The sequence below is a fragment of the Haematobia irritans genome, chromosome 3 (genome assembly GCF_050003625.1).
Source record: "Haematobia irritans isolate KBUSLIRL chromosome 3, ASM5000362v1, whole genome shotgun sequence".
In the NCBI taxonomy this organism is placed as follows: Eukaryota; Metazoa; Arthropoda; class Insecta; order Diptera; family Muscidae; genus Haematobia; species Haematobia irritans.
Window position 1 is genome coordinate 31533801 of NC_134399.1, and position 288358 is coordinate 31822158.

General features: G+C 34.1%; 1 protein-coding gene, 1 non-coding gene and 2 pseudogenes across 2 annotated transcripts; 3 read left to right on the forward strand and 1 right to left on the reverse strand.

Annotated features, from left to right (window-relative positions):
- Window positions 1–6697: 6697 nt before the first annotated feature.
- Window positions 6698–7967, forward strand: LOC142229464 (retinol dehydrogenase 13 pseudogene; annotated as a pseudogene).
- A 29765-nt stretch (window positions 7968–37732) lies between these two features.
- Window positions 37733–39001, forward strand: LOC142229059 (retinol dehydrogenase 13 pseudogene; annotated as a pseudogene).
- Window positions 39002–92021: 53020 nt separating this feature from the next.
- LOC142230826 (uncharacterized) lies at window positions 92022–234913 on the reverse strand. Its single transcript, XM_075301450.1, has 4 exons — window positions 232998–234913; window positions 96734–97826; window positions 92143–92235; window positions 92022–92069 (listed from the first exon to the last, which is right to left on the reverse strand). Exons 2-4 carry the CDS (start codon window positions 97694–97696, stop codon window positions 92022–92024), a joined length of 1104 nt encoding a protein of 367 aa, XP_075157565.1. The 5' UTR covers window positions 97697–97826; window positions 232998–234913.
- Window positions 234914–270335: 35422 nt separating this feature from the next.
- On the forward strand, window positions 270336–270476 carry LOC142232452 (U4 spliceosomal RNA). Its single transcript, XR_012721134.1, has one exon. It is a non-coding gene; the product is annotated as a U4 spliceosomal RNA (small nuclear RNA).
- Window positions 270477–288358: the final 17882 nt, after the last annotated feature.

The window sequence follows — 288358 nt, forward strand, 5'->3', positions numbered from 1 at the left end:
TTTCCATAGAAAATTTTGCCAACATTTTGTTTCTATCGAAAATTTTGCCAACATTTTATTTCTATAGAAAATTTTGACGAAATCTTATTTCTATAGAAAATTTTGCCGAAATCTTATTTCTGTAGAAAATTTTGACAACATTTGATTTCATTCGTTTTGTTTTGTTATAGTTGGTTTATTCTTCAATCATTATTGCTGTTTTTGATTTCAGCTTAAAACCATGCGTTGACTAACCTACAGGTGTAGCTTAACCAACAGAGGAAAAGAATGTTGGATGGACGCACGTTTCGAAATTACCACATTCGTCATCAGCATCCTCATGAATGGTTTTAAGCTGAAATCAAAAACAACAATAAATTTTATTTCTATAGAAAATTTTGCCAAAATCCATAGAAAATACAATGCAACAAAAAGAATAAAGGGTGATACGGTCAAAATTTGGTCAAGCGAAAACGCGTGTAAATCGGTGAAATCGTTTATTTAAAAAATCAAATTAAATTTCTTTTTCAAGCTCAATTAGTATAAAATTCAAGAAAAATATTCAGTTAGGCTTTCGCTTTTCCAAATCCGAATTGCCGGGCCTCACGCTTGACACCTGCCATCAGATTTTGTACAGCCACCTTCTTCGCCGCAGAAAGCCAGTTTGCCTTGAACTGCTGCTCGTCCTTAGCAGTTTTTTTGGTCTTCTTTAGGTTCCGCTTGACAATAGTCCAGTATTTCTCAATTGGGCGGAGCTCTGGCGTGTTGGGAGGGTTCTTGTCCTTGGGAACCACCTGCACGTTGTTGGCGGCATACCACTCCATGGCCTTTTTACCGTAATGGCAAGATGCCAAATCCGGCCAAAACAGTACGGGACAACCGTGTTTCTTCAGGAAAGGCAGCAGACGTTTATTCAAACACTCTTTCACGTAAATTTCTTGATTGACAGTCCTGGAAGCTATGAAAATGCTGCTTTTCAAGCCACAGGTACAGATGGCTTGCCAAACCATATATTTCTTTGCGAACTTTGACAGTTTTATGTGCTTGAAAATATCTGCTACCTTTCCCCTTCCTTTTGCCGTATAAAACTCTTGTTCCGGAAGCTGCTTGTAGTCGGCTTTGACGTAGGTTTCGTCGTCCATTACCACGTAGTCAAACTTCGTCAGCATCGTCGTGTACAGCCTCCGGGATCGCGCTTTGGCCGTCGTATTTTGTTTATCATCGCGATTTGGAGTCACTACCTTCTTGTAAGTCGATAGTCCGGCTCGTTTTTTGGCTCGATGCACGATTGTAGACGATACACCCAGCTTATTTGCGGCATCTCGGAGAGAGAGGTTAGGGTTTCGCTTGAAACTACCGGCAACTCTCTTTGCCGTCTCAGCGGCTTCCGGTTTTCGATTTCCCCCCGATCCAGGCTGTCGACAAACGTTCCCCAAACACTTTAATTACATTTGTAACGGTTGATTTGGCAACTTTTAGCGATTTTGCCAGCTTTGCGTGCGAGTAGCTCGGATTTTCGCGATGCGCGAGCAAAATTTTGATACGCTGCTCTTCTTGCTTGCTGCTCTTTTTGTCAAAATTTTATTTCTATAGAAAATAAATAAATATAGAAAATTTTTCCAAAATTGTATTTTTACAAAAAATTTGCCAAAATTTTATTTCTATATAAAATTTTATTTCTGTATAACATTTTCCCAAAAATTTTATTTCTATAGAAAATGTTGCCGAAATATTATTTCCATAGAAAATTTTGCCAACATTTTATTTCTATCGAAAATTTTGCCAAAACTTTATTTCTATAGAACATTTTGTAAAATCTTATTTCTATAGAAAATTTTATTCTATGCAAAATTTTGTAAAAATTTTATTTTTATAAAATTCTGTCAAAATTTTATTTCTACAGAAAATTTTGTCAAAATTTTATTTCTATAGAAAATTTTGCCAAAATTGTATTTCTATAGAAATATTTGCCAAAATTTTATTTCTATAGAAAATAAATAAATAAATGGAAAATTATATCAAAATTGTATTTCTAAAGAAATTTTTGTCAGAATTTTACTTCTATATTTGTCAAAATTTTATTTTTATAGAAAATTTTGTCACAATTTTATTTCTATAGAAAATTTTATAAATATTGTATTTCTATAGAAAATAAATAAATATAGAAAATTTTTCCAAAATTGTATTTCTATAAAAAATTTGCCAAAATTTTATTACTATATAAAATTTTGTCAAAATTTTATTTCTGTAGAACATTTTCCCAAATAAATTATTTCTATAGAAAATGTTGCCGAAATCTTATTTCCATAGAAAATTTTGCCAACATTTTGTTTCTATCGAAAATTTTGCCAACATTTTATTTCTATAGAAAATTTTGACGAAATCTTATTTCTATAGAAAATTTTGCCGAAATCTTATTTCTGTAGAAAATTTTGACAACATTTGATTTCATTCGTTTTGTTTTGTTATAGTTGGTTTATTCTTCAATCATTATTGCTGTTTTTGATTTCAGCTTAAAACCATGCGTTGACTAACCTACAGGTGTAGCTTAACCAACAGAGGAAAAGAATGTTGGATGGACGCACGTTTCGAAATTACCACATTCGTCATCAGCATCCTCATGAATGGTTTTAAGCTGAAATCAAAAACAACAATAAATTTTATTTCTATAGAAAATTTTGCCAAAATCCATAGAAAATACAATGCAACAAAAAGAATAAAGGGTGATACGGTCAAAATTTGGTCAAGCGAAAACGCGTGTAAATCGGTGAAATCGTTTATTTAAAAAATCAAATTAAATTTCTTTTTCAAGCTCAATTAGTATAAAATTCAAGAAAAATATTCAGTTAGGCTTTCGCTTTTCCAAATCCGAATTGCCGGGCCTCACGCTTGACACCTGCCATCAGATTTTGTACAGCCACCTTCTTCGCCGCAGAAAGCCAGTTTGCCTTGAACTGCTGCTCGTCCTTAGCAGTTTTTTTGGTCTTCTTTAGGTTCCGCTTGACAATAGTCCAGTATTTCTCAATTGGGCGGAGCTCTGGCGTGTTGGGAGGGTTCTTGTCCTTGGGAACCACCTGCACGTTGTTGGCGGCATACCACTCCATGGCCTTTTTACCGTAATGGCAAGATGCCAAATCCGGCCAAAACAGTACGGGACAACCGTGTTTCTTCAGGAAAGGCAGCAGACGTTTATTCAAACACTCTTTCACGTAAATTTCTTGATTGACAGTCCTGGAAGCTATGAAAATGCTGCTTTTCAAGCCACAGGTACAGATGGCTTGCCAAACCATATATTTCTTTGCGAACTTTGACAGTTTTATGTGCTTGAAAATATCTGCTACCTTTCCCCTTCCTTTTGCCGTATAAAACTCTTGTTCCGGAAGCTGCTTGTAGTCGGCTTTGACGTAGGTTTCGTCGTCCATTACCACGTAGTCAAACTTCGTCAGCATCGTCGTGTACAGCCTCCGGGATCGCGCTTTGGCCGTCGTATTTTGTTTATCATCGCGATTTGGAGTCACTACCTTCTTGTAAGTCGATAGTCCGGCTCGTTTTTTGGCTCGATGCACGATTGTAGACGATACACCCAGCTTATTTGCGGCATCTCGGAGAGAGAGGTTAGGGTTTCGCTTGAAACTACCGGCAACTCTCTTTGCCGTCTCAGCGGCTTCCGGTTTTCGATTTCCCCCCGATCCAGGCTGTCGACAAACGTTCCCCAAACACTTTAATTACATTTGTAACGGTTGATTTGGCAACTTTTAGCGATTTTGCCAGCTTTGCGTGCGAGTAGCTCGGATTTTCGCGATGCGCGAGCAAAATTTTGATACGCTGCTCTTCTTGCTTGGACGGCATTTTGACAACTGAAGAGTGAATTCCAAAATCAAAATAGGAGCAACATTCTACACATTCACCTTAAAAATGAGGGGCGTTTTTAAATGCAAAATTGAAAGAAATACGTCAAGTTTATATTGACCAAATTTTGACCGTATCACCCTTTACCTTGGGAACAAATTATTCCAGTTATCAATATTTAATACATATATTTAGTTTGCTTGGTTGTAATATGTTATTTTATTACAAATAAATAAATATGTAAGACTTTCAAGTTATTACATTGCATCAATTTGCTTTATTATACCCTCCATCATAGGATGGGGGTATATTAACTTTGTCATTCCGTTTGTAACACATCGAAATATTGCTCTAAGACCCCATAAAGTATATATATTCTGGGTCGTGGTGAAATTCTGAGTCGATCTAAGCATGTCCGTCCGTCCGTCTGTTGAAATCACGCTAACTTCCGAACGAAACAAGCTATCGACTTGAAACTTGGCACAAGTAGTTGTTATCGATGTAGGTCAGATGGTATTGCAAATGGGCCATATCGGTCCACTTTTACGTATAGCCCCCATATAAAGGGACCCTCAGATTTGGCTTGTGGAGCCTCTAACAGAAGCATATTTAATCCGATCCGGCTGAAATTTGGTATATGGTGTTGGTATATGGTCTCTAACAACCATGCAGAAATTGGTCCACATCGGTCCATAATTATATATAGCCCCCATATAAACCGATCCCCAGATTTGGCTTGCGGAGCCTAAAAGAGAAGCAAATTTCATCCAATCCGGTTGTAATTTGGAAAATGGTGTTAGTATATGATCTTTAACAATCGTGGCAGAATTGGTCCATATCGGTCCATAATTATATATAGCCCCCATATAAAACGTTCTCCAGATTTGACCTCCGGAGCCTCTTGGAGGAGCAAAATTCATCCGATCCGGTTCAAATTAGGAACGTGGTGTTAGTATATGGTCGCTAACAACCATACCAAAATTGGTCCAATCACACAAAAATTGGTCCATATCGGTTCATAATCATGGTTGCCACTAGAGCCAAAAATAATCTACCAAGATTTTATTTCTAAAGGGTGATTCTTTTGAGGTTAGGATTTTCATGCATTAGTATTTGACAGATCACGTGGGATTTCAGACATGGTGTCAAAGAGAAAGATGCTCAGTATGCTTTGACATTTCATCATGAATAGACTTACTAACGAGCCACAACGTCGAATTTTCAGTGAATGGGCCCTAGAAAAGTTGGCAGAAAATCCGCTTTTTTATCGACAAATTTTGTTCAGCGATGAGGCTCATTTCTGGTTGAATGGCTACGTAAATAAGCAAAATTGCCGCATTTGGAGTGAAGAGCAACCAGAAGCCGTTCAAGAACTGCCCATGCATCCCGAAAAATGCACTGTTTGGTGTGGTTTGTACGCTGGTGGAATCATTGGACCGTATTTTTTCAAAGATGCTGTTGGACGCAACGTTACGGTGAATGGCGATCGCTATCGTTCGATGCTAACAAACTTTTTGTTGCCAAAAATGGAAGAACTGAACTTGGTTGACATGTGGTTTCAACAAGATGGCGCTACATGCCACACAGCTCGCGATTCTATGGCCATTTTGAGGGAAAACTTCGGAGAACAATTCATCTCAAGAAATGGACCGGTAAGTTGGCCACCAAGATCATGCGATTTGACGCCTTTAGACTATTTTTTGTGGGGCTACGTCAAGTCTAAAGTCTACAGAAATAAGCCAGCAACTATTCCAGCTTTGGAAGACAACATTTCCGAAGAAATTCGGGCTATTCCGGCCGAAATGCTCGAAAAAGTTGCACAAAATTTGACTTTCCGAATGGACCACCTAAGACGCAGCCGCGGTCAACATTTAAATGAAATTATCTTCAAAAAGTAAATGTCATGGACCAATCTAACGTTTCAAATAAAGAACCGATGAGATTTTGCAAATTTTATGCGTTTTTTTTAAAAAAAAAGTTATCAAGCTCTTAACAAATCACCCTTTATAAAAAATTTTGTCAAAAGTTTATTTCTATAGAAAATTTTGTTAAAATTTTATTTCTATAGAAATTTTTGTCAAATTTTTCTTTCTATAGAAAATTTTGTCAAAATTTTTATTTCTATAGAAAATTTTGTGAAAATTTTATTTCTATAGAAAATTTTGTTAAAATTTTATTTCTGTAGAAAATTTTGTCAAAATTTTATGTCTACTTTGTTAAACTGAATTATATACGTATTGGATCGATCTTTTTTGATTTAATATATACCACGTATGGACTTACATACAATTTAGAAGATGGTGTTAGGAGGTTTTAAGATACCTTGTCATCGGCAAGCGTTACCGCAACTTAAGTAATTCGATTCTGGATGGCAGTGTTTAGAAGAAGTTTCTTCGCAATCCATGATGGAGGGTACATAAGCTTCGGCCTGGCCGAACTTACGGCCGTATATACTTGTTTTAATTTATTGTAATTTTAAAAATTTTTTCATCTTTATTATAATGTTATTTATACCAATTTTCATTTTTACTATAAGTTACTATCATTTTTGCTTTCTTTATTTAATTTATGTAAGATTATAATATTTTACTAAATTTCCTGTACTTTAATCATAAAATCGTGTGGCACAGGTATCCCCTTAGATAAATATATAAATAAATTTATTATATATTGCTATATGCTAAAACTTTCACTATAATATAAAAATTTCTTTACACAGAATATAATTGAGAGTTGGCAACCCTAAATGTGTATTTATATTCTCTCTTTATCTTTATTATGGTCTCTCTCACAAAAGAAAAAACAAAAACTACTCATTCAGTAGCGGCATATCTTAGGCCAGCGTTAATATTAGTCGAATGAATGAAGCAAACCCATCTGTTCAGTATTCATTGAAGATAGCGATTGAAAAAACACGTTGCGATAGTCTAACGAAATGCTCTCCATATGAGCGGGTGAATATAATTAAATAAATAAATAAATAAACAGTAACCAGTTTGAAGATCAACAAAGTGCTTAAGCATCATGAAAGTTGCAGAATTTCTTAATAAAATTCTATGTAGCAAACAAGTGCAAGTGGTTTGCATTGAAGGTGGTCCCATGTTTGAGTTTGCCTTCTGGAGTGTGGCTGCATTTTTAGCAATGTGGTTATTCTATAAGTGGCGTGAGGGGCCCTCATATCAGAAACCTAATCGCATAGATGGCAAAGTAGTCATAGTGACTGGCAGTAATACCGGTATAGGCAAAGAGATTGCCTTGGAAATGGCCAAAAGAGGGGCCAGAGTTTATATGGCCTGCCGTAATTTTGACAAATGTGAAAAAGCCAGACGAGAAATCGTCCAGTTGTCGGGAAACACAAATGTTTTCAATCGGTCCCTCGATCTGGCCTCGCTGCAATCGGTGCGTGAATTTGCTGCCAAATTTAATGAGGATGAAGATCGTTTGGATATTCTGGTAAATAATGCCGGTATAATGGCTACACCACGTAAACTCACAGTCGATGGTTATGAGCAACAGTTTGCAGTGAATCATTTGGGCCATTTCTTACTAACCAATCTTTTGTTGGATAAGCTAAAGGCTGCAGCTCCCAGTCGTATTGTGGTACTCAGTTCGTTGGCTCATATATTTGGTCGCATACAAAAAGACGATATTAACAGCGATAAAAGCTATAATGCTTTTAAAGCCTATGGCCAAAGTAAATTGGCCAATATTCTATTTACCCGAAAATTGGCCAAAATGTTTAAGGAATCTAATGTGCGTGTAGATATTAACTGTTTACATCCTGGTTCCGTACAAAGTGAATTAACTCGCAATAATATTCTCCTGAAAGTGGGTAGTACCTTGACATCAAAAGTTTTATTGCGTTCTACAAAAGCTGGTGCCCAAACTGCTCTATATTTAGCCTTAGATCCAGAATTGGAAGGTGTCTCGGGAGGTTACTATGATCGCATGGCCTTGGTTCCTTTACAGAAAAAGGCTCGTGATGATGAAATGGCCGATTGGCTATGGAAGAAGAGTGAAGAGATGGTATCTCTAAAGAAAGATAATTGACAAATCACAAACCAAAGGAGGAGGTTGGGAAAAGAAAACCAATATTTATGTGTTTTATTGTTGTTAATAAATTATGTTTTATAAAAAAATATTGATTTTTAAATATCAAAAAATAATTAAACATTTTTTCCATACTATAGTCTCAGATAAAACAAAAAAAAAACAAGTATATACGGCCGTAAGTTCGGCCAGGCCGAAGCTTATGTACCCTCCATCATGGATTGCGTAGAAACTTCATCTAAACACTGCCATCCACAATCGTTTACTTAAGTTGCGGTAACGCTTGCCGATGGCAAGGTATCTTAAAACCTCCTAACACCATCTTCTAAATTGTATGTAAGTCCATACGTGGTATATATTAAATAAAAAAAGATCGATCCAATACGTATATAATTCAGTTTGACAAAGTAGACATAAAATTTTAACAAAATTTTCTATAGAAATAAAATTTTCACAAAATGTTCTATAGAAATAAAAATTTTGACAAAATTTTCTATAGAAAGAAGATTTTGACAAAAATTTCTACAGAAATAAAATTTTAACAAAATTTTCTATAGAAATAAAATTTTGACAAAATTTTCAATAGAAATAAAATCTTGGTAGATTATTTTTGGCTCGAGTGGCAACCATGATTATGAACCGAATAAAATTTTAACAAAATTTTCTCTAGAAATAAAATTTTGAAAAAATTTTCTATAGAAATAAAATTTTGACAAAATTTCCTATAGAAATAAAATTTTGACAAAATTTTCTATAGAAATAAAATTTTGGTAGATTATTTTTGGCTCTAGTGGCAACCATGATTATGAACCGATACGGACCAATTTTTGTGTGATTGGACCAATTTTGGTATGGTTTTTAGCGACCATATACTAACACCACGTGCCTAATTTGAACCGGATCGGATGAATTTTGTTCCTCCAAGAGGCTCCGGAGGTCAAATCTGGAGAATGTTTTATATGGGGGCTATATATAATTATGGACCGATATGGATCAATTCTGGCACGGTTGTTAAAGATCATATACTAACACCATGTTGCAAATTACAACCGGATTGGATGAAATTTGCTTCTCTTGGAGACTTCGCAAGCCAAATCTGTGGACCGGTTTATATGGGGGCTATATATAATTATGAACCGATGTGGACCAATGTTTGCATGGTTGTTAGAGACCATATACCAATATCATGTACCAAATTTCAGGCGGATCGGATGAAATTTGCTTCTCTTTGAGGCTTCGCAACCCAAATCTGGGGATCGGTTTATATGGGCGCCATATATAGTTATGGACCGATGTGGACCACTTTTTGCACGGTTGTTAGAGACCATATACCAATACCATGTACCAAATTTCAGCCGGATCGGATGCAATTTGCTCCTCTTTGAGGCTTCGCAAGCCAAATCTGGGGATCGGTTTATATGGGGGCTATATACAATTATGGACCGATGAGAACCAATTTTTGCATGGTTGTTAGAGACCATATACCAACATCATGTAACAAATTTCAGCCGGATCGGATGAAATATGTTTCTCTTAGAGGCTCCACAAGCCAAATCTGGGGATCGGTTTATATGGGGGCTATATATAATTATGGACCGATACGAACCAATTTTTGCATGGTTGTTAGAGACCATATACCAACATCATGTACCAAATTTCAGCCGGATCGGATGAAACTTTCTTCTCTTTGAGGCTCCGCAAGCCAAATCTGGGGATCGGTTTATATGGGGGCTATATACAATTATGGACCGATGTGAACCAATTTTTGCATGGTTGTTAGAGACCATATACCAACACCATGTACCAAATTTCAGCCGGATCGGATGAAATATGCTTCTCTTAGAGGCTCCACAAGCCAAATCTGGGGATCGGTTTATATGGGGGCTATATATAATTATGGACCGATGTGAACCAATTTTTGCATGGTTGTTAGAGACCACATACCAACACCATGTACCAAATTTCAGCCGGATCGGATGAAATATTCTTCTGTTAGCCAAATCTGGGGATCGGTTTATATGGGGGCTATATACAATTATGGACCGATGTGAACCAATTTTTGCATGGTTGTTAGAGACCATATACCAACATCATGTAACAAATTTCAGCCGGATCGGATGAAATATGCTTCTCTTAGAGGCTCCACAAGCCAAATCTGGGGATCGGTTTATATGGGGGCTATATATAATTATGGACCGATACGAACCAATTTTTGCATGGTTGTTAGAGACCATATACCAACGTCATGTACCAAATTTCAGCCGGATCGGATGAAATTTGCTTCTCTTTTAGGCTCCGCAAGCCAAATCTGGGGATCGGTTTATATGGGGGCTATATATAATTATGGACCGATGTGGACCAATTTTTGCATGGTTGTTAGAGACCATATACCAACACCATATACCAAATTTCAGCCGGATCGGATGAAATATTCTTCTGTTAGAGGCTCCACAAGCCAAATCTGAGGGTCCCTTTATATGGGGGCTATACGTAAAAGTGGACCGATATGGCCCATTTTCAATACCATCCGACCTACATCGATAACAACTACTTGTGCCAAGTTTCAAGTCGATAGCTTGTTTCGTTCGGAAGTTAGCGTGATTTCAACAGACGGACGGACGGACGGACGGACGGACGGACGGACGGACGGACGGACGGACGGACGGACGGACGGACATGCTTAGATCGACTCAGAATTTCACCACGACCCAGAATATATATACTTTATGGGGTCTTAGAGCAATATTTCGATGTGTTACAAACGGAATGACAAAGTTAATATACCCCCATCCTATGATGGAGGGTATAAAAAACAATGATGTAGATGAACTTTGTATCGTATACTTCGCAAATGCATTACTACTCGTTTACCATGTGAGTGATTGGGATTGATCAATTATTTCTATGACTAGCATTTCTATGAAATTTATTCTACAAACAAATACTAGTTACATCACAACTAGTATAGACGATCTTGATTGTGGCAGTTAATCTGGAAGCTTTATTAAAAAACAAGTATATACAGCAGTAACCATGAACCAAATATTAGGGTTTCCTTTGAAATTTCAGGAGGGCTTGAGGACTTGAGGACACTTCCCGAAGATAAATTTAAAGATTTTACCTATGAGGACTATATCAGATTCTGGATTTATAAGAATCATTTTTGTTTGAGTTTTAGAGGAATCATTAACATCTCTTGTAAGTGTGCAAGAAAATTATAAAATAACGTCTTGATTTGAAATCTTAAATCTGTAGATTTTCACCCGAGAAGTAAAATCTGAAAATTTTACATTGAGTTTCAAGCAATTTTCATGATCAGTGCGCCTTCTATACCCTCAAAAAGTGAAATCGGTCTATATGGAGGCATTACCAAATGAACCGATAAAAACTTAATCCGATACACTTTTTTGTGAGCCTAAAATACCAGAATATTTACAATTTCAGGCAAATCGGATAAAAACTACGGTTTCTAGAAACCCAAGGAGTTAAATCGGGAGATCGTTCTTATAGGGGCTATACTAAAATATGGACCGATACTCACCGTTTTCGGCACACCTCTTTATGGCCCGAAAATACCTCTAGATTTCCAATTTCAGGCGAATTGGATAAAAACTTCGGATTCTAGAAGCCCAAGAAATAAAATCGGGATATCGGTCTATATGGGGGCTATACCAAAACATGGACCGATAATCACCATTTGTGGCACACCTCTTTATGGTCCTAAAATACCTATAAATTTCCAATTTCAGGCAAATTCTATATAAACTACGGAATCTATAAACCCAAGATGTAAAATCGGGAGATCGGTCTATATGGGGGCTATACCAAAACATGGAACGATACAAATACACACGTATTTGTGGTCCTACAATACCTCTAGATTTCCAATTTCAGGTAAATTGGATAAAAACTGCGGTTTCTATAAGCCCAAAAAGTAATATCGGGAGATCGGTTTATATGGGGGCTATACCAAAATATGTACCGATACTCACAATTTTTGACACACGTATTTGTGGTTTTACAATACCTCTAGATTTCCAATTTCAGGTAAATTGAAGAAAAACTTCCGTTTCTATAAGCCGAAGAAGTAAAATTGGGAGATCGGTCTATATGGGGGCTATACCAAAACATCGACCGATACTCACAATTTTTGGCACACCTCTTTATAGTCCTAAAATACCTCTAGATTTCAAATTTCAGGCAAATTGGATCAAAACTACGATTTCTATAAGCCCAAGACACCAAATTGGGAGGTCGGTTTATATGGGGACTATTTCAAAACCTGGACCGATATAGCCCATCTTCGAACTTGACCTGCCTGCAGACAAAAGACGAGTTTGTGCAAAATTTCAGCACGATAGCTTCATTATTGAATACAGACAGACGGACATCGTTATATCGCCTTAGAATTTCTCCCTGATCAAAAAAAAAAAAAAAAAAAAAAAAATATATATATATATATATATATATATATATATATATATATATATATATATATATATATATATATATATATATATATATATATATATATATATATATATATATATATATATATATATATATATATATATATATATATATATATATATATATATATATATATATATATATATATATATATATATATATATATGTATGCCTTCCGCATATTTTCGGGACATTTTTTTTATATATCGCATATTTTGGGTACATTTCGATGTTTCGGGGACCGTCCCCGATATTTTCTCTTATCTTCCGCATATTTCGGGGACGCCGATATTTCCGGTACATTTTCTAAATTTTTTGTTTTATGCGTTATTGTGAATTCTCCACTTTTCTCAGTCATGCTCTGCTATTTATTTTGGTAAAATTTTGCATCTTGCACTACATTTTTAAAAATTTAAATTCATTATTCTTATGCCAGGGTTGCCATGACCTGTCGTGAAAATTTGTTCTCTTACGCCGTCAACGTTTTAATTTCTGATCGGCTTTGGACTCACGTATGGTATCATACCTATATACCGCATGTTTTTGGGACATTTGTTCATATATCGGATATTTTTGGTACATTTTGATGTTTAGGGATAATAAACATATTATACCTAATATGAACGGTTTTCGTTAACAGTACAGCTAAACTTTAAAAAACGAAATGCTAAAATATTTAAATTTTCAAATTGTTACATAACATTTGCTCTTTAAAATACACCATTTTAACGTATTATGCATGTCTTTTTGTTAAATGTTGTAAAACATGTGCTCGTTTTTCCAAAAAAAAAATTAAAATATGTAAATTTTCATCGATCTAAATTAATGCTTTTATAGCTAATATGCACTTTTTTGTTACATTTTGTAAAAAAATCTGCCATTTTCCAAAAAGGAAAAAATATTTTAATTTTAAACGAACGATATCTCGAAAACTAAGCTTTTTTAACAAAATGGTTACTCAACATTATCATGGGTATCTAATATGTACGTTTTTGTTACATTTTGTGAAAAATGCGGCCATTTTCTAAAAAAAAACCAAAAGCCTATTTCTGATAGCTGAATACTACTCTTCGCTCACATACAAAACTAAAACCAGCTGAATATCTAAGCTCTATCTAAGCGGTAAGTGAGACGAAAATCAATAGGGACGAAACCGTAACGTTACCATTAAAATTGGGGTTCCCTAACTCCATTCGTTCGCATTTAATGAACGGATATGTCAAATCCACTCACTTTCCACAAACTTTTCGTTTTGTGGAAAAACACGTTCATAAATAAGGAAACACTTAACAAATGATAAATTGTATAAAGCTTTTTAGTGCAAATATATGATAAAATTGGTTTAAATCGATATATTTTTCTCAATAGACCGGAAAGGAAATTCTAAAACAAACAAAAAACTAAAAATTGTCAATGATCGATATATCGAAAACTAAGCATTTTTGACAAAATTGTTACTAAATACTTTCTCTTTAAAATACACTTTTTATAACCAGTATCTACTTTTTTGTAACATTTTGTGAAAACCATTTTCTAAAAACAAGCTGAAAATATTTAAACTTTCAATGATCGATATCTCGAAAACTAAGCATTTTCGACAAAATTATTACTTAACATTTTGTCTTTAAAATACACTTTTTATCTCCAATTTGAACTTTTTTGTAACATTTTGTGCAAAATACAGCCATTTTTTAAAAAAGAGCTAAAAATATTTAAATTTTCAATGATCGATATCTCGAAAACTAAGCATTTTTAACAAAATTGTTACTGTTTACAATCAAACTTAAAAAGTGTCACATTTAAATAACTACAAAATTGATAAGTTGGCAGCACTGACACCCACGCGTTGTGTGATGTTATCAGTGATGGGATTTATACAATGTGTGGTACAAACTCAAAGGGTACTTTTATGCATGTACAATCATCACTACTGATTCGATATTTTTATTTTATTGTTGCTACACAGAAATTTGATTTAAAATATACTGCTGCCTTTCTTGCGTTTGACAATATGCAACAGTTTCAAAATTTTTGTAGTGAATAAAGGGCGGACATAACTTTTCTTAAAAAAAGCTAAACATATTTTAAGTTTTTAATTATAGACATCTCGAAAACTAAGCCTTTTTCACAAAATTGTTACTTAACATTTTCTCTTTACAATACACTTTTTTACCCAATATGTGTTATTTTGTTACATTTTGTGACAAATGCAGCCATTTTCAAAAAAAGTGAAAAAAATATTTAAACTTTAAATGATTGATATCTCGAAAACTAAGCATTTTTGACAAAATTGTTACTTAACATTTTCGCTTTAAAATACACCTTTTATACCCAATATGCACATTTTTGCTACATTTTGTGAAAAATCCAGCAATTTTCTAAAAAAACGCTAAAAAATTTAAATTTTCAATGATCGAAATCTCAAAAACAAAGATTTTCTTACAAAATAGTTACTTAACATTTTCTCTTTAAAACGCACTTTTTTACCCAATATGCACGTTTTGTTACATTTTGTGAACAATGTAGTCATTTCCTAAAAAAAAAACTAAAAATATTTAAATTTTCAATGATCGACATCTCGAAAACTGAGCATTTTTGACCAAATGGTTACTTAACATTTTCTCTTTAAAAAACACTTTTTATGTCCAATATGCACTTTTTTGTTACATTTTGTGAAAAATGCAGTCATTGCCTAAAAAAATAAAAAAATTTAAATTTTCAATGATAGATATATCGAAAACTAAGCATTTTTGTCCAAATTGTTACTTAACATTGTTTCTTCAAAATACACTTTTAATGCCCAATATGCACTTTTTTTGTTACATTTTGTGAAAAATGCAGTTATTAACTAAAAAAGCTAAAAATATTTAAATTTTCAATGATCGATATCTCGAAAACTAAGAATTTTTGGCAAAATTGTTACTTAACATTTTCTCTTTAAAATACACTTTTTATGCGTAATATGCACTTTTTTTGTTCCATTTTATGAAAAATGCAGTCATTGTCTAAAAAAGCTAAAAATATTTAAATTTTCAATGATCGATATTTCGAAAACTAAGCATTTTTGACAAAATTTTTACTTAACATTTTCTCTTTAAAATACACTTTTTCCCCAATATTAACTTTTTGGTTACATTCATGTTTACAATAAAACTTAAAAAGTGTTACGTTTGAATAGCGCTCATCTTATGTTTACTGGGAAGCTGACTAGAAATAACTACAAAATTGATAAGCTGGCAGCACTGACACTCACGCGTTGTATGATGTTATCAGTGATGGGATTTATAAAATGTGTGGTACAAACTCAAAGGGTACTTTTATGCGTGTACAATCATCACCACTGATTCGATATTTTTATTTTATTGTTGCTACACAGAAATTTGATACTCTTATTTAAAAAATACTGCTGCTACTGCGTTTGGCAATATGCAACAATTTCACATTCTTTGTAGTGAATTATGGGCAGACAATATTTAAATTTTGAAGGGTTACATTATGAGAAAACTGCAGCAATTTTCAAAAAAAAGTTAAAAATATTTTAACTTTCAATGATCGATATCTCGAAAACTAAGCATGTTTCACAAAATTGTTACTTAACATTTTCTCTTTAAAATACACTTTTTTACCCAATATGAACTTTTTTGTTACATTTTGTGAAAAATGCAGCCACTTTCTGAAAAAAAGCAAAAAATATTTAAACTTTCAATGATCGATATCTCGAAAACTAAGCATGTTTCACAAAATTGCTACTTAAGATTTTCTCTTTAAAATACACTTTTTTACCCAATATGAACCTTTTTGTTACATTTTGTAAAAAATGCAGCCATTTTCTGAAAAAAAAAAAATACAAATATTTAAACTTTCAATAATTGATATCTCGAAAACTCAGCATTTTGTGCCAAAATTGTTATTTAACATTTTCTCTTTAAAATATACGTTTTAACTCAATATGAACTTTTTTGTTACATTTAGGGAAAATGCAGCCATTTTTGAAAAAAGTTTAAAATATTTTAACTTTCAATGATCGATATCTCGAAAACTAAGCATTTTTCACAAAATTGTTACTTAACATTTTCTCTTTAAAATACACTTTTTTACCCAATATGAACTTTTTTGTTACATTTTGTGAAAAATGCAGCAATTTTCAAAAAAAAGTTAAAAATATTTTAATTTTCAATGATCGATATCTCGAAAACTAAGCATGTTTCACAAAATTGTTACTTAACATTTTCTCTTTAAAATACACTTTTTTACACAATATGGACATTTTTGTTACAATTTGAGAAAAATGCAGCCATTTTCGGAAAAAAGTTAAAAATATTTTAACTTTCAATGATCGATATCTCGAAAACTAAGCATTTTTCCCAAAATTGTTACTTAACATTTTCTCTTTAAAATACACTTTTTTACCCACTATGGACTTTTTTTGTTACATTTTGCGAGAAATGCAGCAATTTTCTGAAAAAAAGCAAAAAATATTTAAACTTTCAATGATCGATATCTCGAAAACTAAGAATTTTTCCCAAAATTGTTACTTAACATTTTCTCTTTAAAATACACTTTTAATGCCCAATATGCACTTTTTTTGTTACATTTTGAGAAAAATGCAATCATTGTCTAAAAAAGCTAAAAATATTTAAATTTTCAATGATCGACATCTCGAAAACTGAGCATTTTTGACCAAATGGTTACTTAACATTTTCTCTTTAAAAAACACTTTTTATGTCCAATATGCACTTTTTTGTTACATTTTGTGAAAAATGCAGTCATTGCCTAAAAAAGTAAAAAAATTTTAAATTTTCAATGTTAGATATATCGAAAACTAAGCATTTTTGTCCAAATTGTTACTTAACATTGTTTCTTCCAAATACACTTTTAATGCCCAATATGCACTTTTTTGTTACATTTTGTGAAAAATGCAGTCATTGTCTAAAAAAAGCTAAAAATATTTAAATTTTCAATGATAGATATCTCGAAAACTAAGCATTTTTGACCAAATTGTTCAAAAAATGAAATACACTTTTAATGCCCAATATGCACTTTTTTGTTACATTTTGTGAAAAATGCAGTCATTGTCTAAAAAAAGCTAAAAATATTTAAATTTTCAATGGTCGATATTTCGAAAACTAAGCATTTTTGACAAAATTGTTACTTAACATTTTCTCTTTAAAATACACTTTTTTCCCCAATATTAACTTTTTGGGTACATTCATGTTTACAATCAAACTTAAAAAGTGTTACGTTTGAATAGCGCTCATCTTATGTTTACTGGGAAGCTGACTAGAAATAACTACAAAATTGATAAGCTGGCAGCACTGACACTCACGCGTTGTATGATGTTATCAGTGATGGGATTTATACAATGTGTGGTACAAACTCAGAGGGTACTTTTATCCATGTACAATCATCACCACTGATTCGATATTTTTATTTTATTGTTGCTACACAGAAATTTGATACTCTTTATTTAAAATATACTGCTGCCTTTCTTGCGTTTGACAATATGCAACAATTTCACATTCTTTGTAGTGAATTATGGGCAGACAATATTTAAATTTTGAAGGGTTACATTATGAGAAAACTGCAGCCATTTTCTAAAAAAAGTTAAAAATATTTTAACTTTTAATGATCGATATCTCGAAAACTAAGAATGTTTCACAAAATTGTTAATTAACATTTTCTCTTTAAAATACACTTTTTTACCCAATATGAACTTTTTTGTTACATTTTGTGAAAAATGCAGCCATTTTCTAAAAAAAGAAAATGATATTTAAACTTTCAATGATCGATATCTCGAAAACTAAGAATTTTTCCCAAAATTGTTACTTAACATATTCTCTTTAAAATACACTTTTTATCCTCATTATGCACGTTTTGTTACATTTTGTGAAAAATGCAGTCATTTTCTAAAAAAAAACTAAAAATATTTAAATTTTCAATGATCGATATCTCGAAAACTAAGCATTTTTGACCAAATTATTACTTAACATTTTCTCTTTAAAATACAAGTTTTATGTCCAATATGCACTTGTTTGTTAAATTTTGTGAAAAATGCAACAATTTTCTAAAAAACGCTAAACATATTTTAATTTTTAATGATTGATATCTCGGAAACTAAGCATTTTTGACAAAATTGTTACTAAGCAGTTTCTCTTTAAAATACATTTTTTACTAAATATGCACTTGTTTGTTACATTTTGTGAAAAAAGCAGTCAAAAGTTTTAAACTTTTAATGATTGATATCTCGAAAACTAAGCACTTTTGACAAAATTGTTACTTAACTTTTTCTCTTTAGAATATACTTCTTATGCCCAGTATGCTTTTTTTGTTACAGTTTGTGAAAAATGCAGTCATTTTCTAAAAAAAAGCTAAAAATATTTAAATTTTGAATGATCTATATCTCGAAAACTAAGCATTTTGGACTAAATTGTTACTTAACATTTCCTCTCTAAAATACACTTTTTATCCCCAATATGTATTTTTTGTAACATTTTGTGTAGAATGCAGCCTTTTTTTTTAAAAGCTAATATATTTAAACTTTCAATGATCGCTATCTCGAAAACTAAGAATTTTGAACAACATTTTTACTTAACATTTTCTCTTTACACTTTTTTACCCAATATGAACTTTTTTGTTACATTTTTTAATTCAAAATTTATTTTATAATGAATATATGAATAAGTACTTGAAGATGAGCCGTTTCAAGTTGAATTCATGTTTAGAATTATATTAACAATCAAACTCAAAAATAACTACAGCACTGACACTCACACGTCTTATGATGTTATCAGTGATGGGAATTATCAACTGTGGGGTATAAAAGACAAAGGGTACATTTGTGCGTATACAATCATCACTATGGATTCGACATTTTTTATATTATTGTGATATAAAGAATTTTGATACTCTATATTTAAAAAATGCTGATGCTTTTGTTGCATTTGACAATATGTAAAAGTTTCACCATTTTCATAGTGAATTATGGGCGGACATTATTTAAATTTTGACGGGTTACATTTTGGGAAAAAATGCAGTCATTTTCTACAAATAGTTAAAAATATCTAAATTTTCAATGATCGATATCTCGAAAACTAAGCTTTTTTAATAAAATAGTTACTTAAAATTTTCGCTTTAAAATACACTCTTTATACTCAATATGCACTTGTTTGTTACATTTCGTGAAAAATGCAGCTATTTTCTAAAAAACAGCTAAAAATATTTAAACTTTCAATGATCGATATCTCGAAAACTAAGCTTTTTGACAAAATTGTTACATAACATGTTTTCTTTACAATACACCTTTTATGCCCAATACGCACTTTTTGGTTACATTTTGTGATAAATGGAGACATTTTCTAAAGAAGCTTAAAATATTTAAACTTTCAATGACGTATATCTCGAAAACTAAGCACTTTTGACAAAATTATTACTTAACATTTTCTCTTTAGAATATACTTGTTATGTCCAGTATGCACTTTTTTGTTACATTTTGTGAAAATGCAGCCATTTTCTAAAAAAAAGCTAAAAATATTTAAATTTTCAATGGTCGATAACTCGAAAACTAAGCATTTTTGACAAAATTGTTACTTAACATTTTCTCTTTAAAATACACTTTTTTACCCAATATGCACCTTTTCGTTATATTTTGTGCAAAAAGCAGCCATTTTCTAAAAGACAAGGGTAAAAACTTTTAAACTTTTAATGATTGATATCTCGAAATCTAAGCACTTTTGACAAAATTGTTACATAAATTTTTCTATTTAGAATATCCTTTTTATGCCCAGTATGGCCTTTTTTGTTACATTTTGTGAAAAATGCAGACAGTTTCTAAAAAAGCTAAAAATATCTAAATTTTCAATGATCGATATCTCGAAAACTAAGCATTTTCGACAAAAGTGTTAATTAACATTTTCTCTTTAAAATATACTGTTTTACCCAATATGAACATTTTTATTACATTTTGAGAAAATGCAGTCATTTTCTTAAAAAAAATAAAAATATTTAGACTTTCAATTAGCCATACTTCGAAAACTAAGCATTTTTGACAAAATTGTTACTTAACATTTTCTCTTTAAAGTACACTTTTTATGCCAATTATACACTTTTTTGTTAAATTTTGTGTAAAATGCAGCAATTTTTGAAAAAATCGAAAAATATTTGAACTTTCAATGATGGATATCTCGAAAACTAAGCATTTTTCGTAAAATTGTTACTTAACATTTTCTCTTTAAAATACACTTTTTTCCCCAATATGAACTTTTTGTTACATATTTTAATACAAAATGTATTGTATAATGAATATATGAATAAATACTTGAAGGTGAGCCGTTTCAAGTTGAATTCATGTTTAAAATGATGTTTACAATCAAACTTAAAATTGTTACCTTTGAAAAAAGCTGATCTTGTGTTTACTGGGAAGCTAAGACCTTGGAAGCTAAATAACTACAAAATGGTGAAGTGGCAACAATGACACTCACTCATCGTGTGATGTTATCAGTGATGGGAATTGTAAAATTGTGGTACACAGTTAAAGGGTACTTTTGTGCGTATACATCATCACAACTGATTTGATATTTTTATTTTATTGTTGCTATACAGAATTTTGATACTTTATATTTAAAAAATGCAAAAGTTTCACCATTTTTGTTTACACTTTTTATGCCCCATATGCACTTCGTTATTTCCTTTTGTGAAAAATGCAACTATTCTCTAAAAAGGCTAGAAATATTTAAACTTTCAATAATCTATATCTCAAAAACTACGCTTTTACAATGAAATAGTTACTTAACATTTTCGCTTTAGAATACACTTTTTATGCTCAATATGCACTTTTTTCGTTTTGTGAAAAAATGGATCCATTTTCGAAAAAAGAGCGAAAACTATTTTAACTTTTAATGGTGGATATCTCGAAAACTAACCATTTTTGACAAAATTGTTACATAGCATGTTCTTTCTAAAATACACATTTTATGCTCAATATGCACTTTTTAGTTACTTTTGGTGAAAAATTCAGCCGTTTTGCAAAAAAGGTAAAAATATTTAAATTTTCAATGTACGATATCTCGAAAACTAAGAATTTTTGACAAAATTGTTACTTAATATTTTCTCTTTAGAATATACTTTTTTATCCAATATGAACTTGTTTGTTACATTTTGTTAAATATGGAGCCATTTTCTTAAAACAGGCAACAAATATTTAAATTTTCAATGATCGATATCTCGAAATCTAAGCATTTTTGGCAAAATTGTTACTTAACATTTTCTCTTTAAAATACACATTATATCCCCAATATGCATTTTTTTTACATTTTGTGAAAAATGCAGTCATTTTCTAAAAAAAGCTAAAAATATTAAAATTTTCAATGATCGATATCTCGAAAACTAACCAATTGTGACTAAATTGTTACATAACATTTTCACTTTTTTGTTACATTTTGTGGAAAATGCAGCCATTTTCGAAAAAAAACAGCTACAAATATTTCAACGTTTAATGATGGATATCTAGAAAACTAAACATTTTTGACAAACTTGTTACTTAACATTTTCTTTTTAAAATATACTTGTTATGTCCAATATGCACCTTTTTGTCACATTTTGTGATAAGTGTAACCATTTTCCAAAAAAAAAGATAACATTATTTAAACTTTCAATGATCGATATCTCGAAAACTAAGCATTTTCGACAAAATTGTTACTTAACATTTTCTCTCTAAAATACACTTTGTATGCCTATTATGCACTTTTTTGGTACATTTCATGAAAAATGCAGCCCTTTTCTTGAAAGCTTAAAATATTTAAAATTTCAATGATCGATATCTCGAAAACTAAGCATTTTTGACAAAATTGTTACTTAACATTTTCTCGTCAGAATACACATTTTATACCCAATATGCACTTCTTTTGTTATATTTTGTGAAAAATTCAGCAATTTTCCAAAAAGTGTAAACGATCGATATGTCGAAAACTAAGGCTTTTCGACCAAATTGTCTTAACATTTACTCTTTGAAGTACACTATTTCCAAAATGCGTTTTTTAAAATTTTGTCAACAACGCAGTAATTTTTTCAAAAATGTTTTAATATTTGATTTTCAAGGATCTATAATTTGAAAATGAAAAGCTTTTAACAAAAGATTTTTCTTAACATTTTCTTTTTCAAAAAAAGTTATATGCGTTTTCAATTTGGTTTTTGTGTTGCATATAGGTATGTATTTTTTTTAAGCTTTATTCCACCATGTTCAACATATTTCTTCAAAATTTTGGCAAATTAAAAGTAATTCCCACATAATTTGGAAATGTATTATATGTATTTGAATTTATATTGAAAATGATGTTTACCATCGAACTTAAAAAGAGTTGCATTTGAAAAACGCTCATCCTGTGTTTAAAAGGAAGCTAAGATCAGAAATAGCTGCATAATAAATAGACTCTATATTAAAAAAATTATGATATTTCCCATACTATTTGCGTTTCTTGCGTTTAACAATAAGCAAAAGTTTCACCAGTTTTGTTGTGAATTATGGGCGGATAATATTTAAATTTTAAAATGTAATGTTAGAAGGAGGGTTAAAATTTATTCAAATTTTGGTTGAAAAATATCCACAACAATTTTAATTTTTAATTTGCCTCATATAGAAAATTGCTAGACAAATTATTGAGTAGCGATGCATTTCGATTTGAAGATTACACTTGACGAATTATTGCTAATGTATAGAATTTTACTGTTGAGGGTAATTATGAAGATGTTATTTTTACTCATGTGAAAAATGTTTGAAGAAATGTAGAAGTTAAGCATTTTCCAAACGTTTGTATTTATTGGCATTGTACCAGTAGTCAGAATGCGACGTCGGTATATTTAACGGCGGTAAAAATTGCCCCTAATTATGTGCAAGGTGGCAATCCTTAAACGCTTTATGTGTTGCGCATAGAATGGGGACATGTACTCAAAATATGCGGTATATAGGAGGAAGTCCCGAAAATATGCGGAAAAGAGAAAATCGGTTAAATATCGGGGAAAAATCAACGAAAATTAAAAATTTTGTGTGTAATAAGTGTCAAAAAAAATATTGAACAGAATTAACCGGCAATAATGTCATAATTTTTGTGTCCCCAAAACATGCGTTAGACATACATATATATATATATATATATATATATATATATATATATATATGTATGTCAATCGCATTGTTTGGGGACACAAAAAAGTTTAAACTTTTTTTACATACATAGCTTCGTACCATTCCCCCTACCCTATATATCCCGATTTTTTACCCATATGACCACGTAATACTAAGGTATATCCATTTAACTATATATCGTTTTATTTGGGGTCCGTCATCTACGTACCGTTTACTTCTGGGACATGTCCTCAAACAGAACGGTTTGTATACATAAATTAAAGGTTGCCAGATCTTAACGGAATTTGAACGCGTCGTCCATTCGGCTTTGGCTTCCGTGTGTGTTTTCTTTGTCATAAAAACCAATATTTGGCTGAAATGTGGCAGTGTTCAAACATTTCTAATAACAAATTGTGCACCAACGATACATGAAAATGTGGTTCATTTTTATTTTGTCCATTGGGATATTAACAACGGAAAAAATGTGTCTGACAGATTAAAGTAAAACTTTGAACAGGCAACTTACACAATATAAAGGACATATAATTCAGGACAAATAAAGAAATTTTAATTGAAAAAGCATATATTGCGCCAAAATTTGAACAATCATTAAATAAAATTGTTTTTTCGAAAATACAATAATTTTCCGTCGGCACCATACTTAGTGTGTAAATATAACCATAGCGATAGGCGGTAGGCGAAACATTTTTGCCGCAACGGCAAATACAATAAGCTCGACGGCGAATAATTCCCTTTTTCACGTTTCCTAGCGTTTTTGTTGTCAATACAGCACGCTTTGACAATATTAAACAATGAAGTTGAATAAAAACATACAATGGCTTGTTATTTGTTGAGTTATTTCAAGAAAAAATAATCTACACGTCTCCAGGCAACAGCAATTCCTAGTGGTGAGTTAAAAAATTGATAAGCGATGGCAACACTATACCAGTTTTCGCCAAGGAGTTAGAATAAGTTTTAATTTAGCGACACGCCGCTAGCCGTCACGGTATTCCGTCGCGGATTTTGGGCTTCCCATAAGAAATACACGTAAATAAGTGTTCGCCTACCGCCTACCGCTATGGTTATATTTACACACTTAGGTGGCCAACCCAAACCTAGTACCAAGACTAAAAAAAGAAATAAAACAGTAAAAAGGAATAAGTAATGCTTTATTCCTAAAGATTCGAGTTTTGCCGCTAAAAGCAAAAATAATTCTGTAAAAGCAGAATAACATTAGAAGTTTTTAGCTAATTTTCTTATAGCATGGTGGGGAGTGACCCAAAGTAAGAATTGAAGATGTTTACTTTCATTAAAATAAATTATTAAAGAAAAGTAACCCTGAAAACATTGCTATTTTAGCGCGATAATGCCAACTTAACAATACAATACCACCATTCGTCACCATCTCGTCACCATCCATTAAACCTCTGCGCAAAATAATTAAAAACGAAAATATTCATCAAATTAGCTTAGCTCACGGCTTTTTACTGTTCAGTTTTTGTTTGTTATTCTGGGCACTAAAAAATGTGCACAATTGGTCTTAACTTTTGTAAAAAATAAAGCCACTTTTCGAAACAATGATAAAATATTTGAATTTTCAACGATCGATATCTCGAAAACTAAGCACTTTTTGGCAAAAGTTTTGCTTAATATTTTCTCGTTAGAAAACACCACTTATTCCCAATATGCATTTGTGGTCTTAAATTTGGAAAAATGCAGCCATTTTTCGAAAAAGTGGTCAAATATTTAAATTTTGAATAATCGATATCTCGAAGACTAATCATTTTTAGCAAAATTTTTACTAAATATTTTCTTTTTAAACTACACCATTTATTCCCAATATGCATGTTTAGTCTTAAAATTTGTAAAAAATGCAGCAATTTTCAACAAAATGGTAAAATGTTTGAATTTTCAACGATCGAAATCTCGAAAATTAAGCATTTTGGGCCAACTTTGTACATAACATTTTCACTTTAGAAAACACCATATATACCCAATATGCATGTTCTGACTCAAGTTTTGTAAAAAAAAATGCAGCCATTCTTCGAAAGTGTTAAAATATTTGAATTTTCAACGATCGATATCTCGAAAACTAAGCAGTTTTAGCAAAATTTGTACTTCATATTTTCTGTTTAGAATACACCATTTATTCTTAATATGCATGTTTTATCCTAAATTTTGTAACAAAAGCAACCATTTTTCGAAAAAGTGGTAAAATATTTGAATCTTCAAATTTTCTAAAAAAGTGCAACCATTCTTCGAAAGTGCTAAAATATTTAAATTTTCAGCGATTGATATGTCGAAAACTAAGCATTTTTAACAAAATTTTTACTTAATATTTGCATATTTAGTCTAAAACTTTGTAAAAAAATGCAGCCATTTTTCGAAACAACGGTAAAATATTTAAATTTTCAGCGATCGATATCTCGAAAAGTAAGCATTTTTAGCAAAATTTGTACTTAATATTTTCTCTTTAGAATGCACCAGTTATACCCAATATGCATGTTTTGTCTTAAATTTTGTAAAAAATGCAACTATTTTTCGAAAAAGTGGTAAAATATTTGAATTTTCAACAACCGATATTTCGAAAACTAAGCATTTTTAGCAAAATTTTTACTTAACATTTTCACTTTAAAAAACACCATATATACCCAATATGCATGTTTTGTCTCAAGTTTTGTAAAAAAAATGCAGCCATTCTTCGAAAGTGGTAAAATATTTGAATTTTCAACGATAGATATCTCGAAAACTAAGCATTTTTAGCAATATTTTTACTTAATTTTTTCTCTTTATAATGCACCATATATACCCAATATACATATTTTGTCTCAAGTTTTGTTTCAAGTTTTGAAAAAATGCAGCCATTATTCTTAAGTGCTAAGCTATTTAAATTTTCAACGATCAATATCTCGAAAACTAAGCATTTTTAACAAAATTTTTACTTAATATTTTCTGTTTAGAATGCACCATTTATACCCAATATGCATCTTTTGTCTCAAGTTTTGTAAAAAAGTGCAACCATTCTTCGCAAGTGCTAAAATATTTAAATTTTCAGCGATCGATATCTCGTAAACTAAGCATTTTTAGCAAAATTTTTTCTTAATATTTTCTCTTTATAATGCACCATATATACCCAATATGTATGCTTTGTCTCAAGTTTTGTAACAAAGTGCAAACATTCTTCGAAAGTGCTAAAATATTTGAATTTTCAACGATAGATATCTCGAAAACTAAGCATTTTTAGCAATATTGTTACTTAAATTTTTCTCTTTAGAATGCACCATATATACCCAATATGCATGTTTTGTCTCAAGTTTTGTTTCAAGTTTTGGAAAAAATGCTGCCATTTTTCTTAAGTGTTAAAATATTTAAACTTTCAACGATCGATATCTCGAAAACTAAACATTTTTAGCAAAATGTTTACTTAATATTTTCTCTTTAGAATACACCAGTTATTCCCAATATGAATGTGTCGTCTTAAATTTTGGAAAAAAAGCAACCATTTTTCGAAAAAGTGGTAAAATATGTGAATTTTCAACAATCGATATCTCGAGAATAAAGCACTTTTACCAAAATTTTTACTTAATATTTTCTCTTTAGAATGCACCAGTTATTCCCAATATGCATGTTTGGCTTAAATTTTGTAAAAAATGCAACCATTTTTCGAAAAAGTGGTAAAATATTTGAATTTTCAACAGTCGATATCTCGAGAATCAAGCATTTTTTAGCAAAATTTTTGCTTAATATTTTCTCTTTAGAATGCACCAGTTATACCCAATATGCATGTTTTGTCTCAAATTTTTTAAAAAATGCAAACATTTTTCTAAAAAGTGGTAAAATATTTGCAATTTCAATGACCGATATCTCAAAAACTAAGCATTTTTAGCAAAATTTTTACTTAATATTTTCTCTTTAGAATGCACCATTTATACCTAATATGCATCTTTTGTCTCAAGTTTTGTAAAAAAGTGCAACCATTCTTCGCAAGTGCTAAAATATTTAAATTTTCAGCGATCGATATCTCGTAAAATAAGCATTTTTAGCAAAATTTTTTCTTAATATTTTCTCTTTATAATGCACCATATATACCCAATATGTATGCTTTGTCTCAAGTTTTGTAACAAAGTGCAAACATTCTACGAAAGTGCTAAAATATTTGAATTTTCAACGATAGATATCTCGAAAACTAAGCATTTTTAGCAATATTGTTACTTAATTTTTTCTCTTTAGAATGCACCCGTTATTCCAAATATATATGTTTCTTCTTAAATTCTGTAAAAATGCCACAATTTTTCGAAAAAGCGGTAAAATATTTGAATTTTCAACGATCGATATCTCGAAAACTAAACATTTTTGGCAAAATTTTTACTTAATATTTTCTCTTTAGAATGCACCATATATACCCAATATGCATGTTTTGTCTCAAGTTTTGTTTCAAGTTTTGGAAAAAATGCTGCCATTTTTCTTAAGTGTTAAAATATTTAAACTTTCAACGATCGATATCTCGAAAACTAAACATTTTTAGCAAAATGTTTACTTAATATTTTCTCTTTAGAATACACCAGTTATTCCCAATATGAATGTGTCGTCTTAAATTTTGGAAAAAGTGCAACCATTTTTCGAAAAAGTGGTAAAATATGTGAATTTTCAACAATCGATATCTCGAGAATAAAGCACTTTTACCAAAATTTTTACTTAATATTTTCTCTTTAGAATGCACCAGTTATTCCCAATATGCATGTTTGGCTTACATTTTGTAAAAAATGCAACCATTTTTCGCAGAAGTGGTAAAATATTTGAATTTTCAACAATCGATATCTCGAGAATTAAGCATTTTTAGGAAAATTTTTACTTAATATTATCTCTTAAGAATGCACCACTTATTCCCAATATGCATGTTTCGCCTTAAATTTTGTAAAAAAAAATGCAACAATTTTTCGAAAAAAAAAAAACGGTAAAATAGTTGAATTTTCAACGATCGATATCTCGAAAACTAAACATTTTTGGCAAAATCTTTACTTAGTATTTTCTTTTTAGAATGCACCATTTATACCCAATATGCATGATTTGTCTCAAGTTTTGTAAAAAAGTGCAACCATTCTTCAAAAGTGCTAAAATATTTAAATTTTCAGCGATCGATATCTTGAAAACTAAGCATTTTTAACAACATTTTTACTTAATATTTTCTCGTTAGGATGCACCATATATACTCAATATTCATTTTTTGTCTCAAGTCTTTGAAAAAATGCAGCCATTTTTCTCAAGTGTTAAAATATTTAAATTTTCAACGATTGATATCTCGAAAACTAAGCATTTTTAGAAAAATGTTTACTTAATATTTTCTCTTTAGAATACACCAGTTATTCCCAATATGCATGTGCCGTCTTAAATTTTGGAAAAAATGCAACCATTTTTCGAAAAAGTGGTAAAATATGTGAATTTTCAACAATCGATATCTCGAGAATAAAGCACTTTTACCAAAATTTTTACTGAATATTTTCTCTTTAGAATGCACCAGTTATTCCCAATATGCATGTTTGGCTTAAATTTTATAAAAAATGCAACCATTTTTCGAAAAAGTGGTAAAATATTTGAATTTTCAACAGTCGATATCTCGAGAATTAAGCATTTTTAGCAAAATTTTTGCTTAATATTTTCTCTTTAGAATGCACCAGTTATACCCAATATGCATCTTTTGTCTCAAATTTTTTAAAAAATGCAACCATTTTTCGAAAAAGTGGTAAAATATTTGAATTTTCAACGATCGATATCTCGAAAACTAAGCATTTTTAGCAACATTTTTACTTAATATTTTCTCTTTAGAATGCACCATGTATACCCAATATGCATGTTTTGTCTCAAGTTTTGAAAAAAATGCAACCATTTTTCGAAAAAGCGGTAAAATATTTGAATTTTGAACGATCGATATCTCAAAAACTAAACATTTTTGGTAAAATTTTTACTTAATATTTTCTCTTTAGAATGCACCATATATACCCAATATGTATGCTTTGTCTCAAGTTTTGTAACAAAGTGCAAACATTCTTCGAAAGTGCTAAAATATTTGAATTTTCAACGATAGATATCTCGAAAACTAAGCATTTTTAGCAAAATTTTTACTTAAATTTTTCTCTTTATAATGCACCATATATACCCAATATACATATTTTGTCTCAAGTTTTGTTTCAAGTTTTGAAAAAATGCAGCCATTTTTCGAAAAAGCGGTAAAATATTTAAATTTTCAACGATCAATATCTCGAAAACTGAGCATTTTTTGCAAAATTTTTACTTAATATTTTCTGTTTAGAATGCACCATTTATACCCAATATGCATCTTTAGTCTCCAGTAAAAAAAGTGCAACCATTCTTCGCAAGTGCTAAAATATTTAAAATTTCAGCGATCGATATCTCGAAAACTAAGCATTTTTAGCAAAATTTCTACTTAATATTTTCTATTTAGAATGCACCATATATACCCAGTATGTATGTTTTGTCTCAAGTTTTGTAAAAAATGCAACCATTTTTCGAAAAGGCGGTAAAATAATTGAATTTTCAACGATCGATATCTCAAAAACTAAGCATTTTTAGCAAAATTTTTACTTAATATTATCTCTTTAGAATGCATCAGTTATACCCAATATGCATGTTTTGTCTCAAATTTTTTAAAAAATGCAACCATTTTTCGAAAAAGTGGTGAAATATTTGAATTTTCAACGATCGATATCTTAAAAACTAAGCATTTTTAGCAAAATTTTTACTTAATATTTTCTTTTTAGAATGCACCCGTTATTCCAAATATATATGTTTCTTCTTAAATTCTGTAAAAATGCCACAATTTTTCGAAAAAGCGGTAAAATATTTGAATTTTCAACGATCGATATCTCGAAAACTAAACATTTTTGGCAAAATTTTTACTTAATATTTTCTCTTTAGAATGCACCAGTTATACCCAATATGCACGTTTTGTCTCAATTTTTTTTAAAAGATGCAACCATTTTTCGAAAAAGTGGTAAAATATTTGAATTTTCAACGATCGATACCTCGAAAACTAAGCATTTTTAGCAAAATTTTTACTTAATATTTTCTCTTTAGAATGCACCAGTTATTCCAAGTATGCATGTTTTGTCTTAAATTTTGTAAAAATGCAACCATTTCTCGAGAAAGTGGTAAAATATTTGAATTTTCAACGATCGATATCTCGAAAACTAAGCATTTTTAGCATCATTTTTACTTAATATTTTCTCTTTAGAATGCACCATATATAACCAATATGCATGTTTTGTCCCAAGTTTTGTTTCAAGTTTCGTAAGAGCTAAAATATTTAAATTTTCAACGATCGATATCTCGAAAGCTAAACACTTTTAGCAAAATTTTTATTTAATATTTTCTCTTTAGAATGCACTAGTTATTCCAAGTATGCATGTTTCGTCTTAAATTTTGTAAAAAATGCAACCATTTTTCGAAAAAGTGGAAAAATAGTTGAATTTTCAACGATCGATATCTCGAAAACTAAACATTTTTGGCAAAATTTTTACTTAATATTTTCTCTTTAGAATGCACCAGTTATACCCAATATACATGTTTTGTCTCAAGTTTTATAAAAAGTTCAACCATTCTTCGAAAGTGCTAAAATATTTGAAATTTCAACGATCGATATCTCAAAAACTAAGCCTTTTTGGCAAAATTTTTACTTAATATTTTCTCTTTAGAATGCACCAGTTATACCCAATATGCATGTTTTGTCTCAAATTTTTTAAAAAATGCAACCATTTTTCGAAAAAGTGGTAAATTATTTGAATTTTCAACGATCAATATCTCGAAAACTAAGCATTTTTAGCAAAATTTTTACTTAATATTTTCTCTTTAGAATGTACCATTTATATCCAATATGCATGTTTTGTCTCAAGTTTTGTAAAAAAGTGCAACCATTCTTCGAAAGTGCTAAAATATTTAAATTTTCAGCGATTGTTATCTCGAAAACTAAGCATTTTTAACAAAATTTTTACTTAATATTTTCTCTTTAGAATGCACCAGTTATACCCAATATGCATGTTTCGTCTTAAATTTTGTAAAAAATGCAACCATTTTTCGAAAAAGTGGTAAAATATTTGAATTTTCAACAGTCGATATCTCGAGAATTAAGCATTTTTATCAAAATTTTTGCTTAATATTTTCTCTTTAGAATGCACCAGTTATACCCAATATGCATGTTTTGTCTCAAATTTTTTTAAAAAATCAACCATTTTTCGAAAAAGTGGTAAAATATTTGAAATTTCAACGATCGATATCTCAAAAACTAAGCATTTTTAGCAAAATGTTTACTTAATATTTTCTCTTTAGAATGCACCATATATACTCAATATGCATTTTTTGTCTCAAGTTTTGGAAAAAATGCAACCATTTTTCGAAAAAGTGGTAAAATATTTGAATTTTCAACGATCGATATGTCGAAAACTAAGCATTTTTAGCAAATTTTTTCCTTAAGGCCGGTATGCACCTCTGGCGAAATTTTCGGTAGCAAAAATTTATTTAAGTCTTCAACAAAAAAACAGGGATGTGTACATAAATTTTAAACCAGCTAATCGCTTTTAAAAATTGTGAATATATGTTCCAAATATTCCTCAAATAAATTGTTTATTATTTACAGACCTTTTAAAACTTTTACGCATACAATGATTGTAATAAATTAAATGTTTGCTGCCAAAATATGCTTTTGACAACCCTGTTATTTTCATTAGAGGTGCGTACCAGCTTACGCTACCGAAAATTTCGTTAGCATAAATAGCAATGCATTTCTTATGGGAATGAAATTTTTCGCTAGAGGTGCATACCGACCTTTAATATTTTCCCTTTAGAATGCACCATAAAATTTTGGAAAAAATGCTGCCATTTTTCTTAAGTGCTAAAATATTTAAATTTTCGAAGATCGATATCTCGAAAACTAAGCATTTTTAGCAAAATTTTTACTTAATATTTTCTTTTTAGAATGCACTAGTTATTCCCAATATGCATGTTTCGTTTTAAATTTGAATTTTCAACGATCGATATCTCGAAAACAAAACATTTTGGGCATACTTTTTATTTAACATTTTCTCTTTAGAATACACTTTATATACACGATATGCACGTTGTATCTTAACTTTTATGAAAAATGCATTCATTTTTCGAAAAAAAAGGTAAAATATTTGAATTCTCAACGATCGATATCTCGTAAACTAAGCTTTTTGAACAAAATTTTTATTTAACAATTTCTCTTTAAAATACACCATTTATTCCCAATATGCGTCTTTTGTTTTAAATTTTTTAAAAAATGTGGCCATTTTTCGAAAAATTTCCTTACTTTGGCACGACAAAATGGAGGAAAACAACCCACATCCCGGTCTGGTTATTATTTTCGGCTAATGGGTCCACTAAATCGAATTAATGAATAGATGTTCAAAACCATCCTCGTAGGTTGGGAAATGTCGTCACGTTGGAGTTTTGGAGAGGATAACGACCCAAAACTCACATCATGTGTATAAAAAATTGACCTAAATAAATTAAAAAATAATGACTATTTTTCATGCTGCTGTAGAGTGCATGGAATAATAATATATTACAGGATGCAATTGCACATTTGACTTTGTATCTATTTAGTTTCATAAAATGGTAAATATTAATGAAATTGATTAAATTTTTAGTTTGATATTTTACAAAAACGGAATCTTGTAACACTCCTTTTTTTGTGACATTATATTGCGATGTTTATGGTAGTTTCGATACAGTATAATGTTTTGGTACTGTATAATATGCTGGTACTGTATAATAAACATGTACTGTATAAACAACGGCGTTAGAATTTCAGGAAAAGTGGCAACGCTCGCATGCGGAAAGGATTATTAAAATTGAATTATTGTATTGAATTCAAATGATATTTTGGAAAAGAGTCCATACAACCACAAATACATATCGGAATTGTAAAAGGGTAATAGAATTACAAATTTTTCAAAAATGACCCTGAACTATCACTGTCCCGAAACAATGCGGTGGGTATGTAGATAGTTTGGGGACTGTCCCTGAACAATGCAAATGTCCCCATATGATGCGATACATGAAAAAAATGTCCTCAGACAATGCGATTGATATATATATATATATATATATATATATATATATATATATATATATATATATATATATATATATATATATATATATATATATATATATATATATATATATATATATATATATATATATATATATATATATATATATATATATATATATATATATATATATATATATATATATATATATATATATATATATATATATATATATATATATATATATATATATATATATATATATATATATATATATATATATATATATATATATATATATATACCTTATATAGTCGGAAATCGATATTTCGATGTGTTACAACCGGAATGACAAACTTATGATACCCCCGTCACCTTTCTATGGTGGTGGGTATAAAAATAATTATACTATTTTACTATTACGAATCAAAGGAAAATATACAATGAACAAAAACGCTTTTTATACCCTCCATCATAGGATGGGGGGTATATTAAATTGAAATTCTGAGTCGATCTGAGCATGTCCGTCCGTCTGTTGAAATCACGCTAACTTCCGAACGAAACAAGCTATCGACTTGAAACTAGGCACAAGTAGTTGTTATTAATGTAGTTCGGATGGTATTGAAAATAAGCGTTGCCAGAATTGTTTCACCAAAAACCGCTAGATTTGCTCAAAAAAATAGCTAAAAAAGCTAAAAAATGCTAAAAAATAGCTAGAAAAAAAGCTAAATTGTTTTGTATCAAAAGTCACATTTTTGATTGAAATTTAACAAACTTAAAGGCTTTATTTCACTTACAATGCATATTATTTTCATTTTAATTCCACCTCTGTGAGACTGTAACAATAACTAAGGCATATTAGCTCTGCTTGCGTATTCGATACATTTTGATTACTATCACAAATTTTTTACTGGGAGTCCTTCGTTTGGTGGGAGCTACCTTCCCAACACCTCTATTTTATTTACTTGTTATTTTAAAATATTAAATGATCTAAGCATGCTTTGGATTTGGTAAAAAAATGATTTGTCATTTTTTTAAATAAAATTTTAGTTTGGTTTTGAAATTGTGAAAAATTCGAAATACATTACTTTTATTTAAATTGTAGAAAATACCTATAGTTTACATTTCCCAGTAAAAACATTTTCCTTTTCTTCATGAGCTATCAAAGTGCTTTAAAAACGTGCTAACGCCAACTTAAATTTCCAAATTCAGACTCGACTTCAAGTAGAAATTATTGTATATATACGTTTTTAAAATAAAGTGTTGAAAAACATCTTCTATTTTTGAACGCTATTTTGGTTTGTGGTTAAGATGCAAAAACTCCTCACATTTAAAGACTATTTCATTAATTCTTCCTTCTTTCATGAAAACATATCCATTTTTAAGTTGAATCACTTAATTATAAGGACAAAACGACTTTATCGTCTTTTGGACAAGGAAAACAGTTTATATAAAAGAAATTCACAAATGCTATTATAACCAAAATTCGCGTTCGTATTTTAAGGAGACGACAATATTTTTTCAGTGCACAAAGCTATTCACATCTACTATTTTAATTTAGTAATATCGTAATAACTTTAGAATATTATAATAACATAAAAAGGATAAACGAGTCAAATGATAATATTCCCAATAATGTACTGACAGTTTATCTAACAAATTTGTATGGTAATAGTAGATTTAAAGTTTACGATAACTTTTATGTATGTAATGAAAAAACTTTACAACAAGGTGTATTTCCTACAAAAATGCCCGCATAATGGCTGGACTCATTATTAATGTTTCAACTGAGCTTTGAAATATGTGGAAACCCTTATACTTGCAGCAAGGCTTAGATAAAAACGCCGATTTATCCATATTTCAATAGAAACATGTCGAAAATAAAAAAGCCAAAAATAGCTAAAAGGGTCATGAAAAAAGCCAGAAAAAAAGCTAAAAGCTAAATGCATATTTTTCCCGCTAAACGTCTTCAAAAAAAGCCAAATCTAGCGGGAAAAAAGCTAAATTGGCAACGCTGCTCCGGAGGTCAAATCTGGGAATCGGTATATATGGGGGCTATATATAATTATGGACCGATATGGCCCAATTTTCGCACGGTTGTTATAGACCATATACTAACACCACATACCAAATTTCAACCGGATCGGATGAATTTTGCTCCTCTGCAAGCCAAATCTGGGGGTCGGTTTATACACTCAAAAAAAAAGTGAACTCTCTATTTCACTAAAGCCATATTAACTTTATATTAGTTCATAGAATCATTATGTTTGGAAAAAGTTTATTTTAGTCAAATAATTTTTTGCGTATGTTAGTTAAATGAACTAAAAAACGGGAAAAAGTTATACACAAATAAAGCATAAAGATTTCCTAATTTCGTATTTCTTACAAAATAGTTCATTATTTCTTTAAATTTGTAAATTTTACCAAAAATGTGTCCATCGTGAACTTCGTATGTCACTAAAGACATTCTTGCAATTTTGAACTCCAAGATTTCTCTTAAAACTACAAAATTTTCTTTAACTACTGAAAAAATTTAGTTATGTCTAATAAATTTTCTTGAATTTGTCGAAAAATATTTACTTATTTTTGCCATATCGGAGTGATGCCAGCGCTTGTAATACCGTTTAGTTAAAATTTTCTAAAAAAGTTCCAAATTTTCTAAAATTAATCGAAAGTTATCTTTCCTGGTGGGTTCACTGTTTTTTCAGTGTATGGGGGTCCGATATGGCCCATTTGCAATACCATCCCACCTACATCAATAACAACAACGTATGCCAAGTTTCAAGTCGATAGCTTGTTTCGTTCGTAAGTTAGCGTGATTTCAATAGACGGACGGACGGGCATACTGAGATCGACTCAGAGTTTCACCACGACCCAGAATATATATACTTTATGGGGTCTTAGAGCAATATTTTGATGTGTTTGCCAAGTTTCAAGCCGATAGTGCCATACGAAGTTGACGATGGACGCACTTGTGGTAAAATTTACACATATTAAGAAATTCAGAATATTCGGGATATCTGCGTCACTGTATGTATAGGCATTGCTATCATTACTTTGGTAAGGTACGAGTGATGTTGAAGGGAAGTTACTTCCACCACTTAACCTTAATAACTTATATGTGGAGAATTCCCATTTGATTGTGGTCACTACCGAGTTAAGAATGCAAGTTTGACGGGACGATGAATCACACGAAGCTTGATGAGTAGTAAAGCAAGTGGCACCGACCGCAATCGAACTTCCGGTATCAGAACCGGATTCATCTTAATGCGAATGCGTTCGAATTCCGACTGTGCATAACGTGAATCGAAACCACCACTCCCCACCAATCCCCACCACCTCCTCCCATCCCCTCTTCCTCCCTAGGCTATACTAGCACCCATGTAACTCGGTTCGTCCACTTACGCAGTTCGGATGCTTACGTGGTTCGTTCGCTTAAGCGATTTATTCGCATCACTCACGTGCAAGTATAGCCGAACCCTCTCCTTACCCAATTCTTTTTATAGAAACCGAACCGTCACGACATTATCGCATCCCCGGTTCACGTGCACCGGCTGGACCGACACCATCGCCATCCCCGTTTCACGAGCACAAGTCGGCCCGACACCATCGCTACCCCCGTACACGAACACAGTAAGTCCGACATCATCAGCATCGCATCATTTCATCATCGTAACCAGTTAGCATCGCAACACCACTGTCGAGCCCAGCACCGGTCTAGACTCAATGCTAGATCGCTTCCTAAAAAATGTCTTTACTTTAACGAGTTAAAGTGATTTTTAAAGTGATGAAAATGAATACTTGCTCTCTCATCTTTTTCCAAAAATATCTCCCACTGTGAGCTAGTACGCAATTTAATTCTACCAAACAATGGAGTAAAGTCATGACTATGATGAAATGAGATTTTCCAAAAACAACATCAGCGAAATGATCCAAACATAGTGAAGTGCACACATGGAACTCCTCAACGGAGTTCATTCACCAGTTACTAGCAATAGTAGTCAGTCAGCTAGCTAGTATACTTCTATGGTATGGTCTGCTATGGTGGCTTCAACTTGTTTTTCATGAGAGGACTGGCCGGTTGAGTAGTTACCATTAGCAGCAGCAGCAGCAGCAAACATCCATTGCTACATATGCTGATTGTTATAGCCCGCAACATCAGCATAAGCAGCACAAGTGATCGACGTTCAGTTGCAATCAAGCATCCAGTGTGATCTAAAGTTTGTTTAGTATTGAGTAAGAATTGTGTGCGAAGATCCAAGAGAGATTTTAAAATTTGCACCAAAAAAAAAATAAGGAAATTATAGAGAAAAAACAGAAATTGGAATTTTTCATAATTATGGGAGTTGCTGAGATTCTGGATCAAACCATTTACGATTATGTGACCCATGCAAGTTCGGCATCTGTTTTGCTTGCCATTTTATTAGGATTTGCCATAATTTTCATCTTGGCCCTTTTCTATCTGTGGAAATGGAAAGAAGGTCCCAGGTATCTGAAAGGTAATCGTATTGATGACAAAGTGGTAATTGTTACTGGTTGCAATACGGGCATTGGTAAAGAAACTGCCTTGGAAATGGCCAAGCGAGGAGCCCGCGTATACATGGCTTGTCGAGATTTCAAAAAATGTGAAGAAGCCCGTCTCGACATTATGTATCTCTCGGGTAATCAGAATGTCTTTAATCGATCGTTGGATCTAAGTTCTTTGAAATCGGTAAGAGAATTTGCCCGAAAATTCCTCGAGGAAGAACAACGCCTTGATATACTCATCAATAATGCCGGCATTATGGCAACACCATACAAACTCACCGAGGATGGTTATGAACAACAATTTGCTGTCAATCATTTAGGACATTTCCTATTGACCAACCTATTGCTGGATCGTTTAAAGGCCTCTGCGCCCAGTCGTATTGTGGTGGTCTCTTCGTGGATGTATGCCATAGGAAATATCCAAAAGGAGGATTTGAATAGTGAGAAGAATTATAATGATTTCAAGGCTTACTCGCAAAGTAAATTGGCCAATGTTTTATTTACTCATAAATTGGCTAAACTATTGGAGAATACTGGGGTCACCGTGAATTGCCTACATCCTGGCTCAGTACAAACCGAATTATTTCGTAATAACAAATTTCTGGATTTCTTTAGTAATTTGGGAAAGCTGTGCTTGCGATCTCCTAAAGGTGGTGCCCAGACATCAATATTTTTAGCTTTGGATCCTGAATTGAAAGATACAACTGGTGGCTATTATGATCGTATGTCTTTGAAGACAGTAGTGGCCAAGGCCAAAGATGATGAATTGGCCGATTGGTTATGGCAACAAAGTGTAAAAATGGTGCATCTTGAGACTGCAAAGTGAACTTTTTATATATTTTAATTAGAATATTTATTTAAAAAAATACATAAAAAACCATAAAAAATATATAAATAAAAACTATCCTTAATAACCACCATCGATGATATATTATTTTTTTTGAAATAAAATATTTGAACAACTGGGGTTTCAGGAGAGGATGTCAAAGCACCAACTGACACCAAAAGCGCTTAATGAGTATACGACTCCAGAGGTTGTGGTTTTTGTGGACTGTATGTGGATATTGGGTATGCAGAGAAGACAGAATCCCAAAAACTTCACAGAAGGTTCAATGGATGAAGTTGCTAGGCGAGATAATATTGTTATTTGGGTTGGGAATGGTTCCTCGAGCAATATGGGAAATCATAACCCAATCCAAAATAATTCAAGAGAGAGAAATGAGACGAAACACAAGTGGGTTAAATTTGAGTTAAGCCTTTATTCGAGGATGATCTTACCAAGTAATTCTATTCGTGGCTGCGGGAAAATAAAAAGTGATTTATTGAATGTTTCATACCAGCCAGGAAACCTTTCGATTTTCTATTTAACTAATTTTTAGAACTAGTTGAAATTATCTTTTGACATTTATCGATATTACTATCTTTAGTGCAAATCGAATAGTCTCATACATTTCAAGTGATTCTTAAACCATAATTTTTTTTCGTTACAATGCAATTCAATTCAAATTTCAAAATTCAGAATGATTTACTTTACTATTAAATTCAAATTCAATTAAGTTATAGTTAAATTAAGTCTAAACAGTCTTGTTTAGACATGGCGCCGGACTTAAGAATGATCAGTTTGGTTTGTGGCACAAAGAACTGAAGCTAATGAGCGAATTGCGTCTGATAAAAGATACTGATTGATAGATGGTTGAGGGACAGAGTTTGTATTAGATTGTGGAGCTTTTTTGTTGAATTTCCGTTGATTTGAACCCGTCTTTACATTAGTTTGTTGCGTCCGTTTTTTGTGTTGTGCTAGAGGCGTATGAGAATTTGGTGGCTGTTGACGGTTGCCAGAAGCATAAACCATGTACTCATTCGGATGTAACATGGTATGGTGGTAATTACGGCATTTACGACATTTATTTTTTGAGTGGCATTTGGCAACTGTGTGACTCTTCGCTAAACAATTTACGCAATATTTAAGTTGGCGCACTGTTCGGCATCTGTCTATTGGCTTCATCCTCAAAAATTTTGGACAGGTTCGTATACTGTGAAACCGCTTACACAACATGCAGCGATATATCTCTGGATTGCGTGATTCGTTGGAGTTAGCTGATCTGTAAGGATAAAAAGTAAAGTGCGGTTAAATGGAAAATAACTCTCCAATTTGTTGGAGATTTTGAATTAATGTTAATTTGATTCGGCTACGTTTAAGTACGGTAGTAAGCATAACTTGACAACTGGCCGTTTTATGAGACCCATAGCAGTACGCACTTGAACAACACGAGTTTTTCCATCTAAACCGGGTTGAGTCTCTTCGATTCGACCAAGCCGCCATTCACTAGGCGGTAGCAGTTCGTCAATCACTACTACTAAATCACCCTTCTTTATATTACATTGTGGCGCTTTCCACTTGTAACGTTTTTGAAGCGACTTCAAATAGTCCTCTTTCCAACGAATGGCGAACTGATGGTGAATGGCCTTCAATTTTGTCCAACGATTTATTAACGAAAGGTTCGGAGATAGCGGTTCAGGTAAGGCTACCATCGGTGATCCTTTAAGGAAGTGGCCAGGTGTTAACGCACTTATATCCGTTGGGTCTTCCGAAAGAGCTGATATGGGACGGGAGTTGAGAACGCCCTCTATACGGGCTAACAATGTGGCAAGTTGTTCAAACGTAAACCTATGTGTGCCTGCTAATCGTTTAAAATGGTGTTTAAAACTTTTAACAGCTGCTTCCCACAACCCTCCCATATGAGGAGCATGAGGTGGGATGAAGCTCCATTCGAGGCCATGGGACAAATATTTATTCGAAATATCAGATGATGAGCTTTTTATGAATTGGGAAAATTCTCTTAGCAACACTCTACTGGCTCCTACAAAGTTTCGTTCTGCTCTAGGATTTGAAGAGGAAGCTACCCTCGATATGTCCAATAAACGAGACCTAGAAGCATAGTATGCCTCAGAACATACTGTAAAATTAACGCGAGCTTTCTCTCTCACTTCTTTGGTTATGGCTGAATCGGAGGATAACATTAGAGACTCGTAGGAAGAATTGAAACTTGTCCATCGAACTTCCAAATCCTCCATTTTAGCCTGCACCAACGATTCGGTTTGTTGAACCAAATCCACATTCTCGACATAACTACAGAGCATAAGTAAATGATCATAATCAAAATAAAACTTGCGTTCGGTTATAGCCATAACCCTTTCTTCGCCCTTTTGGGCCGTATCATCCAAAGAATCGTTCGACATTTCCCTCAAATAGAACTAAAAATATGCAATTTATTGCAATATACAGTAGATTCAGAAATATCTGTACAATATATGGTATTTAAACCAGATTTCGTTTTAGCGGTCAGTTTTACGGGTGACTGACAAACCTTTCAAAGTAAATATGTGTATGGCGAATATAAGGAAATATACAATAACACAAGACTATATATATTAATGTATCAATAATTCCCAAAATTTGAAAACTGATGTAAATACAAAAAGTAAAAAATTAGCATAAATCGCTCAAAATATAATAGATCTTGAGTGACTAAAATCAACTGAAATAAAGTATGTTCGTGAAATAGTTATGGGAATTGAATATTGAAGTGAGCCAAAACGTAAACAAAATAACCAAAGAAATTTGTTTTTAATTTAATTTCGTAAATTTCAGTTCAACGGATGGAGGAATTCTAATTAATTCTTATGCACACTTTTGCATATAAATAAATCGTTTTGAACAAAAGCAATAATTAATTAAGCACTTAATTAATGGATAATTAAATATGTTTCAATGCGGCATATCAATCAACAGTATTTTTCTGTTTTCTTAACCCCTGTTGAATTTCTAAGATTTTCTAACATACAATTCGCACAATAAATTATGAATACGAAAACATAAGTTTACTCATGAAACCAACAATTCACGTGTGGTGTAAAACTTTTTAGTTTTCTCGAAATTAGCACTTTTTATAATCGGAAATTGGCAACTCCAGCAAATTTCTCCTGTAAAATACGATCCACAAAGACAATGAGAGCGAGATATATGTGGAACTCAATTATTATTATTCGTTGTGTGAGCAAAACATATATGTGTGCGTAACAAATAAAAAAAAAAAATCTGTCACAAATTCGTGTGTGTATATATTTAATATAATATAATTTTTCTATTTATCATTAATTTTTGTTTTGCTACTATATTTTTGAATGTTGGAATATGTATATACTTTAATGGAATTTCCCTTCAATTATAAACCATTTCTCTTTGCGTTTGAATTTTGTAATTCACATTAAATAGGAAAGTAAAATAAATAAAACAAGTATATACGGCCGTAAGTTCGGCCAGGCCGAAGCTTATGTACCCTCCATCATGGATTGCGTAGAAACTTCATCTAAACACTGCCATCCACAATCGTTTACTTAAGTTGCGGTAACGCTTGCCGATGGCAAGGTATCTTAAAACCTCCTAACACCATCTTCTAAATTGTATGTAAGTCCATACGTGGTATATATTAAATAAAAAAAGATCGATCCAATACGTATATAATTCAGTTTGACAAAGTAGACATAAAATTTTAACAAAATTTTCTATAGAAATAAAATTTTCACAAAATGTTCTATAGAAATAAAAATTTTGACAAAATTTTCTATAGAAAGAAGATTTTGACAAAAATTTCTACAGAAATAAAATTTTAACAAAATTTTCTATAGAAATAAAATTTTGACAAAATTTTCAATAGAAATAAAATCTTGGTAGATTATTTTTGGCTCGAGTGGCAACCATGATTATGAACCGAATAAAATTTTAACAAAATTTTCTCTAGAAATAAAATTTTGAAAAAATTTTCTATAGAAATAAAATTTTGACAAAATTTCCTATAGAAATAAAATTTTGACAAAATTTTCTATAGAAATAAAATTTTGGTAGATTATTTTTGGCTCTAGTGGCAACCATGATTATGAACCGATACGGACCAATTTTTGTGTGATTGGACCAATTTTGGTATGGTTTTTAGCGACCATATACTAACACCACGTGCCTAATTTGAACCGGATCGGATGAATTTTGTTCCTCCAAGAGGCTCCGGAGGTCAAATCTGGAGAATGTTTTATATGGGGGCTATATATAATTATGGACCGATATGGATCAATTCTGGCACGGTTGTTAAAGATCATATACTAACACCATGTTGCAAATTACAACCGGATTGGATGAAATTTGCTTCTCTTGGAGACTTCGCAAGCCAAATCTGTGGACCGGTTTATATGGGGGCTATATATAATTATGAACCGATGTGGACCAATGTTTGCATGGTTGTTAGAGACCATATACCAATATCATGTACCAAATTTCAGGCGGATCGGATGAAATTTGCTTCTCTTTGAGGCTTCGCAACCCAAATCTGGGGATCGGTTTATATGGGCGCCATATATAGTTATGGACCGATGTGGACCACTTTTTGCACGGTTGTTAGAGACCATATACCAATACCATGTACCAAATTTCAGCCGGATCGGATGCAATTTGCTCCTCTTTGAGGCTTCGCAAGCCAAATCTGGGGATCGGTTTATATGGGGGCTATATACAATTATGGACCGATGAGAACCAATTTTTGCATGGTTGTTAGAGACCATATACCAACATCATGTAACAAATTTCAGCCGGATCGGATGAAATATGTTTCTCTTAGAGGCTCCACAAGCCAAATCTGGGGATCGGTTTATATGGGGGCTATATATAATTATGGACCGATACGAACCAATTTTTGCATGGTTGTTAGAGACCATATACCAACATCATGTACCAAATTTCAGCCGGATCGGATGAAACTTTCTTCTCTTTGAGGCTCCGCAAGCCAAATCTGGGGATCGGTTTATATGGGGGCTATATACAATTATGGACCGATGTGAACCAATTTTTGCATGGTTGTTAGAGACCATATACCAACACCATGTACCAAATTTCAGCCGGATCGGATGAAATATGCTTCTCTTAGAGGCTCCACAAGCCAAATCTGGGGATCGGTTTATATGGGGGCTATATATAATTATGGACCGATGTGAACCAATTTTTGCATGGTTGTTAGAGACCACATACCAACACCATGTACCAAATTTCAGCCGGATCGGATGAAATATTCTTCTGTTAGCCAAATCTGGGGATCGGTTTATATGGGGGCTATATACAATTATGGACCGATGTGAACCAATTTTTGCATGGTTGTTAGAGACCATATACCAACATCATGTAACAAATTTCAGCCGGATCGGATGAAATATGCTTCTCTTAGAGGCTCCACAAGCCAAATCTGGGGATCGGTTTATATGGGGGCTATATATAATTATGGACCGATACGAACCAATTTTTGCATGGTTGTTAGAGACCATATACCAACGTCATGTACCAAATTTCAGCCGGATCGGATGAAATTTGCTTCTCTTTTAGGCTCCGCAAGCCAAATCTGGGGATCGGTTTATATGGGGGCTATATATAATTATGGACCGATGTGGACCAATTTTTGCATGGTTGTTAGAGACCATATACCAACACCATATACCAAATTTCAGCCGGATCGGATGAAATATTCTTCTGTTAGAGGCTCCACAAGCCAAATCTGAGGGTCCCTTTATATGGGGGCTATACGTAAAAGTGGACCGATATGGCCCATTTTCAATACCATCCGACCTACATCGATAACAACTACTTGTGCCAAGTTTCAAGTCGATAGCTTGTTTCGTTCGGAAGTTAGCGTGATTTCAACAGACGGACGGACGGACGGACGGACGGACGGACGGACGGACGGACGGACGGACGGACGGACGGACATGCTTAGATCGACTCAGAATTTCACCACGACCCAGAATATATATACTTTATGGGGTCTTAGAGCAATATTTCGATGTGTTACAAACGGAATGACAAAGTTAATATACCCCCATCCTATGATGGAGGGTATAAAAATTAAAAGGTAATTACCTTGAGCTTGAAAAAGTTGCGGTTGCGAAATTTGTTGTTGAAAATAATTTCAATTCGTTTAGATATCCATATGAATTTCTGCAGAGCAAATATATTCCTATGCTCTCATTTTATTAATCTGGTTCATTCCCATCACTTCAAACAAGAAAATATATTTTGGAATGTCTCATATATGAGTTTTGCACATACAATCTGTATTTTGTATAGTAGTTTTTCTCACTGTGGATTCAGGATGCCGATGATCATAAAACTGAATACAACACACTGTGCGAAAAATGTAAAGATTTAATACGAAACAATCGACGAAATTGTATTAAATTTTGTACAAAATTTACGTTTTGGAATGTTGCCTTTTTTACTGCACTTTTTTTTTTCTTTTTTCGCCGAAGAACAACCAATGAACAAAATTATATACGATTAATAAATTTGAGCAAAAGAAAGAAATTAGGAGAAGCGGAGAACACAAATTTCGGAATTGCTCATATATCAAATTGTGGGAAAATTTGCACTTTGGAATTTTGCATATTCCGTCATGTATCTTTTGGAAAATTTGGAATAAAACAAATCTTCTGGAATTTCAAAGTTATGTTAAAGATGAAATGTAGGAATTAAACATGAAGTGCAAGCAAACAAAAAAAAAATTGGCGAATAGGGACGTATGGAAATGAAGAATAAAATATTGAAATGGGTGATAAATGGAACATCTGTCTCTTTGGATAGACACTTTTTCACCTTACACTTTTTCGCACTTCTCCATCTATGCCGTTATTCTATGCGATTTTTTCTTCTCATGAATTTTTAAATAACGGCACATATGCAATTATGCAAATTTAGCATGCTTTCAATTACGTAATATATGCGAATTTATAGCTTTTATAAATCATATAAAAATTATTATTTTCCTTTTATTCCATTTCTTGAAATATTCCACTTTTCACTTTTTTTCTGAATAAAATTGCACCTCTGATATTAAAATTTTAAATAATTTTTACGTTTTTTGAAAAGGAAACTTTGACTTTCAATACGGACGGACATCAATTTTCACGGTTTTCTTAATATTTTCCCACAAGAATTTATGCTGTTTTAATTTCGATTTCTAAGCACTTTTTACTTTCTTATGTTTCATAGAATTACACTTACTCCGCTTTAGCTATTGAGCTTACCGAACCCGACTTGAAACTGTCATGTGATAATTCATTTCAAGTGGCAGTTACCTCATTTCTCTACTTTTCGTGATCTTCTCTGTTGCTGTATTCTCTTCTCCGGCTCGAAGGACCATGAACAACTGGGGTTTCAGGAGAGGATGTCAAAGCACCACCTGACACCAAAAGCGCTTAATGAGTATACGACTCCAGAGGTTGTGGTTTTTGTGGACTGTATGTGGATATTGGGTATGCAGAGAAGACAGAATCCCAAAAACTTCACAGAAGGTTCAATGGATGAAGTTGCTAGGCGAGATAATATTGTTATTTGGGTTGGGAATGGTTCCTCGAGCAATATGGGAAATCATAACCCAATCCAAAATAATTCAAGAGAGAGAAATGAGACGAAACACAAGTGGGTTAAATTTGAGTTAAGCCTTTATTCGAGGATGATCTTACCAAGTAATTCTATTCGTGGCTGCGGGAAAATAAAAAGTGATTTATTGAATGTTTCATACCAGCCAGGAAACCTTTCGATTTTCTATTTAACTAATTTTTAGAACTAGTTGAAATTATCTTTTGACATTTATCGATATTACTATCTTTAGTGCAAATCGAATAGTCTCATACATTTCAAGTGATTCTTAAACCATAATTTTTTTTCGTTACAATGCAATACAATTCAAATTTCAAAATTCAGAATGATTTACTTTACTATTAAATTCAAATTCAATTAAGTTATAGTTAAATTAAGTCTAAACAGTCTTGTTTAGACAATATTAAATGTGAAAAGAATTCAAATTTTGACAAACTTTTATATAGAAATAAAGGTTTGACAAAATTTTCTATAGAAATAAAATTTTTACAAAATTTTCTATAGAAATAAAATTTTGACAAAATTCTCTGTAGAATTAAAATTTTGACAAAGTTTTCTATAAAAATAAAATTTTTAAAAAATTTTCTATAGCAATAAAATTTTGAAAAAATTTTCTATAGAAATAAAATTTTGAAAAAATTTTCTATAGCAATAAAATTTTGAAAAAATTTTCTATAGAAATAAAATTTTGACAAAATTTTCTATAGAATTAAAATTTTGCGAAAATTTTCTGTAAAAATAAAATTTTGCGAAAGTGTTCTATAGAAATAAAATTTTGATAAAATTTTCTATAGAAATAAATTTTTGACAAAATTTTCTAGAAATAAAATATTGAGAAAATGTTTTATACAAATACCTTATTGACAAAATTTTGAAAAAAATTTCTATAGAACTAAAATTTTGACAAAATTTTCTATAGAAATAAAATTTTGACAAAATTTTCTATAGAAATAAAATTTTGACAAAATGTTCTATAGAACTAAAATTTTGACAAAATTTTCTATAGAAATAAAATTTTGACAAATTTTCTATAGAAATAAAATTTTGACAAAATTTTCTATAGAAATAAAATTTTGACAAAATTTTCTATAGAAATAAAATTTTGACAAAACTTTCTATGGAAATAAAATTTTAACAAAATTTTCTATAGAAATAAATTTTTGGTAAAATTTTTATAGAAATAAAATTTTCTCAAAATTTTATTTCTGTAAATAAAAACTATCCTTAATAACCACCATTGATGATATATTAATTTTTTTGGAATAAAATATTAAATGTGAAAAGAATTCAAATTTTTTATAGAAATAAAGTTGTGACAAAATTTTCTATAGAAATAAAATTTTGACAAAATTTTGACAAAGTGTTCTATAGAAATAACATTTTGACAAAATTTTCTATAGAAATAAAATTTTGACAAAATTTTCTATAGAAATAAAATTTTGAGAAAATTTTCTATAGAAATAAAATTTTGAGAAAATTTTCTATAGAAATAAAATTTTGACAAAATTGTGTATAGAAATAAAATTTTGACAAAATGTTCTATAGAAATAAAATTTTGACAAAATGTTCTAAAGAACTAAAATTTTGACAAAATTTTCTATAGAAATAAAATTTTGACAAAATTTTCTATAGCAATAAAATTTTGACAAAATGTTCTATAGAACTAAAATTTTGACAAAATTTTCTATAGAAATAAAATTTTGACAAAATTTTCTATAGAAATAAAATTTTGACAAAATTTTCTAACGAAATAAAATTTTGACAAAATTTTCTATAGAAATAAAATTTTGACAAAATTTTCTATAGAAATAAAATTTTGACAAAATTTTCTATAGAAATAAAATTTTGACAAAATTTTCTATAGAAATACAATTTTGACAAAATTTTCTATAGAAATAAATTTTGACAAAATTTTTATAGAAATAAAATTTTGACAAAGTTTTCAATAGAAATAAAATTTTGAGAAAATTTTCTATAGAAATAACATTTTGACAAAATTTTCTATAGAAATAAAATTTTGACAAAATTTTCTAAAGAAATAAAATTTTGACAAAATTTTCTGTAGAAACAAAATTTTAACACAATTTTCTATAGAAATAAAATTTTGAGAAAATTTTCTATAGAAATTAAATTTTGACAAAATTTTGTAATGAAATAAAATTTTGACAAAATTTTCTATAGAAATAAAATTTTAACAAAATTTTCGATAGAATTAAAATTTTGATAAAATTTTCTATAGAAATAAATTTTTGACAAAATTTTCTAGAAATAAAATATTGAGAAAATGTTTTATACAAATACCTTATTGACAAAATTTTGAAAAAAATTTCTATAGAACTAAAATTTTGACAAAATTTTCTATAGAAATAAAATTTTGACAAAATTTTCTATAGAAATAAAATTTTGACAAAATGTTCTATAAAACTAAAATTTTGACAAAATTTTCTATAGAAATAAAATTTTGACAAATTTTCTATAGAAATAAAATTTTGACAAAATTTTCTATAGAAATAAAATTTTGACAAAATTTTCTATAGAAATAAAATTTTGACAAAACTTTCTATGGAAATAAAATTTTAACAAAATTTTCTATAGAAATAAATTTTTGGTAAAATTTTTATAGAAATAAAATTTTCTCAAAATTTTATTTCTGTAAATAAAAACTATCCTTAATAACCACCATTGATGATATATTAATTTTTTTGGAATAAAATATTAAATGTGAAAAGAATTCAAATTTTATATAGAAATAAAGTTGTGACAAAATTTTCTATAGAAATAAAATTTTGACAAAATTTTGACAAAGTGTTCTATAGAAATAACATTTTGACAAAATTTTCTATAGAAATAAAATTTTGACAAAATTTTCTATAGAAATAAAATTTTGAGAAAATTTTCTATAGAAATAAAATTTTGAGAAAATTTTCTATAGAAATAAAATTTTGACAAAATTGTGTATAGAAATAAAATTTTGACAAAATGTTCTATAGAAATAAAATTTTGACAAAATGTTCTATAGAACTAAAATTTTGACAAAATTTTCTATAGAAATAAAATTTTGACAAAATTTTCTATAGCAATAAAATTTTGACAAAATGTTCTATAGAACTAAAATTTTGACAAAATTTTCTATAGAAATAAAATTTTGACAAAATTTTCTATAGAAATAAAATTTTGACAAAATTTTCTAACGAAATAAAATTTTGACAAAATTTTCTATAGAAATAAAATTTTGACAAAATTTTCTATAGAAATAAAATTTTGACAAAATTTTCTATAGAAATACAATTTTGACAAAATTTTCTATAGAAATAAATTTTGACAAAATTTTTATAGAAATAAAATTTTGACAAAGTTTTCTATAGAAATAAAATGTTGAGAAAATTTTCTATAGAAATAAAATTTTGAGAAAATTTTCTATAGAAATAAAATTTTGACAAAATTGTGTATAGAAATAAAATTTTGACAAAATGTTCTATAGAAATAAAATTTTGACAAAATGTTCTATAGAACTAAAATTTTGACAAAATTTTCTATAGAAATAAAATTTTGACAAAATTTTCTATAGCAATAAAATTTTGACAAAATGTTCTATAGAACTAAAATTTTGACAAAATTTTCTATAGAAATAAAATTTTGACAAAATTTTCTATAGAAATAAAATTTTGACAAAATTTTCTAACGAAATAAAATTTTGACAAAATTTTCTATAGAAATAAAATTTTGACAAAATTTTCTATAGAAATAAAATTTTGACAAAATTTTCTATAGAAATACAATTTTGACAAAATTTTCTATAGAAATAAATTTTGACAAAATTTTTATAGAAATAAAATTTTGACAAAGTTTTCAATAGAAATAAAATTTTGACAAAGTTTTCAATAGAAATAAAATTTTGAGAAAATTTTCTATAGAAATAACATTTTGACAAAATTTTCTATAGAAATAAAATTTTGACAAAATTTTCTAAAGAAATAAAATTTTGACAAAATTTTCTGTAGAAACAAAATTTTAACACAATTTTCTATAGAAATAAAATTTTGAGAAAATTTTCTATAGAAATTAAATTTTGACAAAATTTTGTAATGAAATAAAATTTTGACAAAATTTTCTATAGAAATAAAATTTTAACAAAATTTTCGATAGAATTAAAATTTTGATAAAATTTTCTATAGAAATAAATTTTTGACAAAATTTTCTAGAAATAAAATATTGAGAAAATGTTTTATACAAATACCTTATTGACAAAATTTTGAAAAAAATTTCTATAGAACTAAAATTTTGACAAAATTTTCTATAGAAATAAAATTTTGACAAAATTTTCTATAGAAATAAAATTTTGACAAAATGTTCTATAGAACTAAAATTTTGACAAAATTTTCTATAGAAATAAAATTTTGACAAATTTTCTATAGAAATAAAATTTTGACAAAATTTTCTATAGAAATAAAATTTTGACAAAATTTTCTATAGAAATAAAATTTTGACAAAACTTTCTATGGAAATAAAATTTTAACAAAATTTTCTATAGAAATAAATTTTTGGTAAAATTTTTATAGAAATAAAATTTTCTCAAAATTTTATTTCTGTAAATAAAAACTATCCTTAATAACCACCATTGATGATATATTAATTTTTTTGGAATAAAATATTAAATGTGAAAAGAATTCAAATTTTATATAGAAATAAAGTTGTGACAAAATTTTCTATAGAAATAAAATTTTGACAAAATTTTGACAAAGTGTTCTATAGAAATAACATTTTGACAAAATTTTCTATAGAAATAAAATTTTGACAAAATTTTCTATAGAAATAAAATTTTGAAAAAATTTTCTATAGAAATAAAATTTTGAGAAAATTTTCTATAGAAATAAAATTTTGACAAAATTGTGTATAGAAATAAAATTTTGACAAAATGTTCTATAGAAATAAAATTTTGACAAAATGTTCTATAGAACTAAAATTTTGACAAAATTTTCTATAGAAATAAAATTTTGACAAAATTTTCTATAGCAATAAAATTTTGACAAAATGTTCTATAGAACTAAAATTTTGACAAAATTTTCTATAGAAATAAAATTTTGACAAAATTTTCTATAGAAATAAAATTTTGACAAAATTTTCTAACGAAATAAAATTTTGACAAAATTTTCTATAGAAATAAAATTTTGACAAAATTTTCTATAGAAATAAAATTTTGACAAAATTTTCTATAGAAATACAATTTTGACAAAATTTTCTATAGAAATAAATTTTGACAAAATTTTTATAGAAATAAAATTTTGACAAAGTTTTCTATAGAAATAAAATTTTGAGAAAATTTTCTATAGAAATAACATTTTGACAAAATTTTCTATAGAAATAAAATTTTGACAAAATTTTCTAAAGAAATAAAATTTTGACAAAATTTTCTGTAGAAACAAAATTTTAACACAATTTTCTATAGAAATAAAATTTTAACACAATTTTCTATAGAAATAAAATTTTGACAAAATTTTGTAATGAAATAAAATTTTGACAAAATTTTCTATAGAAATAAAATTTTAACAAAATTTTCGATAGAATTAAAATTTTGATAAAATTTTCTATAGAAATAAATTTTTGACAAAATTTTCTAGAAATAAAATATTGAGAAAATGTTTTATAGTACATTGCAATTCGTTAAATTGGCCCTGTAAAGGCTTTGAATTGCTTAAATAAATGGAAATAAAACAAGTAAGGAAAGTCTAAAGTCGGGCGGGGCCGACTATATTATACCCTGCACCACTGTTTGTGTCTATAGGACTGTAGTATGACCAGAAGGGGAAGAGGTAGCCAAGGGTGAATCTTCTAGAGAACCAAAATGTTACTCTCCAAACAATTTAGTAGCCTCCGCAAGAATTGTACGAATATATGCTCCCAATGAACATATGAAAGTAAAAGGAGTGAGAAAAAACAGTTGATTAGGATTTTTTCGTTAAGGTCGGATTTATTGCTGGTTATCAGGTCTTACCAGTATCAGGTTTTACAAAGAATTGGGCAGATGATCACTTAATTTTAGCGGAAGTTTGAATTCTGATGGGACTTTGGTTGCGGCGAATATTATTTGACATTTTAAATCAAAGTTCGATAATTGAGATATTCTTGGAGATTTTTACAGCGATAATTGGGATTTTGTAAATAGGGTTCTACGTTCATTTTTGACATGAACATTTACCGCCCCCCTTGCAGTATCACTGCAAAAGAGTTAAGTTGCAAAACCCCATCAGAATTCGTTTTCAATTTTAAAATTTCAAATTCAATGCAAAATATGATTAATCGATGAGATAATATATAATTCATGTAATTCATTATATTACTTAATGTTGTAGAATTCAATTTAGTGATAGTTCAAAATTCTAAACTTAACATAAAACGTATATAGATACAGATTAGAGAACGGATGGTTTACTCTGTGAAATATGTCCCAGTTATCTATATGTTAGTGTGAGCTTTAAACGTAGTACGCATATTGGAGTGGTTATATGGAGTAATTGCCGTAAATTATCCATCCAAAGATGGTATTTTGTGCAGTGGGCAATCCAGGACGACTCGAGATACCTTCTTTTATTAATTTAGCATATATATCAATACCCAAAATAATGTCAATAGGTGCTGATTTGAAGAATTCGTTATCAGCCAATAAAATGTTGGAAAACTTACTTCGGATAGATGATGGTAACGATGAACTTGGAATATACATACTAATTCTGTTTTTCAAGCGCAGAGTAGTGTGGATTTTTATATCTGGGTCGTGTGTGGAAACCAATGACGTTGGACAAATTGTTTCACCGTTCAAGGTGAATGTAGTGAGGTGTAATTTGTCGACCATTGACAACGATATGTAGCTGTGCTTGGAACCGGAATCTAAGAGGCAGCGGATATTATTAACTTTACCATCGCGTTCGATTTTCACAACAACTGTTGGGAGAAGTGAAACTGTGTTTTGTCGTAAAATGGAAGACAATGTTGTTGTGGAGGATTTTGTTGACTGCGCTATAGATTTGAATGTATGTGGACTAGGCTTTGGAGTAGGTGATTGGACTCGGCGACTACTTCTTTCAGAATTCGGCAAGCTAGTGGGTTGGGCTCGATGTCTACGTCCAGACGGTTCTTGGAGCCTGCTATGAATGTGGAGCAAACTATGATGTTGTAGGCGACAATAACGACATCCGGTGGTGGTAAAACAGGTGCCCTGGGAATGCGAATGGGCAAGGCAATTGCGGCAATAGCCATACTTCTTCACTAGCTCCTGTCGTCTCATGGAATTCATCCCTAGAAACCGCTTGCATTTACGTAAGGGATGGATATGACGACAAAGTCTACAGGCATATTTGCTTTGGTGTTTATTTTGTTGTGTCTTTGGTGTGTTACGCATGCTGATCTACGAAGGATTAAAATTTATTAAATCTAAATTTAATAAATAAATTAACTTCTGGGATTGTTAGGACGACTTAGGAAAAGGATTCATTTGGAAGGACGACAAGTTTTGTGATCGGCCTAGTTATAGGACCTTTCGCGGTAATGATATCGACAACACGCACTCGATTATCGGCACCTGGATGAACTTTAGAGATTCGTCCCAGACGCCAGCAATTAGGAGGGAGATTTTCTTCCTTCACGACAACTAGGGTTTCTTCTTTCAGATTCTCAGTAGGACTCTTCCATTTGTGGCGCTTGTGTAATTCTTTCAAATATTCATCCTTCCAGCGGATACAGAAATTCTGATGAATAATTTTCAACCGTTGCCACCGATTTACGAGAGATATGGGAGAATCATCTATTTTCGGATCTATTGGGGCCAAGATTGGAGAGCCTATTAGAAAATGTCCTGGAGTTAATGCCGAAATGTCAGATGGCTCTTGAGAGGCCGGGTACAATGGGCGAGAATTTAGACATGCCTCGATCTTTGAAAGTAGGGTTTGGAATTCTTCGAAGGTATGTCTTAAATTACCCACGATCTTGCGGAAGTGCGATTTGAAGCTCTTTACCCCAGCTTCCCAAAGGCCACCCATATGTGGAGCTCCAGGTGGGATAAAGTGCCACGTAATATTTTGATGGCCATAGTTGGATTCAACAGCCTGCTGTGACGTTTGAAGGAATTCTCTGGCTAGTATTTTGGACGCACCAACGAAGTTTGTACCGTTGTCAGAGTGAAGGTGGAGCGGGCAACCTCGTCTTGATACAAATCTACTAAAAGCAGCCAGGAAAGAATTTGTGGAAAGATCTGAGGTAGCCTCAAGATGGATGGCCTTAGTAGCGAAACAAATAAACACGCAAACATATCCTTTGGTAATACGGACACAGCGACCTGTATAGTGCTTCATATCAAACGGACCAGCGAAATCTAGGCCGGTGTGAGTGAAGGGTCTGGACAGTTCCGATCTTTCGGCCGGTAAAGAGGACATAATTTGTCTTTGACACCTACGTTTATAAAGGACACAAATTTTACACTTATTTATCGTTCCTTTGATTAAATTCTTCACTTTTATTATCCAGAATTGAGTGCGAAGCAATCGGAGAACAAGTTGGTTTCCACCGTGAATGGAAATCTCATGTGTGAACTTGACTAGCAATCGAGATAGTTGACAATTATAAGGAAGTATCACAGGATGTTTCTCATTGTATGATAGGGCCGGCGACGAAACAAGCCTACCACAAATTCTCATAGTACCTTCCTCATCAAGGAATGGATTCAGACTTAAGATTGAGCTGGATGTTGCTATGTGTTTTTTCGCAGAAAGGGTCAAGTATTCCTTTGGAAAATACGCTTTTTGTGTCATTATAAAAAGATTCCTTTGAACAATTAATATTTCCGACGATGAAATGCTAATAGACTTTCTAGAAAAGTTGGACCGGTATCTTGGATGCGTATGATGGAAGAACCTATATACGTATGCTATCACCCGAAGAGCTCTAGGAAGGGAGGAAAATCGGTCTAAAATATCATCAAAGTCGCTGTAGTAGGAAAAATTAACTTTAATATTCTTTTTCTCGACTTCAATGAATTCATGTGACGAGTCTTGAAGCCTTGGCCAGGTGAAATCCGGATCAGCAAGCCATGGTGGTCCATGCCACCATAACTGATTCTCCTGAAGATCATTAGGATAGACTCCACGACTAGCCAAGTCCGCTGGATTACATTCTGATCTAACATGGAACCAATTCGACGGATTAACGACCTGAATAATTTTGGAAACTCTGTTTGCAACAAATGTGGACCAGAAGCAAGGAGGCTTGGCTAGCCACGACAGTACAATAGTGGAGTCAGTCCAGCAAAATATCGAGTAATTAGGGATTTTCAGTTGTGGAATTGTACTGTCTATCATCTCTGCCAGTAATGTTGCGCCACAAAGCTCTAACCTTGGGATTGATAGAGTTTTTAGAGGTGCAACTTTAGTCTTGCAGCAAATCAAGTTTACGGATGTGGAAGTTTCTCCCTTTATTCGGACATAAAGGGCTGCTGCATATGCCTTTTCTGAGGCATCACAAAATCCATGAAACTGCACTTCACAACATGGAGTGTAGCCCACCCACCGTGGCACAACTATGGAATTAATGGACGGATATAAAGCCTGAAACTTTAACCAATTGGATAGAGATTGAGAGGAAATCGTTTCATCCCAATTGGTGCCCTCGGCCCAAATAGATTGCATAATCATTTTTGCAATCACAATGGAAGGAGCCAGCCAGCCAGCTGGATCGAAAAGCTTGGCTATTTGCGACAGTACCCTCCTTTTAGTATAAATACTTTCGTCAGAAATAGGAGATACGGAAAAATAAAACGTGTCGGATGACGCATTCCAGCGAACACCTAAAGTTTTAGCGGTACTGCGATCATCAAATTCCAAGAAGTCTTCACATAAAAGATGATCTTTCGGAAGTCCCGAGAGAATCTCTTTGGAGTTTGATGTCCACTTCTTCATGGAAAATCCCGCAGATCCTAGAGCCTCAATAAGTTGGTTTCTGCTCTCAATAGCAGCAGAAATGGTATGGGCACCAGCGAGAGCGTCATCTACATACATTGAATCTCTCAGTATCTCGGATGCCAATGGAAAAACATTCTGGACATCGTCGGCCAACTGGATGATGGTCCGAATTGCCAGATAAGGTGCACAATTAACCCCAAAGGTTACTGTGTCGAGTTCAAAATCTTTTATTGTCCCTTTAGGATCATGGCGGTGGAGAATCCGTTGAAAAGATCTATGCCCAGGATTTACCAATATCTGGCGGTACATCTTTGTTATGTCCCCATTGAAGACATAACGAAAAAACCTCCATTTGAGTATAAGAACAACAAGATCCTTTTGGAGCACTGGACCGGTATATAAAATATCGTTTAAGCTTCTACCGTCCGATGAGGGTGAAGAGGCATTAAATACTACCCTAACCCTTGTCGTAGTGCTTTCAGGTCGCACAACGGCATGGTGGGGTAGATAATAATGGGTTGGATTATCCGAATTCTTTGGAGCTGAAACTTCGGACATATGATTTAATATTTTATATTCCTCTAGGACATTATCGTATTCGGACTTAAATGATGGATCTCGTAGGAGGCGAGTTTCATTTCGGATAAACTGTGCCATTGCACTGTTTCTCGATTGGCCCAGACACATATTCTCCAAAAAATCCTCCCTGAAAGGAAGGTGAACTACATATCGGCCATCTTTGTTTCGAGTAGTTGTAGAAGCGTATAAATTCTCGCAAAATTGGTCTGCAGGAGAAAAAAATGTCTTCTGTGGAAGGTCTTCCACCTCCCAAAAGCGTGAAATTTCTTTATCTAAAGAAATTTCACAATAATAGGATACAACTTTCGGAGAAGAGAAATTGGAATCGGTTGGGACTGGTCCCGTTAGGATCCAGCCGAAAACTGTCTCCTGCGCCAGTAACGATCCGCAGATATGCCTTTCAACACCTGAAAGCATTATGAATGGGAAGAGGTCACCCCCTATTAGGAGGTCAATTTTGGAGCTTTCGTAGAATCGAGGGTCGGCTAAAGGAACTTTTGGGATGTCCGAGAGAAAATCTGGATTAAATGTGGTTGATGGAAGGTTTCCTGACAAGTGTGGGACAACCAAAGCGGACGTGGAAATTTCAAAGTCATCTTGGACTAACGAACATAACGAGAAGCTGCATTCCTTTTGAACCGCAGCTGAAATTGTCTCATTCAGACCAGAAATAGTGGCATTCGTTCGTCGAAAAGGCAATTTGAGACTATTGAACAGTCTCTCAGAAATAAAAGTGCCTTGAGACCCTGAGTCGACCAATGCCCTAGCGATATATTTCAAACCATTATGATGTATTTTCACTAGAGCTGTTCCCAAAAGGACACCATTGGAATGACTGGCGAAACACGTCTGCACGATGCCCCCGCCAGAGTTCGTAGATTGAATATTAGGTAAGTGGGACGGAATAGTATTTGGAGATGACCGACCAACAGAAGTGGAGTCCAGATTTGGCTTGATATTCGTTGGTAATTGCTCCCGATGAAGCAAGGTGTTATGCCGTTTATGACATTGCACGCATGAATATTTACTTGTACAGTTCTTTGAAGAGTGTACTTTGGAGAAGCAGTTGAGGCAAAGGTTTAATTTTTTGACCTCAGCTAACCTTTGATTTATACTCATGCTAAGAAATTTCTGACATTTACGAAGATAGTGTTCCTCATTCGGACATAACCTACACTTGGGAGTTGAAACTTTGTTCTGGAATGTCTTGACATTCCTAGGCGACGGTTTAGAATTTACTTTTCCGCCAGGATTAGATGCGGAGGTACTTGTGTCCTTTTTTCGAATTTCCGACACAGATTCAAGAGTTCTGTGCCGATTTGTAAGGAAGGAATCTAAAGAAGACCACTCAGGAATGACAGCCTTATCTTCCAAGGTATGTTCCCATAGAGTAAGGGTAACATCTGGTAGGCGGGTGGAACAAATGTATATAAATATAGGTCCCCAACTTTCAACGTCAATATCATACAGCTTTAGCATAGATATGCAAGCGTTGATATCTCTTTGCAAGGTCTTCAGAGACGTTGCGGATTCGGTGTGCAGAGGAAGGATGTTGAAAAGTGCCTTTAACTGTGAATTAATAAGGACACGTTTATTTTCGTATCGTAAACAAAGATTTCTCCAAGCCACACTGAAATTCTGATCAGTCAAAGGAAGTTTCCGAACAATCTCGTTGGGCTCACCTTTTGTTCGCTGATTGAGGTGGAATAGTTTTTCAACCTCACTAAGTCTGGGATTGTCGATGCAAACAGCCTTGAACATATCCCGAAATGTGGGCCATGAAGAATAATCGCCGTGGAAAAGTGGAACTTCGCATGGGGGTAGTTTGAAGCCCTGAGATTGGCTAGGAGTATTCGACGGGTGAGTAATGGACATTTTATGGAGTAAAAGACCCAACTTCTCAGTACATCGACAATAAGTGGCAAATACACTTTTAAATTTTGATTTCACCATGTCTATTTCGGAGCCCTCTTGGTCATCCCGCTTTTCACCCCCCTCTTTCTCAGATTCCTCCTCCACTAAGTCCTGCAGACACTGATAATAGGCAGACCTTATATCAGTCCAAATAACTTTGACTTCCTCTTGATAGGTCTCAATGACGTACGAGGATGTCAGAGGGTTCTTTTTGTCACTGAGGCTAGCCTCAAATTCGGCTAACCTATCAGAAAGGCGTATATATCTATCCAGTGACATCGTGTTGACAAGTTCTTTTCCCCAGGTGGTCAAAGAAAACTCAACGTATAATATTCAGATTAGAATTTAATAGGCCAGGGAGTATGGACAAAAAGCGCAAATTTTAAAATATATGCAAAGTCAAAGGATTTATGTAAACCGGCTAACAGTTCAATGGGAAAAAACCAGTTGATTTCAGTTAACAATAAACCCGGATTCAAGCAAACGATAGTGCAATTAAAGAACCAAATGGGATAAAAAACAGCATAACGATAGGATTCAGATACGATGATATTTTGTAAGAAAAAAGGTAATGGAAAAGTAATGAATGCAGAGGAAAAATGTACCAGTTTCGCAAAATAATGTATAGCGTATTCGTAGATAAAATTTCTCAGATCATAAATTCATTTATCGATATAATCGAAATTTGAAAACTTAACAAAAGTACCCACAATAGGCAAGGAATGCCGTTAGTGAACATAAAGTTCTGTTTGTCACTTCAAAATCAAGAAATGGATATTGGTGTTAAAAATAAATCAGCCAATGGTGGTAAATACAAGACGATTTTATTCTTCTTTGTAGTCTATATTTGTAATGTAAATTACAAATAAGTTTCCTTAACGAAAAATCACGCAACTCGATCTACCAGTTGACATAAAATATCAGCCGTATTTCTATCATCGGCAGTATAAGCCAAATGTATCTCAAAAAATTCTCATAACTTTCAATGACGTCACAGAACAGCTGTTCGACTTTGTGTATAGCTCGAGTTCAATGACCCCAGAAGTTTGAGACACAGAAAAGGAAAAATAATAATAATAATAAGAATGGTTATGCATGTATTGGTGTATAGGAATTGATGACAAACTAACAGAAAGAGAGACCTTTGGTACTGCGCAATCACTGTGAGATCAGACGCTAGTGATGATATTCCATATAACTCGGACTTAATTTCAAAATTGGAACGCTAAAACGTACATTGCATACATTCTTGGAATTGCCTCCGGAATGCAGTGAAATTAATAAGATGTAGTAAAATGCTACTTGTGATAGAAATAGTTAGAATCTATAATTTGAATTAGTAGAAAATTTCATATGTAGTACCCATACATGCTAGGTTCAAAGTCTACTAAAAGTAGATTTTATATATATTTTTACATAAGGCAATGACATTCAAATTTTGGGAAAGTGGATTGTTGGAGTATAATGTGAATGAGCTATTACACTATTAGAAAGAATGGTAATCATCCAAATAAATAATAAAAAACATGCGATCAAGCGGAGTTAGAAAGGTACCCCAATGGTACAATTTGGACTTCGACTCCCCTCACTGATTGATTGTTTCAGTCAACCAGCAACAAAAAAACCAAAGAGAGTGTAATTTAAGAGAATGGAGATACTCAAAGGGGAATAATGTGATATGGAAACGAAACTTAAGAGAGATCGACAAACAATATTATGAGGTATGTGTCACAAAACTATGATTAACATAAGGTGGACGTGGAGTATGGGGATATGGCATGTAATTAGTAAAATGAAATGGAAGCTGAGGGGTAATGTGGATTAGGTGGAAGGTAGGTATGGGAAGAATGTAGATATGGATGTATGAATGTAAATTTGTATATATATATATATGTATACTGCTGAAAATTAAAAGAAATCATCCATTAGCTGTAAAATCAAATATCACAGAGCGCAATGTTTGGCATTATTCACATAGGCTACTGTGCATGTAATGTCATGGCATATTGTGGATGGAATCGGGGGCACACTGGAGAGAGGCCTGCCCAACAACATAAACTTGGATTAGCTTGGATTTTTTTTCTCAAACTGGAAATTTTCAGCAATCAGCACCAACTCACCCAGTATTTATATATTTTTGTTTTACTTAATGCCAGATTGACAATAGTGCAATTTTTTAGATTATTTTTTATGTTTTTTTTCTCAAGTTAGGTTTTCCACTTTTTCTTTATTAATTTTCAGCTTCTTATGATGTTTTCGCTGTTCTGCATTCTATTTTTAAAAATATAGCAGAGAAAAAATATTTGGAAATATTTTTTTCGACGATTCTTGGACTTTTTATTAATTTATACCACGTGTTTCCACTTCTTAATTTTTTAATCCGCTATTATGCGCTTTAATATTTTTTTTGTATGCTCACTCTCTAACACTCAAATAACTAATAACCAGAACATAAAAAACAAAGTAACACCAACCTGTCTTCTCCTCGGAATGGTAGACTGGAACTTGTAGAATTGAAACTAATGTTGCTATCTCCTCCAACGTATAGGCTGGTATCAGGTTCGAACAGGACCACTAATGTTTGTGTCTATAGGACTGTAGTATGACCAGAAGGGGAAGAGGTAGCCAAGGGTGAATCTTCTAGAGAACCAAAATGTTACTCTCCAAACAATTTAGTAGCCTCCGCAAGAATTGTACGAATATATGCTCCCAATGAACATATGAAAGTAAAAGGAGTGAGAAAAAACAGTTGATTAGGATTTTTTCGTTAAGGTCGGATTTATTGCTGGTTATCAGGTCTTACCAGTATCAGGTTTTACAAAGAATTGGGCAGATGATCACTTAATTTTAGCGGAAGTTTGAATTCTGATGGGACTTTGGTTGCGGCGAATATTATTTGACATTTTAAATCAAAGTTCGATAATTGAGATATTCTTGGAGATTTTTACAGCGATAATTGGGATTTTGTAAATAGGGTTCTACGTTCATTTTTGACATGAACAACCACTTTGTAGATCTATATTTTCGATACCATATCACATCCGTCAAATGTGTTGGGGGCTATATAAAGGTTTGTCCCAAATACATACATTTAAATATCACTCGATTTGGACAGAATTTGATAGACATCTACAAAATCTATAGACTCAAAATTTAAGATGGCTAATGCACTAGGGTGGAACACAATTTTAGTACAAAAATATGGGAAACATTTAAATCTGAAGCAATTTTAAGGAAACTTCGCAAAAGTTTATTTATGATTTATCGCTCGATATATATGTATTAGAAGTTTAGGAAAATTAGAGTCATTTTTATAACTTTTCGACTAAGCAGTGGCGATTTTACAATGAAAATGTTGGTATTTTGACAATTTTTGTCGAAATCAGAAAAACATATATATGGGAGCTATATCTAAATCTGAACCGATTTCAACCTAATTTGGCACGCATAGCAACAATGATAATTCTACTCCCTGTGCAAAATTTCAACTAAATCGGAGCAAAAAATTGGCCTCTGTGGTCATATGAGTGTAAATCGGGCGATAGCTATATATGGGAGCTATATCTAAATCTGAACCGATTTCCACCAAATTTGACACGCATAGCTATAATGCTAATTCTACTCCCTGTGCAAAATTTCAACTAAATCGGAGCAAAAAATTGGCCTCTGTGGGCAAATGAGTGTAAATCGGGCGAAAGCTATATATGGGAGCTATATCTAAATCTGAACCGATTTGGATGATATTTTGCAAGTTTTTCGAGACTCATAAAATATTCGGATGTACGGAATTTGAGGAAGATCGGTTGATATACACGCCAATTATGACCAGATCGGTGAAAAATATATATGGCAGCTATATCTAAATCTGAACCGATTTTTTCCAAAATCAATAGGGAGCGTCTTTAAGCCGAAACAGGACCCTGTACCAAATTTTAGGACAATCGAACTAAAACTGCGAGCTGTACTTTGCACACAAAAATACATCAACAGACAGACGGACAGACAGACAGACAGACGGACGGACATCGCTAAATCGACTCAGAATTTAATTCTAAGACGATCGGTATACTAAACGATGGGTCTCAGACTTTTCCTTCTTGGCGTTACATACAAATGCACAAACTTATTATACCCTGTACCACAGTAGTGGTGAAGGGTATAAAAATACGTTATTGACAAAATTTTGAAAAAAATTTCTATAGAAAAAAATTTTTGAAAAAATTTTCTATAGAATTAAAAGTTTGACAAAAATTTCTATAGAATTAAAATTTTGAAAACATTTTCTATAGAAATAAAATTTTGACACCCAAAAAATTGTCTCTAATGGGAGAGATCATTATGTGGTTAGTATACAAACATGTTTCATACTACCCACAAACATTTAATTGAAAACTGCAAGATAAGTTTTTATACCCTCAACCATAGGATGAGGGGTATATTAACATTGTCATTCCGTTTGTAACACATCGAAATATTGCTCTAAGACCCCATAAATTATATATTTCCTGGGTCGCGGTTAAATTCTGAGTCGATCTAAGCATGTCCGTCCGTCCGTCCTATCCGGCTGAAATTTGGTACATGGGGTTAGTATAGGGTCTCTAACAACCATGCAAAAATTGGTCCACATCGGTCCATATTTATATATAGCCCCCATATAAACCGTTCCCCCGATTTGGCTTGTGGAGCCTCTAAGAGAAGCAAATTTCATCCGATCCGGCTGAAATTTGGTACATGGTGTTAGTATATGGTCTCTAACAACCATGCAAAAATTGGTTCACATCGGTCCATAATTATATATAGCCCCCATATAAAGCGATCCTCAGATTTGTCCTCCGGAGCTCCTTGGAAGAGTAAAATTGACCCGAACCGGTTGAAATTTGACCTCCGGAGCTCTTGGAGGAGCAAAATTCATCCGATCAGGTTAAAATTTGGTACATTGCGCTAGTATATGGCCGCTAACAATAATGGCAAAATGGGGGCATAGCGGTCTATAGATATATATAGCCGATCCCCAATAATAATCTACCAAAATTTTATTACTATAGAAAATTTTGTCAAAATTTTATTACTATATAAAATTTTACCAAGATTTTATTTCTATAGAAAATTTTGTCAAAATTTTACTTCTGTTTTTTTTTTTTTGGGGATTTCAGCTTAAAACCATGCATTGACTAAACTACAAGTGTAGCTTAACCAACAGAGGAAAAGAATGTTTGTCAAATTTATTTGGGCAAAGCCCTATAGACTGCAAGATGGTTGGATGGACGCATGTTTCGGAATTACCACATTCTTCATCAGCATCCTCTACTTGCAGCAAAACTATCAACCAATTATCAGAATAAATTCAGGCAGTTCACTAAACCCAAAAGTAGACCACACTTAAACCTTCCAAAAAAAGGTTTTACATGATAGCCGGCTTATGCCGAAATAAATTCGTACAAACATATCTCTTTTCCTTTGCCATAAAATAAAATAAAATATGAAATAAAATGTAATAAAATTTTGGGAAAATTTTCTATAGAAATAAATTTTTGATTAAATTTTCTATAGAAATAAAATTTTGAGAACATTTTCTATAGAAATAAATTTTTCACAAAATTTTCTATAGAAATAAATTTTTGATTAAATTTTCTATAGAAATAAAATTTTGAGAACATTTTCTATAGAAATAAAATTTTGAAAACATTTTGGACATTTGAGAACATTTTATACTGGAATAGAATTACGAGAAAATTTTCTATAGAAATAATATTTTGACAACATTTTCTATAGAAATAAAATTTTAACACAATTTTCTATAGAAATACAATTTTGAGAAAATTTTCTACAGAAATAAAATTTTGACAACGTTTTCTATAGAAATGACACTTTGACAACAATTCCTATAGAAATAAGATTTGAAAAAAATTTCTATAGAAATAACATTTAAAAAAAATGTCCACACAAATAAAATGTTGATGAAAATTTCTACAGAAATAAATTTTAGACAAATTTTAAAATTTTAAAATTTTGGCAAAATTTTCTACAAAAATAGAAAAAAATCTATACAACTAAAATATTGCCAAATTTTCTATAGAAATAAAATTTTGAGAAAATTTTCTATAGAAATAATAAATTTAATAAATTTGAAAAAAAAAAAATATCTATAGAAATAAAATTTTGATAAAAATTTCTACAGCCGGCTGAAATTTGGTACATAGTGTTAGTATATGGTTTCTAACAACCATGCAAATATTAGTCCACTTCGGTCCATAATTATATATAGCCCCCATATAAACCGATCCCCCGATTTCGCTTGCGGAGCCTCTAAGAGAAGCAAATTTCATCCGATCCGGCTGAAATTTGGTACATGGTGTTAGTATATGGTCTCTAATGACCACGAAAAAATTGGTCCACATCGGTCTATAATTATATATAGCCCCCATATAAACCGATCCCCCGATTTGTCTTGCGGAGCCTCTAAGAGAAGCAAATTTCATCCGATCCGGCTGAAATTCGGTACATATTGTTAGTATATGGTCTCTACTGACCATGCAAAAATTGGTCCACATCGGTCCATAATTATATATAGCCCCCATACAAACCGATCACCAGATTTGCCCTCCGGAGCCTCTTGGAAGACCAAAATTCATCTGATTCAGTTGAAATTTGGTACGTGGTGTAAGTATATGGTCTCTAACAACCATGCACGAATTGGTCCATATCGGCCCATAATTATATATAGCCCCTATATCAACCGATCCCCAGATTTGACCTCCGGTGCCTTTTGGAGAAGCAAAATTCATCCATTCCGGTTGAAATTTGGTACTTGGTGTTATTATATTGTCCCTAACAACCATGCCAAAATTGGTCCATATCGGTCTATAGTTATATATAGCCGATCCCCAATCACACAAAAATTGGTCCATATCGATTCATAATCATGGTTGCCACTCGAGCCAAAAATAATCTATCAAAATTTTATTTCTATAGAAAATTTTGTCAAAATTTTATTTCTAGAGAAAATTTTGTTAAAATTTTATTCGGTTCATAATAAAATTTTCATCATTGTCAAAATTTTATTTCTATAGAAAATTTTGTCAAAATTTTATTTCTATAGAAAATTTTGTTCAAATTTTATTCGGTTCATAATCATGGTTGCCACTCGAGCCAAAAATAATCTACCAAGATTTTATTTATATAGAAAATTTTGTCAAAAGTTTATTTCTATAGAAAATTTTGTTAAAATGTTATTTCTGTAGAAATTTTTGTCAAAATTTTCTTTCTATAGAAAATTTTGTCAAAATTTTTATTTCTATAGAAAATTTTGTGAAAATTTTATTTCTATAGAAAATTTTGTTAAAATTTTATTTCTGTAGAAAATTTTGTCAAAATTTTATGTCTGCTTTGTCAAACTGAAATATATACTTATTGGATCGATCTTTTTTGATTGAATATATACCACGTATGGACTTACATACAATTTAGAATATGGTGTTAGGAGGTTTTAAGATACCTTGCCATCAGCAAGTGTTACCGCAACTTAAGTAATTCGATTCTGAATGACAGTGTTTAGAAGAAGTTTCTACGCAATCCATGATGGAGGGTACATAAGCTTCGGCCTGGCCGAACTTACGGCCGTATATACTTGTTTAGTTTAATATATATCCCGTATGGACTACCTTGCAATTTAGAAGACGGTGTTAGGAAGTTTTAAGATACATTGCCATCGGTAAGTGTTACCGCAACCCAAGTAATTTAATTGTGGATGACCGTCTTTAGTAGAAGTTTTTACGCAATCCATGGTGGAGGGTACATACGCTTCGGCCTGGCCGAACTTACGGCCGTATATACTTGTTTTCTTTGGGGTTATTTGAAAGAAAAGGTGTACGTCGATAACCCAGCAAAAATTCAAGAGCTAAAGGATGAGATAATTCGGCACATTAACGGCTTCGAACCTCCATTATGCCTCAGCGTCATCGAAAATTTGGACCATCGGATGAATGTGTGCCATCGAGGTCGCGGCGCCCATTTGGCCGATATTTTGCCCCTTTCATAATTGAATAATACCAATATATCATAATAAAATAAAATTACAATAATTTCCTAAATAGTTTGTGTTTTATTCAAAATCAACATTGGCCCTTGAAATTTTAACCACCCTTTATTTTTAAGTGTAGATTGAACAGTCTATTTACGTTTGTCGAATTTGATTCAAATCGGTTCAGACTTATACAAAGCCCTCATTTATATGTTCTTCCGATTTGGGCTAATCTGGCCTGAATACCTACTTACATTTTAGTTATAAAATCGCCACTGCTATGTCGAAAAATTCGGAAAAATTACCCAAATTTTCCTATACCTCTAGCACATATGTATCGACCGATAAATTATAAATTCACTTGTGAGAAATTGCATAAAAATGGTCTTAGATTTAAATATTTCCCATATTTATAATTACCACCCTGTGCTAAAATAGCCGATATAAATTTTAAGTCTAGAGATTTTGTACAAGTGAAGAAAATTTTATCCAAATTTATTCTAATTTAGACTTTCCCTACTTATTTCTCTTTACTTTTATTTTTTACTTTTATTACATTTTTGTGATGCTGTTACGGGCATTACTATTGCCTTATTTTTACAACGAATTCTGGAAATTTCAAAATAAATGTAGCGCCATTTAGTTAAAATTTTTTGGTTAGATAGTTCATTCAAACGCCAAGCATTGCCTACCATATATTGTTCCATAAACTAGAGGTGTGCACGTGACACGAAATTGTCGTGACTCACGAACATTTTCGTGATTCGTGCGTGAGTCGTGAGTCACGCTCATGACAACAGCGTGAGTGTGCGTGAGCGTGATTAACAAACCAAAATGTCGTGCGTGAGCGTGAGTCACGAAAATAATGTCTTCGTGAGTGTGCGTGACTAAAGAATTACACTCACGAAAATATTCCTGCTCTCCAACATAAATATTCAATTACAGTTTTAGCGACACCTGGGATGTTAAGAGTTTAATAACACTCTCGATTTTACTAATGCTCATGTTTTCAGACACTTCGGTAAGGTAAATTAATCATAAAATTATTTGTGAGTCACGATATTTTTCGTGAGTCACGGTATTTTTCGTGAGTCACGACGTTTTCGTGCGTTAGTGTGCGTGAGTACCAATTTTCTTTTCGTGAGTGTACGTGAGCGTGAGTCCTACCAAAAAATATCGTGCGTGAGTGTGCGTGAGTATGATTTTTCAGTCGTGAGTGTGTGTGAGCGTGAGTAAACTATTACTCACGTGCACACCTCTACCATAAACTCAATCTCAATGCAATCATTAAAGATCCATTCACAATAGCATGAAACAACCTCCTGAAAATATGCTTAATTTTTTTTTGTTTTGTTTACTTCTTTGTATAAACTGTTGCTTGATGCTCATTTCATTTCGCTATGTAGTTAACTCAAAACTAGTAGTTTCTTTTGTAATTCTCAACGTGGTATTATTATAATTTTCCTTTTGTATTATTTTTACACAATGCTCGGCATATACTTGAACAACAATAGAAGATTTTTGCGGCAAGTGAAGTGAATGATCCACCTTTTTTTCATATCAGACGTCAGTCAGTCAGTCAAAAGGATTTGAATGTGTATTTCGTATGCCTGCCTAGTTGGTTTTCATCTTATCGTCATGGCTCTTCATTCTTCAGTTTACTTTTGAAATAATGCCCTTAGGTTAATGGTTCAAAATGAATGGAGGCTCAGAAACTATAGATGGTCCTATGAATGGATGAAAACAAATCCATTGTAGTTTTTCAAACAGGCTCTACATAGAATGCTGTTCATTTTGAAGCATAATCCATAAGGGGCTTGTACTGAGTATTATAGAAATGAAATGGCAAAGAAAGAGTTTTGCATATGTTTAAATATTAATTTAAAAAAAAATTAAAGAAACTATTCAAAAATATATTCAAAAAATCCTCGTACTTATAATATTCAGAAAACTAGAAACTTTTACGAAGGACCTGCTGCAGTGAGTGGCGAAGAAGCATAAATCAAGAATATAGGAATTGCATGAGGAGAATAAATCGATATTGAAAAGAGTCTGTTAGTGTAACACAGAAACTTTTCCCACACAGGAAACTGAAGAGTTTCGCGAAAGTCCATCTAGAGTGAGTGGTGAAGATGCAATCTACAGGAATTTAATGAGAAGATTAAATCCATAATGAGAAGAGTCTGGGATTGTAACACAGTAACATTCCTCTCATAGAAAATTGGAGAGATTTGAATGTTTGTTTAGAAAAGTGGAGAGTTTTGTGAAATTATTAATAAACAAATATATACAGCAGTAAGTTCGGCCTGGCCAAATCTTAAATACCCACCACCAGGAATCAAACATAATAACAGGTTGGCTGATAAGTCCCCGGTTTGACACATAGATGGCGTCGCCAGTATTAAATGCATATTATTTTTATATAGTACCAACCTTCAAATGATTCGTGTCAAAATTTGACGTCTGTAAGTCAATTAGTTTGTGAGATAGAGCGTCTTTTGTGAAGCAACTTTTGTTATTGTGAAAAAATTGGAAAAAAAAGGAATTTCGTGTTTTGATAAAATACTGTTTTCTGAAGTGAAAAATACGGTGGAAGCAAAAACTTGGCTTGGTAATGAGTTTCCGGACTCTGCCCTAGGGAAATCAACAATAATTGATTGATATGCAAAATTCAAGCGTGGTGAAATGAGCACGGAAGACGGTGAACGCAGTGGACGATCGAAAGAGGTGGTTTCCGACGAAAACATCAAAAAATCCACAAAATGATTTTGAATGACCGTAAAATGAAGTTGATCGAGATAGCAGAGGCCTTAAAGATATCAAAGGAACGTGTTGGTCATATCATTCATCAATATTTGGATATGCGGAAGCCCTGTGCAAAATGGGTGCCGCGCGAGCTCACATTTGACCAAAAAAAAAACAACAACGTCTTGATGATTCTGAGCGGTGTTTGCAGCTGTTAACTCGTAATACACCCGAGTTTTTCCGTCGATATGTGACAATGGATGAAACATGGCTCCATCACTATACTCCTGAGTCCAATCGCAGGTCGACTGAGTTGACAGCGACCGGTGAACCGTCTCCGAAGCGTGGAAAGACTCAAAAGTCCGCTGGCAAAGTAATGACCTCGGTTTGTTGGGATGTGCATGGAATAATTTTTATCGATTATCTTGAGAAGGGGAAAAACCATCAACAGTGACTATTATATGGCATTATTGGAGCGTTTGAATGTCGAAATCGCGGTAATCGCGGAAATTTGCTTCTCTTTTAGGCTCCGCAAGCCAAATCTGGGGATCGGTTTATATGGGGGCTATATATAATTATTGACCGACGTGTACCAATTTTTGCATGGTTGTTAGAGACCATATACCAATACAATGTACCAAATTTCAGCCGGATCGGATGCAATTTGCTCCTCCTTGAGGCTTCGCAAGCCAAATCTGGATATCGGTTTATATGGGGGCTATATATAATTATGGACCGATGTGGACCAATTTTTGCATGGTTGTTAGAGACCATATGCCAACGCCATATACCAAATTTCAGTCGGATCGGATGAAATATGCTTCTGTTAGAGGCTCCACAAGCCAAATCTGGGGGTCCCTTTATATGGGGGCTATACGTAAAAGTGGACCGATATGGCCCATTTTCAATACCATCCGACCTACATCGATAACAACTACTTGTGCCAAGTTTCAAGTCGATAGCTTGTTTCGTTCGGAAGTTAGCGTGATTTCAACAGATGGACGGACGGACGGACATGCTTAGATCGACTCAGAATTTCACCACGACCCAGAATATATATACTTTATGGGGCCTTAGATCAATATTTCGATGTGTTACAAACAGAATGACAAAGTTAATATACCCCCATCCTATGATGTTGTTCCACCATGACAACGAACCGTGCCACAAGTCATTGAGAACGATGGCAAGAATTCATGAATTGGGCTTCAAATTGCTTCCCCACCCACCGTATTCTCCAGATTTGGCCCCAGCGACTTTTTCTTAATCTCATACCTCAAAAGGATGCTCGCAGGGAAAAAATTTGGCTACAATGAAGAGGTGATCGCCGAAACTGAGGCCTATTTTGAGGCAAAACCGAAGGAGTACTACCAAAATGGTATCAAAAAATTGAAAGGTCGTTATAATCGTTGTATCGCTCTTGAAGGGAACTATGTTGAATAATAAAAACGAATTTTGACAAAAAAATGTGTTTTTCTTTGTTAGACCGGGAACTTATTAGCCAACCTGTTAGTTTACTTTGAAAACTCTTCGTCGTAGCGGGTTACTTGATAATATATAGCATTTTAGGGGGTTTGATGACAAATCTTCTCCCAAGCAAATCAGTTCAACCAGTACGCTTCCCGAAGAAAAAAATTTAAGATTCTGCCTATGAAGACCAGATCAGATTTTGGATTTATGAGAACCAATTTTGTTTGAGTTTTAGAGAAATCATAAACATATCGTGTATATGATGAAATAACGCCTTGATTTGAAATCTTAAATCTGTAGATTTTTTCCTCCATTATTTAAATGAATACGATGAGTAAAATCTGGACATTTTACTTTCAGTTTCAAGCAATTTTCATGATCAGTGCGACTGCTATATCCTGAAAGAAGTGTTTTCTTTTCTGAGGAACGAAATTTTAGACAAGCAAAGATTTTTTTGACACAAATTTTAGAGACTATCGTTAAATGGCTTACCAAAAATTCAGATTAGTTTGCTCTAAACTAAAATACTTTATACGAAAGGGGAATTTCGTTTGTCTAAAATTTCATTCCGGAGAAAAATATTTTTTCTCTTGGTGTACCCTCAAGAAGAGAAATCGATCTATATCGATGCCTTACCAAATGGACCGGTAAAAATAAATACGATACAGATTTTTGAGGGTCTAAAATTCCAGTATATTTAAATTTTTGTGCAAATCGGATAAAAACTATGGTTTGTAGAAGCCCTAGGAGTTAAATCTGGAGATCGTTCAATGAGGAGGCTATACTAAAACATGGGTCGACACACACCATATTCGGCTGACCTATTTGTGGTCAGCCGGATTCCAGAAGTCTTAGAAATAAATTCGGGAGTTAGGTCTATATGGGGTATATACCAAAACAAGGTCCAATACTCACCATCTCTTAATATTCCTCAAATACCTCTAGAATTCCATTTTCAGACGAATTGGGTGAAAACTACGAATCCTAGAAGCCCAAAAAGTAAACTCGGGAGATCAGTCTATATAGGGGTTGTACCAAAACTTGGACCTATACGGATCATTGCCGACACACCTCTTTATGGTCCTAAGATACGTCTATATCTCTAATTTCCAGCAAATTGGATAAAAACTACGGATTCTAGATGCCCAAGAAATACGGGTTCTAGAAGCCCAAGAAGTAAAATCGGGGGATCAGTCTATATAGGTTTTATACCAAAACATGGACCGTTACGGACCATTTTCGATACACCCCTTTATGGTCCTAAGACACGTCTATATTTCTAATTTCCGGAAAATTGGATAAAAACTGCGGATTCTAGAAGCCCAAGAAATAAAGAAACCAAAATATGGACGAATAGGCACCATTTGCGAGACACCTATTTGTGATCTTAAAATACCTCTAGATTTTCAATTTCAAGCAAATCGGCCAGAAAATATAGTCTCTAGACGCCCAAGAAGTAAAATCGAGAGATCGGTCTATATGGGGGTTATACCAAAAATTGGACTGATACAACTCAATATTTGGGGTCCCAAAATACCTCTAGATTTTCAATTTCAGGCAAATCGGGTAATAAATACAGTTTATAGAAGCCCAAGAAGCAAAATCGGGAGATCGGTCTATATGGGAGCTATACCAAACCATGGATAGATATGGACCATTTTCTACACACCTCTTTATGGTCCCAAAATACCTCTAGATTTCCAATTTCAGGCAAATCAAGTAATAAATACACTTTTTAGAAACCCAAGAAGCAAAATCGGGAGATCGGTCTATATGGGGGCTATACCAAACCATGGACCGATATGGACCATTTTCTACACACCTCTTTACGGTCTCGAAATACCTCTAGATTTCAAATTTCAGGCAAATCGGATAGTAAATACAATTTTTAGAAGCCCAAGAAGCAAAATCGGGAGATCGGTCTATATGGGGGCTATACCAAAACATGGACCGATGGGCACCATTTTCGCCGCACCTTTTTATCGTCCTCAAGTACCTCTAGAGTTTTAGTTTCAGACAAATTGGATAAAAACTACGGTTTTTATAAGCCCAAATCGGGAAATCGGTTTATATGGGGACTATATCAAAACTTGGACCGATATAGCCCATCTTCGAACTGGAAACAAAAAACGAATCTGTGCCAAATTTCAGGACGATAGGACTGTCCGAATGTCTGTTGTAATCACGCTGCAGCCTTCAATAATGGCGCTATCGTCTATTTTTAAAATTTTTTCTATTTTTAACATTTTTTTCGTCTATTTTAAATTTTAACAAAATTTTCTATAGAAATAAAAAATTGACAAAATTTTCTATAGAAATAAAAAATTGACAAAATTTTCTAAAGAAATAAAATTTTGATAGATTATTTTTGGCTCGAGTGGCAATAATGATTATGGACCGATTTGGAACAATTTTTGTGTGATTGGCGATGGGCTATATATAACAATGGACTGAATAGTCTAAGTAAGTTTGAATCTTAATCGGGCTGCCACTTTACCATAACCTAACTATAGACCGATATGGACCAATTCAGGCATGGTTGTTAGAGACCATATACTAACACCATGTACCAAATTTCAGCCGGATCGGATGAATTTTGCTCCTCCAAGAGGCTACGGAGGTCAAATCTGGAGAACGGCTAATTTGGGGGGCTATATATAATTATGGACTAATGTGGAACAATTTTTGCTTGGTTGTTAGAGACCATATACCAACACCATGTACCAAATTTCAGCCGGATGGGATGAAATTTTCTTCTCTTTGAGGCTCCGTAAGCCAAATCTGGGGATCGGTTTATATGGGGGCTATATATAATTATGGACCGATGTGGACCAATTTTTGCATGGTTGTTGCAGACCACATAGCAACACCATGCACCAAATTTCAGCCGGATCAGATGAATTTTGCTCCTCCAAGAGGCTCCGGAGGTCAAATCTGGAGAACGGCTTATATGGGGGCTATATATAATTATGGATTGATGTGGACCAATTTTGCGTGGTTATTAGAGACCGTATACCAACACCATGTACCAAATTTCAGCCGGATCGGATGAAATTTGCTTCTCTTTGAGGCTCCGCAAGCCAAATTTGTGGGTCCGTTTATATGGGGGTATACGTAAAAGTGGACCGATACGGCCCATTTGCAATACCATCCGACCTACGTCGTTAACAACTACTTGTGCCAAGTTTCAAGTCGATAGCTTGTTTCGTTCGGAAGTTAGCGTGTTTTCAACAGACGGCCGGACGGACGGACATGCTCAGATCGACTCAGAATTTCACCACGACCCAGAATATATATACTTTATGGGGTGTTAGAGCAATATTTCGATGTGTTATAAACGTAATGACAAAGTTAATATACCCCCATCCTATGGTGGAGGGTATAAAAAGTGACACAACATGGCAAAAAGATGGCAGAAAGATTTAAAAAGAATGGCAGCTAGTGGCACAAAAGTGTCTACGCTTCAAAAAGGTGCCATATATGGGTCGGTTAACGACGTAGCTAAACTAGCCATCAGAGTTGCTTAGCCATATTGAATATAGGTTAACGATTAACCTCCTAATTAAAACCAAGCAGTTTCAAAGAATCTGTAGAAATCTAAATTGCTAGAAATCCAATGAAAGTTTACGGAAATGAAGTCATTTAGACCCATTTACCTTTGGATTTTATCAAAGAACATTTTTTGTCCTTTGTTTTTCCATTTTCTTCCCTTCTTTTTATATTACATTCATTGTCGTTCGTTTGTAATCTGAGGCACTGAGATACTCTTATCACTGAGTGCTCTAGTTAAGGGATAAATTAACATGAAAAAGCTATGCTTTAGTATGATAGATGATTGTTTTTTTGTTCAAGTCTATAGATAAATACCACACGCTCACAAAAAATCGCTTCTGTAACATATTTTGCTTCAAGCATATACATTTTTGGGTATTGCCCAAACATTTATATGTTTGATCTCTTCCAATATATAATATGTTTGAAAGCATATTGGTCTAAACAATATATGTTTGGGTAGTCTAAGTTCCAAACATTTTGTATTTTTGCATCCAAATTCAATAATGTTGTCTTCCAAAAAACAATATGTTATTATGTGACCATATAATATGTTTGGAAGCATTTTGCACCCAAAAATATTATATGCTTAAAAAAAATTCTCCAAAACAATATTGTGCTCAAAATTTTATTTATTTATTTATATATTTACAATCATAATGAATTATGAAAATAAACAGGTAATATAGGTGCTAACAACATAGGTTTTCGACCTGAAAGCTCAAAATTTTGATTCTGCCTGATTTTTTAGTTCTTAGCACCTTTTTCTGTAATACAAACATTGTAGAAGAAATTATTCAATTTTATGATTTTTTTATTTTAATTTTACCTTTTGCCGGACGGTGACTCGAACAGCGGACCACACAGTTTGTAAGGATCAAAGAAGTAGCTGAACAATTGCCCAAGGAAAAATAAAATGTTAATTTTGTAATAACAAGCAACAACCACCAACTTAATTCAATATCGCTCCCTGTTAAATAGCGCTCCAAGCTACTAAACACATATATGTTTATAGGCTATTTCTAAATTAATATATGTTTGCATTCAAGCATATTATATTTACAAACATTTTATGTCCCAAACATAATATGTTCTAACATATTAACATATATGTCCCAAACATGTTATGCTAGTTTATGAACATTATATGCTTGCACTCAAAAATATTGTGTTTAAAAATTTGTGTTCCAAACATATAATGTTTATAGCCAAACATATGAAAAACAGTCTTTTTCAACCGTGCAAGATGAAACGACGTATTACCAAGTCAAGTGGTTTTTATACCCTCCACCATAGGATATTATGGTGGAGGGTATAAAATTAACTTTGTCATTCCGTTTGTAACACATGGAAATATTGCTCTAAGACCCCATAAAGTATATATATTCTGAGTGGTGGTGAAATTCTGAGTCAATCTAAGCATTTCCGTCCGACCGTCCGTCTGTTCAAATCACGCTAACTTCCGAACGAATCAAGCTATCGACTTGAAACTTGGCACAAGTAGTTGTTATTGATGTATGTCGGATGGTATTGCAAATGGGCCATATCGGACCACTTTTACGTATAGCCCCCATATAAACCGACGCTCTGATTTGGCTTCCGGAGCCTCTTGGAGGAGCAAACTTCATCCGATCCGGTTGAAATTTGGGACATGGTGTTAGTATATGGTCTTTAACAACCATGCAAAAATTGGTCCATATCGGTCCGCTTTTACGTATAGCCCCCATATAAACCGACGCTCCGATTTGGCTTCCGGAGCCTCTTGGAGGAGCAAAATTCATCCGATCCGGTTGAAATTTGGGACATGGTGTTAGTATATGGTATCTAACAACCATGCAAGAATTTCTCCACATCGGTCCATAATTATATATAGCCCCCATATAAGCCTCCAAGAGAAGCAAATTTCATCCGATCGTGCTGAAATTTGTTACATGGTGTTAGTACCATGCAAAAATTGGTCCACACCGGTCCACAATTATATATAGCCCTCATATAACCGATCCCACAACCGAAAGAAATTTCATCCGCTCCGACTGAAATTTGGTACATGGTGTAGGTCAGGTTAGGTTAGGTGGCAGCCCGATGTATCAGGCTCACTTAGACTATTCAGTCCATTGTGATACCACATTGGTGAACTTCTCTCTTATCACTGAGTGCTGCCCGATTCCATGTTAAGCTCAATGACAAGGGACCTCCTTTTTATAGCCGAGTCCGAACGGCGTTCCACATTGCAGTGAAACCACTTGGAGAAGCTTTGAAACCCTCAGAAATGTCACCAGCATTGCTGATGTGGGATAATCCACCGCTGCAAAACTTTTTGGTGTTCGGTCGAAGCAGGAATCGAACCCAGGACCTTGTGTATGCAAGGCGGGCATGCTAACCATTGCACCACGGTGGCTCCCAAGTATATGATCTCTAACAACTATGCAAAAATTGGTCCACATGGGTCCATAATTATATAGCCCCCATATAAACCGATCCCCCAATTTGGCCTCCGGAACCTCGTGTATGAGCAAAATTCATCCGATTCAGTTGAAATTTTGTACGTGGTGTTAGTATATTGTTTTTAACAACCATGCAAGAATTGGTCAATATCGGTTCATAATTATATATAGCCCCCATATAAACCGATCCCCAGATTTGGCTTTCAGAGCCTCTAAGAGAAGCAAATTTCATCCGATCCGGTTGAAATTTGGTACATGGTGTACGTTTATGGTCTCGAACAACTATGCAAAAATTGGTCCACATCGGTCCATAATTATATGTAGCCCCCATATAAACCGATCCCCAGATTTGACCTCCGGAGCTCTTGGAGGAGCAAAATTCATCCGATCCGGTTGAAATTTGGTATATTGCGCTAGTATATGGCCGCTAACAACCATGCCAAAATTGGTTCATATCGGTCTATAGTTATATATATCCGATCCCCAAAAATAATCTACCAAAATTTTATTTCTATAGAAAATTTTGTCAAAATATTATTACTATTCAAAATTTTGTCAAGATTTTATTTCTATAGAAAATTTTGCCAAAATTTTATTCTTATAGAAAAATTTTGTCAACATTTTATTTTTATAGAAAATTTTGTCAAGATTTTATTTCTATAGAAAATCTTGTCAAAATTTTATTTCTATAGAAAATCTTGTCAAAGTTTTATTTCTATAGAAATTTTTTTCAAAATTTTATTTCTACAGAAAATTTTGTCAAAATTTTATTTCTACATAAAATTTTGTCCAAATTTTATTTCTATAGACAATTTTGTCAATATTTTATTTCTATAGAAAAATTTGTCAAAATTTTTTTCTTATACAAAATTTTGTCAAAATTTTATTACTATTCAAAATTTTGTCAAAATTTTATTTCTATAGAAAATCTTGTTACTAGTGCAAAAAAATTAGGATAGGTATTCAATAGCACTTTGAGTTGATCAAGTCATATGAACACAGTCGTTGGACAGACCTATGCAAAGTTACGTGCTTTATGGGTTAGGTTAGCTATAGTGGCAGCCCCATGTTTCAGGCTCACTTAGTCTATTCAGTCCATTGTGATCCCACAGTGGTGAACTTCTCTCTTATCACTGAGTGCTGGTGCGGGTTTAATTTTGCGGATCTGAACTCTTCGTAAATTGTGACTCCATGAGCAAAAATAGACTGAACGTGGCATTCAACAGTATAGTTCATTATGTGTATGTGTTAGTATAGTTCGTTATGTGTATGGGTTACGCAGAACCGATCATGTTTCGCATATTTCAGATTCCCTCTAAGGCTTTAGTTTTAACCCTCTCGTGCCCAATATTGCGTATAGGCAACATTGTGCCTTTGTGCTTCTAATTCTCGTTATTTTGATATGTACGGGATGCGTTTTTTTCCAGTATGTAGCTACAAGGTTTGTGCAAGCATAACATACATATATTTTTTGCAATGTAAGCTAGGCACGATTTCATTCAGTAGCCGATCTCGATAGTGTGAACTTTTTAAAATCATTTAGCGAAAAAAGTGTTAAAACACCATTAAAATAATTGTTTTATTGTAAAGCTATGTGCAGAATATAAATAAATAAAGGTAAGAGAGTTATTTAAAAAGAAAACTTCGTGTTTATGGTAGTTTTTTTATAATATTTTTGCAAATGTGATGTTGCCTATCGGCAACATTGGAGATGTGTGGTAATTTCTGAACAAAGCTCCGGAGGTCAAATCTGAGGATTAGTTTATATGGGGGCTATATATAATTATGGACCGATATGGACCAATTTTTGCATGGTTGTTAGAGACCATATACCAACACCATGTACCAAATTTCAGCCAGATCCGATGAAATATGCTTCTCTTAGAGGCTATGCAAGCCAAATCTGGGGATCGGTTTATATGGGTGCTATATATAATTATGGACCGATGTGGACCAATTTTTGCATGGTTGTTAGAGACCATATACTAACACCATATACCAAATTTCAACCGGATTGGATGAAATTTGCTTCTCTAAGAGGCTCTGCAAACCAAATCTGGCGATCGGTTTATATGGGTGCTATATATAATTATGGACCGATGTGGACCAATTTTTGCATGGTTGTTAGAGACCATATAGTAACATCACGTACAAAATTTCAGCTGGATCGAATGAAGTTTGCTTCTCTTTGAGCCAAGCCAAATCTGGGGATCGGTTTATATGGGTGCTATATATAATTATGGACCGATGTGCACCAATTTTTGCATGGTTGTTAGAGACCATATAGTAACATCACGTACAAAATTTCAGCTGGATCGAATGAAGTTTGCTTCTCTTTGAGACTCCGCAAGCCAAATCTGAGGGGTCCGTTCATATGGGGGCTATACGTAAAAGTGAACCGATATGGCCCATTTGCCATATCATCCGACCTACATTAATAAAATTAATTGTGCCAAATTTCAAGTCGATAGCTTGTTTCGTTCGGAAGCTAGCGTGATTTCAACAGACGGACCGACGGACGGACATGCTTAGATCGACTCAGATGGTGGAGGGTATAAAAATAAATATAATTTGGACAGTGATGATTCTGAGTACGGTACAAACTAATGGAATTGAACTAAAACGTAAATAGTGATATACCTGTAGTCAGAATTTCCCTATCATCATTAGACTTCCGCAAAATCTTTTTTGTCGTCTGTCTCATTTGTCTGTTAGAGTTACACTGGTAAGAGTCACAGAAAAGAATAAAATCCATAACTTAGAATACCATCCTAATCCACTTGTTTTCCATTTTTGGGGATTTATTTTCAATCGTTTTTGGAATCAAATCTGCACCGTGGTGCAATGGAGCATGCCCGCCTTGCATACACAAGGTCGTGGGTTCGATTCCTGCTTCGACCAAACACCACAAAGTTTTTCAGCGGTGGATTAACCCACATCAGTAATGCTGGTGACATTTCTGAAGGTTTCAAAGCTTCTCTAAGTGGTTTCAGTGCAATGTGGAACGCCGTTCGGACTCGGCTATAAAAAGGAGGTCCCTTGTCATTGAGCTTAACATGGAATCGGGCAGCACTCAGTGATAAGAGAGAAGTTCACCAATGTGGTATCACAATGGACTGAATAGTCTAAGTGAGCCTGATACATCGGGCTGCCACATAACCTAACCTAACCTGCACTGCTTCCTACGAGGAACCAAATCAATATTCATTGGGAATTATTGACTTGGTGGTTTGCTCACAAGCCGTCCTTCTCCCGCAGATTGGTTGCATCCCATCTTCATTCCCCTCCAACGGATTGCCATCTTCACCACTTAATCAATCTTAATGTACGACTTTACTCTCTACATTGGAGAAGGAACTTGTGAGTCTGTTGGTATGGGAATATCATAATATCCTAATCACAAAGGATTATTCGTCAGATTACGTTCCCCTCTCTCTCTCTCTCTCTCTCTAAGAAAGCCTTTATAATTGCCATTTTTATCATAGCCACAAAAATATTATACCACTATTATAAAATCATAACCTTCTTCTATTGTGAATATATATCCAATCACAATAATTTTTCCTTCGAATGTTTTACCATAATTTTTGTTTTTCTTTAATGCTTCGTAACCGCTTTGATGTGCAAACATGGCACAAACTTTAAAGCTCTCTAGGAAAAGTAATGGAAAATATGCTACTACCCCTCTTAAATGTTTAATAGCGCAAAAATATATATTGCATACTTTACAGGGAATGGCTCACCGGAACATTCCTCAGTTTTTTCGTTTTTTTAGTTTTTTTTTTTTTTGTTTTCGCTCTATTTACTTATTTATGTTTTGTTCACTTTTTTCCGGTAGCATCAACAAAAAATATGGACAAAAAGAACATTTGTTTTCCGGCTAAATGACAATATGAGTGTAAGGGAGTTTTTTGTTAAAATTTTAATTTTATTTTTCCATGATGCTAACAAAAACTTGATGAAGAAGAAATGTTTATGAGGATGAATATTTTTCAGGGGGAAATACTAATAGGTTAGATTAGTTTGGAGAGATGATCCAGTTTTACCTGTCTCATGTCGGCTGACATGTACATAAGCCAGTAATCGAATTGTTGTGCCCTCTAACCTCTTTTTTAGATAGGTACCCTTCTTTTATTCTAGGAAGTCTGTGTCCTTATCTAATTCCCTCATTTGTCACCAGTCTCTGTTTTCAAGCGGGACCAGGTAACGAATCGCCTTTTCACCGATATGGTTTGCTTAGTAAATGTAGGTCAGGTCAGGTCGAAGGTAGTTTTCCAATGTCTCATCATCCTCAAAACACGCCCACATGTACCATGCTCTGCTGTTCATATTCAGCACAGATGTGCTTTTAAATCTGTGAGCGCAGTCATTATTCCCACGACCCTCCAGACCATAGTCCTACTTCCCTTTGTTTAATATGGTTGCATTGGTCCACATCGGTTTATGTGTTTCCCTTGTCCATTCATTCAACTCGGCCGGCATTGCTTCAATCGGCTTCGCGTTCTCTAAGTTCACATTCCTAGGTATCCTAGCTTTTATCGCCAATTCGTTTACCTTACGTTTCCTCTTATTCCGGGACCCATATGATGCAGCCATATTCTGAGTATTCGTTGATCATTCTTTTGCATTATAAAAGGGTTCGTGATGGAACCGCAATGTCTGCCCTCCAGCAATCTCTGAAATTGTTCACGTTTTCCGGTCTACGAAGTTGTTTTGTTTTTATACCCACCACCATATAATGATGACGGGGGTATAATAACTTTGTCATTCCGTTTGTAACATATCGAAATATCGATTTCCGACTTATAAAGTATATACAGTGAAACCTCTAAAACTTGGACACTCTGAAAACCGGACACTTCCCAAATTTGGAAAATTGTATTGGGACGTTTGCTATATTAATACATTAAAATTAACCTCTCATAACTGGACACCTCCCAAATCTGGATAAAATTTAGGTGACCGTAGTTGTCCACCTTTCAGAGGTTTCACTGTATATTCTTGATCAGGGAAAAATTCGACGACGATATAACCATGTCCGTCTGTCTGTTGTAATCACGCTACAGTCCTCAATAATGAAGCAATCGTGCTGAAATTTTGCACAAACTCGCCTTTTGTCTGCAGGTAGGTCAATATCGAAGATGGGCTAATCGGTCCAGGTTTTGATATAGTTCCCATATAAACCGACTTCGCGATTTGGGATATTGGGCTTCTAGAATCCGTAGTTTTTATCCAATTTGCCAGAAATTGGAAATCTAGAGGTATTTTCGGACCATAAAGATGTGTGCCAAAAATGGTGAGTATCGACCGATGTATTGGTATAACCCCCATATAGACCGATCTCCCGATTTGGAATCTTGGGCTTATAGAAACCGTAGTTTTTATCCAATTTGTCTGAAATTGTGAAATCTAGAGGTATTTTCGGACCATAAAGAGGTGTGCCAAAAATGGTGAATATGGACCAATGTTTTGGTATAGTCCCCACATAGACAGATCTCCCGATTTGGGATCTTGGGCTTATAGAAACCGTAGTTATTATCCAATTTGCCAGAAATTGGAAAGTTAGAGGTATTTTCGGACCATAAAGAGGTGTGCCAAAAGTGGTGAGTAGCGGTCCATGTTTTGGTATAGCCCCCATATAGACCGACCTCCCGATTTCACTACTTGGGCTTATAGAAACCGTAGTTTTTATCCAATTTGTCTGAAATTGGAAATCTAGAGGTATTTTCGAACCATACTCGCCAAAAATGGTGAGTATCGACCGATGTTTTGGTATAGCCCCCATAATGATCGACCTCCCGATTTTACTTCTTGGGCTTCTAGAATCCGTAGTTTTTATCCAATTTTCCTGAAATTGGAAATTTGGAGGTATTTTAGGACCATAAAGAGGTGTGCTAAAAATGGTAAGTATCAGTCGATGTTTTGGTATAGCCCCCATAAAGACCGACCTCCCGATTTTACTTCTTGGGCTTATAGAAACCGTAGTTTTTATGCAATTTGCCTGAAATTGGAAATTTGGAGGTATTTTAGGACCATAAAAAGGTGTGCTAAAAATGGAAAGTATCGACCGATGTGTTTGGTATAAAGACCGACCTCCCGATTTTACTTCTTGGGCTTATAGAAACCGTAGTTTTTATCCAATTTGCCTGGAATTGGAAATCTACAAGTATTCTAGGACCATACAGACGCGTGCCACAAATGGTGAGTATCGACCGATGTTTTGGTATAGCCCCCATATAGACCGATTTCCCGATTTGGGATCTTAGTCTTAAAGAACCTGTAGTTTTTATTCAATTTGCCTGAAATTGGAAATTTAGAGGTATTTTAGGACCATAAAGAGGTGTGCCAAAATTGGTGAGTATCGGTCCATGTTTTGGTATAGCCCCCATATTCGGCTTGCGGAGCCTCTAAGATAAGCAAATTTCATTTTGGTACATGGTGTCAGTATATGGTCTCTAATGGCCATGCAAAAAATGGTCCACATCGGTTAATAATTATATATAGCCCCCATATAAACCGATCACAAGATTTGAACTCCGGAGCCTCTTGGAAGACCAAAATTCATCTGATTCAGTTGAAATTTGGTACGTGGTGTTAAAATATGGCCTCAAACACCCATGTAAAAATTGGTCGAAATCGGTCCATAATTATATATAGCCCCCATATAAACCGATCACCATATTTGACCTCCGGTGCCTTTTGGAGAAGCAAAATTTATCCGATCTGATTGAAATTTGGTACGTGATGGTAGTATATGATATTTAACAGCTATGCCAAAAGTGGTTCATATCAGTCCATAATCATATATATCCCCCATATAAACCGATCCCGAGATTTGGTTTTGGAGCCTCTTGGAGGAGCAAATTTCAATCGAGTCAGTTGAAATTTGGTACATTGTGCTAGTATGTGGCCATTAATAACCATGCCTAACTAGATCCATATCGGTATATAGTTATATATAGCACTCAGATAAATCGATCCCCAATTACACAAAAATTGGTCCATATCAAGTTCATAATTTCAATTCTGGCTCTGGCCACGTATGGACTAACTCACAATTTAGAAAATGATGTTAAAAAGTTTTAAGATACCACAACCCAAGTTATTCGATTGTGGATGACAGTCTTCCGTAGAAGTTTCTATGCAATACATGGTGGAAGGTACATAAGATTCGGCGTGGCCGAACTTACGGCCGTATATACTTGTTCCTATTGCCTTTTTGCACGAATACAAAGCTACCGTGGCTTTTCTCGCACTCTCTTCAATGTTAAAGCTTCCTGTCCAAAATAACGCCAAGGTATTTTGCACACTCACCAAAGGGAATTTCAATACCTCCCCAAGAATATGGGCTTAACCGTTTAGTTTTGCGATCTTTTCAGTACATGACTAGTTCTGTCTTTGCAGGATTTACTCCCAGACCATTCTCTTTCGCCTATTTCTCAGTCATCCGGAGGGCTCTTTGTATAGCATTTCTGATTGTGGATGGGCATTTTCCCCTGACTGCTAGAGCCACATGGTCTGCGTATGCCACTACTTTTATCATTTCTTTTTCTAGCGAAACCAGAAGGTTGTTTATAGCAACATTCCAAAGAAGAGGTGATAGAAATACTCCTTGGAGAGTGCCCTTTTCACATAACTTTGTATGTTTGCTTGTCCTAGTGTACTGACATAATACAAGAATCCTTTAAAAAAATATTCTGGCCATGTACTGTTTTTTTAATATTTATAAATATTTTTATGCTTTTTTATTATGAATTCCTTTTATTTACGAATAATGTTCTTTAATTTTTATGTCCGCCCAAAAGTATGCATTTATTTCTTAGGAAATTTTGAAAGATCATCAGGTTTACTTCTCCGAATTTATTAGCAAGGCAAGGGATTTCTACAAAGCGGTACTGCAATACTGCAGCCTCAACGCAACTCATTATTTTTCGTCCATCTGTATACCCAACCCAATAGAATGGGGGAATAAAAAATCTCTCACATCGAAATATCGATTTCTGACCGTATGTCTGTTGTAATCATACTATGGAATGGAATTAACGTTTTAAGGTTTTGCTATTGACTCCATAACACCGATCTCCTGATTTTACTTTTTAGGCTTCTAGACACCTGAATTTTTATACGATTATCCAGAATTTGGGATATATTGGTATTTTAGGTCCACAGAGGCCTGTCTCTTATTTGGTTTATATCGGACAAAGTTAGTAAACCACTCATCCAATGGTGGTGGTTATAAAAACAATATTTAAGTATAAAAACCATTACACCCTTATATACAAAGTCCTGTAGAATGGGCACCATATGCAAAGCCGTGTCACCATTGCATGTAAGTGAATGACACTTGTATGGACATAGAAAGAGAAGAGATTCACAGTAAAATTTACATATGTATGTTGTACCTGTTCATATGATCCCATTTGGTTTGATTTTACTTGACTGCGTTACAGGACTCATAGGCTTTCCATAAATATTCGCCTATTTGTGTCACAATGATATTTCTCGTTTTATTCTCAATATTTTGCCATTGTTGAGGCTGTCTTTCATTTAATGAATGTGCGTGTATGTGTGTGTGTTTTTTCTCCTCTCTTTTATTTCATAGAAAAATACACACATATATTTTTGCATGGATTTCTCCGCTATATCGTAGCATAAAGATTATATGAAAAAAATAATAAAATATACAAATGTATGTTTGCCATGCATCAGATGCATGTAATGTGAAAAGCGATAAATTTATCAGAGGAAATAAAATGAATGGCGAAAAGTGTAGAACTGAAGTTGAGACAGGAAACGGATATAGCAGTGTATGGTATTCACAGTAACATGCAACAGGACAAACGTATACTTATAAGGAGGAAAAGTTTTTAATACATAAAAAGACATTAAATTATTTAAACGCTTTAAGTAATTAAATTCGAGAGGGTTTTCCTTTAGTAAGTGGTACATGGAATTTATTTAAGTTCCCCATAGGTCCAAAATATTTCGCTTAATAGTTGTGATATATTTTATATTTATCATTTAATTTTTATATTTTGTCAAATATGCTTTTATACCCTTCACCATAGGATGGGGGTATATTAACTTCGTCATTCCGTTTGTAACACATCGAAATATTGCTCTAAGACCCCATAAAGTATATATATTCTGGGTCGTGGTGAAATTCTGAGTCGATCTGAGCATGTCCGTCTGTTGAAATCACGCTAACTTCCGAACGAAACAAGCTATCGACTTGAAACTTGGCACAAGTAGTTGTTATTGATGTAGGTCGGATGGTATTGCAAATGGGCCATATCGGTCCACTTTTACGTATAGCCCCAATATAAACGGACCCCCAAATTTGGCTTGCGATTGCTTCAAGAGATGCATATTTCATCCGATCCGGCTGAAATTTGGTATACGGTGTTGGTATATGGTCTCTAACACCCATGCAAAAATTGGTCCACATCGGTCCACAATTATATATAGCCGATCCGGCTGAAATTTGGTACATGATGTTGGTATATGGTCTCTAACAACCATGCAAAAATTGGTCCATATCGGTCCTTAATTATATATAGCCCTCATATAAACCGATCCCCAGATTTGGCTTGTGGAGCCTCTAAGAGAAGCATATTTCATCCGCTCCGGCTGAAATTTGGTACATGGTGTTGGTATATGGTCTCTAACAATCATTCAAAAATTGGTCCACATCGGTCCATAATTATATATAGACCCCATATAAATCGATCTCCAGATTTGGCTTGCGAAGCCTCAAAGAGCAGCAAATTGCATCCGATCCGGCTGAAATTTGGTGCATGGTATTGGTATATGGTCTCTAACAACCGTGCAAAAATTGGTCCACATCGGTCCATAATTATATATAGCGCTCATATAAACCGATCCCCAGATTTGGGTTGCGGAGCCTCAAAGAGAAGCAAATTTCATCCGATCCGCCTGAAATTTGGTACCTGATATTGGTATATGGTCTCTAACAACCATGCAAAAATTGGTCCACATCGGTTCATAATTATATATAGCCCCCATATAAACCGATCCCCAGATTTGGCTTGCGAAATCTCCAAGAGAAGCAAATTTCATCCAATCCGATTGTAATTTGGAACATGGTGTTAGTATATGATCTTTAACAACCGTGGCAGAATTGGTCCAAATCGGTCCATAATTATATATAGCCCCCATATAAAACGTTCTCCAGATTTGACCTCCGGAGCCTCTTGGAAGAGCAAAATTCATCCGATCCGGTCCAAATTAGGAACGTGGTATTAGTATATGGTCGCTAACAACCATACCAAAATTGGTCCAATCACACAAAAATTGGTCCATATCGGTACATAATCATGGTTGTCACTAGAGCCAAAAATAATCTACCAAAATTTTATTTCTATAAAAAATTTTGTCAAAATTTTATTTCTAGAGAAAATTTTGTTAAAATTTTATTCGGTTCATAATAAAATATTCATCATTGTCAAAATTTTATTTCTATAGAAAATTTTTTCAAAATTTTATTTCTAAAGAAGATTTTGTTCAAATTTTATTCGGTTCATAATCATGATTGCCACTCGAGCCAAAAACAATCTACCAAGATTTTATTTCTATAGAAAATTTTGTCAAAAGTTTATTTCTATAGAAAATTTTGTTAAAATTTTATTTCCGTAGAAATTTTTGTCAAAATTTTCTTTCTATAGAAAATTTTTTCACGATTTTTATTACTATAGAAAATTTTGTCAAAATTTTATGTCTACTTTGTCAAACTGAATTATATACGTATTGGATCGATCTTTTTTGATTTAATATATACCACGTATGGACTTACATACAATTTAGAAGATGGTATTAGGAGGTTTTAAGGTACCTTGCCATCGGCAAGCGTTACCGCAACCCAAGTAATTCGATTGTGGATGACAGTGTTTAGAAGAAGTTTCTACGCAATCCATGATGGAGGGTACATAAGCTTCGGCCTGGCCGAACTTATGGCCGTATATACTTGTTTATTTTTATACCCTCCACCATAGGATGGGGGGTATATTAACTTTGTCATTCCGTTTGTAACACATCGAAATATTGATCTAAGGCCCCATAAAGTATATATATTCTGGGTCGTGGTGAAATTCTGAGTCGATCTGAGCATGTCCGTCCGTCCGTCTGTTGTAATCACGCTAACTTCCGAACGAAACAAGCTATCGACTTGAAACTTGGCACAAGTAGTTGTTATCGATGTAGGTCGAACGGTGTTGAAAATGGGCCATATCGGTCCACTTTTACATATAGCCCCCATATAAAGGGACCCCCAGATTTGGCTTGTGGAGCCTCTAACAGAAGCATATTTCATCCGATCCGACTGGAATTTGGTATATTGTGTTGGTATATGGTCTCTAACAACCATTCAAAAATTGGTCCACATCGGTCCATAATTATATATAGCCCCCTATAAACTGATCCCCAGATTTGGCTTGCGGAGCCTAAAAGAGAAGCAAATTTCATCCGATCCGGCTGAAATTTGGTACATGGTGTTGGTATCTGGTCTCTAACAACCATGCAAAAATTGGTCCACATCGGTCCATACTTATATATAGCCCCCATATAAACCGATCCCCAGATTTGACCTCCGGAACCTCTTAGAGGAGCAAAAGTCATCCTATCCGATTGAAATTTGGTACGTGGTGTTAGTATATTGTCTCTAACAATCATGCCAAAATTGGTCCATATCGGTCCATAATTATATATAGCCCCCATATAAACCGATCCCCAGATTTGACCTCCGGAGCCTCTTAGAGGAGCCAAATTCATCCGATCCGGTTGAAATTTGGTACGTGGTGTTAGTATATGGTCTCTAACAACCATTCAAAAATTGGTCCATATCGGTACATAATTATATATAGCCCCCATATAAACCGTTCCCCAGATTTGATCTCCGGACCCTCTTGGAGTAGCAAAACTCATCCGATCCGGTTGAAATTTGCAATGTGGTGTTAGTATAAGGCCGCTAATAACCATGCCAAAATTGGTCCATATCGGTCTATAGTTATATATAGCCGATCCCCAATCACACAAAAATTGGTCCATATCGGTTCATAATCATGGTTGCCACTCGAGCCAAAAATAATCTACAAAAATTTTATTTTTATAGAAAATATTGTCAAAATGTTATTTCTATAGAAAATTTTGTCAAAATTTTATTTCTATAAAAAATTTTGTCAAAATTTTATTTCTATAGACAATTTTGTCAAAAGTTTATTTCTATACAAAATTTTATTTCTATAGAAAATTTTGTTAAAATTTTATTTCTATAGAAATTTTTGTCAAAATTTTATTTCTATAGAAAATTTTGTCAAAATTTTATTTCTATAGAAAGGTTTGTGAAAATTTTATTTCTATAGAAAATTTTGTCAAAATTTTATGTCTATAAAAAATTTTGTCAAACTGAATTACATACACTCAAAAAAAAGTGAACTCTCTATTTCACTAAAGCCAATTTAACTTTATTTTAGTTCATGGAATTATTATGTTTGGAGAAAGTTTCCTTTACTCTAATAATTTTTTGTTCACGTAAGTTAAATTAACTAAAACCGAGGAAAAAAATATACTCAAATGAAGCATAAAGATGCACTAAATTCGTGTCTTCCACAAAATAGTTCAGAATTTCTTTAAATTTGTAAATTTTACCAAAAATGCGTCCATCATGAACTTCGTATGTCACTAAAGACATTCTTGCAATTTTGAACTCCAAGTTTTTCCTTCAAACTACAAAATTTTCTTTAACGAGTGAAAAAGCTTAGTTATGTCTAATAAATTTTCTTGAATTTGTCGAAAAATATTTACTTATTTTTATGACATCGGCGTGATGCCAACGCTTGTAATACTGTTTAGTTAAAAATTTCTAAAAATATTCAAAATTTTCTAAAATTAACCGAAAGTTTTCTTCCTGGTGATTTCACTATTTTTTCAGTGTACGTATTTGATCGATCTTTTTTATTTAATATGTACCACTTAAGGACTTACATGCAGTTTAGAAGACGATGTTAGGAGGTTTTAAGATACCTTGCCATCGGCAAGCGTTACCGCAACACAAGTAATTCGGTTGTGGATGGCAGTGTTTAGAAGCAGTTTCTACGCAATCCATGGTGGAGGGTCGAACTTATGGCCATATATACTTGTTTTTAAGTAATATTTATGTCCGCCTAAAAGTATGCTTTAGTTTCCTAGACAATTGTTAAAGAGTGTTAGGTTTGGTTAGGTTCGTAGCAGCCCGATGTATCAGGATCACTTAGACTATTCAGTCCATTGTGATACCACATTGGTGAACTTCTCTCGAATCACTGAGTGCTACCCGATTCCATGTTAAGCTCAATGACAAGGGACCTCCTTTTTATAGCCGAGTCCGAACGGCGTTCCATATTGCAGTCAAACCGCTTAGAGAAGCTTTGAAACCCTCAGAAATGTCACCAGCATGAGGTGGGATAATCCACCGCTGAAAAACTTTTTGGTGTTCGGTCGAAGCAGGCATCAAACCCACGACCTTGTGTATGCAAGACGGGCATGCTAACCGTTGAACCACGGTGGCGTTAGGGTTTCTTCTTGGAATTTATAATATATCTTTGTAGCCCTTAAGAGGAAAATTTTATATTGATTAGATAATTCAAATAATTCCGATGTGACACTAAATTTCGTATCATTTATTTTGAGCAACTTCGGAGCCCTTTTCTGTAAAGTTTGTGTTTTTTGGGATATTTTCATTTAATTTTATTCCGTCAAAATTAATGCGATTTTGCTTTACAAAAACAGAATATGTACACATATCGTTGCGAAATATTTATGTCCGTCTAAATGTATGCATTTGTTTCATAGGAAAATTTTTAAAGAGTGTCAAGTTTACTTCTCTGGATGTATGATATGCACACTTTGTAGAACTTTAGCGAAAAATTTTACTCTTTTTTTATCCGTGAGTATTTTTGTGACATTAAATTTCGCAATATATTTATATTTAAAAAAATATTCCTGTCTTCTAGTCTAATTTAATATTTATGAATACTTTTCTTTAAGAAATATTTATTTCAACTCAAAAGAATGCTTTTAGAATCAACGAAATGTTTAAAGAGCATCCGATTTACTTCCTATTATTTGTGAAAAATTTTATGATTGTCTGTTAAGGCAGACACTGTACAACTGGGCCTATATCTAGTGCCTTAAAAACTACGGCAATCGTCTGCCACGGCAATATTAATCTTAGACAATTTTATTGGAAAGACCACATCCACAAAAGCAGTGAGAATTACAATAAGATAATAAGTAAAATGTTCTCCATTGCTCTATGTAAAGATACGATTGTGGCACTAAATACTAAACTTTTTACATTTTTGTGCCACCTTTTTGTTTAATTGTGCACATTTTTTGTTATTTCCTCTCTTTAGTAGTTTTGTCAATTTTGTTTCAGAATCCCGTCCGTTGACCAGAAAAATTATTAAGTTTACGTATCCAATTCCCTAGGTGTGATCAAATTTCTATCTCATACAAGATCGCTGTCAAGGGAATATATGTCCAGCCTAAAATTATGCAAATATTTCAGATATAATATTTTTGAAATAAATTCAATTAAACCCTTGATCTTTAAAAGTTAAGAAGGAATTTTTAATTTAATCGATAAAAAATAATCTTTGAATTTAATTTAGACCCAATTAAACACCAAAACTATGAAGATTTGAATATTTTATATAATTCGTAATCTTTAGCCATAAGCCGTCGCCGTCAAAAATGGGCCGGCATCACTCTGATGGTCGAATCTTTAGCAGCTAAGTTTTTAGTTAAACTTTTAGATAGTATAGCAAAGAATCCAAAGGCAATGTATCTGCCTAAGTATCCAACCAATGTGAAATAAATTTCCTATTTTTTATGAAATTTTCCAAAATATTTGTCTGTACTCACCTTTTCTCTCAACATATCACGTATGCGACCAGCTTGGTTTTTCGAACGATGTAATTCCAATTGTAACTCCAAACAACGTTCTTGCCAATTGATCTGGAAGTAAATTCAGAAAAAAAAAAAAATATATAAAAACAAAGTCTAAAGTCGGGCGGGGCTGACTATATTATACCCAGCACCACTTTGTAAATCTACATTTTCGCTATTATCTGAAATCCCTCAAATTTGTTGGGGTTCTGTTCCCATATACAACTATATAAATCTTAACCTATTTGGACAAAATGTTTAAGAAAATCTCTAGACTTCAAATTTAAATCGGCTAATGCCCTGGGGCAGAGCAGAATCTTAGTAAATTATGGAAAAATTGAAATCTGAAGCTAATTTTAGGAACCTTCGCAAAAGTGTATTTATAATTTATTGCTCGATAGATACGTATAAAACATATAGGAAAAGTAATTTTTACAAGTTTTCGACATAGCAGTGGCGATTTTACAAGGCACAAAGAAAGAGTTGCTGATATTTGATTGCTTCATTCTCTGACAGCCACAATCTATTCAGCTTGGTTTAGTTATTCGTATGTTGTTAGATAGAGAAAAAACTATTATACCACATTACCAGCCGGTACCACATTTGCTGCACTCATCCTATCCGAGTATGTGCTAAATTTGAAGACGATTGGACTCAAATTGCCACCTAGACTTTGATGTTCATACCCAGCAAAAACTTGGTAAGCACTAGTGATTCTTTCAGTAATACCGGTAATCAAAAAGTTACTACTTGCAGTATTACCTGGGATTTAAAAATAATAACTTACCTGTGTAGGCAAAAAGTGATTCTTTCTATTAATACCGGTAATCGAAATCATATCTTGAGGTCCGGGTTCGGCTCTACAGTAGGCACCGTTAATAGTAGCGATAAGTAATGCCAAATTACATTTCAGAAAAAATTGCTAATAAAATATACCTTTGTTTTCTAAAGCTGTATAGTACATAATTTATATTACAAAATAACATCATTGAATATATCCATGCCGTGGAGCGTGGTATATGTTAGTGTGTTGGATTACAAAACAACAGGGGTGAGCTGGCACTTTTTGGGTATCTTTATGGTGAAGATATTATTTTTGGAGAGCTGGTATGCATGCGAATAAGTACTTATTTTTCGACTGCTGGTATGCTTGCACGGAAGTACTTTCCTCCAATGTCAGGCCCGTGTAAAAGTATTACTACTGATATATGTACGAGGAAGTTGTTACCAATTTGGCGCAGGCATACTTGTACTCATACCTGGTAATAGGAGTTTTTGCTGGGTAGACAGACGGACTGCCATGGCTAGATCGACTCTGGGGACAGCCCTGATCAATTAAGCAAAAGATACTATGTGTCTGTCTCGTCTCCTTCTGGGTGTTGCAAACATATGCAGTAACTTATAATCATGGTTACCACTCGTACCAAAATTAATCTACCAAAATTTCAAGAAAATTTTACCAAACGTCTATAAAAATTTTTGTCAAAATTGTATCTTTATAAAAAATTTTCTAAAAATTTTATATCTATAGCAAATTTTGTCATAATTTTATTCCTACAGAAAATTTTGTCAAAATTTTATTCCTAAAGAAAATTTTGTCAAAATTTTATTTCTATGGAAAATTTTATTTCTAAAAAAAATTTTGTCAAATTTTATTTCTATGGAAAATTTTGTAAAAAATTTATTTCTACAAAAAATTTTGTCAAAATTTTATTTCTAAAAAAATTTTGTCAAAATTTTATTGCTATAGAAATTTTTTCACAATAGTATTTCTATAGAAAATTATCGCAAAATTGTATTTCTATAGAAAATTTTCTCAAAATTTTATTTCCGTAGAAAATTTTGTCCAAATTTTATTCTATAGACAATTTTGTCATAATTTTATTCCTACAGAAAATTTTATTTCTATGGAAAATTTTGTCAAAATTTTATTTGTATAGAAATTTTTTTCAAATTGTATTTTTTAGAAAATTTTGTCAAAATTTTATTTCCATAAAAAAATTTGTCAAAATGTTATTTCTATAGAAAATTTTGTCAAAAATGTATTTCTATGGAAAATTTTGTTTCTATACAAAATGTTGTCAAAATTTTATTCCTATAGAAAATTTTGTCATCATTTTATTTCTATAGAAAATTTTGTCAAAATTTTATTTCTATAGAAAATTTTGTCATCATTTTATTTCTATAGAAAATTTTGCTAAAATTTTATTTCTATAGGAAGTTTTGTCAAAAGTTTATTCCTACAGAAAATTTTGTCAAAATTTTATTTCTATGGAAAATTTTGTCAAACTTTTATTTATATAGAAAATTTTGTCAAAATTTTATTTCTACAAAAAAATTTGTCAAAATTTTATTTCTACAAAAAATTTGGTCAACATTTTATTTTATTTCTATATTTCTTTAGAAAAATTTTTCAAAATTTTATTTCTACAAAAAATGTTGTCACCATTTTACTTCTACAAAAAAAATTGTCAAATTTTTTTTTTCTACAAAAAATTTAATTTTTATAAAAAATTTTGTCAAAATTTTATTTCGTTTTTTTTTGTTATTGTTGGTTTTGTTCTTTAAGCATTGTTGTTGTTTTTTATTGCAGCTTAAAACCATACATTGACTAAACTACAAGTGTAGCTTAACCAACAGAGGAAAAGAATGTTTGTCAAATTTATTTGGGCAAAGCCCTATAGACTGCAAGATGGTTGGATGGACGCACGTTTCGGAATTACCACATTCCTCATCAGCATCCTCTACTTGCAGCAAAACTATCAACCAATTATCAGAATAAATTCAGGCAGTTTATTACAGTGGCATAGGAAAAGAGATATGTTTGTTTCGAATTTATTTGGGCATAAGCCGGCTATCAATGTAAAACCTTTTTTCGGAGGGTTCAAGTGTGGTTTTTGTTGGGTTTAATGAACTGCTTGAATTTATTCTGATAATTGGTTGATAGTTTTGCTGCAAGTAGAGGATGCTGATGAGGAATGTGGTAATTCCGAAACGTGCGTCCATCCAACCATCTTGCAGTCTATAGGGCTTTGCCCAAATAAATTTGACAAACATTCTTTTCCTCTGTGGGTTAAGCTACACTTGTAGTTTAGTCAATGTATGGTTTTAAGTTGCAATAAAAAACAACAAAAATTTTATTTCTATAGAAAATTTTGTGGAAAGTTTATTTTTATAGAAAATTTTGTCAAAACTTTATTCCTATAAAAATTTTTGTCAAAATTTTATTTCTATAGAAAATTTTGTTAAAATTTTATTTCTATAGAAAATTTTGTTAAAATTTTATTTCTATAGAAAGTTTTTTCAAAATTTTATTTCTGTAGAAAACTTTGTCAGAATTTTATTTCTATGGAAAATTAAGTCAAAAATTTTTTTCATTGAAAATTTGGTTAAAATTTTGTGTCTATAAAAAATTTTGTAAAAATTTTGCTCCATAAAAAAATTTGTCCAAATTTTATTTTTATAGAAAATTTTGTTAAAATTTTCTTTCTATAGAAAGTTTCGTCTAAGGTTTATTTCTATAGAAAATTTTCTCAAAATTGTATTTCTATAGAAAATTTTCTCAAAATTTTATTTCCGTAGAAAATATTGTCAAAATTTTATTCTATAGACAATTTTGTCATAATTTTATTCCTACAGAAAATTTTGTCAAAATTTTATTTTCATGGCAAAATTTGTCAAAATTTTATTTCTATAGAAAATTTTGTCAAAATTTTATTTCTATAGAAAATTTTGCCAAAGTTTATTTCTATGGAAAAATTAGTCAAAATTGTATTTCCATAGAAAAGTTTGTCAACATTTTATTTCTACAGAAAATTTTGTCAAAATTTTATTTTAAGAGGTAATTTGTAAAGTACATCTTAGTTGAGAGAAATATTTTGCAAAATCTATCAAAACATCAAGAATTCTACGAATCTACCAAACATTAAAAATTTATCAGTTTTCGTAGAATTCTACCAACTGTGACAACCGTGCTTATAATGCTCTGTTCCACAGGAATTTGTTAGAAATTTATTTGTATGGAAAATTAAGTCAACAATTTTTTCCATAGAAAATTTTGTCAAAATTTCATGTCTATAAAAATTTTGTCAAAATTTTATTTCTATAGAAAATTTTGCCAAAAATTTATTTCGATGAAAACTTTAGTCAAAATTTTATTTCCATAGAAAATTTGGCGAAAATTTTATTTCCATAGAAAATTTTGTTAAAATTTTATTTCTATAAAAAATTTTGCCAAAAATTTTATTTCTTTAGAAAATTTTGTCAACAATTTATTTCTTTAGAAAATTTTGTCAATTTTTTTTTTCTATAGTAAATTTAGCCAAAATTTTATGTCCATAGAAAATTTTATTTCTATAGAAAATTTTTTCAAAAGTCTTCTTAGTTGAAGAGGAGTATTTTGCAAAATCTATCAAAACATCAAGAATTCTACCAATCTACCAAACAATAAAAAAATCTCCAATTTTGCTAGAATTCTACTAACTGTGGCTACCGTACTTATAATACCCTGTTCCACAGGCTACTCTAATGACTAATCAGATTTTTTGCATTCTATCCCCCCACTTACCTCTGGTACTCCTTGTGAGTAGTTATTAACCTGATGTACATCCAAATATTCTGTTAACGCCGACAAATGAGGCCAAGACGCCTCTGAACCATCCAACGAAGAAGCTGTATTCGCTTGTGACGGATCTTTGGGACTTGAACCACTAGATCCAGATAAATTACCCGTGGGTTTGGCTGGTATGGGCGGTGGTTTTTGTGTCCTTCGTGGCATTAACCTGGGACTATTTGGTGTCGATTGAGCCGCCGCCACCGCCGCATGAGACCTTTGCCCAACAGCCGCTGTTCCACTACCACACTCCATTTGTTGACGACTCATAGGCATATTGCCACTAAATGAGATGGCTCTTTTGGCCAATAAGGGCGAAGAGTTTAGAGAATGTGATGTGGCATATAAGGGGGGTAGAGAATGTTGCTGTTGTTGTGAATGATGCTGATAGTGCTGGTGTTGCATAAAGGGAGACATCAAATGTTGTTGCTGTTGATAGGGTGTTGCATACTGTTGATATTGCTGCTGGAAATAATGACTTTGATTGGCAGCCGAAGGAAAAGTATGCAAATAATTGTGAACAGCTCCTCCACCACTAGTGGCACTACCATCTTGGGGTCTTAGAAAATAGTTGTGAGTTTGGGTTAAGTACTGATAGCTTTGTTGCTGATGAAATTGAGCTTGTTGTGGCCCATGTGGTTGTTGTTGTTGCTGATGATGATGAGAACTACTACTGCTACCGCCACTGCCCACACTGGTAGCCCCCAACGATGCTGGAGTTGCTCTTCCCGAGGTTGAGGGAGAAGGTGAGGAGGAATTTGATCTTTGCCGGGGCAATGAATATTGTTGGTGAAAATGTGATGATTGTTCCTGTTGCGTTTGCTGCTGACGTTGCTGCTGTGATGTACTGGGCTGTTGTAGATTTGTCAATGGATCAAAGATTTGAGATAATCTCCCCGAAGGCACTTCGTCGGACATTTAGGTGGTTTTTTTTGTTTAAAATTCAGCTCAAAGGGTTTCAATTGTAGAAAATATTTTCTCTTTTGTTTTTGTTTTTTTTTTTTAGTTTTTCTTTTTAGCTAAAAATTATTTGCCATTGTAAAGAATTCTGAAAGGAAAGCAAAAAAGAAAAATCTGTTAAAAAGAAATTTATTAACAAGAATGAAATATTTTAATAAAAATAATTATTAACAAATTTATTGGTAAGATAATTTAACTTTATTAGTTAGAATAGATTTTTATAAAAAAAACATATATAAGCATTGACCGATGAAACTGGGGAAAAATGAAATTAAATAAAAAAATTATAAATGAACCCTTAAATGCGCAAGATCACCGATTCCTCCGGAAAAATAATATGCAAAATGGTATAAAAAAACAAGTAAGAAAAGACTAAAGTCGGGCGGGGCCGACTATATTATACCCTGCACCACTTTGTAGATCTAAATTTTCGATACCATATCACATCCGTCAAATGTGTTGGTTCAAATGTAAAGGTTTGTCCCAAATACATACATTTAAATATAACTCGATCTGGACAGAATTTGAGAGACTTCTACAAAATCTATAGACTCAAAATTTAAGTCGGCAAATGCACTAGGGTGGAACGCAATGTTAGTAAAAAAAATATGGGAAACATTTAAATCTGAAGCAATTTTAAGGAAACTTCGCAAAAGTTTATTTATGATTTATCGCTCGATATACATGTATTAGCAGTTTAGGAAAATTAGAGTCATTTTTACAACTTTTCGACTATGCAGTGGCGATTTTACAAGGAAAATGTTGGTATTTTGACCATTTTTGTCGAAATCAGAAAAACATATATATGGGAGCTATATCTAAATCTGAACCGATTTCAACCAAATTTTGCATGTATAGCTACAATGCTAAATCTACTCCCTGTGGAAAATGTCAACCAAATTGGCTTTTAGGATCCTATTAGTCCATATAGGGCGAAAGATATATATGGGAGCTATATCTAAATCTGAACCGATTTCAATCAAATTTTGCACACTTGACAACACGACTAAGTGCTACGTTTGTACAAAATTTCAAGCAAATCGGTATAAAACTCTGGCTGCTGGGTCAATATTAGTGCATATCGGGCGAAAGATATATATGGGAGCTATATCTAAATCTGAACCGATTTCTTCCAAAATCAATAGGGTTCTATTCTGACCCAAATTAGGAACATGTGCCAAATTTGAAGGCGATTAGACTTAAATTGCGACCTAGACTTTGATCACAAAAATGTGTTCACAGACAGACGGACATGGTTATATCGACTCAGGGACCCACCCTGAGCATTATTGCCAAAGACACCATGTGTCTATCTCGTCTCCGTCTGGGTATTACAAACATATGCACTAACTTATAATACCCTGTTCCACAGTGTGGCGCAGGGTATAAATATGCACTAGGAGGGTATCCACGCATGTGCTCTTGGTCTAGCCGGTATGTCTTTCTTCTCGACTAACTCTAGAGCAGCTCCTTCCCAAACTTCACCAATTAGTATCAGATCAGCTTTAAAACATTCTATAGACCTCTGGTCCTCAAATGCGACTAGCTTAAATCGTCCTTGATACCAACAAGCCTCTTGGTGTCGCGGATCTGGGCCGGGAAACTTTTCCAGCACCTGTGAGTAGACGCCAGACAAAGCATTCTCAATTTCCCCCCATTTTTGCTTTGGAACCATAGCGTCCAATGCTCCTTTATTTATGATAGCCATCACAAGGCTATCTTTAGCAACTGAGGCAAACGATCGTTGATCCCTTTTGGAGGATGGCAACTCATCCGGTGATCGTTCCCTTTTTCCAGCCTCAAGAATTCCTTGAGCCCATTTTAAGGAATCGCTTTGTTTAGCCGACAACGTGCTTGGGTCGACTGATCCTAATTTCTTTAGGATAAACAAAGCATTTCTGCGTTCCTTGAATCTCTTTCGTGAAGGATTACCTCTTTTTGATGCCGTTACCTTGGAAAAGGTTCGACTTGTCAAATTGTCGCCACCTGTCGACCGTTCTACAGATCGACTAATTGGGCCTAACTCTTGGTCATTGCCCAAATTTATAACTCCAGTCGATACCCGTCCACTGGGCCCTGAAGTTAGCAACCCAGTGGATGTCTTTGAATTTCTCTGCATGGTGGCCTAATATCCCACCACACTTGAAATTCGTAGTAGGTACTTATTACGATGATTTTATCCGCTATTAAAAAACACGTCCGTTCCGTTCGACGGTTGAATAAATAACAAGTATATACGGCCGTAAGTTCGGCCAGGCCGAAGCTTATTTACCCTCCATCATGGATTGCGTAGAAACTTTTTCTAAACACTGCCATCCACAATCGAATTACTTAAGTTGCGGTAACGCTTGCCGATGGCAAGGTATCTTAAAACCTCCTAACACCATCTTCTAAATTGTATGTAAGTCCATACGTGGTATATATTAAATCAAAAAAGATCGATCCAATACGTATATAATTCAGTTTGACAAAGTAGACATACAATTTTGACAAAACTTTCTACAGAAATAAAATTTTAACAAAATTTTCGATAGAAATAAAATTTTCTTTAGAAATAAAAATTTTGACAAAATTTTCTATAGAAAGAAAATTTTGATAAAAATTTCTACAGAAATAAAATTTTATCAAAATTTTCTATAGAAATAGACTTTTGACAAAATATTCTATAGAAATGAAATCTTGGTAGATTATTTTTGGCTCGAGTGGCAACCATGATTATGAACCGAATAAAATTTGAACAAAATTTTCTATAGAAATAAAATTTTGACAATGATGAAAATTTTATTGTGAACCGAATAAAATTTTAACAAAATTTTCTCTAGAAATAAAATTTTGACAAAATTGTCTATAGAAATAAAATTTTGACAAAATTTTCTATATAAATAAAATTTTGGTAGATTACTTTTGGCTCTAGTGGCAACCATGGTTATGAACCGATATTGACCAATTTTTGAGTGATTGGACCAATTGTTGTATAATTGTTAGCGACCATATACTAACACCACGTTCCTAATTTGAACCGGATCGGATGAATTTTGCTCCTCCAAGAGGCTCCGGAGGTCAAATCTGGAGAACGTTTTATATGGGGGCTATATATAATTATGGACCGATATGGACCAATTCTGGCACGGTTGTTAAAGATCATATACTAACACCATGTTCAAAATTACAACCGGATTGGGTGAAATTTGATTCTCTTGGAGACTTCGCAAGCCAAATCTGGGGATCGGCTTATATGGGGGCTATATATAATTATGAACCGATGTGGACCAATTTTTGCATGGTTATTAGAGACCATATAACAATACCAAGTACCAAATTTCAGCCGGATCGGATGCAATTTGCTTCTCTTTGGGGCTTCGCAAGCCAAATCTGGAGATCGGTTTATATGGGGTCCATATATAATTATGGACCGATGTGGACCAATTTTTGCATGGTTATTAGAGACCATATACCAACACCATGTACCAAATTTCAGCCGGATCGGATGAAATATTGTTCTCTTAGAGGCTCCGCAAGCCAAATCTGGGGATCGGTTTATATGGGGGCTATATATAATTATGGACCGATGTGCACCACTTTTTGCATGATTGTTAGAGACCATCTACCAACACCATGTACCAAATTTCAGCCGGATCGGATGAAATATGCTTCTCTTAGAGGCTCCACAAGCCAAATCTGGGGATCGGTTTATATGGGGGCTATATATAATTATGGACCGATGTGGACCAATTTCTGCACGATTGTTAGAGACCATCTACCAACACCATGTACCAAATTTCAGCCGGATCGGATGAAATATGCTTCTCTTAGAGGCTCCGCAAGCCAAATCTGGGGATCGGTTTATATGGGGGCTATATATAATTATGGACCGATGTGGACCAATTTTTGCATGATTGTTAGAGACCATCTACCAACACCATGTACCAAATTTCAGCCGGATCGGATGACATATGCTTCTCTTAGAGGCTCCACAAGCCAAATCTGGGGATCGGTTTATATGGGGGCTATATATAATTATGGACCGATGTGGACCAATTTTTGCGTGGTTGTTAGAGACCATATACCAACACCATATACCAAATTTCAGCCGGATCGGATGAAATATGCTTCTGTTAGAGGCTCCACAAGCCAAATCTGAGGGTCCCTTTATATGGGGGCTATACGTAAAAGTGGACCGATATGGCCCATTTTCAATACCATCTACCCTACATCGATAACAACTACTTGTGCCAAGTTTCAAGTCGATAGCTTGTTTCGTTCGGAAGTTAGCGTGATTTCAACAGACGGACGGACGGACGGACGGACGGACGGACGGACATGCTTAGATCGACTCAGAATTTCACCACGACCCAGAATATATATACTTTATGGGGTCTTAGAGCAATATTTCGATGTGTTACAAACGGAATGACAAAGTTAATATACCCCCATCCTATGATGGAGGGTATAAAAATGAGTGTAAATCGGGCCAAAGCTATATATGGGAGCTATATCTAAATCTGAACCGATTTGGCTGATATTTTGCAAGTTTTTCGAGACCCATAAAATATTCGGATGTACGGAATTTGAGGAAGATCGGTTGATATACACGCCAATTATGACCAGATCGGTGAAAAATATATATGGCAGCTATATCTATACCGATTTTTTCCAAAATCAATAGGGATCGTCTTTGAGCCGAAACAGGACCCTATACCAAATTTTAGGACAATCGGACTAAAACTGCGAGCTGTACTTTGCACCCAAATTACACCAACAGACAGACAGACGGACATCGCAAAATTGACTAAGAATTTAATTCTAAGCCGAGCGTTATGATGTTATGATATTTTAATTGCAATAAACTTGATTTCATAGAAGTCGGTTAAAATTTTAAGACGTAAGAAGTTTTTTCTCGTTGTGTCTTAAAAGATACAGTGTGCATTTAAGGGTTAACAAAGTAATTCATATATTAGTTACGTAATAATTATTTCAAAATAAATTTAATTAATTCACAAATACTTTGAAGTTTTCTTAGTAATTTAAATAAAATAAAACGTATTTAAACAAATTTCTTTCTAAGCATTTATCCAAGAAACTAGGATTGTGAGATCAATTCCGGATGGAAGAGTATTGAGCCCAGTGTTACCGTTTTAATGACAAATTTGCCACTAAAATCCTAAGCTTTGGCAGTTTTGTGAAACTTTTTTGTTGTACCACTAAATGTCATACATTCGAAAATTTTGGGTTAAATTTTTATTGACGTGTTGTGCCACTGCTTAATTGATTCTTTTGTTGCAATAGTTTTCGTAAATTTGGCTCCGGGATCCTTTAATATTACGGATGTGTTTAGTGCCTCAATATGTGTAGTAAAAACGAGCTAGAAAGTTCAATACCATAATATTGAGCACTTTTTCCTTCTCAAAAACATAATGTATTCAAGGGCACAATTATGACGCCAAAAACTAGGCAAAAAGGTAGTAGATAAAACGGGTTCTTCCGTGAATTCTAAAGATTGATTTTCGATGAAGTAGTGATAAAATGATTGTTGGCTTTGAAAGAAATAAACTTATAAAATTCATTTAATTCATATTTCTTCATAAAGAGTGTGCCAATTTGTTCGTAGATTTTATATCCTCCATCATAGGATGGGGGGTATATTAACTTTTTCATTACGTTTATAACACATCGAAATGTTGCTCTAAGGTCCCAATAAGGATATATATCCTGGGCCGGGGTGAAATTCTGAGTCGATTTAGCGATGTCCGTCCGTCTGTTGAAATCACAATTATTTCCGAAACTTGGCACAAGTATATGTTATTGATGTATGTTGGATTGTATTACAAATGGACCATATCGAACCCCATATAAACCGACCACCAGATTTGACCTCCGTAGCCCCTTGGAGGAGCATATTTCATCCTGTGCGGTTGGTGTTGATATATGGCCTCTAACGCCCACGCAAAAATTGGTCCAAATCGGTCCATAATTACATATAGCCCCCATATAGACCGATCCCCACACCCAGAGAAGGAATATGATCACCTCAAACATGTTTTAAGAGCAAAATGTTATTTTTGGGTCGTGACCATGTAACATGGTTCTCGCAGCCATGTTATTTTATCGGAAATCATATATCTGATTTCGGCAAGCAGGTTATATTTGACGAGAAAATAACATTTTAGTGACAAACATGTTACATGGTCACCATACAAAAATAACATTTTGCTCTTAAAACATGTTTGAGGTGATCATATTCCTTCTCTGCGTGCAGATTTGACCTCTGGAGCCCCTTGGAAAAAGCAAAATTCATCCGATTCGGTTGAAATTTGGTACGTGATGGTAGTATATGATATTTAACAATCATGCCAAAAGTGGTCCATATCAGTCCATAATCATATATAGCCCCCATATAAACCCATCCCCAGGTGTTGCTTGCGGAGCATTTTGGAGGAGCAAATTTCATTCGATTCAGTTGAAATTTTGTATATCATATCGGTCCATAATTATATATATCACCCACATTATCCGATCCCCAGATTTGACCACCGAAGCCTCTTAGAGGAGCAAAATTAACCCGACTCGGTTGAAATTTGGTACATTGTGCTAGTATATGGCCACTAACAACCATGTCAAACATGGTTCACATCGGTCTATAGTTATATATAGTTCCAGACACCATCTACAAACTAACATAACCTAACCTATATATAGTCCCAAGATAAACCGATCCTCAATCACACAAAAATTGGTCCATATCGGTTCATAATTGTTTATAGCCCCCATATAAAGCGACCCCCCATATTTCAATTCTGACTCTCTAATTACCGCGCAAAAGTTCATATCGGTTCGTAATTATTTGTAGACTTCCCTATATATACAGGTCAATAAACGAATTTTATACGTTTTTCATCTGCCTTTTTATACCCACCACCATAGAATGGTGATGGGGGTATAATAAGTAAGTCATTCCGTTTGTAACACATCGAAATATCGATTTCCGACTATAGAAAATACATATTCTTGATTTGGGAGAAATTTTAAGACGATATAACCATGTCTGTTGTAATCACGCTACAGCTTTCAATAGTGGCACTATCCTCCTGTACCGAAAATGCGCCTATCGGTCCACGTTTAGATAAAATTCTATAGATTTTTGATTTCAAATCATCATTTTCTTGCACACTTACATAAGACAATTCCTGTAAACCTCAAACAAAAATGGTTGTTATAAATCCAGAATCTGATCTAGTCTTAATAGGTGGAATCTTCGGAATAGAATCTTGGGAGCCACACGGATGAAAAAGACTGTTTTTCATATGTTTGGCTATAAACATTATATGTTTGGAACACAAATTTTTAAACACAATATTTTTGAGTGCAAGCATATAATGTTCATAAACTAGCATAACATGTTTGGGACATATATGTTAATATGTTAGAACATATTATGTTTGGGACATAAAATGTTTGTAAATATAATATGCTTGGATGCAAACATATATTAATTTAGAAATAGCCTATAAACATATATGTGTTTAGTAGCTTGGAGCGCTATTTAACAGGGAGCGATATTGAATTAAGTTGGTGGTTGTTGCTTGTTATTACAAAATTAACATTTTATTTTTCCTTGGGCAATTGATCAGCTACTTCTTTGATCCTTACAAACTGTGTGGTCCACTGTTCGAATCCCCGTCCGGCAAAAGGTAAAATTAAAATAAAAAAAATCATACAATTGAATAATTTCTTCTACAATGTTTGTATTACAGAAAATGGTGCTAAGAACTAAAAAATCTCGTGGAAGTGAGAAAGATGTGGGGGAATATACAATTGGGCAGAAACAAAATTTTGAGCATTCAGGTCGAAAACCTATGTTGTTAGCACCTATATTACCTGTTTATTTTCATAATTCATTATGATTGTAAATATATAAATAAATAAATAAAATTTTGAGCACAATATTGTTTGGGAGAATTTTTTTTAAGCATATGATATTTTTGGGTGCAAAATGCTTCCAAACATATTATATATTCACATAATAACATATTGTTTTTTGGAAGACAACATTATTGAATTTGGATGCAAAAATACAAAATGTTTGGAACTTAGACTACCCAAACATATATTGTTTAGACCAATATGCTTTCAAACATATTATATATTGGAAGAGATCAAACATATAAATGTTTGGGCAATACCCAAAAATGTATATGCTTGAAGCAAAATATGTTTGGGAGTATATGTTACAGAAGCGATTTTTTGTGAGCGTGCACCGTGGTGCAATGGTTAGCATGCCCGCCTTACATACACAGGGTCGTAGGTTCGAACCGAGTTTCGACCAAACACCAAAAAGTTTTTCAGCGGTGGATTGCTGGTGACATTTCTGAGGGTTTCAAAGCTTCTCTAAGTGGTTTCACTGCAATGTGGAACGCCGTTAGGTCTCGGCTATAACAAGGGGGTCCCTTGTCATTGAGCTTACCATAGAATCGGGCAGCACTCAATGGTATCACAATGGATTGAATATTCTAAGTGAGCCTGATACATCGGGCTGCCACCTAACCTAACCTAGGTAGAATCTTTAAATTTATCTTCGGTACTGAATAGTCTAAGTGAGCCTGAATCAAATCGGGCTGGCACTTTAAATTAACCATTTTTGGGAAGCGTACTGATTGAAACGATCTGCTTAGGAATATATTAAACCCCCTGAAGTTCTATATATTATCAACTCGCTACGACGAAGAGTTTTCAATGGAAACTTTATTATATTTGATTCATGGTGGTGGGTATTTAAAATTCGGCTTACTGCTAAAGGGTGGTTAAAATTTCAAGGGCCGATGTTGATTTTGAATAAAACACAAACTATTTAGGAAATTATTTTATTTTATTATGATATATTGGTATTACTCAATTATGTATGGAACAAAATATCGGCCAAATGGGCTCCGCGATCTCGGTGGCACACCTTCATTCGATGGTCCAAATTTTCGATGACGCTGAGGCATAATGGAGGTTCTATGCCGTTAATGTGCCGAATTATCTCATCCTTTAGCTCTTGAATTATTGCTGGCTTATCGACGTACACCTTTTCTTTCAAATAAATCCAAAGAAAAAAGTCCAACGATGTCAAATCACATGATCTTGGCGGCCAATTGGCATCGCCAATACGTGAGATAACACGGCCATTGAATTTGTTGCGCAAACAAGCCATTGTTTCGTTAGCTGTGTGGCAAGTGGCACCGTCCCGCTGAAACCACATATCGTCCACATCCATATCTTCCAATTCGGGCCATAAAAAGTTCGTTATCATCTCACGATAGCGAACACCATTCACAGTAACTGCTTGACCGGCCTCATTTTAGAAAAAATACGGCCCGATGATGCCGCCAGCCCATAAACCGCACCAAACAGTTACTCTTTGTGGGTGCATTGGTCATTCGACAATCACTCTTGGATTCTCATTCGCCCAAATGCGGCAATTCTGTTTATTGACGAATCCACTGAGGTGAAAATGTGCCTCATCACTGAAGATTATTTTCTTAGAAAATTGATCATCCACTGTTGCCATTTCTTGGAACCATTTAACACATTGTTGGATTGTGTATCTCTCCATGGTTCAAATTGAGTAAGTGTGAAATAGAGAAATGTCAAATAAAATTCGGAAAAAAACTTGGCGTTTAGGTGTGGTTCACATTCAACATCGGCCCTTGCAATTTAACCACCCTTTATATACCCAAAACGAAAGGCTCTATTTCATTGGGCCCAAATTTTGGGGACTTATTTTATTTCAAAATCAAATGTGTATTTCCAACCATTATCAATGAATATTTTGTACGATTTTTGTACTCTATTTCACTGTAAAATAGATCCCTAGTAAAAAATTTAAATACAGTGAAACCTCTGAGGAGTGGATACCTAAGGCCGCCAATATTTTGTCCACATTTGGAAAGTGTTCACTTATGATAGGTTATAGTAAATGTCCCCAGACAACTATCCACTTTTGAGAGGTGTCCGGTTTCCAGAGAGTCCATGTTTTGGAAGATTCACAGATTTGTTGTTTGTTTTTTACCCTTATTTCAATGGGACGTCATTTCGTAAATCTATTGGAATCAATTGTTTCTCCAGTAAAGAAAACTAATGAGGAATGAGCTTAAACAAAAGTCTTCTTCACACTTTCGACCAAAGTTTTATTTTTTCATAACACCATCCATCCATAGCATGTATTTCGTACTCCTACGATTCTTTCTTGTTGTAGTCGATATAATGAAATCTCAGAAAAACCCATTAAATATTTGGCTTATCTCTGTGTGGCTTTTTCCAAATTTCTTTGTTTTATTTTAAATAAATAAATACTGTCATTTAATAGCCATTATCAAGACCATTTCTTTGACCGTTCGTCCCCAAAAGCATACAAACACCCGCCATTATATGCACTTCTTTTGGTTAATTACAACTGCAATTCTGCATAATAATTTGCATATTTACTCCCGATCATTAAGCATTTGCATGTAGCCAATTACCTGGTATGACAATGACATGGCATTCGGTTCGGCCATATATTAAAAATGCAATAATTGCAATTTGGCCAAACTACCTTCTTGTCGTCTTTGCCATCGCCTTTTCCCAATAAATATTATTCTGTGATTTGACATTTCCGCTTGAATAACGTTGTTCCATCGAACCATTCATTTAAGCATTCATGGTAGTGTCTTCCACTTCATTGATGGCCAATGCAATAAATGACTGCAAGTGCAGCACCAGCACCAGCAGCAGCAAACTACCTGAACAAATTTGCAATGGCCCATGGTGGCATGGACTCTTAAGTTCATACCAGCCATACCATATGGACTTCTTAGCTTGACGGGGGCAATGCTATGGGCATATATTATAGCTCCTAGAGGAGAACATATTAATATAGGCGCAAACACACGCAGTCATGTTTGGCAGCGGCCAATGTATGGCCATAAATTTCTACGTAGTAAAGCATAATTTACCCATCGTTGCTGGAGTAATATGTAACCACCGCATGTAGCAAGTAGCATTACTAACTCCATATTGTCCAAGGCTGCATTGCCAAACCGAATGCTTGCCTTACCACCGGAGGAAGTTATATTTTGGAATAAAGAATGACCTCAGGGTTTCCCATATAACATTTATGTGAACATAATTTAATGTCACCAAAGATGGAGTTATGTTTAATAAACTTATGTGTATGGCTTGTAAATTGTGTTAATATGATTGTAATATATTACAAACCGGGAACTTACAATAGACAAAAAATTATAAATCAAAAAGTATTTTTGTTACAGTAACTCATTTAAATGACATTTCCCCTTTTGGTACACCGGAACGTATGATTTATATTAATTATATAATAACTAGAGAAAATCCTTAATATATATAGTATTTTTGGGAGCTATTGAATCAAAATGCAAGCTGAGCTAAGCGTACAGGGTCTACTACAGATAAGGATGGGTAAAGAAAATGAGACAGATTCTCGGTATAGCCAATCACATAATTTACATTTAATTTCATTTATAGCACATCGGAACGTATGACTAATATTAATTTTGTGATAATTAAAGAAAATGTTTAATATCCATTGTGTTTATGGGATCAAATTGTATGTAATATATTACAGACTGAGAATTTACAATAGAAAAAATTAAATCGAAAAGGATTTTTAGTAGAGTAATTCATTTAAAGGAGTTTTTCCCCTTATGTGCTAACTAGAGATTACAAGAGCATACCAGGTCTACTATCACGGTTGCCACTCGGTTCAAAAATATTTTATCAAAATTTGAAAAAAAAAAATACCAAAAATCTACCAAACAAAAAAATGTTAGTTTACAGTTTTTGTTCAACTGTCATTTCTATAAAAAAAAAAATTGGTCAACATTTTAATTTTATCGCAAATATTGTAATAATTTTATTTCTATAGAAAATGTTGTCAAAATTTTATTTCCATAGAAAATTTTGGCAAAATTTTATTTCTACAGAAAATATTGACAAAATTTTAATTCTACAGAAAATTGTGACAAAATTTTATTTCTATAGAAAATTGGATGGATTATGAAAATGAGGCATATAAAAACTTACTATAAAAAACTTTGTAAAAATTTGACTGGTATAGAAAATTTTGTCAACATTTTATTTTTATAGAAAATTTTCTCAAAATTTTATTTCTACATAAAATTTTGTCAACATTTTATTTCTATAGAAAATTTTCTCAAAATTTTATTTCTACAGAAAATTTTGTCAAAATTTTATTTCTATAGAAAATTTTGTCAAAATTTTATTTCTATAGAAAATTTTGTCAAAATTTTATTTCTATAGAAAATTTTGTCAAAATTTTATTTCTATAGAACATTTTGTCAAAATGTTATTTCTATAAAAAATTGTGACAAAATTTTATTCCTATAAAAAATTGCGACAAAATTTTATTTCTATAGCAAATTTTGTCAAAATTTGATTTCTATACAAAATTTTGTCCATATAGACAATATAGAAAATTCACATTTTGTCAAAATGTTGTTTCTGTAGAAAATTTTGTCAAAATGTTATGTTTATAGAAAATTTTGTTAAAATTATGTTTCTATAGAAAATTTTGTCAAAATTTTATTTCTATGGAAAATTTTATCAAAATTTTATTTCCCTGGAAATTTTTGCCAAAATTTTTTCGAAATTTTATTTCTAAAGAAAATTTTTTCGAAATTTTATTTTTATACAAAATTTTGTCAAAATTGTATTACTATAGAAAATTTTGTCAAAGTTGTATTACTATAGAAAATTTTGTCAAAATTTTATTTCTATAGAAAATTTTGCCAAAAATTTATTTCTATAGCAAATTTTGTCAAAAGTTTATTTCTATAGAAAATTTTATTAAAAAATTTTTTGTCAAAAAATGTATGACAAAGTTATATTTTGATAGAAAATTTTGTCAAAAATTTATTCTATAGAAAATTTTGTCCTATGAAACATTGGTAAGAAAGTTTATTTCTATAATTTTTTTAAAATTTAATTTATATAAAAAAAACTGTGACAACATTTTATTTCTATACAAAATTTTATTTCTAAAGAAAATTTGTCCAAATTTTATTACTATAAAAAATTTTGTCAAAATTTTATTACTATAGAAATTTTTGTCAAAATTTTATTATTTTTATCAAAATTATATTTTTATAGAAAATATTGTCAAAATTTTATTTTTTTTGAAAAATTGTCAAAATTTTATTTTTATAGAAAATTTTGTCAAAATTTTACTTTTATTTTTACTTTTTGACAAAATTTCCTTTGGAAAAAAATGACAAAATCCTATGGCAAAGTAAGTTTGACAAAATTTCCTCTGACAAAGGAATTTTGACAAAATTATTTATAGAAATGAAATTTTGAGAAAATTTCCTATGGCAAAGAAATTTTGTGAAAATTTCCCATGGCAAAGAAATTTTGACAAAATTTCCTATGGCTAAGAAATTGTAAAAAAATTTTCTAGGGGAAAGGAAATTTTGACAAAATTTCCTTTGGCAAAGAAATTTTAACAAAATTTCCTAAACAAAGAAATTTTAAAAAATATAATATGGAAACGAAAATTTCGTAGAGAAGTTGTTTAAAAATCTCCTAAAGAAATTAAATTTTCCATAGAAATTAATTTTTTGTCAAAAATGAAACTTTGTTAAACATTTTCTATAGAACTGAATTAAAATTTCGTTAGATATCAATTATTGAGAAAATTTCCTATAGAAATGAAATTGTGACAAACCTCCACATATTTCTCTAGAAAATTACTCAAAATGTAATTTCTTTAAATGATTTCTATTATAGATGATTTTCGATTTCCATATCCCTAAAGCTACTGTGAAACTCTATGGCATGCATTACTTATGTATTACCATTGCAAATATGTGAACATGTACACCAAACTGTGTGTTTAGTGGATACGCAGTTGAGTGGGTATGTGCTAGTGTGTGGGAAAACGTTAAGCAGTATTATCCTCTGTTATATCGACTCAATATTAAACAGCTATCAGTGTTGCGTTGTAGCTCAACTATAACGAGATTGGGGTTGGTGCAGCAGAGTCGAAATTCAAATCTAATTAAAATGCGCGACACATGTGCGCATATTTTACATGAATTTAGTGAAGTTAACAGCATTGCTGCTTTTGTTGTGATAGTAGTTTCAATATTTCATTCATGCTGCTGAATATTTTTCTACATAAAGGGTGATTTGTTAAGAGCTTGATAACTTTTAAAAAAAAAAAAAACGCATAAAATTTGCAAAATCTCATCGGTTCTTTATTTGAAACGTTAGATTGGTCCATGACATTTACTTTTTGAAGATAATTTCATTTAAATGTTGACCGCGGCTGCGTCTTAGGTGGTCCATTCGGAAAGTCCAATTTTGGGCAACTTTTTCGAGCATTTCGGCCGGAATAGCCCGAATTTCTTCGGAAATGTTGTCTTCCAAAGCTGGAATAGTTGCTGGCTTATTTCTGTAGACTTTAGACTTGACGTAGCCCCACAAAAAATAGTCTAAAGGCGTCAAATCGCATGATCTTGGTGGCCAACTTACCGGTCCATTTCTTGAGATGAATTGTTCTCCGAAGTTTTCCCTCAAAATGGCCATAGAATCGCGAGCTGTGTGGCATGTAGCGCCATCTTGTTGAAACCACATGTCAACCAAGTTCAGTTCTTCCATTTTTGGCAACAAAAAGTTTGTTAGCATCGAACGATAGCGATCGCCATTCACCGTAACGTTGCGTCCAACAGCATCTTTGAAAAAATACGGTCCAATGATTCCACCAGCGTACAAACCACACCAAACAGTGCATTTTTCGGGATGCATGGGCAGTTCTTGAACGGCTTCTGGTTGCTCTTCACTCCAAATGCGGCAATTTTGCTTATTTACGTAGCCATTCAACCAGAAATGAGCCTCATCGCTGAACAAAATTTGTCGATAAAAAAGCGGATTTTCTGCCAACTTTTCTAGGGCCCATTCACTGAAAATTCGACGTTGTGGCTCGTTAGTAAGTCTATTCATGATGAAATGTCAAAGCATACTGAGCATCTTTCTCTTTGACACCATGTCTGAAATCCCACGTGATCTGTCAAATACTAATGCATGAAAATCCTAACCTCAAAAGAATCACCCTTTACAAGGGTCATCTTGGCAATAGGATATGCAACAGCCAACAGTTTTTTGCTAGTTTTAATGGAATTAATGGGTTTCTAAGAACCATTTTAAAGATGGTTCTTTTACATTTTGGGATAAGAGAACAAAAACAAATATTATTAATCGAAAACAGCTTTATTGTTTTCAAACTATGTTATTGCTTGAGTCGACTTCGCATTGTCGAGGTGAAGAGTGATCCGTTTGTGGCGCTGGGTTTTTATGATTTCTTGGAAGACAACTGTCAAACACAAACGCTTTAAACGAAAATTGTGTGATTCATCTGCCTCATTTTCATAAACCATCCAATTTTCTATAGAAATAAAATTTTGACAAAATTCGAAAAAATTCTCTTTAACTATAATATTTTGTGACAATTTTCTATAGAAAAACAATTTTGACAACAAGTTCTATAAAAATAAAATTTTGTCACAATTTTCTATAGAAATAAAATTTTGACAAAATTTTCTATAGAAATTAAAATTTTGTCAAACTTACTTTGCCATAGGATTTTATAATTTTTTTTTTTTTTTTTTTTTTTTTGTTGCCAAAGGAAATTTTGTCAAAATTTCATTTCTACTTTCAAACTTTCTTTATCACGGGAAATTATGTCAAAATGTCTTTGACATAGGAAAATTGGAAAGATTTTTTTGTCATAGGAAATTTTGTCAAAATTTCATTTCTATAGGAAATTTAATCAAAATTTCTCTGCCTCAGAAAATTTTTATCAAAATTTTTTTGTCAAAATTTCATTTTTATACGAAATTTTGTGAAAATTCCTTTGCCATGGGAAATTTCGTCAATATTTTTTGCCATAAGAAATTTTGACAAAATTTAATTTCAATAGAAAATTTTGATAGAATTCCTTTACAATAAGAAATTTTGTCAACATTTCTTTGTCATAGGAAGTTTTGTTAAGTTTTAATTTCTATAGAAAATTTTGTCAAACTTTGTAATAGGAAGTTTTGTCCAACTGTCTTTGACATAGAAAAATTTGGCAAGATTTCTTTGTCATTGGAATTTTTTTTTAATTTCTTTGCAAGACGAAATTTTGTCAAAATTTCATTTCTATAGGAAATTTAATCATACTTGCTATGCCACAGGACATTTTTCTCAAAATTTCTTTGCCATAGGCAATTTTTTTAAAATTTCATTTCTTTACAAAATTTTGTCAAAATTTAATTTCTATACGAAATTTTTCTAAATTTCTTTGGTAAAGGAATTTTTTTGTGAAAAATTCTTTGCCATAGGAAATTTTGACAAAATTTCTTTGCCATAGGAAATTTTGTGAAAATGTGTTTGCCTTGGGAAATTTAATCAAAATTTCATTTCTATTGGCAATTTAATCAAAATTTCCTTGCCATAAGAAATTTTATCAAAATTTCTCTGCCATAGAAAATTTAATCAAAATTTCTTTGCCATAGGAAATTTTGTGAAAATTTCTTTTCTATTGGCAATTTAATCAAAATTTCTTTACCATAGGAATATTTTTCTAAATATGTTTACCATAGGAACATTTTTCTATATTTCTTTGCTATAGGAAATTTTATGAAAGTTTCTTTGCCATAGGAAAATTTATCAAAATTTCTTTGCCATAGGAAATTTTGTCAAAACTAATTTGCCATAGGAAATATTGTTAAACTTTTTGTCACCATGGGAAATTTTATTAAAATTTCTTTGCCATAGGTAATTTTTCTCAAAAATTTATTTCTATAAGAAATTTTGTCAAAAATAGAATAGGATGGTCACCCTATTTTATATATACGAGAAAACATAATCAAAAAATGAATATTTCCAAGTGAGGGAAATTTTGTCAAAATTTCATTGCCAAAGGAAATTTTGTCAAAATTTCAGTTCTATGGCAAGAAGTTTTGTCAAAAGTTTTTTGTCGTAGGAAATTTTGTCAAGATTTCTTTACAATAGGAAATTTTGTCAAACTTACTTTGTCATAGGATTTTGCCATTTTTTTTGTCAAAGGAAATTTTGTAAGAATTTCATTTCTATTTTCAAACTTTCTTTATGGCAAGAAATTTTGTCAAAATGTCTTTGACATAGGAAATTTGGAAAGATTTTTTTTGCCATAGGAAATTTTGTCAAAATTTCATTTCTATAGGAAATTTAATCAAAATTTTTCTGTCACAGAAAATTTTCCTCAAATTTTTTTTGACATAAGAAATTTTGTCAAAATTTCATTTTTATACGAAATTTTGTCAAAATTCCTTTGCTATAGGAAATTTTGTCAAGATTTGTCGCCATAAGAAATTTTGACAAAATTTAATTTCAATAGAAAATTTGGATAAAATTCCTCTGCCATAAGAAGTTTTGTCAACATTTCTTTGCCATAGGAAGTTTTGTTAAGTTTTAATTTCTATAGGAAATTTTGTCAAACTTTGTCACAGGAAATTTTGTCCAACTGTCTTTGACATAGAAAATTTGGCAATATTTCTTTGTCATAGAAAATTTTGTTAAAATTTCTTTGCAAGACGAAATTTTGTCAAAATTTCATTTCTATAGGAAACTTAATTAAACTTTCTCTGTCACAGGACATTTTTCTAAAAATTTGTTTGCCATAGGAAATTTTGTTAAAATTTCATTTCTATATAAAATTTTGTCAAAATTTAATTTCTATACGAAATTTTTCTAAATTTCTTTGCTAAAGGAAATTTTGTGAAAATTTCTTTGCCATAGGAAACTTGACAAAATTTCTTTGCCTTGGGAAATTTAATCAAAATTTCATTTCTATTGGAAATTTTATCAAAATTTCTTTGCCATAGGAAATTTTGTAAAAACTTCTTTGCCATAGGAAATTTTATCAACATTTTTCTGCCATATTAAATTGTGTGAAAATTTCATTTCTATTGGCAATTTTGTCAAAATTTCTTTGCCATAGGAAATTTAATCAAAATTTCTTTGCCATAGGAAATTTTGTGAAAATTTCATTTCAATTGACAATTGTGTTAAAATTTCTTTGCCGTAGGAAATTTAATCGAAATTTCTTTGCCATAGGAAATTTTGTAAAAATTTCTTTACCATAAGAACATTTGTCTAAATTTCTTTGCCATAGGAATTTTAATCAAAATTTCTATGGCATAGGAAATTTTGTAAAAATTTCATTTCTATTGGAAATTTTGTCAAAATTTCTTTGCCATAGGAAATTTAATCAAAATTTCTTTGACATAGGAAATTTTGTGAAAATTTCATTTCTATTGACAATTTTGTCAAAATTTCTTTGACGTAGGAAATTTAATCGAAATTTCTTTGCCATAGGAAATTTTGTAAAAATTTCTTTACCATAGAAACATTTTTCTAAATTTCTTTGCCATAGGAAATTTTGTCAAAATTTCTTTGCCATAGGAATTTTAATCAAAATTTCTATGGCATAGGAAATTTTGTTAAAATTTCATTTCTATTGGAAATTTTGTCAAAATTTCTTTGCCATAGGAAATTTAATCAAAATTTCTTTGACATAGGAAATTTTGTGAAAATTTCATTTCTATTGACAATTTTGTCAAAATTTCTTTGACGTAGGAAATTTAATCGAAATTTCTTTGCTATAGGAAATTTTGCAAAAATTTCTTTACCATAGAAACATTTTTCTAAATTTCTCTGCCATAGGAAATTTTGTCAAAATGTCTTTGCCATAGGTAATTTTTCTCAAAATTTTATTTCTATAAGAAATTTTGTCACAAATAGAATAGGATGGTCACCCTATTGTACATATACAAGAAAAAATAATCAAAAAATAACTATTTCCAAGTGAGGGGCGAAACTATTTCAAATAAAAGCTTCATCTTACAAGGTACACTGGTAACACTAAGAGTCTGTGAGAATATTTTTATATGCATGTCTATGTGTCCATAGCGTTGTATGTGTAAATGGAATTTATGTGACATAAATGCGCGCTCACGTACTCCATTAACATACAATTCATAGAAACATGTTTTTTTTTCTTTTAGGGGGGTGTCTCAAAACTCCTCCAACACTTTCTGTCCGTCCAGTAGCCAGTTTTGCTTTGGTCTTTGGGTTCTGTCTGTCTGCCAATATTCCCCTGATTGTCTGGGAGTGTTAGCTAAAGCTCTGCATGATTAACATGATTGTGACCCTTAGCTCTAGGTAACTTTGCAAAATACAACTTTTTCTTGTTTTTATTTCTATACGCTTTATGTGATTTTGTAAAACAATTTGCAATAAAAATTCATTTCATGTTAGTTGTCTAGCAAAATAGTTAATAATTTTATTTAATTTATGTTTAATAAAATTCTTTGGTTTCTTACTTTGAAATATGAGAATTTGTAGGAGTGTCGTATGTTTGTCCCATGAACACAATCGATTCCGAAATACATGATGTCTTACATGTTTCGCAATTGGGTTGTGGTCGGTTGCGCCTGACATCTGTCATTCAAGTTGATTTATTTTTGTGTCCAATGACATTTCAATATTCGTTGGGGGGGGGGGGGGGGCATTATTGTTAATCAAGTCTTTAATTAACAAATAAATGACCAAAATTGGATTGGTTAATGCAATGTTTTTGGTGCCACCAAAAGTGATGGAATTTTTTACTTTATAAGTGCTCAAAAAGGTTTATAGGGAAGCCAGTTCCCCTTGGGTTGGTTTAAGCAGATAATATCTCCTGTACTTGATATTATCCCTTTTCTGAGCGAATAATAGAAGCGAAATCTAGCAAGCCTGCAGAGTAATTAACCAATCCAATTCTATATAAAAGGTGAAGGCGGCATTACTGTTGAGACTTTTTAAAGAGTGGCACAAATCGTGGCACTCACAATAAATGGTGGCATAACCATTTGAAAAAAGTTGCACAAAAATGTCACTCTTTTTCATAAAGAAAAAATACAAAGTGGGAAACCATTTGTTTCCATATAAATTCAAATTATCTCAACAATTCAGACGTATTGTGCCAATAAAGAACTGCCATTCGGATACAAGACTTGTCCTTCTAAACGATATTATATTCCTATTTCTATCAGATCTGATAAACCGAATTCTCTCATAGAGGTAACTTGGTTTTCGTTTGTAAATCAATTTATTTAGAAATACTAACGCCTTGACATTAAGCAGGGTATTAAAACTAAAGCCAAAGCGGGAGTCTCTAACATGCGAAATATGATCGGTCCTTCGTAGCCCATACACATAGCAAACTATACTATTGAATGCCAAATTAAGTCTATTATTGCTCACGGAGTCACAATTTGCAAAGAGTTCAGATCCGTAAATTAAACCCGGTATCAAAAGAATTTTCGCCACGAGAAGTCGAATATTGACTGTTGCGTATGAATGAGAAAAGCACGTAACTTTGCATATGTCTGGCATGCAAAATTTATAAAATCTTTTAAAAGGAATTTATTTTATTGCAAAAGTAATAATTTTAATTTTAAAAGGAATAAAGTGACAAAACTTCATAAAAAAGTGGCACAAATATGTAAAAAAGTGTCACTAAGTGGCTCTACAAAAAGTGGTACAGAGGTATCAACGCTTCTAATATTAAGTAGCAAATTTGCCACTAAAATGGCACAGCGGTAGGGAGTAATTAGGTTTTCCGAGCGAAGACAAATTTATTTGCATAATTTTAGGCGGTGCCATACACGAGTTTGAAAACACTAGGAGTAAACTCGAATATATTATGCCAACGGCCGATTAGGTTAGTTCTCACCAAATTATGCCTCGCATTAGCACTCTTTATTATCATTATCATAGAAAAGTTTGCAATCTCGTTTATTGATCAGGGCGAACTTCTACGGCCTAACAATGTCCATCTGTCTGTCTACTTGATATACTCGTACGTGCTCTATTTGTATTTTATTTCTATAGAAAATTTTGTCAAAATTTTATTTCTATACAAAAATTTATCGAAATTCTATTTCTATAGATAACTTTTTCAAAAATTTAATTCTATAGAAAATTTTGCCAAATTTTATTTCTATAGAATATTTTGTAAAAATTTCATTTCTATAGAATATTTTGTAAAAATTTTATTTCTATAGAAAAATTGTTAGAAATTGTCTTTCTTTAGAAAATTTTGTCAAATTTGTTTTTCTATAGATAATTTTGTCAAAATTTTATTTGTATAGAAAATTTTGTCAAAACTTTATTTCTATAGAAAATGTTATTTCTAAAGGAACTTTTATCAAAATTTTATTTTTATAGAAAATTTTATCAACATTTTATTTCTATTGAAACTTTTATCAACATTTCTGGCCTGTTCCTGTATATCGAACGAAAGGTTTCTTTCGTATTCCAAACGAAAGAAAATTGATTTTTGTTCTTCTATTTCGAAAGGCAAGTCACTTCATATTTTGTTGTCGAGTAATAAACGATCATATACAATAAGTGTCAAGAAAAAAGTAAAAACATTGTTAACATTTGACTGAATTCTCAGGCCAAAAATTTGAAAATACTCATTTTGGATAATCAATGTATTCTCCTACAAACGAAACGAACTTTCAAAAATAGAAAAACCCAAATTCATACGAATTCGAGTGACTGCCTTTCTTTCGAATGAGTTTTTGTTCGATATACAGGAACAGGCCATTCATTTCTATTGAAAATTTTGTCAAAATTTTATAGCTATAGAAAAGTTTGTCAAAATTTTATTTCTATAAAAATTTTCTCAAAATTTTATTTCTATAAAAATTTTCTCAAAATTTTATTGCTATAGAAAATATTCGGAAAATTTTATTTCTCTTAAATATTTTTCAAAATTGTATTTCTTTAGAAAATAAGTCATAATTTTATTTCTATAGAAAGTTTTGTCAAAATTTTATTCACAAAATTTAATTTCTATCGAAAATTTTGTCAAAATTTAATTTCTATCGAAACTTTTATCAAATTTTTATTTCTATAGGAAATTGTGTCAAAATTCTACTTCTTCCAAAGAAAATTTTGTCAAAATTTTATTTCTATAGAAAATTTGTCAAAATTTTATTTCTAAGGAAAATTTTGTCAAAATTTAATTTCTATTGAAACTTTTGTCAACATTTTATTTCTATTGAAAATTTTGTCAAAATTTCATTTCTATCGAAAATTTTGCCAAAATTTTATTTCTATTGAAAATTTTGTCAAAATTTTATTTCTATGGAAACTTTTGTCAAAATTTTATAGCTATAGAAAAGTTTGTCAAAAATTTTATTTCTGTAGAAATGTTCTCAAAATTTTATTGCTATAGAAAATATTCGCAAAATTTTTTTTCTCTTAAATATTTTTTGTCAAAATTTTATTTCTATAGAAAATTTATGACATTTCTATTTCTATAGATAACTTTGTCAAAATTTTATTTCTATAGAATATTTTGTAAAAATTGTATTTCTGTAAAAAATATTTAAAATTGTATTTCTTTAGAAAATTTGTCAAAATTTTATTTCTATAGAAAATATTATCAAAATTTCATTTCTATAGAAAATTTTATTTCTTAGAAAATTTCAACATTTTATTTCTTGGAAAATTTTGTCAAAATTTTATTTCTATAGGAAAATGTGTCAAAATTCTATTTCTATTGAAAATTTTGTCAAAATTTTATAGCTTTAGAAAATTTTGTCAAAATTTTATTTCTATGGAAAATTTTGTCAAGATTTTATTTCTTAGAAAATTGTGTCAAAATTTTATTTCTATGGAAAATTTTGTCAAAATTTTATTTCTATGGAAAATTTTGTCAAAATTTTATTTCTATGGAAAAAATTGTCAAAATTTTATTTCTATAGAAAATTGTGTCAAACCTTTATTTCTATGGAAAATTTTGTTAAAATTTTATTTCTGGAAAATTTTGTCAAAATTTTATTTCTATAGAAAATTTGTCAAAATTTTATTTCTATGGAAAATTTTGTCAAAATTTAATTTCTTTGGAAAATTTTGTCAAAATTTTATTTCTATAGAAAATTTTGTCAAAATTTTATTTCTACAGAAAATTTTGTCAAAATTCTATTTACATAGGAAATTTTGTCAAAATTTTAGTTCTAAAGAAAATCTGACAAAATTTTATTTCTATGGGAAATTTTGTCAAAATTTTATTCTATGGAAAAATTTATCAAATTTTGTTGCTATAGAAATTTTGTCAAAAATTCGACTCAGACAAAAATGGTGCATAGTCAAGCTGTCTTCATGGAAGATTTAGATAGAGTTTGAATAGTGTATGCTGGGCCAATTTTCTTATTATTAGTATTATTATTATTTTTTTAGTGTAGAACCTGAACCCCTATGCATGGATATTCTAGCGATTTCACCAATGTACATCCCAATTAATAAAAAATAGCATTAAAATAAATTCCCCGTTTTCACAATTTCCTCCCACTGTTCCGTATATAGCACTGCAACATTTTTCGGTTTACAAATTGAAAAATGCACAAAGGAAATGAGCAAATATTGAAAAATTAACATTCGTAAAAGCCAACAATGCGCAGGGGCAACAAATGTATGCACATACGACAAATATACGAGAATGTTGATATTTGCAAATGCTACTCGCGGCTTTTATCAAAATCATGGATCACAGCCAGTATGTGAATACATCATACGGGGGGAGAAGTCATAGTACTAGCAGGTATTACAAGGTCCTTGCCAAAGACAAACAATAAGAGGCACCACATATACGACAGGTTATGCTATACTCGTAGAACCCCAACCCATATGCAAATAGAACACATTATAGGTTATTTACATAAATAAAAGGACATACCGTGGTATTGTCCAGAGAGGTATAGGCAATGGACTTTGTCAGAGGAAGGGCTTATAAAAATATAGCCCCTTAATGCAGACCGCTGAAGAAGAGATCTAAGGGCTTGGAAGAGACCAAAGGACATACGTGGTATTGTCTCTTGACGTATTAACTATGGACTCTGTTAGAGGACTTTTTAAGTCGAAGAGCTTATAAAATGTAAGCCCATTTATGTAGTCCATTGAAGAATTGAATTGAATAGGTGTTGGAATCAAGGTTGCCACTCGAGCCAAAAATACTTTAGCAAAATTTGGGGAAAAAAACGAAAGAAACACAAACTACCAAACAAAAATTCATACTTTGGAAAATTTTATGTCTATATAAAATTTTGTCAAAATTTTATTTCTTTAGAAAATTCAGTCAAAGTGTTAAAATTTGTCAACATTTTATTTCTACGAAAAAATTTTTAAAATTTAATTTTTATAGAAAATTTTGACCAAATTTTATTTCTATAAAAATTTTTGACCAAATTTTATTCCCATAGTAACTATTGCCAAAAGTTTATTTCTATTTAAAATTTTTGCAAAATTTTATTTCAATACAAAATGTTTTCAAAATTTTATTTTCACAGAATAGTTTATCGAAATTTTATTTTCATAGAAAATTTTGTTAAAATTTTATTTCTATTAAAAACTATAGAAAATTTTGTCCAAATTTTATTTCTATCAACAATTTTGTAAAAATTTTATGTCTATAGAAAATTTTGTCAATATTTTATGTCTATAGAAAATTTTGTCAAATTTTTTTATACCCTCCACCATAGGATGGGGTATATTAACTTTGTCATTCCGTTTGTAACACATCGAAATATTGCTCTAAGACCCCATAAAGTATATATATTCTGGGTCGTGGTGAAATTCTGAGTCGATCTGAGCATGTCCGTCCGTCCGTCTGTTGAAATCACGCTAACTTCCGAACGAACAAGCTATCGACTTGAAACTTGGCACAAGTAGTTGTTATTAATGTAGGTCGGATGGTGTTGCAAATGGGCCATATCGGTCCACTTTTACGTATAGCCCCCATATAAACGGACCCCCAAATTTGGCTTGCAGACCCTCTAAGAGAAGCAAATTTCATCCGATCCGGCTGAAATTTGGTACGTGGTGTTAGTATATGGTCTCTAACAACCACGCAAAAATTGGTCCATATCGGTCAATAATTACATATAGCCCCCATATAAACCGATCCCCCGATTTGGCTTGCGGAGCCTCTAAGAGAAGCAAATTTCATCCGATCCGGCTGGTCCGTGGTGTTAGTACATTGTTTCTAACAACCATACTAGAATTGGTCCATATCGGTCCATAATTATATATAGCCCCCATATAAATCGATCCCCAGATTTGTTCTCCGGAGCCTCTTGGAGGAGCAAAATTCATCCGATCCGGTTGAAATTTGGAACGTGGTGTTAGAATGTGGTCTTCAACAATCACGCAAGAATTGGTCCATATCGGTCCATAATTATATAAAGCCCCCATATAAACCGTTCCCCAGATTTGATCTCCGGAGCCTCTTAGAGGAGCAAAATTCATCCGATCCGATTGAAATTTGCAACGTGGTGTTAGTATAAGGACGCTAATAACCATGCCAAAATTGGTCCATATCGGTCTATAGTTATACATAGGCGATCCCCAATCCTTATCGGTCCTTATCGGTTCATAATCATGGTTGCCAAAAATAATCTACAAAAATTTTATTTTCACAGAAAACATTGTCAAACTGTTATTTATATAGAAAATTTTGTTAAAATTTTATTTCTATAGAACGTTTTGTCAAAATTTTATTTCTATAGAAAATATTGTCAGAATTTTATTTCTATGGAAAATTTTATCCAATTTTTTTTTTTATTTTGTCAAAATTTTATTTCTATAGAAACTTTAAACTTAATTATATACGTATTTAATCGGCCTTTTTTAGTTTAATATATACCACGTATGGACTATGTGGTATATATTACGGTGTTAGGAAGTTTTAAGATACCTTGCCATCGGCAAGTGTTACTGCAACCCAAGTAATTCGATTGTGGATGACAGTCTTCAGTAGAAGTTTCTACGCAATCCATGGTGTAGGGTACATAAGCTTCGGCTTGGCCGAACTTACGGCCGTATATACTTGTTTTTGTATTAAAACATTTTTAAAAATGTACTCTCTATAGAAAATTTTGTTCAAATTTTACTTCTATAGAAATTTTTAACAAAATTTTATTTCTACAGAACAGTTTGTCGAAATTTTATTTTCATAGAAAATTTTGTAAAAAAATTTTATTTCTATTAAAAAATTTTGTTGAAATTTTATTTCCATAGAAAATTTTGACAAAATTTTATTTCTATCGAAAATTTTGTCAAAATTTTATTTCTATAGAAAATTTTGTCAAAATTTTATTTCTATAGAAAATTTTATCAAAAATGTATTTCTATAGAAAATGTTGTCAACATTTTTTTTCCATAGAAAATTTTTTAAAAATTTTATTTCTATAGAAAATTTTGTCAAAATTTTATTTCTATAGAAAATTTAGTCAACATTTTATTTCTATAGAAAATTTTGTCAAAATGTTATTTCTACAGGATAGTTTGTCGAAATTTTATTTTCTAAGAAAATTTTGTCAAAATTTTATTTCTATTAAAATTTTTTTCCAAATTTAAACTCTATAGAAAATTTTGTATAAATTTTATTTCTATAGAAATTTTTGTCAAAATTTTATTTCCATAGAAAATTTTGTAAAAAATGTATTTCTATAGAAAATTTTGTCAAAATTTTATTTCTATTGAAAATTTTGTCAAAATTTTATTTCTATAGAAAATTTAGTCAACATTTTATTTCTATAGAAAATTTTGTCAAAATTTTATTTCTACAGAATAGTTTGTCGAAATTTTATTTTCTAAGAAAATTTTGTCAAAATTTTATTTCTATTAAAAATTTTTTCCAAATTTAAACTCTATAGAAATTTTTGTCAAAATTTTATTTCTATAGAAAATTTTGTCAAAATTTCTATTAAAATTTTTTTCAAAATGTAATCGCTATAGAAAATTTTGTCCAAATTTTATTTCTATAGAAATTTTTGTCAACATTTTATTTCTATATAAAATGTTGTCAAAATTTTATTTCTGTAGAAAATTTTGTCAAAATTTTATTTCTATAGAAAATGTTGCTGTGCCTCTATTGTAGGGCCAACGATTATTTTCATTATCTCTTGGTAAAGGCCCTAATACCATTACCTCTTCGCATCCCCACTGGAAAACTTTATGTGATATAAACGGAAATGCAATAAGTGTGTCATTTTGGGAAAATCCACATGGTTATCCTCGATGCTTTAATGCAGCTGTGCCAGTCCCAATACCAAGCAATAAAATGCACACACACACACAAAATCCTCTCTCGGTGAGTTACTGATAAAGAGAAATTGTTGCAATATCCATAGAACCTCCCAGTGTCAATGATTGCGACCCCAATCCGCATGACAAAATGCAAATAAATCCTTACAAATGTGCATCATAATACAACAAAATATTATTCATATATCCCCCTGTCGTGCAATTTCCTCTGGCATTTGGATGACAGTAGAAGACTTCAGGATATATGGGGTAGCACACACACATGTGTCCTTTCATTTCAACTCATTGACACAAAATGCAAAAGGATTTAATCGAAGTGCTGGTGTCAGCCAAATACATAGGCTATGGACCAGTTGAAAGAGGGCTTATGTTGGGGATTATAGGAGACAAGGGGAAATGTTAATAAAATGCAGTGTACTCGCCGTACTCATTTAATATGACCCCCCTGGTTGTAAACTCTAGAGAAAGGAGATAATGGTGAATATCATAGCAAGTGAGCAGCATAGCAAGTAGCAGCAATTATAGTAAAATCTCAAAAAGGGATTGAAGTCCTCGAATATATCAAGGCTAAAATATTTTCATATTTTTTCTTTAATCTATGATGTGATCTGGACTAATAGGTGTACCAAATATATTCAAGAATGTACATTTTGTACATGTTCCAAATATTTTATTTTACACTATAATTACTGTTCTTGTTTTATGGGAAAAAATCTTGATATATTGTCCAAGCTGTTTCAGATTTCCACATTCTCATCCGGTTTTTTTGTATCGCTCAAAACTATTTATTCTACATGGGTTAGTGCATGGATTAGGCCAACAGAAGCAGAACATAATGGGTCCGGGGAGGAGATTTTTGAGAAACCATTCATTACTGTTTTATGGTATGGCGGAAAAAATAAAAATGTAGTGTTGTACTAAATTTGTACGAAAAGTATGACTTTTTGTACATGGGTCACTACAGGAGAAATCTCACACAGTGGGACAGACATTTTGAATTTTCTTCGATATATCAAAAGATTAGTTTTTCAAAATTTAATATTTAAAAAAAAAAAATCCATTTTTCTGAATTACTTAAAGTTCTATTTCTAAATAAGTATATATGGCCATTAGCGTAGCTAGACAATTTTCCTAGTGGGGGCTATAGCCCCCTAGCTAAAAATTAATAGACTGAAGTTATAGATTCACTTAACCCTCTAATGCCCAATCCTGCATTTAGGCGGGCTTCGCCTTTAGTAAAAAGGCTTCGAGGAAGCCTTTAGTAAAACACACCTTAAGCCAACAAAAATGGGTAAAATAAAAAGAAAATTTCGTTAAAACTGTTCAAGAGGCTTTGCAGCATATACTGAACTTTACCGTACAAATTTTTCTTGTGTGGGGCATTAGAGGGTTAATATCTTATTTTATAAAAATGAATAAAAAGTCAGACTTCAACACAACTAGACAATTAATTTATAATAAAGTAACTAATAGTTCCATAAATTTTCCCAGCAAAAAAAAAATGGAAGTTGTTCTAAAGACACAACTTTATGGTAAAAGCACTTCCAAAAATGTCCTCATTAAGATGCTAATTGTTTTAGCTATACAGTAAGTTTTTAAATTCAATTTCTACAAATTTTTTTCATATTTTTAATGGGTATTTTTTTAAATACGTTAAAAAGGGTAAAAATTAATAACATTTTGCCGCAAAAAAGCCAAATCTATTCTAGAAATATCGATAATTTTTGGAAATGTTCGAGGTCAAACGATTCTGTGTAAGAATGCATTAAAAAAAATAACAATTTTTTATTTGGAAAAATATCACACAAATTTTTAATTCACATTCAAAACACTGAATTCAGATCACACCCTAAAAAGTGATTCAAATTCAGTGCAACAGCTGTTGAAATGGTGGACATCCGCCCTAGGACAAGCCCATGTTAAATTCATAACTTCTGCGACGATTTTTCACCACTTCCGGATCCAAAAAGAACATTTTCATTACTTTTTTGGTAACGCTTTTTTGCTGGATATATAAAAACAATGGAAAATCGTAAATAGGTTTTCAAATTGTGGGGGGGGCTAAAATTTTTCTGGAGGGGTCTAAGGGGTCTATGTATATGGCCAAAAGTTCTGCCAAACCGAATCTTATGTACCCTTCACCATCGCTTGTGAGACAAAGTTCTCCTAAAGACTGTCATCCACAATCGAATTACTTACATAGGTTGTGATAAAGGTCATTGTCGTCTATATGGAGTCTATGTTCACAGAAAAAATATCAACAAAATATTTCCAATTAATTTAAATTTTAATTGAATTAATTAAAAAAAAATTAATTAAAATTTACTAATGAAACCAATTAATTTTGTAATCGGCTATTTTTTATGCCCAATTAAAATTTTAATTATTTGAAGACATTTCAATTAAAAAACAAGTATATACGGCCGTAAGTTCGGCCAGGCCGAATCTTATGTACCCTCCATCATGGATTGCGTAGGAACTTCTACTAAAGGCTGTCATCCACAATCGAATTACTTGGGTTGCGATAACACTTGCCGATGGCAAGGTATCGTAAAACTTTTTAACACTGTCTTCTAAATTGTAAGTTAGTCCATAAGGGGTATATATTAAACAAAAAAAAAGGCCGATTAAATACGTATATAATTCAGTTTGACAAAATTTTCTATAGAAATAAAATTTTGACAAAATTTTCTATAGAAATAAAATTTTGACAAAATTTTCTATAGAAATAAAAACTTGACAAAATTTTCTATAGAAATAAAATTTTGACAAAATTTTCTATGGAAATAAAATGTTGACAAACATTGCTATAGAAATAAACTTTTTACAAAACATTCTACAGAAATGAAATTTTGACAAAACTTTCTATAGTAATAAAATTTGACAATTTTTACATGGCTGTTAGAAGCCATATACTAACGAAATGTACCAAATTTCAACCGCATCGGATGACTTTTGCTCCTCCAAGAGGCTCGAGAGGTCAAATCTGGGGATCGGTTTATATGGGAGCTATATATAATTATGGACCGATATGGACCAATTTTTGCATGGTTGTTAGAGACCATATACTAACACCACGTACTAAATTTCAATTGGATCGGATGAATTTTGCTCATCCAAGAGGCTCCAGAGTTCAAATCTGGGGATCGGTTTATATAGGAGCTATATATAATTATGGACCGATATGGACCAATTTTTGCATGCTTGTTAGAGACCGTATACTAACATCAGGTACCCAATTTCAAACGGATCGGATGAATTTTGCTCATCCAAGAGGCTCCAGAGTTCAAATCTGGGGATCGGTTTATATAGGAGCTATATATAATTATGGACCGATATGGACCAATTTTTGCATGCTTGTTAGAGACCGTATACTAACATCAGGTACCCAATTTCAAACGGATCGGATGAATTTTGCCCCTCCAAGAGGCTCCGGAGGTCAAATCTGGGGATCGGTTTATATGGGAGCTATATATAATTATGGACCGATATGGACCAGTTTTTGCATGGTTGTTAGAGACCATATACTAACACCACGTACCAAATTTCAATCGGGTAGGATGAAGTTTGCTCCTCCAAGAGGCTCCGGAGATCAAATCTGGGGATCGGTTTATATGGGAGCTATATATATTTATGGACCGATATGGACCAATTTTTGCATGGTTGTTAGAGACCGTATACTAACATCAGGTACCAAATTTCAACCGGATCGGATGAATTTTGCCCCTCCAAGAGGCTCCGGAGGTCAAATCTGGGGATCGGTTTATATGGGGGCTATATATAATTATGGACCGATATGGACCAATTTTTGCATGGTTGTTAGATACCGTATACTTAGACCACGTACCAAATTTCAACCGGATCGCATGAATTTTGTTGCTCCGGAAGGCTCCGCAAGCCAAATTTGGGGAACGGTTTATATGGGGGCTATACGTAAACGTGGGCCGATATGGCCCATTTTCAATACCATCTGACCTACATCAATAACAACTACTTGTGCCAAGTTTCAAGTCGATAGCTAGTTTCGTTCGGAACTTAGCGTGATTTCCACAGACGGACGGACAGCCGGACAGACGGACAGACGGACACACGGACGGACGGACGGACATGCTTAGATCGACTCAGAATTTCACCACGACCCAGAATATATATACTTTATGGGGTCTTAGAGCAATATTTCGATGTGTTACAAACGGAATGACAATTATACCCTCCACCATCCTATGGTGGAGGGTATAATTAATGGGATCAATTAATTTCGTGATTGAATGAGAAAAAAAAATGTTTTGTGTGTTAGATTAAAAGACCGACTAACCAACCAACTAACCCAACAAAGAAAGAGCTGCCAAAAAAGTAGTTTGGACACCCAACTTGTGATCCAGATGTAGTGCAAACTTGGATCATTTCTAATGAATTTTACATGGGCTTGTCACAGGACCGAAGTACTACGTTTTTGGGTCCTTTGCATTGTTTTAGAAGCTGTGCCTTGAATGGAGAAATTTAAAAAAAAAAAAAAAAAAAAAAAACAAGTATATACGGCCGTAAGTTCGGTCAGGCCGAATCTTATGTACCCTCCACCATGGATTGCGTAGAAACTTCTACGAAAGACTGTCATCCACAATCGAATTACTTGGGTTGTGTTATCTTAGAACTTCTTAACACCGTTTCCTAAATTGTGAGTTAGTCCATACGTGGTATATATTAGACAAAAATGTTATGTATAGTTAAGTCTACAAATAATTACGAATCGATATGGACTATTTGCACGGTACGTAGAGAGCCAGAATTGAAATATGGGGGTCGCTTATATGGGTGCTATATACAATTATGAACTTGATATGGACCAATTTTTGTGTGATTGGGATATATATATAACTATAGACCGATATGGACCTAGTTAGGCATGGTTGTTAACGACATTTACTAGCACAATGTACCAAATTTCAACTCACTCGGATGAAATTTGCTCATCCAAGAGGCTCCAAAACCAAATCTAGGGATCGGTTTATATGGGAGCTATATATAATTATGGACCGATAGGAACCATTTCCTGCATGGTTGTTGGAAACCATATATTAACATCACGTAAAAAATTTCAATCGAATTGGAAGAATTTTGCTCTTCCAAGTGGCTTTGGAGGTCAAATCTGGGGATCGGTTTATATGGGGCCTATATATAATTATGGACCGATACCGACCAATTTTTGCATGCGAGTTTGAAACCATATATTAACACCACGTACCAAATTTCAACTGAATGAGATGAATTTTGGTCTTCCAAGAGGCTCCGGAGGTCAAATCTGGTGATCGGTTTATATGGGGACTATATATAATTATGGACCGATGTGGACCAATTTTTGCATGGTTGTTAGAGACCATAAAGGGTGATACGGTCAAAATTTGGTCAATATAAACTTGACGTATTTCTTTCAATTTTGCATTTAAAAAACCTGAACACCCCTCATTTTGAAGGTGTGTGTGTGTAGAATGTTGCTCCTATTTTGAATTTGGAATTCACTCTTCAGTTGTCAAAATGCCGTCCAAGCAAGAAGAGCAGCGTATCAAAATTTTGCTCGCGCATCCCGAAAATCCGAGCTACTCGCACGCAAAGCTGGCAAAATCGCTAAAAGTTGCCAAATCAATCGTTACCAATGTAATTAAAGTGTTTGGGGAACGTTTGTCGACAGCCAGGAAGTCTGGATCGGGGGGAAATCGAAAACCGGAAGCCGCTGAGACGACAAAGAGAGTTGCCGGTAGTTTCAAGCGGAACCCTAACCTCTCTCTCCGAGATGCCGCAAATAAGCTGGGTGTATCGTCTACAACCGTGCATCGAGTCAAAAAACGAGCCGGACTATCGACTTACAAGAAGGTAGTGACTCCAAATCGCGATGATAAACAAAATACGACGGCCAAAGCGCGATCCCGGAGGCTGTACACGACGATGCTGCCGAAGTTTGACTGCGTGGTAATGGACGACGAAACCTACGTCAAAGCCGACTACAAGCAGCTCCCGGGACTGGAGTTTTATACGGCAAAAGGAAGGGGAAAGGTAGCAGATATTTTCAAGCACATAAAACTGTCAAAGTTCGCAAAGAAATATCTGGGTTGGCAAGCCATCTGTACCTGTGGCTTGAAAAGCAGCATTTTCATAGCTTCCGGGACTGTCAACCAAGAAATTTACGTGAAAGAGTGTTTGAATAAACGTCTGCTGCCTTTCCTGAAGAAACACGGTTGTTCCGTACTGTTTTGGCCGGATTTGGCATCTTGCCATTACGGTAAAAAGGCCATGGAGTGGTACGCCGCCAACAACGTGCAGGTGGTTCCCAAGGACAAGAACCCTCCCAGCACGCCAGAGCTCCGCCCAGTTGAGAAATACTGGGCTATTGTCAAGCGGAACCTAAAGAAGACCAAAAAACTGCTAAGAACGAGCAGCAGTTCAAGGCAAACTGGCTTTCTGCGGCGAAGAAGGTGGACAAGGTGGCTGTACAAAATCTGATGGCAGGTGTCAAGCGTGAGGCCCGGCAATTCGGATTTGGAAAAGCGAAAGCCTAACTGAATATTTTTCCTTGAATTTTATACTAATTGAACTTGAAGAAGAAATTTAATTTGATTTTTTAAATAAACGATTTCACCGATTTACACGCGTTTTCCCTTGACCAAATTTTGACCGTATCACCCTTTATACTAAGACCATATACCAAATTTCAGCCGGATCGAATGAAATTTGCTTCTCTTAGAGTCCCCGCAAGCCAAATTTTGGGGTCCGTTTATATGGGGGCTATACGTAAAAGTGGACCGATATGGCCCATTTGCAATACCATCCGACCTACATCAATAACAACTACTTGTGCAAAGTTTCAAGTCGATAGCTTGTTTCGTTCGAAAGTTAGCGTGATTTCAACAGACGGACGGACATGCTCAGATCGACACAGATTTTCACCACGACCCAGAATGTATATACTTTATGGGGTCTTAGACCAATATTTCGATGTGTTACAAACGGAATGACAACGTTAATATACCACACATCCTATGGTGGAGGGTATAATTAATGGGATCAATTCATTTCGTGATTGAATGAGAAAAAATGTTTTGTGTGTTAGATTGAAAGACCGACTAACCAACCAACTAACCGACTAACCCAACAAAGAAAGAGCTGCCTGGGTCGTGGTAAAATTCCGAGTCGATCTAACCACGTCCGTCTGTTACAATCACGCAAACTTCCCAACGAAATAAGCTATCGACTTAAAACTTGCCACAAGTAGTTGTTTTTGATGTAGGTCGGATGGTATTGCAAATGGACCATATCGAATCACTTTTACGTATAGCCCCCAGAGAGAGAAGCAAATTTCATCCGATCCAGTTGAAATTTGGCACGCGATGTTATTATATGGCCTTTAACATTCTTGCAAAAATTGGGCCATATTATGTTGCTTGTGGATCTCCTTGGAGGGGCAAAATTCATCCGATCCGGTTGAATTTTTTTATGATGTGTTAGTAAATGGCCGCTAACAACCATGCAAAAATTGGTCCTTATCGGAACATAATTATATATAGCCCCATATAAACCGATCCCCAAGTTTGACCTCCGGAGCATTTTGAAGGAGCAAAATTCATCTGAGTCGGTTGACATTTGGTACGTGGTGTTAGTATGTTGTCTTTAATAATCATGCAAAAATTGGTCCATATCGGTCCATACTTATATATAGCCCTCATATAAGCTGATCCCCAGATTTGACCTCCGGAACCTTTTAGAGGAGCAAATTTCATCCAATTGCGTTTAAATTTGGTACGTGATGTTGATATATGGCCTCTAACCACCATGCAAAAATTGGTCCATATCGGTTCATAATTAGATATGGCCCCCATATTAACAAACCCCCATATTAACAAAATTATCTCAAAATTTTATTTGTATAGAAAATTTTCTCGCAATTATATTTCTGTAGAAAATGTTCTCAAAATTTTATTTCTTTAGACAATTTTCTCAAAATTTTATTTATATAGAAAATTTTGTCAAAATTTTATTTCTCTAGAAAAGTTTCTCAAAATTTTATTTGTATAGAAAATTTTTTCACAATTTTATGTCTATAGAAAATTTTCTCAAAATTGTGTTTCTTTAGAAAATTCCGTCAAAACTTTTAACTTTTAATTTTATCAAAATTTTAAAATTGGTCCATATCGGTTCATATTTAGATACGGCCCCCATATTAACAAACCCCAGATTTGGCTTGCGAAGCCTCTTAGAGAAGCAAAAAATCATTCGATCCGGGTGAAATTTGGTAAGTATATGGTCTCTAACAACCATACAAAAATTAGTCCATATCGGTCCATAATTATATATAGTCCCAATATACACCGATCCCCAGATTTGACCTTCGGAGCCCCTTGGAGGAACAAAATTCATCCGATTCGGTACATGTGCTAGTAAATGGGCGCTAACAACGATTATGGATGACAGTCTTAAGTAGAAGTTTCTACTCAATCTTTGGTGGAGGGTACATAAAATTCGGTCTGGCCGGACTTACAGCCGTATATACATGTTTTTGTTTTTGGTGATGAGCATACCCTCATTATTTAAAATTCTATAAATTTATATCTGGCTTTCATCCCATCACATTAGTTGTGGTTTTTGATTTGGTCGATATTACTTTGGCCTTCTCCCAAAATGGCTATTTATCGCATAGGTTTCCTACCATTTGTAGTTTTCCATTTCAAATTGTGGCATTGAATGCAGAGATCTGCAGTAATTTGAATTATGTATTTGTCAAAGGCTCTTCAGGTGGTAACCAAGGCCAAAAACGACCAAATGAATCACAGCGAAAACCAAATCACATAGGATCCAGCTTTTCTGCATATAACCACATGGAATTCTCTCAACACCACTTATTCTGTGATATTGCTATGAGCCATGCCAATATACAAAATTACTTCCATATGCTGTCATCGAAGCTGTGGGGATTCATGATGTGTTTGCAACCTTCCTGTTGTGCGACTTATGTCATTTTTTGTTTTTCTATTTTCTGCAGAAGATTTGCATGCACTTAGACTTTTAGCATTTTAGCGTGTTTTAGCAGAATGAATTTCCTGCCACTTTCCCCAAAAACATGGCATTGCTAATTCATCGAAAGCCAATCGAACAGGCCGGGGTTTATGTCACTTTAAGTCAAAACTATTCGCCAATGTTTTAATGCAATGCAATATGCAAAGTGCAAGCGATATGTGACAAGCTCTTAATAGTTACATGTTTTCGTTGAATTTCAAGGACATAGAGTATAAAAGGGCGGTATGAAAATGGGCCCCAGAAAAATTACGCCCAAAACTCAAATTAAAAAGGACCTAAATATTAGGCAATGCTTGATAATAAAATGTAACCACGTTTGCCACGATAGAAAATTTTCTCAAAATTTTATTTCTATAGAAAATTTCGTCAAAATTTTATTTCTATAGAAAATTTTCTCAAAATATTAATTCTTTAGAAAATTTCGTCAAAACTTTATTTCTACAGAATATTTTGTCAAAATGTTTCGTTTCTATAGAAAATTTTCTCAAATTTTTATTTCTATAGAAAATTTTGTTAAAATTTTATCTCTATACAAAATTTTCTCACATTTTTATTTCTATAGAAAATTTTCTTAAAAATTTATTTCTATAGAAAATGTTGTCAAAATTTTATTTCTCTAGAAAATTTTCTCAAAATTTTATTTCTTTAGAAAATTTTCTCAAAAATTTATTTCTATAGAAAATTTTGTCAAAATTTTATTTCTATAGAAAAATATCTCAAATGATATTTCTACAGAAAATTTTTCTAAATTATATTGTAAAGAAAATTTTGTCAATTTTTTTTTTATAGAAAATTTTATTTTATAGAATTTTTGTTCTCAAAATTTTATTTTTATAGAAAATTTTCTCACAATTATATATCTGTAGAAAATTTTTTCAAAATTTTATTTTTTTAGACAATTTTCTCAAAATTTTATTTCTATAGAAAATTTCGACAAAATTTTATTTCTATAGAAAATTTTCTCAAAATATTATTTTTTTAAAAATTTCGTCAATCTTTATGTCTACAGAAAATTTTCTCAAATTTTTTTTGTTTCTATAAAAAATTTTGTCAAAATTTTATTTCTATAGAAAATTTTCTCAAATTTTTATTTCTATAGAAAACATTCCTAAAATTTTATTGCCATAGAAAATTTGGTCAAAATTTTATTTCTATAAAAAGTTTTCTCAAAGTTTTATTTCTTTAGACAATTTTCACAAAATTTTATTTCTTTAAAAAATTTTCTCAAAAATTTATTTCTATAGATAATGTTGTCAAAATTTTATTTCTAACGAAAAATATCTCAAATGATATTTCTATAGAAAATTTTCTCTAAATTTTATTGTATAGAAAATTTTGTCAAAATTTTGTTTTATAGAAAATTTTAGTTTATAGAATTCTTGTTCTCAAAATTTTATTTCCATAGAAAATTTTCTCAAAATTTTATTTCTGTAGAAAATTTTCTCAAAAACTTATTTCTATAGAAAATGTAGTCGGAATTTTATTTCTTTAGAAAAATTTCTTAAAATGATATTTCTATAGAAAATTTTGTCAAAATTTTATTTCTTAGAAAATTTTCTCAAAATTTTTTTGTATAGAAAATTTTGTCAAAATTTTATTTAATAGAAAAATTTTGTCAAAATTTTATTTCTATAGAAAATGTTCTCAAAATTATATTTCTGTAGAAAATGTTCTCAAAATTTTTTTCTTTAGACAATTTTCACAAAATTTTATTTCTATAGAATATATTGTCAAAATTTTATTTCTCTAGAAAATTTTCTCAAAATTTTATTTCTATAGAATTTTTTTTTTCAAAATTTTATTTCTATAGAAAAGTTTGTCAACATTTTTTTTTATAGAAAATTTTGTCAAAATGTTATTTCTATAGAATATTTTTGTAAAATTTTATTGCCATAGATAATTTTGTCAAAATTTTATTTCTATAGAAAGTTTTTTCCAAAATGTATTTCTATTTATTTATATCTATACAAAATTTTCTCAAACTTTTATTTCTATAGAAAATTTACTCAAAAACTTATTTCTATAGAAATTGTTGTCAAAATTTTATTTCTCTAGAAAATTTTCTCAAAATTTTGTTTCTTTAGAAATTTTTCTCAAAAATTTATTTCTATAGAAAATTTTGTCAAAATTTTATTTCTATAGAAAAATATCTCAAATGATATTTCTACAGAAAATTTTCTCAAAATTATATTGTAAAGAAAATTTTGTCAATTTTTTTTTATAGAAAATTTTATTTTATAGAATTTTTGTTCTCAAAATTTTATTTTTATAGAAAATTTTCTCACAATTATATATCTGTAGAAAATTTTTTCAAAATTTTATTTTTTTAGACAATTTTCTCAAAATTTTATTTCTATAGAAAATTTCGACAAAATTTTATTTCTATAGAAAATTTTCTCAAAATATTATTTTTTTAAAAATTTCGTCAATCTTTATGTCTACAGAAAATTTTCTCAAATTTTTTTTGTTTCTATAAAAAATTTTGTCAAAATTTTATTTCTATAGAAAATTTTCTCAAATTTTTATTTCTATAGAAAATATTCCTAAAATTTTATTGCCATAGAAAATTTGGTCAAAATTTTATTTCTATAAAAAGTTTTCTCAAAGTTTTATTTCTTTAGACAATTTTCACAAAATTTTATTTCTTTAAAAAATTTTCTCAAAAATTTATTTCTATAGATAATGTTGTCAAAATTTTATTTCTAACGAAAAATATCTCAAATGATATTTCTATAGAAAATTTTCTCTAAATTTTATTGTATAGAAAATTTTGTCAAAATTTTGTTTTATAGAAAATTTTAGTTTATAGAATTCTTGTTCTCAAAATTTTATTTCCATAGAAAATTTTCTCAAAATTTTATTTCTTTAGAAAATTTTCTCAAAAACTTATTTCTATAGAAAATGTAGTCGGAATTTTATTTCTTTAGAAAAATTTCTTAAAATGATATTTCTATAGAAAATTTTGTCAAAATTTTATTTCTTAGAAAATTTTCTCAAAATTTTTTTGTAAAGAAAATTTTGTCAAAATTTTATTTAATAGAAAAATTTTGTCAAAATTTTATTTCTATAGAAAATGTTCTCAAAATTATATTTCTGTAGAAAATGTTCTCAAAATTTTTTTCTTTAGACAATTTTCACAAAATTTTATTTCTATAGAATATATTGTCAAAATTTTATTTCTCTAGAAAATTTTCTCAAAATTTTATTTCTATAGAATTTTTTTTTTCAAAATTTTATTTCTATAGAAAAGTTTGTCAACATTTTTTTTTATAGAAAATTTTGTCAAAATGTTATTTCTATAGAATATTTTTGTAAAATTTTATTGCCATAGATAATTTTGTCAAAATTTTATTTCTATAGAAAGTTTTTTCAAAAATGTATTTCTATAGAAAATGTTGTCAAAATTTTATTTCTCTAGAAAATTTTTGCAAAATTTTATTTCTATAAAATATTATCTCAAAAATGTTTTTATAGAAAATTTTCTCAAAATTTTATATCTGTTGAAAATTTTCTCACAATTATATTTCTGCAGAAAATTTTCTCAACATTTTATTTCTTTAGACAATTTTCACAAAATTTTATTTCTATAGAAAATTTTGTCAGAAGTTTATTTCTCTAGAAAATTTTCTCAAAATTTTATTTCTATCGAAAATTTTGCAACATTTTATTTTAGAAAATGTTCTCAAAATTTTATTTTTTTAGACAATTTTCTCAAAATTTTATTTCTATAGAAAGTTGTTCTCAACATTTTATTTCTATAGAAAGTTATGCTCAAAATTTTATTTCTATAGAAAATTTTGTCAAAATTTTATTTTATAGAAAAGTTTCTCAAAATTTTATTTCTCTAGAAAATTTTCTCAAAATTTTATTTCTATAAAATATTATCTCAAAATTTTATTTCTATAAAATATTATCTCAAAATTTTATTTCTATAAAATATTATCTCAAAATTTTATTTCTATAAAATATTATCTCAAATTTTTTTTTATAGAAAATTTTCTCACAATTATATTTCTGTAGAAAATTTTCTCAAAATTTTATTTCTGTAGAAAATTTTGTCAAAAGTTTATTTCTCTAGAAAATTTTCTCAAAATTTTATTACTATAGACAATTTTGTCAAAATTTTATTTCTATAGAAAATTTTATTTTATACATTTTGTTTTATAGAAAATTTTGTCAAAATGTTATTTCTATAGAAAATGTTCTCAAAATTTTATTTTTTTAGACAATTTTCTCAAAATTTTATTTTTATAGAAAGTTATTCTCAACATTTTATTTCCATAGAAAGTTATTCTCAAAATTTTATTTCTATAGAAAATTTTATTTCTATGGAAAATTTTGTCAAAATTTTATTTCTATGGAAAATTTTGTCAAAATTTTATTTAGAGAGGATTATATTGCAAAATCTACTAAAACATCAAAAATTCTACCAATCTACCAGGCAGGAAAAAATCAATCATTTTTGGTAGAATTCTACCAACTGTGGCAACCGTGGTCTCAACCCCTGTTGTTAGCCTACTTTAGACTTTGTCCACAGAAGAAAGTCTCAAATTCCACCTCTCATTATATATTTTGAGAATCTCGTCAGCCCAGTTTGGGTTCTGTCCAAATCTTAAACTTTCCAAAATATTGTATTTTTTGGTACTGTAAGCAGCTGCATCTTTGGCCCGAAAGTAATGCCCAAATTCCTTAAGAGAATCATGGCAATCATTTTATCTTAAATTAATCGAAATCTCTGTTTGAAATTTTCAACTTAAAGAACACGATTTATCGAATTTTATTGAAATATTTGCATACTTTCAGGCGCTACATGTACCCAGCAAAAAATACTTCTGCAGTAAGAATTTTGTTGCGAATTTTGGTATACAATAAAGTAGGCAGTGCATAAACACTGTATGAATCGGTGGCAATAACGTAAACGAGTAATCAAACTTGTTTATGATCATTCGTTTACGTTATTGCAACCAATTCATGCAGTATAGATGCATGCAAGGTAGTTCTGTTTTCCTTCATGCCAACAATGGTATACTCAAGATTATATATCACTTCTGAGCAATATTTCTATTACAATGAGCAATTATATCAGCGCTATGTAGAAGCTGCTCTAAATGGGGACATAGACCACAAAAATCAGCGCTGATTCGGTTGTTTTGTAAGCAGTTGGTACTGCCTCCATTTTTGCTCCACATGATATGATAAGGGAAAAATGTTACAATATAAAAATAAAACATTAAAAAGTATAAACGGCCGTAAGTTCGGCCAGGCCGAATCTTATGTACCCTCCACCATGGATTGCGTCAATCGAATTACTTGGGTTGTGGTATCTTAATTCGTTTTCTAAATTGTGTGTTAGTCTATACGTGGTATACATTAGACAAAAAAAGTATGTGTAGGTAAGTCTACAAATAATTACGAATCGATATGGACTTTTGCACGGTACGTAGGGAGCCAGAATTGCAATATGGGGGTCGCTTATATGAGGGCTATATACAATTATTGATATGAACCAATTTTTGCGTGATTGGGGATCGATTAATCTGAGGGCTATATATAACTATAGACCGATATGCACCTAGTTAGGCATGGTTGTTAACGGCCATATACTAGCACAATGTACCAAATTTCAATTAATTCGGATGAAATTTGCTCCTCCAAGAGGCTCCAAAACCAAATCTCGGGATCGGTTTATATGGGGGCTATATATGATTATGGACTGATATGGACCACTTTTGGCATGGTTGTCAAATATCATATACTACCACCACGTACAAAATTTCAACCAGATCGGATGAATTTTGCTTCTCCAAAAGGCACCGGAGGTCAAATCTGGGGATCGGTTTATATGGGTGCTATATATAATTATGGACTGATATGAACCAATTCCTGCATGGTTGTTGGATACCATATACTAACATCACGTACCAAATTTCAACCGAATCGGATGAAGTTTGCTCTTCCAAGGGGCTCCGGAGGTCAAATCTGGGGATCGGTTTATATGGTGGCTATATATAATTACGGACCGATTTCGACCAATTTTTGCATGGGAGTTTGAGGCCATATATTAACACCACGTACCAAATTTCAACTGAATCAGATGAATTTTGGTCTTCCAAGAGGCTCCGGAGGTCAAATCTGGTGATCGGTTTATATGGGGGCTATATATAATTATGGACCGGTGTGGACCAATTTTTGCATGGTTGTTAGAGACAATATACTAACACCATGTACCAAATTTCAGCCGGATCGGATGAAATTTGCTTCTCTTAGTGGCCTCGCAAGCCAAATCGGGTGATCGGTTTATATGGGGGCTATATATAATTATGGACCGATGTGGACCAATTTTTGCATGGTTGTTAGAGACAATATACTAACACCATGTACCAAATTTCAGCCGGATCGGATGAAATTTGCTTCTCTTAGAGGACTCGCAAGCCAAATCGGGGGATCGGTTTATATGGGGGCTATATATAATTATGGACCGATGTGGACCAATTTTTGCATGGTTGTTAGAGACCCTATACTAACACCATGTACCAAATTTCAGCCGGATCGGATGAAATTTGCTTCTCTTAGAGGCCTCGCAAGCCAAATCGGCGGATCGGTTTATATGGGGGCTATATATAATTATGGACCGATGTGGACCAATTTTTGCATGGTTGTTAGAGACCATACACTAACACCATGTACCAAATTTCAGCCGGATCGGATGAAATTTGCTTCTCTTAGAGGCCTCGCAAGCCAAATCGGGGGATCAGTTTATATAGGGGCTATATATAATTATGGAACGATGTGGACCAATTTTTGCATGGTTGTTAGAGACCATATACTAACAACATGTACCAAATTTCAGCCGGATCGGATGAAATTTGCGTTTCTTAGAGGCCTCGCAAGCCAAATTTGGGGGTCCGTTTATATGGGGGCTATACGTAAAAGTGGACCGATATGGCCCATTTGCAATACCATCCAACCTACATCAATAACAACTACTTATGCCAAGTTTCAAGTCGATAGCTTGTTTCGTTCGGAAGTTAGCGTGATTTCAACAGACGGACGGACGGACGGACATGCTCAGATCGACTCAGAATTTCACCACGACCCAGAATATATATACTTTATGGGGTCTTAGAACAATATTTCGATGTGTTACAAACGGAATGACAAAGTTAATATACCCATCCTATGGTGGAGGGTATAAAAAATGCAAAACATGACAAAAAGGTAGCACAACAATGCAAAAAATTAGAAAACTGTGGCATATTTTGTAGTGGCACAAAGTCGAATTGCCCTGACAGAGGCTTAGAAGCCCACTGTCAGGGCAATTATATAGGAATCTAGAATAGTATAGGCCTTACGGAAAAGACCAAAAACTTTGGATCCAAATAAACTTTTTTGTGAGTATATGTATTAAATCCAAATATGTATTTTTAAATTTAAAATGAAAAATCTTTTTTGACTTTAATGTTAATTTCCAAAACTATCAAACAACAACATTACCACTGAAATATATCAAAACCATAATTGTTTATGGTCACCGTATATTTTTTATTCGATAAAATCCAATTTCCAAATACATTATTCCTTAGTATTCATCTCAAGCTGTCGGAAACATGCATCACCTTAGCATTTGCAAAGCAAAAAGTAAAAATATTTTCATAGAAATTCGATACAAATCTTGTAATGGAATCTGTCAAATCCATTTTAGTTGCTATTGAAATTGAAATCGTAAACTAATATCCTCTTTTACTTCGCTGCCTTACATTTCATTTAATTGACTTCAATGGTGACTCTATTGTGCATGGAGGGGGGTTTAGTTTGGTTCCACTTAGATGGCTAAGATGGAATTGAATTTATTTTCATGCGATAGTGGAAACCTGTTGTCGTCTGTAATGTTTTTTTGGTGGTGGCACCATATCTAAAAGCGTCCACAACTACAACTTGTGTACCACTCATTGAGAGTCAAAGCAGCCAAACTGTCTAGAAATTCCCAAGCGAATTAAGTTACCACAAACAGGTGTAATTGTTAGCAATGCTTTAGGAGCAAGTTATATGAATCTATCTATGAAAATTGAGAAAGGCGATCTATGAAAGCAAAAAATAAAGCATATAATAATACCCTACATTTATTCAGCGAAATTTAATTGTATTACATCCGACCTGGTACATAAATGGAAATAAATTACCGGAATTTTTACTTAGTCCTAGTTTGGGTTAGGTATGGAGGCAGCACGCTATCTTAATCTCACTTAGACTATTCACTATATTGTGGTATAAGAGGTGATGAACTTCTATTATGCTAATATAGTTCCAACATTCAAACTTGCAAAAACTTCCTTTCAGCGATCCTTGTTATGAGATTTAATAATGGGAAATAGTCGCTTGAACACAAAAATGGAACCTTACCTTTAAAGAATTCTAAAAACAAACACAAAAAGTTTCATTTGTACCTGACCTCTTCTTCTCTCAAAAAGGCCGCACAAAAAGTGGCTCTTGGTAATAAAGAAAAGCTTTGTATTATTAAATACATCCAGTCGTGATGTACAGTTGCTTTATCTTTTTTCAAGAGAAGGTCAATAAATTAAATAATTAAAATAAAATAAAACCATAATATTTTTATCTAAATTTAATCGACAATCTCTGCTTGAAGGTTACAGTTCAAGCAACCCCATTTACATACTTTAGAAAATGTTGATAGAAATATTTGCATACTTTCAGGCGTTATCTTTACCCACGTGATATGAAAAGCCGTTGCATTATAAAGCTAATGCACAAGTTAACAAAAAGGCGAAACAATGCAAACATTTGAACATCTAGTGAGCATCCTTTTTGATAAAAATCAGATGGTGGTCTACACATTCTATATGTCAGGGAAATCTATTGAGACCAGAATTGGGTTCAACCCAAGAGACCGGTTCTATGATCGAGTTTCGCATTAAAAACCAGTTTATTTTCAAGTTTACTAACAGGTTGGCTGATAAGTCCCCGGTCTAACAAAGAAAAACACATTTTTTTTTTGTCAAAATTCGTTTTTATTATTCAACATATTTCCCTTTAACGATTATAACGACCTTCCAATTTTTTGATACCATTTTGGTAGTACTCCTTCGGTTTTGCCTCAAAATAGGCCTCAGTTTCGGCGATAACCACTTCATTGCAGCCAAATTTTTTCTCTGCGAGCATCTTTTTGAGGTCTGAGAACAAGAAAAATTCGCTGGGGCCAGATCTGGAGAATAGGGTGGGTGGGGAAGCAATTCGAAGCCCAATTCATGAATTTTTACCATCGTTCTCAATGACTGGTGGCACGGTGCGTTGTCTTGGTGGAACAACACTTTTTTCTTCTTCATATGGGGCCGTTTTGTCGCGATTTCGACCTTCAAACGCTCCAATAACGTCATATAATAGTCACTGTTAATGGTTTCTCCCTTCTCAAGATAATCGATAAAAATTATTCCATGCGCATCCCAAAAAACAGAGGTCATTACTTTGCCAGCGGACTTTTGAGTCTTTCCACGCTTCGGAGACGGTTCACCGGTCGCTGTCCACTCAGCCGACTGTCGATTGGACTCAGGAGTGTAGTGATGGAGCCATGTTTCATCCATTGTCACATATCGACGGAACAACTCGGGTGTATTACGAGTTAACAGCTGCAAACACCGCTCAGAATCATCAACACGATGTTGTTTTTGGTATCTTTAAGGCCTCTGCTATCTCGATCAACTTCACTTTAGGGTCATTCAAAATCATTTTGTGGATTTTTTTGATGTTTTCGTCGGTAACCAACTCTTTCGGGCGTCCACTGCGTTCACCGTCCTCCGTGCTCATTTCACCACGCTTGAATTTTGCATACCAATCAATTATTGTTGATTTCCCTGGTGCAGAGTCCGGAAACTTATTATCATGCCAAGTTTTTGCTTCCACCGTATTTTTTCCCTTCAGAAAACAGTATTTTAGCAAAACACGAAATTCCTTTTTTTTCCATTTTTTTCACAATAACAAAAGTTGCTGCACAAAAGACGCTCTATCTCACAAACTAATTGACTTACAGACGTCAAATTTTGAAACGAATCAATTGAAAGTTGGTACTATATACAAATAATATGCATTTAATACTAGCGACGCCATCTATGCGTCAGACCGCGGACTTATCAGCCAACCTGGTCAGTACAGGATCTGCTAGGTAGGCGAATACACACCTCCACCCTCGAAAATTTTCGAAAATTTCCGTCTATTTGTATGCTTTTGTCCGTCCAGTGTACTCATATGGATGTACGCCCGCGTATATAGATAACGTCGGTGGTCAATATAAGGTATACTGGGTGGGCTAATGCACATCTCCAACCCTACAATTCCGTAGGAATTGTTGAGGCCTTCACTGCGCAGCCCATCAGTCCGTTTCTATGTTGTTCTCCGTCCAGTGTACTCATACGGAAGCACAGATGCGTATATAAGTAACATGGGTGTCCAGTATACGATAAATTGGGTGAGAGAATGCATGCATCAACACTTTGACACATACAATTCAATGATTCCCAAGGTATTACAAATCTCTTCATATCTCAGCCTGTCCGTCCGTCCGTCAGATTCTATGTTGTTGTACGTTCAGTGTTCATACGAGTATACGAATGTACGCGTCCGCATATAAGTAACGTTGGTGATCAGTATAGGATATACTGGATGACCGAATGCTCACCTACACTCCTCGACAATGTAAAAATTTATTACTATAGAAAATTTTGTCAATTTTTTTTTTCTAAAAAAAACATTTTGGCAACATTCTATTTCTATAGAAATTTTGTAAAAAATTATTTCTAAAGAAAATTTTGTCAACGTTTTATTTCTAGAGAAAATTTTGTCAAAATTTTATTTCTATAGAAAAATGAAGTACCTTTCATTTGGCCTTTGAGACAAATTAGGGTGAAACTATGGCTTCTGACCGTGGTGCAATGGTTAGCATGCCCGCCTTGCAGGCACAAGGTCGTGGGTTCGATTCCTGCTTCGACCGAACACCAAAAAGTTTTTCAGCGGTGGATTATCCCACCTCAGTAATGTTGGTGACATTTCTGAGGGTTTCAAAGCTTCTCAAAGTGGTTTCACTGCAATGTGGAACGCCGTTCGGACTCGGCTATAAAAAGGAGGTCCCTTGTTATTGAGCCTAACGTGGAATCGGGCAGCACTCAGTGATAAGAGAGAAGTTCACCAATGTGGTATCACAATGGACTGAATAGTCTAAGTGAGCCTGATACATCGGGCTGCCACCTAACCTAACCTAACCATGGCTTCTGAGCCCATTAGAGTAAATATCGGGCGAAAGATATACTCGTATATGGGAGCTGTGGCTAAATCTGAATCGATTTCTGTCAAACTCAGATGGGTTCTATTCTGGTCCCAAATAGATACATGTGCTAAATTTTAAGTTGATTGGACCAAAACTACGCCCTAGACTTTGATTACAAAAATGTGTTCACAGGCAGACGGACATGGCTAGATCGACTCAGGGGCACGGTTGCCACATTTCTACCAAAAAATCTAGATCTTTTTATTGTTTGTAGATTGGTAGAGTTCTTGAAGGTTTGGAAGATTTTGCAAAATATTCCTCTCCAACTAAGAGGTACTTTACATACTTTTATAGAAATAAAATTTTGACAAAATTTTTTTATAGAAGTAAAATTTTGGAAAATTTTTTATAAAAATAAAATTTTGGGAAAATTTTCTATGGAAATAAAATTTGACAAAATTTTCTAAAGAAATAAAATTGTGAAGAAATTTGCTATTGAAATAAAATTTTGACAAAACTCTCTATAGAAATAAAATTGTGGGAAAATTTTGACAAAATTTTCTACAGAAATAAAATTTTGACAAAATTTTCTATAGAAATAAAATTTTGAGAAAATTAATAGAAATAAAATTTTGACAAAATTATCTATAGAATTAAAATTTTAACAAAAATTTCTTACAAATTTTGACAAATTTTATTTTTATAGAAGTAACCATTTGTGAAAATTTTCTATAAAAATAGGATTTTGGGAAAATTTTCTACAGGAACATAATTTTGGCATAATTTTTAATGGAAATAAAATTGTGACAAAATTTTGTATAGAAATAAAATATTGACAAAATTTTCTATGGAAATAATATTTTTACCAAATTTTCTACGAAAATAAAATGTTGACCGAATTTTCCATAGAAATAAAGTTTTGGCAACATTTTCTATAGACATAAAGTTGTAACAAAATTTTCTTTAGAATTAAAATTTGACAAAAGTATCTATAGAAATAAAATTTTGGCATGTTTTTCCATAAAAAACAATTGAGAAAATTTTCTACAGAAATAAAATTTTGGTAAAATTGTCCACAGAAATAAACTTTTGACATAATTTTCTATAAAAATAAAATTTTGACAAAATTTTCTGTACATGAAAACATTTTGACAATTTTTTTTATAAAAATTAAATTATGTATAAATTTTCTATAGAAATAAAATTTTGACATAATTTTCTATAGAAATAAAATTTTGGGAAAATTTTCTATAGAAATAAAATTTTGGCATGATTTTCAAAAAACAAAAAAAAAATAAAATGTTAACAAAATATTCTGTATAAGTAAAAATTTTCCCAAAAGTTTCTATAAAAATAAAATTTTGGGAAAATTTTCTATGACAATAACATTTTGCAAAAATTTCCTATAAAGGGTGATACGGTCAGAATTTGGTCAAGTGAAAACGCGTGTAAATCGGTGAAATAGTTTATTTAAAAAATCAAATTAAATTTCTTTTTCAAGTTCAATTAGTATAAAATTCAGGAAAAATATTCAGTTAGGCTTTCGCTTTTCCAAATCCGAATTGCCGGGTCTCACGCTTGACACCTGCCATCAGATTTTGTACAGTCACCTTGTCCACCTTCTTCGCCGCAGAAAGCCAATTTGCCTTGAACTGATGCTCGTCCTTAGCTGTTTTTTTTAGTCTTCTTTAGGTTCCGCTTGATAATAGCCCAGTATTTCTCAATTGGGCGGAGCTCTGGCGTGTTGGGAGGGTTCTTGTCCTTGGGAACCACCTGCACGTTGTTGGCGGCGTACCACTCCATGGCCTTTTTACCGTAATGGCAAGATGTCAAATCCGGCCAAAACAGTACGGAACAACCGTGTTTCTTCAGGAAAGGCAGCAGACGTTTATTCAAACACTCTTTCACTTAAATTTCTTGGTTGACAGTCCCGGAAGCTATGAAAATGCTGCTTTTCAAGCCACAGGTACAGATGGCTTGCCAAACCAGATATTTCTTTGCGAACTTTGACAGTTTTATGTGCTTGAAAATATTTGCTAGCTTTCCCCTTCCTTTTGCCGTATAAAACTCCTGTCCCGGAAGCTGCTTGTAGTCGGCTTTGACATAGGTTTCGTCGTCCATTACCACGCAGCCAAACTTCGTCAGCATCGTCGTGTACAGCCTCCGGGATCGCGCTTTGGCCGTCGTATTTTGTTTATCACCGCGTTTTGGAGTCACTACCTTCTTGTAAGTCGATAGTGCGGCTCGTTTTTTGGCTCGATGCACGGTTGTAGACGATACACCCAGCTTATTTGCGGCATCTCGGAGAGAGAGGTTAGGGTTTCGCTTGAAACTACCGGCAACTCTCTTTGTCGTGTCAGCGGCTTCCGGTTTTCGATTTCCTCCCGATCCAGACTTCCTGGCTGTCGACAAACGTTCCCCAAACACTTTAATTACATTTCTAAGGGTTGATTTTGCAACTTTTAGCGATTTTGCCAGCTTTCGCGATGCGCGAGCAAAATTTTGATACGCTGCTCTTCTTGCTTGGACGGCATTTTGACAACTGAAGAGTGAATTCCAAAATCAAAATAGGAGCAACATTCTACACACACACCTTCAAAATGAGGGGTGTTCAGGTTTTTTAAATGCAAAATTGAAAGAAATACGTCAAGTTTATATTGACCAAATTTTGAACGTATCATCCTTTAATTTCAATATCCTTAAAAAATTTAATTTCCGTTTTAGATCTATCAAAATCCATTGTGAGGAAGTTCTCCTTATTTGTAGAAGTAGTAATTTTCCTTCGATGGTGCAAGGTAAAATCCGTATAACATTTACAATTCGCCACATTTATAATCCAAGAACTGTTTATACGCTCAAAAAATTGACGCTTATAGGAGAGATCAAAATATAATAAATATAATAAATAAACTTCTAAAATAAAATAAAAAAATATTTCTTTTGAAAAAAAAACAAATTTTCTTCTTCGTACTAACCACAAAACTTTTATTAAAAACTTCAAAATATTTTTTTTAAGTTGGTAGATTTTTGCTGAAATTTTCTTCAAATTTTGGTTGATTATTTTTGGCACGAGTGGCAACCGTGATCAGGGGCCTACCCTAAGTATTATTGCCAAAGACACCATGGGTCTATCTCGTCTCCTTCTGGGTGTTGCAAACATATCCATGAACTTATAATACCCACTTTCGCAGATTGGTTCCGGGTTTAAAAAGCATACTATCCTTAAACCAAATTTTTGATATCCCTGTTTTTTCTCAACTGTGGAAATATATCCAAAATTTAAAATTTCTATAGCAATAGTTTTCCATAACGTCCTTCAACAAGTCCATATGACTCCTCCAACAATAATGCATCAGCTTTTCGTAGCTATTAAACAATAGTTATGTTTTTAATTTTTTATTTTATAGTTTTCATTTTATTATTTTCAATTATCTTTTATAGACCAGTGTTAACACTGGTCTAGCGAGAAAAAAACTTTTGCCTGTAATTTTTTTGCTTTCAGTTAAACATTGATGCAACAATTATTATTGTTAGACATTTATTGTTGCAACAATTCGCGAGCCAAATACAGATCCACAACAACGTTGAAGCAGACGGAGACGAAAAAAACAAAACACATATGAAATTCATTGACCCCATTGTATTTGGCCGGTTGTTAATTTTTATGTGAATTTCAAGTGGAGTATAGATGCCACACAATACCACTGGTCATTGGAGTAGCTTTAGTTTTGTGTCTACTTCATATCAACAAATTTTTATTTTTTTCATTTTTCATGGTATCCTTCGATATGTTCATTAGTTATAGGCTGCTTAACTCAATGTTTAATTTTTTACAAGGCATATGTTTGGGGAATTTGGTTTCGTTGCATTTTTACACTCAACAAGTATTCAGTCTATTAATGTAATATGGTTCTGAAATAACCATGATTGGGATGAGAAAAAAATGTTTTTCAAATATTATAATTATTTAAATTATTATATTATAATTAGTTTAAAATATTTTTTTTTTTTAAATTATTTTAAATTACAATAGTTTAATCTTATTTCATTTGAATTTGTTTTAATTTAAATAAATGAAAGAATGATTGGTATTTAGAATAATATTTTGTTATCGATTACGAGCCAATTTTGAATTTATTTGGATTTTCTGCTTTTTTCTTCTTCTGTCAGATTCTTTTAAAAATAACTTAAAGTAGAAATTGTTCTATATTTTTGTTAAAAAGCCTTAACAATAAAGTGCTGAAAATCATCTTCTATCATCGAACTTTTTTTTTGCTTTGTAGTCGAGATACAAAAAGACAACAAATTTAAAGAAGATTTCATTAATTTTGAAGATTTATTCAGAATTATTAATGCCAAGGTGACCTTAGCCAAACAAAATTTTCTTTCGTATAAAGATACCCATTTTAAAGTTGAATCACTTAATTTAAGGACAAAACGGCTTCATTTATCGACTTTTGAACCAGAAAAAAACCTTTATATTAGAGAAATGCATCTTCTACGCCAAGGAAAATTAGCATTCGTATTTTAAGGACAAAAAATCTTTGGCCTCACGACAATATATTTTCAGTGCAACCTAAAATGGTGATTGGGGTATAATAAGTTTGCTATCGAAATATCGATTTCCGACTATATAAAATATATGGTTACTTTTAGAAAATTTTAACTAAACTGTATTACAAACGCGGATAACAAATAAGTTAGATATAGTTCTTTTTATACATTTCTTAAAGAAAATTTCGAAGTTTGAAGGAAAAAATTGGAGTTCAAAATTGCAATTACTTCTTTAGACCATACAAAGTTCATGACAGGAGCAATAATGATAAAATTTTAATTTTAAATTCATTTATGATTCATTTGCTTACTTTTTTTATACCCTCCACCATAGGATGGGGGTATATTAACTTTGTCATTCCGTTTGTAAAACATCGAAATATTGCTCTAAGACCCCATAAAGTATATATATTCTGGGTCGTGGTGAAATTCTGAGTCAATTTTGCCACGTCCGTCCGTCTGTTGAAATCACGCTAACTTCCGAACGAAACAAACTATCGACTTGAAACTTGGCACAAGTAGTTGTTATTGATGTAGGTCGGAAGGTATTGTAAATGGGCCATATCGGTCCACTTTTACGTATAGCCCCCATATAAACGGACCCCCAAATTTGGCTTGCGAATCCTCTAAGAGAAGCAAATTTCATTTGATCCGGCTGAAATTTGGTACATTGTGTTAGTATATGGTCTCTAACAACAATGTAAAAATTGGTCCATATCGGTCCATAATTATATATAGCCCCCATATAAACCGATCCCCCGATTTGGCTTACGGAGCCTCTAAAAGAAGCAAATTTCATCCGATCCGGCTGAAATTTGGTACATGGTGTTAGTATATGGTCTCTAACAACCATGTAAAAATTGGTTCATATCGGTCCATAATTATATATAGCCCCCATATAAACCGATCACCCGATTTGGCTTGCAGAGCCTCTACGAGAAACAATTTTCATCCGATCCGGCTGAAATTTGGTACATGGTGCTAGTATATGGTCTCTAACAACAATGTAAAAATTGGTCCATATCGGTCCATAATAATATATAGCCCCCATATAAACCGATCCCCCGATTTGGCTTGCGGAGCCTCTAAGAGAAGCAAATTTCATCCGATCCGGCTGAAATTTGGTACATGGTGTTAGTATATGATCTCTAACAACCATGCAAAAATTCGTCCATATCGGCCCATAATTATATATAGCGCCCATATAAATCGATACCCTGATTTGACCTGAGGAATCTCTTGGAAGACCAAAATTTATCTGATTCAGTTGAAATTTGGTACGTGATTTTAATATATGGCCTCAAACACCCGTGCATAAACGGACCCCCAAATTTGGCTCGCGAGGCCTCTAAGAGAAGCAAATTTCATTTGATTCGGCTGAAATTTGGTACATGGTGTTAGTATATGGTCTCTAACAACCATGCAAAAATTGGTCGATATCGGTCTATAATTATATATAGGCCCCATATAAACCGATCCTCAGATTTGACCTCCGGAGCACCTTGGAAGAGCACAATTCATCCCATTCGGTTGAAATTTGGTACGTGATGTTAGTATGGGGTATCCAACAACCATGCAGGAATTGGTTCCTATCAGTCCATAATAATATATAGCTCCCATATAAACCGATCCCCAGATTTGACCTCCGGTGCCTTTTGGAGAAGCAAAATTCATCCGATCTGGTTGAAATTTAGTACGTGGTGGTAGTATATGATATTTAACAACCACGTGAGTTGAAATTTGTGGATGACAGTCTTTCGTAGAAGGTTTTACGCAATCCATGGTGGAGGGTACATAAGATTCGGCCTAGCCGAACTTACGGCCGTATATACTTGTTTTTTTATACCCTCCACCATAGGATGGGGGTATATTAACTTTGTCATTCCGTTTGTAACACATCGAAATATTGTTATAAGACCCCATAAAGTACATATATTCTGGGTCGTGGTGAAATTCTGAGTCGATCTAGCCAAGTCCGTCCCTCTGTTGAAATCACGCTAATTTACTAACGAAACAATCTATCGGCTTGAAACTTGCCATAAGTAGTTGTTATTGATGTAGGTCGGATGGTATTGCAAATGGGCAATTTTGGACCACTTTTACGTATAGCCCCCATATAGATCGACCCCCAGATTGCGGAGCCTCTTAGAGAAGTAAATTTCATCCGATCCGGTTGAACTTTGGTGCGTGGTATTAGTATATGATCTCTAACAACCATGCAAAAATTGGTCCATATCGGCCCATAGTTATATATAGCGCCCATATAAATCGATACCCTGATTTGACCTGAGGAATCTCTTGGAAGAACAAAATTCATCCGATTCGGTTGAAATTTGGTACATTGCGCAAGTATATGGCTGCTAACAACCATGCAAAAACTGGTCCATTTAGGCCTATATTTATATATATCCGATCCACAATCACACAAAAATTGGTCTATATCGTCAAAAATAATCTACCAAAATTTTATTTCTATAGAAAATTTTGTCAACATTTTATTACTATAGAAAACTTTGTCAAAATTTTATTTCTACAGAAATTTTTTTCAAAATTTCATTTCTATAGAAACTTTTGTCAAAATTTTACTTCTATAAAAAATTTTGTAAACATTTGATTTTTAAGAAATTTTGTCAATATTTTATTTCTATAGAAAATTTTGCCAAATTTTATTTCTATAGAAATTTTGTCAAAATTTCATTTCTATGGAAAATTTTTGTCAAAATTTTGTTTTACAAAAAAGAAATCTCATAATTTTATTTCTATAAAAGATTTTGTCAAATTTTATTTCTATAGAAAATTTTTGTCAAAATTTTATTTCTATAGAAATTTTGGTAAAAATGTTATTTCTGTAGAAAATTTTGTCCAAATTTTATTTTGATAGAAAATTTTGTCAAAATTTTATTTCACAAAAAAAAAATTGTCAAAATTTTATTTCTATAGAAAATTTTGTCAAACGTTTATTTCTATAGAAAATTTTGTCAAATTTTATTTCTATAGAAAATGTTTTCAAATTTTTATTTCAATAGAAAATTTTGTCAAAATTTTATTTCTATAGAAAATTTTGTCAAAATTTTATTTCTATAGAAAATTATGTCAAAATTTTATTGCTATAGAAAATTTTGTCAAAATTGTATTTCGTTCGTTGGTTGGATGGACGTTTCGGAATTACTACATTCCTCATCAGCATCCTCAACTTGCAGCAAAAATATCAACCAATTATCAGAATAAATTCAGGCAGTTCATTAAACCCAACAATGAACCACACTTGAACCTTCCGAAAGAAAAAACGTTTTGCATGATAGCCGGCTTATGCCGAAATAAATTCGAAACTAACATATCTCCTTTTTTTTTGTATTTCTATAGAAAATTTTGTCAAACTTTTATTTCTATAGAAAATTTTTTTCAAAATTTTATTTATATCGAAAATTTTGTCAAAATTTTATTTCTATAGAAAATGTTGTCAAAATTTTATTTCTATAGAAAATGTTGTCAAAATTTTATTTCTATAGAAAATTTTGTCATACTTTTATTTCTCTAGAAAATTTTGCCAAAAAAATTTGAATTCTTGGGCCCCTAGAAATATAAAATTTTAGCCTGAAATGCCAGAAATTTATTTTGGGCATATTAAGGACACCAGCATTTCATATAAACTGATTCAAATGATCAATTTCGGTGAATAATCATCCACTCTAAAATTATACATATGTTAAGGTAGCCCTGTAGAAACCGATATTTTCTCATGATTTTCTTGAACATTTTAGGTTGGAGTAGGTATAGTGGTAGTCCGATAATTCAGGCTCACTCACATTGTGGTGAACTTCTCTCTTATCACAGAGTGCTGTCCGATTCTATGTTTAGCCCAATGGCAAGGGACCTTTTTATAGCCGAGGCCGAAAGGTGTTCTACATTGCGGTAAAAACATTTAGAAATCCTTTAAAACCTTAAAAAGAAATGTCACCAGTATTACTGAGTGGTGATAATCCACCGCTGAAAATACTTTTTCGTATTTGGTCGTAACTGGAATTCAACTGATGACCCTGTGTATGCAACCATCACCACTATTGCACCCCCAAGACTTATTTCTTTCCAAACTACTTCCTCATATCGCAAATTAAAATGAATTCGTATTTTTATCCCATGAAGCTATTGCCAATTATGAGTGTCCAGTTTATTAAGATTTGTGGCGATATTTACATTGCCATTGACCCCAAGTTGTGTAAACTAACATCACAGATAGTATTATTCTGGATTGGCGGCCTTTTATTCCTTACGCCGAACAAGTATATACGGCCGTAAGTTCGGCCAGGTCGAAGCTTACGTACCCTCCATCATGGATTGCGTAGAAACTTCTTCTAAACACTGCCACCCACAATCGAATTACTTATGTTGCGGTAACGCTTGCCGACGGCAAGGTATCTTAAAACCTCCTAACACCATCTTCTAAATTGTATGTAAGTCCATACGTGGTATATATTAAATCAAGAAAGATCGATATACGATCAATACGTATATAATTCAGTTTGACAAAGTAGACATAAAATTTTGACAAAATTTTCTACAGAAATAAAATTTTAACAAAATTTTCGATAGAAATAAAATTTTCACAAAATTTTCTATAGAAATAAAAATTTTCACAAAATTTTCTATAGAAAGAAAATTTTGACAAAAATGTCTACAGAAATAAAATTTTAACAAAATTTTCTATAGAAACAAACTTTTGACAAAATTTTCTATAGAAATAAAATCTTGGTAGATTATTTTTGGCTCGAGTGGCAACCATGATTATGAACCGAATAAAATTTGAACAAAATTTTCTATAGAAATAAAATTTTGACAATGATGAAAATTTTATTATGAACCGAATAAAATTTTAACAAAATTGTCTCTAGAAATAAAATATTGACAAAATTTTCTATAGAAATAAAATTTGTACAAAATTTTCTATAGAAATAAACTTTTGGTAGACTATTTTTGGCTCTAGTGGCAACCATGATTATGAACCGATATGGACCAATTTTTGTGTGATTGGACAAATTTTGGTATGGTTGTTAGCGACCATATACTAACACCACGTTCCTAATTTGAACCGGATCGGATGAATTTTGCTCCTCCAAGAGGCTCCGGGGGTCAAATCTGGAGAACGTTTTATATGGGGGCTATATATAATTATGGACCGATATGAACCAATTTTTGCACGGTTGCTAGAGACCATATGCCAATACCATGTACCAAATTTCAGCCGGATCGGATGCAATTTGCTTCTCTTTGAGGCTTCGCAAGCCAAATCTGGAGATCGGTTTATATGGGGGCTATATATAATTATGGACCGATATGGACCAATTTTTGCATGGTTGTTAGAGACCATATACCAACACCATGTACCAAATTTCAGCCGGATCGGATGAAATATTCTTCTGTTAGAGGCTCCACAAGCCAAATCTGAGGGTCCCTTTATATGGGGGCTATACATAAAAGTGGACCGATATGGCCCATTTTCAATACCATCCGACCTACATCGATAACAACTACTTGTGCCAAGTTTCAAGCCGATAGCTTGTTTCGTTCGGAAGTTAGCGTGATTTCAACAGACGGACGGACGGACAGACATGCTTAGATCGACTCAGAATTTCACCACGACCCAGAATTATGGGGTCTTAGAGCAATATTTCGATGTGTTACAAACGGAATGACAAAGTTAATATACCCCCATCCTATGATGGAGGGTATAATAAAGAGAGACGAAAGGGATACATTAATATAATGTTGTTTTGTTGGGATGCATGTTTATTTATAAAACCGCAAGATGTGAATCATAATTGTCAACATTTTATTTCCATAGAAAATTTTGTAAACATTTTATTTCAATATTTTGTCACAATTTTATTTCTCTAGAAATTTTTGTCAAAATTTTATTTCTATAGAAAATTTTGATGAGGAATGTGGTAATTCCGAAACAGCTGTACATTCAACCATCTTGCAGTCTATAGGGCTTTGCCCAAATAAATTTGACAAGCATACTTTTCCTCTGTTGGTTAAGCTACACTTGTAGTTTAGTCAATGCATGGCTTTAAGCTGAGATCAAAAAAACAACAATAACGATTGAAGAGAAGCCAACAATAACAAACAAAACGACTGAAGATAGAGGAAGCACGCTCAAAAACAAACCCAGCCAAATACATTCAAATCGATGATTTGAGTTTGGCAAAGGAAAAGAGATATGCTGGCAAATTTGTTTAGGCAGTAGCCGACTATCAAACCCTTTTTCGGGAGGTTCAAGTGTAGTTCACTTTGGGTTGAGTGAATTACCCGAATTTATTCTGATAATTGGTTGATAGTTTTGCTGCAAGTAGAGGATGCTGATGAGGAATATGGTAATTCCGAAACAGCTGTACATTTAACCATCTTGCAGTCTATAGGGCTTTGCCCAAATAAATTTGACAAGCATACTTTTCCTCTGTTGGTTAAGCTACACTTGTAGTTTAGTCAATGCATGGCTTTAAGCTGAGATAAAAAAAAACAACAATAACAAATTTTATTTCTATAGAATATTTTGTCAAAATTTTATTTCTATAGAAAATTTTGTTAAAATTTTATTTTTATAGAAAATTTTGTCACAATGTTATTCCTCTAGAAAATTTTGTCACAATTTTATTTCTATAGAAAATTTTGTTAAAATTTTATTTTTATAGAAAATTTTGTCAAAATTTTATTTCTATCGAATAATTTGTCACAGTTTTATTTCTCTAGAAAATGTTTTAAAAATTTATTTCTCTAGAAAATTTTGTCAACATTTTATTTCTATAGAATATTTTGTCAAAATTTTATTTCTATAGAAAATTTAGTTAAAATTTAATTTTTATAGAAAATTTTGTCAAAATTTTATTTCCATAGAAAATTTTGTCAAAATTTTATTTCCACTTATTTGCCAAATTAATTTGACAAATATACTTTTCCTCTGTTGGTTAAGCTACTATTGTACACACAAACAAATTTCACGAAAATTTTTCCAATTAAAAGATTTAAAAAATATTCAATAAAAATTTAATTGATTCAACAAATTTTTTAATTGAAACAAAAATCAATCACAAAAATAATTTTTTATTATTAATTTTAATATTAATTAATTTTTTAATTGGGTCAATTAACTTTTTAATTGGCCTTCAATTAATTTTTTAATTGATACTATCATTTCTGTGATTGAAAATATTTCAATTAAAAATTTTTTGATCAGTTAATTTCGTGATTGAATCAGAAAAAAAATTTTTTGTGTGTAGTTAGGTTTTAAACTGGGATCGAAACAACTAAAAATTTATTTTTATAGAAAATTTTGTCACAATTTTATTTCTCTAGAAAATTCTTTAAAAATTTATTTCTATAGAAAATTTTGTCAAAATTTTATTTCTATCGAATATTTTGTCACAGTTTTATTTCTCTAGAAATTTTTTAAAAATTTATTTCTATAGAAAATTTTGTCAACATTTTATTTCTATAGAATATTTTGTCGAAATTTTATTTCTATAGAAAATTTTGTTAAAATTTTATTTCTATAGAAAATTTTGTCAAAATTTTATTTTGATAGAAAATTGTGTCAACATTTTTTCTATCGAAAATTTTGCCAAAATTTAATTTCTATGGAATATTTTGTCAAACTTTTATTTCCATAAAAAATGTTGTCACAATTTTATTTCTATACAAAATTTTGTCAAAATTTTATTTCTATAGAAATTGTTGTCAACATTTTATCTCTATACAAAATTTTATCACAATTTTACTTCTGTAGGAAATTTTGTCACAATTTTGTTTCTATAGAAAATTTTGTCAAAATGTTATTGCTATAGAAAATTTTGTCAAAAATTTTATTTCTATAGAAAAAAAAATTTTATTTCTATTGAAAATTTTGTCAAAATTTTATTTTGATAGAAAATTGTGTCAACATTTTTTCTATCGAAAATTTTGCCAAAATTTAATTTCTATGGAAAATTTTGTCAAACTTTTATTTCCATAAAAAATGTTGTCACAATTTTATTTCTATACAAAATTTTGTCAAAATTTTATTTATATAGAAATTGTTGTCAACATTTTATCTCTATACAAAATTTTATCACAATTTTATTTCTGTAGGAAATTTTGTCACAATTTTGTTTCTATAGAAAATTTTGTCAAAATGTTATTGCTATAGAAAATTTTGTCAAAAATTTATTTCTATGAAAAATTTTGTCAAAATTTGATTTCTATAGAAAATTGTTACCAAATTTTTTTCCATAGAATAAAAATTACCATTAGGTAATTTTTTTAGGTTTTTAAAGAAAAAATCAGATTTACTCAGTATTATTTCGAATAAAAAACAAAAACATTTTTCACCCACTATCACATTATTCCAAAGTGTCATCTTATTGGCAATATAATTTGCCCCCCATTGCATATTTTCCAGATATTAACTCTGTGTCATACTGTGTGCTTTACAAAGCGTGTATTATTAAATAGATTTTAATTAAGATTAATTTAAGATGGTAATGGCATCAGCGATATATAAAGAGTAAGAATAACATAATGAGTAAATTTGCAAACCATCATATAGACGTGACACAATGAGGGGGTGTGAATTCCATATTGATGTCGTAGCTGTCATATAAATTAATAAATTCAATTTAATGTAAAAAGCAGAAAATAATTGAAATGAAAATTATGTGTATTACCTAGAGGCTTGTCAATATACCATGTAACTGAGCTATCATGAAAAATCAAAAAAAAAAAAACTAAAGCTGCTAAAGAAGATTGACAAAGTTTTCCCTAACCATGGTCTAAGGAGAACACGCATTTTTTAATAGGAAAAGGTGGACATATCAAATCAAAACTAAAGGAATTGTGTGTAGTTATCGGACTACACATTCTGGATTTTGGTTACGGAAAAATTTCATGGGTCCAGTCTTTGCGTATGTCTCCATATTTGATTATTGAGCCTCCTGGAAGATCAAATTCCATTCGAGAAGTCTTGAAATAATCAAAATTTTGGTGTTTTTTAGTGCTAATCTTACTCTTCAAAATGCTCCAGCCGTAAAAGTCCAACGGATTGAGGTCCGAAAATTTTGTGCGGTAAGAAAAAAGCGAGGAACCTCCACTTTAAACCATTCTTCCGTAGACGCGTGCTTAATGCGATGGGTCCTGTTGGAAGGTGCAGCGGACGAAATATTTGTCTGTACAGGACTTCAATACTATTTTTGGGATAATATTTGGCATTTATTTTGGACCTCACGGTCGAGCAGAGAGCAACTATCGGTCATTACGGTGATCCAACCATTACCATTGGCGGCGTTTTAGTGGCCATTCGAGGGTGTAAATTTTCAACTGACATCTTTGGCAGGTAAACCCGATCATTTTGTATTTTCACAAAGTGCTAAATTTGGAATGGGTTCTCATAGGAGACAACCAAATTTGGTAACTGAACACTTTCGTTCAAGCGAAGCAACTCCTTTGCTCTTCCCAGCCTAACTTTTTTCGTGCATCGGTGAACTCTTGCCCTTTTTGGAAATCCAATGGCTTTAATCATTGGGAAATTACAATGCGCTGTGAATTTCGATCAATTCCGGCCTTCACTTTTCGGATCATTTCTGGTGTTCTTGCTCCTTTATTCGTACAGTTTTGGTGACAATGCAACACTGTAAGAATTGCGGTACGAGGAACAAAATATTTAGCTATATTTAAATGTTCAAGAGCTCTAACCATAAGCCCTTGTGATTGTCCAGCCAAGTATAAAGCAATCACACTGTCACACTTGAATTCCATCATTCCATTATTTCTGAATGCAATAGATCAATATTCGTTTGTATGAAGAAAAAAATTAATCATAGAAAATCGTCAAACATTTTAGCTATTGACTTCTGATTTCAAGAGTTCTAAAGTGAACTTTTCGTTATTCTTTTACGCTCATTGTCAAGGCCCTTGAATTCACCCAACCAATATTCATAGAAACAATATTTTGTCATTTTGAAGATGCAAACCAAATGTAAACAAAACAATTTTGTTGAGCAAATATGTTCACACTATATTACAATTCTCTCTTTGTAAACTTCACAATTCTTTCTCAGTTAGGCCATTGGTCTTATTCCGTATAAAGATGGGGGTGGGGAGGCCATATGTAATCAACAGGCAAATGTACTGTTTAAGGCATTTGTCACAAATGTTAAAATAATAACTGTTAATACCAAACTGCTCTTTAATATGTAGTGAGATTGCTGTTAACTGTTAATACATGGACTATCAATGTAAAATAACAGTAACGTCTCAGAGTACGTCAGCATTACATATAAGGGTCTTACATTTTTGCCATATGACGGCCGTACATTTTTGCCATAGTGTTAAAATGAATGAGAAAATGTTATGCACATGCCTTGCAAACTTTTATTCATCTACTCTGAGAGAATAGCGTAAACAAAGTGAGAACTGTCATTCAATGTTCAGTGGGAATAAATATACACACATCTAACTCTTTGGGGGTACAATGCAACACCCTCTAATTTAGCTGTTGTCATTGTATACACTGGCTCTTGTCATCATTTTTCTGATTGTGCTTGTTGTTATTGCTCTTGAGTTAAGACGACAATGATTCGTGTTGTTGTTGTTATTGTCATTATTCTCATGTTGATGATGATGATGACGTGTGTTGGAATTTATGTTGCTGTTGTTGCAAATTTGTTGATTGACTTTTGTATATTCGACTAACAGTCTGCCTGTTAGTGCAACGAACTTTTGCTCCAATTTTTTGATATTTGTTCTTGTTGTCGTCTACATTATGCCAATAAATATCTACACACTCAAACAACTCTACATCATCCATATGTTTAAGTTGGCATTCATATTAAGCTCTGCTGAATGGAGGTTTCATTATTCATTGAAGTTTATATCCGCACATCACAATAGTGGGTTCACAGTTTTTTTATATTATCTGCCATGAGAAGTTCGCGAAAGATGAATCAAAGTGTACACCCACTGTCGCCTGAGAGAAGGATTTCCATTTCTGAGGAACGAAAGTTCAGACAAGAGCAGTTTAGATTTGACACAAAACAAGTAGGTTAGCCCGACATTTCAGGCTCACTTACCGCCATTTTCAGGTAACTCCGTTAGTGCTACGAACTTTTCAACCGTACTATGGACATTGCCGACATCTTGCCTATATATTCTAAATGCCAGTTAAGAACTAAAACGTTAAAAATGTTTCAGCTAAAGTTAACCGGAGAGAAGTTATTTCCATTTTACTTTCTGTTAACTGGAACTACATGAAAATGGCCCTTAGACTATTCACTCAGTCCATTGTAATACCACAGTGGTGAACTTGTCTCTTATCATTGAGTGCTGCCCGATTCCATGTTTAGTTCAATGACAAGAGATGTTCGTCTAAGTGAGCCTAAAATTTCGGACTGCCACCAAAATTTGGAGAAAATTTTACCAAATAAAAAAAATATTTTTTTGCTAAATTTTATTTCTATAGAAAATTTTGTTAAAATTTTATTTCTATAGAAAATTTTGTTAAAATTTTATTTCTATAGAAAATTTTGTCAAAATTTTATTTCTAAAGAAAATTTTGTCAAAATTTTATTTCTATAGAAAATTTTTGCAAAATTTTATTTCTATTGAAAATTTTTGCAAAATTTTATTTCTATAGAAAAATTTTGCAAAATTTATTTCTATAGAAAATTTTTGCAAAATTTTGTTTCTAAAGAAACTTTTTGCAAAATGTTTTTTCTATAGAAAATTTTAATCTACTCTTGTAGTTTAGTCAACGCAATGGTGTTAAACCCGAGATCAGAACAACAAAAATGTTATTTCTATAGAAAATTTTTGCAAAATTTTATTTCTATAGAAAATTTTTGCAAAATATTATTTCTATAGAAAATTTTTAAAAAATTTTATTTCTATAGAAAATTTTTGCAAAATTTTATTTCTATAGAAAATTTTTGCAAAATTTTATATCTATAGAAAATTTTGCAAAATTGTATATCTATAGAAAATTTTATTAACATTTTATATCTTTAGAAAATTTTGTCCAAATTTTTTCTATAGAAAATTTTGTCCAAATTTTTTCTATAGAAAATTTTGTAAAAATTTTTTCTATAGAAAATTTTTGGAAAATTTTATTTCTATAGAAAATTTTTGCAAAATTTTATATCTATAGAAAATTTTTGCAAAATGTTATATCTATAGAAAATTTTGTTAAAATTTTATTTCTATAGAAAATTTTGTCCAAATTTTTTCTGTAGAAAATTTTGTCAAAATTTTATTTATATAAAAAAAGTATATACGGCCGTAAGTTCGGCCAGGCCGAAGCTTATGTACCCTCCACCATGGATTGCGTAAAAACTTCTACTGAAGACCGTCATCCACAATAGAATTACTTGGGTTGCGGTAGCACTTGCCGATGGCAAGGTATCTTAAAACTTCCTAACACCGTAATATATACCACATAGTCCATACGTGGTATATATTAATCTCAAAAGGCCGATTAAATACGTATATAATTAAGTTTAAAGTTTCTATAGAAATAAAATTTTGACAAAATAAAATTTTGACAACATCTTCTATAGAAGTAAAATTTGAAAAAAAATTTCTATAGAAATAAAATTTTGACAAAATTTTCTATAGAAATACAATTTTGAAAATATTTTCTATAGAAATAACATTTTGACAATGTTTTCTAAAAAAATAAAATTTTGGTAGATTATTTTTGGCTCGAGTGGCAACCATGATTATGAACCGATATGGACCAATTTTTGTGTGATTGGGGATCGGCTATATATAACTAAAGAACGATACGGACCAATTTTGGCATGGTTATTAGCGGCCTTATACTAACACCATGTAACACCGAATCGGATGAATTTTGCTCCTCCAAGAGGCTCAGGAGATGAAATCTGGGGAACGGTTTATATGGGGGCTATATATAATTAATAATGGACCAATTCTTGCGTGTTACTTAGAGACCACATTCTAACACCATGTTCCAAATGTCAACCGGATGACAAATCTGGGGATCGATTTATATGGGGCCTATATATAATTATAGACCGATATGGACCAATTTTGGCATGGTTGTTAGAGACAATATACTAACACTACGTATCAAATTTCAATCGGATCGGATGACTTTTGCTCCTCTAAGAGACTCCGGAGGTCAAATCTGGGGATCGGTTTATATGGGGGCTATATATAATTATGGACCGATGTGGACCAATTTTTGCACGGTTGTTAGAGACCATATACTAACACCATGTACCAAATTTCTGTCGGATCGGATGAAATTTGCTTCTCTTAGTGGCTCCGCAAGCCAAATCTGGGGATCGGTTTATATGGGGGCTATATATAATTATGTACCGATGTGGACCAATTTTGCATGGTTGTTAGAGACCATATACCAACACCATGTACCAAATTTCAGCCGGATCGGATGAAATTTGCTTCTCTTAGAGGATCGGCAAGCCAAATTTGGGGGTCCGTTTATATGGGGGCTATACGTAAAAGTGAACCGATATGACCCATTTGCAATACCATCCGACCTACATCAATTACAACTACTTGTGCCAAGTTTCAAGTCGATAGCTTGTTTCGTCCGGAAGTTAGAGTGATTTCAATAGACGGACGGACGGTCATGCTCAGATCTACTCAGAATTTCACCACGACCCAGAATATATATACTTTATGGGGCCTTAGAGCAATATTTCGATGTGTTACAAACGGAATGACAAAGTTAATATACCCCCATCCTATGGTGGAGGGTATAAAAATTATATCGTGACTGCCACTCGTACGAAACGTAAGGGAATTTCAATAATTTATCCCATTGCTCTCTCAGATTCCCACTGGGATTCTCAGACTTTCGGAATATTTTAATACCAAATTTTATATCCTTCATCATAGGATGGAGAAATACTAATTTTGTCATTCCGTTTGTAACACATCGAAATATTGGTCTCAGATCCCATAAAGTATACACAGGGTTACTACTTATGCAATGGAATGCAAATCTCTCCTCTCCATACACTCTGTCTTTGTTCAGTTCTATTTTTACATTCATGAGTATCTCTTTTAATTTCACACTTAAAACTATTTCCATCGATTAGAAGACACGAAGTGCAAACGAAAGCATACAATTGCATGGAAAATAAACTCATTCTCATGATGACGTTGGATATACCATATAACGATAACGATGATGTTTCATAAACAATTGAGTCATTCATGCTACAAATAATCCGACCAGAGATTATGGTTACTGGTATTTCGCGTTATCGCAAATGTTACAGTTTATGAGTATCGTTTTGGGAATGCTCGCATATTGAATATTCATTCTTGCTTATTCCATGGATTGTTTATTTATTTATTTCTTTTTATATGATTTCATTGTGATATGAAGGTCACATTTGCATATTTTCATTTAGTAAAAATTTATTGCTTCAATTTTGGTTTGTGATGGAGAGTGAAAATTGATAATGGGGAGTAGGTACCGGATTATGGATAGCATTTCGGTATCGTAAAGAAATTGACATTGGATTGGATGTGATGAAGCTTACAGATTTTCTGTGGTGAGTTACGCTCGAATCAATACACTCACCACAAGGTGTTGGCATTCAAATTTTTCAAAGGAAAAGAATAAGGAGCGTTTTTATTGAACTTGTAAAAACTTCTAAAAACTTTTTAATATAAGAAATGCTACTTATGAGTGAGCTGGAACAGAAACCTCTAAGTCGAAATTTTGGCAGGTCCTCTACAATTTCTCTAGATAGTCTTCTCTCTTGTTATATTGTCCAAAATTAATGTTATGTTATCGGTTTCATGCGTTACCGACTTGGTATGATAGCATTCCGCCCGGCTAAGCTTGTCATTTGGAGGAAACTCTCAGGGTAACAACGACGTCGGAACATGGCAGAAATGACAGAAAACAATATAAAATAATCATACCGATCTTATCTCCCAAGGCAACCTTCTTGCATATTGACTAACGAACCGTGGTCCTTGACAGAGGAAATCGTTGAACCGATAGGTTGCCTGCCGAATCGCTCCCGTTTGAGCCAGTCTCAGTTGCTGTTGTAACTGATCAGATGACCAATTGATCTGATTTCCTTCCTAAAGTCAAAACTGATTGGAGTGACGCGTTTTTAAAGACCCCGTCCGAATTTCAGTAGAGATGTTTTAGTAGCTAGAAATGCTCGACCGGATCTGGGATAGCATAGATTTTACCTACCTACACTCAAAAAAAAAGTTTACTTGGATCCAAAGTTTACTTGGATTTTGGTATTGATTCCGAGCCAAAGATGCGGCTTCTTTAAAATAGTCATTTTTTAGCGACCTATCTGGCTTTAAATCAAGGACCAATAAAATTAAAATTAGGATACAGATCTCATTTATCAAATTTTCATTCGCTTTTCGCGGTTTATTAATAGAGGTACTCACTTACAAACAAATGTCAGTTTACTAATCTTAATTATAACGGATACTTCAAAGTAAAAAACGTTTTCTTAATTCAAAAAAAAAAAACTTTAAACCAAAGACGCTAAATCCTTAAAATAAGCCTTAGCCTATATTTGAAGCGTTTTTATCTTAAATCTAAAGTTTAAAAATTTCATTTAATTTAAGGACAATTTCTTTAAATCAAAAATGTGTTTCTTTACTTTAAGTAAAATTAGCCTTAGTTCAAAGACATGCGACTTTAACAGAGAGACGCAAATTTACAAAATGTTTGTCCTAAATTTAATGAAAAAAAAATTTGAAGCAAAGATTATAAACTTTATTTTAATTAAAATTTCATTATTTTAAAGAAATTTGTCCTTAATATTTTGTAAATTTCGCATCCTAAAATTTAGGTTGCGAAATCTTTAATATCACGTAAATATTTTTTTCAGTGTAGGTAAATGAAAGTATTGCCTGAAACGCTACTTTGCGTGCTAGTCTCAGTGTCACCGTGGTGCTATTGATAGCATACCCGCCTTGAATTCAATGGGTCATGGGTTCAATCCGAGTTTCGACAAAACACCCCTTCCTTTGTAATTCTGGAAACACTTGTGAGTGTTTAAAAGATTTTAGACGTAGTTTCATCGCAATGTGGAACTGCGTTCAAACTTGGCTATAAAACGGAGGTCCCTTGTAGTTAAGCTAAACATAGATTCAAGCAGCACTCAATGATAAGAGAGACATGGTATTACAATGGACTAAATGAGCATGAAATATCGGGCTGTCAGGATATGGGATATCACCGATCTTCTTGCGTTTCGTATCTTGAAGCACATTCATCTTGAATTGATAGATTCAAGAACGAACGATAGTTGTTCAGAGATAGCAGCGATCTTGCCACCCAAGGCAACCTTCTTGACTTACATACGTTGGTTTTTGACATAGAACGACGCAGTACCGATAATTCAGGATTGCCGCCCGAACCACAGCTCTGCTTGTCAGTCTCAGTGCCGCCTGCATGCCCGAATCGATGTTGTAGTCGATAAAATGAACAATTGAATCTAATCCTTCATAAAGTCAAACCTATTTGAAAAGGTGGGTTCGGAAAGATCCATTCTGAATTCCTGTCTTCAAGAGCTATCGAAAGGTATCCGAAAGGATATGGGAGATAAGATCGTTGCTAAATCTTATCTCCCTTAGCAATCTTCTGCGTCTTGACACATGGAAGGTGGTCATTTACCAAGGACAACACTGAACCGATTGCCTCCCGAACCGTTTGTGCCAGTATCAGCGCCGTCAGACTTTCTCATTGTTGATGTAACCGATCAGAGTACAAATTGAACTTAATTTCGTTCGGAGTGACCCGCTTCAAAAGCAAGGGATAGATTTTGAGGTACCCGACATAATCGGGGATAGCAGGGAACATCGCTGTATCGATAAGTCAGCATTGTCTCCCGAACCGTTCCCGCGGTTCTGTGCCGAGTGAATCTCAACCTAATGGAGGAGATGCGTTCGGAAAGATTCATAGTGATTTGGTGGGTGCAGGAGCAAGCGATAGATGTTCAACTACCTTGAGATAACCGATCGGATCTGGGATAGCACCCATCTTCTATCCCTAGGCAATCTTCTCGCATCTTGACTTATGGACGGTGGCCTTTCACAGAGGACAAGGCAGTACCCTTACTACCTAAGTACTTAGGGAGACAATGCTCCCGAATTTGATTGAAGAGGCGCGTTCGGAAAGATATCTTCTGAATTCTCTTTATGTACTCTATTTCAAAAAAAATCCTTGATTGATGGAATTTTATTTATTTAGTAGGAATTCGCCACAATTGTTCGTCACTAATTGTTTACTGGGTTAAATCTGTTGACAAATTAAAGGCCGGAACACAATTGCGATGTTTCTTTTTTAAAGCGAAGGCATGGTTCGTCCCTTTGGGAGTTCTTGTGCAGAGTTTCATTCATTGAGGTGGTGTCGGAATTGTCACTCCTTTCGAATGAGAAATATATTCATAAAATAGTACTCCATCGATATTGCTCCCACAGATCGAAGGATTCTACCAGTACGAATAAGTGCGAGTTCTGCTCAAAAGGCGACAGTACATTCTTGCAATCGTGGGGTCACCGATGTTTCGTCCATCCAAGAAGGTTAGGTTAGGTTAAAGTGGCAGCCCGATTTAGTTTCAGGCTCACTTAAACTATTCAGTCCATTGTGATACCACATTTAACTGAAAGTACCTATTACATATGGGCACTTCTAGTTTTAACCACTGAACCTTCTCTATTATTTTCTTTTGTTGAACCAACCAGATTGTTCCAAAAACATTAGCAGACTGCTTAAATTAACGTTTTCCAGTTCCGCCAGTAATCTAAAGCTATATGCCCCTAAAATTCGCTTACGCCTTACGCAAAAAGCAGGACACTCACACAAGAGGTGTTTAATTGATTCCTTTTCCTCCGCATGATGACAGCTCATACAGTGGTCATTATACTTCGCGCCAATAGTTTTTGCAAAATCGCCTATCAAGCAGCGACCCGTTATAGCAGATATCAGGAGTGATATCTGACGTCTTGAGAACACCAGCGTATCTAGTGTGCGCTTTAAGTTTAAATGGGACCATATTTGCTTGGTGTCCCATCGAACATTTGCCATCATAACAGCCTTATCATGCAGTAAGAGCTTGCAGGTAGCCAGAGGCATACCAATAGATTCTGGTTCCGCTGGAATATGTAAAGTAGTTCCTAGCCTTGCTAACTGATGGCCAGGCACCCATATTAGGTGAATATTGTACTGCTCAGTCATCTCGTTGAGAGATTTGCGGCAGTCGATATCCGTTTTCGAGTTAAGGAACACAGAGGCCAAGGATTTTATTGCAGGTTGGCTGTCTGAGTATGTATTAATGCCAAAATTTTTTGGAACATTACTTCTCAGCCAATTCGCTACCTCTCTTATTGCTAATATTTCAGCCTGATAAACAGTACAGTGATTAGGTAATATTTTCGCTATTCGAAGTTCCAGATCTTTAGAAGATACGCCAAAACCCTCTTGTGCGTCCATTTTGGAGCCATCAGTGTAGAAATCTATATATCGTTTATTCCCCGGGGTCTGTGTGCACCACGTCTCATTGTTGGGAATTAGAGTTTCAAACTTTTTGTCGACAGTGGTTTCGCCAGAGTGTAATACACTACGTTTGGCACATCTGGCATTATTTTGAGGACCGAACTGTGGTCGTACCTTTTTTCCGACCACAGCGATAGTTCGCGCAACCGCACAGTCGTTGTTGCAGCTGACTGTTTGGCCAAAAAGTCTAAAGGCAATAGATGCAGCATGACATTAAGGGAAGCTGTTCCTGTCTTACTGAATGCGCCTGAGATACACAAGCACGCCATGAACTTCTCTCTTATCACTGAGTGCTGCCCGATTCTATGTTAAGCTCAATGACAAGGGACCTCCTTTTTACAAACTGTCATTATCCTTAGCGTGTTATGAACTCTACTTCCTATCGACAATATGGATTTCTAATAGATCTGGCAAGCCATTAAACCAAGGATTAGTTTAGTTTTTATTCAATTCACCTGCCGAATCAATTCCTATTGCACCAAATTTCCGTTTCGTGGCTCAATGAAAAAATTGCTTTATTTGTATCTCACTCTCTCTCTCTCTCTGTTTAAGCTTCTGACAGATGGCATGCAACAATTGGCTGTGTTAGAGGATAAAATACCCCTTTTAATTTACGCCTTCTTAAACATCAAATGATCAATTGTTTTAAGGCATTCATTCTTACATAAAGCTCTTGACTTCTGGCACTTGTACCTCTCGTTGTTTAGGGGCAATGCAAAGGCGAACAGAATAAGAAAATAAAAACACAAAATACTCTCTACCCCTCAATGATTGGCCCTTAATGGGTTCATAATGTTCTCTATGTTCTCGAAGCCATAGCAAATTATTGAAGCATACTTCTAGGATGTTGACATAGAAAACAAGAAAGCATAAAAACAGAAATTTTCAAATAAAAGAAATTGGGAATAATCAAAAGATATGATTGTTTGTAATGCATATGTACAGGGACCAACTCTGTTGGAGCTACTTTATCCAACCCCAAGGGATAGGCTATATTTATTTTACCAAAAAAACAGTATAGCATACCCTTTAGGCGCCTCTTTGAAAAGATTGAATAAATTGGCCCTAAGGATATATTCCGCTCCAATTCGATATTTTTTCTTTTTTTTTTTTTGCTGGAAAAGCAAACCCATGCCAATTTTCACTTACTGTAGCTGTAGGAAAATCTTTGACTCTTTATCCCTTGGGTTTTCTCCAATTTAACACTTTATAAAATTCTCAGCTTGTGAATTTTATTTGACATGTACAATTCTCACCTACGTTTACCTTGTCAATTCATTAATTATTAATGCAACATCGTCTGCTTCCTGTTTGCCAGACCATGGTTGGTTTGGCTGACTGCTGGAAAGGCAAGCTAGTTATTTGTCTGTCCGTCTCCCTTGTATTTCGTTTGTGGAATTGTTTGTTAGCTTTACGTGTTGCATTCATTTCGCAAGCGAGTCGTATAAAAACGACCTTCCTCCTTTTCTGTTCCTCTGGACAGATTTTACCACATACGTTCAACCCTGTTTTTCCAGGAAACTTCATTCACCTGTACGTAAATAGAATTTATTGGAATACCAAAGAGGCAGCCAAAAACAAATGTATTGGAGGAGTACTACCAAGTGTTTCGATCCAAAGAAAAAGTTCTGCAACCCATGTTTGAGGTTTTATGTTTACAGCTTAAGACAGATATTCCTGCATAATTGATTAAATGACAGCCTATAACGTGCATACAAGGAAGAATCATTTGTTTGTCTCTGGCAAAATGGGTACTAAAGGTTTTCATTTGCCAAGGCATTGGCAGATGGCGAGTATAGCAACGAGGACTCCCATTTGTATAACCATGCTTATAATATTCCTATCATTTTCTATTGGCTGACATGCCGTCGTTGTACAACGAAGTGAGGAAAGTTTATGTGCTTGACGACTTTGTTATCAACTACGCCTTTTTTACTTTTTGGTAGATTGGTAGAATTCTTGATGTTTTGGTATATTTTGCAAACTATTCCTCACCTTCACCATTGACAAAATTTTCTATAGAAATAAAATTTTGACAAAATTTTCTGTATATATATATATACAATTTTGATTAAATTTTCTATAGAGATAAAATTTTGACAAAATTTTCTATAGAGATACAATTTTGACAAAATTTTCTATTGGGATAAAATTTTAACAAAATTTTCTATAGAGATAAAATTTTGACAAAATTTTCTATGGAAATCAATTTTTGACAAAATTTTCTATAGAAATAAAATTTTGACAAAATTTTCAATGGAAATAAAATTTTGACAAAACTTTCTATAGAGATACAATTTTGACAAAATTTTCTATTGGGATAAAATTTTAACAAAATTTTCTATAGAGATAAAATTTTGACAAAATTTTCTATGGAAATCAATTTTTGACAAAATTATCTATAGAAATAAAATTTTGACAAAATTTTCTATGGAAATAAAATTTGGACAAAATTTTCTATAGAGATAAAATTTTGACAAAACTTTCTGTAGAGATAAAATTTTGACAAAATTTTCTATAGAGATAAAATTTTGACAAAATTTTCTATAGAGATAAAATTGGGACAAAATTTTCTATAGAGATAAAATTTTGACAAAATTTTCTACAGAGATAAAATTTGGACAAAATAATCTATGGAAATAAAATTATGACAAAATTTTCTGTGTAAATAAAATTTTGGCAAAATTTTCTATAGAAAAATGTTCTCTAAAAAATTTCTATAGAAATAAAATTTTGGCAAAATCTTCTATAGAAATAAAATTTCGACAAAATTTTCTACAGAGATAAAATTTGGAGAAAATGTTCTATGGAAATAAAATTATGACAAAATTTTCTGTGTAAATAAAATTTTGGCAAAATTTTCTATAGAAAAATGTTCTCTAAAAATTTCTATAGAAATAAAATTTTGGCAAAATCTTCTATAGAAATAAAATTTCGACAAAATTTTCTATAGAAATAAAATTTTTATAGAATTTTCTATATAAATAAAATTTTGGCAAATTTTTCTATAGAAATAAACATATGACAAAATTGTCTATGGGCATAAAATTTTGACAAAATTTTCTATAGAGATAAAATGTTGACAAAAATTTCTAAAGAGATAAAATTTTGACAAAATTTTCTATAGAAATAAAATTTTGGCAAAATCTTCTATAGAAATAAAATTTCGACAAAATTTTCTATAGAAATAAAATTTTTATAGAATTTTCTATATAAATAAAATTTTGGCAAATTTTTCTATAGAAATAAACATATGACAAAATTGTCTATGGGCATAAAATTTTGACAAAATTTTCTATAGAGATAAAATTTTGACAAAAATTTCTAAAGAGATAAAATTTTGACAAAATTTTCTATAGAAATAAAATTTTGACGAAATTTTCTATAGAGATAAAATTTTGACAAAATTTTCTATAGAGATAAAATTTTCACAAAATTTTCTATAGAGACAAAATTTTGAAAAAAATTTCTCTACAGATAAAATTTTGACAAAATTTTCTATAGATATCTTCTATAGAAATAAAATTTCGACAAAATTTTCTATAGAAATAAAATTTTTATAGAATTTTCTATATAAATAAAATTTTGGCAAATTTTTCTATAGAAATAAACATATGACAAAATTTTCTATGGGCATAAAATTTTGACAAAATTTTCTATAGAGATAAAAGTTTGACAAAATTTTCTATAGAGATAAAATTTTGACAAAAATTTCTAAAGAGATAAAATTTTGACAAAATTTTCTATAGAAATAAAATTTTGGTGAAATTTTCTATAGAGATAAAATTTTGACAAAATTTTCTATAGAGATAAAATTTTGACAAAGTTTTCTATAGAGATAAAATGTTGACAAAATTTTCTAGGGATATAAAATTTTGATAAAATTTTCTATGGAAATAAAATTTTGACTAAATTTTCTATACAAATAAAATTGTTGCAAAATTTTCTATGGAAAAGAAATTTTAACAAAATATCTATTGAAATAAAATTTTGACTAAATTTTCTATAGAAATAAAATTTTGGCAAAATATTCTATGGAAATAAAATTTTGGAAAGATTTTCTATAGAATTAAATTTATGATAAAATTTTTACAAAATCTTCTATTGAAATAAAATTTTGACAAAACTTTCTATAGAGATAATATTTTGACAAAACTTTCTATAGAGCTAAAATTTTGACAAAATTTTCGATAGATATAAAATTTTGACAAAATTTTCTATGGAAACCAAATTTTGACAAAATTTTCTATAAAGATAAAATCTTGACAAAATTTTCTATAAAGATAAAATTTTGACAAAATTTTCTATAGAAATAAAATTTTAATAAAATTTTCTATAGAGATAAAATTTTGACAAAATTTTCTATAGAGATAAAATGTTGACAAAACTTTCTATAGAAATAAAATGTTGACAAAATTTTCTATATAGATAACATTTTGACAAAATTTTCAATAGAAATAAAATTTTGGCAATAAATAAATAAATAAAATTTTGACAAAATTTTCTACAGAAATAAAATTTTGACAAAATTTTCTATGGAAATAACATTTTGATAAAATTTTCTATAGCAAAATGTTCTCTAAAAAATTTCTATAGAAATAAAATTTTGTCAAAATCTTCTATAGAAATATACAGAAATAAAATTTCCCTTCGTTTTGTTTTGTTATTTTTGGTTTTGTTCTTTAAGCATTGTTGTTGTTTTTTTTTTTGCAGCTTAAAACCATACATTGACTAAACTACAAGTGTAGCTTAACCAACAGAGGAAAAGACAAAATTTTCTATGGAAATAAAATCTTGACAAAAATTTCTTGAGAAAAAAAATTTGACAAAATTCGCTATAGAAATAAAAGTTTGGCAAGATTTTCAATAGAACTAAAATTTTCTATTAAGATAAAATTTTGGGAAAAAAATGTTCTATAGAGATAAAATTTTTACAGAATTTTCTATGGAAATAAAATTTTTACAAAATTTTCTATGGAAATAGAATTTTGACAAAATTTTCTATAGAGATAAAATTTTGACAAAATTTTCTATGGAAATAAAATTTTGACCAAATTTTCTATAGAAATAAAATTTTGGCAAAATTTTCTATGGAAATAAAACTTTGAAAAAGTTTTCTATGGAAATAAGATTTTGGCAAAATTTTCTATTGAAATAAAGTTTTGACAAAATGAATATGGAAATAAAATTTTGACACAATTTTCTATAGATTTAATATTTTGACTAAATTATCTAAGGAAATGAAAGTATTTTCTATATAAATAAAATTTTGGCAAATTTTTCTATAGAAATAAACATTAAACAAAATTGGCTACAGGGATAACATTTTGACAAAATGTTCTATAGAGATAAAATTTTGACAAAATTTTCTGTAGAAATAAAATGTTGACAAAAATTTCTATAGAGATAAAATTTTGACAAAATTTTCTATAGAAATAAAATTTTGACAAAATTTTCTATAGCGATAAAATTTTGACAAAATTTTCTATAGAAATAAAATTTTGACAAAATTTTCTATAGATATAAAATATAAAAATATTTCCATGGAAATGAAATTTCGACAAATTTTCTATAGAAATGAAATTTGGAATGGGTGGTATATAGCGAAACCTCTAATATTTGGACACTCTGAAAATCGGACACTTCTCAAAAGTGGACAAAACTTAACACCTCTTAAATGTGGTCAAAATACAGGCGACCTGGATTGTCCGTTTGTAGCACATCGAAATATTGGTCTAAGGCCCCATAAAGTATATACATTCTGGGTCCTGAGTGGATCTAGCGATGTCCGTCCGTCTTTCTGTTGAAGTCACGTAACTTCCGAACGAAACAAGCTATCGATTTAAAGCTTGGTACAAGTAGTTTTTATTGATGTAGGTCAGATGGTACTGCAAATGAGCCATATACCTTTTGGTATATAGAAACCGACCCCCAGATTTGTCTTGCGGAGGCTCTTGGAAGCGCCAATTTTATCCGATCTGGTTGAGATGTGGTATTTAACAACCATGCCACAATTGGTCAACTGGCCATATAAACCCAAAATTTGATTCCGGAACCTCGTGAAGGGGTACATTTCATCCGAACCGTTTAAAATTCGGTGCATAATCATATATAGCCCCCCCAACAACCAACCACAAATTGATCCATATCAGTCGATTATTATGTTATATATAGCCCACATTTAAACCAATCCTTAGATTTGACCTCTAGAACCCCTTGGAGGAGCAAATTTCATTCGATTCGGTTGAAATTTGGTACTCGATGTTAGTATATGTCCCCTAACAACCATGCCAAAACTGGTCCATTTCGGTTCATACTTGTATATAGTCCCAGATTTCCTTTACGAAGCCTCTTGGAAGCGTCAATTTCAATCAATGTGATTGAAATTTTGTACGTGAGGTTTTTTATAGATCAGGCTCAACCTATCCAGAAGTTATTGGAGATCTTTTGAAGTTTATCTCGCTTCCTTTAAGATGTTACAAAACTATGCACAAAATCAACCTATATCACATCTGGCTTGTAGAGGATCCATATATCTTAGGCGGAAACGTCTTCTCTTTCAACGGCTGTGTGATTTTTTGCCAATGTTTCTTTGTAATGAATAATAAAATTGATGCTTCATCGTCATTGTCGTAATCTCCGTAACGCCAAGCTACTTCAGCAGCAAACAGAACACTTCACATAATCACGGTGATAAATGTAATGGCTACAGTGGTGGTGGTGAAATGCCCCATTTAAAGAAAGTGCCGTTGTCATGACCGCCATTATTAATTCTCTTTTTGCTCACTTCCGTTTAGTTGCAGTTGCCTTTGGCCCATTTAACCGTTTGGTGATACCAATACTGACGGTTCACGACAACGATGATGATGAAAATGTATCATAAACATGAATATTACATTGTAATGGTCTACATTACATTACTGACGTATATGACCTGCTCAAACCAAACATGACGAGATATTCGGTTTGGAGAGTAAACGTATATAATCATAAAACCAGGTGCTTCTCACCAGGTCCATGAATTCGAAATATGAAGATTTGTTTATGAACGATTTTCATGGCCAGTTAAAAAAAAACAACAACAAATCCTATTTTAAGCCGATGGATCATAAATCAAATTACAACATTATCGAATAAGAACAAAACACATTTGTCACAATAATTAGCTTTTTGCAGAGGATGTCATTGGGGGGAACTAGGAAATTTGGCAACATTGCAAAATACTCAAAGTAAGAAAGTCGATTTATAGGTCTAAATTGAAGAAGTAGGGCGTTTCTATGCAAAAACCAAACTCGTACAGCTTAAATTTATATGTAAAATTGCATCTAAAGTTATGAAGTTTGTGCGAAAACAGTTGGAAAAGTCCTTCAGTGTAAAATGTCAACAGAGGGAGGAAAAACTGGTGTTGAAGTGAGGAAGTCAATTATAGAACATTATGAAAACAATAAATTGATTCGGAAGATGTCTTAAATTGTAGATCGAAGTAGATCTACCGTTAAGTATATCATAAAACGATAAAAAACAAGTACATACGGCCGTAAGTTCGACCAGGCCGAATCTTCTGTAATCTCCACCATGGAATGCGTAGAAACTTCTAACAAAGACTGTCATCCACAATCGAATAACTTGGGGTGTGGTAATACTTACCGATGGCAAGGTATCTTAAAACTTTTTAACATCGTCTTCTAAATTGTAAGTTAATCTCTACGTGGTATAAAACAAGGCCGATTAAATACGTATATAATTCAGTTCTTGATCGGTATATATAGGGGAGCCTATAAATAAATACGAACCGATCTGAAATGTTGCGTGAAAATTAGAGAGCCAGAAGTGAAATATGCGGGACGCTTTATATGGGGAGCCACCGTGGTGCAATGGTTAGCATGCCCGCCTTGCATACACAAGGTCGTGGGTTCGATTCCTGCTTCGACCGAACACCAAAAAGTTTTTCAGCGGTGGATTATCCCACCTCAGTAATGCTGGTGACATTTCTGAGGATTTCAAAGCTTCTCTAAGTGGTTTCACTGCAATGTGGAACGCCGTTCGGACTCGGCTATAAAAAGGAGGTCCCTTGTCATTGAGCTTAACATGGAATCGGGCAGCACTCAGTGATAAGAGAGAAGTTCACCAATGTGGTATCACAATGGACTGAATAGTCTAAGTGAGCCTGATACATCAGGCTGCCACCTAACCTAACCTAACTAACCTATGGGGTATATATACGATTGTGAACTGATATGGACCAATTTTATACCCTCCACCATAGGATCGTAACACATCGAAATATTGCTCTAAGACCCCATAAAGTATATATATATTCTGGGTCGTGGTGAAATTCTGAGTCGATCTGAGCATGTCTGTCCGTCCGTCCGTCTGTTGAAATCACGCTAACATCCGAACGAAACAAGCTATGGACTTGAAACTTGGCACACGTAGTTGTTATTGATGTAGGTCGGATGGTATTGCAAATGGGCCATATCGGTCCACTTTTACGTATAGCCCCCATATAAACGGACCCCCAAATTTGGCTTGCGAGGCCTCTAAGAGAAGCAAATTTGATCCGATGCGGCTGAAATTTGGTATATGCTGTTAGTATATGGTCTCTAACAACCATGCAAAAATTGGTCCACATCGGTCCATAATTATATAAATATAGCCCCCATATAAACCGATCCCCCGATTTGGCTTGCGGAGCCTCTAAGAGAAGCAAATTTCATCCGATCCGGCTGAAATTGGGTACATGGTGTTATTATTTGGTCTCTAACAAACATGCAAAAACTGGTCCACATCGTTCCATAATTATATATAGCCTCCATATAAACCGATTCCGCGATTTGGCTTGCGGAGCCTCTAAGAGAAGTAAATTTCATCCGATCCGGCTGAAACTTGGTACATAGTGTAAGTATATGGTCTCTAACAACCATGCAAAAATTGGTCCACATCGTTCGATAATTATATATAGCCCCCATATAAACCGATCCCCCGATTTGGCTTGCGGAGCCTCTAAGAGAAGCAAATTTCATCCGATCCGGCTGAAATCTGGTACATGATATTAGTATATGGTCTCTAATGACCGTGCAAAAATTGGTAAATAAGCGGATCACCAGATTTGACCTCCGGAGCCTCTTGGAAGACCAAAATTCATCTGATTCAGTTGAAATTTGGTACATGGTGTAAGTATATGGTCTCTAATGACCATGCAAAAATTGGTCGATATCGGTCCATAATTATATATAGGCCCCATATAAACCGATCCACAGATTTGACCTCCGGATCCCCTTGGAGGAGCAAAATTCATCCGACTCGGTTGAAATTTGGTACGTGATGTTAGTATATGGTATCCAACAACAATGCAGGAATTGGTTCATATCAGTCCATAATGATATATAGCCCCCATATAAACCGATCCCCAGATTTGACCTCGGGAGAAGCAAAATTCATACCATCTGCTTGAAATTTTGTACGTGGTGATCGTATAGGATATTTAAAAACCATGCCAAAGGTGGTCCATATCAGTCCATAATCATATATAGCCCCATATAAACCGATCCCACGATTTGGTTTTGGAGCCTCTTGGAGGAGCAAATTTCATCCGAGTGAGTTGAAAGCGGGTACATTGTGCTAGTATATGGCCGTTAACAACCATGCCTAACTAGGTCCATATCGGTCTACAGTTATATATAGCCCTCAGATAAATCGATCCCCAATCACACAAAAATTGGTCCATATCAAGTTCATAATTGTATATAGCCCCCACATAAGCGACCCCCATATTTCAATTCTGGCTCTCTACGTATCGTGCAAAAAGTCCATATTTATTGTAGTCCATAATTATTTGTAGACTTACATATACATAACTTTTTTGTCTAATATATACCACGTATGGACTAACTCACAATTTAGAAAACGATGTTATGTTAAAAAGTTTTAAGATACCACAACCCAAGTAATTCGATTGTGGATGACATTCTTTCGTAGAAGTTTCTACGCAATCCATGGTGGAGGGTATATAAGATTCGGCCTGGCCGAACTTACGGCCGTATATACTTGTTTTTTTCTGTCTTGTTTTTTGTTGTTGTTTTTTGATAGGGGTCGGTTTATCAAGAGGCTATATATAACTATAGACCGATATGAAACAATTTTGGCATGGTCGGTCACATCCTTGCACTACTTACACAATTTCAACTGAATCGGATGAAATTTATTCCTCCAAGAGGCTCCGAAGGTTAAATCTGGGGATCCGTTTATATGGGGGCTATATATAATTATGCACCGATATGCAGCAATTTTTGCATGGATATTACAGGCCATATATAAACACCACGCACCGAATTTCTACCGAATTGGACGAAGTTTGCTCCTCCAAGAGGCTTCGGAGTTTAAATGTGGGGATCCGTTTATATAGGGGTTATACAGAGAGCCACGGTGGTGCAATGGTTAGCATGCCCGCCTTGTATACACAAGGTCGTGGGTTCGATTCCTGCTTCGACCGAACACCAAAAAGTTTTTCAGTGGTGGATTATCCCACCTCAGCAATACTGGAGACATTTCTGAGGGTTTCAAAGCTTCTCTAAGTGGTTTCACAGCAATGTGGAACGCCGTTCGGAGTCGGCTATAAAAAGGAGGTCCCTTGTCATTGAGCTTAACATGGAATCGAGCAGCACTCAGTGATAAGAAAGAAGTTCACCAAGGTGGTATTACAATGGACTGAATACTCTAAGTGAGCCTGATACATAGGGGTTATATATAATAAACCTACCCATCAAAAAAAGCGTCGCCAAAAAAGTAATGAAAGTGTTCTCTTTTGGATCCGGAAGTGGTGCAAAATTGACGCAGAAGCAATGAATTTAACATGGGCTTGTCATAGGACGGAAGTCCTCCATGTCAACAGTCGGTGAACTGAATTTGCATCGCTTCTTTAGGTGTGATCCGAATTTAATGTTTTGGATGTAAATTAAAAAATTGTGTGATACGAGTATTTTGGGAAATAAATAATTTTTATATTTTTTTATAATTCTTAATGGATTCTAACGCTTGTCTGAAACGTTTGACCTCAAATATTTTCAAAAATTCACAATTTTTTCAGATTGGATTTAGAATCTTTTTCGACAAAATTTAAATAATTTGTACCATTTTATGAATTCTTAAACTGTTTTTAACCAATTTGAAACACAAAAGTTAAAATTGCCTATTAAAAATATGCAAAAAGCATGTTATAACAAATTCAGTGAAAATAATTTCCTGTGTAGATAAAATAAAGAACATCATTGGAAGTACATCTTCTGGAAGTGCTTTTAAAGTTGTGCCTTTGGAAGAACTTCCAAATTTGTTTGCTGGGTATTTGAACCAATTTTTGCATGAATGTTTGTGACCAAACACTAATACCACTTACAAAATTTCAACCGAATCGGATGAAAGTTGCTCCTCCATGAGGGTCCTCAAGCAAAATCTGGGGATCGGCTTATATGGGGGCTATATATAATTGAAACCGATATCGACCAATTTTTGCATGATTTTTAGGGACCATATACTAACACCACGTACCAAATTTCAGCCGGATCGGATGAAATTTGCTTCTCTTAGAGGATCGGCAAGCCAAATCTGGGGGTCCGTTTATATGGGGGCTATACGTAAAAGTGGACCGATATGGTCCATTTGCAATGCCATCTAACCTACACCTATAACAACTACTTGTGCCAAGTTTCAAGTCGATAGCTTGTTTCGTTCGGATTTAGCATGATTTCAACAGACGGACGGACAGGCATCACTAGATCGACTCAGAATTTCACCACGATCCAGAATATATAAACTTTATGGGGTCTTTGAGTAATATTTCTATGTGTTACAAACGGAATGATAAAGCTAATATACCCCCCATCCTTAGGTGGAGGGTATAAAAAGGAAAAGCTAAATTTATTTCCTTAATTGGTGACCCGCGAGCATTTGAAAACAATGCCTGATAATAAGGAACGAAATTTTGTCAAAATTTTATTTCTATAGAAAATTTTGCCAAACTTTTATTTCTATAGAAATTTTTCCAAATAGTTTATTTCTATTGAAAATTTTGCCAAAATTTTATTTTTATAGAAAATTTTATCAACATTTAATTTCTATAGAAACTTTTGTCAAAATTTTATTTCTATAGAAAATTTTGTCAAAATTTTATTTATATAGAAATTTTTGTCAAAATTTTATTTCTATACAAAATTTTGTCAAAATTTTATTTCTACAGAAATTTTTTACAAAAAGTTTATTTCTATAGAAAATTTTGTCAAAATTTTATTTCTATAGAAAATTTTGTCAAAATTGGTAATTCCGAAATGTGCGTCCATCCAACCATCTTGCAGTCTATAGGGCTTTGCCCAAATAAATTTGACAAACATTATTTTCCCCTGTTGGTTAAGTTACACCTGTAGTTTAGTCAATGCATGGTTTTAAGCTGAAATCAAACCCTATAGACTGCAATATGTATGGTTTTAAGCTGAAATCAAAAAAACAACAACAAATTTTATTTCTATAGAAAAATTTGTCAAAATTTTATTTCTATTTTTTGCCAAATTTCTATAGAAAATTTTGTCAAAATTTTATTTCTATAGAAAATTTTGTCAAAATTTTTTTTCTATAGAAAATTTTGTCAAAATTTTATTTCTATAGAAAATTTTGTAAAAAATTTTATTTCTATAAAAAAAATTTTGAGAGGAATAATTTGCAAAATCTATCAAAACATGGAGAGTTCTACCAATCTACCAAACAGTAAAAAATCTACCGTTTTCGGTAGAATTCTACCAACTTGCAAAACCATCGAATAAAAAGGTTAAGCATTCAGTAATATGATAGCAACGAAAGGTCCGCCTGTTTATTTCTTTTTTTTGCGTGTAGATTCAATATATCAAATAATTTGAAGACTATTTCATTAAATCAATAAAGATTTTCCTAATACTAAGGATATTTTGACTGACGTGGTGTTCTAGATAGAACACCAGTGCAACGAAGTTCTGGATAACTCTTACAATTGTTGCATTGAGTACAAAAAGATATTAGGCCTATTGTTGTATTTATAATTTTTAAATTTTTATATAAAACAGAGTGAGTTTATCTTCAAACATCATTCTCGTATTATCGAAATCAAGTTCTATCCTATCACTAATTTTTATACCCTCCATCATAGGATGGGGGTATATTAACTTTGTCATTCCGTTTGTAACACATCGAAATATTGCTCTAAGACCCCATAAAGTATATATATTCTGGGTCGTGGTGAAATTCTGAGTCGATCTGAGCATGTCCGTCCGTCCGTCCGTCTGTTGAAATCACGCTAACTTCCGAACGAAACAAGTTATCGACTTGAAACTTGGCACAAGTAGTTGCTATTGATGTAGGTCGGATGGAATAGCAAATGGGCCATATCGGTCCACTTTTACGTATAGCCCCCATAAAAGGGACCCTCAGATTTGGCTTGTGGAGCCTCTAACAGAAGCATATTTCATCCGTCTGAAATTTGGTGCATGGTGTTGGTATATGGTCTTTAACAACCATGCAAAAATTGGTCCACATCGGTCCATAACTATATATAGCCCCCATATAAACCGATCCCCAGATTTGGCTTGCGGAGCCTAAAAGGGAAGAAAATTTCATCCGATCCGGCTGAAATTTGGTACATGATGTTGGTATATGGTCTCTAACAACCATGAAAAAATTGGTCCATATCGGTCCTTAATTATATATAGCCCCATATAAACCGATCCCCAGATTTGGCTTGTGGAGCCTCTAAGAGAAGCATATTTCATCCGATTCTTCTGAAATTTGGAACATGGTATTGGTATATGGTCTCTAACAACCGTGCAAAAATTGGTCCACATCGGTCCATAATTATATATAGCGCCCATATAAACCGATCTCCAGATTTGGCTTGCGGAGCCTCAAAGAGAAGCAAATTTCATCCGATCCGCCTGAAATTTGGTACATGATGTTGGTATATGGTCTCTAACAACCATGAAAAAATTGGTCCATATCGGTCCTTAATTATATATAGCCCCATATAAACCGATCCCCAGATTTGGCTTGTGGAGCCTCTAAGAGAAGCATATTTCATCCGATTCTTCTGAAATTTGGAACATGGTATTGGTATATGGTCTCTAACAACCGTGCAAAAATTGGTCCACATCGGTCCATAATTATATATAGCGCCCATATAAACCGATCTCCAGATTTGGCTTGCGGAGCCTCAAAGAGAAGCAAATTTCATCCGATCCGCCTGAAATTTGGTACATGATATTGGTATATGGTCTCTAACAACCATGCAAAAATTGGTCCACATCGGTTCATAATTATATATAGCCCCCATATAAACGTTCTCCAGATTTGACCTCCGGAGCCTCTTGGAGGAGCAAAATTCATCCGATCCGGTTCAAATTAGGACTGTGGTGTTAGTATATGGTCGCTAAGAACCATACCAAAATTGGTCCAATCACACAAAAATTGGTCCATATCGGTTCATAATCATGGTTGCCACTAGAGCCAAAAATAATCTACCAAAATTTTATTTCTATAGAAAATTTTGTCAAAATTTTATTTCTATAGAAAATTTTGTCAAAATTTTTTTTCTAGAGAAAATTTTGTTAAAATTTTATTCCGTTCATAATAAAATGTTCATCATTGTCAAAATTTTATTTCTATAGAAATTTTGTCAAAATTTTATTTCTATAGAAAATTTTGTTTAAATTTTATTCGGTTCATAATCATGGTTGCCACTCGAGCCAAAAATAATCTACCAAGATTTTATTTCTATAGAAAATTTTGTCAAAAGTTTATTTCTATAGAAAATTTTGTGAAAATTTTATTTCTGTAGAAAATTTTGTTAAAATTTTATTTCTGTAGAAAATTTTGTCTAAATTTTATGTCTATAGTAAATTTTGTCAAACTGAATTATATACGTATTGGATCGATCTTTTTTGAGTTAATATATACCACAATTTACATACAATTTAGAAGATGGTGTTAGGAGGTTTTAAGATACCTTGCCATCGGCAAGCGTTACCGCAACTTAAGTAATTCGATTGTGGATGGCAGTGTTTAGAAGAAGTTTCTACGCAATCCATGATGGAGGGTACATAAGCTTCGGCCTGGCCGAACTTACGGCCGTATATACTTGTTCCTTTTGAAATCTTCTAGTGACGTTTTGATGTCATCCAAAGGCCAACATCCTGAAATCCCTTATCATCCTCATTTACGAGTGTATTCATGCCACGCCATGTAATTCTTTTTCTAGTCCTTGGCAACTATAATGCCAATATTTTATGCAAAACAGCAATACCCTAAACATCATCCCACTCCCTTCCCATATTATGGCAGGGTTCATGTTGTGCAGAGCCTAGATGTCGTAGGATTTTATTGTAAACAAACATTGTTGACATGCAATTGCGTCCGGCTTCTCCCTCAGTGAACGAGGCCACCATCCGATTCCCTATACAAAATGGGACAAGCGAAGACAGCTTCATGGTGGAACAACTGCAGCAACTAAGCATAGCAAAGGGGAACTCCTCAAGGATTTAATTTAACCATTATTTCAACTTTAACAGCCACGCGACATACTTATTTCCAAAATGCACATAGATTGTGGATGAAGTATGGGCATATAAACTAAGAGGGATATAAGTTACATCCCGTTAATGTGGAACAACAATTGTTTAGTATAAATTCTTGTTACCAGGGAATAGAATTCAAAATCAGTGGGAGAAAGAAGAAATGGTAGAAGTTCAGATGCAAATGAATGACTGGGGTTGAATGGGAGTTAAGGAGGCATGTGTACCAATCTTTTAATCTATAAATGTCGACGAATATATATTTGACCAATGAATGTACTCTTGCATTAAGAGTCTATGAAATCTTGCCTAGGAAACTATGTACACCTAATGTAGACCCTAATTTTGCCAGCTTACACACTTCTCTGGCATGTTCCAGGCACTCACATTATATTGAAATTACACTGTGTTGTCTTTTCATCCAATTAGCAATTGTTTAACCCTTTCGACCCTAAAGTTGCCTGTGGGCAACTTTTTGTGTTTTGAGACTCACTGTCAGCGTTGTTTTTGTTTTTGTTCATAAAACTGTAACGGTATCGAAAGTTACAAGTGTTTTCTTCAAGTTGAATGAAAAGTCAGCTAATTTGGTTGTCAATTAGCAAAATTTTTTTCATTAATACGCACGTACCTCAAGAAAAAAATATTTGCGAATTTAAAAAGAGGTTTTTATACATGTGACTTTTGTCAAAAATTTCAACTAAAATGTTGAAAGTTTTTATTAAATCTATTGTAGTACATGTCAGATAAAATATTTCTGGAAGTCAAATCTTAGAATTGCAAAAAAAACAACAGATGGGAAATTTTTAAAATTGAAAAGTTGCCTGTGGGCAACTTTGGGCAATTGTGGTAGTAAAATTACATATTTTTGAACATAAGACCTGGAGAAAAAAGGTTTGAAAAACAATGATTTTGAAAAAATTTTGAACTTCAATTGGGATGCCCCAGTGACGAGAAATGCGGCGATGATGTGGAAAACATATCTGCAGTGCAGTGGGGAATTTGGAAGGAATCGTAAAAAGCGAGGAAGCCACTTCTTGGCAACATATTAGTGGATTAGCACGAATATTGACGCTTTATAATACTTTGGTTTTTTACACCGCCAGTTAAATTGACATGGGATAAAAAAAAAACAAAACATTTTCGTGAGTCACGCGTGATTCACGCAAAGCCGTGAATGAAATTTAAACGAAATCTCGTGAATGCAATTTAAACGAAATCTCGTGAATGCAATTTAAACGAAATCTCGTGAATGAAATTTAAACAAAACCTCGTGAATGTGCGTGAACGGGATTAAATAAAAATGTGTGGCGCGTGAGCGTGAGTAAAAATCAAATTGTGTTCGTGATTGTGAGTGAGTAAACTTTCTCCGAAATCACGCTCCCGATAAAAATTTACTTTCACGATCCAACCCACGCTCACGATCCAACTCACGCGATTAAATTCAAGCTCACCGATTTTAATCACCTTTACATATTTAATCACGCTTAAGATTTCAATAGCGTGAGTCACGAGAAATTTCGTTAATTACCAGAATTTTATTGAGCCTCGAAAATTGTCGTGTTCCGAAAATATTCGTGACTTACAAGATTTGTCGTGAATTACGAAAATTGTCGTGAATCGTGCGAAAGCGTGAGACATAAACATTGTTCATGTGGAGCGTGTGCGAGTATGACTTTTCATTTCGTGACCGTGAATTCCTACCTACATGGCATGCGTGAGTACAAATATTTCTTCATGAATGTGATTGAAATTCCACTCACGCGCGCATCTAAGTATATATTTACTGTAAAATAACAAAAAACTTAACAAAAGTCCAATAAAACGTAATACGTCTATCATTACAAAACAAAATAGTTTGTAGTCACAATTGCCCAAAGTTGCCCACAGGCAACATTCTCTACCGCCTAAACGAATAGGCGTGGCGACCCGAAATTTTGGCTAGACGCTTCTTAAATGACTTCAACATGATTAAAAGTAAAAAAAAATTGGCGATACCTATAAAAATTCGGGGTCGAAAGGGTTAATGTCACTATTGCTATTCGAGGGTTGCCTTTTGTTTAGAGGAATTGGGCACCTCTAGTGTTGCAATCTACCAAATGACAGTAAAACTTGACGCGATTATTTTTTTTTTTAATTTCCACTTCGATTAATTCAACAACAGTACATCGATGAACTTAAATCAATGTTTGGCGATGAACCTTGTAACGACTTGTTTTCAACACTTTACCCAGAATAAACTCAGTGGGTTGCAAGCCGGATATCGTGCACGGAAACGCAGGACGAAGAAAGGAGTTTGTCTGACGAAGATTATATTTCGTTAGCAAAGGGGAGGTGGAGTTTGTCCAACGAAGATTATACTTGGCTGCGTAGTATAATCTGCGCAAAGTGCTTCGAAAGGTTCTCTGATTTTTATTCTAATTTCTGTCTATGATATCGAGCTTCGAAAGCAAAAATAACATTTTGCTATAATTGACTAAAACTATTTTCAAACCAGTATATACGGCCGTAAGTTCGACCAGGCCGAATCTTATGTACCCTCCACCATGGATAGCGTATAAACTTCTACTACAGACTGTCATCCACAATCGAATTACTTGGGTTGCGGTAACTCTTGCCGATGGCAAAGTATCTTTAAACTTCTTAACACCGTCTTCTCAATTGCAAGTTTGTCCATACGGGGTATATATTAAACAAAACAAGTAAGGAAAGTCTAAAGTCGGGCGGGGCCGACTATATTATACCCTGCACCACTTTGTAGATCTAAATTTTCGATACCATATCACATCCGTCAAATGTGTTGGCTGCTATATATAAAGGTTTGTCCCAAATACATATATTTAAATATCACTCGATTTGGAAAGAATTTGATAGACTTTTACAAAATCTATAGACTCAAAATTTAAGATGGCTAATGCACTAGGGTGGAACACAATTTTAATAAAAAACCAGTAAGGAAAGTCTAAAGTCGGGCGGGGCCGACTATATTATACCCTGCACCACTTTGTAGATCTAAATTTTCGATACCATATCACATCCGTCAAATGTGTTTGGGGCTATATATAAAGGTTTGTCACAAATACATACATTTAAATATCACTCGATCTGGAAGAATTTGATAGACTTCTACAAAATCTATAGACTCAAAATTTAAGTCGGCTAATGCACTAGGGTGGAACACAATGTTAGTAAAAAAATATGGGAAACATTTAAATCTGAAGCAATTTTAAAGAAACTTTGCAAAAGTTTATTTATGATTTATCGCTCCATATATATGTATTAGAAGTTTAGGAAAATTAGAGTCATTTTTACAACTTTGCGACTAAGCAGTGGCGATTTTACAAGGAAATTGTTTGTATTTTGACCATTTTTGTCGAAATCAGAAAAACATATATATGGGAGCTATATCCAAATCTGAACCGATTTCAACCAAATTTGGCACGCATAGCAACAATGCTAATTCTACTCTCTGTGCAAAATTTCAACTAAATCGGAGTTAAAAATTGGCCTCTGTGGCCATATGAGTGTAAATCGGGCGAAAGCTATATATGGGAGATATATCTAAATCTGAACCGATTTCAACCAAATTTGGCACGCATAGCTACAATGCTAATTCTACTCCCTGTGCAAAATTTCAACTAAATCGGAGTTAAAAATTGGCCTCTGTGGTCATATGAGTGTAAATCGGGCGAAAGCTTTATATGGGAGATATATCCAAATCTGAACCGATTTCAAGCAAATTTGGCACTCATAGTTACAACGCTAATTCTACTCCCTATGCAAAATTTCAACTAAATCGGAGCAAAAAATTGACATCTGTGGGCAAATGAGTGTAAATCGGGCGAAAGCTATATATGGGAGCTATATCTAAATCTGAACCGATTTGGCTGATATTTTGTAAGTTTTTCGAGACTCATAAAATATTCGGATGTACGGAATTTGAGGAAGATCGGTTGATATACACGCCAATTATGACCAGATCGGTGAAAAATATATATGGCAGCTATATCTAAATCTGAACCGATTTTTTCCAAAATCAATAGGGATCGTCTTTGAGCCGAAACAGGACCCTATACCAAATTTTAGGACAATCGGACTAAAACTGCGAGCTGTACTTTGCACACAAAAATACATCAACAGACAGACAGACGGACAGACAGATAGACAGACAGACAGACAGACAGACAGACGGACATCGCTAAATCGACTCAGAATTTAATTCTAAGACGATCGGTATACTAAACGATGGGTCTCAGACTTTTCCTTCTTGGCGTTACATACAAATGCACAAACTTATTATACCCTGTACCACAGTAGTGGTGAAGGGTATAAATATGGGAAACATTTAAATCTGAAGCAATTTTAAGGAAACTTCGCAAAAGTTTATTTATGATTTATCACTCAATATATATGTATTAGAAGTTTAGGAAAATTAGAGTCATTTTTACAACTTTTCGACTAAGCAGTGGCGATTTAACAAGGACAATGTTGGTATTTTGACAATTTTTGTCGAAATCAGAAAACATATATATGGCAGCTATATCTAAATCTGAACCGATTTCAATCAAATTTGGCACACATGACTATAGTACTAATTGTACTCCTAGTGCAAAGTTTCAACCAAATTGGGCCAAAACTCTGGCTTCTGGGGCCATATAAGTCCATATCGGGCGAAAAATATATATGGAAGCTATATCTAAATCTGAATCGATTTCAATCAAATTTGGCACACATGACTATACTACCAATTGTACTCCTTGTGCAAAATTTCAAGCTAATCGGCATAAAACTCTGGCTTCTGGGTCCATATAAGTGCATATCGGGCGAAAGATATATATGGGAGCTATATCAAAATCTAAATCGATTTCAACCAAATTTGACACGCATAGCAACAATGCTAAATCTACTGCCTGTGCAAAATTTCAACCAAATTGGGCCAAAACTCTGGCTTCTGGGGCCATATAAGTCCATATCGGGCGAAAAATATATATGGGAGCTATATCTAAATCTGAACCGATTTCAATCAAATTTTGCACACTTGACTATACTACTAATTGTACTCCTAGTGCAAAATTTCAACCAAATTCAGCCAAAAATCTGGCTTTTGGGGCCATATAAGTCCATATCGGTCGAAAGATATATATGGGAGCTATATTTAAATCTGAACCGATTTCCATCAAATTTTGCACACTTGACTATACGACTAAGTGTTATGGTTGTACAAAATTTCAAGCAAATCGGTATAAAACTCTGGCTGCTGGGTCCATATTAGTGCATATCGGGCGAAAGATATAAATTGGGAGCTATATCTAAATCTGCACCGATTTCTTCCAATAGGGTTCTATTCTGACCCAAATTAGGAACATGTGCCAAATTTGATGGCGATTAGACTTAAATTGCGACCTAGACTTTGATCACAAATATGTGTTCACAGACAGACGGACGGACGGACAGACGGATATGGTTATATCGACTCAGGGACCCACCCTGAGCATTATTGCCAAAGACTTCATGTGTCTATCTCGTCTCCTTCTGGGTGTTACAAACATATGCACTAACTTATAATACCCTGTTCCACAGTTTGGCGCAGGGTATAAAAAGGCCGATTAAATACGTATATAATTCAGTTTGACTAAATTTTCTATAGAAATAAAATTTTGACTAAATTTTCTATAAAAATAAAATTTTGACAAAATTTTCCATAGAAATAAAATTTTGGTAGATTATTTTTGGGGATCAGCTATATATATAACAGGTTGGCTGATAAGTTCCCGGTCTAACAAAGAAAAACACATTTTTTTGTCAAAATTCGTTTTTATACCCTCCACCATAGGATGGGGGTATATTAACTTTGTCATTCCGTTTGTAACACATCGAAATATTGCTCTAAGACCCCATAAAGTATATATATTCTGGGACGTGGTGAAATTCTGAGTGGATGTGAGCATTTTGATTTTTTGATACCATTTTGGTAGTACTCCTTCAGTTTTGCCTCAAAATAGGACTCAGTTTCGGCGATCACCTCTTCATTGCAGCCAAATTTTTTCCCTGCGAGCATCATTTTGAGGTCTGAGAACAAGCAAAAGTTGCTGGGGGCCAGATCTGGAGAATACGGTGGGTTGGGAGCAATTCGAAGCCCAATTCATGAATTTTTGTCATCGTTCTCAATGACTTGTTGCACGGTGCGTTGTCTTGGTGGAACAACACTTTTTTCTTCTTCATATGGGACCGTTTTGCCGCGATTTCGACCTTCAAACGCTCCAATAACGCCATATAATAGTCACTGTTGATGGTTTTTCCCTTCTCAAGACAATCGATAAAAATTATTCCATGCGCATCCCAAAATACAGAGGCCATTACTTTGCCAGCGGACTTTTGAGTTTTTCCACGCTTCGGAGACGGTTCACCGGTTTCTGTCCACTCAGCCGACTGGCGATTGGACTCAGTAGTGTAGTAATGGAGCCATGTTTCATCCATTGTCACATATCGACGGAAAAACTCGGGTGTATTACGAGTTAACAGCTGCAAACACTGCTCAGAATCATCAATACGTTGTTGTTTTTGGTCAAATGTGAGCTCGTGCGGCACCCATTTTGCACAGAACTTTCGCATATCCAAATATTGATGAATTATATGACCAACACGTTCCTTTGATATCTTTAAGGTCTCTGCTATCTCGATCAACTTCATTTTACGGTCATTCAAAATCATTTTGTGGATTTTTTTTATGTTTTCGTCGGTACCCACCTCTTTAGGGCGTCCACTGCGTTCACCGTCCTCCGTGCTCATTTCACCACGCTTGAATTTTGCATACCGATCAATTATTGTTGATTTCCCTTGGGCAGAGTCCGGAAACTCATTATCAAGCCAAGTTTTTGCTTCCACCGTATTTTTCCCTTCAGAAAACAGTATTTTATCAAAACACGAAATTCCTTTTTTTTCCATTTTTTTCACAATAACAAAAGTTGCTTCACAAAAGACGCTCTATCTCACAAACTAATTGACTTACAGACGTCAAATTTTGACATGAATCATTTGAAGGTTGGTACTATATAAAAATAATATGCATTTAATACTAGCGACACCATCTATCCTGTTAAGATTGTCAAGTTGATCATTAACCAGATGTGTTCTGGCAATATCTTCAACATATGTTACTAACTTCATAAATATCTCATCCATGAGACCGTAACGCGTAAGTCGAGGCCTACCTGTACTATCCATATCAACAGTTGTCATACCAGTCATTCATTGATAGTGTTACTATAATACAAGAGAGTACATTAATATAACTATCCTAAATTTTCGTAACAATGTTTTTAATTTTATCATTCCATTCAGTTTCCTGGACTTATATAACACAATACCATCCGTATCATTATTTTATTATTTCTAATAATTTTCCTTCTCTTTTGGATTTGTATTCCGTTTCATCACTTCCATACATAAATTCAGTATATTTGAGGTTTTTGTTTGCGTTTTTCTCATTGCATAGCCAAATACAAAAACGTGACTCTTACGCAGTTATATGACACATCCGTCCATATAGCTGCCTTCAAGGCTCACGTGGTTTGTACATCTAAAGTGTGTTTCGAAAAGCTGTCTCTTGTTTTTTTGCAATTCATAAGGGATGTAAATTAATTCGTGTTTTTTGTTTTACTTTTGTCGGCATAAATTATTCTTACTCTGTTTAAAAACAAAAAAGAAATTTCACTATGGCCACTATAAAGATGGGCACATTTAAATGCGTCATCCAACTGTTGTCGTTTTATGCACGGATAATGATGTCCTTGAATGTTTATTTTTAGAGGTAAAGTACCTCAGCAGCTTCGGTGGATAGAGAAAGAATAATATTTTAAAATTATTTCGCAAGTGACGTCATTTTAATTTTTCTATTTACGCATTGAAGAGGCCAATAAACATGTATAATCTAAAGCGATAAGATGAAAAATTTAAAGTAGAGATCATACACTGAAAGTCATTCGTTCTATATTTGTTCTTGGACATAACCAACTGCCTACTTTAGCTTAATTAATTGACCTCATCCACAGCACAAAGTTATGGGCCACGAAAAAAAATCATAACGATAATGTTTAAAAATTTGAATTATCTACTTCAAAGTCCTTGGCTGCCCTATTATCGAATCTCGGAAAATGTAACTCGGCATCAATATTTGTGGGTAGATAATTTCCACTATCAAGAATCTTTAGAATCATGTGGTGACTCATTTTCATCGGAAAGCGCTTCGAAGATAAGGAGTCTATCCTCCCTCCAGATGTGCTTAAATAATATCGGCTTCCATTTGGACTCCAGCCGTCAGTGGCATGCAATGAAGAAATATACTGACCGGGCAGAAGATCGCTCTGATGATTTTTAGAAGTTTTTACTCAAAGACACCTGAATATCAATTACAGCATGAGTCCAAGAGGTTGGCTCATTGTACCATACCCATACGACTGCAATTTATTGCGTGAGGACGTATGAGACATCCTCGCCACGCTCTTCAGCAATCTCTCGGATCGGGAAGCGCTTCGAATATAAAAAGTCTATATTCCCTCCAGATGTGCTTAAATACCAATCTACTTCCATGTGGACTCCGGATGTCAGTGTTACGCGATGGAGAAATGTACAAACTACTCAGATGAGCTTTCCTCAGAAACACATTTGAAGAGCACTTACAGCATGAGTCCACGAGGATGTAAGTGAGGGCTCATTCCACCTTATTACGTGCGGACGTATGGGACATCCCAACCACGACTCAATTATGGGAGATCATACCCATGAGCTATGTCAATCAGATGCGACTTTAAGAAGGAAGTAAACTCAATTTGTAATCTGAGTCAAAGTTTCTTCAGTAAGAGCGCATTGCACGTTCCTGAACCGTCAAAGAACATGGGGATCGGTAAGCGTTTCAAAGATAAGGAGGGGGAGAAACCTCCCTCCAGACGCGTCTAAATAAAAGTATCTGCTTCCATTTGGACTCCAGCCGTCAGTGGCATGCAATGAAGAAATATACTGTCACGTATCATACGATACGTCTCTTTTAACTGCATCATATTTGATATTAATTTTTGTATTGATATGGTAACTCTGATATATATTTTGAAATAAGTCTTACTTTAACCGCTGACGAGAAGAGACGAATAAAATGAATTATTAAACTTAACGGGTTGAGCGTTTATTTTCACACTTGGATATCCTGACAAATATTCAGAAGTGGGATAGCCCAACTAGCAGTGGAGTATATCAAGCGTTTACAGAACGAAATAAGTGGTTAAAAATCGACGAGGAGTTTGTTTCAAGAATAGCTGTGGAATTAATTGGAAGCTGGGGTAGTTCTATCTTTGAGTGCAGCGTTTGCCGAAGAATTTGGAGTGTGTGTCACTAAAATTCTTGAGGGTAGAATGGATTACAGCCGGTGCACAATTGTGGAGCTGAAAACAAAACTCAAAATTCGTAATTTGAGGACTTCGGGCAATAAAGCAGAATTGGTGGCAAGACTGCAAGAGTTTGATGTGAAAAATCCCGATTATATTGAGTCTGTGGAGTCAGAAGATTTGTTGTTAGGATTCGAAGAATTGGAAGAAGTGTCACCAAATCTACAAATGGAAGAAATGCAAAGAAAAATGAATTGCCTGATGGAGGTAGTTGGCGCATTGACAAAGAAAATAGAATCCATTGAAAAATCTAATCAAAATTGTGAAATAGTTGAACAAGCAGGATCATGCTCGCACGAATTGTTGGTTGATATACCTGTGACAGTATGTGTGAATACCCAAACAACGTGCACAACTACTACAACAACGAGCATGTCTGTAACAACATTGGCTGATGCAATACATGGGCAAAATCAAATAAGAATGACGCCACGCGAAGTCGAGACATTGTCGCGCAGCCATGCACAAAGTTCGTTAGATTCAAATGCTGCGTCGATGTACACGAACACAATCGCATATGCGAGGCCGACAGCTCAACAGAATGCAAACCAATACCAATTGAATGGCAGTGCACCAGAATTTGTGCCACAGGAAAATATTCAAAGTCATTCTATAAGTGAGATTATGCGAATGTTGCCGGAATTTGATCCGTGTAAATCGGACATTTCCTCAGTGAAATTTGTGGAGCGGATTGAGCAACTGAAAAGGGCATATGGATGGAATGATTCGATAATTCTTTTTGCGGTACAGGGCAATTTGCGAGGAGCTGCGAAATTGTGGATTGATGGCCAAAATGTATTTTGTCGTTGGACAGAGTTTGTGAGTGCGTTTTTAGGAGATTTTCCTAGTGTTAGTAATTCAGCTGATGCTCACATAGAGATGATGAATTCGCGAATGAACAAAAATGAATCAATAACCGAATATTATTATCGAATGTTATCGATTGGTCGTCGGGGAAACATTAATGATGATGGTATAATAAAATATATTGTGAATGGTCTCAATGATGGACAATTACGGAAAACATTAAGTGCTATGAATTTTGTGTCGGTTTCCGAATTATTTAAAACATTAAATAAAGTGGAAGAAGAGAATAGACTGATGAATTTCTCTAGTGGTGGATCGAGAAAAATATATCATAAAACTGTGAAAGGCGATGATGCAAGTGTTCGCACAAATATTAACAATAAGGAAAATGATCAACAAAGATCGGGTCCGATTTGTTTTAATTGCCGTGAAAGAGGGCATATAGCCAAAAATTGTAGTCTCAAGGCAAAGAAAAATAAATGTACAAGATGTAACGCGAGTGGTCATAATTCAGACAGTTGCCCGTTATCATCGGTGAATTTGATTGAGGAAAGAAACGAATCTGTGAACCATGAGGAAATTTTTAAAGAAGTGAACATTGAAAATATGAAATTTCGTGCATTGATAGATTCGGGTAGTGGTAAGTCATTAATGGCAGAAAAAGTTTCTCGAATGATAAATAGGCCGATAATAATGTGTGAAGAGAAACTATGTGGTTTCGGTGGTGGTGAATATATATGTCGCAGAAAAGTGCAAACGAACATAAAGATTGATAGTGTTCATATCGATTCCGAATTTTTAGTTGTCGAGGATAGAATTATGAACTATGAAATTATAATCGGAAGAGACATTCTATCGAAAAATCGAGTGGTAATGGAAAATGGATCATGTAGTGTTGTGGCAATAAACGGTCAAGAATTGGATGTGGATGATACACTTTGTAATAGTGAAAAATATGAACTGCAAAAACTTTTGAACAAACATACCAAATGTTTCGCCGAAAATTTGAAAAACATTGGCAAGTGTAATGTGGTGGAAATGGAAATTAAAGTGAATTCACAAAGACCTGTATCTAGAAATCCGTATAACATCCCAATTCCAAAACAGAAGGTTGTGGAAAGTATAATTAGTGAATTACTGGAAACGGACATAATTCGTCCATCACAATCGGTATATGCATCGCCAATAGTGCTCGTGGCAAAACAGAATGGTGAAGATAGGCTATGTGTAGACTATCGTGAATTGAATTCATTGACGGAGAAACAACCATGGCCGATGCCAACAGTCGAAGGCGTGTTGCAGAAAATGTCTGGTAAGAAATATTTTACTATTTTGGATATGATGTCTGGGTATTATCAGATCCCGATAAAGGACGACTCGAAATGTTACACAGCTTTTGTGACTCATAGTGGGCATTATGAGTTTAATAGAATGCCGTTCGGATTGAAAAATGCTCCGTGTTATTTCCAACGGATGATGTCGATAGTTTTGGAGCCAATTAAAGAGCATGTTGTGAGTTATGTGGATGAAATTATCATAGCTTCAGATACAATAGCAGATAATATTGAGAGGCTCGAGATATTTTTGAGAGTTTGCCAGAATAATGGATTAACTCTTCGCTTGTCCAAATGTTCGTTTTTGAGAAATTCTGTTACATTTTTGGGTCATGAACTTAATAAGGATGGATTGATGCCGGGAAAAATAAAAACGCTTGCGGTTAAGAATTTTCCAGTTCCGAGAAACGTGGCAGATGTGAGACGTTTTATGGGCTTAACCGGATTCTTTAGAAAGTTCATAGAAAATTATTCATTGATTGCCGCACCATTGAATAGATTAACAAGAAAAGATGTAGAATTTGTCTGGACAGATGAGTGTGAGAAGTCGTATCGGATGTTGATCCATTTATTAACGAGCAAACCAGTACTTGATATTTACGATGTTACGAAACTGCATGAGCTACATACGGATGCGTGTGCTCAGGGGATAGCAGGTATATTGATGCAAAGGGGTGATAGTGGCGATTTGAGGCCAATAGCTTATTTCAGCAGATTATGTTCGGAGGCTGAACGGAAATATCATTCATATGAACTAGAAGTGCTAGCTGTTGTAGAGTCATGTCAACGTTTCCGCATCTATCTACTTGGAAAACCATTTACTATCGTAACGGATTGCTCCGCAATATCAAGTCTCAAAGTTTCGAAACCAATTATACCAAGAGTGGCAAGATGGTATTTAAAATTGATGGAGTATGATTATCAACTGGTACACCGTGAAGGGGGCAAAATGCGTCACGTCGATGCACTGAGTCGTGCGCCTGTGGAAAAAATAGTTGATAATATTCAAGATATAAGTGACAAAATCATGCTCATAAAGCCAGAAACAAATGATTGGGTGTATATGATGCAGAGGGAAGATGATAATCTGAAAGAAATAATTGATGTTATGCAAGGACGAAAGCAATCAGATCAAATAAAGGCGTATAGAAACGAATATACTTTGGCAAATAACAGATTAATGAGAAAAGGTGAAGGAGGATGTCTTCAGTTAGTAGTCCCTAAGGGTTTGCGATGGCGTATTGTGAAATTGTGTCATGATGACGCAGGACATCCGGCACTCGAGAATACGTTGAGACGAATCGCGAAAACTTTTTGGTTCCCGCGAGCGAGAAATTTTGTCAAAAATTATTTGAAAACATGTGTTGAATGTTGCTACTCTAAAGATACAAGTCCGAAGGAGTGTGAACTATATGGTATGGATATACCAAAGTTTCCGTTTGAGACTTTGCATTTAGACCATCTGGGTCCATTTATTAAGAGCCGCAAAGGATTTGAATATCTTTTAGTCATTGTTGATGCATTAACAAGATATACTATTCTATGCCCAGTAAGATCAACGAAGACAAAACCAGTTTTGGATGCTTTGGATCAGTTGTCCCTGAGTTTTGGATTGCCGGCGATACTCGTCACAGATCGTGGTACTGCGTTTACTTCGCAAAGTTTCGAGAAGTATTGCTTGGAAAATAATATGAGACATATAAAAGTTGCTGTTCGAACACCAAGGGCTAATGGATTAGCCGAAAGAGTCAACAAATCGATTTTGTCATATTTGAAATCGTCTGTGACCGATGCAAAAGATTGGGATACCCTAGTCAGAAGTCTCCAGTGGAATCTGAACACTCATATTAACAGCACAACGAAGTATGCACCAATTGATTTAGTATTGGATTTTCCTGTTCGTGATATTTCTGGCAATAAATTGTTAGTGGCAGCACAAGAAGCAAAATGTGATGCCGAATCAACTATGAATCAAAAACGGGAAGATGCTATCAAGAACATAGAACAAGCAAGGAAGACATGGAAAGCAAGGTTTGATTCCAAACACAAGAGGCCGCATAAATATGAAGAAGGTGATTTAGTTTTGATCAGAGGTGCTATTCCAAGTACCGGTGAGTCCAGAAAACTCGAAGTACGATATAAGGGGCCATATATGATTAAGAGGGTTCTTCGTTTTGACCGATATGTTGTGGAGGACATTGATGATGCTCACAGAAATCAGCGTAAATTCTCGACAATTGCAAGTAGTGATGGAATGAAGCCATGGTGTTCCTTGTACCCAGATGTAGATGATGATTTTGATCCTGGGGTTGAGTCAACCGAGGACTGACTCGAGGGCGAGTCCATCAGGAAGGGCCGAGTTGTCACGTATCATACGATACGTCTCTTTTAACTGCATCATATTTGATATTAATTTTTGTATTGATATGGTAACTCTGATATATATTTTGAAATAAGTCTTACTTTAACCGCTGACGAGAAGAGACGAATAAAATGAATTATTAAACTTAACGGGTTGAGCGTTTATTTTCACACTTGGATATCCTGACAATACTGACCGGGCAGAAGATCGCTCTGAGGATCTCTAGTAGTTTTTACTCAAAGACTCCTGAAGATCAATTACAGCATGAGACCAAGAGGTTGGCTTATTGTACCATGCCCATACGCCTGCACTTTATTGCGTGAGGACGTATGAGACATCCTCGCCACGCTCTTCAACAATCCCTCGGATTGGGAAGCGCTTCGAAGGTAAGAAGTATATCCCAACTCCAGATATGTTTTAATACGAATCTGCTCCATTGTGGACTCCGGATGTCTGTGTTATGCGATGGAGAAATATACAAACTACCCAGAAGATTACGCTGAGAATCAAAAACGTTTTTCCACAGCTGAGGAGCACTTGCAGCATGAACCCAAGAGTTTGGAGAATCTTTAGTGACTTTCACAAAAAGACTCCTGAGGAGCACTTACAGCATGGATCCATTAGATTGTAAGTGAGGGCTCATTGCACCATGCCGTTTTTGACATGCCATGGAGGAATATACAGACCGTTTTCAGCAAAAACAAAAATACCTGAATGAGCCAGTGAGGGTTCATTGTGGCTTATTCGCCTGCATCCTATTACGATTAAAATGGGCTTTAAATAGCTTTGGATCATTCAAATTCCCCGGACCTGATGGAATTACTCCGGCGGAATTACAAGCAGTGGCTGAAAGAATTATCCCCTGGTTGACGGTGATATATAAACGATATGTAAACTTAGCATATATTCCAGAAAAGTGGAGGGAAACAAAAGTCGTCTTCATACCTAAAGAAGGAAAAGCCTCTCACTCGAGTGCGAAGGATTTCCGACCAATCAGCTTATCCTCATTCCTACTTAAGACCCTGGAGAGGATGATAGACATGTATCTTAGAACTAGCGTGGATTCAAATTTGCTCTCGAAACGACAGCATGCATACTCGAAGGGCAGGTCTACTGAGACCGCATTGCATGAACTAGTCAGCTTTATTGGAAGCTCACTATCTGTCAAAGAATACACAATCGTGGCGTTTCTAGACATCGAAGGGGCGTTCAATAATGTCCATCCGAGCTCGATATTAAATGGACTGACAACTCTGAATGTTGATCCAGGTATACTTAGGCTGTTAGACGAACTTCTAATAAAGAGACGTATTTCAGCCACGCTAGGACAAGCCAACATACAAAGGTATGTCAACAGAGGCACTCCCCAAGGAGGAGTTCTATCACCTCTTCTTTGGAATGTTGCTATAAACAACCTTCTGTTTTCCCTAGAAAAAGAATGGATAAAAGTGGTGGCATACGCAGATGATGTGGCGCTAGCAGTCAGGGGAAAATTCCCATCCACAATCAGAGATATTATACAGAGAGCTCTCCGGATGACTGAGAAATGGGCGAAAGATAATGGTCTTGGTGTAAATCCAGCAAAGACAGAACTAGTCATGTACTGCAAAGATCGCAAAAATCCCACGGTTAGGCCCATTTCCTTAGGGGGTACTGAAATTCCCTTTGGTGAGTGTGCAAAATACCTTGGCGTTATTTTGGACAGGAAGCTGAATTTTAGGCTTAATATTGAAGAGAGGTCGAGAAAAGCCACGGTAGCTTTGTACTCGTGCAAAAAGGCAATAGGGAAAAGTGGGAACTAAAACCAAAAATTGTGCATTGGCTATACACCGCAGTAGTTAGACCTATAATGCTATATGGTGTTGTAGTCTGGTGGCCGGCACATCAGAAACCGACTTGTTTATATCAGGCGCATCTATTGCCTTTAGACATTTTGGCCAAACAGTCAGCTGCAACAACGGCTGTGCGGTTGCGCGAACTATCGCTGTGGTCGGAAAAAATGTACGGTCATAGTTCGGTCCTCAAAGAAATGCCAGATTTGACTAACGCAGTGGATTACACCCTGGCAAAACCAATTTTCGACAAAAAGTTTGAAACTCTAATTCCCAACAGTGAGGCGTGGTGTACACAGACCCAGGGGAATAAAAGATATATAGATTTCTATACTGATGGCTCCAAATTGAATGGACAAGTGGGGTTCGGAATATATTCTAAAGATCTGGAAATTCGAGTAGCGAAAAGATTACCTAATCACTGTAGTGTTTTTCAGGCTGAAATATTGGCAATAAGAGTGGTGGTGAATTGGCTGAGAAGTAATGTTCCAACAAATATTGCCATTAATATATACTCAGACAGTCAACCTGCAATAAAATCTTTGGACTCTGTGTTCCTTAACTCGAAAACGGCCATAGACTGCCGCAAATCTCTCAACGAGATGGCTGAGCAGTACAATATTCACCTGATATGGGTGCCTGGCCATAGGAACATACCGGGAACTGCGAAGCAGATGTGTTAGCAAGGCTAGGAACTACCTTACATATTCCAGGGGAACTAGAATCTGTTGGTATGCCTCTGGCCACCTGCAAGCTCTTACTGCGTGAGAAGGCTGTTATGATGGCCAATATTCGATGGAAGAATTGCAAGGGTTGTAACGACACCAAGCAAATATGGCCCCATTTAAATTTAAACCGCACACTAGATATGCTAGTGTTCTCAAGGCGTCAGATAGCACTCCTGATATCTGCTATAACGGGTCGCTGCCTGATAGGCGAATTTGCAAAAACTATAGGTGCGAAGTATAATGACTATTGTATAAGTTGTCATGATGTGGAGGAAGAGGAATCAATTAAACACCTCTTGTGTGAGTGTCCTGCTTTTTGTGTAAGGCGTAAGCGAATTTTAGGAGCATATAGCTTTAGATTACTGGCGGACCTGGAAAACGTTAACTTAAGCAGTTTGTTAATGTTTTTGGAGCAATCTGGTTGGTTCAACAAAAGTAAATAATAGAGAAGGTTCAGTGGTTAAGACTAGAAGTGCCCATATGTAATAGGTACTTCTAGTTAAATGTGGTATCACAATGGACTGAATAGTCTAAGTGAGTCTGAAATTTAATCGGGCTGCCACTTTAAAATAACCTAACCTATTACGAGCGGATGTGTGGGACATCCAACCAACGACTCAGTTAGGGGTGATCACTTCCCACTAGCTACGCTCATTAGGTGCGTACACTTACAGTATGAGTCCTAAAGCTTGTAAGGGAGGGCTCATTGCACTTTGCTCATTCTCCTGCACTTTATTACTACGTGCGGACGTATGGGACATCCGAACTAGGACGCAATTTTGGATCATCATTTCCCACGAGCTAGTCCCATTAGGTACGACTTTAAAAAGGAAATAAGCACAATTTATCATCTGAGTCACAGTCCCTGGCCTGCTAAAGATCATGGAAAAAGCGTTTCAAAGATAAAAAGTCTATCCTCCAGTCAGACGTGCCTACAGAAACGGATCTGCTTCCATGTGGGCTTCAGCCGTCATGACGCAGTTAGTAGTGGTCATTTCCGATGAGCTACGTCCATCAGGTGCGACTTTAAGAGTCCTAAAACTCATGTGGTGACGTTTGATTTCCTGCTTCTTTTTCATCAAGCACTCTGATGGGAAAGCATTGCTTTTCGAAGATAAGAAGTCTATCCCCCTCCAGATGTGTTTAAATACGAATCTGCTTCCTTGTGGACTCCGGATGTCAGTGTTATGCGATAGAGAAATATACAAACTACTCAGAAGATTGCGCTGAGAATCAAAAAAGTTGAGGAGCACTTATAGCATGAAGACAAGAGTTTGGAGAATATTTAGTGACTTTCACAAAAAGACTCCTGAGGAGCACTTACAGCGTGGATCCATTAGATTGTAAGTGAGGGCTAATTGCACCATGCTCATTAGCCTCCACCTAGATACGTGCGGAAGTATGGGACATCCTTACCATGACTCAATTAGGATTGATCATTTCTCAAGAGCTACGCCCATCAGGTACGACTTTAAGAGTCCTAAAACTCATGTGGTGACGTTTTATTTCCTGTTTCTTTTTCATCAAGCACTCTGGTAGGAAAGCATTGCTTCGATCATTACATCCCTAAATAAACGAATCTACTTACTTATAAACTCCGGCCATCAATGGCATGCAATGGAGGAATTTGCAAACCGACCACGAAGAAAAACGCGCTGAGAATCTCTAGAGTTCTTCACACAAAGGCACCTTAAGATTTTTCACACAAAACAGCTGAAGCATGAGTCCAAGAGGTTGTAAGCAAGGGCTCTGAAAAATGCGGAATGTTGAGACATCCCAACCATGACGCAATTTGGAGTGACCATTTGCCACGATCTATGCTCATCAGGAGTGAGTTTAAGAAGAACATAAGCTTATTTGGCTATCTGAGTCGAAAGTGATTGAGTTGCAACACAGAAATGTGCAACCCTGACCCGCCAGCTTCTTATTAACAGCGGAAGTATAGAACATCCTAACCATCCCACAACCTTCCGAGTGAGTCACCCGAGTCAGGTTCCACTTTAGGAAAGGATTAAGCTCAATTGGACATCTGAGGATTTTTCTTATACAGGAAGCTTAATTGAAAGTACTAAAAAGGGCTAAGCTACACTATGGCGAAGGGAAGTGATCTCAAAATATATTCTAAATTCAAAAATTACGCGCCGTATAGTCAAGCGTAATAAAGACAATCCTGATCTAAGCATCGAAAGTCTGGTGGACATCGATGTAAAGGAGGTACAACATAAAAAGTTTGCAATGGGTCCAATAGACTCGTTGTCTTGGCATCGCCGGGGCAATAAAGACCACTTCAACCAGAGCTTTGGAAACGATACTGGATTTTATACCTATAGATTTGCAGAACAAAAGTGAGGCTGCCATTGTGCCAATGAAAACGTTGGAATATGTACGGAAACATGACGACCAATCAAAGGGTATAAGAAGAGACGGTGATAATATCCAGAGCTTTGGAGACGATACTGGATTTTAGGCTAATAGATATTTAAAACCAAAGCTAGGCCGCAATGGCTACAATGAAATTGAAGATTTTGCAAAATGAACGGAAAAACGAAACTTGTCAAATTATCAAATAAAAAAGAGGAGACGGGACTAGTGGAAAGAGTGACGGATTCCTCAACAATTCATAACCGTATACCTGAAATGATCATGACAGCCGAGTGTGGCATTCGGACACAGCAAAGAGGATTCTGGTAGGATGTGACCCCTTTACTGATACCAGAGAGAAATAAATTTTGCACCGATGGATCACAAATGGCCTAGATCACGGAACTGCGAGGATCTAAACACTGCGATCCTCTTCCAACTTCCAGACGCAATATTTGCAAACTGAAGTGAGGCTGATAACGGAAGATGTTAAATTGCTTAGAAAAGTACTGAGGCAAATTAGGACGATAGTCATATCGGGCGAAGGCTAGGGACAATGGCAGGTTGGTTACCGGCGAATCTGTATACATGAACCGCATTACCGATATATACAAGAACCGCACTACCTATTAAGCAGAATTTCCGAACTGCATTACCGATTAAGCTGAATCACCGAACCGTATTACCGATTAAGCTGAATCACCGCCTTACCGATTACTGATGACCGAGCCGTATTACCGATGAAGCCGTAGAGATGACTCAATTTACCGACCGATCTCTCCGTTTCCAATCAACTCTACCAGCGATAGCAACTTGATTACCAACATAGACTGTGTAACCGGCTGTGATCAAAGTTCTCGATCATCTACAAATCGTCAAAACGAAAAGTTCACTATTAACTCGAAATCGTTCAACCCAACAACGAGAACCAGTACCCGAATCACCACCCAACAGTATCCAAATCGTTCGTCCCAACAACGAGAGCCAGTACTCGAATCACCATCCGACCGCCTTTGTCTCACGTCTTCCTCCAACACAAGAACACATTGTAATAAATATTTACCACCAATAAACACCGTTTAATCATGTATCCTAGTCAGGGAAACCAACTTGTGTTCTTATTTAAGGTTTGTTGGTCCTTAGATCGACCTTGGAAACGGCTGAACGTACCTCAGCCCTCCAGACTAAAAAACCACGTTACACAATGTGGTTGATACGTTCATAAAAGCTCCAAGGCAATCAATAAAGTGCAATTTCTACAAACATATGGCACCCCAAGGAACCAGACGGGTTTATAAAAGCTGCGGATACTAGACAGAGTTTTCAACAGTGCAAAAGGATGAAAACATTCTCTTTATTTTATAAATGGCGAGTTAAAACTGAATTGAAGCGAGTGATGTTAATTTGAGATATTTAACTAGGTGTAAATAGAACTCTTATTTCTTTGAGTCTATTACCGATGTGCGAAACTGCAGCCTCAAGAGTATACTCACTTTCATCAAGGCCCAATATGGTCGAAGTGGACAACAAATCTGTATGCACGGATTGGTGTCGCCCTCCATAATCTAATATATTTTTTTGGAAAACCTGTTCTCTGTAGCTTTCTGAAAAACTTACCATTTTCTATTTATCCAATACAGAACCAGAAAATCTCTATACCTAAAATGTATGTAAAATGTGTCTTCCCCCATTTACGTTCTCGAATATCTTAACGTTTATTTAAATTTGTTTTGTGGCATATTTAGATGTAGCTTCAATTCGGTTTTAGGTCAACACCCTTCTTTATCTGTGTTCATTATTGTCATTAGTTGTTCCTTTATTATTTTTCTATTGCATGCTGAGGGGTAAGGGAAATCTGAGCACTATATGGACGATGTAAGCAAAAAAAACACCGAAGAACTCTGAACTCTTAAACCAAGAACTGTGTTGGCTACTTGGACAACTATCGAAAAGTACACAAAGTTCCAGTCTAACTGTATTAGCAAACAAAAATCTGTACTCAGTGGCACCTACTACTATGGCTATGGCTACTGCACTCATCTGGAATAGCTTTGAATATGCCACAAGGATATTACTGGTGATGATGATGATGATGACGAGTTCTCGTATGTACACTCGTTCCACACCAACACTCTGTTTAAAGGACATCACACAAGAACACCTCTAGTTGGAGCAAACACTACTTTGAATAGTTGAACTGGACTCAGTCTAATAGTCTGTGACAGTGGTACTCATGTCATAGAACCATGATAATCTCTTTAGAGTAAGCCAAGTGATTCAAAGTTATGGGAAGCAGACCAATTTTCCCTACCTACATTTCCATCCTTCTTTCGCTCGCCCTCTTGCTGTACCCAATCGAAGCCTGTAGACAATTTTCCGCGCCTTGTGGCATACGAACGACGCCCATGCACTCTCAGTCTCTAAGTCAGACTGTCCTTGATTCTAACTGTCTGTCACCTAACCTCCTAGCCACCCTCACTTACATGGCTAGTCGTCTATCCATCTATCTATCCATTCATGTAGTTATTGTCAATGTCTCGTGCTCCTCCACCCACATAACTAGTTCCCAAAAAGCAAAAATTTTATTGCATTGAAAATCTTTTCGAATTCTGCTAGCAATGCATATGGCAACACCATACCAGAGACAACAGACACCCAGATGATGCCAGGCAATAAACTTGGTCAACTTTTGCCAAGAGCATACTGAAAAAAACCTACATACAGACATTGCTTGTGGTAAGGGGGTGGGGGTGGTTGCAACTGCAGAAAAATATCACCCAAATTGTCTGCATTCGAGACAGTCAAACAGACAAACCAACATGTACTATATAACCAACAAAGTTGTATGCGAACGAAATATGTGTAAGAGCAAACTAAATTAAGTAGACATAGATAAATAAGCAGAAGATAACCCAGCAAACCTAGCACGACTTCTATTGGCCATTAGCCAGCCATCTAAATAATATCGTCAGGCTGAATGAGCCCCAGGTTCCAAATGATTTTAGATCATTGGGATGCATAGGAAGGTCGTACTCTCACAATTCATCAAATTTTACCAATCCCTGATAATTGGCGAATATCATCCCTCTCAGGCATCTCGTTGAGAGATCGACAGCTATTCCCTAAAAGGCCTAGGTTAGATTATAGAGGATGAAACGAATTCCTTAGAAAGGGATTGGATTTCCACTTAGACCAGGTTGGTCCATTGTGATTCCTCACAGTTTTCTTCCTTTCCTCTTCATTATATATTTTCCTCTGCCAGGAGCAATCCATCTCGTTTGCGTCTTCAACAGGGTTTATAGGTTTTTCATCCAGAAGTCTTGATAAAGCCCACAATATCCTTCAGATTACCGTCCCGAACATCGGTAATATCCTGAAAGAAAAAGGAACACAGTAACCTGTTTCTTCTAAAAGATAATACCGAACACTAGCACAGAAAATGGTAAGAGTCTTCTGTAGCCTCCGGGTCCAGGCACCATCGACAAATATCATCAGTCATTAAGGCAATTCTTACCATGTGCTTCCTCAGTGTGTTGTGTCGTGTTATGATGCCTACTAACGGTCTCAAATCTTCCCTATGCGTCGCCATTAGTAATCCAGAGTTTCTACTACTCTTGTAGTTCCACAATCAGTTTGGTTTGCTCGCAACCCGCAGAGCAAGTCCATTGCCTTTTCCATAAACCATCGTACTTGACATTGACTCCATAAGTATAAAAATATTGCGGGGAAAGAACATCCGTAACGAAGTTATTCCTGCCGCGTTCACCTTCCTTAGCCGGTGCATCCGCCTCCTCATTGCCCCTTATTCCATAATGTCCAGGTGCCCAGAACAGAGTAACATTATGCTGTTCAGTGAGAGCCCTTCATCCATTTTCAATCCATTTTTATAAATGTTCAGATCCCCAAAACGTATGCGCCTTTCTTCCCAGTGGCGTATACTTGAGAAAATCAATCTCAGCCTGCCCTCATGCCGAGTCGCCATATAGTATGTCCTTAGGTAATGCCCAACTGAAGCAACCAACAAGTTCCGTATGCCTGCAGACCGCGTTTTCAAACCAGACCAGGCTCTTCAGCCTCATGAGTATCACTTCAGCTGTCTTTCTAATATGCAGATCAAAAAGTGATCTAGCTCTTAAGTTAGCTTTGCACTTTACACATAAAGCAGGATACTGAGAAACAAGTATATACGGCCGTAAGTTCGGCCAGGCCGAAGCTTATGTACCCTCCATCATGGATTGCGTAGAAACTTCTTCTAAACACTGCCATCCACAATCGAATTACTTAAGTTGCGGCAACGCTTGCCGCTGGCAAGGTATCTGAAAACCTCCTAACACCATCTTCAAAATTTTATGTAAGTCCATACGTGGTATATATTAAATCAAAAAAGATCGATCCAAAACGTATATAATTCAGTTTGACAAAGTAGACATAAAATTTTGACAAAATTTTGTACAGAAATAAAATTTTAACAAAATTTTCTATAGAAATAAAATTTTCACAAAATTTTCTTTAGAAATAAAAATTTTGACAAAAATTTCTACAGAAATAAAATTTTAACAAAAATTTTCTATAGAAATAAAATTTTGACAAAATTTTCTATAGAAATAAAATCTTGGTAGATTATTTTTGGCTCGAGTGGCAACCATGATTATGAACCGATATGGACCAATTTTTGTGTGATTGGACCAATTTTGGTATGGTTGTTAGCGACCATATACTAACACCACGTTCCTAATTTGAACCGGATCGGATGAATTTTGCTTCTCCAAGAGGCTCCGGAGGTCAAATCTGGAGAACGTTTTATATGGGGGCTATATAAAGGGTGATTTGTTAAGAGCTTGATAACTTTTTTAAAAAAAAAAACGCATAAAATTTGCAAAATCTCATCGGTTCTTTATTTGAAACGTTAGATTGGTCCATGACATTTACTTTTTGAAGATAATTTCATTTAAATGTTGACCGCGGCTGCGTCTTTGGTGGTCCATTCGGAAAGTCCAATTTTGGGCAACTTTTTCGAGCATTTCGGCCGGAATAGCCCGAATTTCTTCGGAAATGTTGTCTTCCAAAGCTGGAATAGTTGCTGGCTTATTTCTGTAGACTTTAGACTTGACGTAGCCCCACAAAAAATAGTCTAAAGGCGTCAAATCGCATGATCTTGGTGGCCAACTTACCGGTCCATTTCTTGAGATGAATTGTTCTCCGAAGTTTTCCCTCAAAATGGCCATAGAATCGCGAGCTGTGTGGCATGTAGCGCCATCTTGTTGAAACCACATGTCAACCAAGTTCAGTTCTTCCATTTTTGGCAACAAAAAGTTTGTTAGCATCGAACGATAGCGATCGCCATTCACCGTAACGTTGCGTCCAACAGCATCTTTGAAAAAATACGGTCCAATGATTCCACCAGCGTACAAACCACACCAAACAGTGCATTTTTCGGGATGCATGGGCAGTTCTTGAACGGCTTCTGGTTGCTCTTCACTCCAAATGCGGCAATTTTGCTTATTTACGTAGCCATTCAACCAGAAATGAGCCTCATCGCTGAACAAAATTTGTCGATAAAAAAGCGGATTTTCTGCCAACTTTTCTAGGGCCCATTCACTGAAAATTCGACGTTGTGGCAGATCGTTCGTCTATTCATGATGAAATGTCAAAGCATACTGAGCATCTTTCTCTTTGACACCATGTCTGAAATCCCACGTGATCTGTCAAATACTAATGCATGAAAATCCTAACCTCAAAAGAATCACCCTTTATAATTATTTACCGATATGGACCAATTCTGGCACGGTTGTTAAAGATCATATACTAACACCATGTTCCAAATTACAACCGGCTTGGATGAAATTTGATTCTCTTGGAGACTTCGCAAGCCAAATCTGGGTATCGGTTTATATATAATTATGAACCGATGTGGACCAATTTTTGCATGGTTGTTAGAGGCCATATACCAATATCATGTACCAAATTTCAGGCGGATCGGATGAAATTTGCTTCTCTTTGAGGCTCCGCAACCCAAATCTGGGGATCAGTTTATGTGGGCGCTATATATAATTATGGACCGATGTGGACCAATTTTTGCACGGTTGTTAGAGACCATATACCAAATTTCAGCCGGATCGGATGCATTTTGCTTCTCTTTGAGGCTTCGCCAAATCTTCGCTTGAGCCAAATCTGGAGATCGGTTTATATGGGGTCAATATATAATTATGGACCGATGTGGACCAATTTTTGCATGATTGTTAGAGACCATATACCAACATCATGTACCAAATTTCAGCCGGATCGGATGAAATTTGCTTCTCTTTGAGGCTCCGCAAGCCAAATCTGGGGATCGGTTTATATGGGGGCTATATATAATTATGGACCGATGTGGACCAATTTTTGCATGATTGTTAGAGACCATATACCAAATTTCAGCCGGATCGGATGAAATTTTCTTCTCTTTGAGGCTCCGCAAGCCAAATCGGGGGATCGGTTTATATGGGGGTTATATATAATTATGAACCGATGTGAACCAATTTTTGCATGGTTGTTAGAGACCATATACCAACACCATGTACCAAATTTCAGCCGGATCGGATGAAATTTGCTTCTCTTTTAGGCTCCGCAAGCCAAATCTGGGGATCGGTTTATATGGGGGCTATATATAATTATGGACCGATGTGGACAAATTTTTGCATGGTGTTTAGAGACCATATACCAACACCATATACCAAATTTCAGCCGGATCGGATGAAATATGCTTCTGTTAGAGGCTCCACAAACCAAATCTGAGGGTCCCTTTATATGGGGGCTATACGTAAACGTGGACCGATATGGCCCATTTTCAATACCATCCGACCTACATCGATAACAACTACTTGTGCCAAGTTTTAAGTCGATAGCTTGTTTCGTTCGGAAGTTAGCGTGATTTCAACAGACGGACGGACGGACGGACATGCTTAGATCGACTCAGAATTTCACGACGACCCAGAATATATATACTTTATGGGGTCTTAGAGCAATATTTCGATGTGTTACAAACGGAATGACAAAGTTAGTATACCCCCATCCTATGATGGAGGGTATAAAAAGGTGACTGTGGAACTGTCCATTCACCTCCTTAAGAGAATGCTGGATGTTATGTTAGATTGAGAAGAGGATCTAGGTTTCCAATGATTCAGCGCTTTATCTGCTTTCTCCAATCCTTATTTTATTTCAAGAACGCGGTGTCTTCAACGCATTGCAGTCCCCGTTTCCCATCTGAGCTATATACGATAAGTTGGGTTCCCCTATCTTGTAAAAACAGTACATTGACATTGAAGCTGTCCCAAGGTTTGCTCCTTCTCAAAACATACCTTACCGACACCATTACTCGCCGCTCCTTTATGGCACAGATATGACACACATGCTGGGTGCCCGGCCATATCTGCCACATCTCTTGCAAATGTCTTCTTTCTCTTCTTCAGCATTTTTCACCTTCCAGATTGGCGGTTATACTCTAAAACGATAGGTTCCCGCGTTCGCTTATGCTTCGCAATTAAATTTCGCTTACACTCACACATAAAGCGGTGAACGCAGAAAATAAGTGATTACTGAACCTCCCACACGCAAAGAAAAAAAACGTTTGGAAAACGTGTACCGAAAACGTTTTTCTTTTGTTAGAGTTTTTTGAATTGCTTCCAAAATTTTAAACTTTTATCACCAAAAAAAATCGTTTGTTACAAAATTTTTATTTTTTCAATAAAAAAAGTTATTTTTGAAACAACAACACAGTCCATTTCGTTTATATCAAACACTGTTCTTTTCTCACTTTAGGTCTTTAATAAGACACATTTTACAGTTCAAAATTTAATATACTACAATGCAATGTTGAACATTTTTTCGGAATCTTCCGAACATATCTGGAATATATGTAAAAAAAAAAACAAAAAAAAAACTTTGGTCGAAGCAGGGATCGAACCCACGACCCTTGGCATGCAAGTCGGACGTAGCAACCACTGCACCACGGTGACAAACTAAATGTTTGTTTCTGTTAAATAAACTTTGTTTATTCGGTTCGTGGGCGCCGCAAGCTATGCTATATAAATATAACTTATATGGATATTTATCTATTGATGACCATAACAGGTACATAGGCCAGTGGTTAGTGTGTTGGCTTACAAAGTGCATGGTCCGCGGTTCGATTCTCCGTCCAGGCGAAAGGTAAAAAAATTTTAAAAATTTATAAAATCGTATAATTTCTTCTACATTGTTGGTATTACAGGAAAAGGTGTTAAGAACTAAAAAACATCGTGGATGTGAGAAAGATGTGAGGGAAAATGCAATTAGCAAGAAAACAATGTTTTTTTTTTTTTTTTTGAGTTTGTCCTTATGAAATTGTTTTTACATCCTGGAAAAGAATAAACGTTTATCACAAAAAGTATATACTTTTCTCCCAAATACACTTTCTTACAGCGAAAAGCAAATGAGAAACGAACTTTGTTTGTCTAAAATTTCGTTTGGGAGGAAAGAATTATTTTTTTGCGTGCAGTTAGCTCGTTAAGAGATTGCTGGATGTTAGCTTAGATTGCAAATAGGATGTTGATTTCTCTGTATCATGTCGATGATTACACCAAAGCCAGTACTCCGCGTGTTGAGTACTGCAACTTCTTCCTTCCAGCCTACCCTTTCATTCCACGGACTCGACGTCTTTAACTCCCTAATATATTCCGAGTCCCCGTTTCCAAGCTGAGCCATAGGCTGAGAAACGTATTCCCCGATATGTGGGCTCTATAAGTTGTAAAAAGAGGACAATGATATAGGAAGTATTCCAACATCAATGGGAGCCACCGTGGTGCAATGGTTAGCATGTCCGCCTTGCATACACAAGGTCGTGGGTTCGATTCCTGCTTCGACCGAACACCAAAAAGTTTTTCAGCGGTGGATTATCCTACCTCAGTAATGCTGGTGACATTTCTGAGGGTTTCAAAGCTTCTCTAAGTGGTTTCACTGCAATGTGGAACGCCGTTCGGACTCGGCTATAAAAAGGAAGTCCCTTATCATTGAGCTTAACATGGAATCAGGCAGCACTCAGTGATAAGAGAGAAGTTCACCAATGTGGTATCACAATGGACTGAATAGTCTAAGTGAGCCTGATACATCGGGCTGCCACCTAACCTAACCTAAACATCACAGATGTGACCTCCACTCAAAGTTCCCTGTCATAACTACCATAGCCCTTCTGACCGATCGTTCTTCTCTCTTTCAGAATAATAGTCGTCAGTAATATGAAAACCGGCCGGAACTCACCCGAAACCGATCGATACAATAGCATAGGCCATGTCTGCTAATCACTCAACAGTAGTAACCGTCTGAGAACCGAAGACCCCATCAGTAGTTCCTGATTACTTAAAATGGGCAAAAACAAATGTTCCTCATAAACTACACATTGGCGAATACATAACTTCTTCAACACCAAGGAGCAGAACTACTCACCAACGACAAAACATCTACCTATCAACCAAGACTGAAGACCCCATCACCTGATCAACTACACATCGGCGAATACTCAATTTCTGCATCGTCAAGGAACCGAACTTCTCAAAAACGTCCAATCATTTTCCTACCAACGCAGTATTGAACTATCGATCATCTATGAACCGAATTTCTCATAAACTTTCAACCATCAACCACCCATCGTTGACGAATCAAAGATCTCATCGGCTATAAATCATCTACGAACCAAAAAAAAGTCCGACTTGGAAAAGTGGTATCGTCAACATTTAGACAATAGGTCCAACACTTGCTGAGTCTTGGTTTGTCTTACCATCATATTCCAACCCCATCAACCAGTTCAACTAATCGGCTGAAGGACCAAATGTTTGTGGGGTTTGGTTCACTGTGCCTCCGTCTATTTCAATTTTATGTGGACATTAGGATCCCAAAAGAATAAAAAAAAGAAATGATGGTATAGCATTGCACTTGACATGTTCACTTTCTGTGGAAATAGTTTTCTCTATCTGTCTGTGATTGTATTCTGGCGATTGTCAATTTTGTTCTTTTTTTGGCTGCAATGTCGTTGTAGTTGGTGTGTTTTTTTTTCAAAAATTTTATTAGTGTTGTTATTGTCAATTATTCTCCTCTATAGTTGGCATATTTTTTTTCGGTTATGTCAGCGCAATAAATTTTGCATTTCATTCTGTCATCCATGTTGGTCGATTGCATCGTTGCGAATACGTAACGCATCTATAACATGGCCTAAACGGTAGGGTTTATTGAACTGATGTTATTGTGTAGATTGGAAGAGATTCCAATGTAATATCTCAGCTGGGACATAATTAGGGAATTCAGCTGAGTCATCATAAAGATAGGAATGGAAGAATGTGACTGACGAATAAATTTTGAAAATTTGTCCATGACAATGCCAGCTTACTATTTGTTGGTCCAGAAGGTTCAGTATCAGAAAACTAAACACATATCACAACGGCAGGGAAACCTCCCAGAAAATCTGACGATATAATTGAGAAATTCTGCCGTGTCAAACTACTCTACAAGTGGTGCCTAACTGGACTGACTAATTAAAACCTCCCCCTACGTGGTGCCTAAAATTATATGGCACATTGCTTCTCCAGGGCAGTGAATCCCTTAGTATTTATGGCTACATTCGTGACTGTTGCAGCCTTGTCGAATTTCTCGACAAGTGGTACCTAACATTGTATGGCACATTGCTGCTCCACGGCAGCGAAACCTCTCAGTAATGCTGGCTATATTACTGACTCTTCAGCCTTGTCAAACTTCTCTATAAATGGTGTCTAACACTGTGTGGCACACCTCTACGGACATGCTATAGAATTAGTTCCTCCAACCTTGAGATGGAAATAGAATTCGGCTGAATTTACTATTCCCTTTTTCACGGTTATGTGTTCAATTCGAGTTTCAGCCGAACACTCGAAAACGGCCGGAAAGCTCTCAACGAGATGGTTAAGTAGTACAATATTGACCTAATCTTCTGGATGTCTGACCACAAGAACATACCGGGGAACTTACATATTCCTGGGAACTAGAATCTGTTTGAACGTCTCTGGCTACCTGCAAGCTCTTACTGCGTGAGAAGGCTGTTATGATGGCAAATGTCTGATGGAAGAATGGCAAGAGTTGCAACCACCGTTTCCACTCGAGCCAAAAATAATCTACCATTTTTTTTACAAAACTTTACCAAAAAATAAACTACCAAATAGAAAAGTCATATTTCGCAGGTTTTTTTTTTCAAATTTATTTCTATAGAAAATTTTGTTAAAATTTTATTTCTATAGAAAATTTTGTTAAAATTTTTTTTCTATAGAAGATTTTGTCAAAATTTTATTTCTATAGAAGACTTTGTCAAAATTTTATTTCTATAGGAAATTTTGTGAACATTTTATTTCTATAGAAGATTTTGTCGAAGTTTTATTTCTATAGGAAATTTTGTGAAAATTTTATTTCTATAGGAAATTTTGTGAACATTTTATTTATATAGAAGATTTTGTCAAAATTTTATTTTTGTAGGAAATTTTGTGAAAATTTTATTTCTATAGGAAATTTTGTGAACATTTTATTTCTATAGAAGATTTTGTCAAAATTTTATTTCTATAGGAAATTTTGTGAAAATTTTGTCAATATTTTATTTCTATAGAAAATTTTGTCAAAATTGTATTTCTATAGAAAATTTTTTCAAAATTTTATTTCTATAGAAAATTTCAGACTGGACATTTAATTGCACAAAAGCCTTTACCATGAAATTTGCAGTTTGAAATCTGGTGCGCTGAACATGGTCGGCATGGGTTTTCTTTTTATAAATATCAAAAAAATGTTTTAAAGCGAAAATTTAATTAATGTATGTAGGTCCTTGGACGTCAGTAAAATGTATTTATGTGCGTTGACGGCCGTAATACTGTAATGTATTAAACCTATAATGGTTTCTGGATACCCAAATCCGCGACTCAGGTAAAAAATACTGATGAATTCAAAGTTACCAGTGGTTCAATCCGCGTTTCCCGTTCATTCGACAATCCTGCTGTAGGCTACATGAGCTTCGCAGATACCTAAATGTTTAAAGGAATCGTTTATTTTCATGGATATTAATATATAGATCTATATATATAAAATTCAATCTATGTTTGTTTATTTGTTTGTTTGTTTGTTTGTATGTTCCGAGTTGGCTCCGAAACGGCTGAACCGATTTACTTGAAACTTTCAGAGATCGTAGGGGTTGTTCATGTGGTGAAAATAGGGTACCTCATTTTTTGACACCTGGTCGCGGAGGGGGACCTCCCCTTTGTCGGACTTTTTGAAAATTGGACCAAAGATGACCGATTTGCTTGAAATTTTCATTGAAGGTTGGGTTTGGTATCTAGACAAAGATTCGCTACTTTATATTTCGATATTTGGTGGCGGAGGGGGACCTCCCCTTTGTTCGACTTTTTTAAAGTCCAGTGAAAAAACTAAAATTCTCTAAATTATCTGAGATTTACAGAGAACATGCGGTGATGTTATGGAATTAATATGGTGTACCTGATGGTTTCATATGTGGACGGGGAGGGGGACCTCCCCCTTGTCCTACTTTTTTAAACTTGGAACAAAATTATGCGATTTGCTTGAAATTTTCATTGAATGTTGGGGTTGGCATCTAGACAAAAATCCGCTACATTATTTTTCGATACTTGGTCGGGGAGGGGGACCACCCCTTTGCCCGACTTTTTTTAAAGTACAGTGAAAACAAAACCCCGACTGAAATTTTACGGAAAAATTAGTGAGGTTATGATATTTATATCAGGTTCCTAATTTTTTAATAAAAATAAAAGGACATAGGGAGGCATCCGTTTCTCTTAAGTAACTACATACAGAGAAACAATTAAACTTTACCGAGTTACTTGAAATTTACAGAGGACTGGGGAGAGGTTACGATATTAATAGTTGATACCTGATTTTGTGATATTTGGACGGAAGAGAGGCCGCCCCTTTAAGGCATATAATTTGCTTGACATTTTCTGGGATACACTACATCACTTTTCGATATTTAGTCGGGGAGTAGGTGTCCTCCTCTAAAACTGCAAAAAAAAACAACAATTCTTAAGTTTTCTTGAAATTTACATAGGCAGTGGGGGAAGGTTATGAACGAAGAGGCAACCTTCCTTGCCCCACACTTGAAGGGAAGTTTCAAGAATTTTCAGGGAAGATTAGGGGTGCTATTCACTACGGTGTTTATCAATATTGTATCGGGGAAAGTGACGTCCCTTTAAAATAATAGAGCAACATTTAAACATCGCCGATCTACTTGAAATTTACAGGGAACGTGGGAGGAGGTGATTAAATTTATACATGATTTTAAATTAGTATATGATTTTTCGATATCTGGTTGGGGAAGGGGAAAAGTGAAATAAACTTTGTCGATTTACTTCGATAGAATTTATAGGGACCATTGAGTAGTTGCGAAATTAATATAGGGTACGTGATAGTCCGATATCAGGTCGGAGTGGAGCGAAGGTGGGGGGAGGGTTCCCTTTTGTCTGTTTTTTTTTCTTAAATTGAAAGTAGAGGGTTGTCCGTAAATGGGAACTCGGTACATAATTTTATGATTTTTGCACAGGCTTCTGCCAGACTTTTTTTTAGTGAAGAACTTAAATTTACATGAAATCGGCAGCCAACGTAGAGGGTGCATCATTTTCCAACATTTTAGCAAATGTTAATGTGGTAAAATTTTTTACTATTTTAGCTTTTTCCGATTTATAGGATGGGAAACAGTAATTCTTTGTATGTAATTATAATATAGTGCTTAATTTTCAGATGTGTTGAGGAGAAGGATACCTTTCCTTGACAAACCACACTTAAAATTCACAAGAAATATAGAAGAAGGTACACCCTCTCCCGCCGTATTTGTACCTATAAACGAAAAATCAAGTAGTCCGATTTGTTTAAAAAATCTTTTCGAATTTGTTTTCAGCACGAAGGATATAGTTGACTAAGTTAACGCAAAATATTCCTCCAAATATGCTTCGGAAAGCGCAGTGAAGCGGGCCGGGTTACGCTAGTATATAATATTTTTATTTATTCTATATCAATCTAAAATACATATATCTAAATAAAAAAGAATAATCGGTTGTGGATGCTATTTAGGTTAGGTTAGGTTAAAGTGGCAGCCCGATTAAGTTTAAGGATTACTTAGACTATTCAGTCCATTGTGATACCACATTTACTAAAAGTACCTATTACATATGGGCACTTCTAGTTTTAACCGCTGAACCTTCTCGATTATTTTCTTCTGTTGAACCAACCAGATTGTTCCAAAAACATTAGCAGACTGCTTAAATTAACGTTTTCCAGGTCCGCCAGTAATCTAAAGCTATATGCTCCTAAAATTCGCTTACGCCTTACCCAAAATCCAGGACACTCACACAAGAGGTGTTTAATTGATTCCTTTTCCTCCGCATGATGACAGCTCATACAGTGGTCATTATACTTCGTGCCAATAGTTTTTGCAAAATCGTCTATCAAGCAGCGACCCGTTATAGCAGATATCAGGAGTGATATCTGACGTCTTGAGAATACTAGCGTATCTAATGTGTGCGGTGCGAGAGAAGTTCACCAATGTGGTATCACAATGGACTGAATAGTCTAAGTGAGCCTGATACCACGGGCTGCAACCTAACCTAACCTAGTGTGCGGTTTAAGTTTAAATGGGGCCATATTTGCATGGTGTCCCATCGAACATTTGCCATCGTTACAGCCTTCTCACGCAGCATGAGCTTACAGGTAGCCAAAGACATACCAACAGATTCTAGTTCCCCTGGAATATGTAAGGTAGTTCCTAGCCTTGCAAACTCATCTGCTTGACAGTTCCCCGGTATGTTCCTATGACCAGGCACCCATATTAGGTGAATATTGTACTTCTCAGCCATCTCGTTGAGAGATTTGCGGCAGCCGAAGGCCGTTTTCGAGTTAGGGAACACAGAGTCCAAGGATTTTATTGCAGGTTGACTGTCTGAGTATATATTAATGCCAACATTTTTTGGAACATTACTTCGCCACCTCTCTTATTGCTAATATTTCAGCCTGAAAAAAACACTACAGTGAGTAGGTAATCTTTTCGCTATTCGAAGTTTCAGATCTTTAGAACATACTACGAAAGTCTCTTGTCCGTCCATTTTGGAGCCATCAGTGTAGAAATCTATATATCGTTTATTCCCCGGGGTCTGTGTGCACCACGCCTCACTGTTGGGAATTAGAGTTTCAAACTTTTTGTCGAAAAGTGGTTTCGCCAGAGTGTAATCTACTACGTTTGACACATCTGACATTATTTTGAGGACCGAACTGTGGCCGTACCTTTTTTCCGACCATAGCGATAGCTCGCGCAACCGCACAGTCGTTGTTGCAGCTGACTGTTTGGCCAAAATGTTTAAAGGCAATAGATGCAGCATGACATTAAGGGAATTTGTTCCTGTCTTACTGAAGGCGCCTGAGATACACAAGTACGCTATACGCTAAACTTTGTCTAAACTTGTCGGCTGCTGAAGTGCCGGCCACCAGACTACAATACTATATAGCATTATAGGTCTAACCACTGGCGTGTATAGCCAATGCACAATTTTCGGGTTTAGTTCCACACTTTTTTTCTATTGTCTTTTTGCACGAGTACAAAGGTACCGTGGCTTTTCTCGCTCTTTCTTCAATATTAAGTTTAAAGTTCTGCTTCCTGTCCACAATAACGCCAAGGTATTTTGCACACTCACCAAAGGGAATTTCAATACCCCCTAAGGATATGGGCTTAACCGTGGGAGTTTTGCGATCTTTGCAGTACATGACTAGTTCTGTCTTTGCAGGATTTACCCCAAGCCCATTCTCTTTCGCCCATTTCTCAGTCATCTGTATAATATCTCTGATTGTTGATGGGAATTTTCCACTGACTGCTATTTAGGTTGGGTAATGCAACCGAATGAAGAAGGGAGTAACGACCAATTCCATAGGTTAATACAACCAATACCATATGGAGTATTAGTTGCATCTGTAATAATTCGATTGAGTCGACCGAATTAGACAGGTGGCACAACTGCCAACAGATAGTTGCTACACATTCCAAAATGTATCATCCAACCTTAATATAATATATATATATTTAAAATTTCAATAAATACATGAATACAAATTGTAGATTAAACTTATTTCATTTTTCGTCCAAAAAAAGTCACAATTCAAACATTTGGTCAGAATCAGGGACATCGTTCTATGCATGAAAAATATATATGGTTCTCTATTTTATGGATATCAGTAATTTAATATTTGTGATGTGAAAATATTTGGTAAAATCGTTCAGATTTAGGGAGATTTTCCACGACCAACTGCTTTCGTCTCTGAAATGTAGCTTCTTCTTCTTCTTATGACAGGTTTAAATCACTGGTTAAACCGAATTGTTGCATATATTTCTGAGTGTTTTTGAAAATACAATGTGAAAAGGCTCTCTGACTCGACTAAAGTGTGATACGGTCAAAATTTGGTCAATATAAACTTGACGTATTTCTTTCAATTTTGCATTTAAAAAACCTGTACACCCCTCATTTTGAAGGTGTGTGTGTGTGTAGAACGTTGTTCCTATTTTGATTTTGGAATTCACTCTTCAGTTGTCAAAATGCCGTCCAAGCAAGAAGAGCAGCGTATCAAAATTTTGCTCGCGCATCGCGAAATTCCGAGCTACTCGCTCGCAAAGCCGGCAAAATGGCTAAAAGTTGCCAAATCAACCGTTACAAATGTAATTAAAGTGTTTGGGGAACGTTTGTCGACAGCCAGGAAGTCTGGATCGGGGGGAAATCGAAAACCGGAAGCCGCTGAGACGACAAAGAGAGTTTCCGGTAGTTTCAAGCGAAACCCTAACCTCTCTCTCCGAGATGCCGCAAATAAGCTGGGTGTATCGTCTACAACCGTGCATCGAGCCAAAAATCGAACCGGACTATCGACTTACAAGAAGGTAGTGACTCCAAATCGCGATGATAAACAAAATACGACGGCCAAAGCGCGAACCCGGAGGCTGTACACGACGATGCTGACGAAGTTTGACTGCGTGGTAATGGACGACGAAACCTACGTCAAAGCCGACTACAAGCAGCTTCCGGGACAGGAGTTTTATACGGCAAAAGGAAGGGGAAAGGTAGCAGATATTTTCAAGCACATAAAACTGTCAAAGTTCGCAAAGAAATATCTGGTTTGGCAAGCCATCTGTACCTGTGGCTTGAAAAGCAGCATTTTTATAGCTTCCGGGACTCTCAACCAAGAAATTTACGTGAAAGAGTGTTTGAATAAACGTCTGCTGCCTTTCCTGAAGAAACACGATTGTTCCGCACTGTTTTGGCCGGATTTGGCATCTTGCCATTACGGTGAAAAGGCCAAGGAGTGATACGCCGCCAACAACGTGCAGGTGGTTCCCAAGGACAAGAACCCTCCCAACACGCCAGAGCTCCGCCCAATTGAGAAATGCTGGGCTATTGTCAAGCGGAACCTAAAGAAGACCAAAAAAACTGCTAAGGACGAGCAGCAGTTCAAGGCAAACTGGCTTTCTGCGGCGAAGAAGGTGGACAAGGTGGCTGTACAAAATCTGATGGCAGGTGTCAAGCGTGAGGCCCGGCAATTCGGATTTGGAAAAGCCAAAGCCTAACTGAATATTTTTCCTGAATTTTATACTAATTGAACTTGAAAAAGAAATTTAATTTGACTTTTTAAATAAACGATTTAACCGATTTACACGCGTTTTCCTTTGACCAAATTTTGACCGTATCACCCTTTATAATAAAAAGGAGGTCCCTTATCATTGAGCTAAACATAGAATCGGCATTGTGGTATATAAGGTAGACTGAATTGTCTACCTGATCCTGAAATAAAGGACTGGTGCTATAACCTCAACCGAGTGTCACAAAACGAAGAAGAAACTCCTCGACAATCTAACAAAGCAGAGCCCAACAAATGGTCTACAGGTTTTCCCAAGTAAATAAGCGAACACTGCATCAGGAAATGATAGATTTTAGCCGCCGCTGACTATATTTGAACACTGCATCAGCATATTATAGATTTTAGCCGCCGCTGACTATATTTGTACAGTAGACGATGAATCTCATAGCAGTTCCGATACCTTTAGTTTGATTTTTAATGTATTTGCTTCGACAAACCCTTAAGGCGCCCCCGGTCGGATTAATCATCTGCGCAACATCCACGCACCCAGCAACTTTCTCGTGCCCAAAATTAAACTGGCATTGATACCTGCAAGACAATTTTTATCACATTTGCATGCAGTTCAAAATGTAGAGGTACCTTAGGTCAAAAAATTGGTATGCCAAATATGGTGTGTATTGGTCCATTTTTTGGAATAGCCATTGAGGCCGAATAGATCGACCTACCGATGGATTCTCTTGCTCAATCCTCACAACGGATCAAAAATTCCAGCTTAATTGTCACGCACTGAAGATTCTGTTTTAGTTTTCGGATTTTACGGGGTTACTGTTAATTTTTTGCTTTAGCCTGAGATTGACTGCATTCATTGAGGCTTGCCTATAATTGCATACACATATGTACCATATGTACATATGTATGCCAATAGCCTTTCGATACAATTACAAGCAGTCATTGTATTTTATTGAAACCTATTTTTTTTTTGGAAGAACTATTTCTTCCTAATGGCTTGACAGTTTGACGTTTTTGCATGATGACAACTTTTTTTACAGCCACCATAGTATGTCACTCTAATTCTGTCTACTTGGATGGGTTTCGGGTTCTAGATTTTTTTTGATTTTTTTTTTTTTCAAAAGTTATTCATGGCTTACAATTGTATTCGATTGTGAATAATATTTGCAACCATCATGAAAATTGAGATCGGCTTAGATCATAATACTGACGCAATGACATGATGAATTAGTGGCAAATGAAATACGAAATAAGAAAATGTCAATCAATTTAGTTTTTTGTTTTTATCTGAACGAATACTGAAAATAGATCAAAGGCGCATACGTACATATGTATATGTATGCCAAAAGAAATTTTAATTATCAGAAATATAATCTTATTAAATGAAAATAAAACAACAATAAAATATTGGATATTGTACAATGAAATCTACTATACAATATTTTTAATTGAATTATAATAAGATTTCTATGGTCCATATGTGTTATGGTGTGTACCATTAGTGTTGTCATTTAAACAAAAAAAAAATTGACAAAATTTTCTATAGAAATCAAATGTTGACAAAATTTTCTATAGAATTCAAATTTTTAAAAAAAATACTATAGAAATAAAATTTTGACAAAATATTCCATTTAAGTAAAATATTAACAAAGTTTTCTATAGGAATAAAATTTTGACAAAATTTTTTATAGAAATAAAATTATGACAAAATTTTTTATAGAAATAAAATTTTGACAAAAATTGTTTTAGAAATAAAATTTTGACAACATTTTTTATAGAAATTTTGTATAAAAATAATATTTCCACAAAATTTTTTATAAAAATAAAATTTTGACAAAATTTTCTATAGAAATATATTTTGACAAAATATTATATACACCCAGAGAAGGAATATGATCACCTCAAACATGTTTTAAGAGCAAAATGTTATTTTTGGGTGGTGACCATGTAACATGGTTTTCGCAACCATGTTATTTTCTCGGAAATCATGTATCTGATTTCGGCAAGCAGTTTATATTTGACGATAAAATAACATTTTAGTGACATACATGTTACATGGTCACCATACAAAAATAACATTTTGCTCTTGAAACATGTTTGAGGTGATCATATTCCTTCTCTGCGTGTAGAAATAAAATATTGACTAAATTTCCTATCGAAATAAAATTTTGACAAAATATTCCATTTAATTAAAACAATGCTTTCTATAAAATAAAAAATAACAAGTATATACGGCCGTAAGTTCGGCCAGGCCGTATCTTATGTACCCTCCACCATGGATTGCGTAGAAACTTCTACGAAAGACTGTCATCCACAATCGAATTACTTGGGTTGTGGTATCTTAAATCGTTTTCTAAATTGTGAGTTAGTCCACATGTGGTATATATTAGACAAAAAGGGTATGTGTAGGTAAGTCTAAAAATAAATAACGAATGGATATGGACTTTTGCACGGTACGTAGGCAGCCACAATTGAAATATGGGGGTCGCTTATATGGGGGCTATGTACAATGATGAACTTGATATGGACCAATTATTTTGTGATTGGGGATCGATTTATCTGAGGGCTATATATAACTATAGACCGATATGGACCTAGTTAAGCATGGTTGTTAACGGCCATATACTAGCACAATGTACCAAATTTCAACTGACTCGAATGAAATTTGCTCCTCCAAGAGGCTCCAAGACCAAATCGCGGGATCGGTTTATATGGGTGCTATATATAATTATGGGCTGATATGAACTAATTCCTGCATGGTTGTTGGATACCATATACTAACATCACGTACCAAATTTCAACCGAATTGGATGAATTTTGCTCTTCCAAGGGGCTCCGGAGGTCAAATCTGGGGATCGGTTTATATGGGGGCTATATATAATTTTGGACCGATTTCGTCCAATTTTTGCATGGGAGTTTGAGGCCATATATTAACCAAATTTCAACTGAATCAGATGAATTTTGGTCTTCCAAGAGGCTCCGGAGGTTAAATCTGGTGATCGGTTTATATGGGGGCTATATATAATTATGGACCGATGTGGACCAATTTTTGCACGGTTGTTAGAGACCATATACTAACACCATGTACCAAATTTCAGCCGGATCGGATGAAACTTGCTTCTCTTAGAGGCCTCGCAAGCCAAATCGGGGGATCGGTTTATATGGGGGCTATATATAATTATGGACCGATGTGGACCAATTTTTGCATGGTTGTTAGAGACCATATGCTAACACCATTTACCAAATTTCAGCCGGATCGGATGAAATTTGCTTCTCTTAGAGGCCTCGCAAGCCAAATCGGGGGATCGGTTAATATGGAGGCTATATATAATTATGGACCGATGTGGACCAATTTTTGCATGGTTGTTAGAGACCATATACTAACACCATATACCAAATTTCAGCCGGATCGGATGAAATTTGCTTCTCTTAGAGGCCTCGCAAGCCAAATCGGGGGATCGGTTTATATGGGGGCTATATATAATTATGGACCGATGTGGACCAATTTTTGCATGGTTGTTAGAGACCATATACTAACACCATATACCAAATTTCAGCCGGATCGGATGAAATTTGCTTCTCTTAGAGGCCTCGCAAACCAAATTTGGGGGTCCGTTTATATGGGGGCTATACGTAAAAGTGGACCGATATGGCCCATTTGCAATACCATCCAACCTACATCAATAGCAACTACTTGTGCCAAGTTTCAAGTCGATAGCTTGTTTCGTTCGGAAGTTAGCGTGATTTCAACAGACGGACGAACGGACGGACGGACATGCTCAGATCGACTCAGAATATCACCACGACCTAGAATATATATACTTTATGGGGTCTTAGAGCAATATTTCGATGTGTTACAAACGGAATGACAAAGTTAATATACCCCCACCCTATGGTGGAGGGTATAAAATAAATGAGTAAAATAAAAAATAAAATTTTGACAAAATTTTATATAGAAATAAAATATTGACTAAATTTTCTATCGAAATAAAATTTTGACAAAATTTTCTATCGAAATAAAATATTGACAAAATTTTCTATAGAAATAAAATTTTGACAAAGTCTTCTAAAGAAATAAAATTTTGACAAAATTTTCTGTAAAAATAAAATTTGGACAAAATTTTCCAAAGAAATAAAATTTTCTAAAGAAATAATATTTTGACAAAATTTTCTATAGAACTAAAATTTTTACAAATTTTGACTAAAATTTTGACAAAATTTTCTATAGAAATAACATTTTCTAAAGAAATAAAATTTGACAAAATATTCCATTTAAATAAAATATTAACGAAGTTTTCTAAGAAATAAAATTTTGACAAAATTTCTTTATAGAAATAAATTTTGACAAAATTGTTTATAGAAATAAAATGTTGACAAAATTTTTTATAGAAATAAAATTATGACAACATTTTTTATAGAAATAAAATTATGACAACATTTTTTATAGAAATTTTGTATAAAAATAAAATTTTCACAAAATTTTTTATAAAACTAAAATTTTGACAAAATTTTCTATAGAAATATATTTTGACAAAATATTATACAGAAATAAAAAATTTACTAAATTTTTTATCGAAATAAAATTTTGACAAAATCTTCTAAAGAAATAAAATTTTGACAAAATATTCCATTTAATTAAAACAATGCTTTCTATAAAATAAAAAAAAAAATAAAATTTTGACAAAATTTTTTATAGAAATAGAATTTTCACAAAATTTTTTATAAATTTTGACAAAATTTTTAATAGAAATAAAATTTTCACATAATTTTTTATAGAAATAAAATTGTGGAAAATTTTTCTATTGAAATAAAATTTTCCATTTAAGTAAACTATTGACAAAGTTTTCTATAGAAATAAAATTTGGACAAAATTTTCTATTGAAAAAAAATTAAGCAAAAGAAGTCCAGGCATGTATAGATTTGTATCTGGTGTTTTCTTTTCAATGACTCTATTAATCATGTTCCTTAATCTAAATCTGTCCATAAAGCTCGATTAATAATTGTAAAATAAGATTTTGTTTGGTAGTTGTTTGCTAAAATTTTCTCCAAATTTTGGTAGATTATTTTTGGCTCGAGTGACAACCGTGGTTGTCAGTATTTGTCTGGATTTTGTCGCAAAATTGGGACACATTCGTCCCCAATAACTTCCAATATGAATTAAAAATCCTTAGAAAAATCGATAATAAATTGCTACAACTTTTTATGGCATTTCATGGAACAGTCGAATGTTTTAATTTATCTTTGCTGAAAAAAAAAATAATATTTTACAAAATACCAAACATACGCAATTTTGTGGCTTTCAATGAGACCAAATTTTCAGAACAGCTAACCAGGAAAATGTTAAATATCATTCGACACACATCGTCATCAGAACATTACAATGAAATTCCTACTCTAGGTAGATCAACTTGTAAAAGCTCGAGAAATGAAGTGTCGGTTTTCGTCACATTTTTCAAGGACTCAAAACCCGCCATTTTTTCCAAAAGACGATAACATTTTCAATGAAGTCGGTTTGTCATTATAATTAAGTGATTCGCCTTAAAAATGGGTATCTTTTCGTGGGTATCTTTTGGTGAAATCCCACAAATGATCTCAGACTTTTTAAATATATATTCCTGGTCGTGGTTAAATTCCGTGTAGACCTAGCGATATCCTACCGTCCGTCTGTTGAAATCACGTCCGAACGACACAAGCTATGAACTTAGAACTTGGCATAAGTAGCTACTATTGATATATGTCGGATGGTGTTGTTCATGGGTCTTATCGGACTATTTTTGGGTATATAAGCCGATCCCGGAACCTTTTGGTGAGGCGAATTTCATCCGTTGAAATTGGTACGTGATATCAGTATATGCTTTCTAAAAACCATGCACAAATTGGTATATATCTGTCCATAATTATCAAAAGCCTCCGTATAAACCAATTTCCAAATTTGACTTCTTGCGCCGCATGGAGAAACATATTTCATCGGGTCCACATTATATGGGTCCATATCGGCACATAATTATATAAAGAAGGCTGCTCTATATAAACCAATCAACACAAGTTATTCGGTTCTGTGTTTAGCTCATTGGCAAAGGACCTCCTCCTCATATAACCGAGTTAGAAGGGCATTTCATTATTATGTTAAGAAGAGTCAGAAATTACGGATAATTCACTGCTTGAAAACTTTTTGTTGTTTGAGCGAAACTGAAATGATACCAATGGCCCTTGGTATGTAAGGTGGCCATGATAACTATTGTACCACGGTGGCTCTCGGTAACAGAACAGCCGAGGCCGGCCGTTTTTTGCCGCCGCTGCTGCCGATTATGACCGGGAAAGTATCCTAAAGACACGAAAACATAGAAACCCTGGGCAGACAAATATTTCGGCTGCAGATCATATACCTACCAAGAGGACACAGCACCATCGAACTCAGAACGCATCAAACAAAAATTGCTAGCGCAGATGTCGCCAAAATCTCCGGATTTTAATCTGTTGGACGCCTATGACATTTTGGAGAGTAAAATACCAAAGGATCTCTTAGCCAGGAATGGGCCAAACCAGTGATGCCACGCGGCTCCAAAAATTCCCTTTTTTCCCTAGACCCATAATTTGTATTCCCCACATTTTTCGATAATACGTTAAAAAAAATACTAAATTCAAACAAATATGGCAAGAAAATAACAAATATTTCTTTAAAATTAATAGTCAGGGACTATATCCCTCAATAAAGGGACCAAATGTGTAATAATATTAATACTGACATTCTTAATTGGATTTCAAACGTTGTAACATCATTGCTAATTTTTAACACAACAACATTTTTCTTGTGAACTTTAAAGGCCGCGTGTTTCTCCAGGTCAGATTTTCTACAATTTACGAATTTTCCACATGCACTGACATTTAAAATCGTCATTTTCTAGTCAATCCTTTAATTCAACAGTGAGCCAATTTGCACAAAAAGGTTGTTTTCTAAATTTTGCTGGAATGGTTTTTGTAGATGATATTTTTATACCCTCCATCATAGGATGGGGGTATATTAAGTTTGTCATTCCGTTTGTAACACATCGAAATATTGCTCTAAGACCCCATAAAGTATATATATTCTGGGTCGTGGTGAAATTCTGAGTCGATCTAAGCATGTCCGTCCGTCCGTCTATTGAAATCACGCTAACTTCCGAACGAAACAAGCTATCGACTTGAAACTTGGCACAAGTAGTTGTTATCGATGTAGGTCGGATGGTATTGAAAATGGGCCATATCGGTCCACTTTTACGTATAGCCCCCATATAAAGGGACCCTCAGATTTGACTTGTGGAGCCTCTAACAGAAGCATATTTCATCCGATCCGGCTGAAATTTGGTATATGGTGTTGGTATATGGTCTCTAACAACCATGCAAAAATTGGTCCACATTGGTCCATAATTATATATAGCCCCCATATAAACCGATCCCCAGATTTGGCTTGCGGAGCCTAAAAGAGAAGCAAATTTCATCCGATCTGGCTGAAATTTGCTACATGATGTTGGTATATGGTCTCTAACAACCATGCAAAAATTGGTCCATATCGGTCCTTAATTATATATAGCCCCTATATAAACCGATCCCCAGATTTGGCTTGTGGAGCCTCTAAGAGAAGCATATTTCTTCCGATCCGGCTGAAATTTGCTACATGGTGTTGGTATATGGTCTGTAACAATCATGCAAAAATTGGTCCACATCGGTCCATAATTATATATAGCCCCCATATAAACCGATCCCCAGATTTGGCTTGCGGAGCCTAAAAGAGAAGCAAATTTTATCCGATCCCGCTGAAATTTGGTACATGGTGTTGGTATATGGTCTCTAACAACCATGCAAAAATTGGTCCATATCGGTCCATAATTATATATAGCCCCCATATAAACCGATCCCCAGATTTGGGTTGCGGAGCCTCAAAGAGAAGCAAATTTCAGCCGATCCGCCTGATATTTGGTACATGATATTGGTATATGGTCTCTAACAACCATGCAAAAATTGGTCCACATCGGTTCATAATTATATATAGCCCCCATATAAACCGATCACCAGATTTGGGTTGCGAAGTCTCCAAGAGAAGCAAATTTCATCCAATCCGGTTGTAATTTGGAACATGGTGTTAGTATATGATCTTTAACAACCGTGCCAGAATTGGTCCATATCGGTCCATAATTATATATAGCCCCAATATAAAACATTCTCCAGATTTGACCTCCGGAGCCTCTTGGAGGAGCAAAATTCATCCGATCCGTTTCAAATTAGGAACGTGGTGTTAGTATATGGTCGCTAACAACCATACCAAAATTGGTCCAATTACACAAAAATTGGTCCATATCGGTTCATAATCATGGTTGCCACTAGAGCCGAAAATAATCTACCAAAATTTTATTTCTATAGAAAATTTTGTCAAAATTTTATTTCTATAGAAAATTTTGTCAAAATTTTATTTCTAGAGAAAACTTTGTTAAAATGTTATTCAGTTCATAATAAAATTTTCATCATTGTCAAAATTTTCTTTCTATAGAAAATTTTGTCAAAATTTTTATTTCTATAGAAAATATTGTGAAAATTTTATTTCTATAGAAAAGTTTGTTAAAATTTTATGTCTACTTTGTCAAACTGAATTATATACGTATTGAATCGATCTTTTTATACCCTGCGCCACACTGTGGAACAGGGTATTATAAGTTAGTACATATGTTTGTAACACCCAGAAGGAGACGAGATAGACACATGGTGTCTTTGGCAATAATGCTCGGGGTGGTTTCCTGAGTCGATATAACCATGTCCGTCTGTCCGTCCGTCTGTCTGTGAACATATTTTTGTGATCAAAGTCTAGGTCGCAGTTTAAGTCCAATCGAATTCAAATTTGGCACATGTTCCTGTTTTGGGTCAGAATAGAACCCTATTGATTTTGGTTTGGAAGAAATCGGTTCAGATTTAGATATAGCTCCCATATATATCTTTCGCCCGATATGCACTTATATGGGCCATATAAGAAGCCAGAGTTTTATCCCGATTTGCTTGAAATTTTGCACGAGGAGTACAATTGGTAGTATAGTCAAGTGTGCTAAATTTTATTGAAATCGGTTCAGATTTAGATATAGCTCCCATATATATCTTTCGCCCGATATTGTCTAATATGGTCCTAGAAGCCAGAGTTTTGGCCCAATTTGGTTGAAATTTTGCACTAGAAGTACAATTAGTAGTGTAGTCATGTGTGCCAAATTTGGTTGAAATCGGTTCAGACTTACACAGTCTTACACAAGTTTACATACGGTTTAAGGAATTTAATTTTCTTTCATTATTAAAATATAATAAAATATGCATACATATGCTTTAGATTTTGTAAATTAATTTGAAAAACAAAGTATTTGTCCATTTTCAAGAAGATGTTTTTAGTTTGGATTATAAACAACAACAAGAAACATGTTTAGTTATAAGGTAAACACCTCAAGGGTATGTAAACTTATGTGAGACTGTGTAGATATAGCTCCCATATATATCTTTCGCCCGATATGGACTAATATGGTCCTAGAAGCCAGAGGTTTGGCCCAATTTGATTGAAATTTTGCACTAGGAGTGCAACTAGTAGTGTAGTCAAGTGTACCAAATTTGATTGAAATCGGTTCAGATTTAGATATAGCCCCCATATATATCTTTCGCCCGATATGGACTAATATGGTCCCAGAAGCCAGAGTTTTGGCCCAATTTGGTTGAAATTTTGCACAGGGAGTAGATATAGCATTATAGCTATGCGTTTCAAATTTGGTTGAAATCGATTCAGATTTAGATATAGCTCCCATATATAGCTTTCGCCCGATTTACACTCATATGACCACAGAGGCCAATTTTTTACTCCGATTTAGTTGAAATTTTGCACAGGGAGTAGAATTAGCATTGTAGCTATTCGTGCCCAATTTGGTTGAAATCGGTTTAGATTTAGATATAGCTCCCATATATATGTTTTTCTGATTTCGACAAAAATGGTCAAAATACCAACATTTTCCTTTTTAAAATCGCCTCTGCTTAGTCGAAAACTTGTAAAAAGGACTCTAATTTTCCTAAGCTTCTAATACATATATATCGAGCGATAAATCATAAATAAACTTTTGCGAAGTTTCCTTAAAATTGCTTCAGATTTAAATGTTTCCCATATTTATACCCTTCACCACTACTGTGGTACAGGGTATAATAAGTTTGTGCATTTGTATGTAACGCCAAGAAGGAAAAGTCTGAGACCCATCGTTTAGTATACCGATCGTCTTAGAATTAAATTCTGAGTCGATTTAGCGATGTCCGTCTGTCTGTCTGTCTGTCTGTCTGTCTGTCTGTCTGTCCGTCTGTCTGTCTGTTGATGTATTTTTGTGTGCAAAGTACAGCTCGCAGTTTTAGTCCGATTGTCCTAAAATTAGGTATAGGGTCCTGTTTCGGCTCAAAGACGATCCCTATTGATTTTGGAAAAAATCGGTTCAGATTTAGATATAGCTGCCATATATATTTTTCACCGATCTGGTCATAATTGGCGTGTATATCAACCGATCTTCCTCAAATTCCGTACATCCGAATATTTTATGAGTCCCGAAAAACTTGCAAAATATCAGCCAAATCGGTTCAGATTTAGATATAGCTCCCATATATAGCTTTCGCCCGATTTACACTCATTTGCCCACAGAGGCCAATTTTTTGCTCCGATTTAGTTGAAATTTTGCATAGGGAGTAGAATTAGCGTTGTAACTATGCGTGCCAAATTTGCTTGAAATCGGTTCAGATTTGGATATATCTCCCATATAAAGCTTTCGCCCGATTTACACTCATATGACCACAGAGGCCAATTTTTTACTCCGATTTAGTTGAAATTTTGCACAGGGAATAGAATTAGCATTGTAGCTATGCGTGCCAAATTTGGTTGAAATCGGTTCAGATTTAGATATATCTCCCATATATAGCTTTCGCCCGATTTACACTCATATGGCCACAGAGGCCAATTTTTAACTCCGATGTAGTTGAAATTTTGCACAGAGAGTAAAATTAGCATTGTTGCTATGCGTGCCAAATTTGGTTGAAATCGGTTCAGATTTAGATATAGCTCCCATATATATGTTTTTTCTGATTTCGACAAAAATGGTCAAAATACCAACAATTTCCTTGTAAAATCGCCACTGCTTAGTCGCAAAGTTGTAAAAATGACTCTAATTTTCCTAAACTTCTAATACATATATATCGAGCGATAAATCATAAATAAACTTTTGCAAAGTTTCCTTAAAATTGCTTCAGATTTAAATGTTTCCCATATTTTTTTTTACTAACATTGTGTTCCACCCTAGTGCATTAGCCGACTTAAATTTTGAGTCTATAGATTTTGTAGAAGTCTATCAAATTCTTCCAGATCGAGTGATATTTAAATGTATGTATTTGTGACAAACCTTTATATATAGCCCCAAACACATTTGACGGATGTGATATGGTATCGAAAATTTAGATCTACAAAGTGGTACAGGGTATAATATAGTCGGCCCCGCCCGACTTTAGACTTTCCTTACTGGTTTTTTACTAACATTGTGTTCCACCCTAGTCCATTAGCCGACTTAAATTTTGAGTCTATAGATTTTGTAGAAGTCTATCAAATTCTGTCCAGATCGAGTGATATTTATTTGACGGATGTGATATGGTATCGAAAGTTTAGATCTACGAAGTGGTGCAGGGTATAATATAGTCGGCCCGGCTTTCCTTACTTGTTTTTCCCTACATTTTTCGCTACGTTAAATTCACTAAATTCAAACAAATATGGCAAGAAAATAACAAATATTTCTTTAAAAAATAGTCAGTGACTATATCCCTCAATAAAAGGACCAAATGTGCAATAATATTAAACTAATTGGATTTCAAACTTTGTAGCATCATTGGTAATTTTTAACACTACCAACATTTTTCTTGTGAACTTTACGAATTTTTTTTACGAATTTTCCACTTGCACTGACATTTAAAGTCGTCATTTTCTAGCCAATCCTTTAATTCAACAGTGAGTCAATTTACACAAAAAGATTGTTTTCTAAATTTTGCTGGAATGGTTTTTGTAAATGATATTTTTTTAAAATTAAAAACTCTTATGAATGTAATTTGCCCATAGGTAAACAGCGTAAAACAGTTATTTAAAGATATTCTGGAATAAATATTCTACATTTATATAAGCGAACCGCAAATGCGCTGCTGAAGTGATCTTTGTATAAGAAATTATTGGGAAGCACCAAGTTGGGGAAGCCATTACCCGTTTATGTACCTAAATGGAAGCTTTCATTTCTGCAAAAGTAAATCTATTTCATGTTATTAAAAACCAATACTAAAAATCTTTTAACGATACCGCTGACCTTTTCTAAACAGTGGTTTGTTTGCTGCATTACATATCAGCCACACTGTATTTGTACATGTAAATTTTTCCATTAGTATCATAAATTTTAATATTTTAAAGTTTTCAATTTCCCTATAAAATATTGATGCTTATAAATTTTAGTAACTCACCTTAAGTTCATATGCATTCCATATACTGTTGTTGCCGGGCAAATTATTTCCCTATGAAAAAATATCCTCAATATCCAAGCTGTAGAATTTATTTGAAGTCGCCGCATAAAAACGGAAATGCATTTCAGCCACAAATTGCAACCGCATAAAAACAGAACGGAAGTAAACCAATAAAACGGTAGTTTAGTAGGGATCTAGTGGTTGGGACGGGGGGAGGGGGAGGTATAGAACAAATGGCCAAAGGCGTGGGAGCTGGCAACAAATACGAAGTTACAAAGACTACCGACACGACTACACATTCACTTTAGATAGAAGGATTTCGGTTCTTATATTCGCACAAAAACTTGGCAAGGAAAACTATGAAGTTTTTTTTGGTTTTGTTTTCTATTGCCAATATACCGGCGAAATTTTGGGTGGAGTATAACGGTATTATTACGAAATTGTGGTAGAAGACAATTTTAATGTTTTACCGAAGGAAAATATTATAGCGAGAATTTTGTTTTTAATTTATTTTTATGAGGGATCCTTAACTTGCCGTATGCATTTTCGAACTAGAACTGGTTTTTTCCTTCTTGTATTGTATATCCTTGGGAAACATATGTTTTCCTATTTCATTTTTTTCGGTTTTTGCTTTTTTTATCACCACCTCCCTTTAGTTAAGGAATTTTTGTTTTGATTTTCAATTTCGTTGCTTAGTATTGCTCTCTGTTGTGTTTAGCAATGGGGGAGCAAGAGAGAAACAAATTTTGTAAGTTACAGCTGAGAGTAACTTATTTTGTTGTATGTGCTGGGGGGTCTTCTATGCCTTTTGTTATTGTTGTCTGTTTATTTTTCATTGAGTGTTGTTGTTAGGCTCTTATGCTCTTTAGGGACTCTTCTCTTTAACACTCCACACTCTACATGGGGCGCATGTTAAAGTTTTGTTTTGACATTTGTTGGGCCATTTGAGGTTTTTGTTTTTCTTGCTGCATTCATTTCCCTTTGCCAAATTGACTTCTTTTTTATTTTTTTTTTTTTTGTTTTTTTACATGTGCCAGGCAACCACCAGTTTTTTTATCTGTCGTTCACAATAAAGGGCTGGGGGAGGGTTATAGCCCGATCCAATTGACTATGATGAGGCAACAGGGAGCTTTGTCAAGACCCCTATGATATGCGTACAGAAGTTTATGTGTTGTAGGCCAAAAGAAAAACGAAGAAATCGCATAAAAGGGAGTTGGTTTTCACATAAATAAATGTTAAGGACAATTTACAATTTTTTTTTTCTTATAACAACTCAAAAATCTTACAATTTGTTTGTCATATTTTTAAGAAAATATTTTATTTAATTTTTCAAATTATTTTTTATACAAACAAAATCAAATGTAAATTCACTTTATAGAAATTTAGGAAAACATATTTGATATTTTTTTTATTCTTTATTTTTTTGGCTATTCACCATATTTCATAAATATTTTTTTTTTTCAAATAAATTTCTTTTTAATATATCTTCACATATATGTATTTTATATCTTCTTTTATTATTAAAGAATATAATTTATTCACCCCAATAGAATGGAAACCCATACAAAACTTTACAAACACCGTTTATTCTTTTTTTCTCTTCTTCTTCTTCACTCTACTTGGGTTTTTAATATTCAAGGCATACACAAACCGACAAACTCTTATGGCGCGAGGTGGTACGCGGATATTAGGGGGCAAAAAAAACAGTACACAAATTTCATACAAACTCACGCACACATACACACACACGAGAAAAATACTTCATTTGCCGTCTTCGCGTTTAGGCCTGTGTTTATCCTAAGATGACATACGAAAAACTGCTCTTACTCAATAAAAAATATACTGAACTACAACTGTTGGCTGCCCATGTATATGGATGGTGGGATTTGCTGTTGCTGCTGTCAAACAACCAAGCAACAACGTCACTCACTTCTCATTTAGCAATGGCAGAAAACAGTAGTTGGGTTTCCCCATGCAATAACAACATAGCAGTGAGCAAGCATATAATAACAGAAGACTGTAACAAATAACACGAAAGCCCCAATGTTAGTTTTTTGCATATATGAATTAACATAGCAATAACATAACATATTGCAAATGCAATACTCTCGCCTTATCTGCTAAATGCTAGAAGACTCACCAACAGAATGCAATTCATGGATATGTTGTGTATACTCTGTAAAAAGAGACCCATCTGCATATTGGAATTGCAACACATTTCATGTGGGGCATTATGAATTCTTTTTGTTAGCATTCCCTTTGATATTTCTCTGTTAAAAAAAAACAGCAACCAGCTTCGAACATAATGCACGATGTTAATTCAAAATAAGAAAGAAAGAATTAAAATCGTATGGAACCGATCGTAGAATATCCTAAAACAACAATACTAAACAGGTGGTACACCGAAAAAAAATTAAAATGTTTTATGGAAAATATGAACTACCTCATGTGAAATTAAATTATAAAATTATAAATTATATTCCATATTTTGAGATTTCTATAATGCATTGTTAAAATAACGAGAATTTATAGATATTTTAAAATTTTTAGCTACCCTTTACGAAATTTTATTCCTCATAAAAGCAAAAATTAACTAAAAATCATTGGCGCCAAATCATTACCATATAAGACGCTTTAGTTAGCATTGAACTTGTTTTTACGGTCATTGAAATTTAGGTTTACTGCCTGTTCATGAAAAACAAAATCGACCGTAGACGAATCGTTCGTCTAGAATGAAACTAAAATAACTTTATTATTATTTATTTGTTACAAAATCTCGAAGTTTGACATGAACTCATATTTTATGACTTACTTATCGTACACCAAAACAATTGTGATTCGATAGAAACTACACGCAAAAAAAATACTTTCCTGCCAAACGAAATTTTAGACATATAAAGATCGTTTCTCATTTGCTTTTAGCTGGAAGGAAGTTTATTTGGAAGAAAAGTATATACTTTTTGTGATAAACGTTTATTCTTTTCCAGGATGTAAAAACAATTTCATAAAGACTAACTCAAAAATCAATCTTTTCTGGCTAATTGCATTTTCCCTCACATCTTTCTCATTTCCACGAGGTTTTTTTTAGTTCTTAGCATCTTTTTCTGTAATACAAACAATGTAGAAGAAATTATTCGATGTTATAATTTTTTTTTAATTTTACCTTTCGCCTGGACGGAGAATCGAACCGCGGACCATGCAATTTGTAAGCCAACAAACTATCCACTGGGCTACGTAGCTGTTATTGTCACCAATAGACTATTATCGTTATAAGTACTAATTATATAGCATAGTTTGCGGCGCCCACGTCCGTCTTGTATACCAAGACCCTGCTTCGTTCGAACACCAAAAAGTGTTTTTTATACCCTCCACCATAGGATGGGGGTTATTAACTTTGTCATTCCGTTTGTAACACATCGAAATATTGTTCTAAGACCCCATAAAGTACACACAAAAAAAAAATTCACGAAAATTTTTCCAATTAAAATTTTAATTGAGCTTAAAAAAAATATTCAATTAACAATTTAATTGATTCAACAAATTTTTTAATTGAAACCAAAATCAATCACAAAAATAATAGTATCAATTAATTTTTTAATTGGATCAATTAACTTTTTAATTGACCTTCAATTAATTTTTTAATTGATACTATCATTTCTGTGATTGAAGACATTTCAATTAAAAATTAATTGGATCAATTAATTTCGTGATTGAATCAGAATTTTTTTTTTGTTGTATATATATATATTCTGGGTCGTGGTGAAATTCTGAGTCGATCCGATCATGTCCGTCCGTCTGTTGAAATCACGTTAACTTCCGAACGAAACAAGCTATCGACTTGAAACTTGGCACAAGTAGTTGTTATCAATGTAGGTCGCATGGTATTGAAAATGGGCCATATCGGTCCACATTTACGTATAGCCCCCATATGAACGGACCCCCAAATTTGGCTTGCGGAGCCTCTAAGAGAAGAAAATTTCATCCGATCAGGCTGAAATTTGGTAGATGGTGTTAGTATATGATCTCCAACAACTATGCAAAAATTGGTCCACATCGGTCCATAATTATCTATAGCCCCCATATAAACCGATCTCCAGATTTGGCTTGCGAAGCCTCTAAGAGAAGAAAATTTCATCCGATCCAGCTGAAATTTGGTACATGGTGTTAGTATATGGTCTCTAATGGCCATGCAAAAATTGGTCGAAATCGGTCCATAATTATATATAGCCCCCATATAAACCGATCCCCAGATTTTTCCTCCGGAGCCCTTGGAAGAGCAAAATTCATCCGATTCGGTTGAAATTTGGTACGTGATGTTAGCATATGGTATCCAACAACCAATGCAGGAATTGGTTCATATCAGTCCACAATTATATATAGCACCCATGTAAACCGATCACCAGATTTGACCTCCGGTGCCTTTTGGAGAAGCAAAATTCATCCGATCTGGTTGAAATTTTGTACGTGGTGGTAGTATATGATATTTAACAACCATGCCAATAGGGGTCCATATCAGTCCATAATCATATACAGCCCCCATATAAACCGATCCCAAGATTTAGTTTGGGAGCCTCTTGGAGGAGCAAATTTCATCCGAGTCAGTTGAAATTTGGTACATTGTGCTAGTATATGGCCGTTAACAACCATGCCTAACTAGGTCCATATCGGTTTATAGTTATATATATAGCCCTCAGATAAATCGATCCTCAATCAATAATTGTATATAGCGCCCATAGGTTAGGTTAAGTTAGGTGGCAGCCCGATGTATCAGGCTCACTTAGACTACTCAGTCCATTGTGATACCACATTGGTGAACTTCTCTCTTATCACTGAGTGCTGCCCGATTCCATGTTAAGCTCAATGACAAGGGACCTCCTTTTTATAGCCGAGTCCGAACGGCGTTCCACATTGCAGTGAAACCACTTAGAGAAGCTTTGAAACCCTCAGAAATGTCACCAGCATTACTGAGGTGGGATAATCCACCGCTGAAAAACTTTTTGGTGTTGGGTCGAAGCAGGATTCGAACCCATGACCGTGTGTATGCAAGGCGGGCAAGCTAACCATTGCACCACGGTGGGTCCCCATAACAGCAACCCCCATATTTCAATTCTGGCTCCCTACGTACCGTGCAAAAAGTCCATATCGATTCGTAATTATTTGTAGACTTACATACCTTGTTGTCTAATATATACCACGAATGGACTAACTCACAATTTAGAAAACGATTTAAGATACCACAACCCAATTAATTCGATTGTGGATGACAGTCTTTCGTAGAAGTTTCTACGCAAACCATGGTGGAGGGTACATAAGATTCGGCCTGGCCGAACTTACGACCGTATATACTTGTTTTCAACTAGCATTTATCCTTCACCCAAAAAAAAATTGTCAGAGATACCCGGCTGGGTCGATCTAGTCATGTCAGTCCGTCCAACTGTTGAAATCACGCTAACTCCGAACGAAACACTTGAAACTTGGCAGCAGTAGTTGTTATTGTTGTAGGTCGGATGGCATTGCAAAGCCATATCGGACAACTTTTACGCATAGCCCCCATATAAACCGATGCCCAGATTTGACCTACCGAGCCTCTTGGAGGAGCACAATTCATCCGATCCGGTTGAAATTTGGTGCGAGGTGTTAGTATATAATTCTAACAACCATGCAAAAATTTATTTATATCGGTCCATAATAATATATCGTCCCAGATTTGACCTCTGGAGCATTTGCGTTGTAATACAATTTAGTCAAAATTTTCTAAAATTAACCTAAATTTTCTAAAATCAAAAAAATATAATAATGGTGATGTAATAATGCTATGTAAAACAGAAGACAAATTTGTACAATTGTAAGAAAGAACTACAGCGTGGTTAATATGATAATTATACGGCCCCAATGATTGTTTTCTGTACTTTTAGTTCATCATCTCTGTCATGAAAAAAGAATTTCGTAAATGATAGTTTAAAATCCAAAACTGTCAGTAAATTGTCTTTATTTTAACAACAAATTATGGAAACCCTACACTGAAAAAAATATTGTCGTGACGCCAAAGATTTCATGTCCTTAAAATACGTATACAAATTTACCTTAGCATAGAAGACTCATTTCTCTAATATAAAATTTATTTCCCTGTCCAAAAGTCGATAAACTTTTCAATGAAGTCGTATTGTCCTTATAATTAAGTAATTTGCTTTTAAAATGGGTATCATAACATGAAAGAAAATTTTGTTGGGGTAAAGTCAACTTGACTTTAATAATTCAGAAAAATTCTTTAAAATTAAAATTGTCTTTAAATTTGTTATCTTTTTCAACACTTTATTTTAAAGACGAGTCTGAATTTGGAAAATAAAGTTGTCGTTAACTCATTTTTAAGGAAATTTGATGGCTTATGACGAAAAAATGCTTAAAAAAATTAAAATTTGCTTCCTAGAAGCAAGTACACAAAACCCAAATTTAAAAGAGAATTGTGTCTTAAAAGTATCCTTACTTGTATTCTCCGCTTCTTTGGGTCGGAATCAATACCAAAATTGTTAAAATAAAGATAAAATCTTTGCAACAGGGCATGCTTTTTTTCAGTGTAAACACTGGAATACAATTAATTTAAAATTTCATTTTACTATTAATTCCGTGTAATAACATCATGAATTATGTTTGAAATACCCTTTTACATATTCATATGCATTGTAACTGTTAGTCAACAGTTCATATGGAGCCTCTCGTCTTCTTTTAGTTAGATTTGTTGTTGTTATTCTTCTCTGTTTCAAACATTGTACTCTACTCATATCTTCGTCAACATGTATCCACCCAATTGAGAATCAGCTGTTATTAGTTTCTTTTATGTTAAACACTGTTAACGATTAACATTTGTTTCTCAATGTAAAACAGGTGGTTGTATTGTTTTATTCATAGGGGAATCTGTTACATTTAATAACAGGGTGATTATATCAAATATAAATAATAAATGATAAAATCGAATCAATAGACTCAGAAAACAGAAGTAAAGCAAACAACATGTATTGCTGTAAATAATTAAAGAAGATATTAATGTTGATCTACCATTGAAACTTCGTTTAAATGGAATGAGAAGGACCAAAATTCGGGTGAATGGGCAGTGTGATTGGTCTACCGTATACAAATGTTAGGCCATATGAAAAAAATTCTATTGTAAGACATTAAGAGAATACAATAAGTGACTGATATAAAATAAGTGAACGCTTATAAAGTAGAGGTGTGCACGTGAGTAATATTTTACTCACGCACACTCACGACGAAAAAATCTTACTCACGCACACTCACGCACGATATTTTTTGGTAGGACTCACGCACACTCACGAAAAGAAAATTTGTATTAACGCACACTCACGCACGAAATGTCGTGACTCACGAAAAATACCGTGACTCACGAAAAATATTGTGACTCACGAAAAATTTTATGACTAATTTACCTTAGAGACGTGTTTGAAAACATGAGCATGATTAAAATCGAGAGCGTTATTAAACTCTTAACATCCCAGGTGTCACTAAAATTGTAAATGAATTCATCTCGTAAGCGTTTTATGTCCGTGGGCGGGATTTTTTTCGTGAGCGTATTTTTCCGAATTTCGTTACTCACTCACACTCACGAAGAAATTATTTTCGTGACTCACGCGTGAAATTTTTCGTGATTCACGACAATTTCGTGTCACGTGCACACCTTTATTATAAAGCACTTTAGTAACACTACTGCGATTTGGAGGCAAAAGCATTTCGTATAAAAACACGATAATAGAAACAAGTATACACTCAGAGAAGAGTGGGTTCACTCTTTAGCGAGTTATTTTTAACTCCACGGATGAAAAAGACTGTTTTTCATATGTTTGGCTATAAACATTATATGTTTGGAACACAAATTTTTAAACACACTATTTTTGAGTGCAAGCATATAATGTTCATAAACTAGCATAACATGTTTGGGACATATATGTTAATATGTTAGAACATATTATGTTTGGGACATAAAATGTTTTTAAATATAATATGCTTGGATGCAAACATATATTAATTTAGAAATAGCCTATAAACATATATGTGTTTAGTAGCTTGGAGCGCTATTTAACAGGGAGCGATATTGAATTAAGTTGGTGGTTGTTGCTTGTTATTACAAAATTAACATTTTATTTTTCCTTGGGCAATTGATCAGCTACTTCTTTGATCCTTACAAACTGTGTGGTCCGCTGTTCGAATCCCCGTTCGGCAAAAGGTAAAATTAAAATAAAAAAAATCATACAATTGAATAATTTCTTCTACAATGTTTGTATTACAGAAAAAGGTGCTAAGAACTAAAAAATCTCGTGGAAGTGAGAAAGATGTGGGGGAATATACAATTGGGCAGAAACAAAATTTTGAGCATTCAGGTCGAAAACCTATGTTGTTAGCACCTATATTACCTGTTTATTTTCATAATTCATTATGATTGTAAATATATAAATAAATAAAATTTTGAGCACAATATTGTTTGGGAGAATTTTTTTAAGCATATAATATTTTTGGGTGCAAAATGCTTCCAAACATATTATATGTTCACATAATAACATATTGTTTTTTGGAAGACACCATTATTGAATTTGGATGCAAAAATACAAAATGTTTGGAACTTAGACTACCCAAACATATATTGTTTAGACCAATATGCTTTCAAACATATTATATATTGGAAGAGATCAAACATATAAATGTTTGGGCAATACCCAAAAATGTATATGCTTGAAGCAAAATATGTTTGGGAGTATATGTTACAGAAGCGATTTTTTGTGAGCGTGTAGTTAGTGTTAATATTGAACTTCGTATGTCGTTAAAGAAGCATGTACCCATAGTAAGTACAACATTTTCCTATGGTTTAGTAATTTGTTTTAACTTTTGTCAAGTTCAAATTTAACTCTTCAGAAGTAAAAAATTAACAAAATAATATTTTTTTTTTTAAAGGAAAGAAATTATTGTTCTGGATTTCCTAGACCACCTGGTGACTTGGGGCAAAGAGACCTCAAGGGGGAGGATCTGAGTTATTACATCCCTATTTCTAAATGTCATATTAAATTTAGTACAAACAACTTACTCTTCTGCAAATCCTTGCAAATCCTATAGAATCATTTATTAGATTTTATTTTTATCATTTTATAAAATTTTACATTTTGTCCTTTTGGACGGAGGATTGAACCGCGTACCATCAGCTTTCTAACTAAACCCAACCAAATGTGACTTTGTTTATTCTTTTCTTGCTTGGCTGCATGTATTCATTAACACATACAGTCAAGGGTGTCTATTTTTAGAAACACCACACGAGTAAATGTTTCGGAGACGAACTATTGTATAGAAATAGATTCACTTAGCGGTACTTAGAATCTATTTTTAGAAACATCACACGAGTACATGTTTCGGAGACGATCTATTGTCTAAACGGTACTTAGAATTGACATTCATCGTTAGTATATTTATACTAAACATGGAAATTTCGTGACCAATTACACTTCGTAATATTGCTCAGTAAAAGTTCAGTAACGCTGAGAAACTTCTTTGTACGTTCGAGATAATACATATTCCTTATTATTATATTTGATTCAGTCCATTTTCGAACTCATTTGGGAGTTCTTAACCATTTTGCTGGTAATGGCCGTAAGTTCACTTTACTTCCACTGAGTTAATTTTGTTCATCAATAGTTAAATTTAACCAACTGTGAGTAAAATTATGAACTAAAATTATATACTCAATATTATGGATTTTACTTGTTGTTACGACGTTCAATTTTCTGAGTGTATACGGCCGTAACTTCGGCCATGGCGAATCTTATGTGCCCTCCAACATGGATGGCGTAGAAACTTCTACTGATGACTGTAATCCACAGTCGAATTACTTGGGTTGTGGTATACTTGCCGATGACCTTGCCATCTTAAAACTTCTTAATATCGTTCGTCCATACGGGGTATATATTAGATAAAACAAGTAAGTAAAGTAGAAAGTCGGGCGGGGCCGACTATATCATACCCTAAACCACCATTACAGAATTAGTAATCATAAGCATTTGCGGGGTAACATATAGGTCTGGGAGATAAACCGCAGTTGCATATTTAAGAAAATTAAGGGGTACATGTCTATGGGTGCTTTGTGTCAATCTGACTATAGCTCATAGTCAATGTTGCCAAGGAAAATGTTCGGTTTACCCTACAAGGACAAAAAAAGTTCCCTACTTTCCCATACATACCCAAATAATTTTCCCTACTATATTTTTCGTTAAATTTAAAAAAATTTACAAAACATAAATAGTTCTAAGTACTTTATTATCTTTAAACATGAATATGCAACGTATATAACTTAGAATATAAATTTGTATTGCCACAGTTGGTAGAATTCTACCCAAATTAATAATCGTTTTTGTTAAATCTCTGTAAAAATAAAATTTTTGAAAAAGTTTCTATAAACAAATTTTTGTGAGAAATTTTTCTATAGAAATACAATTTTGACAATAAATTCTATAGAAATAAAATTTTGAGAAAAAATTCCACAGAAATAAAATTTTGAGAAAATTTTTTATAGAAATAATATTTTGAAAAAAAATTTTCTATAGAAATACAATTTTGACAAAATGTTCTATAGAAATAAAATGTTGACAAAATTCTCTGCAGGAATAAAGCTTATACATATTGTTAAAGATCAAGCCTTTCCGGCTTTTAATTTCCTCCTCTAGAGCCACCAAAATGTAAAAATTATTACAAATTGTGTTGAGTGAAAATGTCCTACATTGTGGCCCTACGTCCCTACAAGTCGCTAAATATTAGAAAAACCCTACATATAGGGAATTTCCCCTACTTCTAGCAACACTGGCTGTGTTCATATTGCGCCTACGGAGTTAGTATGCTACTAATATTGAGCCCATTATTAAAAAAGAGGAAATCGTTAAATTAGTGTGGGTAATAAATACAAATTTGTAAAAATCGAGCAATATTCTTATGTAAGAGCTACAAGTACGTATAAGTACGATCGGCTGGTACATCCAAATTTGAAATTTGTATAACATTGGTTAATAAATAAGAGTACTATGGCCAAATTTGGGAAAATAGAGCGATGCATATATATGGAAGCTATATCTAAATCTGAACCAATTTGCATAATATTTTGCGGGTTTGATTAATACCACAAAAGGTTACCTCGTGCAAGATTTGAGTAAGATCAGTTAAGAAATGAGGCCTGTATGGTCAAACATAAGGTTATTAGGGGCGAATTTTTCAAAATCGGGTGATACATATATGGGAGCTATATGTACATGAGAACCGATTTCGATGAAATTTTGCACATATAGTTAGTACTATAGAGGACTGGATCTAGCCAACTTTTAGTAAGATCGGTTAATAAATAAGGCCAAAATTGGGAAACTCGGGCTATACATATATATGGGAGCTATATCTAAATCTGAACCGATTTCGATAATTTTTTGCAATATAGTAGTGCTATAGAAGGCTACATTTAGCCAAATTTGGGTAAGATCGGTTGATAAGTAAGGGTTTCATGGCCAAATTTAGAAAAATTTGGCGGTACATATATATGGGAGCTATAGCTAAATCTGAACCGATTTCGATGATTTTTTGCACATATAGTTAGTGCTATATAAGATTATATTTAGCCAACTTTGAGTAAGATCGGTTGATAAATAAAGGTTTTGTGGCCAAATTTGGGAAAATCGGGCGATACATATATATGAGAGCTATATCTAAATCTGAACCGATTTGGATGCAATTTTGCAGACTTGAAGGGCGATGGAAAATATAACCTTTTGCCAAATTTGGTGACGATCCGTTCGAAAAAAAAGCGACACGTGACCCCATTTGTCGAAATCGGGCGATACATATATATGGGAGCTATATCTAAATTTGATCCGATTTCTTCCAAATTCAATAACGTTCGTCCTTGTGCCCAAAAAAACTCCCTGTACCAAATTTCATCAAAATCGGTAAATAATTGCGACCGGAATCCTGTGAACAACAAATACATGGACAGACGGACGGACGGACGGACACCAAGCGCTAGATCGATTCAGGAGGTGATTTTGAGTCGATCGGTATATATTTTATGGGGTCTAAAATCAATATTTCTGGTAGGCACATATTTTGGCCGATCAAACTATGTGGTTTAGGGTATAAACACAAGTATATATGGCAGTAAGTTCGGCCGAATCTTATGTACCCTCCACCATGGATTGCGTAGAAACTTCTACGAAAGACTGTCATCCACAATCGAATTAATTGGGTTGTAGTATCTTAAATCGTTTCCTAAATTGTGAGTTAGTCCATACGTGGTATATATTAGACAAAAAAGGTATGTGTAGGTAAGTCTACAAATAATTACGAATCGATATGGACTTTTGCACGGTACGTAGGGAGCCAGAATTGAAATATGGGGATCGCTTATATGGGGGCTATATACAATTATGAACATGATATGCACCAATTTTTGTGTGATTGGGGATCGATTTATCTGAGGGCTATATATAACTATAGATCGATACGGACCTAGTTAGGCATGGTTGTTAACAGCCATATACTAGCATAATGTACCAAATTTCAACTGACTCGGATGAAATTTGCTTCTCCACTAGGCTCCAAAACCAAATCGCGGGATCGGTTTATATGGGGGCCATATATGATTATGGACTGATATGGACCACTTTTGGCATGGTTGATAAATATCATATACTACCACCATAAATATCATATACTCAACAAGATCGGGTGAATTTTGCTTCTCCAAAAGGCACCGGAGGTCAAATCTGGGGATCGGTTTAATAGGGGGGTTATATATAATTATGGACTGATATGAACCAATTCCTGCATGGTTGTTGGATACCATATACTAACATCACGTACCAAATTTCAACCGAATCGGATGAATTTTGCTCTTCCAAGAGGCTCCGTAGGTCAAATCTGGGGATCGGTTTATATGGGGGCTATATATAATTATGGACCGATTTCGACCAATTTTTGCATGGGTGTTTGAGGCCATATATTAACACCACGTACCAAATATCAACTGAATCAGATGAATTTTGGTCTTCCAAGAGGCTCCGGAGGTCAAATCTGGTGATCGGTTTATATGGGGCTATATATAATTATGCAACGATGTGGTGCATGGTCATTAGAGACCATATACTAACACCATGTACCCAATTTCAGCCGGATCGGGTTAAATTTGCTTCTCTTAGAAGCTCTGCAAGCCAAATCGGGGTATCGGTTTATATGGGGGCTATATATAATTATTGACCGGTGTGGACCAATTTTTGCATGGTTGTTAGCGACCATACACTAACATCATGTACGAAATATCAGCTGGATCGGATGAAATTTGCTTCTCTTGGAGGCTCCGAAAGCCAAATCGGGGTATCGGTTTATATGGCGGCTATAAACACAGTCTCCCATAAGTTTACACACCCTTGAGGTTTTGTACCTTATAACTAAACATGTTTCTTGTTGTTGTTTATAATCCAGACTAAAAAAATCTACTTGAAAATTGACAAATACTTTGTTTTTTAAATTAATTTACAAAATCTAAAGCATATATATGCATATTTTATTATATTTTATTAATTAAAGAAAATACAATTTCTTAAGTCGTATGTAAACTTGTGTAAGACTGTGTATAATTATGGACCGATGTGGACCAATTTTTGCATGGTTCTTAAATACCATATACCAACACCATGTACCAAATTTCAGCCGGATCCGATGAAATTTGCTTCTCTTAGAGGGTCTGCAAGCCAAATTTGGGGGTTCGTTTATATGGGGGCTATACGTAAAAGTGGACCTATATGGCCCATTTGCAATACCATCCGACCTAAATCAATAACAACTACTTGTGCCAAGTTTCAAATCGATAGCTTGTTTAGTTCGGAAGTTAGCGTGATTTCAACAGACGGACGGACGGACATGCTCAGATCGACTCAGAATTTCACCACGACCCCAGAAAATATATACGTTATGGGGTCTTAGAGCAATATTTCGATGTGTTACAAACGGAATGACAAACTTAATATACCCCCTTGCTATGGTGGAGGGTATAAGAAACGGACAAAAGGGAACCCTCTCCCCACCATCGCTCCACTGCGACCTGATATCGGACTATCACGTACCCTCTATTAATTTAACAACTACTCAATGGTCCCTATAAATTCTATCGAAGTAAATCGACAAAGTTTATTTAAATTTTCCCCTTCACCAACCACATATCGAAAAATCATATACTAATTTAAAAATCATGTATAAATTTAATCACCTCCTCCCACATTCCCTGTAAATTTCAAGTAGATCGGCGATGTTTAAATTTGGGCTATTGTTTTAAAGGGACGTCACTTTCCCCGATACAATATCGACAAACACCGTAGTGAATTGCACCCCTAACATTCCCTGAAAATTCTTAAAACTTTCCTTCAAGTGTGGGGCAAGGAAGGTTGCCTCTTCGTTCATAACCTTCCCCCACTGCTTTTGTAAATTTCAAGAAAACTTAAATTTTTTTTGCAGTTTTAGAGGAGGACCTCCTCCCCGACCAAATATCGAAAAGTGATGTAGCTTATCTTTTGTAAACGTCCCAGAAAATGTCAAGCAAATTATATATATGTTAAGCCTAAAGGGGCGGCCTCTCTTCCGTCCAAATGTCACAAAATCAGGTATCAACTATTAATATCGTAACCTCTCCCCAGTCCTCTTCAAGTAACTCGGTAAAGTTTAATTGTTTCTCTGTATGTATTTAAGAGAAGCGGATGTCTTCCTACACTCAGAAAAAAGTCTGTTGTAAAACTGATGCTAAAATGAACTAATATTTATTGCAAACATTTTATTTTGTTTTAGTTCATTTTTAAAATTTTGTAAGAAATCTTCCCCAGTCCAACGATGTTGTTTTTATTCCAAGTATGTCTCAAAAATGTTATGAACTAAATGACAGTAAAATTTTAATCGCATACAAATTAGTTCAATTGTAACTAAAACAGAAGAAGTTTTTCGTACACTTCTCAAAAATAGTAAGAATGAACTACAGCGTGATTAAAATGGGAATGATCTGGCGCTTAAAATTTTTTCTTTATTTTTAGTTCATTTTTTCTTTTCGAGGAAGATGAATTTCGTAAATGGTAATTAAAAATCCAAAAATATCGGAAAATTTTCGTTAGTTTAATGAATCTCAAAATTTGGAATACAATTTAGTTCAATTTTCGCACGAGATAGTTCATTTTTCCCATAATTTAGTTTACTTTTTTTTTTCTGTGTATGCCCTTTTATTTTTATTAAAAAATCAGGAACCTGATATAAATTTCATAACCTCACCCATTTTTTCCGTAAAATTTCAGTCGGGAGAGTTTAGTTTTGTTTTCACTGTACTTAAAAAACAAAGTCGGGCAAAGGGGTGGTCCCCTCCTCGACCAAATATCGAAAAATAATGTAGCGGATTTTTGTCTAGATGCCAACCCCAACATTCAATGAAAATTTCAAGCAAATCGCATAATTTTGTTCCAAGTTTCAAAAAGTAGGGCAAGGAGGAGGTCCCCCTCCCCGTCCACATATGAAATCATCAGGTACCCCATATTAATTCCATAACCTCACCGCATGTTCTCTGTAAATCTAATAATCTCTGTAAATCTAATAATAATTTAGAAAATTTTAGTTTTTTTTTTCACTGTACTTTAAAAAAAAAGTCGAACAAAGGGAAGGTCCCCCTCCGCCACCAAATATCGAAATATAAAGTAGCGAATCTTTGTCTAGATGCCAAGCCCAATCTTCAATGAAAATTTCAAGCAAATCGGTCAACTTTGGTCCAATTTTCAAAAAGTCCGACAAAGGGGAGGTCCCCCTCCGCGACCAGGTGTCAAAAAATGAGGTACCCTATTTTCACCATATGAACGCCTATAACTATTTTATGAGAAGTACGAATATAGTTAAACTTTATACTTCATTTGTGTATAATTTTTTTCCCCGATTTTTAGTTAATTTCACTAACGTACGTAAAGGAAACTTTCTCCAAACATAATAATTCCACGAACTAAAATTAAGTTAAATTAGAGGGTTCAGTTTTTTTTTTTTGAGTATACGCAATCCATGGCCGAACTTACGGCCGCTATATATAATTTTTGTAAGTATATTTTTACATTAAATTTTACTTCCTGATTAATTTTCGATTTACTGTATCTTTCGCCATTTTAAATTGTAACGGCCAAAAGGCACATTTTCCAACTCATGCCAAAAAAAACTTCATGAAAGTAAAAAGAACTATATGGAGAACCCCTTAATACGTTAAAAAAAAAAAAAACAAGTATATACGGCCGTAAGTTCGGCCAGGCCGAAGCTTATGTACCCTCCATCATGGATTGCGTAGAAACTTCATCTAAACACTGCCATCCACAATCGAATTACTTAAGTTGCGGTAACGCTTGCCGATGGCAAGGTATCTTAAAACCTCCTAACACCATCTTCTAAATTGTATGTAAGTCCATATGTGGTATATATTAAATCAAAAAAGATCGATCCAATACGTATATAATTCAGTTTGACAAAGTAGACATAAAATTTTGACAAAATTTTCTACAGAAATAAAATTTTAACAAAATTTTCTATAGAAATAAAATTTTCACACAATTTTCTGTAGAAAAAAAAAATTTTGACAAAATTTTCTATAGAAAGAAAATTTTGACAAAAATTTCTATAGAAATAAACTTTTGACAAAATTTTCTATAGAAATAAACTTTTGACAAAATTTTCTATAGAAATAAAATCTTGGTAGATTATTTTTGGCTCGAGTGCCAACCATGATTATGAACCGAATAAAATTTGAATAAAATTTTCTGTAGAAATAAAATTTTGACAATGATGAACATTTTATTATGAACCGAATAAAATTTTAACAAAATTTTCTCTAGAAATAAAATTTTGACAAAATTTTCTATAGAAATAAAATTTTGACAAAATTTTCTTTAGAAATAAAATTTCTATAGAAATAAAATGTTGGTAGATTATTTTTGGCTCTAGTGGCAACCATGATTTTGAACCGATATGGACCAATTTTTGTGTGATTGGACCAATTTTGGTATGGCCATATACTAACCATATACTAACACCACGTTCCTAATTTGAACCGGATCGGATGAATTTTGCTCCTCCAAGAGGCTCCGGAGGTCAAATCTGGAGAATGTTTTATATGGGGGCTATATATAATTATGGACCGATGTGGATCAATTTTTGCACGGTTGTTAGAGACCACTTACCAATACCATGTACCAAATTTCAGCCGGATCGGATGAAATTTGCTTCTCTTTGAGGCTCCGCAACCAAAATCTGGGGATCGGTTTATATGGGCGTTATATATAATTATGGACCGATGTGGATCAATTTTTGCACGGTTGTTAGAGACCATATACCAATACTATGTACCAAATTTCAGCCGGATCGGATGCAATTTGCTCCTCTTTGAGGCTTCGCAAGCCAAATCTGGAGATCGGTTTATATGGGGTCTATATATATTTATGGACCGATGTGGACCAATTTTTGCATGGTTGTTAGAGACCATATACCAACATCATGTACCAAATTTCAGCCGGATCGGATGAAATTTTCTTCTCTTTGAGGCTCCGCAAGCCAAATCTGGGGATCGGTTTATATGGGGGCTATATATAATTATGGTCCGATGTGAACCAATTTTTGCATGGTTATTAGAGATCATATACCAACACCATGTACCAAATTTCAGCCGGATCGGATGAAATTTGCTTCTCTTTTAGGCTCGGCAAGCCAAATCTGGGGATCGGTTTATATGGGGGCTATATATAATTATGGACCGATGTGGACCAATTTTTGCATGGTTGTTAAGACCATATACTAATACCATGTACCAAATTTCAGCCGGATCGGATGAAATTTGCTTCTCTTAGAGCAATCGCAAGCCAAATTTGGGGGTCCCTTTATATGGGGGCTATACGTAAAAGTGGACCGATATGGCCCATTTTCAATACCATGCGACCTACATCGATAACAACTACTTGTGCCAAGTTTCAAGTCGATAGCTTGTTTCGTTCGGAAGTTAGCGTGATTTCAACAGACGGACGGACATGCTTAGATCGACTCAGAATTTCACCACGACCCAGAATATATATACTTTATGGGGTCTTAGAGCAATATTTCGATGTGTTACAAACGGAATGACAAAGTTAATATACCCCCATCCTATGTTGGAGGGTATAAAAATTGTGAAAAGCTTCCATTTATTTCGACTTGTATCCATAAGCGTAGGAAGGCCTCTGGGGAGGGGGCTTAGACCCCCCAGAAAAATTTTAGCCCCCCCCCAGAATTTGAAACTCTATTTATGATTTTCCATTTTTCAATAAATGTCAATAGTTTTTTTTTTAATTTTTAGAAAAATAAAACAAGTTTATACAATTGCACAAAGTTCCGTTAATGACTTTCCTGAACAATCGAATTACTTGGGTTGTGGTAGCAGTTACCGATGGCAATGTTTGAAGTCAGATATTTATGAAATAAAGCTGTGGTTGAACTTATGATTCATTTACTTTAGTCAATTTAATTAAAAAACAAGTAAGGAAAGTCTAAAGTCGGGCGTGGCCGACTATATTATACCCTGCACCACTTTGTAGATCTAAATTTTCGATACCATATCACATCCGTCAAATGTGTTGGGTGCTATATATAAAGGTTTGTCCCAAATACATACATTTAAATATCACTCGATTTGGACAGAATTTGATAGACTTTTACAAAATCTATAGACTCAAAATTTAAGTTGGCTAATGCACTGGGGTGGAACACAATTTTAGTAAAAAAATATGGGAAACATTTAAATCTGAAGCAATTTTAAGGAAACTTCGAAAAAGTTTATTTATGATTTATCGCTCTATATATATGTATTACAAGTTTAGGAAATTTAGAGTCATTTTTACGACTTTTCGACCAAGCAGTGGCGATTTTACAAGGAAAAATTATTTTGACCATTTTTTGTCGAAATCAGAAAAACATATATATGGGAGCTATATCTATATCTGAACCGATGTCAACCAAATTTGGCACGCATAGCAACAATGCTAATTCTACTCCCTGTGCAAAATTTCAACTAAATCGGAGTTAAAAATTGGCCTCTGTGGTCATGTGAGTGTAAATCGGGCGAAAGCTATATGGGGGATATATCTAAATCTGAACCGATTTCAACCAAATTTGGCACGCATACCTACAATGCTAATTCTACTCCCTGTGCAAAATTTCAACTAAATCGGAGTTAAAAATTGGCCTCTGTGGTCACATGAGTGTAAATCGGGCGAAAGCTATATGTGGGAGATATATCTAAATCTGAACCGATTTCAACCAAATTTGGCATGCATAGCTAGAATGCTAATTCTACTCCCTGTGCAAAATTTCAACTAAATCGGAGCAAAAAATTGGCCTCTGTGGTCATATGAGTGTAAATCGGGCGAAAGCTATATATGGGAGCTATATCTAAATCTGAACCGATTTCAACCAAATTTGGCACGCATGGCAACAATGCTAATTCTACTCCGTGTGCAAAATTTCAACCAAATTGGGGTAAAACTCTGGCTTCTGGGAACGTATTAGTCCATATCGGGCGAAAGATATATATGGGAGCTATATCTAAATCTGAACCGATTTCAATAAAATTTGGCACACTTGACTATAGTATTAATTGTTCTTCTTGTGCAAAATTTTAAGCAAATTAGGGTAAAACTCTGGCTTCTGGGGCCATATAAGTCCATATCGGGCGAAATATATATATGGGAGCTATGTCTAAATCTGAACCGATTTATTCCAAAATCAATAAGGATCTATTCTGAGCCAAAACACATACGTGTGCCAAATTTGAAGTCGATTGGACTAAAACTGCGACCTAGACTTTGATTACAAAAATGTGTTCACGGACAGACGGACAGACGGACAGACGGACAGACGGACAGACGGACAGACGGACATCGCTATATCGACTCAGGAGCCCACCCTGAGTATTTTTGCCAAAGACACCATGTGTCTATCTCGTCTCCTTCTGGGTGTTGCAAACATATGCACTAACTTATAATACCCTGTTCCACAGTGTGGAGCAGGGTATAAATAGTAATTGATATTAAAACTATTCTTTCATAAATTAATATCTTAATAATGCTGCGAAAAAGCGTCGCCAAAAAAGTAGTGCAAATGTTCTTTTTGGGTATAGAAGTGGTGCAAAATTGGCGGAGAAGCAATGAATGTAATATGAGCTTGTCATAGGACAAATGTTCACCGTTTCAACAGCCGTTGCAATGAATTTGCATCACTTCTTAAGGTGAGATCCGAATTCAGTATTTTGAATGTGAATTAAAAAATTTTGTGATATTTTCCCAAATAAATAATTTTTATATTGTTTTTATGATTTTTAATGCATTCTGACGCTTGTTTGAAACGTTTTTCCTCGAATAATTTCGAAACATCGATTTTTCTATAATGGATTTAGCAGTTTTGTGGCAAAATTTGAATAATTTGTACCAATTTATTTATTCTTACTCTTTTTTTAAACTATTTGAAAAAAAAAGAAAACAAAAAATTACACATTAAAATATGACAAAAAAAAGTAAAAAATGAAGTAGTTAAAATAATTGAGGACATTTTTGGAAGTACTTTTAAAGTTGTGCCTTTAGAACAACTCAAAATTTTCTTGCTGGGAAAAGTGTGGAACTACTTTTAGTTGCTTTATTATAAATTAATTGTCGAGTTATTTTGATGCCCAATTTTTTATTCAATTTTATGAAATAAAACATTAATTGAACCTATAAGTTCAGTCTATAAATTTTTAGCTGGGGGGGGGGGGGGGGGGCTATAGCCCCTCCTAGGAAAATTGTCTAGCTACGCTAATGCTTGTATCTGATATCTATTCAATATACATAACTTTATTTTGTGAATTAAATTTCAAATTTCGTTTAAGCTAAGAAAATTTTCTTTGTATTCCATGCCATGCCATCATCCAAGTAACCCATTGCCATTTGAATCATACAAAATTAAATATGAAATCCAAAAATAAAAACAACAACCAAAATTATATTTTTCCTTTTGGCCAAGATGTTTGAATAACCACCAAGAGTTGGTTGTGTCATCTAATTAAATTTTGTACTTTGTACGAATCGAGAGGGGACCCACCAAGCATTATGGATGGATTTATATGAGTGTTTTTAAGAGTCAGGTACGACGAACTAGAATAGCAACATGGGAACATTTTATGGTCCCAACACGTTCAAATTAATTTTCTTGACTATAACCGCAAGTAAAACAGAAATTTCGGGGTTATTTGCTTCAGAGTTTCTATACTTGGTTTTCCTTTCCCTCCCATGAGGGGAAAACCATATGAGCATGGCAAAGGAAAATATGAGGAATTGTTACATGTCTTATTGCAGTCTTTGTTTGATGAGCATTACTGTTAACATGAATCCCAAATGGAATTTTAGCACCTTTCATTTGAGTAGTGTGGATGGGGTAATGGTCCCTGGATGAAAGTAAGGAGGTGGAATATAATTGTATCCCATGAACACAACCATCACGCATTAGACATAAACAAGCTGGCGATATTAAGATGTTGTTGCTGAATTGGAGAACAGTATTTTGGAAAAAAAAAATGGAGAAGATAAAAATAATATCGACCCATGGTTAGGAAATCCCAAGTTTCATTACTTCGAAAGATTCTGTAAAACTCTCTTTTGAGCTTGTTTATCTGGATGGACACAGAAAAGGTTCCAGCTGCTATTGTGTGGGGCGATGTTGACGGTTGTCGATGATGAAACAGTGTGATGCTAATGGTATCGGTGATGATGCGATTTTAACTGGTTACGGTGATGAGACGGTGCGATGTTGAAACGGTGTGAAGTTCCAGAACGGTGCTCGTGAACGGATGGCGATGGGGTCGGTTTCTGCATCGAGAAGAGCGACAGGAGAGGGTTCGGCTATACTAGCATTTGAGTGATGCGAACGAATCGCGTAATGGGACGAACTGCGTAAGTGAACGTATCGCGTAAGCAGACAAAATGCGTAAGTGAACAAAGCACGTAAGCGGACGATCCGCGTTAGTATAGCCGAAGCAGTGTTGCCATTTTGGTTGCCGATCGGACCAAAATTTGTCCAAAAAAATATTAATTTTTAAAATTGGTCCGATGGTCGGACCAAATGTAATTTGGTTGATTTTGGTCCATTTTCGTCAAATCGGTATTTTTGTTTTTTTTTTCAAATTTTCTATAGAAATAAAATGTCGAAAAAATTTTCTGTAGAAATAAAATTTTGACAAAATTTTCTATAGAAATAAAATTTTGACAAAAAATTACTATAAAATTTTATAGTAATATAAATTTATATTACTATAAAATTTTAACAATATTTTCTAAAGAAATAAAATTTTGCCAACCTTTTGTACAGAATTAAGCTTTGAAAAAATTTTATATAGATACAAAATTATGCAAAAATTTTGTATAGGAATAAAATTTTGTAAAATTTTTATATAGAAATAAAATTTTTCTTATTATACAATTATTTTTCGAGCTTTATGGACAGATATAGATTAAGGAACATGGTTAATAGAGCCATTGAAAAGAAAACGCTCTATTAACCATGTTCCTTAATCTATATCTGTCCATAAAGCTCGAAAAATAATTGTATAATAAGATATAATGCATTTGGACGTCAATTGCCTGTTTCATTATCAGGCTAACATGAAATATAAGAAATAAAATTTTGCGATTACCATCGATAGAAAAAAAGTTTGGCAAATTTTCTATGGAAATAAAATATTGACAAAATTTTCTATAGAAATAAAATTTTTGTTAAATTTTCTATAGAAATAAAATGTTGGCAAAATTTTCTATAGAAACGAAATTGACAAAATTTCCTAAAGAAATGGTAATTTGGCAAAATTTTCTATAGAAATGAAATTTTGGCAAATTTTTTCTACAGAAATGAAATTTTGACAAAAATTTCTAAAGAAATAAAATTTTGAAAAAAAATTCTAAAGAAATAAAATGTTGACAAAATTTTCTATAAAAATAAAAATTTTGACAAAATTTTCTAAAGAAATATGCTTGCCAAATTTATTTGGGCAAAGCCTTATAGACTGCAAGATGGCTGGATGTACAGCTGTTTCGGAATTACCACATTCCTCATCAGCATCCTCTACTTGCAGCAAAACTATCAACCAATTATCAGAATAAATTCGGGTAATTCGCTCAACCCAAAGTGTAGTAGTTTAGTCAATGCATGGTTTTAAGCTGAGATCAAAAACAACAATAATGATTGAAGAGAAACCAACAATAACAAACAAAACGAAATAAAATGTTGACAAAATTTTTTATACAAATAAAAATTTTGACAAGATTTTCTATAGAAATAAAATGTTGACAAATTTTTCTACAGAAATAAAATTTTGACAAAATTTTCTATCGAAGAGAAATTTTGGAAAAATTTTAGCTTTTTAATGATATTAATTTAATTTGGAAAAATGGTCCGCTGGTACGAATTTTGGTCCAATTTTGGAAAAATTTTGGTCCAAAATAAAAATGCATTGTGGCAACGCTGAGCCTGAGGGAGAAAGAGGGGATGGGAGAAGGTGGTGGGGAGTGGTGGTTAACTACAAAGAATGCTAACGAATCGCGTTAGGTATAGTCGGGAAGCGAACGGATCGCGTTAAGATGTAACGGGTGCTGCTATCGGAAGTCCGGCTGCGGTCGGTGCCACTCGCTTTACTACTCGTCAAGCTTCGGTTGGTTCATGCCATCGTCCCTACAAACCCACATTCTTTAGTCAGCAGTGACCAAATGGGAATTCCCATCACATAAGTTATTAACGTTGAGTTGTAAAAGTAACTTCCCTTTAATATCACTCGTATTTTTCCAAAGTAATGATACCCACCACCATGGATTGCGTAGAAACTTCTACGAAAGACTGTCATCCACAATCGAATTAATTGGGTTGTGGTATCTTAAAACTTCTTAAATTGAAATTAAAATTGTTAGTTAGTCCATACGTGGTATATATTAGACAAAAAGGTATGTATAAGTAAGTCTACAAATAATTACGAATCGATATGGACTGACTCGGATGAAACTTGCTCCTCCAAGTGGCTCCAAATCCAAATCTCGGGATCGGTTTATATGGGAGCTATATATGATTATGGACTGATATGGACGACTTTTGACATGGTTGTTAAATATCATACCACCACGTACCAAATTCCAACCAGATCGGATGAATTTTGCTTCTCCGAAAGGCATCGGGGGTCAAAACTGGGGATCGGTTTATATGGGGGCTATATATAATTATGGACTGATATGAACCAATTCCTGCATGGTTGTTGGATACCATATATTAACATCACGTACCAAATTTCAACCGAATCGGACGAATTTTGCTTTTCCAAGGGGCTCCGGAGTTCAAATCTGGGGATCGGTTTATATAGGGGGCAATATATAATTATGTACCGATGTGGACCAATTTTTGCATAGTTGTTTGAGACCATATACTAACATCATGTACCAAATTTCAGCCGGATCGGATGAAACTTGCTTCTCTTACAGGCTCCGCAAGCCAAATCTGGGGATCGGTTTATATGGGGGCTATATATAATTATGGATCGATGTAGACCAATTTTTGCATGGTTGTTACAGATCATATGATGGCACCATGTACCAAATTTCAGATGGATCGGATGAAATTTGCTTCTCTTAGAGCCTCCGCAAGCCAAATCGGGGGATCGGTTTATATGGGGGCTATATATAATTATGGACCGATGTGGACCAATTTTTGCACAGTTGTTAGAGACAATATACCAATACCATGTACTAAATTTCAGCCGGATCGAATGAAATTTGCTTCTCTTAGATGCTCTGCAAGCCAAATCGGGGGATCGGTTTATATGGGGGCTATATATAATTATGGACTGATGTGGTCCAATTTTTGCTTGGTGTTAGAGATCATATGCTGACACCATGTACCTAATTACAACCGGATCGGATGAAATTTGCTTCTCTTAGAGGCTCCGCAAGCCAAATCGGGGGATCGGTTTATATGGGGGCTATATATAATTATGGACCGATGTGGCCCATTTGCAATACCATCCGACCTACATCAATAACAACTACTTGTGCCAAATTTCAAGTCGATAGCTTGTTTCGTTCGGAAGTTAGCGTGATTTCAACAGACGGACGGATGGACATGCTCAGATCGACTCAGAATTTCACCATGACCCAGAATATATATACTGTATGGGGTCTTAGAGCAATATTTCGATGTGTTACAAACGGAATGACAAAGTTAATATACCCCCATCCTATGGTGGAGGGTATAAAAACAATATGTAAGAACAATTACTCGTTACAAACTAAACAACATTATTGTATAAGACACAGAAATAAATTTGCTTATCAATATTAATGAGTTCGTACCATAATTGCATTCGTCCAAAAATGTCCAAATTTTTGATAGAAATTCCACATGGCAGCCACACCATGATTTGTGTTTAAAGATGCTGCAGCTAATTTTATGGGACGTTTATATCGATTTTTATCTTCGAGGAGACAAATCTGAAACATTGGATTGGAGAACAAAGCCATCGACTCACACCGCCAACGATTGAGTCGACTCATCTCTACTAAAATGTAGCCGCCAGACAATCAATATACATTCCATAAAAGTTGACAAAATCCTCAAAATGTTCCCCTTTCCACACAAAAATTTAAATCTTTCACCCAATCCCAATGTCAATAATAGGATTTTATACTATGTTACATCAGTCATTAAGCCAATCCAAATGTGTTATGTCCTATTACGATGCCTAAAGGGTGATACGGTCAAAATTTGGTCAATATAAACTTGACGTATTTCTTTCAATTTTGCATTTAAAAAAACCCTGAACACCCCTCATTTTGAAGGTGTGTGTGTAGAATGTTGCTCCTATTTTGATTTTGGAATTCACTCTTCAGTTGTCAAAATACCGTCCAAGCAAGAAGAGCAGCGTATCAAAATTTTGCTCGCGCATTGCGAAAATCCGAGCTACTCGCACGCAAAGCTGGCAAAATCGCTAAAAATTGCCAAATCAACCGTTACAAATGTAATTAAAGTGTTTGGGGAACGTTTGTCGACAGCCAGGAAGTCTGGATCGGGGGGAAATCGAAAACCGGAAGCCGCTGAGACGACAAAGAGAGTTGCCGGTAGTTTCAAGCGAAACCCTAACCTCTCTCTCCGAGATGCCGCAAATAAGCTGGGTGTATCGTCTACAACCGTGCATCGAGCCAAAAAACGAGCCGGACTATCGACTTACAAGAAGGTAGTGACTCCAAATCGCGATGATTAACAAAATACGACGACCAAAGCGCGATCCCCGACGATGCTGAGGAAGTTTGACTGCGTGGTAATGGACGACGAAACCTACGTCAAAGCCGACTACAAGCAGCTTCCGGGACAGGAGTTTTATACGGCAAAAGGAAGGGGAAAGGTAGCAGATATTTTCAAGCACATAAAACTGTCAAAGTTCGCAAAGAAATATCTGGTTTGGCAAGCCATCTGTACCTGTGGCTTGAAAAGCAGCATTTTACTAGCTTCCGGGACTGTCAACCAAGAAATTTACGTGAAAGAGTGTTCACATAAACATCTGCTGCCTTTCATGAAGAAACACGGTTGTTCCGTACTGTTTTGGCCGGATTTGGCATCTTTGCCATTACTGTAAAAAGGCCATGGAGTGGTACGCCGCCAACAACGTGCAGGTGGTTCCCAAGGACAAGAACCCTCCCAACAAGCCAGAGCTCCGCCCAATTGAGAACTACTGGGCTATTGTCAAGCGGAACCTAAAGAAGACCAAAAAACTGCTAAGGACGAGCAGCAGTTCAAGGCAAACTGGCTTTCTGCGGCGAAGAATGTGGACAAGGTGGTTGTACAAAATCTGATGGCAGGTGTCAAGCGTGAGGCCCGGCAATTCGGATTTGGAAAAGCGAAAGCCTAACTGAATATTTTTCCTGAATTTTATTCTAATTGAACTTGAAAAAGAAATTTAATTTGATTTTTTAAATAAACGATTTCACCGATTTACACGCGTTTTCCCTTGACCAAATTTTGACCGTATCACCCTTTATCTCAAATCCTCTCTGCACTCAAAAAAAGTTCAATTGGATCCAAAGATTTTGACCTTCCCTTAAGGATTTTGATATTGTTTCCGAGCCAAATATGCGGCTTCTTTAAAATAAAGACATTTTTTTTTTAATCTAGGATCAATAAAATTAAAATTGTATAAAGATCTCATTCATCGAGTTTTTATTTTCTTTTTGCGATATATTAATAAATGTATTTATGTACAAACAAATTCCAATTTCAAAATCCAAATTATGCCAAATACTTCAAAGTAAAAACAGTTTTCTTAATGCTAAAAAACTTTAAACCAAAGATGCAAATCCTTAAAGTAAGTCTTTAAATTAAAAATGTTTTTGAAGGATATTGGCCTTATTTCAAAGATCTACAACTTCAGCAGAGAGACGCAAAATTTCAAGATTTGTGTCCTAAATTTAATGAAAATAATTTTTGAAGCAAGGATTATAAACTTTCTTTTAATTAAAATGTCTTTGTTTTAAAGCATTTTGTCCTTGGCATTGCGTAAATTTTGAGTCCTAAAATTTAAGTTGCATAATCTTCCATATTAGGTCAATATTTTTTCAGTGTATGTGTGCCATCAGAAACCCAGGGTTCTTACTGCTCTTGTTAGTAACATATCTATTTGGTTTGCTCGTAGTCCGCAGAGGCAGGCCAACAACTTTCCATAAACATGGGAAAACATCTGTAACGATGTTATTCTCTCCGCTTGTGCCTTCTTCAGCCAGCACATCCGTGTCCTCATTATCCATTATTCCATAATGTCCAGGTACCCAGCAAAGATTAATATTATGATGTTCAGTGAGAGCTCTAAGTTCTCTACGACAGCGGCGGTCTACTTTCGACGTTATGTTCGAATTACCCAAGTTTAGTCTTGTGTCGTTCCGGAACGAATTAGTTCCAATGAAAGGTTCACTAAAAGGAACGACTGTCACTAGTTCCATCTCTTTCGTTCTCATCGTTCCTTTTGTCATTTAGTTTTATTTTCAATTTACGCTCCATCGTTCCTCGGATCGCAGTTTGATTTTTTTACTTCGGTTTGAGCTATTTGCCAATTCATTCATTTAAATCATTGATTGATTTCTGATTCTATTTAAATAGAATCATTAATTCCATCTCAGGCTCTTCACAAACGACAAAAAATCGTAATTTCTTGCAATGAATAATTTTGCACCGAGTATAGTATCATTCAATCCAAAAATCCATCCAAAGAGTTTGGCTTCCTGAATTTAGTTACTTCCTTACATTTTCCATTCCTTTAATTTTTATACCCTCCACCATAGGATGGGGGGTATATTAACTTTGTCATTCCGTTTGTAACACATCGAAATATTTATCTAAGACCCCATAAAGTATATATATTCTGGGTCGTGGTGAAATTCTGAGTCGATCTCAGCATGTCCGTCCGTCCGTCCGTCTGTTGAAATCACGCTAACTTCCGAACGAAACAAGCTATCGACTTGAAACTAGGCACAAGTAGTTGTTATTGATGTAGGTCGGATGGTATTGCAAACGGGCCATATCGGTCCACTTTTACGTATAGCCCCCATATAAACGGACCCCCAAATTTGGCTTGCGATTGCTCTAAGAGAAGCAAATTTCATCCGATCCGGCTGAAATTTGGTACATGGTATTAGTATATGGTCTCTAACAACCATGCAAAAATTGGTTAACATCGGTCCATAATTATATATAGCCCTCATATAAACCGATCCCCCGATTTGGCTTGCCGAGCCTCTAAGAGAAGCAAATTTCATCCGATCCGGCTGAAATTTGGTACATGGTATTAGTATATGGTCTCTAACAACCATGCAAAAATTGGTTAACATCGGTCCATAATTATATGTAGCCCCCATATAAACCGATCCCCCGATTTGGCTTGCAGAGCCTCTAAGAGAAACAAATTTCATCCGATCCGGCTGAAATTTGGTACATGATGTTAGTATATGGTCTCTAATGACCATGCAAAAATTGGTCCATATCGGTCCATAATTATATATAGCACCCATATAAACCGATCACCAGATTTGACCTCCGGAGCCTCTTGGAAGACCAAAATTCATCTGATTCAGTTGAAATTTGGTACGTGATGTTAATATATGGCCTCAAACACCCATGCAAAAATTGGTCGATATCGGTCCATAATTATATATAGGCCCCATATAAACCGATCCCCAGATTTGACCTCCGGAGCACCTTGGAAGAGCAAAATTCTTCCCATTCGGTAGAAATTTGGTACCTGATGTTAGTATATGGTATCCAACAACCATGCAGAAATTGGTTCCTATCAGTCCATAATTATATATAGCTCCCATATAAACCGATCGCCAGATTTGACCTCCGGTGCCTTTTGGAGAAGCAAAATTCATCCGATCTGGTTGAAATTTGGTACGTGGTGGTAGTATATGATATTTAACAACCATGCCAAAAGTGGTCCATATCAGTCCATAATCATTTAAAGCCGCTAAATAAACCGATCCCGAAATGTGGTTTTGGAGCTTCTTGGAGGAGCAAATTTCATCCGAGTGAGTTGAAATTTGTGGATGACAGTCTTTCGTAGAAGTTTCTACGCAATCCATGGTGGAGGGTACATAAGATTCGGCCTGGCCGAACTTACGGCCGTATATACTTGTTTTGAAGTAATTTCACTCAGTTTTCCATATTTTTGTATCTTTCAATTGACCACGAACTTCGTTACACAAAGTAAACAAACAATATAATGTCTGTTTTTAGTAGATGACAGTGAGGACAAATATACAAATCCGGAACGAAAAGGAACGATGGAACGATTTGAAGGAACTAGTTCCTTTGTACAAAAGGAACGATGAGTCCGAATCACTACGGTGAACGATTTTGCCCAAGACTACCCAAGTTCTTTATTGCTACTTGATTGTTGGTGAAAAAGCTGATGTCGCTTCTACCTATCGGCCTCATCAACAGGAGTTCTGCAGGTTTTGTAATCGCAAAAATGTTGCATCCGCAATACATTTTATATGACTCTCTAATCCCCAACTCCCCTATACTTGGTATAATCGATTTCAACTTGTCCTCATATACATGCTGAGTCGCCATATAGTCTGTCCTAATGAAGCAACGATTTTTGTGTGTCTGCAAACCGCGTTCCCAAGCAAGGCTCTTCAGTCTCATGAGTATGACCTCAGCTGATTTCCTGATATGCAGATCAAATGGGCATAGTCCCATCGGTAACTCCAGATCAACGGAGGCCGTTGTTCCCATTGCACCAGTCATATATAGATAAGGACCGCTGAGAATAAATATTCTCCTAAGTTTCTGTATATGATTCCGATGATTTGTAATGGTCCACCAGAAGTGGCATTCATTACTAGCCACTGATCTTATAACTGCTATAAACAGCCAGTGAAAGAGGGTGGGCTTTATTCCCCAACGTTCTCCAACCAGCTTTTGGCACGCATATAGTACCGCTTTGGACTTCTTTAGTCGAACAGCTGTATTTTCTAACCACTTTAGGCTGTAGTCTAAAACAATTCCCAGAAACTCAGAGGATTTTGAGAAACTTAATCTCTTAATTGTGGGTCCTTAAATCCGCTGGCTTTTCTCCCCCAAGTTAAGAGCAATGGTCCCGATTTCTTTGGTTTAACACCTAAGTCACAGTTACTTGCCCTGTCGGATAGAGTTTACCATTACTCATATAAAAAATCCTTCCAACGACAACGATGCGCTATATGGATTGGTTACTGCGATAGCGTCTCAGATCTCCAAAATATAGGCGCCTTTCTTTTCAATCGTCTATACTTGCTATAATCGATTTCAACTCGTCCCCATATACATGCCGAGTCGCCATATAGTCTGTCCTAATATCTTGACCCAAATGAAGCAACGAGCTCCGTGTGTCTGCAAACCGCGTTCCCAAGCAAGGCTCTTCAGTCTCATGAGTATGACCTCAGCTGATTTCCTGATATGCAGATCAAATGGGAATAGTCCCATCGGTAACTCCAGATCAGCGGTGGCCGTTGTTCTCATTGCATCAGTCATATATAGATAAGGACCGCTGAGAATAAATATTCTCCTAAGTTTCTGTATATGATTCCGATGATTTGTAATGGTCCACGAGAAGTGTCATCCATTACTAGCCACTGATCTTATAACTGCTATAAACAGCCAGTGAAAGAGGATGAGCTTTATTCCCCAACGTTCTCCAACCAGCTTTTGGCACACATATAGTACCGCTGTGGACTTCTTTAGTCGAACAGCTATATTTTCTAACCAGTTTAGGCTGTAGTCTAAGACAATTCCCAGAAACTCTGACGATTTTGAGAAACTTAATCTCTTAATTGTGGGTCCTTAAATCCGCTGGCTTTTCTCCCCCAAGTTAAGAGCAATGGTCCCGATTTCTTTGGTTTAACACCTAAGTCACAGTTACTTGCCCTGTCGGATAGAGTTTACCATTACTCATATAAAAAATCCTTCCAACGACAACGATGCGCTATATGGATTGGTTACTGCGATAGCGTCTCAGATCTCCAAAATATAGGCGCCTTTCTTTTCAATCGTCTATACTTGCTATAATCGATTTCAACTCGTCCCCATATACATGCCGAGTCGCCATATAGTCTGTCCTAATATCTTGACCCAAATGAAGCAACGAGCTCCGTGTGTCTGCAAACCGCGTTCCCAAGCAAGGCTCTTCAGTCTCATGAGTATGACCTCAGCTGATTTCCTGATATGCAGATCAAATGGGAATAGTCCCATCGGTAACTCCAGATCAGCGGTGGCCGTATTTCTCATTGCATCAGTCATATATAGATAAGGACCGCTGAGAATAAATATTCTCCTAAGTTTCTGTATATGAATCCGATGGTCTCAAATCCGGTGGTTTTCTCCCCCAAGTGATGAGCACTAGCCCCGATTTCTTTGGATTAACACTTTAATCACAATTTATCATTTATCATATAAAAAAATCCCTCCAAAGACACCGATGCGCTATTTTTGTTGATAACTGCGATAGCGTCTCAGGTTTTTAAATTTTATGTGTCTTTCTTTCCAATCCTCTAAAGTTGGTATAATCAATTTCAACTTGTCCTCATATACATTCTGAGTCGCCATATAGTCTGTCCTAATATCCTGCCCAACTGAAGCAACGAGTTCCGTGTGTCTGCAATCCGCAATTCCGAGCGAGTCCAAGCTCTTCAGTCTCATGGGTATCACCTCAGCTGTTTTCCTGATATGCAGTTCAAATGGGCAGACTCCCATCAGTACCGCCAGAGCTGCGGTGGCCGTTGTTTTCATTCTACTAGTCATATATAGAAAAGTGCCGTCCTGTTTATTCTGTTAAGCTGCTGTATATGATTCCGATGGTTTGTAAGGGTCCACCAGACGTGGCATCCATGGATATCTAAAGGTCTTATAACAAAAGTAAAATGGTGTTCCTTGCCATGTGGGTGCGCCGTGCCCGACTTTAGACTTTCCCCCAACTTTCACTGTGACTTAATTAAAGTGAATTAATTTCACCGAAAATTCCAGTGAATATGGAAAATAGAACACGAAGATTATGGACTTGACTCCCATTCACTTGGTAGTGGATATGCGAACATGGCTATAAATTCCATTCTATTATTCCTCCCCATTTTCCAATTAATTCAGAGTACCGTTCCCACAAATATGAAAGGCAGAGATTTTGGGCAGAAGTAAACATTCCCACATGACAGATTACATACGAAGGACAAGGAGTAACACAAATCATATCCTACGAAATAAAAACTCAACACCTTAACGGCCAACGTGGATATAAGATTTAAATGAATTCTTCACACGAGATGTTGAGTACTGGAAAGATGGATGAGTAGCAGTGGCCACATGGCTTGAAGATACGGGAACTTGCTGATGTGAAAATGTTGTTGCATTCATTCATTGCTGAGCTGAGAGTATGTGAAAATATCACCAAGGATTATAGTACGTGTGTATTAGTGGAGGTGATAAATTTCATTACTTTCTTGAAATAAAACACCTGCGTGTATATGCCAGTCAGTCCTTCAAAGGATAGAGGAAAACAACGAAGGACTACTTGTGTGTATGGGTACAAGGGACTTGGAACACACAGAAAAATAATCACAAAGGTATTTAAACGTACTCAAGAAAATTGTTTTCTACCGGCATATGAGAAGTAAGGAATTCTGAGAGAAATGGTGATATAAAATCCACCAGCACTAGAACTCATAACCAAAATAACTGAAAATGGAACGGGAAATAGATTCATTCACACAACCTGCCAGGCCATGGCTTACATTTACACATGTGTGCAATTTTTGTAACATCATACCATCCGAACCCCTTCCCCTTCTCAAACAAATAGAAAACTGTTAACACACAGGATTCTAAGGGAAATATGACACATATATCACATGTCTGCAGTAACAATTGCCTCTTGTTACGTATTAATGTGTAAACACACCGAAGGACATCGTTGAGTATGTGTATATGGGTGCATGTGTGTGTGTGTGCGGAAATAGATAACAATTGCATACACATCATATCATAGAGATAGGAAACAGGTTTCATCCATTCAAAGAATTTGACAATGTGACATTGAACGGAAATAGGGAAAAAACTACACGTGTCCTATTCATTCTATAACGCCCGTTTATTGCCAGCGGAGCCTTTGTCATGAAACCACAATGTTAATGTCAACTACCTTCGGTGACATGGTAAATCTATGCCAACAATTTTATTCATATTTGGTTGGACAACGTATTAAGTGTCTACAACTCGTAACAAAAGCATCGGACAATGGAGCAACAGGAGTTGTTTGAACTACAACGAATGAACAATTCCAAAAAGGCAAATGTTAATTTGGAAAAGAAGGAGAATGAAATGATTTAGCCATGTCCGTCTGATGTCTAGGTCGCATTTTTGCACACATTGAGTTGAAATTTGAACCTTCGGGCCTAAAGTTCCACCACTGTGGCTTACAGTGTCACCACTGAAATCTTCGGAACTACACTGAAAAAACAGTGAACCCTTTTCCATTGCAAAATGAACTAAACTGTAGTAATATTGACCATGATTTAGCCCTTAAGATTTTTTTCAACTTGTCTAGTTTATAATTCTCTTAAATTTTAGTTCATCTATAACATTGTATTTTAGTTCATTTTTACAACGCCATAAGATTCATATACCACTACCAAGTTAAAAAGTCAGTATTATTTTGTTATACTTGCTTATTTTTTGGGAGACCCGATAATAAAAATTGGTTAACAGTCTCTTTAAAATGTCGACGACTAAACTATTTTTAAATCAATCATTCCACAGTACAGAGAAATTAAATAATTAAAGGAACAACAAACTGTTTTACTATTATGAAAATTTTCATACATTAAAATTAAACTTTCTTTAAGCAAAAGTACTTTATTATAAAAACTTATGATGAAAGTTCTTAATACAATGTTTTTTGTGAATAAAAATTATGACCACGTGGAACAGAGAGTAGTTCATTTGAACTCGCTGTTTGAACATTTTGACTTATCCTTGTTTTATTCATCGTAGGTAATTTTTTCACATATCTTGCTGGAAAAAAAAATGGAAGCAATGATGAAAATTGTTAAAAATTAACACCATGTAATGAAATATAATTTTTTAAATCTTTATTTTAGCTTGTAACTTACCATATTTGGGGGCATTTTATCAAATGGTGTAAGGAATTCAACTTTTCTTTGGAAAACGTATCTCATAAAATTTGTACCTGAAACAATTAGAGAAATAATGAAGTATTCTATATAAACTCATAAAACTGTGTTTTTATCGATGTGAAGGATATAATAAAATAAATATTCTAGTTGAAAGAAAGCCAAAGTTTTAATATAAAACTTACCAATTCTCTATTAAATTGTACGCTGAGGGGAAATATAAAAAGTTGTCCAAATTTATTTGGGTTACTCTGAAATTAAATATTAAATAAAATTATTAAATAAGTTTTCAAAAAATTTAATGAAAAAAATAATATGCATAAAAAACCAAATATTCTTGATAACCCTAGACAGTCATCATTCGTCAAAATGACGACACGTAATTTCATTTTCGATTTAAAATTTTAGTCTATTGGGAAATGGCAAATTTAAGTTATACTAATTCGACCGTTTTATTAATTTTTGTTTTATACTACTTAAAACCAAATAGAATAAGAAAATAAACTCAAGTTTGGTTCACTTTTTCGCTCACGATGAAAATTATAGCGTCTTGAAATAAGCCGTAGTCAAAATGACGAAGGATGACGTTAAGTACAAAAAATAAGGATGACTGTCCAGGGCTAAAAGAAAGTTAAAGAATCCTTACCAATTCACTATTAAATTACAGGCAAAGGAGTACTAAAAATTTGTCCAAATTTTTAAGGGGTTATTCTGAAATTAAATATTTGTTTTTACATTAAAAATATTACATTGGTTTCCAAAAATTTTGATTAAAAAATACTAAAATAAGGCATTAAAAACCTGTAATTTTGATTATAAAAAGGTCACAAAAACGTAAATATTGTAGTTGAAATAAAGCCAATTTTTAAAAGAAAACTTACCAATTCTCTATTTTTTAAATTTGTCCGAATCCATCTGGAGTTACTCTGAAATTAAATATTGTTTTTACAACAAAGAAAAACATTAAACTGGTTTCCAAAAAAATAATTAACAAATAATAATATACATAAAAAATATTCTTTTTAAAAGAAAGTCATGTTAAAAAAATACTTACCAATTTATGAATAAACTATACGCTGAGATATAATAAAAATTTTCCAAATTCATCTGGAATTGAATATTAATTTTTTACATAGAATACTAAAAATTCCAATACACTTTCAACATATTTTCCTAAATATTCGTAATAACTTTTTCTAAACTACCGATAAAATATTAATAACTTTCATTTAAAAGGTTTAATAAACAAACACCAATATATGTCTCAAAAATCCAAAATATTCCATGCCTTTATATTCCCTTGTTGCATACCTACTTAAAAGATGCAACAGTCCACGCCAACGCCAAATATACAACTGAAGCATGCCAAACAAAACCAAGCAAAGCCAAAACATTCCTACAACAACAAAAACACATGTGCCTTTATTGAAAACAACACCTCATCCAGCCAAATAAACCATCCACACAATAAACACACACACACAAACCACTAAATGAACAAAAATAAAAACAACCCACGCTCATGTATACACAACAAAACTCAAGTAACATCATCTTTACATTAATCACATTCCACTATGCCGATAAAAATCTCTGTACTATTCATTAGTTCGTCGCATCTGCTGAAAATTTACTCTAAGAATAATATTCGTAAAGGCACACCACTTTATCAACGATGAAACGTTTAACTTAAAATTTGCCAAATTTTCAAGAAATGTTATCTACCATTTTTGACGAAAATGTCTATAAATTTTATTACATGTGAACTAAAAATATTTCATTGGGTAATTTTTTACCAACAATTATTAACTATAAGAATTGTCAGTAAGAAATTGCTATCCACTTTCAAGTTCATTTTTCGTAAAAAAATATTTTCTCATACAAAAAAATCTTATAGTAAATTGCACTTATTATTTTGAAAGTACTTTACATTTCACAAGTAGTTTTATAGCATGACAAACGAATTTTTAACTACCAGTTAAGAAATTTTTTAAGGAATTTTCCATCGTATTTTGTAGGCCATGAACTAAACGATTGCTACTTAGAATTTGTAAAATTTCCTTCCGAGTAGTTAATTTTCGTTGAAGATACGAAAAATGAACTAAAATTCTGGAAAATTCTTGTAATAAATTATTGTAAAAATCTTCTTAAATTTACGAGACACTTGTTTTCTGTGTACAGTTCCACAACGGACATATTCGGATCTGCAGTGCCACCACTAAGATCTTCTGAACTACAGTTCCACTACTGACACCTTCGGATCTACAGTTCCACCACTGTGACCTTCAATTCCACCACTGAGACCTTTGATCCTACAGTTCCTCCACTGTAACCTTCCAAACTACAGTTCCACCATTGAGACATTCAAGACTACAGTTCCTTCACTGAGATCTTTGAGCTTAAAGTTCCACCACTGAAACCTTCTCGGCTACAATTCCACCCCTGAAAGCTGCAGATACACCACTGAATCCTTCGTACCTACAGCTCCACTTTGTAAGCTTCCAGCCTACAGTACCCCTTTTGCTTTGCGCAGAGGCGATATCGTAACCAATGAAGTTCTACTGAGGTGCGATTATTGCTAGTTAAAAACTTTAATCAATACCCCGCCATGGGGACGTGAAATACCGTCCACTACGGCAATTTTTGCAAGCCCGAGAGGTGGAGCCACCGTGGTGCAATGGTTAGCATGCCCGCCTTGCATACACAAGGTCGTGGGATCGATTCCTGCTTCGACCGAACACCAAAAAGTTTTTCAGTGGTGGATTATCCCACCTCAGTAATGCTGGTGACATTTCTGAGGGTTTCAAAACTCCTCTAAGTGGTTTCACTGCAATGTAGAACGCCGTTCGGATTTGGCTATAAAAAGGAGGTCCCTTGTCATTGAGCTTAACATGGAATCGGGCAGCACTCAGTGATAAGAGAGAAGTTCACCAATGTGGTATCACAATGGACTGAGCCCGATACATCGGGCTGCCACCTAACCTAACCTAACCTGACCTACAATTCCAGAACTGAGACCTACGAATCTACAGTAGACCTTCGGAACTACAATTCAACCACTAAGTTCTTCGTGCGTACAATTCCATGAAAGATAACTTCGGTCCTACTGTTCCACCACTGACATTCTCGGGCCTCCAGTTCCATCACTAAAACCTTCAGTACTTCAGTCTCAACACAGAGACCTTCGGACATACAGTTCCACCACTGAGACCTTCGGTCCTACAGTTCCACAACTGAGGCCTTCTGATCTACAGTTCCACCACGGAGACCTTCGGACCTACAGTTCCACCACTTATATCTTCTGATCTATAATTCCACCACTGAGACCTTCATGCCTACAATTCCACGAATGATAACTTCCACCCTACTGTTCCCCCGCTGACACCTCCTGCCTTACAATTCCACCACTAAAATCTTCGGGCCTTCAGTTCCAACACTCAAACCTTGGAGCCTACAGTTCCCCAACTAAGATCTTCGGATCTACAGTTCCACCACTGCAATCTTCAGACCTACAGTGCCACCAATGCAATCTTCGAGCCTACAGTTACACCACAGTGCTTACTGTTCCATCACTTAGATCTTCTGATCTTTAATTCCACCACGAAGACTACATATCCACCATTGAAATCTTCGGGCCTTCAGTTCCAACACTGAAACCTTCGGACCAATAGTTCTACCACTGAGACCTTCGAATGTACAGTTCCATCACTGAAACCTTCAGACCGACAGTTACCCACTGAGACCTTCGGATCTACGGTTGCACTACTAAACCTTCCTGCTTAAAAAATCTCACTAAGACCTTTGAGCCTTCAATTCCACCACTGAAATCTTCGGGCCTTCAATTCCACAACTGAGACCTTTGATCCTACAGTTCCTCCACTGTAACCTTCGAAACTACAGTTCCTTCACTGAGATCTTTGAGCCTAAAGTTCCACCACTGAAACCTTCTCGGCTACAATTCCGCCCCTGAAAGCTGCAGTTCCACCACTGAAACCTTCCGACCTACAACTCCACTATTGAAAGCTTCCAGCCTACAATACCCCCACTAAGACCTTCGGGTCTACAGTTCCACCGCTGAGACCTTAGAACATACAGTTCTCCCACTGAGACCTTCGGAGCTCCACCACTCAGACCTTCAGGCTGACAGCTTCACCACTGAAACCTTTAGGCCTACAATTCCAGAACTGAGACCTACGGATCTACAGTGCCACCACTAAGACCTTCGAATCTACAGTTCCATCACTGAAACCTTCAGACCGACACTTACCCACCGAGACCTTCGGATCTACGGTTGCACTACTAAACCTTCCAGCTTAAAAAATCTCACTAAGACCTTTGGGCCTTCAATTCCACCACTGAAATCTTCGGGCCTTCAATTCCACAACTGAGACCTACAGTTCCTCCACTGTAACTTTCGAAACTACAGTTCCAGCATTGAGACATTCGAGACTACAGTTCCTCCACTGAAATCTTTGAGCCTAAAGTTCCACTACTGAAACCTTCTCGGCTACAATTCCACCCCTGAAAGCTGCAGTTTCACCACTGAATCCTTCGTACCTACAATTTCACCACTAAGTCCTTCAGGCCTACACTTCCACCACTAAAACCTTCGTGTCTGCAGTTTCACCAATTAAACTTGCGGCGCAAAGTTCCACCACTGAGACATTCGGTCTTACAATTTCCATACTGAGACCTACAGTTCAACCATCGAGACCTACAGGTCTACAGTGCTACCACTGAGTCCTTAAAACCTTCAGTTTCATTACTGACATCTTCGCGCACACTGAGACCTTTTGGGCCTACAGTCCGCTGGTAGACTAGAAAGTAGAAAAGTTTGCATGCTAGATTAGTTCTTCTAAAACCGACCAAACCAAAATAACCAATTATAATTAAGCTATCAATGACCCCAGGAACGAGAATAACATCACCGCTGATAACGTAGCTGATAGCACACTCCTTCTACTAGAATCACGAAGACGTTCAAAGCAGAAGACATTATATACAGTTTTGACTACCGAAGTCTACGAAGACACTTGTTCCCAATCGATTAAAAATCGACAAACACGTGACATTTCGATCATCAACGACCCCATCTACATATCACCCGGGAACCTAACTTTCATCTTCCACCGATCTTCAACGAACCGAAGTTCTCATCAATCATCAGTCTGGTGATTGACCCTGGAAAGAGCCAAGGAGTTGCTGGCACAAAAGTTGTCAGTTGGTCAGCAGAAAATGTACAGCTTCGATTGACCACCAGAACTCAATTGTCGCACCCTACTAATATTCATCGACCGTGGGATCAAAATAAATGCTGAATATTATCGAAAAATGCCCTAAATACGTCCTTCGGTCGCTGACAGTGGACTAGAGGTGTGCGCGTGAGTGAAATTTCACTCACACTCACGCACATTCACGAAGTCAAATATTTATTCACGCACGCTCACGCACGATAAGTTTCGTAGCCACTCACGCACATTCACGAAATGAAAAACAGAAATCACGTACGCTCACGCACGAACTACTTTTACAGACTCACACTCACGCACGATTCACGACAATTCACATCACTCACGACAAATTTACGGGATTCACGACGTTTTCCAACCGGGAATGAGCAAGGGTTACAAAATTCATAAATAAAATATAGCTCGACAACTAAATCAATTTCAGTTAGCATACGAGTAAGAATTAAATCTTGATTTTTTTCGTGAGCGTGATTTTGCAGAGATTTTATTCACGCACATTCACGAACCGATTTTATTACTCACGCACCACATATTTGTTTTAGTCCCATTCACGCACATTCACGAGAGTTACTCCAGATTTTATTCACGACTCACATGATTCACGCGTGTCACGACAATTTCGTGTCACGTGCACATCTCTACAATGGACGTTCGAATAGGATTCCAGGACACCATCACACTCAGTCGGTGCCTACCACAATTGCCTTAAAGCGGAGGTCCCTCGCTTCACAATGACCACCAAAATCCCTGGATCGCAGACCGTTGCGCATTTTGGAGAATAAGGCTGTCACTGAAAAATACCAAATTGTGGATCACCTCAAGAACCACTGAATACTTTGTCGTCCATCTGAAGGCAAACATATCAAAATGCTCTTGAAACATGTTTAAGGAGACCATATTCCTTCCGTTGCTGTACTTATATGACACCAGTAGCCGGGACTTTACCAGTATTTACAACTAATTTTTCTCAAGGAGCAGAATTCATATTATCGTTAAGTACGCCGGAAATTTCCTCTAGGCAACATGTACATGAGGACAGTGGCCGATAGCTGACTGAAAAGGTGATGGGTTATCTATAAATCGGTACCAAAGAGCTCTATATTGACTGGTGAACGTCCGGCTCCAAAGGTAAGGTCGATGGATCGATTGTTCAATCCCAGTTTCGACCGGACACCAAAAAGTTTTTCACTGGTGGATTAACTCCTCTCAGTAATGCTGGTGACATATTTGAGTGTTTCTCTAAGTGGTTTCCCCGCAATGTGAAACGCCATTCGGACTCTGCTATAAGAACAAGGTCCCTTGTCATCGACCTTAACTTGAAATCGAACAGCACTCAGTGATAACAGAGAAGTTCCCCCATTAGCTAACGCAGTGGACTGAATAGTGCAAGTAAGCCTGCCACTATACCGAACGTATTAAGGCCAGAGCAGTTCTGTACCCACTCCATGCACCGACTACAAATTATCAGTAGAGTATTTAAATGTAGACGGTCCGGTGTTCTGTTCTATCCCTGCTCGGACCAAATGCATAAGGAGAAGACTCCTGGTAATGTAGCACCTCCAACCACGGTTTCCACTCGAGCCAAAAATAATCTACCAAATTTGGAGAATTTTTTTTTCCAAAAATCCATCAAACAAAAAAATCTTATTTTTCACAGGTTTATTTCTAAAGAAAAATTTGTCAACATTTTATTTCTATATAAAATTTTGTCAAAATTTTATTTCTATATAAAATTTTGTCAAAATTTTATTTCTATAGATAATTTTGTTGAAATTTTATTTCTGTAGAAAATTTTATTTTTAATGAAAATTTTGTCAAAATTTTAATTCTATAGAAAATTTTATCATAATTTTATTTCTATAGAAAATATGGCCAAATTTGTATTTCTATAGAAAATTTTGTTAAAATTTTATTTCTATAGAAAAAGTTTTATGGTAGTTACGTAAGACTCTAACATAGAATTTCACTCAGGTCCAGATTTTGTGTATGGCTTAAGTACAAATATTGGTTCTGAAACCATACAGAAAATGTCAAGAAACTACCTTCACCTTATGCCCATAAAACACATTCGCTAAATCATGTGAATGCACATTATTACCGAAATGAATTTCTTTATGACTTATCGCAATAATAAATGGTGATAACAAAAAATTGCCAAAAAGCAAAATATTCTTCTATTGTTGATGTCATCAAATTTTAATATCTTCTCAAAGCATAAATATTTATTTATGCACATAACTTAACATGAAAACCTACATTACTCAACATTTGCATAATGCCATAAAATATGACCCGAAAAAAATGTGAAAATTTCACACCACTAACACTAAATGGCAAAGGACACATTTTCGATGTAGATCTATGCTCATTCATTCATTTGGAAAATGTGCCATCAACATTGTTTTCCATTTGGCGAAATGAAATGAAATGAGAATAAACAGCCAAAACCAGAACTCATAAAATATTTGCAAAACATGTGACAATGGTACCATCCAAGAGGGAAACATTTTTGCAAAGCAGAACAAAGATAAGGTAAAGGATAATAAAAAACAACAAATTTTATAAAAGGAAATTAAATTTTTGGAAAATATTCAAGACTTATCATCCATATGCAAAACATTTAATGTTAACATTAAACCTACTTTTACCACATAAATTCCTTTTGATAATATATCAAAAAATAGCGAAAATCCCATTTTATAAATTATTATTTAATTCAAATTTTTGCTAGGTGAGAAATTGTGAAGACAAAAACAATTGTCCTCAAATCTTGGAGGAAAATGGAAAGAGGAATCAATGGGTTAGGCCTGTGAAATCACCGTTTTTCATATTAGATATAAATTAACCGTTTTTTTCCTTATTAGATATAAATTAACTTAATAAATTGACTAAAACTTAACAAGTCGTCAAAATAATCCAGTTTAACAACTAAAGAAACTTTTCGTTGCATATTTTCAGGAGGGTCATACAAACTGTTGTCACAGTTCGTAGAATTCTATCAAAAATAGTAAATTTTTTACTGTTTAATAGAATTATTTATGTTTTGGTAGATTTTGCAAAATATTCCTCTCCAACTAAGTGTTACCTCAATTTTATATAGGACTAGCGTAACCCGGCCCGCTTCGCTGCGCCTTCCGAAGCATATTTGGAGGAATATTTTGCGTTAACTTAGTCAACTATATCCTTCGTGCTGAAAATAAATTCGAAAAGATTTTTTAAACAAACCGGACTACTTGATTTTTCGTTTATAGGTACAAATACGGCGGGAGAGGGTGTACCTTCTTCTATATTTCTTGTGAATTTTAAGTGTGATTTGTCAAGGAAAGGTATCCTTCTCCTCAACACATCTGAAAATTAAGCACTATATTATAATTACATACAAAGAATTACTGTTTCCAATCCTATAAATCGGAAAAAGCTAAAATAGTAAAAAATTTTACCACATTAACATTTGCTAAAATGTTGGAAAATGATGCACCCTCTACGTTGGCTGCCAATTTCATGTAAATTTAAGTTCTTTACTAAAAAGAAGTCTGGCAGAAGCCTGTGCAAAAATCATAAAATTATGTACCGAGTTCCCATTTACGGACAACCCTCTACTTTCAATTTAAGAAAAAACAAGTACATACGGCCGCAAGTTCGGCCAGGCCGAATCTTATGTACCCACCACCATGGATTGCGTAGAAACTTCTACGAAAGACTGTGATTTGTCCATACATGGTATATATTAGACAAAAAAGTTATGTATAGTTAAGTCTACAAATAATTACGAATCCATATGGACTTTTTGTACGTAGAGAGCCAGAATTGAAATATGGGGGTCGCTTATATGGGGGCTGTATACAATTATGAACTTGATATGGACCAATTTTTGTGTGATTGGGGATCGATTTATCTGAGGGCCATATATAACTATAGACCGATATGGACCTAGTTAGGCATAGTTGTTAACGACCATATACTAGCACAATGTACCAAATTTCAACTCACTCGGATGAAATTTGCTCCTCCAAGAGGTTCCAAAACCAAATCTCGGGATCGGTTTATATGGGGCTATGTACGATTATGGACTGATATGGACCACTTTTGGCATGGTTGTTAAATATATACTACCACCATGTACCAAATTTCAAGCAGATCGGATGAATTTTGCTTCTCCAAAAGGCACCGGAGGTCAAATCTGGGGATCGGTCTATATGGGAGCTATATATAATTATGGACTGATAGGAACCAATTCCTGCATGGTTGTTGGATACCACATACTAACATCACGTACCAAATTTCAACCGAATGGCAAGAATTTTGCTCTTCCAAGGGGCTCTGGAGGTCAAATCTGGGGATCGGTTTATATGGGGCCTATATATAATTATGGACCGATATCGACCAATTTTTGCATGGGAGTTTGAGGCCATATATTAACACCACATACCAAATTTCAACTGAATCAGATGAATTTTGGTCTTCCAAGAGGTTCCGGAGGTCAAATCTGGTGATCGGTTTATATGGGGGCTAAATATAATTATAGACCATATACTAACATCACGTACAAAATTTCAGCCGGATCGGATGAAATTTGCTTCTCTTAGCGGCCTCGCAAGCCAAATCGGGGGATCGGTTTATATGGGGGCTATATATAATTATGGACCGATGTCGACCAATTTTTGCATGGTTGTTAGAGACCATATACTAACACCATGTACCAAATTTCAGCCGGATCGGATGAAATTTGCTTCTCTTAGAGGCCTCGCAAGCCAAATCGGGGGATCGGTTTATATGGGGGCTATATATAATTATGGACCGATGTGGACCAATTTTTGCATGGTTGTTAGAGACCATATATTGACACCATGTACCAAATTTCAGCCGGATCGGATGAAATTTGCTTCTCTTAGGGGCCTCGCAAGCCAAATCGGGGGATCGGTTTATATGGGGGCTATATATAATTATGGACCGTTGTGGACCAATTTTTGCATGGTTGTTAGAAACCATATACTAACACCATGTACCAAATTTCAGCCGGATCGGATGAAATTTGCTTCTCTTAGAGGCCTCGCAAGCCAAATTTTGGGGTCCGTTTATATGGGGGCTATACGTAAAAGTGGGCCGATGTGGCCCATTTGCAATACCATCCGACCTACATCAATAACAACTACTTGTGCCAAGTTTCAAGTCGATAGCTTGTTTCGTTCGGAAGTTAGCGTGATTTCAACAGACGGACGGACGGACGGACATGCTCAGATCGACTCAGAATTTCACCACGACCCAGAATATATATACTTTATGGGGTCTTAGAGCAATATTTCGATGTGTTACAAACGGAATGACAAAGTTAATATACCCCCCATCCTATGGTGGTGGGTATAAAAACAGACAAAAGGGAACCCTCCCCCCACCTTCGCTCCACTCCGACCTGATATCGGACTATCACGTACCCTATATTAATTTCGCAACTACTCAATGGTCCCTATAAATTCTATCGAAGTAAATCGACAAAGTTTATTTCACTTTTCCCCTTCCCCAACCAGATATCGAAAAATCATATACTAATTTAAAAATCATGTATAAATTTAATCACCTCCTCCCACGTTCCCTGTAAATTTCAAGTAGATCGGCGATGTTTAAATGTTGCTCTATTATTTTAAAGGGACGTCACTTTCCCCGATACAATATTGACAAACACCGTAGTGAATAGCACCCCTAATCTTCCCTGAAAATTCTTGAAACTTCCCTTCAAGTGTGGGGCAAGGAAGGTTGCCTCTTCGTTCATAACCTTCCCACACTGCCTATGTAAATTTCAAGAAAACTTAAGAATTGTTGTTTTTTGTTTTGCAGTTTTAGAGGAGGACACCTACTCCCCGACTAAATATCGAAAAGTGATGTATTGTATCTTTTGTAAACGTCCCAGAAAATGTCAAGCAAATTATATGCCTTAAAGGGGCGGCCTCTCTTCCGTCCAAATATCACAAAATCAGGTATCAACTATTAATATCGTAACCTCTCCCCAGTCCTCTGTAAATTTCAAGTAACTCGGTAAAGTTTAATTGTTTCTCTGTATGTAGTTACTTAAGAGAAGCGGATGCCTCCCTATGTCCTTTTATTTTTATTAAAAAATTAGGAACCATATATAGATATCATAACCTCACTAATTTTTCCGTAAAATTTCAGTCGGGGGAGTTTAGTTTTGTTTTCACTGTACTTTAAAAAAAGTCGGGCAAAGGGGTGGTCCCCCTCCCCGACCAAATATCGAAAAATAATGTAGCGGATTTTTGTCTAGATGCCAACCCCAACATTCAATGAAAATTTCAAGCAAATCGCATAATTTTGTTCCAAGTTTAAAAAAGTAGGACAAGGGGGAGGTCCCCCTCCCCGTCCACATATGAAACCATCAGGTACCCCATATTAATTCCATAACATCACCGCATGTTCTCTGTAAATCTCAGATAATTTAGAGAATTTTAGTTTTTTCACTGTACTTTAAAAAAGTCGAACAAAGGGGAGGTCCCCTCCGCCACCAAATATCGAAATATAAAGTAGCGGATCTTTGTCTAGATACCAAACCCAACCTTCAATGAAAATTTCAAGCAAATCGGTCAACTTTGGTCCAATTTTCAAAAAGTCCGACAAAGGGGAGGTCCCCCTCCGCGACCAGGTGTCAAAAAATGAGGTACCCTATTTTCACCACATGAACAACCCCTACGATCTCTGAAAGTTTCAAGTAAATCGGTTCAGCCGTTTCGGAGCCAACTCGGAACATACAAACAAACAAACAAACATAGATTGAATTTTATATATATATATAGATAAATAGATTATAGATTATTTAATTCAAATTTTTGCTAGGTGAGAAATAGTCAAGACAAAAACAATTGTCCTCAAATCTGGGAGGGAAATGGAAAGAGGAATCAATGGGTTAGGCCTGTGAAATCACCGTTTTTCATATTAGATATAAATTAACCGTTTTTTCCTTATTAGATATAAATTGACTAAAACTTAACAAGTCGTCAAAATAATCCAGTTTAACAACTAAAGAAACTTTTCGTTGCATATTTTCAGGCGGGTCATACAAACTGTTGTCACAGTTCGTAGAATTCTATCAAAAATAATAATTTTTTTACTGTTTAATAGAATTATTTATGTTTTTGGTAGATTTTGCAAAATATTCCTCTCCAACTAAGTGTTACCTCAATTTTATATAGGATTGAAATTAAAATTGTTATAAAATTTTCCATAGAACTAAAATTTTGATAAAATTTTCTAAGGAACTAACATTTTGGCAAATTTTTCTATAGAAATAGAATTTTAAGAAAATTTTCTATAGGAAGCATTCTTGAGAAAATTTATTATATAACTAAAATTTCGATAAAATTTTCTATTTAAGTAAAATTTTCACAAAATTTTCTATAGAAATACAATTTTGATCAAATTGTACATAGACAAAAATTTTGACAAAATATCCATAGAGATTAAAATTTTTTACAAAATTTTCTATAGAAATTAAAATTTTTTACAAAATTTTCTATAGAAATAAAATGTTGACAAAATTTTACATAGACATAAAATGTTGATAAATAGTCTATAGAAATTAAAATAAAAAAAAAAAAAACAAGTATATACGGCCGTAAGTTCGGCCAGGCCGAATCTTATGTACCTTCCACCATGGATTGCGTAGAACCTTCTACGAAAGCCTGTCATCCACAAATTTCAACTCACTCGGATGAAATTTGCTCCTCCACGAGGCTCCAAAACCAAATCTCGGGATCGGTTTATATGGGGGCTATAAATGATTATAGACTGATATGGACCACCACTGGCATGGTTGTTAAATATCATATACTACCACCACGTACCAAATTTCAACCAGATCGGATGAATTTTGCTTCTCCAAAAGGCATCGGAGGTCAAATCTGGCGATCGGTTTATATGGGAGCTATATATAATTATGGACTGATAGGAACCAATTCCTGCATGGTTGTTGGATAACATATACTAACATCACGTACCAAATTTCAACCGAGTGGGAAGAATTTTGCTCTTCCAAGAGGCTCCGGAGGTCAAATCTGGTGATCGGTTTATATGGGGGCTATATATAATTATGGACCGATATGGACCAATTTTTGCATGGTCATTAGAGACCATATACTAACATAATGTACCAAATTTCAGCCGGATCGGATGAAATTTGTTTCTCTTAGAGGCTCTGCAAGCCAAATCGGGGGATCGGTTTATATGGGGGCTATATATAATTATTGACCAATGTGGACCAATTTTTGCATGGTTGTTAGGGCCCATATACTAACACCATGTACCAAATTTCAGCCGGATTGGATTAAATTTGCTTCTCTTAGAGGCTCAGCAAACCTAATTAGGGGATCGGTTTATATGGGGGCTATATATAATTATGGACCGATGTGGACCAATTTTTGCATGGTTGTTAGAGACCATATACTAACACCATGTACCAGGGTTTTTTTCTGTGCGTATTAGCAAAGAGTATTTGAATAGTCATTGCTTTTGCTCACACAAATTTAGTCATTCTATAGGAAATGCATACATATTTTCATTTTATTTTTCTAGATATTTAATATTTAATTAATTTTAAATTTAAAAATTGGACATCTAGAAAGTATTTGTTTTTATTTTCTAACTCCTTAGGGTATGCTATATATAAATATAAATAATTGTAAAAATTTATAAATATTTTCATTTCATTTTTATGTAGACATTTAATTTTTATTAAATTAACCCTCAATTTAAAAACTGGATATCCAGAAAGTATTTGTTTTTATTTTCTAGCTCCTTGGGGTATGCTTTATATTGTCATTCATTATTATGCATTTAAAACGAGTAGCTGCTATAGCAACAAAAACAGAAACACCCAAGGCATAAGCGAGAGAGACAGGGAGACAGAGAGAAATAAAAGCACAAATCTCTTTCGCTGATATTAAATAAATTATAATGTTTGTTAGCTGTAATAGTGCTGAAGCAATAAAATTAAAAAACCCAGAAAATAGCCACGTTTTGCAACAATGAAAATAATCCAAAGACCACCAAATAACAGCGGCTGCAAAACAATAATAAACATGGACCACAAACAAAAACCTTCTGGGCTAACTAAATGGAAAAGTTGTAGCATACTTTTTGGAGCAGAAAACAAATCAAATTAACCATTACTGGTGGCATGACTAGACTAACAGGACTATTACCACTACTACTATCACAACTACTACAAATTTTGTTATAACTACGGCCACCACTACTACTACTACTACTATGTATATCTGAGTTCTGTGACATTGCCCAGTATCTACTGCTAGTGATGAAATCGTTTGTGTTTTTTGGGGAACTTTTCATGGCGTTGGCGATGAGCTTAAATGATAAGAAAACGATCATTACGAGAATAACAAACATGGGTGAGCATGATGGCAATGCTGATGTAAACATCCTTGGTATCTCATAGACTAAGGACAATGGCTTGTAGATGATGTTACTGCTGCTGCTGCTACTGCTGTTGGTGGACCACGTTTATTATTTTACACACTTTTGTTGACTTTAATCAAATTAGTAGAGGGAGCTAGCTAGCTGTCTTTCATTTCTTGTTTTCCATGACATGCAATGTCATTCTATCTTACGTTGACCTGTACCGCTGCCATGTCAGTTGTCTGTCAACTAAAAGGACGGATGCAGTGTTATGTTGATTTTTCCCTATTTCCCCTTGGGAAATGTAGTAAACTGTGTTAGGGTTTCTTTGTTTTTCTGGTAAGTTGAACTTAACTTTTAATCGCCGATGAAAGCAAAAGCTCTAAGAATGACAACGACAAGTAATTCAATATTCAAATTTAATCATTGAACGATGATAAAATGTTTGTGGGAAGGGTGATTGTATTACTTTAAGGACTATCACATAAATGTTTAGATATTTAAAATTAAATTTTAATTTAAACTTTTTCTACTATTCGAAGAGATAACTCAAAATTAAACATACGCAAACTTAAGTTAAGAGTACATCTGTATTGATTAGGAGTAGCAGAAAATTGTGGTGAGACTACACAGAAACCAATTTCACGAAAATTTTTCCAATTAAAATCTTAATTGAGTTTTAAACAAGTATATACACGCAAAAAAATAATTCTTTCCTTCCAAACGAAATTTTAGACAAACAAAGTTCGTTTCTCATTTGCTTTTCTCTGTAAGGAAGTGTATTTGGAAGAAAAGTATATACTTTTTGTGATAAACGTTTATTCTTTTCCAGGATGTAAAAACAATTTCATAAAGACTAACTCAAAAAAAAACATTGTTTTCTTGCTAATTGCATTTTCCCTCTCATCTTTCTCACATCCACAAGGTTTTTTAGTTCGTAACACCTTTTCCTGTAATACCAACAATGTAGAAGAAATTTTACGATTTTATAATTTTTTTAATTTTTGTTTTACCTTTCGCCTGGACGGAGAATCGAACCGCGGACCATGCACTTTGTAAGCCAACACACTAACCACTGAGCTATGTACCTGTTATGGTCATCAATAGATAATTATCCATATAAGTTATATTTATATAGCATAGCTTGCGGCGCCCACGAACCGAATAAACAAAGTTTATTTAACAGAAACAAACATTTAGTTTGGCACCGTGGAGTAGTGGTTGCTACGACCGACTTGCATGCCAAGGGTTGTGGGTTCGATCCCTGCTTCGACCAAAGTTTTTTTGTTTTGTTTTTTTTTTTTTTAACATATATTCCAGATATGTTCGGAAGATTTCGAAAAAATGTTCAACATTACATTTTAGTATATTAAATTTTGAACTGTAAAATGTGTCTTATTAAAGACCTAAATTCAGAAAAGAACAGTGTTTGATATAAACGAAATGGACTGTGTTGTTGTTTCAAAAATAACTGTTTTTATTGAAAAAATTAAAATTTTGTAACAAACGAATTTTTTTGGTGATAAAAGTTTAAAATTTTCGAAGCAATTCAAAAAGCTCTAACAAAAGAAAAACGTTTTCGGTACACGTTTTCCAAACGTTTTTTTTTTCTTTGCGTGTACAGCCGTAAGTTCGGCCAGGCCGAAGCTTATGTACCCTCCATCATGGATTACGTAGAAACTTCTACTGAAGACTGTCATCCACAATCGAATTACTTGGGTTGCGGTAACACTTGCCGATGGCAAGGTATCTTAAAACTTCCTAACATCGTCTTCTAAATTACAAGGTAGTCCATACGTAGTATATATTAAACTAAACAAGCATATACGGCCGTAAGTTCGGCCAGGCCGAAGCTTATGTACCCTCCACCATGGATTACGTAGAAACTTCTACTGAAGACTGTCATCCACAATCGAATTACTTGGCTTGAAGTAACACTTGCCGATGGCAAGATATCTTAAAACTTCCTAACATCGTCTTCTAAATCACAAGGTAGTCCATACGTAGTATATATTAAACTAAAAAAGGCCGGTTAAATACGTATATAATTAAGATTAAAGTTTCTACAGAAATAAAATTTTGACAACATTTTCTATAGAAGTAAAATTTGGAAAAAATTTTCTATAGAAATAAAATTTGGAAAAAAATTTCTATAGAAATAAAATTTTGACAAAATTTCCCATAGAAATAAAATTTTGACAAAATTTTCTATAGAAATAAAATTTTTTACAAAATTTTCTATGGAAATAAAATTTTAACAAAATCTTCTATAGAAATAACATTTTGACAATGTTTTCTATAACAAGTATAAACAGCACTAAGTTCGGCCGGGCCGAATTTTAAATACCCACCACCGTGAACCAAATATTAGGGTTTCCTTTGAAATTTCAGGATGGCTTGAGGACTTGAGGACACTTCCCGAAGATAAAATTAAAGATTTTACCTATGACGACTATATCAGATTCTGGATTTTTAAGAACCATTTTTGTTTGAGTTTTAGAGGAATCATTAACGTATCTTGTAAGTGTGCAAGAAAATTATAAAATAACGTCTTAATTTGAAATCTTAAATCTGTGGAAGGAAAATCTGAAAATTTTACATTGAGTTTCAAGCAATTTTCATGATCAGTGCGCCTTCTACACCGTCAAGAAGTGAAGTCGGTCTATATGGAGGCATTATCAAATGGACCGATAAAAACTTAATCCGATACACGTTTTTGTGAGCTTAAAATATCAGAATATTTACAAATTCAGGCAAATCAGATAAAAACTACAGTTTCTAGAAACCCAAGGAGATATATCGGGAGATCGTTCTTATGGGGGCTATACTAAAATATGGACCGATACTCACCGTTTTCGGCACACCTCTTTATGACCCGAAAATACCTCTAGATTTCCAATTTCAGGCAAATAGGATAAAAACTTCGGATTCTAGAAGCCCAAGAAGTAAAATCGGGAAATCGGTCTATATGGGGGCTATACCAAAATATGGACCGATACTCACCATTTTCGGCACACCTCTTTATGGTCCTAAAATACCTCTAGATATCCAATTTCAGACAAATTGGATAGAAACTACGGTTTCTATAAGCCCAAGACCCAAAATCGGGAGGTCGTTTTATATGGGGGCTATACCAAAACATGTACCGATACTCACAATTTTTTGGCACACGTATTTGCGATCCTACAATACCTCTAGATTCCCAATTTCAAGTAAATTGAATAAAAACTGCGGTTTCTATAAGCCCAAGAAGTAAAATCGGGAGATCGGTCTATATGGGGGCTATACCAAAACATGGACCGATACTACTCATTTTAGGCACACCTCTTTATGGTTATAAAATACCTCCAGACTTCAAATTTCAGGCAAATTGGATAAAAACTACGATTTCTATAAGCCCAAGACCCCAAATCGGGAGGTCGTTTTATATGGGGACCATACCAAAACATAGACCGATACTCACAATTTTTGGCACACGTATTTGTGGTCCTACAATACCTCTAGATTTCCAATTTCAAGTAAATTGAATAAAAACTGCGGTTTCTATAAGACCAAGAATTAAAATCGGGAGATCGGTCTATATGGGGGCTATACCAAAACATGGACCGATACTCACCATTTTTGGCACACCTCTTTATAGTCATAAAATACCTCTAGATTTCAAATTTCAGGGAAATTGGATAAAAACTACGATTTCTATAAGACCAAGACCCCAAATCGGGAGGTCGGTTTATATGGGGACTATATCAAAAGCTGGACCGATATAGCCCATCTTCGAACTTGACCTGCCTGCAGACAAAAGACGAGTTTGTGCAAAATTTCAGCACGATTGCTTCATTATTGAAGAATGTAGCGTGATTACAACAGACAGACAGACAGACAGACGGACAGACGGACATCGTTATATCGTCTTAGAATTTCTCCCTGATTAAGAATATATATACTTTATATAGTCGGAAATCGATATTTCGATGTGTTACAAACGGAATGACAAACTTATTATACCCCCATCACCATTCTATGGTGGTGGGTATAAAAATAAAATTTTGGTAGATTATTTTTGGCTCGAGTGGCAACCATGATTATGAACCGATAAGGACCAATTTTTTGTGTGATTGGAGATCGCCTATATATAACTATAGACCGATATGGACCAATTTTGGCATGGTTATTAGCGGCCTTATACTAACACCACGTTGCAAATTTCAACCGGATCGGATGAATTTTGCTCCTCCAAGAGGCTCCGGAGGACAAATCTGGGAATCGATTTATATGGGGGCTATATATAATTATGGACCGATATGGACTAATTTTTGCATGGTCATTAGAGAACATATACCAACACCATGTACCAAATTTCAGCCGGATCGGATGAAATCTTCGTTTCTTAGAGGCTCCGCAAGCCAAATTGGGGGATCGGTTTATATGGGGGCTATATATAATTATGGACCGATGTGGACCAATTTTTGCATGGTCTTTGGGAACATATACCAATACCATCTACCAAATTTCAGCCGGATCGGATGAAATTTGCTTCTCTTTGAGGCTCCGCAAGCCAAATTGGGGGATCGGTTTATATGGGGGCTATATATAATTATGGACCGATGTGGACCAATTTTTGCATGGTTGTTAGAGACCATATATTAACACTATGTACCAAATTTCAGCCGGATCGGATGAAATTTGCTTCTCTTAGAGGATTCGCAAGCCAAATTTGGGGGTCCGTTTATATGGGGGCTATACGTAAAAGTGGACCGATGTGCACCAATTTTTGCATGGTCATTAGAGACCATATATTAACATCATGTACCAAATTTCAGCCGGATCGGATGAAATTTGCTTCTCTTAGATGCTCCGCAAGCCAAATCGGGGGATCGGTTTATATGGGGGCAATATATAATTATGGAGCGATGTGGACCAATTTTTGCATGGTTGTTAGAGACCATATATTAACACTATGTACCAAATTTCAGCCGGATCGGATGAAATTTGCTTCTCTTAGAGGATTCGCAAGCCAAATTTGGCGGTCCGTTTATATGGGGGCTATACGTAAAAGTGGACCGACATGGCCCATTTGCAATACCATCCGACTCCCATGAATAACAACTACTTGTGCCAAGTTTCAAGTCGATAGCTTGTTTCGTTCGGAAGTTAGCGTGATTTCAATAGACGGACGGACGGACGGACATGCTCAGATCGACTCAGAATTTCACCACGACCCAGAATATATATACTTTATGGGGTCTTAGAGCAATATTTTGATGTGTTAAAAACGGAATGACAAAGTTAATATACCCCCCATCCTATGGTGGAGGGTATAAAAATATGTAAGTAAAGTAGAAAGTCGGGCGGGGCCGACTATATCATACCCTAAACCACCCTTACTGAATTAGTAATCATAGGCACACCCAGAGAAGGAATATGATCAACTGTTATTTTTGCAAACTGTTATTTTTGGGTGGTGACCATGTAACATGGTTTTCGCAACCATGTTATATTCTCGGAAATCATGTATCTGATTTCGGCAAGCAGGTTATATTTGACGATAAAACAACATTTTAGTGACAAACATGTTACATGGTCACCACACAAAAATAACATTTTGCTCTTGAAACATGTTTGAGGTGATCATATTCCTTCTCTGCGTGCTTTTGTGGGGTAACATTGATATAGGGAGATAAACCGCAGTTGCATATTTAAGAAAATTAAGGGGTACATGTTTATGGGTGCTTTGTCTCAATCTGACTATAGCTCATAGTCGGTTTACCCTACAAGGACCAAAAAAGTTCCCTTCTTTCCCTTACATTTCCAAACAATTTTCCCTACAATATTTTCGTTAAATTTAAAGAAATTTTACAAAACAAAAATGGTTGTAAGT

Excerpts from the sequence above, each read along its gene's own strand:
- LOC142230826 (XM_075301450.1), bottom strand. The coding sequence starts at position 97,696 with ATGTCCGACGAAGTGCCTTCGGGGAGATTATCTCAAATCTTTGATCCA. Across the intron at positions 92,236-96,733 it reads ACTCACAAGGAGTACCAGAG|ATCAATTGGCAAGAACGTTG; the intron begins GTAAGTGGGGGG and ends ATTTACTTCCAG. Across the intron at positions 92,070-92,142 it reads GTGATATGTTGAGAGAAAAG|GCAGATACATTGCCTTTGGA; the intron begins GTGAGTACAGAC and ends TTGGATACTTAG.